General features: G+C 45.6%; 1 protein-coding gene and 2 pseudogenes across 1 annotated transcript; all 3 read left to right on the top strand.

The window, feature by feature from the left end:
- Positions 1–462: 462 nt before the first annotated feature.
- On the top strand, positions 463–206,457 carry ATLIG4 (DNA ligase IV). The gene is made up of 27 exons (XM_087387540.1): positions 463–1,027; positions 9,432–9,523; positions 9,631–9,716; positions 9,835–9,971; positions 26,066–26,140; positions 26,264–26,355; positions 50,054–50,125; positions 64,972–65,051; positions 79,824–79,861; positions 79,975–79,981; positions 109,748–109,894; positions 110,140–110,215; positions 110,360–110,484; positions 126,905–126,939; positions 127,030–127,088; positions 127,956–128,039; positions 174,079–174,171; positions 174,303–174,351; positions 174,560–174,647; positions 175,274–175,465; positions 175,588–175,713; positions 179,940–180,039; positions 180,199–180,304; positions 180,450–180,589; positions 180,746–180,907; positions 205,157–205,276; positions 205,431–206,457. Exons 1-27 carry the CDS (start codon positions 698–700, stop codon positions 206,035–206,037), a joined length of 3,318 nt encoding a protein of 1,105 aa, XP_087243666.1. The 5' UTR covers positions 463–697; the 3' UTR covers positions 206,038–206,457.
- LOC147904599 (uncharacterized) lies at positions 11,165–19,344 on the top strand (annotated as a pseudogene).
- A 24,628-nt stretch (positions 206,458–231,085) lies between the features above and the next one.
- On the top strand, positions 231,086–233,907 carry LOC147904597 (pentatricopeptide repeat-containing protein At2g13600 pseudogene; annotated as a pseudogene).
- Positions 233,908–243,793: the final 9,886 nt, after the last annotated feature.

Below are 243,793 nucleotides of genomic sequence, written 5' to 3'. Positions count from 1 at the left end.
TCTCAATGGCTGCAAGCTCTTGTGCTACCAATTAAAATAGGGTGCGAGGGGTCGACATGTAAGGTGGTGCTAAAACAAACCTCTACATAGAAGTACAAGAATAGCTACAAGACTTGCAAAAATCATGCATTATAAGTAGCTTATTGGTATCACGCTGATAGCTCACTACTTGTTGGTAGGTGTATACATTATACCTAGCCCATTAGTATCACAATATTAGGGTTGCTACACATTGAACGGGTGCTAGTTGACCTCATTGCGTATCCCCTTTACACATAGAAACCGGGCGGGGCATTTGCAGTGTAGGCATCTATTGCACTGGTCTAAGCTGTTGTATCCCTATTGGTCGAGAGGTTGAGCCCCACGAATGCCACCTGGGGGTGTTTGTAGTTTCACAACCAATACATTTGGCTGTCCGCCATGGGAGCGATGCAGAGGTGGTCCTTACCCCATCTATGTATTTGAATCTCACTCATGGAGTCATGACTCAGGGTAAAGTTGACAGACACGTGGGAAATTAAGATTAGCTTGAAGGAGAAATTCAAAGGTACAGAGGGCGATGACCTTGGCGCGTATATGGATTCATAGGGGCTCGATCCTTTCAACGACTGAATTGGGCTCATCGAATTCGGATTTGCTGGTGATTGTTTGATTCAGATCACAACAGATTGTTGACGATTCCTGCATCGATTTCACCATGTCTGACAGTACCGTCGATTTCAGCGTGCTTTGTAGCATGCTGGAGGCCGTCTCCCGCACCAAGAAGCTGGCCGTGAAACGCAAGCATCTTCGTACTTTCCTCGATCATGTCTATACTGACCATGAGTTCTTTAGTGCTCTTCGACTCCTCTTGCCAGCATTGGACAAGGAAAGAGGTACATATGGTTTGAAGGAGACCGCTTTGGCCAGGTGCATATCCGATGCCTTGGGTTTGGCTAAAGACTCCGAGGATGCAAAGAAGCTTCTAAATTGGAGAAAGACTCACGGGGGCACTAATACTGGAAATTTCCCTCTCGTGGCAGCAGAGGTAAGCAATAGCCTGATTCGATTGCGAAAGCGTGAAGGACATAAGCAAACCCAATTAAATTAGGACGTGGAAAAGCGACCTTCTTCGTAAATTGCTACGTGACAATCATTGACAGAGTTTTACTTGGAGCATAGGAAAAGGACCGATAATGCATGGTTTGGGCTTTTCCCGTCGAGGCCCACAGTTTCTTGTAGCGAGACAGACTGGCAGTGAAACGACAATGCTTTAATTACGAATCAAATATTCGGTCGCGGATCTTTAGCTTTCCGTAACTCCCAGCACAGCAATGCTTTTGTGAAGTCTGCTATCTGCCTCGGGCAAACGGCGATGTTGGGCCGATTTGTCAATAAGAAAGATATAATGTGGCAGAGGACGTCCAACGTTTTCTCTGTTGTGTTTTTACATAACTCCCCATGCGCAACTCCATGAGCTGGTGCTGCACTTTGGCGACATTTTACCTATTTTGGGCATTACAAGTCTCTTGTCCGGCTAGGGAGATCATATCCGCAGAGAAGGCATGTCAACACCTCTGTCAGCCAGATACAAGTCATGTGAGCCATAAGGCAAGACTCAAGTCCACAAGTAATGGGCAATCGTCTCCAACTCCCCGGCGTTGCAACAAAAGCAGGTCCCAGAATCCGGAACACTCTTACGGTTCTGGCAAGAGACTTCTGGGTTCCAGGTTCCAGTTTTGGTTCCCAGGGTCACCAGTTCATGTGCTCTGCAGCCCGGAGAAACGGTTACAGGTTCTATGGTTCTGGACCCTGGTTCTGAGGGTCCATTTCCCTGCTGGCTGATCCATTTTTCCTAAGTGAACCAAATGTATTACCTATCTAATAAAAATTCACTATTTTATGCTGGAAAAAACAAAGGCAGGTCCAATATCTCTGCAATAGGAAGGTCTCCATGGGCCACCAGGCTTGATATCTAAACTGCCATATCCTGAAGTGGGCAATTGTCTCCAGGTCCTCTGCCTTACAATGATGGCAGGTCCCATCTCTGTACAATAGGAAGGTCCTTGTGGGCTACCAGCCAGGAAAGTATGATATCTTCCTTGGTCATATGCTAATCCAAGGGTGGAACCAAAATTTAGTGAGGATCTCATGTGGTATGTGTTGCTTCATTGAATGATATTCTTGTGAAGGGCTCCAACGTGAGGCATCTAGTTGTATTAGGTACGAGAAGGGTACCTCCATTGTGCCCTTTGATTGCCCAATCCGATATAATCAGAACACTCTACTGGACTGCCCTCCCAGAGCCAAAGCGTCCTAGAGAGCCTCGTGGAAACTGGCAGCCCTGCAGGCCAAACCTCACCCTTGGCGTTCCATACCACCTGCTGAACAAGTGCGCTGGTACCTCATTGGCCGGTGTGTGCAACTATGGCCTTGGCCCTCCCTTTATAGCCTAAGGGAAGAGTGCTCACCAAGAAAGCCAAGAAAAGCACACAAGTGCCAAGAAAAGCAAGAAAGCAATCTTGGTGACCCATGTTCCCACAGATAGCACTCTAGCCCCCGTCATCTGCCTGCCTATCCCTAGCATGCACATGACATACTCCCCTAGCTCAAAAGCTCACTCTAGAGCTCATAAATACTTAGTAGTAGTCAACTTGCTAGAGACAGCCCACTATTGGTCGAAACCAATAGGCTCAAGGACAAACTATCAAGAGACAACCCACATATTGGTCGAAACCAAGTTGCGGCCTGCTGGTATTGCGATAATTCTTTCCATCTTAAATGGTGCGTTGCCCTATCAGCTAGATTTAGATGCTTGTTTGGGAGAGACTAAAATGAAATCGTTTAGACTTGACAAGCAGTTGTAACTTGAATGAAGAGATTTTGGACTACTTTTTGATTAGCCTTCTCTTTTAGTGCTAGTCTTCGTCATGGCTGAGTCTGCCCTTCACCTCCGGAGTGCGGATAGAAACTCAGTATGAAGACTTTGTATAAACGGATGCTCAAGTATGTGTGGGTGTGTGGATTTGTATGTGTGAGAGCATTTTTTTTACTATGGTCTACACCCACTATTGGGCGCTGATGGCATCAGTGGGGATGTCATAGTAGCTAGTCCCTGCTACGCATGATGGAGTTTATGGTTTTCAATCTTATGAATGACTATCATGAGATTGAAACTGCACTATGTTGTGTTTTAGAGGATGGGTTTGGGAATGTTCCTGGATTCATCTAGGTATAGGCTCAAGGACAAACGATCAAGAGATCCACCTGCTCAGAGCCATCACATGAGCATGAAGTCCTGGTCTGTCAAATGAACCATTTGGCAACTCTACTCTGACAATGCATGGTTGTGAACTCCTACAAGGAGTATATAGTATAGGTGAGTGAAGGAAACAATACTACTATGTGTCGTGATCATCTATCAAGCCTTTGTGGCTAATAGTTTTGTATACTGCAACAAACCTGGTAGGGGTGCATAGTCTTTTATCTAAAGGTTTCTTTTGTATTGCATGTGATCTTTTGTCACACGAAATCCTTTTCTATCTCAGATTGTTTCTTTTCTTACCTTCAGTGGTAATAGAGCAGGCGGTTGGCCTGCGGATTGTGGCGTGAACACGTGGCGTCTGCGTGACTGTGTATGTGGCGGCTGACACTGACTGTGTGACTGCAATGGCGTCTGGCGTGGGAAGTGGTGACCCGCGTCAATTCGTGTGTTGTGAAAAAGATCTGTCCAGCGCTTCAAGGGTTGACTTGGCCCTGTGTGGGTGGTCACCATTATTAGTATGATCCGGCCTATTGGGGGTGATCAGAGTTTGTTTGCTGGGGATGCGTCAATTTTACGAGCAAAAACCTATGAGCAGGTTTATACGAGCGTGTTTTTCAAGAGATTTTAAAAATAGTATTTCTTTAGGAAACATGGTTTTTACACTTTTATCTTTATTAGAACTAGATCCCTTTATCATAAAATTATACAGACTAGTCACTCATTCATTTCTACATAACATAAATCTTCTTATTCATAGACATCCCTTTGTACCCTTGTTATTACCTTAAAAAAGTATTGAAAAATAATTCATTTAAGAAACGTCCCTCATAATCACTCTCAATATCATAATATTATACATAAATAATTACTTATTAAACACATTTATATCATATATCAATATCTTTCAAGTGTTTTTATAGTATTAATAACAAGATATTTATGGACATGTTTCTACCGAAGTTTAAATTACTATAAATAAGTATTAACTTGGGCTTATATATCACTCTCATAAAATACATGTAATATTTAATACTATATATGCAAGGTTTTCCAAAATATAACCCCATAGATGTGCTCAAATGGGGTTTTCCGATCAATTTGAGTGGCTGAATGACTATATTTGGACATTGGATGTGAAAGTTATGTCACTTTTAAAAGTGCTGTCCAAGGTAGTTTCGCCAGCGAAACTACCTTGAAAGACCTTGTTCAACTTGGGTTTCGCTGGCGAAACTACTTTGATGGCTTGCTTCAATGAGTTTACTTTGGAGAAACCCTTTCATGAAGATAGGTTGAGAGAGGTTTTTCAATGTCACCCCCTATTAAGTAAAAAGTTGTAAGAGAGATCATAAGGGAATTTTCATAGAGAAGTCTACTCTACATGTGGGTTTCTTCAAAAGCCATCCCATTATGTTCTCACCATTCCAAAAGATTCACATAAATATTCGTGTATAAAATAGGCATTCCTATAATACTTTTCATATTTCTAAGTGAAACTATGTTTTCTTATGATCCATTTTTGTCATATTTTTGCATAGTTGGAAGCTTTTTTTTTCCTTCGCTCGAACGCTCGCAAGATTTCGCTCGAAAAATGCTCGTCCCCGTTTGCTGGTTGGTCAGGTTTATTCATGGGGTTAGGCCCATGGGGGGGTGTTGGAAGGTATGGTCCTAACCCCCTTCATGGTGGAACCTTGGTGAAAAATATGTGTGAAGTATTAGAGGGCTAAGAGGCCCTTGGGACGGATGCGCAGGTGACATGTGGATAATTGGGCCTAAAAAAATCCCATAAGCATGGGATGATCATGGGAATCTTGGGATATAAAGAAGGACTTTGAGAGACCCTCCCTATATCCTAGTCGGCTCTTTTTGGGAATGGGGAGGCATGTGGGCTAGGAGGGTGGGCTAGGAGGCGGGGGAGTGGGACCCCCTGTACTCGGCGCTCCTTGTGACATGTGGCAGCCATGCAGAGGCTGCCTACATACCTCACAATCACTTCAACCACAATCAAGGTCATCCACCATAGGGCAGCTCTGATACCATCTGTCATGTCCTCATAGATCTAACCCTATCGGAACCATGGTCTACAACACCAGAATCATGTGCAGGCAACTTGCCACCCAACCATGCTGATCTAGACTCGATCAGCCCCTTCGAGCCCGGCCTAGAGAGCCTCGTGGAAACGTCCAGCCTTGCAAGCCAAACCTCACCCTTGGTGTCCCATACCGCTTAGTGAACAGCTAGCGTTGCTAGCTCATAGCTCTGCTCCCTCATTGGCTGGTGTGTGCAACTATGGCCCCGGCCCTCCCTTTATAACCTCAGGGAAGAGTGCTGGCCAAGAAAAGCCAAGAAAAGGACACAAGTGCCAAGAAAAATGAAAAGCAATCCTGCTAACCCATGTTCCCACAAAGAGCACTCTAGCTCGTCCTCTGCCTACTTGTCCCTAGTGTGCACATGTCAACTAGTACCCCATAAGGGGCACTGAACATGCATTTTTTGGGATTTAATGAAAGAGTGGAATCGACAATTTATAAACACCTTCCTTAGGCTGATGGAGTGTCCCCAGGAATCGCACACCGAAGTGTTTAACCATGGAATCAAACTTTGTGTACTTCACAACCATATGTGTATGTGCAAGCTAGTAAATAGATAGAGATCCAAGAGAGATATAGCACCAACAAAAGTATATTTCTGTCCAAAAATGGATACAATAGGCGAGAGGCATGAGTCCCACCAAACTGTGGTCCTCAGTCCTTACCAAAAGCTGTGCTACCATCACCTTGGCCTTTCTAGATCTCTGAGCCGGTGTGCTCCTCTGAGCTTATGTACACTCTCTGTCGAGTGATCCTTCCACCTTACTGCCCGGGTAGTCAGTGTAGGTGGGCAGCTTCTCCAAGCTTAGTCTGCAGCCCTCCAACACTCTTCTCTCCTAGGTCCAGATGAGGCTGGTCTGCTGCTCCTTGCAGGTTGCTATCTGCTGCTCCAGGTGATAAGTTATGAGCCCAAATGGCTCCTCTTATATAGGCCCCAAGGGCCTTTCAAAAAACCGACCAGCCAGCCCTACCAGGGCAGATTGGATAGCTGATGGGGCTCAGCCCCTTTCTATGCAAAAGCCAGCCTGGTTGGCTGGCTTGGACCAGTCCAACCAGGCCCCACATCAGCTGACTTGTCAGCCCATTGCCTCGGGCAGCTCCAGCCCTTGCCTTGGGCCCGGGATGTGGGCCCGGGATGATCTCCAAACAGCTGCGATATGATGCGCCATCCTGCCCTGCTGATTCCGCATCTGTCCAGCCCTGTTCCAGGCCCCGGATCTCCTTCAGACAGGCCTGTACCTGCTCCTGTACCCTTCGCTACAGGGCTGACGTCGTCCCTGCATCATCACAGCCATTACTTGCTGAATGCCCTGCACAATCTGACCCTCTCCATCCGTGGACAGCCTCTGGACATTGTTCTACCAGATCTGCCCTCAATGGAGGCTCCCCATTGCCAGATACTCTCTCAATTCTCTTTTGCTTTGTCTGACTACTGCTCACATGGCAGCCATCATGCTGACCATGTGGAAACTTCTTAAACCCTAAGTACACCCCACCCCACCGCCAAATGGCTCCTCTTATATAGGCCCCAGGGCCCTTCAAAAAACGGACCAGCCAGCCCTACAAGGGCGGACTGGATAGCTGACTGGGGCTCAGCCCATTTCCCTGTAAAAGCCAGCCGCTTGGACCAGCCCAACCACGCCCCACATCAGCCGACTTGTCAGCCCCTTGTCTTGGGCCCTTGTCTTGGGCCCGGAATGATATTCTCATCCTAATCTGAATTTACTAGGTCATTGCCAATACTTAGCTCCAAAGTGACCATTGATACCGCCACTATTGACCTTGACTCCACTGTCAAGATCAGTGATGGATGGCAAATTTGCAAAGTCCAAAGTGCTGAATTGTAATGTCCAAAGTCCAAAGTGCCAAAGTGCCAAAATACAAAAGTTTAGGGCTATCAAGTTTTATAAAATTTCAAGGGTGTCTAGATGTGTCTTAAGGTAAGACACGTGTCTTAAGTGTCTTATCATAGACACTGGTGTCTTAACAACCATGACCCTGTAAGAGGTGGTGGCTGGTCCAAAGCAGGACGTAATTAGCAAAAAAGAACTTCAAAAACTGGTTGCCCAAGTCTAGAATAGCAGTAGAACTTCTCCATATGTGGGCCCAAGCAAGAGGACCGTGTAGGAGGTGGCTGCCAGCAAAAATGAGCTGTGTTGGCCAAGTTTTTTGTGACAAAAGTGAAGTCTTTCGCGACAAAATTGAAGCACAGGGGCAGGGGAGACACGGGAGTGGTGTGGGAGTGGGGGCAACGTGCTCTAATACCAAATGTTGGAAATGGAAGCAAGAGAACACGAGAGAATAGAGCTGAAGCAAGCTGGAATTGCAGCAACACAATTGAACTACAAAGCTACGGTAATCATAGAGCCACAACCTTAGAATGAACCCTAATTGGGGTCAAAAGATGTGTGGTGCTAACTTGCCAACAAACTCAACCTGTAATTGAGGTTAGGAGTAAAAATCCTTAATAAAGGAAAAAAGTGCCTCTAGCCCCTTAACATAACATTGGTCCTTGCCTTAGAAATATAAATATTTCTAACATTGTGTCGGTATAGAGATCATTCCGTGGCGGTTGTGCCCTACAAGGATGGGGGCTATTGAGTGGCCTCCGTTGTGGCTTGTGTGTCTCCTCACAGTACGTCCCACGAACTTTGGGCATGTCTTGGACTAATGGCCAAGCTCCCTACAATAATGACATTGCCTTAGACGCCCTGCCACCTCTACACATTGAAGCACTGTGCCCCTAGATAGGATCTCCAATGAGACCCACGACAGTAGTGAATTTCGGTCCAAAACCACCAAGTGAACTTTTGGAACTTGAACATCCAAGAGAACTAAAGCCACCCATCTTGAGGGACTCTAAGCAGAACAAAACTACCACCATTAGATGAAAGGGTATGTGTACGTAAACTGTGGTACCAGGGAATGAAGAAGACAAATTGTCCCAAAGGGCATCTTTATGAGGTAATGGAACCACGGTTTGCTCTTCACGCATACTACCACAGGCCTTTTTTGTGACTTCCACTCTCCAGATTTGTTGTGACAACCTCGTTTCTTTTTTGTATGATTCTTGTATGAGGTTCTCATAGGAGTTTATCTTGGATTTCTGTATTGTGGTTGTACTTCATAGAAGTTATCTCTTTTGGGGGAGAAAATGACACTTCACGCAGAGTGGAGCACTACATCCGTGAACGGTCTCGACGAGTGCTTGCTCACCCACCCTTAAAGCTTACCTTCTTTTGGCTGTCTCAACACTGCTTTGAGATCCACAACAGACCTCATTAAATTGGACCAACAAGTCCCTCCCTTTCTAACCGATCCCTTTGTCTGCAATAGGAGGCAGCAAAAAGGACACTGCAGCTATGCAGAGAAGTTGCAATTCTCAGCAGAAAAAGAGGGTTCATAGTTTGCAGAGGGGTAGGTGGCTGCAGCAGGGCGTCTTTTTGGGTGGGTGATCTATAACGTGGCTGATAACTTGTGTTTGCTGGCTGGACTTGCTATGCTGCAGCAACAAGGCTTTGGAAGAGCATGGACAGGCAACTGTAGTATGATGGAGTATTGTAGCCAGTAATAGGCGTGCGGACTGACAGAGCAATTAGGGCAAGAGTGATAGATTAAGACTGCCTCAGGGGATCAGCCTTCTTTTGTGAGAGCCCTCATGCTTTTGATTGGCTTGGTTGCTTTCCCCTAAATTTGCACAACTTGATTCCTCCACTAGAGGAGGGACTTTTGTCCTTTCTGGACACTCTTTTCAAAAGTTAACAGTCAATACCTTAATCTCCCTAATTAGATCATTACATCCATCCACCTTAAGGAACATCGTGGTAAACCTTGACCATCCTGAGAAAGCTTGATGAAGTTTGACTTGTATTAGCATTTCCTCACTAGAGGAGTGCTTTAGTATAGACTTGTAAGTAGCGTAGGGCGTTTTTCCACACCGATGATTTGTCACAGGTCAATCACTCCTTGATCATGTTGCATAGTCCTATATAAAGTTGTGTTAAGATTTTTCTCGAATGCAACGTTTGAGCTCATGTGCTTCAGTTTATTGCTCCAAAAGGTCAGGCTGGGGATAACTTTTTGATCAATGTGTCATCTAGGTCTTATTCAGGAGACAAAGTACGTCATCAGGTGGTTTGAAGATCAGAGATGTGAACAACTATCTTGATCGATTGGCTTCAGCTGAAAGCAGGTGAGCTTTCAGGTTGCAGAGTGTGTGCAGCATGAACTTGCATACATGCAACAGAAGAAGTTTTGGACTACACTCATTAACATGTAATGAGTTTTTCTTATGGGCAGAGAGGACAAATCGTCTATTCTTGGGGAGATGATAACCAGAACAAACGCCCAAGAAATAAAATGGATTATTATTGTCATTCTGAAAGGTGATAGGTGATACAATCTATGGATTTGTTTTTGTAATTTATATTAGACAGCATTTTGCAGCTGTGGTAACAATTTTGCTAACATTCATAAGGTTTTCTTTCTGTTGTCTTTTGGCAGAACCAAAGTTAGGGCTTAGTGAGAAAACAATTTTTCGTGAATTTCATCCTGATGCAGAGGACCTGTTTAATGTGACATGTGATTTAAAACTAGTCTGTGAAAAGCTGAAAGATAGAAGTCAAAGATATAAAAGAAAGGTATGTTGTTGTGTGCTTAAATAGCTTTGAAATGAAGGTTATTGCTTGACTTTGTGCTGCAAAGAGTTTTCTTGATCTCAATTGTGTATGAAGCTTTTAGGGGTTATTGTTTGACAACGGTGACCTTTTTGGTTTTTGCACATTGGTCTGATTGAGATTTTCATACAATTGTGTATTATGTGATATAAAAAGAAACAATGCATAAAATATTGTAGAGACGATCTGGATAACCTCTGTGTGTGTGTGTGTCTCTCTCTCTCTCTCTCTCTCCATCATTTCTTTGGATCACAGACCCCTTAGGGAAGACGATGTTTCTCATATTTCATATTTTACATTTTGTATCTAGGCATTTTGGTACTCTATTTCATTTCATTTTGTATCTAGGATTTTTGTAGCCATTTTTGGCATCTTAGCGGTATTACGATGAGGCCACCTAGTTGGCGCATCGTTGATGATGTATTTTCCTTTCGGATGATTTTGTGTCCCATAGGCCACGTATGGCCTTCCGTGGACCTTTAATAAAATTTCTTTCTTTCTTTCTTTCTCTCTCTTTGTATGTATGTATGTGTATGTATACATGTGGGTATATATGTATGTGTGTGTGTGTACTTGGGTGAGCGTGTGTGTGAGAGAGGGTGTGCGACGGACGTACGCTGAGCGTGTGTGTGAGAGAGGGTGAGAGACGGACGTACGGTGAGCGTCGTTCATCGTCGTCCATCAGAGTTTGGCGCCCGTCGCTTCGTCTGTACCATCGTACGGCCGTCGTTGCTTACCTTTCCATCGCTGCTCCGTTCGACCCTGCTCGTCACTTCTTACCTGCAGTCTTCCTTCCCAAAGCCCATACAGTCCGTTCGTATTTTCCCCTTTAATTATTCCGTACAGTCCTTCAACTCTTCTGTACAGACTGTCCGTTGTCCCGTACAGCCCGTCGGTGATCCCGTACAGTTTCTCAGTCCTTTCCTGTAATCTCCCATATCTGACCGTACAGTGCTTCATCCCAGCGTCCGTACAGCCTCGTCCGTACAGCCTGCGAGCCTTTCTTCGTCCCTGTCCGAATCTCCCTGTTTGATATCTGTTAAATCCCTTAGCCTCCATGGCAGAAGCAAATAAGTACTATGTCAAGAGAGCCCTCTCTCCTGAACCCAAAAGACAATCAAGGGAAGCCTCTTCTCCCATAGCTCCTTCTTCTGAAGATGCTTCTTATGTGTTTGATATGCTGAATGATGATTTTCAACAAAGCAGAAGGGAATGGATTCAACCTGCTCCGGAACTCACTTACAAAATGAAGCTGCCATCTCTTGTGCAACCTTTGAAGAAGCTCTCTCAAACTGCAGTTATCATCTTTTTCCCAGGCAAAATTCCCTCTGCTAATGATGTGGGACAATGGGTGAATTCTCTCCTAGGTGGATGCTTTATAGAAGGAGTCTATTTTGCCTCCCGAGGATTTTATGAAGTTCATCTTTTGGATGCTTTGACAAAACAAAAGATGCTGGAAATGTCTCCGTTATTTTTTGGTCGCCAGATGGTGCATATCATGCCCTGGTCCCCCAATAAGGACTATCAGAACCTCATCAAGCATCATTGCCCTGTATGGGTTGAAGTGGTTGATTTTCCAGATTATATGAGAATAGAGCTTCCAGGTTTAGCTATGACATTGGGGCAAGTGATCTGTCCCCCTTGTCCAACAGGTAATAAAAATCGTTTTTGCATATTATGGGATACTGATAGACCGATCCCTTCTTCTATTGCAGTTGAGATTGAGGGTGTTAATTTGGGCAAGAAATATTTCACCTTAAAATGGGGCATTTTTGCTGGAGCTTGTTTTTCTTGTCACAAATTTGGGCATCTTGCTTCGGAGTGTCCTTCTATCCTTCATCCACCTCCTCCAGCTGCTATTCCTCTGCCATCTAATAAAGGAGGTCAGAAGACATATGTGGAAAAGATTGAAGCTAAAGGACCAAAGCCTTCAGTTCATACAGGGAGTCAGGCCAATTCAGCTCAAAATAAGGATAAAGGTAAAAGCAAGTTAGGAGAAAATATTTCACCTTCTCATGAAGGATGGCAGACTGCAAAGAAGACGGTGCCTCTCAAACAAAGACCTCTCCAATCTCGTAATTGGGATGCCTCTGCTCCTTCTCCAGGTCAATCTTCTACCTCTTCAAGCAGCCCCATCACAAAGGCTTGGGTCAATGCAGTCAAGAAGGGTCTTCCCCTTTGTGAAGAAGATGATATTATCAGGGAATTGGAAGCTGAGGGTCAGCAAGACCCTGTGGCAATGGCAGAGGCTTGAGGCCTCCCGCTCTTTTGGAGGACCGATCATTCTCTTGTATATATTTTCATGAGTGTTTCTCTTAAATGTTTTTCCTATAATATACAGGGCCTCTGCAACCAGAATAAATGGAGGCTTCTCTGGCATTATATAAATACAACTCATCCGGATGTTGTATGTCTCCAAGAGCATAATCAGCATTTTTTTGCTGGACAGCATGGGTTTTTTTCAGGATATGATATATTCTATTCAGGATCGGAACAATTCTCTGGGCTGTGCATTTTAGCCAGACATGATCTGCAACCCTTGATAGCATATAATGATCTAGGTGGACGATGGATGATTATTCAATGTATGATCAATGGAGAGATTTTTGAAATAGGATCTTTGTATGCCTCTTAAAATTCAGCTTCCAGAGCTCAAATGTGGAACTCCATAAAGCAATATCCTTGGTCCTCTAATGCTCTACTTTGTGGTGATTTCAACAATTCTCCTCACTGGAAGGACAATACCACGCATAAATCACATATGCTGCCCTCTGAAATCCAGCATTGGGAACACATGACATCATCACTTCGATTTGCAGATTTATGGACAGCAACTCATCCTTCAGTGATGGGATTTACATATCATCATAATGCTTTCACAGATTATTGGGCCAGGCTTGATAGATTTTATCTCATTCATGCTTAGCAATATGATGAATATACATGTCAGATGTGGACTGATTATTCACAACAACTATCTGATCACACTCCACTTTGGCTCACCCTTTCTTTTGGTATGCCTCTGGATGACTTGCAGCTCTCCTCAGTCAGAAATTTACAGGTTAATCAATTCTATCTTTCTCATGAAAAATTTCAGCATATGATCAGACTGGCTTGCAGGCCATTGCTATCCCATGCTCAGGAGGATCTGGAATTTGCTTGGATCTCTTTCATAAATCGTATTCAAAATGTCATCAAGGAATATGGAAGATGGTACTTGGCAGAAACCAGACAGCATATCCAGTGGGCAAAATCATACAAGCAGTATCTTGTATAGATTAGTCATCAAAGATCTCTATCTGATTCTGAACAGCATTTATTATCTTGTGCTTCCTCTATAATTGATGCCAATGACAAACGCAAGCTGTCTAAATGGCAGATTAGGGCCAGAGTTAAACCCATGCTAGATAAGGGCTGTTCCTCTAAATCTTTTTTCCGGAACTTACATGCACATAGGCAAAGCCAATCTATCATGAGGGTAAGGAAATCAGATGGTCTCTGGACCCAATCTCTCTCTCAGCTTGAAAAACAATGTCTGGATCACTTTCAGCTCCTTTATTCTCAGCCTTCTTCCTCTGCACCTCAGGTTGCATTGGCTCGTAACAGATTTACTGAGCTTGTTTCTCCCATTGTCTCCTCGCAAAAAGCCTTAATGCTGGAAATGTCTTTTTCAGATGATGAACTGGAGGAAGCCCTTAAGCATTTGGGTAAACATAAATCCCCTGGCTGGGATGGTCTGACGGTTGAATTTTTCGAAGCCTTTTGGCCAGAAATGAAGGGTCCAATTCTGCAGTTTATTAATGCAGCATGGCAGCACCAACATCTTCCCTCAGCTTGGAAGCATGGTCTGGTGAGGCTTGTGCCCAAAAAGATTCTTTGTGAGACTATGGATGACTGGAGACCAATTACTTTGATGCCGGTGATATACAAACTGATTGCCAAAATGTTAGTACATCGGATAAAGGATATCCTTCATGATGGACTTCATCCCAGGCAATATGGTTTTGTTCCAAGACGGCATATACATGACAATATCACTAACACTCTTATTGCAATGGAATATGCTAAATATTCAGATCAAGATGTGTTGGTCATGCAGGTGGATGTGGCAAAGGCGTTTGATACAGTACAGTGGGATTATATCTCTCAAATCATGCAAAAACTTGGTTTTGGGCCAAAGCTATCTAATGTCATATATTGGCTTTATTCAAATTCTACTGCACAATGCTTTATAGGGAAACATTTGTCTGAGTCTTGGACTCTTGAACGTTCGGTTCGACAAGGATGTCCTCTCAGTGCCTTGCTTTATGCCATTGCTTCACATCCATTGCTTCTTTATATGGATCACATGGTTGATACTGGACAGCTAGAGGGGCTTCAGATTTCTGGTTCACGACCCTTCATAGCGCAGGCCTATGCAGACGACTCATTCTTCATGCTAAAGAACAGTCCATTGGAGATTCGCCTATTGATGGATACCCTTTCAGATTTTGGGTTGGCAGCTGGTCTTAAAATTAATTTTCAGAAATCAAAACTCATGCCTCTCAAGCTTTGTGATTGGCATGCTATTCTGTGGCCAGGCCAGATTATTCAACCGGAAAATATAGTTACATTTGGGTTATCCTATTGGCTGGAAAATCAGTAATAAGCAACAAATGTTATGGGTGTTCAACAAAATTCAGGACAAATTACAATATTGGAAGATTTCCACATGGCCTCTGCATGTACGGCTTCGAATTGTCCAGTCTATTGTTCTAGCTTATGTCCAGTTCCACCTTCCTCTATTACATTGGTCATCTCGAGATCTCTCATCCTTTATGTCTCAAGCCATGGAGATTTTTTGGAAAACCAAGCTTCATAAAAAAGCTTTACGGTTGCTCAAAATGGACTTGCTTTGCTCACCCAGAATGCATGGTGGTTTGAATATAATAAACATCAAATATCATGTGTTGGCAAGAAAGATCACTATGCTCAAAACATTCTTTCAACAAGAGCAGCCTTGGTCTATTATGCTAGCAATTTTGTGTGGTCAGATGCGCACACAAGCTTATGGACATTGGATAGTAGATCCATCGGAAGTAGTACTTGGAAAATTTCAAGGTAAAATCCCTGCTTGTCCATTTTCTAATTCCTTGATTCAGGATTGGAAGCAAGTACTCTCTCACATCAAATGGTCTCCTCATCCTGCTTCTCTAGCATCATCACTCAGATTGGAGAGTATTCATTGGAGTGCTGTGTTTTCCTCTCCCCTTGCTGTTCAACAACCCATCAGAGCTTACAATCTTATGAAAATGGGTATTCGGTTCATTGATGATGTTGTAGATATGCAAGGAAATCTTCTCCTTTTTCCAGCAGCATGTAGACAATACAACCTGGCAATGCATCATAGACCTATTTGGAAAGCTATTGCTGATCTCCTACTTCCTCTGGTTCCGATTCCGACATTGAATGGCAGTGACAGGCTTCAAGATTGGCACCTTCAGTCTTCAAGTTCAAGCATTTCTTCTAAGCCTTTGCAGTCATTGACATCTATACAGGCTTATAGATTAATTTTACCTCCTCCTTGGATTGCCCATCATGCTAATTCTTTATGGCATCTGAACAAATCATCAGCCTGGTGGAAAGGAAGATTGCAAATGATATGGAAGTTGAAAATGCCATTGAAGCAAAGACTATTCTTATGGAGATGTATTGTTGGTATTCTCCCAGTGGGAGTGAAATTGGCTAAACGAAGAATAGCTTCACCTCTTTGTCCAAGATGTCACCTTGCTTCGGAGAGTATTCCGCATCTATTGTGGTTTTGTTCATATTCCAGAGACCTTCTAGATAGAATCTCCTATTTTTTATCTCTCAGATTTCCAGGACACAGATTCTACAGGTTTTTCTGGATGTATGGCAAACTATCAGCTTCTTTGTCACAGTATTCTCTCTTCTTCCACTGGATCAGATACTGGGCCTTATGGACCCTCTGGCTGCAGCGCATCCAAGCATATCTGAATTCTCCTCTTCAGCATCCTTATGAGTTTTTCAGAGCCTCATTAAGGCAGTCTTTATATGATGCCTTACATGAGGAAGATTTGGATGTTTCTTGTATTCAACTTTTCTTTTACTGTTTCTGATGGATAGGGCTGTAGCTCTATTTTGAGCACGGCCTGGATGTAAATGAATGTTTTATAATATAAGTATCTTGGTTTTACCAAAAAAAAAAAAAGTGTGTGTACTTGGGTTCGTTACTGGGCACTCTGGACTTTATGGAAGGATCGAAATCATAGTCTTTGGGATCCTACTTTTTCTACTTTCCCCTTTTTCCGGTTTTCTCTGTAGCAATCTTTCTTTGATTGTCTGCAAACTCATTATATAGACTACAATGTATACTTGTCATATACTGAGATCTTCTGCTGATGTAATGTTGAGCTCCCCATTCAAGGGAAGTTTCTCTGTAATATAAGGCATAAAAAATTTGACCATAAAAACAAGTGTGTCTACACACACACACACACACACACACACGTGTGTGTGTGTGTGGTGATATCCCATAGGATGGCATATCACCAGGAAGCAGCAGCTAAAATGGATCTTCCAAAGACTTCAACATAAACTGGAATTCTAGAAGATCTCTACTTGGCCTCTTCATGTCAGGCTCAGAATAGTACAGTCCATTGTAATGTCCTATGTCGTTCTATTTGCCTTTGCTGCATTGGTCCTTCAGGGATATTTCAGCCTTTATATCTCAAGCTATGGAGATGTTATGGAAAATAAAAACTGCTGTGAAAGCATTGAGACTGATGAAGATGGAAATGGTGTGCTCTCCTAGGATGCATGGTGGACTTAATGTCCTCAATATAAGATATCATGTACTTGCAAGGAAGGCGACTATGCTGCATACTTTTTTCCGCCAACAACAGCCTTGGACTTGTATGCTAGCATCCATGTGTGTCAACATGAGGACTTGTGCTTATGGTCATTGGACTACTGATTATTGGGAGGTTGTCATTGGGAGATTTGTAGGGAAGATACCTGGCTGTCCTTTCTCAACTGCTCTGATACTTGATCGGAAACAACTTTCTAAGGTCAAATGGGCTCTTGATAATTGCTTGGGGACAAACTCAATGAGGAAAGAAAGTATTCATTGGAGTGCCATCTTTGACATTCCACTCGCTTTACAGGAACCTGTTCGGGCATACAATCTCATGAAATTGGGAATTAGATACATACATGATGTGGTAGATGATCAGGGCTATGTTTTATCTTTTCCTCAGGCCACTGCTTCCTATGCATTGGGAATGCATCATAGGTCTATATGGAAGAAAATGCTGATTTGTTACATCCTTTTCTACCTGTTCCTCCTGTGGCTGACACAGACAGGCTCATGGATTGGCAATTGCAACCCTCTGCTACATGCACTCATCCTGTCCCTCTTCCTGCCTTAACCTCCATCAAAGCCTACAGGCTTCTTCAGCCTGCTCCATGGATTCAGCAATATGCTAATTCTTTGTGGCATATAAGGAAGCCCCTCTCATGGTGGCGGAAGAATCTCGGGATGTTATGGAAGTATAAAATGCACGCACACCCCTTTTTTTTTTTTGGTAACATCCAGTGCAGTATATTTATATGCTCATGAATTTACATGATGGGAGGTCTCCGAAATGGAGAGTATCCCAAAGATCAGAAAACCAAAGAGAAAAGCTCTATGCAAGAAGCATCCATATCACCCTCATGGCAGGCATCATATAAGGATTGCCGCAATGAGGCTCGGAAAGATTCATATGACTTGTGAATCTGCCGACCCAAGTATGCCAAATTGTGCTCACTCCAGATTGTCCAAAGAGCCCAATATCTCACCCAAGAGAGAAATAGTGAGTATGGAGACAAAGACCTCATAAATCTACCAAAGAGCCAGAAATGTTTCCCAAATCTGTGACTCGGGAAACGGAGCCAAAGATGATATGAAATTCTCCTGAGGAGGATCCTAGAACACGGGTAGTGCCAAAGCAAATGAAGAACAGTCTCTGAAGGAGCCTGACATCTTAAACATGTGGATGGTGCAATGCGACGTTTAGCAAGTGTGACCCCCACTGACAATGTGCCTATCATACATCTCCAAAGAAAAAGTCTTTGTGTGTGTGTGTGTATGTATATATATGCGTGTGTGCGTGTGTGTGTGTGTGTGTACAGAAACAACATTATGAACCATTTGGAAGCAGAGAAATCAAGTGGTCTTGGGGCAGCCATTGCTCCAACCTTATGAGTTTTTTAGAGCATCGTTACGGCAATCTTTGTATGATGTTTGTCATCATGATGACTTGGATGTATCATCTTTGGAGGTGTTTTCCCACTGCTTTTGATTTTTCAGAATAGTCTTTTCTTTAGACTATTCTCATTTTAAAAACTTTTCCTTGATATAAATACAGTGGTTTCACCAAAAAAGTGTGTGTGTGTATGTATGTATGTACACACACACTTCTTTTAATGGTGAAAATTTTGATGCTTTATATTACAGAGAAGCTTCCCCTGAATGGGGAGCTCAACATTACATATTGTACATATATATATGTGTGTGTGTGTGTTGGGTGGGATTTTATTGCTCAGACTATGCGAGCATTGGGTTTTGGTGCAAAATTGCAACACATTATTTATTGGCTTTATAGTGACAGCCAGGCGGCTTGTATATTCTCTGGGGATCTTTCTGAAGCTTGTGTTCGGTTTGGCAGGGCTGTCCACTTAGCGCCTTGCTTTATGCCATTGCCACCCATCCTATGCTGCAATATATGGATCATTTGGTTGCCATGGACATGCTTCATGGATTAGAAATTCTAGGGAGTGGTACTATGATTGCTAAGGCATATGCTGATGATTCCTTTTTTTACTCCTCGGAAAATGCAGCAGGATCTCTCTTCTTTGATGCATGCTCTCTCTCTTTATGGTTTAGCTGCTGGTCTTCATGTGAATTTTCAGAAGTACAAGCTCTTGCCTCTACTTTCTAAAGATTGGCATTCTCTTTTATGGCCGGGTGATATTATCCAACCTACTCATTTGATCCGTCATCTTGGTTACCCTCTTGGTTGGATGATCACGCGTCGTCAACAAGTTCATTGGGTTCTTGAAAAATTAAAAAGAAGCTGGAATACTGGAAGCTTGCTACTTGGCCCTTGCATGTCAGGCTTTGTATTGGGCAATCTATTTTGATGGCATATATACAGTTTTATCTGCCTTTGATTATGTTCAGCAAAGGGGATTTGACAGTTTTCATGTCCATGGCTATGGAGACTTTTTGGCGCTCCAAACATGGCAAGAAGAGTTTGCGTTTGCTTTCTATGCAGCATCTGTGTTCACCTAAGATGCATCAAGGCCTCAATATTGTGAACCTTCATGTGCACATTCTGGCTCACAAGGGCAATATGATGCTGCAATTTTTGCAAGGGTCACAACCATGGGCTGCCATGATATGTTGATTGCATAAAAGATAGAGCATTACACTGCCTTTATAACTACTGCAACCTCTTCCATATATTCACCCCTACCCCAAACACCAGACACCGTAGGCTCCCTCAACCCGGGAAGTCTTCATCCCAGACAAGCTTCAAGCAAAACACATCATCCAGAAAAGGTCCTACTGGAGGCAAAGACAGATGAACCCACTCAGAGTATAAAATTCCTTCATGTACATCCTTACCAAATACAATGCTCAGTAGATGCCCTTCCAATGTACCACTTCCAAATGTACAATTCTTTTTTAAGCTACATTACTTTGGAAAATTGTCAGGCCCTATAGAACTTTTCTCTTGTGACACTATCAAACCCTTTGAACACTGTTTATTGTTTATATATATATATAATCTCCAAAGGTGTGAGAATCCACAAAAATATCTCATTGATATTGACACAAAATCTTTCTCCTCTTCTAATGGGGTATTTAGATCCACTAAAGCCGCCCCAATTGAAAGTGTCTCCAACTCTTGAGTTTCTCTCTTCCTTTCAGGAAAAGCTTCTCCATCTCCAAGCCGGATCTGGATGTTATTAAAGGCATGGCCATCCTTTTGTAATTCCCGCTTGTGGTCCTCCTCTTCACGTGGCCCTCCTACGAGCTCACAAGGCTCCTTCCTTGCTCACCAAGCTCCTGTGTTCTCTTTTGAGATCTCCACCCACTAAGCTCCTTGACCTCTGCCCCTCCTACGAGCTCACACGCCTCCTCAACTCAGCTTCCATCCAAGGCAACCCCCTTCTTCTGGTCTTTTAGCTTGCTCCCGTCTTCAAGTTCACACGCAGCCTTCTTGGCTCACTAAGTTACCTTTGTCACACATGATGGCCTACAAGCACTGGTTTCAGCTCCTCGCTCACACAACCTCCCATCCACTGTGAGCCTCTCTTGCGCGGTTCCTTCTCCCTCGATTCCTTCCTCCCAGCGTACCCGTTATCTTTCCGCGGTCTCCCTTTTCCACCTTCCAAACCTCCCACTCACTTCCTCGTCTGCGACTGTCCCTTCACTTCCACGTGAAGTCAATCCCACTTGCAAGCTCACGCCTTCCTTCACTCATGTACCCTTCTCTTGATCCTTCTCTTGATACCTCTCCAGCCACCTTCATGTAGTAGCAACCTACACGTATCCCAGCTCACAGAGCTACAAAGCTCCCAATGTCCTCCAGTGCGCAGTATGGCCACCCTTTTTCTCGACAGAAGAATTCCCCTCTTGCAATCGCGTCGCCTCTCAAGAGCTCTCTCCCGTGTGGTCTTCCTGCTCATCGAGTTCTCCTTCCAAGCCCATGGCTCCTCCTTCCGTCCCCCAACTCTCCCCGTTCAGAGCTTTTCAGATCACCACCTTCCTTCTGCGAGCTTTCCCTCGGCTCAGCCACTTCTTGCCCCTTTTCACCGAGCTCATGATCCTCTTTTAGCATCCCTCCACGAGTTGCATCTCCACGTTCTCCCTCCTTCATCCAGAAGCTCCTTTGTCCTTCTCACGTAGCCACCACTCATGCATGCTTTTTATTACAGCCACGTCATCACGTGAAATTCACCACTCTCCATAAAAAAGGTGCAAATACCCCCCAAGGCACATTATGGACTTTTTGGTCACTCAATTCTCACACACATTAGCATGCACATTAAGACTTGTATGCACCCCCATACATGCTCATGAAAAGCCCCTTGGCATGGACATCAGAACATATCAAATTCCTGAAACATGCAAGACCACATTGACTCAGGAAAATGTAAAAAAACTCTCATGACTTGACTTTATATGACCCCAAAAACATTTCATTTGACCACACACTGGACACTCTTGCTCTGGAAGTCTGGTACAACCACATTGCTTTTCATCATCTTCCAGAAGTCCCTGTAGAAGTTTCTGCCAAGGAAACCAGATCTGCCTTAGTAAACATGATGAGGGGCAAATATGTAATGGCCAAGTTGCAAGCTTTCAATATTCAAGTTTTTTCCTCAGCTTTGTGAGCACCCAATCAGTTTGTTGAGAATGAGTGAGTTCCCAACCTAGAGGATAGCCAAGATGTCGAATCAATTGAGAAGGTGGAACAATTTTCTTAGGCCATAAAAGACTATGCCAGTCTTTAGCATGCAACGGCAATAGCTTGGATTTCTGAAAATTCACATGAAAACCAACAGCTAAGCCATATGTGAAAAGGGCCTGCATAATCAAAGAGGGATCGCTCTGAGTATTTTCGGGGTAAAGAAAGAATCATCATCATATGCTTGAGCGATCATGCTACGGGGGCCTGGAATTTCCAATCCATGCAACATGCCAGTGTCCAAAAGGTGGTCCATATATAGAAGCATTGGATTTTCGGCCAAAAGAAATCTCGCTTCACGAGATCATACGTTTTCTCGACTACTGGATGTCGCGCACATGGGCTATCATGGCATTGTTCAATGACTCTCTGCCTGAGCTCATTCCCACTAGGTACTACTACCTTGCCATTTCTTTTCAGCATACCATCTCTTATGGTATATCTTGCATAAGTTTGGCCTTTTCTGGATGCCAAGTCACCCTTTTACCCGGGTTGAATACATGAGCCTTAGGCCAAAGGCTCTGGGCGAACTCGTCCACCTTTTGAGTTTCTCTTATCTCGGTCATTAGAGCACTGTCTAATACTGTGAAACTCATATTATGCATAATGCGTGACAACGCATCAGCAACTTTATTATCCTTCCCTCTTCAGTACCGAATCGTCAAGTTAAACTCCTGCATGAGTTTATAGCTTGGCGGCCTCTCAAGTCAGGTTGTTTACAAAAATGTTTCAGAGTATCATGATCAACATCAACATAAAACTTTGATCGATATAAATAATGTCTCCATGTTTTTAGAGCATGGATAATAGCATACAACTCTAATTCATGAGTTGGCCAATTTCGTTGAGAGGGAGAAAGCTTCTTGCTTTCAAAGGCTACTGGCCTTCCCTCTTGGAGGAGAACTGCTCCTACCGCAATGCCACTTGCATCAGTTTCAAGGAAAAACGGTTTCTGGGGATCAACTATTTTTAACACCGGTCCTGAGACCACAGCTTGTTTTATGGTGTTAAAACTCTCTTGTTGATTCTGTCCCCATATAAAAGGTACTTTATCTGAGGTCAGATCAGTATTCTTTGATATGCCTTAGATAAAATTGGACAAATCCCAAGAATGATCGCAAAGCGGTCAAATTCTGAGAAATAGGCCAAGTCAGTATCGCAGCCACTTTCTTTGGATCCATTTGTACCCTCTCAGGAGTAATAATGAATCCTAAATCCGTAGTGGCAGGGGAGTTATTAAAGTCTCCACATATAAAAGCATTGGTACACCAATGAAAATCACCCAAATGACGCCACATTTCAGCACGGGCAAGAGATGTATGAGAGGAATAGACGGACGCAAACTGAAAAGTATCTCCATTTATCGTGCATCGGACAATAATGTAGCGCCCACATGGATCATTATATTCCAATTGAGGCTGAAAATCATGATGAATGATCATGGCAACACCGGATTATGTTCTTGCAAACAGACAATATGTGGCTTCTGAGAATTGATGTAATCCCAAAGTAACCTCCATTTATTTTACGTTACAGAGGCCCTAAACATTATAAGAGAAACACTTAAGTGGTATATACTATATACATATATACAATATGAGATAAACCAACTTCAAACTTCAAGATTCAACTTGCATGGCTGCACCAGGAGTTGGTGAGCCAGTATTCCCTCATAAACATTTCCCTGCTCTTCATTCGAAACAGGCGAAGTAGATACTGGATTATCTTGCGAAGGAGCAGCTGCATATGAGATAAAAACAAAGAATCAGAACGAGCTACTGCAGACCAAAGGCTGCCAACTCAAAACCAGCAGACAAAGGGACATCCTTAGATGTAGAAGCCGTCTCCGTCCAACTTTTACTAGCCATGGATCTTGGCTGAAATGTTTTCTTGGTTGTTGCCAATTAGAAGAGGCAGCTTTCTCTCCCACAACTTTTTGATCCCCTGATTTAGAAGGAGGAGGAGCAACTTTAGCTTTACCCTTATCATTAATCTTAGGTGGGGTAACAACATTTGAATTACGAGGTCGTTGCATGATAGTGGGCCTGGGCAAAGAGGATTCATCAGGGGCTGTAGCTGCAGGGAGAGGCTTCAATAAAAGTTCAGCCGAACTTGCCACATTCAAAGCATGCACCTGCAAAGTTACCCATTTCAACTAAAAAAACACCTGCTGAGAAGGCATACCCTGCATCTCCACCTGCAAAGCAACATAAGGTGGGTCTATCAGTATCCCAAAGAACACAGAATCGATTGGCATTTCCAGGAGAGCAATGCTTCAGAAGTTCAGCTACATACGGTAAAGATGGCCTGCAATATGAATGCAAATCTACCACCTCCACCCACACGGGACATTAATTGCGAATAAGACTCTGGTAATCCTTCGTGGCATCCATGGGTACACATGCATGATGCACTAGCTGGTTCCCAAAAAAGAAAGGAGATTTTTCCAAAATCTGTTATTTGTACTGAGCGTCAGTAAAAATAACCTCATAGAAACCTCTGGCAGTATAGCAGCCCGCAACATAGCATCCTTTCAAGAAAGATTTCAGCCATTGAGCAACATCCGCTGCATCAGGCATTATTCCAAGGAAAATAAAAACCACTGTCTTTTGAGCCAAACTCATAACAGGAGCATAGAGGACGTGGCCCAGAACCGAAACACAAAATTCAGGAGCTGACTCCTCAGGCCAAGCGTTATTGAGTTCAGAAAATCCCTCATGTAAAGTATATGCAAAAGACTGCAGGTCAGGATTGAAACAGTGTTCAGGATCCCGTGAAGAAAGGACTTGACGACGCTTGAGATCTCCTGGATGATATTGCAAAGTCTCCATTTGGTGAGCAAGAGGATTCAGACGATATGCAGTGACTAGAAGCTGAAGCAAACACCAAACAGCAACGCAAAAAAGCGAGGGCAGAAAAGACACCTATACAGCTGTAAAAAAAGAGGCTATGAACAGTAGACAAGAGGAACAAAAAGGGAATGAAAGAGAAGGCAGAGAACAGACAGCTAAAAGGGAAAGCTAGAGGACCCGAAAACTGTAAGGCACGAGGTAGGGGATAAGACGAAAAAGAGAATTCTTGTAGGCATCTCGTCTGGTCACCAAAAACAGAGAAAAAAGCCCCGTAAAAACCACTCACGGAAAAGAACAGAAAAGGCGAATAGGAGAGAGCTCCAAAACTGTATGGGAGCAGCAGACAGCATCCATGCAGGCCAAAAGACTGCAGAGAGGATTTGTGAAGGGAAAAAAGATGCCCAGCAACAGAGACGAACTTAGGAGCAGCAGCTTGCACTGACGAAACCCCGAGGGGCTGAGAAACGCCTGAAGGGGCGAGCAGGTTCACTGCAGACAGAGAAAAAGGGGAAGGCTGCAATCAGCTTCTCTCCACACATGCACCACACCCACCCACCCAGCCATCCACACACCCGCACACACACATACACTTGACCTTTTCGGTGAGAACTCGCACTTGGACTGCAAATGCGTCCTGTGGTCTTTTTCTTGAGATCAGGATGCCATTTAAAAATGTATGGTCTTAGCACAATATTCAGGAGGCTTAGGAAAGTGGCTGGAGCGTTCTAAAGCCAATGACCATCATTGCTTTTTAGGCTTATCCTCTAGTCTAAACCATACTGATAAAATCCTCCAATTATAACATAATGATGTTTTTTAGGCATATCCTTTAGTCCAAACCTAACATGATGATTAATTGACCTAAGATCAATTTCTAAAACCACTTAGCTCTTAAAGTTTATCCAAGAGCTTGTCCATATGTGGCATTGGAAACTTATTCTTTACTTGTGACTAAAATTCAGGCTTATATGGTCCATACATAAACAAGGTGAATGACTGTGCTGAGTTCAGTTGTCTTTCACCTTCATTGCTTTTTAGGCATATCCTCCAGTCTAAACCTAACATGATGATAAATTAATCTAAAGAACCTAACATAATGATGCTTTTTAGGCATATCCTCCCCAGTCTAGACCTAACATGATGATAAATTGATCTAATATCAAATTTTAAAACCACTTAGCTCCGTAAAGTCCATTCAAGAGCTAGTCCATATGAGGCATTGGAAACTTTTCTTTACTTATAACTGAATTCAGGCTCATATGATCCATACATAAATACAAAGATCCATCACCTTTTACTAACAAAACCGATAAACCCTAAGGTGAATGACTATGCTGAGTTCGGGTGTCTTTCACCCTCTTTGTCTTCCACTCTACTCAAGCGGCAGGAAGGCTTAAACATACGCAATGTGCTTTGCAAGAAATTTATCCTATGATGTATACAAAAGCCTAATTTCTTTATTTTTTCCTTTGGTCTTGTATCTGATAAAATTATTGGTTTCATGAAGCATCATTTGGATTTGAACTCGTATATTTAAGCTTAGTGTTGTCATCTTGTCCTAAGTTTAGCCTTTTGATAATTTAACATGAGATTGACGTTGGTGAGTGCGTAAGACCATTAAGTGGTGTATTTAAGCTAAATCTTGTTATATTGTCTTAAATTTGACCTTTTGCTGATTAAACAGGACATTGAAGTTGGTAAGCCTGTAAGACCACAATTAGCCGCAAGAGTAGCTGATGTTGAAGAAGCATGGCGCAAGGTATTGATATTTGTAGTGTAGGCACGTTTTATTCTAACACAACTCTCTGATTATTTGTTACACAATATCATTCACTAGTTCAACTCAAGTGACTAAATTTTATTTTGGGATGCGCTTTTATAGCTTCGGGGCAAAAGGATTGTAGTAGAGTGCAAGTTTGATGGTGATCGAATCCAAATACACAAAAATGGAACCACGGTTCATTTTTTCTCAAGGTACATGTTCTTGTGATTATTGGTTAGTGCTACAAGGGACTTACACTATCACTGATACATGTGAATCCCTCTCTTTCCATTTACAATTAAGATACGCTATGATATGGGTAAGTCGAAGGTGTAGCAGTTGCTGCTTTATAGATTGAGCTATATTTTGTGTATACTTTTTGGCACATGATAGTTATGTTTCTTTCTTGAAGCTGTATATTCTCAACTAGTTTGGTTTCAAGGTTCAAGTGAGATACTTTTGGTGTTGTTTCCTCTTCTTGCTAATGATAGTTTAGACGACCATGCACTTGCTGATGGGCATTGCTTTTTCTTCCTTTTGTTGCCTTATTTGGTTTCTATTTGTTAATTTGTTTGCATGTGGAATTCATCAAAAGTTTCGGATGTAATTAGCTTTTCAGAAGTCATTGTTTGGCCAGGTATTTAATGGTCTCCTTAAGTGATTGCATCACAAGCATAAGTGATTATATGAATTCCGTCTTTTGTTGCCTTGTTTTACTCTATATCTTTCTCACTATGCTAAGTTATATGCACCCTGATAGCTAAGCGTACTAAACAGGCATTATCAAGCTAGGTATGATTACAAGAGGGCAATGCATGGGATGATTTACATTGTTTTTGGCATGCACAGCCAAAGAATCCTGCAACTTAGTTCAGTATTGCTATCGCAACAGAAGGACTCGAGTGTGAAAACAGCTCTCCATGCTAGGCAGAGAGAAGCCACGGTGGAGCAATTTGCAGCAGCCACCCACGGTGAGGGTTGTTTTTGTGTCACCCTCTACTAACAGAGTGCTATCAAGATGTGAATCCTTGTACATAAACAATAGTTGTTCTCCTACCTCCATGGCACTCTCAAAACAATTGGCATGTGTGCTCCCTATGAGCTTAGGTGCGCTTGTTGCCGTGCCCCACAAACACACCCTCCAAGACAGCCACAAGTAAGGTAGTGCCTGACCTGGTTGCTTGTCCTCGTTGCTGCTCCGAAACACAGCCAATGGTGAGGCCCAAACCTCGCCTTTGATCCTTTCTCCTTGCTGCCCTGACAGTCAGCCTAGGATGAAGACACCTTCGAGCTCTTTGTCTGCAGCACTCAGCCTCTTCCTTTGCAGCTCCTGGTCCTCCTGGATGGTGGCCCCAATCCTGCTGAGATGCTGCTTCAGTCCACTCTTCAAGTGATTTCGAATGAGCCCCTTTGGCTCTTTTTTTATAGGGCCATAGTCCCTCCAAATAAGCCGATCCAGAGAAGCCGACCCCTCAGTCTGTGGGGCCGAGCCTGCTAGTCTGTGGACATAGCCCCACATGAAGACAGTTGGTTGCCTTGTCAGTCCCGCCTGGCACGTGGAAGTATGCAAGTGTCCCAGGCCCTTTTCAGCCCCAAGTCGAGGTCTTTACAGGCCTCTTTCTGGTTTTGATCTCCCGCCCTGCAAACCCAGCCTGCTCATGGTCCTTTTCCTGCCTGCAAGCCTTCTCTGCACCTCAATACAGCAGCTGCAAACAGGCCGCACAGTAGTGTCTGCAATCTGTACAGATCCTGCAAGCTCCCAGGGTGCTTATGCCATCTGCCACGCTGGATTACCTGCACAGATCTGCTCCCCTTTGTTCCTGACACACACATGGCAGTTATGTTATCAGTTCTGTCCTCCAAAAGAGCTCCCAACTGCCAGGTACATTCTTGATTGTCAACAGGGTGGGAGACAGGCCCTAGGGAGAAGACGAGGGACAACTCACAAGCGTGGGCAGACCCTGATTTTGGTGGCCCATCTATCTGCAACGTAGGCATTGCCTTGGTAGACCTGAAACCTCAACCAACTACCTGAAGATACCTCCCTCTGGTATGGTATCTGGCCGTCTACAATCAACTGCACCTTCAAAACTCTATCGTCTGAGAGTATCGAGGCTGTTATGGTTGGTGTCTCAAGTAAAGAGCTGAGGCACAATAGCTGATGTTGATAGTTGGTAAATTCGTAGCAAGTACATGGCCTCATTTATAGGCTGGGCAAGCCTTATCTTCCCACACTGATACCTCATAGATGAGGTCACACACAAGAGAATCTAGATCCTATAATCTAGGGGAGGAATCACACCTACCACATGAGGTGGCACAAGTGGCCTCAAGACTCTTCACACTCACACAACTATAGGACACTTCTAGGACTCTAGGACCACGCACACTAGGACCACACACACTAGGACTCCGATTCCAACAAACCCCCCTTTGGAGCTAGGGTGAGAAACTATGACATCATCCAGACTGTGCATCCCAGGCAATCTCAGAGGCTAACAGCTGAGTATAATTCAGAGGTTGAACCAAGCACTCTCATGGCTTAGGTGTCAACGTGATCAGAGACTCAAATCTGAGCATGGATGCATGACCAACTCATAGGTCTAGGGAGTACACCAACATCCTGGAACTCGGCTAGGCCTGATAAAGGAAAGACATAACAACCCCCCTGTCTCCTAACTGGGTACATGGAAATAAGTGGAGCCTTTTATAGGACAGGGCACACAAAAATGACAAATTATTACATCATTTTAGGGGGACTACCCAAGGCAGAGTACCTTACACACATGACTCTAGAAAGCTCACTCTTCATCTATCACCTCATGGAGGGATAGACCAGAAATAGCAGCAGTGCAGGCTTGTTCCTCAGGTCGAGAAGGTGTAGCTTCATCGTCTTCGTCCTTGCTCTGCTCGGCAACCAGATTGGCATGTTCTTTGGCTTGTACCTTTGCCATTTTCTTGAAGCAACGATCCTCTGGATGGCCAAGTTTCTGACAGTAATTACATTTAAGAGGTTTTCCGTTCTTCTTGGGCTTATTCTTGAGAAAGAATGCTTTGCCAGATTCGAAGGAAGATTTTGCTTTCTCTGTAAGCCTACGGTCTTCATCAATGAGATGAGCTACCATATCCTTAAAGCTCATATTGCGGCTGACTCTTAGGACAGCAAGGATCTCATTGTACTTGGAAATGTCTTCAATACTGGAGAGAAGTACAGCAACTTGATCATCATCTTCAACAATGGCTCGGATGGCAGATAATTGTTGGAGAATTGACCCAAGATTGCTCAAGTGTTCATTGAGGGTTTCAGTTTCCTTCATCTTGAGCTTGAAGAGTTTTTGTCTGAGAAATATTTTGGAATTATTGATCTTATTTCCAAACCAATTCTCTAACTTTTCCCAAACGTCGTTTGCTGTCTTATCAAAATCCACATGGTGGATAAGGTTGTCAGCTAAAGCTAGGCCAATGATAGCCATTGCTTTATCATTTTGGTTCTCCCACCAATTGATTCTAGCATCATCACCTTGGGGTTTTGGCTCCTTGCCATTGGTGATATTCCATATGCCTTCTCACATAAGAAGAAGCCGGAGTTTTGTCTGCTAAGTTGGGAAATTGCTCCCTGAGAATTTCTCGATGAACGAGGAGTTTTTTATGCTATCCATTGGTGGGAAGGTCTTAGCTGTTATTACAGCTAGCGTCTAAATCCCTTACAATGTTTACTCAGATTTCAAAAAAGGCCCAAATTTTACATGGTAGAAGCTTCAATTATGCCAAAGGAAGGCACAGAACAGGAAAGCCCTAAATTTTAGGGTTAGGGTTGGAAATTGGTCACGAACAGGACCTGTGTCAGTCAAAATGACGACTGAATTGCTGCAGCATTATCTTCATATGTTGGTGGAGAGGAATCAATTGGAGATCTTCAGAATGGCGAGCTTCGACACAAACAAAGCAGGGTTCAAGAGATAGACCAAGGCTGCTATTGCATCAAGGCATCCTCAAGAGACAGGGAGGCAGCAAGGAATCAATGAGCCGAATCATGGACAACAGATCGTGAGGTTTATGGGCCCACCACGCTTCCGCTGTGTTGACGTGCGAGTCGATGGCCACGGCCCTCAGGTCGTCAGTCGCCGGTACATACGAGACGCCGCCAAGTCATCGCCTTGTTACAAGACCGGAGCTGTTGCAGGTCTAGCTACGTGGGCAGTAGGAGAAGTTGCGTGGGCAACTAGAAGCAGCGTGGGTGTACGGGCACTCAGCAGGTAGAAGCTCCGCAGGATGGCCCACAAGCGCGCATGGGTTCGGACCCCACAGCCAGCACCACGGAAAATAGCGGAGAGGCGGCAGCAGCAATGGGCAAGGCGTGAGCAGATTGTGAGAGAGGCCGACTCAGATCTGGTGGTGCATGCAGCGTAAGCAGAGGCAACAGAAGAGTGGCGCAGGTGTGGCAGCGAAAGATGGGCAGGATGCTCCCTCCATGACGAGTGCTTCCCCTTTGCTTTCACTCCCCTTCATACGTAGCTATGGAAGGTAGGTGTGCAGCTCCACGTTGATGACGCTCATCACCTCAAGGAGAGGAGGAAATCACGAGTAGCTACAAGAGGAGCTTACGAGGAGAGGAATGGGCAGGACGCTTCAAGGTGGCTTTGATACCAACTGTTGAAAATGGGGAGAGGGTGAGAGACACATGATTGGAGACAAGAGCTGAGGCACAATAGCTGATGTTGATAGTTGGTAAATTCGTAGCAAGTACATGGCCTCATTTATAGGCTGGGCAAGCCTTATCTTCCCACACTGATACCTCATAGATGAGGTCACACACAAGAGAATCTAGATCCTATAATCTAGGGGAGGAATCACACCTACCACATGAGGTGGCACAAGTGGCCTCAAGACTCTTCACACTCACACAACTATAGGACACTCCTAGGACTCTAGGACCACGCACACTAGGACCACACACACTAGGACTCCGATTCCAACAATCTCAATGCATGATCGTCTCCATTTCCTCCACTATGAAACTGTGGTATCAAGAGATAAAGAAAATCAATGAGGTCCAAGGTAAACCTGGCTCTGCTCTAAAAAGGAGTGAAAATAGGGGGTTGGCAACAGCCCTAGGTGTTGAATGCCCTGCTCTGGCTGCCAGAAGACACTCAGAGGCATGGGGGAAGCAAGGCCAAGGGTAGATGGACAGAAGGGAGCAAGAGCCCCTTTGTAAGAAGGAAGAGGAAGAATAGGATGAAGACCAGCCCAAAAACAGTCTGGCACAGACCCAAAAACGGTGGGCTGGGAGGGGAAGGGGAGAGAAGAGGAAAAGGGGCGAGCAGGAAGACACATGCAGGAGGGGAAGAGAGGCAGGAAGGGGAGGGATGGGCTAACAGGAAGGAAGCCACCCTCTCATAAATCCAAAACATCTTTCCTTATGTGTACTTAATATAGATGTGCAACAAGTAAATGGATAATGCACAGGAGAGATGTAGAACCTACAAAACTTATATTTCTGTACACGATGGGCATAATACAGAAGCAATGTCCGAATGGCTGTCCCCAATTTGTTTCTTCTAGGGTTTCATAGTGCTGATTGCAGATCTGGCAGCTCTTTTGTGAAGGTAATTGTGAAGGTCAACCTGTCTATTATCTTCAACACTAAGAGGCTAAGCTTCAACTCTTGCAGGAAAAGCTAGTTGAGGTCGTCAGATCCTATGTTTCCTTGGGCTGCATCTTCATAGGACCCAAGTTCACCATAAAACTTGCAGCCAGGCACACTTGACTAGAGGACATACATCACCAGCAAGGCCAGTTCGATTGTTTCCAGACACGCTTCTAGGAATTTAGACCTCATAGAGGATGAATGGGTTCGATTACAGCTTATGATACTTTCACGCGTGATCGTGGTAAAGAGTGGTAGACTTTAACGAGGGTTTTGACAGAGTAATTAGGGGTACTATGGCGGAGATATATCCCATTGGTGTTCTGACAGGCTATTTCCTAATTACACTGTGTATACCCTTTATTGTGGATTTGCTAACACCGGCACCCCTCCGCCCACCCTCGGGTTAATAGCTCCCACTCTCCCCCTCCTCTATCCGTCATTAGATTGACGTGCCTCTCCACGCCCTCACCTCTCCATAACACCCTCAGCTCCTTTGTTTGTCGGCTGTGATCACCCTTGTCACTTGTCCTCCTTCTAGGCCTCGCTCACCCTCCCACCCTTCTCAGCGTTTATGCACCTTCCCGTTGACAACAGAGAGCACCCTTTTGGAAAAGGCAAAGTTTGTGTGCTAAATGGTTAGGGACATGAGAAAAAAAGTCATTTTTGAGTGTCATGACACCCCTTGTGGAAGACATCTTGGCATTCAACGAAAATTGAATGATCAAGCAAGATTTTTACCGGCCAAAGATGCGAACACTATATTGGAGGATCTTAGCTATGCTAAGCCAATAAGTTGGAACTACTGTGACAAGCTTGCTTGCTACATCAATTGGAACTCTTAGATACGAAATGGGAGAGTATTTTCAGTTGGGGAGTGGGAGAGGAGCACATCATGGAAAAGAGTGTGGGAACCAAAGAGCAAAATGTTCCATTAGTTTGAGAGGAAATCCTCTCTTTTATAGAGTGGGAGAGAGGGTGGCCTAGATCATAGGTACCTCTCCTACATCATAGGCAATCAGCCCTACATCATAGGGACTCCTAAATCTAAGGTACCTCCCCATGTGGGGGCCTTTGCATTACAACGTCACTTATGTCATAGACTATGAAACATCATAGCACCTAGTGTGCTACACACACACCTACATGATCATAGGACAAGCCCTTGATCACACAATTCCCAACATACCCCCCCTCAAGGGTTTGCCTCTTGCTATGTCAAGGATTCATAGTTTCAAAAGCCATCTCATGGTGGTCAAGGATAAATCTATGGCTAGGATCTCATGCTAGTAAAGGTGCCCAAGGGTCAAGGTTTACAAAAATGGGATAGACCCTTCCCAAATGGTTATTTCCCTTGCATGTACAAGGATTAATCTTAGGCCTTTGTGTGGACCTAGTTTCTCATGTTTGCAAGAGGTACCATGGAGGCTAACACATATCACATGGCCTACATCATATGGTGACTAGAGGTGACTTACAAAAGACAAAACACAAGACATCTAACATTCTTTTTGGAGTACTACTCTAGGCAGAGAACCTCAAAATTGACTAAGTGATGATAAAAAAAGCTCAAAAGATAAAGTCTTTATTTTAAAAGAAGAGTGATATATTCATAAAGTCTTTATTTTCTTCTACCACAAGTTTTAGCATCTGCAGGTGTAGTTGAAGAAAAGTCACTTCAACCAGATTTGCCATTCTTTTCTCTTCTCATTGCAAAACTTCTCTGAATGATTGTTCTTGTCACAATAACTGTAAGGATTGATCTTGTAGCAATCTTTTTCAAGATGATTGGTCTTTCCACAATGCTTGCATGCCTTGTACTTGCTCTTTGATGTAAACTTCAGTGCAAGTACTTGTGTGTGCTCTTCACCCTTTCTTGAAATATTCTCTCTCTTCCTCTTGTAGAGCACTGATGATGCCCTCTAGTGTGGGTTGGGGAAGATTCTTCAAGGTAGTCACAACATAATCATAGTCTTGAGGCATACTCTTCAAGAGCACAGCCATAGCATCATCTTCAGTAACTGGAGAGTTAATTGAGGCCAATTGTGTCATAAGACTCCTCAAAGTATCAACATGAGCTGCAATAGTGTCTCCATCCATCTTAAGTTCAAATAACTTAATTTTCAAATTCAACTTAGAAGTATGAGAACTAGCACCAAATAACACATCTAACTTATGCCAGGCTTCAGAAGGGGATTCCAAATCAGAAATGTGATGCACAAAATTATCTCCCAATCCTAAAGCAATGAGCGCATAAGCCTTCTCTAGCCTTTTAGCATATGCAGGCGTAGTTGAATAAGAGTCACTTGCCTTCCCTTTACCTTTGGTTGTGGTGGATTCTCCTTGCTTGACCAAGTCCCATAAATTCTCTTTCATAAGCACAAATTTGATTTTCATTTGCCAAGTGTGAAAACCTTGGGCATTGAACGTATCTATCTTATAGGTGGCCATTGAGAGAGTCTTACCTTTATAATCAGGCAGTGTCTACTCTCTTACAAATGATCAATCTTTCTGAACAAAGAAGTTTCCCTGACCATACAAAGGCAAGTTATTTGCTATGTACTCAGACAATCCCAAATTCTTGACATAGAAATATCCAGTAGGCTTTTCCAAAGTCTCTTGGAAGGAGTTTTCTTTACCTTGATCTTTTCCCTTCTTGCTGACTTGGACTTCTTCACATAGTTCTTATTAGAAGAACCACAAGAGCTAGTCATGATTACAACTGAAGTACTCATAAAAAATCATAGTGTATGTGTATCATCTTCAAATCAAGGAAGATAGTCACAATGGAAAAAATACTAAAAGAGAGTATTTGTACCAAGCTACCAGCATCAATTGAGATATAAAGGACTACCTCTAGAAGTGTATTGTTACTTTAGCATCCTTAAAACAGATGATTGCTTGCTTCACCCCTCAAACATCCAAAAAATCATCAAAATGCCTTGCAGAGTAGTAGCTGAACTTGGAGGACTGAATTCACGCAATTGAAGAAGAGATTGAAAGGGATTTCTATGCAAAAGTAAAGCTTGAATACCCAAGTAAGTCCAGCATAGAGCTTAGGAAGAATTATGTGCTATTCTGTCTAGGAGAAGTGCGCCTTCCTTGATTGTTCTTTATGTAAATTCTCCTCGCTCCAGCAAGCTTTGGTCCTCAAACTTGGACACAAGGTAGCTTATAATGTCGCCCACCCGTGACTCAGAGGAATTAGAGCATAGTTGAGGCAATGGACGGAATTAGGCGAAAGGTCGGCAAGCAGAGAAAGTGTCGGCACGGGCGACAGAAGCAAAATGTCGGGAAATGCTTTGAGCTAGAGGTGTGCCCCAGGTGGAGGATACCTCAGCTCAGAGGGCTCTGGGAATGGTCGCGTGGTGGTGGAGAACAGAGCTAAGCAAAATATGATGGAAAAGGGGGCAGAAATGAAGAAGAAGGTGGAGGGTGGAGAAGAACGTGATGAGGTGGCTTATTTAAACTAGAATGGGGTAGGGACTCAAGGAGGCTTTGATACCACATGTTGGGGAGTGGGAGAGAAGAACATCATGGAAAAGAGTGTGGGAACCAAAGAGCAAAATGTTCCATTAGTTTGAGAGGAAATCCTCTCTTTTATAGAGTGGGAGAGAGGGTGGCCTAGATCATAGGCACCTCTCCTACATCATAGGGACTCCTAAATCTAAGGCATCTCCCCATGTGGGGGCCTTTGCATTACATCATCACTTATGTCATAGACTATGACACATCATAGCACCTAGTGTGCTACACACACATACACGATCATACGACAAGCCCTTGATCACACAATTCTCAACGTTTCCATGGACTTTAATGTTGGATTGCCACGAACCGGCCATGGGGATGATGCCATTTGGGTTGTGGTGGATAGGTTGAACAAGATGGCCAGATTTATTCCAATGAAGATTGTAATTTTTGCCCTACAATTTCACACTACCAATGAAAATGCTATTTAGTCTATGTGGATTACTAGCCGAGATCATTAGTATCGTGATCCCAAGTTTATGGGACATTTCTGGCTTAAGGTATCAAGAACTTGGACACTAAGCTGGATACGCGTTCATGTGATCATCGTGAATCAGATAGACAAAATAGCACAGGCAGAGCTCCTTGTGAAGCTCAGTTTCTATCGGGACCACTGCTTGCACATTTCAGTAGAGGGTTTCATCATCCCACCAGGGTACACCCAGATCCATCTACCACATTCACTGAGGATTGCCCTTGGACAGTTATGTGTGTTATTGCACCGGCTCCGTATCAAGATGAAGAGTCACGTCTGCACATTTTGTGAACGTCATGAGGTGGAGTCAGAGGAGCACTTTCTTTTCGGTTGCCCAGTCTACTATGAGATTTGTGGACGATACCATTGCCTCTTCAGAGACGGATTCGAGGGCCTCTCTAGATGACTCCTATACCCAGACTAGAGATGCCTGGCAACTTTTATTCACGAGGCGGTCCGACATAGGGATCGTCTCATCAAGTCGAGGAGACAAGAGCAGGGGACTGTGCCCGACCCATCCCAAAGTATGGTCAGAGAGTTCTTTCAAGCAGAGTAGGTTGCTGTCATGGTTAGTAGGAGAGGCAGAGACCTTGAGACCGAGACGTGACATATCAGACGCATAGATCACACTCACTAACATCTTTTCTCTCTTTAGGCCTAGGGTGCAGCTGATCGGGGTTACAACAACGCTCGTTAGACAGGGTAGCAGCCAGTAGGGCACGATAGGTTACTCATCCAGATAGTAGACAACGGTCCATTACTGGCTTCCTGTCTGAAATGTCGTAGTCGGGTGTATCTTGATGTTCTAGATGCTTATTATATTGTATTGGATCAGACTGTGTCTCCACATGAGGATGATGATGCCAAGATCGCTGCTTAGGTTTATGGTGGACATATACCATGATATCACTGACTATGTCTACACATTTTTTTTTTGGCATGGGTTAGGATGCTCGCTTAGTAGCTCCATCCTTTTGCTCAGTGTATCAGGTTTTTCTTCAGTCTCATAGACCCATCGGTCTTTTCTCGAACTCAGGTCTCGCAGAGGGAGCAACTTTCTTTTCGCACATCATTAGCCTAAGAGAGGTACAAGAGCAACCTATCTTCAGCCCCTAGCCCTGTGCTCAGTTTGGGGTGTTAGATACAGCAAGAGGGCCCCCAGTTATTCATAGGCCATCATGGAGCCCACAAAGGTGAAGACCTTTGTTTCAACCCCTATCAGAAAACCCTCCTTTTCCGACATTGCAACAACACCCAACCCATACACATTGCATTGCAAGCCGAGGGTTGGCTTAGACCCACAGGAGCAGATATATTTTCTACACCAGGAAGTAAGGGAGCTTAGACTTATGGTTGCAGCTCTTGGGAAGAAAGTGAAGGAGATGGAGAACAATGGCAAAAAAGACATCATACAGGAAGTACTACAGATACACATGGAAGCAACAATTGCTCCACAATTGTTAACCGAAGTCCATGTCATGGTTACCAATGAGGTCAAATCGATCAAAGAGGAAATCTCAGCAACAATGGACAGCAAAATCAACAAAAATGAAGTATATGGAGAGGTGCAAGAACATGAAAAAACAGCGTCTAATGCTCAATGTCTACGCATTGGAGGATTACGTGAAGATTGGCATGAAGGGAGCTTGGCAGAAAAAATTGATAATATCATAGCAGCAACTCCTCATATTGAATGGGACTTAAAGGATATAACCATTGTAGCTCCTATTGGGACACAAGCTAAAGTGGAGATCCAGGTTCAGGGCTGACCCTACTTGTCCTTGATGCCACACAGTAGTTGAGTCAGTTTAGCTTTACCTTTGGGAGTACAGAGAGGCGAGGAGGATTTGGAAGGGTGTTGCTAGGATTCTTTGTATTTTTCATAGAGCATCCTTCCTCATGACAGTGGCATGGTTATCTCTCAATGGCCCTCAGGTGTTTTTCGAGGGACATGACTCAGATTCCGTCTTCATTATACAACGACACTCTGTGGACTCTTGTTTTCTTCAGGATGTTCCTTTCACTTCTTTCAGAGCTGCTCATGCCTTGGTAGACACATCATGGGAGATTCTGGCTAGCATTACAGCATCGCATATATGGAGGGCCAGATGTACGGAGGCGATAGAGGGTTCACAAGCTCATCCCGTCCAGTCTATGGCCAGTATATGGACTAATACTATACATACTCTCATGGCCATCTGGTCGAGCATGTAGGGATCCTCCAGAGTAGCTACTGCCAGGAGGGCTATCTTCTTCAGAGTTTGGAGAGGATCTCCGTTCTTCTCTGAGTCTTCTTCAGGGTTGAGGTGGCATTTTCAGCCTCCACCTTTGAGTTTTGTTAGCCCTTTTTGAGCTGCTTATTTTCTTCTCATGCATGACATGTTGTACTCTCGCATTAGAGCTTGCTCTTGCGGTTTTTAATCATACTTAATAAAGTGATCTTTTTGAAAAAAAAAAGTGGTACTCAGATAGGAAAGCAAGAATCAAGATTCTCATGCAAACAAATAAGTTGAGAGGCACCAAGGTATAGATATCAAAGGAGCTCACCCCATACTAGCAGAGTGGATAGATACGGATGACTTACCGATCATAGAGTCCACTTGGTTGGGAGCCTTTTCTTGGACGGGTGTTCCTTTACAGGTCATTGTCTTGTGGGATGCACATGAGGAGACCCTTGTCTTTTATGTTCAATCGGGAGGCATACTTCTCCTCAGATGATATTCTTTTGGAGGTAGCCTTCTAGCTTGTTAGGATTGCAGGATACATGGAGTAAGGCACGGATTCACAGTCGTATCTTGATTCTGACCCCGTTCTCTTGGCACTTGGGTACTGGAGACTTTGGTTATATGGTGGTTCTCCCATCAGGTTCTTGCAGTGGGACCCAGGGGAGTGGGAATGGATTGATGAAGGGCAAGAGAAGAGCATCCCCTCTTTCGCTACACAGTTACAAATGCCAGGAGATTTCAGCTTAGCAGTAGATGTTGGAGGCCCTCCAGAGCTTCTCATTGGGATAGTTTTCATATTTATGCAGAGGTGCATAAAAACTTTTGGACAAGGCTTTGGAAATCCCTCAAAAATAGAAAGATCACTCTCTTCTTTTGACTTTCTATTCATGGAGGGATTGAAGTGAACCTGTGGAGATCCAGGTTTGGGGCTGACCCTACTTGTCCTCGATGCCACGTAACAGTCGAGTCAGTTCAGCATTGCCTTTGGGAGTGCAGACAGACGAGGACGATTTGGAAGGGTGTTGCCAGGATTCTTTGCATATGTCATAGCGCACCCTTCTTCATGACTTGGGGATCAGTGGCATGGTTATCTCTTACTGGAGCTCAGGTGTTTTTTGAGGGACAAGACTCAGACTCATCTTTCATCATACGACGACACTCTGTGGAGTCATGCTCTCTCCAAGATGTTCCATTCACTCCTTTCAGAGTTGCTCATGCCTCGGTAGACACACCTTGGGAGATTTTGGCTAGCATTCCAGCTCTGCATATTTGGAGGGCCAGATGTACGGAGGCGATGGAGGGTTCACAAGCTCACCCGTCCTAGTCGATGGTCAGTATATGGACTGATACTATACACACATTGATGGCCATCTGGGCGAGCATGAGGGATCCTCTAGAGCAGCTACAGCCAGGAGAGAGACCTTTTTCAGAGTTTGGAGAGGATCTCCATTCTTCTCTAAGACTATTTCAGGGCTGAGGTGGCATTTTCAGCCTCCACCTTGGATTTTTGTTAGCTCTTTTTTAGCTGTTTTTTCTTTCATGCATGTCATGATGTACTCCCACATTTGAGCTTGCGGCTTTCATTCATACTTAATGAAGTAATCTTTTTGGGAAAAAAAAAGGAGCTCACCTTGATTCAGCTCAAGACGAACTTCATAGAATTGAACAAGGTGAAGGACGATCGCGAAGAAGGAAAATGGGCTGTCTATAGAGATGGAGAAGCATTTATCAAAGATTTTAAATCCAAACTCATGGACTCTCAGTGTTAAATTAATGTAATATAGGCTGACTATCTCACCTAGTATAATGGAGCTTATCTATAATAACTTTGGAAGTGATTATATCCACTCCTAAGAGACTCTCAGTCTATAACTGATGTTTGGTGTTTACCCTTTTGGTGTGTGTGCTTCGTCTCATAGCCCCGCGAGGGCTTCCGAAGACGTTAATATATCTTTCTTTCTTCCTTTCTTACTTCTAGCGACATTCTGTATCTGTTGTGTTGGACCAGACTTGGCATTGGATTTGATGTGATATTATGATGATGGTGATGATGTTATGACTATGTAGTACTGATGATTTTATGAGTATGTAGCATTTAGCATCGAGCATGTGTGATGATTGTCGTTTTAGTAGCTCCACCCTTTCAGCTTGTATCATGTTTCTCACAGTCTCATAGAGCCATCGGTCAGGACTTTAATAAACTTTCTTTCTTCTCTCTCTCTCTCTCTCATAGTGCCAATTTCTAGCCCGGAATGAGGAGCTGAGAAGTTTACTTTTCAGCTGTGATTCCAAGGAATTCTGGAAGAAATTCCTTCGCTTGAAATCTCAAACTCCTCTTACAGACCCACAGGTTTGGCTTGCCTATACTTCCACTTTATATGATATTCCAGACCAGCCACAGATCGACTTATCCCATGTGCCTAGACCCACCTCCTCTGCCTTATTCTCATCCAATAGTGTCCGAGCAGCAGCTCATCGTTTGAAGACTGGGAGAGCTAAGGACCATGATGGATTGCAAGCGGAGTATGTAATCCATGGGATTGATGCCTTAGCTACAGTCCTCTCCCGTCTTTTTAACGAGTCCATTTGTACAGGTCTTCCACCTAGTTGGCTAGAAAATACCATAGTACCCATACACAAGTCGGGGGATCCTTTGGAGGCGTCGAACTACAGGACCATTATGATTGGCCATGTCATGGCCAAGATTTATGCGACCATTCTAGAAGGACATATAAATGACCATGCCGAGGCGACATTCATGAGAGCTAGAGGGCAGGCAGGATTTCGTGCAGAGCACTCGACTCTAGATCATATCTTCACACTCAGGGCTTTGATTGAGGAGGCGAAGTCACGTAAGCAACGGCTCTATTGTTGCTTCGTGGACTTCAGAAAGGCATTTGACACTGTGCCGCGTTTCAGACTCTTCCAGCGACTTCGTGACTTGGGATTCAATGGGGAGATTCAATGGGCGATCATGGCCTTGTATGAGAGAGTCACAGGTAGAGTCAGGACACGGGCGGGGCTGTCGGCGGAAGTACGCAGTACGATAGGGGTGAAGCAGGGGTGTCCTTTGTCTCCGACACTCTTTGGTCTCTATATCGATGAGTTAGAGATGTACATACAGACGATGGGTGGTACAGGTTCTTTACTGGCAGGATCCACGATACCGATTCTCCTCTATGCAGATGACGTGGTTCTTATTTCTTCCTCCCAGCAGGGTTTACAGGCACATCTCCATGCACTCCACAGCTTTTGTCAGGACAGAGGGTTGTCTGTAAACCTTGGGAAGACCAAAGTCATGGTCTTCAACACGTCATACCAGGTTTATAGGAGAGGCGAGTTCTCTTTCACATTTGATGGGCAGGAGGTGGAGCTAGTTAGGGAGTATACATATTTGGGTGCCACATTTAGAGGTCCAGTCTTCACCATGACGCATGCAGCACGAGATAGGATCAGTAGAGGGTATGCCGCCTTGGCTCTTCTCGAGAGGCAGTGTGCACAGTCACATTTTCAGCATCTCGACACGAAGTCCTTACTTTTCGATACGCTGGTGAGACCTGCAGTCATGTATGCTAGCCCCTTTTGGGCAGGAGATCTCAGGGTTGCAGATTGGAGACGAGTAGAGAGGTTACAGATCATCATGTTCTCCAGATTGATCAGAGCGAAGCCCATGGTACCGCATCAGATTACGTTCGCAGAGTTCGGAGCTACACCCCTAGCGCTAGATGCAGCATTTCAGTCAGTTACGTACTTGCATAAGATCAGGGCGCTCGGAGACTCAGCAGCAGGCAGAGCACGATTACCGTGGCTAGCACTGACATCCTCGCAGATGTTAGCGGAGAGAGGTCATACTTTTTGTTGGTACCACACACTCTCCACATGGCTCACCTCGCTGGGCTTGGATATGGATAGGCTGCCACCATTTCGATACAGCATAGATGCCCCTCGCCTCCCTCTCACTCGACATGAGCTCAGCCAGGTTATCAGGGCAGATTTGTTGCAGCTACACACGTTTCGCACTTGGGTTCATCCCACGGAGCTTCCTACGAAGATGGCCACATATCGTGACCATTTTCTCAGGATTTCAGAGGATGGCTTCATCATATCCCCAGGATATATCGGCGTTCATATGTCGCACTCACTCAGGATTGCCTTGGGCCAGCTCAGGGTATCTTCCCACAGTTAGACGTTGAGGCCGGCAGGATGCGTCGTACAGCTACCGGACATAGACCCAGGCGAGAGACTAGGATATGCCCTTGTTGCACTATGGGGGAGGTGGAGACTGAGGAGCACTTTGTTTGCAGATGCCCTTTATATTATGAGATCCGTGGCAGATTTTACTGTTTATTTGGGCACGGATTTGGACCTCTCTCTCGGATTATGGAGTATGAGGATCAGTATTGCTTAGCGTTGTTCATCAGGGAGATCACCAGATACAGAGAGAGATTCCTCAGAGAGCACCGTCGCATCCCTGCCAGAGACCTGGTTATTCATGAGGAGCAGGATGAGGCGCAGGACCATGAGCACAGAGATAGCCCATCTTGCCAGAGAGCACCGATGGTTCCACCCCGAGGATGTACATATGACATGATCCGGCAGCACCGCAGGATGATCTTACACAGAGGCCGTACCCGTCGCTTTATTTCTAGACGACGGAGGATGATGGCAGATTTTCGGAGGAGATTGCTCCATGGAGACTTGGCACCGCCAGCAGCCCATTTGACACTTGCCCAGATCTTCACACTCATGGCAGGAGGCATGGTTGATGGCCATGACTTCCATCATTTCTTTGGATCACAGACCCCTTAGGGAAGACGATGTTCCTCATATTTCATATTTTACATTTTGTATCTAGGCAATTTTGGTACTCTATTTCATTTCATTTTGTATCTAGGATTTTTGTAGCCATTTTTGGCATCTTAGCGGTATTACGATGAGGCCACCTAGTTGGCGCATCGTTGATGATGTATTTTCCTTTCGGATGATTTTGTGTCCCATAGGCCATGTATGGCCTTCCGTGGACCTTTAATAAAATTTCTTTCTTTCTTTCTTTCTCTCTCTCTCTCTCTCTCTGCTGGAATGGAAAGATGTGATTAAAAAGGGCACAACAGCCCCAAAGAAAGAATTTATATCAGAGTCACTTGAGGAGGAAAAGAGAAGGGCCAGCAAGGCATTAAATGTCCTTGTGAGGGATTTAACAATGGGTGACACATGGATGGCAGGTACTGTTTACAAAAATGGGGGTCAACCTCACATGCGAGACAGCTTGGAGGGTAGGCAAACCTGAAGCACCTACAAGGCCACCAGTGCTGAAGTTCAGGATAGCCATGGACATAAAGACTCTCATGAGCACAAGAGCGACTCTGAAAGGGACCAGAATCTATCTAGATGATGATCTCACCCTCCTACAACAAGAGCATTGAAGGGAAGGAATGGTATGAGTAATGGCAGCAAGAGAAGCAGGGAAATGGGCAGCATATAGAGATGGTAGAGTGATCATCCGAGATAGAGGAGACAAGGAAGATAAGGAAGAGGGAGAATTATGACAGTGTCAAGCCCATGGGATGAGTACACACTGGACTGAAAATAGCACTATGGAATTGTAATGGCACACTATGGTCCGATCTTGGAGGCTTCCTGGAAATATGCAGTGGTAGGGACATGATCTTTTACACTGAGACGCATGAGAGCCCACAGAAAGGGCTGCCCACGGTGATAGGATATACATGGGATTCAGCTCATAGGAGGGAGTTGAGGAGAGAGAGCGGATTGTGAGGCTCTGGGGGGTAGTTGTCCTCTTCAAATCACACCTGAGGCCACGGAGGACTCACCTGTTTCCCACATGGCAGCGGGTCGAGTACCACTAGCCTTTGTACCACGGATACACGATTTCATTGTACCCCCACCCCCACTCAGAGCCAACCACTCATACCTGGCCTTCCATGTCTCTGCCACTATGCCACCCACAGGGAGAGCCCCCATCACGCCTGCACGTGTCTAGATCCACTTTGACCGTGCCCTCGACCCAGTGTACGTGAGTCACTTAGCGAGAGTACTCTAGCTCTACTTGAGGATGACATAGACCTCGCACGTGCCTCGGACACCCTTGTCTTTTCCTAACGGAGAGGAAGTCACTTATCCCCATCACTGACCCAGATGTTTGGCACACGTATGCATATTCCCTCTATGATGTCCCCTCTATGATGTCCAAGTGCAGACACCACCGGACATGTCCTCTATGCCCAGGCCCACCACTTGTCACTTGTTTACCACACAGAATGAGCGGGGTGCACTTCTTCGGCTACACAACCGAAAAGCACAAGATGATGAGGGTCTACGAACTGAGCACTTTGCGCATGTCCTAGCTCGCGGTCCTAGCACACATGTTCAAGTAGGCTGTTTGTCATGGCTTTTTAGCTCTCATGCTGAGATCTGAGACTCAGGCTAAGAAGCCAAAGCCCGACACCGTGGTGGCTCGTCTGTGACCAGCGAAAATGTCTCGGATCTGTGTCTATGGGGTTGTGTCATGCTGTGGTGGCGAAGGAGGACGTGGTCTCCTCGATCTTAGAACCTGTTGGGCTATGTTCAGAGTAACCTCTCGCCTCGGGCGGTCTCCCCTAAGGAAAGCTGTGATAGGACGGACCTCAATAGAGTGTGCTCTGGTCGTGCTGAAGGTGGTCTCTGCATCCCTCTCTCAGTAATCCAGGCTGCCCATATGTCAGCTATCTCCTCCACCTCCATCCGGATGTGTCCTGGAGGTGACTCGAATGCATAGAAGTCTGTGACATGACACTGTGCCCTGTCAGCCTCTCTGTCCTGTGGCCTGATCGCGTGATACTGCTCTCTAATTTGTCGTAGTAGGGTCTCCCTGTGTCGGCGCATCTCAAGTAGATATAGCACAATGCAAACTTGGTCCTGGAAGTGGATCAATCATGAGAATGGACCGAAGCTGCTCCCCTCCTGGTAGTGGCAATGGTATCGTCCCCGGATCTCATAATAGGCTGGGCAGACCATTATGATTGGACATGTCATGACCAAGATTTATGCATCAGTATTTGATTCCGAGGTCAGCAAATTTGCGGAGTATCGAGGACTTAGAGCAGCAAGACAGGCCAGATTCTGTTGTGATCATGGAACCATGGACCACATTCTCACTCTCAGATATATCATCGAGGAGGCGAGGGCATGGAAGCAGAGGGTTTATTGTTGCTTTGTGGATTTCCGCAAGGCATTTGACATAGTTCCGAGAGTCCGCCTCATATGGCTCCTACAAGATTTGGGTTATGACCAGAAGATCATTTGGGCTGTCATGGCACTTTACGAGATTGTTTCAGGTAGAGTCCGGATAGGATCTGGGTGGACAAACGAGATCATGAGCACTATTGGGGTCAAACAAGGGTGTCCATTATTACCTACCTTGTTTGGCCTTCACATTGACGAGCTTGAGACAGTGATGCAGACACAGGGGGGTAGGTTACTCTCTTGCGGGCACGCTGATCCAGATATTGCTTTACACAGATGATGTGGCTCTCTTGTCTTCCTTAGCAGAGGGGCTCCAAAGACACCTTAATGCACTCCAGTCCTTTTGTGAGTCTCATGATTTGAAGGTCAACCTGGATAAAACCAAGGTTATGATCTTCTATACATCTCGAGCTGTCATGCGCCAGGAGCAATTCACATTTGATGGGTCACCTGTTGAGATGGTTTCTTCATACACTTATCTTGGGGTTGTCTTTTCCGGACCCATCTTCACCATGAGACCCGCGATGCAAGCACGCTTTAGCAGAGGATATGCTTCGTTGGCCAGACTAGAGAGGCAATGCTTCCACTCGCACTTTCAGGATCCACGGACCAAGAGGTTGCTCTTTGACTCCTTGGTCCGTACAACGGGAATGTACGGCAGTCTATGTTGGGGGCTAGACTTGTCGGATACAAAATGGGCCAGGGTGGAGCGACTTCAGGTTCTCATGTTATCACGGATGATCCGTGGTAAGCCATCTGTTCCTCACCAGATCATTCAGGCTGAGTTTGGGTCACCCCCATTACAGCTAGATGCTGCATTTTAGGTCATCACGTATCTATACCAAGTTAGGGAGTATGGGGATTACACCTTTGGGTGTAGTAGGCTACCATGGCTAGCATTGTCCTCTTCTATGGCACTTGCAGCAGGAGGGGACCAGAGATATGCACGCACAGAGAAATGATTTGAGTGACTGGGGCTCCGCATGGATAGACTACCTTCCTTCCAATACATCATGGATGCTCTGTTTTCTCCCCTCCTATCACACGAGGTCAATGAGGTTATCCGTGAGGATCTCTTATAGCTACATACATTTTGGACCTGGTTGGGACCAGTGAACTCCCAATGAAGCTTAGCTTCTACAGAGATCAATGCTTACATATCACAGAGGAGGGTTTCATCGACTCCCTAGGATACACACAGATCTACTTACCCCACTCACTGAGGATCTCTATTGGGCAGTTCCGGGTCTCTTCACATTGCATTACAAGGGAAGGATTAGCTTAGACCCACAAGAGCAGATATACTTTCTACAACAGTAAGGTAGCTCAGCCCCAGTCCATCGTTGACTTTTCTAGTCGCGGAGAAGTCCTTTTAGTGGGGGACTTCAACGCGAGGACAAGGGCCCGTCAGGTACCACTTCTTGACTTCAGAGATGATTCCACTCTACCGGCAGATGTTGACCTTGAGGAGGCAGGTATGCTACGGGTTTCGGCTGACAGGCGAGGTCCATTCTCATCTTATGGGTAGGCCCTATTAGACCTAGGTAGGATACATGATCTCATTATCTATAATGGTCTTGACAGATGGACCGCTTCAGGTGGTTTCACATGCTTTCCACATGGGGGGGGCTCCAGTGTTGTTGATTGCATCATGGGATCCCCTGTCTTTACATCTCGCATTACTGACTTCACTGTAGCACCTCTCCCCCTAGGGGCTGATCGTACATACCTTTTCTTTCGTATCTCCACCTCCCTTCGCATAGCACCTTCCACCCTACTCAGTGCTTACTCCACCTACCACGATATACGCTTTGATCGGGATCACTCACCTTCTTACTCTGGCCGTCTGTATATACTTCTCGCTTATATTGACTTCATATCCCTTTTGGAGGATCATGCTGCCCTTGTCACCCGCTCACTCCACGAGGCTGCCATTCACGCTTTTTCCCACACCACCCGCTCCACCCGCCCACCACCCCTTGGAATCATACCCTGTAATAGTTGGTACGATGATGAGTGTAAGGCCTTACGCCGTCAACTCAGATTCAAAACCAAAAACAGTCTTCCAAGCGCACCAGATACACTACGTGAATACCGTAGACTGGTACGAGATTTCTAGAAGGACGGTCCCCTCCGCCACTCACTAACACCCAGATCTGGTTTGATTATGCACGCACACTTTTTGACATCCCAAATCAGCCAGTCCCTAACCTCTCACACATGCCTCGTCCCACATCCTGCACCCTCTTCACTAGAGGAGGGGTAAAGGATGCCGTAATGAAACTTCATAATGGCCGAGCGAAGGATCATTAGGGGCTATGCACTAAGTTCATTGCATATGGGATTAACCTCCTAGCCCCGATCTTAGCAAAGCTTTTTAATGAAGCGGTTTGTTTGGGATTTCCACACACTTGGACCATTAACACTATCTCACCCATCCACAAGGCAGGGGATCCCATGAGCCCGGAGAACTACAGGACCATTATGATTGGACATGTCATGTGCAAGATTTATGCATCAGTACTTGACTCCGAGGTTAGCAGACTTACAGAGTGTCGAGGACTTAGAGCAGCAGGACAGGCCAGATTCCGGCGTGATCATGGAACCATGGACCACATTCTCACGCTCAGATGTATCATCGAGGAGGCGATGCCACGGAAGCAGAGGGTTTATTGTTGCTTTGTGGATTTTCGCAAGACATTTGACACGGTCTTGAGAGCCCGCCTCATACGGCGCCTACAAGACTTGGGGTTATGACCAGGAGATCATTTGGGCTGTCATGGCACTTTACGAGAGAGTTTCTGGCAGAGTTCGGGCAGGATCCGTCGGGCAGGATCCGGGTGGACAGACGAGATCATGAGTACCATCAGGGTCAAACAAGGGTGTCCTTTGTTGCCTACCTTGTTTGGCCTCTACATTGACGAGCTTGAGACAACGATGCAGATACAGGGGGGTGTAGGTTGCTCTCTTGCGGGCACGTTGATCTAGATTTTGCTCTATGCAGATGACGTGGCTCTCTTGTCTTCCTTAGCAGAGGGGCTTCAGAGACACCTAGACGCAATATAGTCCTTTTGTGAGTCTCATGATTTGAAGGTCAACCTGGGTAAAACCAAGGTCATGGTCTTCAATACATCTCGAGCCATCATGCGTCAGGAGCAGTTCACATTTGCAAGGTCATCTGTTGAGATGGTTTCATCATACACTTATCTTGGGGTTATCTTCTCCGGACTGAGCTTCACTATGAGACCCGCGATGCAGGGACGCTTGAGTGGAGGGTATGCCTCATTGGCTAGGCTAGAGAGGCAGTGCTTCCGCTCACACTTTTAGGATCCACGCACCAAGGGGTTGCTTTTTGACTCCTTGGCTCGTCAAGCGGGGATGTACGGCAGTCCTTGTTGGGGGCCAGACTTGTCGGATACAATGTGGGTCCGTGTGGAGCGGCTACAGGTTCTCATGTTATCACGGATGATTCGTGGTAAGTCATCCGTTCCTTACTAGATCATTCAGGCTGAGTTTGGGTCACCCCCTTTACAGCTAGATGCTGCATTTCAGGTCATCACATATCTCTACCGAGTTAGGGAATATGGGGATTATACCTCGGGGCGTAGCAGGCTACCATGGATAGCTCTATCCTCTTCTATGGCACTTGCAGCAGGAGGAGATCAGAGGTGCTGGTATGCACGTACAAAGAGATGGTTTGAGCGACTGGGGCTCCACATGGTACTACCTCCCTTCCAGTATAGCATGGATGCTCCGTTCTCTCCCCTCTTATCACACGAGGTCAACCAGGTTATCCGTGAGGATCTACTAAAGCTACACACTTTTCGGACCGAGTGAACTCCCAGTGAAGCTTAGCTTTTACAGAGATCACTTCTTACATATCAACAAGCTAAAGTGGTGCTTAATGACAAGAAGGCCTGAACCAAGATTCTTATGCAAACAAATAAGTTGAGAGGTACCAAGGTATGGATCTCAGAGGAGCTCACCCTGATTCAGCTCAAGATGAAGCCCATAGAATTGAACAAAGTGAAGGATGGTCACAAAGAAGGAAAATGTGCTGTCTATAGAGATAGAAAAGCACTTATCAAAGATTTTCCAAACCTAAGGACTCTCAGTCTTAAACTGACGTAATACAGGCCGATTATCTTACTTAGTACAATGTAGCTAATCTATAATAACTTTGGGAGTGGTATACGCACTTCCAAGAGACACCCTCAGTCTATAACTGATGTTGGTGTTTACCCTTTTTGGTGTGTGCGCTTTGTCACATAGTCCCACAAGGGCTTTTCTTTCTTTCTTTCTTTTTTTCTCGCGGTATCCTTTCTAGACTCCAACCTTACGGACTGTTCTTTGTCCATTAGGGTAGTGCTTTTGACCAAAGATCTTGTTGATCTATCCAATACCCTTTTGTATACCTTCAGAGTAGCAGCCAGCCAACCAATTGGGAACCTGCATCGCATGAGATCGGTTCAACCTACATAACTGCCATTATACACATTTTTTGTAATCAAAGCAAGGTGATGGAGATATGAAATTGAGAGAGCTCTGAAAGTACCCTAAAATAACTTTTGGAATGATTAGATTTGGCAGTCCATAACCCTTGAGGGTCTCGTATGGACATCACTAAAGCGTGTCATTCGACTCTCATTTCAGTTTTGTCTGTGCGTACCATAACAAATTATGACTTTGGGTTTTTTATCATTATGTCCTTGTCTCCTTAAATTTCTATCATGATGTATATTCTCATCTTTCTGTGTGGTATCTAATTATAAACATCTGTATGGTTGTAGGAGCTTTATTGACCATCAGGAGTATAAAGAGGCTATGGCTGATGTCATCCTCCAGCAAATCAAAGTTGACAGGTGAACAAATTGGATGTAATTTAATGACATTGTATTGAGGATTGAATGAAAACAAGGATCTAGGATTGAGCAAAATAAACAAGGTATCTGCACAATCTGATTGAATGTGAAACATCTTAAGGGGTATTGTAATTTCGAAAAGTATGCGGGCATACAAAAGCTTTACAGTTAATACTAGGAAACACTTACATGATGCAGTGCCCCTTTGCTATTGCCTATTCTTTTTTAATCTTTAAAAATAAAAGTGCTCACTGCTGTGAGATTTGTCATCTGTTCTAACCATTAAAGTGGTTTAAATGCAAAGAGGCTGAGATGCATTTACGCTCCCTTTGCTGTCTGACCAGCCTAGCCTGTTGGCCGACCAATTGACCTTGAGGGAGCAAGTATGCTATGGGTTTCGGCTGACAGACGAGATCCGGTCACATCTTATGGGAAGGCCCTATTGGATCTCGGCAGGATGCATGATCTTATTATTTATAATGGTCTTGATAGATGGCCCGCCTTAGGTGGTCTCACATGCTTTCCACATGGGGGACACTATAGCATTGTTGATTACATCATGGGATCACATCTCGCATTACTGATTTTCCTGTGGCACCCTTGCCTCTAGAAGTTGATCATACCTAATTATTCTTTAGTATTTCCACTTTTTGTTGCACAGCCCTTCCACCCTACTGATTTCTTACTCCACTTATCATGACATACGCTTGTTGAGGTGAAACTTAACTGGGACCGTTCCATCTTCACCGCTTCCCTCAGGAAGTCTTGTAGTGAGGCATGCTCAGGGAGTTTGTCAACCAGCCTTATAGCAATGGTGGAGGGTAAAGCCTTCAAAAACCACCCCTTCATGACGGCGCCATTGGGTGGCACAAACATTTTCGCGGCCAGGACCCTCATCCTTGTGTACATCTCCGAGATACTTTCGCCAGGCTTCATGGTATCAGTAAATAGCTCTTGGACAATCATGTGTTCAAATTTTTCCAACTTGAAAGTGTGTAAGAATTCTTCCCTTATGTCTGTCCACGTCTGGAAGTGGTCAAGGGGAAATTGACTGTACCATATATCCGCGGCATCCTCCAACGACAAGGGAAAGATGTGAAGGAATGCATGCTCATTCTCCACACCTTTAGCTCTACATGCTGTGAGGAATTTCCTCACATGAGCTTCCGCATCCTCATGCAGGTGGCCTTTGAACTTTTGAGTCTTCCCGTGGACCTTATTGCGTAGCTCGAGAAGTCTAGCTCTGTCTGCAGGACTAAGAACGGCCATCCCCACCCGAGAGGCTGAAGCAGATGCAAGAGTTGGAGGGAGTCCCGATGGAGCCGTAATAAGTGTGGGTGCTCCAGAGGAGGAGACCACACCGACAACACCTCCTGTGGAGGACCACAATGGGAAAGTCACTACTAATGTAGCCATAGAGGAAGTGTACACAGATAGTATTGCATATGCGGAGGGTCTCGGTGTTGCAGAGGTAAAGGGTGAGAACATAGAAGATGTGGGGGTTAAAGAGAATGGGAGAGCATTTGGGAAAGAGAGGGGCGGAGTTGAAGTCATGGATGAGTACGCAGTAGGGAAGGAAGGAGGTGGTGGAAAAGGCAGCACCGGTGTGGATGGAAAGGGAGATGAAACTATCGTGGCAGGTAAAGGCGTGGCCAGAGCAAAAGTACCCCCGAGTGGGATAGAGGTGGAAGAAAGATTAGCTAGAAACCCGGAGCTATGCATAACAGATGAGGTAGCAGCTTGTTCAACAGAGGTCGAGTCGGGAGCAAAGGGAGTCACTACTCCGGCAGAAGAGGTGGTTGATGAAGACATCATTGCAAGAGGAGGAGAGGGGCTGCCTTGACCTTGATGAGTCCCTGAGGAGCCCTCGTCCTTCGTAGCCTCTTCTTTCACCTGTTCTCCGCTTTGCACTTCTTCTTCTCGGGAGTCCAGATCTAACCACCAGGGTTCTTGTTGATCCAAGTCAATGAGAGTGTCGATGAAGTTACTTGCTCTGGCTACTGCTCCAATGGGTTCGCTTTGTGCTCGAGTTGAGTACTTCGCAAACTTACGTCGCACGTAATGCTTCTTGTACCGAGTTTGGTTTGCCGGAAGTCTTTTCTCCACTCTCCTCAAGTACGTCCTAGTTCTCTCACTAGCTCCTTCAAATGTTTCAGAACAACTCCGCATAAGACCTCTCTCTAGGACCCTAGATCACCACTTCACTTGTGCCACTCAACACCAGCAGTGTCCCACCATGATCGTCATAAACTTGGGGGGGGGGGGGTTTCCTAACACTTCCGGAAGTATTACCTAACGCCTAAGGCCACTGGTGCGAGAAGCAAGTAAGGCATGCCATGAGTGTCACCGATGGTGCGTAGACGAGTGCTAATCGATGGTGTCAACGATGTGCGGGCGGTGCAAGTGTAGGAGTGATGTGAGCAAGAAGAAGACTAAAGCGGAACAACATCATAAAAGCCAACCCTTGACATGAACATAGCAAAACTCCAACCACATGACACAAGGTCCGTTGTACCAGGTGAAGGGAGAGGAGGGGAGGAGAACACAACGGAAAGAGATCTTAGAGAAGCGAGCAGAGATGGGAAGTCGCATATTTCATTAGAAGGAATGAATCATATACTCATGAGATTTACACCAGATGATGACTGATACGCCCGAAGAAGATACACATGAGGTGAGCTCTTGACTCTAGCCTCTCACTCCCTTACTCACGCCCTCTGCCTCCACTAGATCGTCCCCCCCCTTTTCCCATTTCCCCCTCTTCACCTTCTCCTCATCTGCTCCCCTTCCGTTGCAAATCTCCTTCCCTCCTTCCTATTGGATGTCTTCCTGCATCCTTAGCCATTCCGCCATTTGTCAGCCGCTTCGTCCTTGATGGCTTCTGCAACACTCTAGCCTGTTCTGAGTCAGTGAATCCCGTGCTCCATGTGTACTCCTGTCTCTTCCATGTGCTCTTGACACTAGTTGGTTGCGAGGATTGGTGCACTACCTATACCTCTTAACTGTTGGACTGCTTCCCATGTGCACCAACAGGTACCACATGTGCACATGTGCACTCTGCTAGACTACTTCCCATGTGCACCAACAGGTGTACCCCTGTGAGGTTTGGTACTCTTCAGTCATGTACTGCTCCCGTCATATCCAAGTCATGTCCAGGTCTTGTACAAGTCATGTACTACCAAGTCATGTCCAAAGTCTTGTACAAGTCATGTACTGCCAAGTCATGTCCTAGTCATGTCCAAGTCATGTACTGCCAAGTCATGTCCAAGTCATGTATTGTCAAGTCATGTCCAAGAAAAATGGGGCTAAGGAGCATCCCTGACGGACTGATCTGGTAATCTCAAACATGTCTCCCTTGACTCCACCAATAAGAACCTGGCTATGGGCTGATCTGTAGAGGGCTGACACCCCTCTAATCCATGCATTTGAGAAGCCAAAACGAGTAAGTGTGCCCTCCAGAAAGCCCCAGTCTACCCTGTCATAAGCTTTCTCAAAGTCCAAGAGTAGGATGGCCAGCCTGTGGCCATTATGCATGGCCCAATCCGAAGCCTCCCAAAATGAGAAGATGTTATCAAAGATGCTCCTGCCATGCACAAAACCCGTCTGCGTATCATGGATAAGATCTGGTAGAAAGCGCTGCAGACGAAGGCTGATAGCTTTAGCTAGGATTTTATACAAGGTAACCAACAACGTAATCAGTCTCCATTGAGACACTAAATTCCTGCAACCCCCTTTCGGAATCAAATGAATGAGACCCTCCATAAGTGAGTCTGGCATCTCACCCGAGTCCCATACACCCTGCAGGGCTGAGGTAATGTAATCCCCAATCTGATCCCAAAAAGTAATTAAAAATAAGGGGGTAAGTCCATCTGAACCAGGACACTTGCCCTTGTGAATGCCAGAAAGAGCAGTCCTGAACTCTACATTGGTGAAGGGTGCATCAAGTGAAACAGTCATATCCCCTGTCACCAATCGAGGTAAGTGTCGCCAAATAACCACTCTAGCATCATCTGTGGCCTGAGTGTCAGGATCTGCTGTAAGAAGGGATGCATAGAAACCGGTGGCAACCTGCAAGATGGCATCTGGATGTGTTTGAAGAACTCCGCCTGAGTCAACAAGCTGTGAGATGCTCTCCCTACTTTGTCTGGGACCAAGAGTAGAGAAGAACTACTTGTTGACCCTACCTCCCGTCTGAGTCCAAAATGACTCTCTGGCATGAAAGGTATAGTCTGCTCTTTGATCTAAGAGTGACTGTTGCTAAGCCCTTGCTGCAGCAAGGCACTTCTGAATCCAAGCGTCTGTAGGCCTCTTCTGCTCCTTCCTCTCGAGGGCAGCCAACTACTGGCGGATACCTATCTCATGCTTGAGGATCCCACCCCTCCTGATACGAGTAACTGAAATATAAAAGTCACTAATATCAGAGAGGGCTGCGGCTAAGTGTGAAGGAGAAAGCTGCCCATCCTGTAAATGAGATACCCAAGTCCTCAACACTATCTCTGTAAGGCCCTCCTCTGCATAAAAGTAATATGGAATCCTAACATTGGCAGAGCGGCGCCTCACATGGGGATCTGAGACCATCAAAACCATTGGAAAATGATCCGAAGTGGACACCCCAGCTGCAATGCAAATAGTACAACCTCTGTCAAGAGTCCAATCATCCACATAAAATCTGTCAATCCGTGCATGTATAGGCATCTGCAATCTACTGTTCGACCAAGAAAACAGGAGAGAATGTGGTTGAGTGTGAAAAGCATCATCGTGCCAAGCATCCTTGCCACTGTATTGAAAAAGGAAGGCAACGCTGCTCTCTCTAGGGAGTGAGTGCCACCTTCCCTACCACCCCTTTTGTCTAAGGGCATTTCAACCATGTTGAAATCGCCCCCCATAATCCAAGCATTTGCAATATGTGACCAAGAGAGCAGTTTCTTCCAAAAAAGAACACGATCCCCTCTAGAATTGGGTGCATAAAGGTTTAGAAGACCAACCTTATGCCCACCAATATAAGTATAATCCACTGAGCTCTGGAAGGGACTATGATCCCGTGTCCAAGTACATCCCCTAGTGCCCAAGGCGATACCTTTTTTAGAGTTTGGAGAGAATCTCATTTTTTCTCTGAGACTATTTCAGGGTTGAGGTGGCATTTCCAGCCTCCACCTTGGATTATTGTTAGCTGTTTTTTCTTTCATGAATGTCATGATGTACTCCCACATTTGGGCTTGGTCTTGCGGCTTTCTTTCATACTTAATGATGTCATCTTTTTGCAAAAAAAAAAATCATGATTCATGGAAGAGTCCAGGTACTGGATTTTGTCATCCGATACATAGTGGTAGACACCAAAACATCATGATCAATCATCAAAGGTAGGTAGTAGATACTAGAAAAGTGAAAGAAGCTTGTAGGTTGTAGGTACGTACAAATCAAAGACAAGCTGGAAAACATCATATAACAAACTGAAAAAGGCTGCCAGCCTGCAGGCTGCCACAGCTAGGAAACTAAACTGAAATCCATCACAACTGATGAGGCTCAAGCCTCAAGGTGCATCCTCATCATGTGCCTCATCCTCATCATCATCAATATCAGTGCCATCCTTCTCCTCATCATCATCCTCATCCTCATCACTGTCAATCTCATCTGCCTTGCCATGGGACTCCAAATTACTGGAGCTGCTTGAAGCTGCAGCAACATTCATCCTTCCTATAACAAGAGGGACTGGTCCGACTGGAATCTCCTCTTATCTGGCCCAACATCAAGAATGAACATAGGTGAACTAGGGGTGAACAGGGGTGACCTAGAGGTGAACATGGGTGACAGAGAGGTGAACATGGGAAGGTGACATAGGAGTGAACATGGGTGACATAGGAGTGAACGTAGGTGAACTAGGGGTGAACAGAGGTGACCTAGAGGTGAACATGGGTGAACTAGGGATGATTATAGGGGTGAGCATAGGGGTGTCACAAAGGTGACAGAGAGGTGACAGAGAGCTGAACAAGGGTGACAGAGAGGTGAACAAGGGTGAACAGGGATGACAAGAGAGGTGAACAGGGGTGACAGAGAGGTGAACAGGGGTGACAGAGAGGTGAACATGGAAGGGTGACCAAAACTGGAATACAACTAGCTCATGGCCATACAACTCCAAAACTGAAATAAAACTGGCTCATGGCCATACAACTCCAAAATTCCTTTATTTACATGAGAACTGCAGAATCCAACTGCACAAAGCTGGGAAAAAGAAATGCCAAGTGAAAGATCCAGGAGCTACTGCTTGCTAGATGAAGGTCACGGAGGGGGAGGAGGATGGTGTGGTGGGTGTGTTGATGTTCCGGGGGTGGTCTTCGCCTCCTCCTCAACTGTGTCCATGAGGTTGCGGATGTTCTCGTATTTGGATTTATATCGGTGGTACCCAGACCTGTAATGATCATATTTAGATTTGAGAGCAGAATTTTCAGTTTGCAGCCCATGGAAGTCGTCTTGCAACTTGGAATTTGAAACTTCGAGATGGTCCTTCTCCTCGAGAATCTGCTTCATCTGACTCTGCAACACCTCCACCTATTGATCAATAGTATGCTTGTCCTCTGCCATTGAGGTGTACTTGTCCTGTAGGGCTGCAAGCTCCCTCTGGATCTCAGCCTGCTGGGCTGAATGACTGTTCTCCAAAACCTTCATGTTGGCTGCCCACCCACTCTACCTCTTTCGCTCCAAGACACTGTTGAAACTCGTCCTACTAAGCTTTCCACACAGCCTCCCTTGCCTGTAGAGTGGTTCCCCACTCCGCTTCTTTCACCTATAATGTTGTATCCATTCTTTATGCATGTTGGCTACCTTCTTTTCATGTTCCAAGTGGAGGTGTTGCTTTTGTGACAGAAGCTTGCAAACCTAACCCGCAGTATTGAAGAGGAAGGCACCCATCTGAATGAAGCTGTCATCTATGATGCGCTGAGCCATATGAAGCGATCTTTTAGCCCATGCATACCTGTCCCGATAGGTCATTACCCTTGTCTTTGATGTTCAGTCGGGGGGCAGACTTATCAGATCTTCTGATGATACTCTTTTGGAGGTTGCATTTCAGCCTGTCAGGATTGCAGGTTTCATGGAGTGGGGTAGGGCCTCACAGTGGTATCTTGACCCTGATCCTATTCTCCTTGCGTTGGGGTCTTGGAGACTCTGGTTGTATGGTGGTTCCCCTATTAGCTTCTTGTAGTGGGACCCGTTACCCAAGGGAGTGGGAATGGATTGATGAGGGGCACCGAGAGAAGAGCTTCCCTTCTTTCGCTACACAGTTAGAAATGCCCGGAGGTTTCAGCTCAGTAGTAGAGGTTGGAGGCCCTCCAGAGCACCACATTGGGATAGTTTTTAGATTTCCACAGTTGTGCGGAAGAACTTTTGGTGTAGGCTCTGGAAATCCCTCAGGAATAGAAAGATCACTCTTTTATTTTGGCTTTCTATTCATGGAGGGATTGCAGTGAACCTGTGGAGATCCAAGTTCGGGGATGACCCTACTTGTCCTCGTTGTCACATGGCAGTTGAGTCAGTACAACATGGCCTTTGGGAGTGTAGACAGGCGAGGACGATCTGGAAAGGTGCTGCTAGGATTTTCAGCATCTTTCATATAGCACCTTTTTGTATGACCTGGGGTTCAATGGCTTGGTTATCTCTTACTGGCCCTCAGGTGTTTTTCGAGGGACATGATCCAGATCCAGCTCTCATTGTACGGCGACACTTAGTGGAGTCTTGTTCCCTCCAGGATGTTCCCTTCACTCCTTTCAGAGCTGCTCATGCCTCAGTGGACACGTCTTGGGAGATTTTGGCTAGCATTGCAGCTTGGCATATTTGGAGAGCCAGATGTATAGAGGCGATGGAGGGTATCTAGATTCACCCTTCCCAGGCTATGGCCAGTATTTGGACCGACACAGTACACACTCTGATGGCCATTTGAACGAGCATGCAAGGATCCTTCAGAGCAGTCACTGCCAGGAGAGTTACTTTTTTCAGAGTTTGGAGAGGATGTACTTTCTTCTCTGAGTCTCCCTCAGGGTTGAGATGGCATTTTCAGCCTTCGCCTTGGTTCTTTATTAGCTCATTTTGAGCTGTTTTTTATCTTATGCATTGCATAATGTACTCTCGCATTTCAACTTGCTCTCGCGGTTCATTCATACTTAATGAAGTAATTTTCTTGAAAAAAAATAATAATATTGAGACGTCCTTCCCGAGTGGGGAGAAAGAGGGTCTCCCTTGCTATAACATCTGAGGTGCTATGTAACCCACTCCAGAGAAAGTTCTTGAAGGTCTCATGAGCTGACATATGCAACCTCTAGTTCTGCACCAACACGAGCAAACGAACCAGGCAGTAGCCAATAGTACTTGGTTCACAACCACTACTTTGGATGGAAGGTCAAGTCTGGCGGAACTCCAAAAAACGAGTTTCCTCCTGATGCTCTCCAACACTGGAGCAAACTACTATGCTGGAGAGATGCCCACCCCAACCTGGCATCCTAAGTACCTGATGGAAGCACCCCTATGAATCCAAGTGAACCCTATCTTAGTCGCCTAGTCTGGAGTGTCCTCATCACTAATCCAAAAGCCATTGTATTTGTTCCAATTAATATGGGCCCCTGCTGCAGTGCAAAACAAATGCAAGGCTATTATGAAAGAGGTGAGTGTATGTGGTGTGGCATCTAGAAAAACAGCCGTATCATCTGCTAACTCACTATCCAAAAGCTTATCCTGCTGCCTCAACGGAAAACTCAACCCTATAATATCAACTTGAGCTCTAAGGTAGTAGATCATAGCTTCAGCCACAAATAAAAAGGGAAAGGGGGTTAATGGGTATCCCTGAACGGACCGATCTGTTAATCTGAAATCTGTCTTCCTTGACTCCACCAATGAGAACCTGGTTATGGGCTGATTTGTAGAGAGCTGACACCCCTCTGATCCATGCATTTGTGAATCCAAAGCGAGAGAGGGTACCCTCTAGAAAACCTCAGTCTGCTCTATCATAAGCTTTCTCAAAGTCTAGGAGTAGAATGGCAAGCCTATAGCCATTATGTATGGCCCATGCAGAAGCCTCCCAGAATGAGAAGATATTATCAAAGATGCTCCTGCCATGCACAAAACCTGTCTGTGTATAAGATTTGGAAGAAAGGGCTGCAGAGGCTGATTGCTTTTGGTAGGATTTTGTACAAAGTGCCCAACAAAGTGATCGGTCTCCACTGCGATACTAAATTCCTGCAACCCCCCTATGAATCATGATTCATGATTCATGACTTTAAAATTAATAAAAGTTTGAAGTTGAAAGTTTTGTATATTTTCCTTGTTTTTTTGGGGTAAAATTAGGGTCACGTATGATTCAGCCCCAGGGGCTGAACCATACTTCAATCATACTTCCGTACTTGTATGACGCATGCGTATGGTAACGTATGGAAAAAGCTATGATCTCGCTTGGTCCAAATCTTGAACTTGGAGTGGGAGTCAGGTCAACAATATGCTCCACCACTGATCATGAAGAGAAAGGATAACATTTTGCAATATTTGTTGTCCTCTCTAGCACGGGAAGTTGGGTGTCGAGTGCATTGTGAATGTGAGCCTCTCTTTTGAGAACAAGTGGTTGCCTCTTGATTTCAAGGCAAAGGGAAGGATGAAAAGAGGGGGCGGGGGGGATGGGATGGAAAAAGTGTAGTAGGGAAAAAGGGATGAAGGAGGGAAAAAGGAGGGTCTTGTAGCCTACAAGCCTCCTAAGAAATCTCCTTGGCTGTTGAAAGGCAGCCCGAAGGGGTTTGACGGGAATTGGGCCCTAAGGGAAGCCCCAAGGGGTCGGTGAGGAGGGCTGGAAAGGCCTTGTAGGCCACAAAATTAGTCATGAGCAGCTGTATGGGCTAGAAGAGAGTGGTGAACACTCCTTAAACTTCCAATTGGTTTTGATAAATGATCGTATGGATGTTGAACACGCAAATACGTGTGCACACTGAATGCATGCACATGGCAATTACAACTTGGATTGGTTGAATTGGCATGTTGAATGTTCTACAGGTAGGAAGCACCTTGTAGGATCTTGTATGTGGCTTGGAGAAAGCACGTTGTGTGAATAAGTAAAATATGCCTGTAGGCCAAGCCTTGCAGAAATGCTTTCGCCTTTCGATGGTCGCTCTCGATCCTGACGCCCGCACCCCCATCTAGCTCATAGTATATACCCGGTGTAGATGATATCTTGCCAGATGGCAATTAGATTGGCGGTGGTGGAACATGGTGCTTGCCCATCACTAGGCTGCAATGAGCTACCCAGATGTACCATGCTATAATGCTGGCAACTACCTCCTAGACACTGTTCCAGAAAAACTTTTAAAGGAGGCTCTAGAAATCCCTCAGAAATAGAAAGATCACTCTCTTATTTTGGCTTTCTATTAATGGAGGGATTGCAGTGAACCTGTGGAGATCCAGGTTTAGGGTTGACCCTACTTGTCCTCGATGCCACGCAGCAGTTGAGTCAGTTCAGCATAGCCTTTGGAAGTGCAGATAGGCGCGGACGGTCTTGAAGGGTGTTGTCAGGATTCTTTGCATATTTCATAGAGCACTCTTCTTCATGACTTGTGGATCAGTGGCATGGTTATCTCGTACTGGACCTCAGGTGTTTTTCAAGGGACATGACTCAGACTCATCCTTCATTATACGAGGATACTCTGTGGTGTCATGTCCTCTCCATTTCACTCCTTTTAGAGCTGCTCATGCTTCGGTTGACACATCTTGGGAGATTCTTGCTAGCATTGTAGCTTGGCATATTTGGAGAGCCAGATGTACGGAGGTGATGGAGGGTTCATAGGTTCACCCGTCCCAGTCTATAGCGAGTATATCGACTATTACTATACACACCCTAATGGCCATCTACGCGAGCATGCAGGGGTTCTCCAGAGCAGCTACAGCCAGGACATAGAATTTTTTTAGAGTTTGGAGAGGATCTCTGTTCTTCTTTGAGTCTTCTTCAGGGTTGAGGTGGCATTTTCAGCCTCCACCTTGGATATTGCTCCTCAGTCTCAGCCTCTTGCATGTCACACATTGTGCATATGCGCCTCTCCCTGGGTCATCGCTCTGCTCTGCCGCTCTCGATACGAAGTCTGTGTGAAGAGACCCATAACTACCCAAGAGAGATCCTCAGCGAGGGGTAGGTGAATCTGCGTGTATCCTGTTGGATCAATGAAACCCTCCGTTGTGATATGTAAGAAGTGATCTCTGTAGAAGCCCAGCTTCATTGGAAGATCACCCGAGCCCAACCAAGTCCGGAATGTGTGTAGCTGTAGTAGATCCTCACGGTTAACCTGGTTGACCTTGTGTGATAGGAGGGGAGAGAAAGGTACATCCATGCTGTACTAGAAAGGAGGTAGTCTATTCATGTGGAGCCCTAGTCCTGCAAACCATCTCTGTATGCGTGCATACCAGCACCTTTGGTCTTCCCTTGCTGCACCTGCCATAGAAGAGGACATTGCTAGCCATGGTATCCAACTACGCCCGGATGTGTAATCCCCATACTCCCTGACTCGGTACAGATACATAATGACCTAAAATGTAGCATCTAGTTGTAATGGGGGTGACCCAAACTCCGCCCAAATGATCTGGTGAGGGACGGATGGCTTACCATGGATCATCCGTGATAACATGAGAACCTGTAGCCGCTCCACCCTAGCCCACTTTGTATCCGACAAGTCTGGCCCCCTGCATGGACTGCCATACATCTGTGCTGGGCGGACCAAGGAGTCAAAAAGCAACCCTTTGGTCTGTGGATCTTGAAAGTGAGAGTGGAGGCACTGTCACTCTAGTCTAGCCAATGAAGCATATCCTCTGCTGAGAGAGAGAGAGAGAGAGAGAGAGAGAGAGAGAGAAAGAAACAAAGAAAGAAATTTTATTAAAGGTCCACGGAAGGCCATACATGGCCTATGGGACACAAAATCATCCGAAAGGAAAATACATCATCAACGATGCGCCAACTAGGTGGCCTCATCGTAATACCGCTAAGATGCCAAAAATGGCTACAAAAATCCTAGATACAAAATGAAATGAAATAGAGTACCAAAAATGCCTAGATACAAAATGTAAAATATGAAATATGAGGAACATCGTCTTCCCTAAGGGGTCTGTGATCCAAAGAAATGATGGAAGTCATGGCCATCGACCATGCCTCCTGCCATGAGTGTGAAGATCTGGGCAAGTGTCAAATGGGCTGCTGGCGGTGCCAAGTCCGATGGGTTTATGAGAGTGAAAGAAAACCTGATACAAATCACAGTAAGGGTGGAGCTACTAAAACGAGCATCATCACCCGTGCTGAATCCTAACTCTGATCGTACATAATCAAATACATCTGGATATGATAATGAAAAGAAAAAAGAATGGAGCAGAGCGGAATCCTCCGTATGTCATGTCGCCCTAGCTGGTGCATAGTCGGTGATGGGACGCTGGCATCCGTCAAGGGGTCCCGTGCGTCTCGGTCTCCTGGAAGAGGCTCGATGTAAGACCAGAGCTACCGTGACTCCCGTGGGACGTATCTCGGGTCTAAGCAATGACGAGAGGTCCCCTAGAGTGATCTGTGTGTCCCCTCGATGTCTTGTGTGTCGTGTTGCGGTCGTTGGGTCGGGGTCTCTGTCACGTCTGCGGCTAGACACTGGGCGATCAATGTTACTTGATGGGAAGAACTCTGTGATCTTGCTCTGAGAGGTGTTTGATGGTGTGGCCAAGCCCCGTCGCCTGAGTAAGTACTCTCTGTGTCGGACCCCCTCGTGAATGAATGCCGTGAGACATCTCTGATCTGGGTAGGTGAGGAATCTGAAAAGGAGCTCGGAGCCGTCTCTGAAGAGACAGTGGTAGTGACCTCTGATCTCGTAGTACACTGGGCACCTGAAAATAAAATGCTCCTCCAACTCAACCTCCTGACAGTCGCACAATATGCATATGCGATGCTCCCTGGGGATCCCCTCTGCTCTGCCGCTCTCTATGCAGAGGTGGTGTGATGATACGCAAAACTGTCCGATGGAGATCCGTGGTGAGTGAGGCATATGAAGCTCAGTGTACCCCGGTGGTGTGATGAATCCCTCCTCCGAAATACGAAGACAGTAATCTCTGAGTTTCCTGAAGGTGCGTAGCTGCAGGAGAGCCTCTCGAATGACCTGGTTGGTGTGTGACCTGATCGGGGTGGTGGGTGGGAGTACCGGAGGGCCATCTAAACTGTACTCAAAAGGAGGTATCTTGTCGATGTGAAACCCTAGTCTCACAAACCATCTGTGAGTTTGTGCATACTAGCATCGCTCGTCTCCCTCTGCTGCCAACCTCATGGAGGAATCGAGAGCCAACCGTGGCAACCTCTGTCTCCCTGATGTGCAGTCCCCATATGATCTAACCCGGTGTAGATATGTGATGGTCTGAAAGGCTGCATCTAGTTGGAGTGGAGAAGCACCAAACTCGGCCTGAATGATGTGATGTGGTACAGATGGTTTCCCATGGATCATCAGTGAGAGCATGAGGATCTACAGGCTCTCCACCCGTGTCCACTCTATCTCTGACATGTCAGGTCCCCAACAAGGGCTGCCATACATACTGAGAGAGAGAGAGAGAGAGAGAGAGAGAGAGAGAGATTATTAATGTCTATGAAATACCAAAGGGTCTATGAGACTTTTAAAATCCCAAATACAATGAAAGATAGAGATGGGGCACTAGACGCGCACCTGAGACCCAGGCTGATATCTAACACAAGAGTAAATACATCATGCTATCGTGGCTATGAGAGAAAGAAACCCGGGGCAAGAATCCTTTGGACATGGTCCACCTGGTCATCTGTCCATCAAAGTGAAAAGAGCTGTGTATGTTGTCTGCTAGACAAGATGTGCTCGTTGATAGTGGCTCTGGATCTAGAGAGGGTTGGCATCATCCAGGAAGGAAATCTATGATCGAATGCTGCTAGTGCTAATGACAACTAATCTGTCTAGGTTTCTCCCTCATCCTCTATGACCTCCAGGGGGTAGCTCGTCGTCAAACAAGTGAACAATCAATGCAACGGTCATCTTCCACCTCTTATAGTAGAGAGGAGATGTCTGCGGTCTGTCGTCTAAGAGTCAACCAAAGGTGGGGTCTATCTAGCTGTGCTCTCTTGGTGTCTATTGTGTCTCGTCCCTAGCTGCTCCTAGCTCTAGTCACCGGAGAAAAAGAATCCGTGATTGTCCTCTGAAATGGCTCTGATGGTCCCCCTTTTGCACTCGCAAGAGCTGATCTCTATGTCGCTGGGACTCAAGAAAGAAGCTAGCCACAGGTCATTGATCAAGGTGTGCCAAGAATCTCTAAGTGGGCCAAAAACGCTTCTGAATAGACAGTGGTGTGGTCCGCCCTCTGCTTGTTATGTCTTAACCCGTACCTGTGAGAAGATACTCAAAACTGCCTAAGCAAGATCCTCAGTGCGTGCAGAAAATGGAGCTGTATGTAGCCCAATGTTTCTGTAAACCCCGTCCTTGAGATCCGTAAGTAATGTTTATTGACACACTTAGGGTGTTCTATTCTCATGATGCATTTCTGCCTTGAGCTTGCTCTTGCAGGTTTCATTCATACTTAATAGAAGTCTTTTTCAGAAAAAGAAAAAAGATCCGAAGTAGTGATCTTGTAGAAGTTAAAATTTACCGAAAGCTCGTAGGGTTATAGGTGCAAGCCAAATTTTTAATGTGTGGACCTGTAATAAATACTCTTGGTTTGTCTTGCATTTGTGTAATGCATCTTAATCTTCCTTTACTAAAGACACTTTCGATACATGCATTATGAAAGTGTGGCAGCTCCGTATGGCAAATTTGAAGTGACATTGCATGTTGTATTGCTTTGGTTTGAAACAGATGTATTTTGGATGGGGAAATGTTGGTTTGGAATAGGGTGACAAATCGTTTTGCAGAATTTGGGTCAAATCAAGAAGCAGGTATTTACTTTTAACAAGGTGTTTCAAGATAAGCGATCTTAAATCAAAAATTTTTTTTTTTGGTTAATAGTATGGTTCACTTACGGAAGTAGATCTATGACTTGAAGGGATTTAGACTCTTTATTTTACCAACCATTCTGGGAACAGATCGTTGGTGTAACTTTTGCATGGACTTGACCATCTGAAGGAACAGGTTTGGTGTGATAATGTGGAGGGGGTGCGTGTATATCCTCTAGGAGTGTGACCAAGTAGCTACCATATTAGTGAGTGAGCATGGGAGTGATCATAATAGGGTGGGGCAGCGCTAGGTTCAAGGATAATTTAAGTGACCGTGTTGGCATAAGGAATTGAAATGTGAGATTAGAAATCTGTGAGGTAAAAGCTGGAGACCATGTATGTGGGCAGCATGTATGTCCTTTGATCCTGGTCTTTTGTGCAAACGGTTATTCACAAAAGCATCTCTCATACTGTGGTGGCATGGGTATCCTTTGAGGTGCATTTCAATTCCAATTCTATGGTGTATGTTTGTGGATGCAAGATAGCATCCTCCTGAATATCCAATATTGTTGCTTGCATGTTCTGGACCTGTCATTGAAGTCCCTGAGTAGCAGATTCTCCTCCTATTTGTGAGCCCCCATATGAGGAAGACAGGGGCAGCAGATCTAGGGGATGCACAGGTTAGTGGAATGATTAGCAGGAGACAAAAGCCTTGGACGAAGGTGGGTGCAAGCAGATTAGGGTCGCTGCAGTAGCAGATCTGCAGGAGACTAGGCGCCTGAAAGTGCGCACAGAACTGACAGTTGTAGTCAGCAGATCTGACCTGCTGGTTGGGTCAAACTTGACCCTTTGGCTAAACCCATCGGCTTATCCTGATCTGGTAGGCTGTTGGACTGCCCTATATGAAGGAGACTCTTTCCTTAGTTTATGTGTCCAACAGAAATCGTCTTTACCAGAGGCTCGCAGGAGCATACACTAAACAGCATCAGTCTTCAACTCCCTCAATCTTGAAACAGCATCCTTGGCAGTATTTTGTCAAGCACCCGCTGTAGTTTGTGCTCTACCATGAGCTACTGTTTCCCAATTCTGTGGACAAATATACTGATGTCTTTTTGAGGTTCTACTTGCTGTTATATCTTCTGCACATCAGTCTTTTATGTGGTAGAAGGCAGCTGAAAAGATACAGAAATGAGGCTAAACTGAGGTGGAAATGAGCAGAGTTGAGGCGGCTGCACGACGGAAGAGGCTGATAAAAACTAGGGTTAGGGGTGACATGGCAGGGCGCTATGGCAGGGTGGACCTGCTCTAATACCATGTTAGAAACATGGTGTGAGGGAGAGAGAGATAGGCTAGGGGGTGAAGAAGTGATACTCAGTCTTCAGCAAAGTTGTATAGGACCTTAAGTACTACAAATTTTGATTTTACATCATTGCAATCCAATTTTTCTATGAAAAGTTACAGCCCTTACTGAAGGCTTTCATTCATTCATCAAGATGACAAGACAAGTGAAGTACAAGCCTTATATATGCTACTCACTCACACACTAGCACTAAGTGCATATGGGATAAGTCCCATAATGACATGTAGCACTCACACATGACACACACATGAACTAATACTAGAACTCCTAGTACTACACACCAACACATCACATCACCACACTCTTTGGTTATGATATTTCCAACATTGTTGATCTCCTCTCGAGGGATTGTATGATCAGGGGCATGCAGGCTGTACTGAAAGGGAGGGAGATAGTAATTTCGGCCCAGACTTTGTGGAGGTAGGTGACTTTTTGGAAGATAGCATCAATCTGGAGCGGCGTCATTAGCGAACTCTGCCTGAATAATCTGATGCAAGGCTGATGGCTTATTCCTGATCATCTTGGGGCCCAATGTTACCTGGAGTCTCTCAAAATGTCATTATTCAGGATCTGAAAGGTCACCATCCCAGAAGGGTGCCGCATACATGGTAGTAGATCTGACAAGCGTGTCAAACAGCCACCCTTTCGTTGGGGGATCTTGGAGGAAGCACTACCGCTCAAATCGGGTTAAGGCTCCCTGCCCTAAAGACTGATGGGTCTATGAGACTGTGAAGCTCAAATCGGGCTTAGGCTCCCTGCCCTAAAGACTGATGGGTCTATGAGACTGTGAAAAATCCTGATACAAACTGGGTGGAGCTACTAAACGAGCATCCACTCCAATGCAGAATGCAAAATGATAAATGTTGAGTGCTACATAGTCATGTTAGAATGACGATCGTCTACACAACACTAACATCCTCATCATCAAAGCATTAAGGGGGACGAGTAGTGAGGGCATAAAGTCAGAGATAGAGTGCTGGCGGTTGCCCACGGACGTGGTTCTGTGTCGTCTCTTGGTTGTAGCTTTGGGTCTGACAAGGGCTTCTGTAACTCCTATTGGTGGAGCTCCAACTCTGAACAAGGAAGGAATATCCCCAATTGTAATTTGTGCATCCACCCTTTGTCTGAGCTGTCGCGTCGCTGGCTCTGCGTAACAATCACAAGAGGATCTATGAGATTGGTGATCACTATTAACAAACAATGATCTTTTACATCTAATGAAAGAACATATTACAGACTTGCTATGTAGTGAGTAGTTGTCGAGCTAGCTTGTGCTTGCCGAGTATCTTGTTGCAACGTTCCAAGACTTCTTTTATGTAGCTTCCTAGTTTTTGGCTGGCTTCTCTAGCAGATTTTTCAAGCTGCTTCTGCTGTCGAGCTAGCTTTTTCAAGTATTTGTCGAGCTAGCTTGTGCTTGCCTGAGTAGCTTGTTGCAGTGTTCAAAGACATCTTTTATGTAGCTTCCTAGTTTTTGGGCTGGCTTCTCTAGCAGATTTTTCAAGCTGCTTCTGCTGTCTCAATAGCTTTCTCTGATGTGTGCATAGCCTTGACACCTTAGGAGTACATGCTGCTCATTTTCTACCTCTCTGATGTGGCAAATTTGCAGATTCTCCTGTCTTGGGACCTTGGGTCTTGTCCACCTGCCCCTCTCCACTCTAGATCACGTGAGCTGGTTCTCATTTTGTAGATTAGATGCCTTTTAAACATTGAGATGTCTCCCCTGAGGTATGCATCACTAATTTCCTGATTTCGCATGCATCTTCTGGTGTATTAGCATCAGCATCCCGCATGCCCCATAATTCCAGCCATTTCATCCCCTCTTTGTGCCATCCTGTTATTTGTGCAGCTTCCATTACCTTGTGCAGTATCCTACGGGCGTCCATCTTCTCCACCTTGTTGAGATAGGCCTTGAATTGGCACGATGCTTCCCCTTCGAGAGACATCATACCTGTCTTACCAGTAAGATTGGGTAGGTTGTCTGTGCCTTAAACCCTAGCTCCCCTATTAGAAAACGTTTATGTAAACTTTCTATTCTTTTCCAGGTCCTAGAGAGCTTGGGTGTCTTTGCTGGACTTCCATAAAGTATCACCTTTTGCACAAGCATTGTGTATAGAAACTTTCTCATGTCCCAATTCCATAGGTGCGCCTTCCTGTAGTTATTTTGGAGGTTGTACAAAGCTTTCAAACCTCATAGAATTCTTTTCTCCATGCATGCATTCCATTTGTAATTGTCTGCAAATTTCAGCGTGCTGCCCGCCATTGCCTTCGCCCAGCCCTTGTCCCCTAGCGCCTGGCCGCTCAGGCCCCCCCTTGGCAGCCCCTCTCCCTAGCAGACTGGTCGCGCAGACCCCCCAGGCAGCCCCGCTCCCTACCTGCCTGGCCGCGCAGGCTCCCTGGCAGCCCCGCTCCCAATCAGTTTGGCCACGCAGGCCCCCTTGCAGCCTCTCGCTCTCTAGCTGCCAGGCCGCGCAGGCCCCTTGGCAGCGCACAGGCCACAGGTCGCGCAGGCCCCCTGGCAGCGCAGGCCCCTTGGCAGGCCGCGCAGGCCCCCTGGCAGCCTCTCGCTCTCTAGCTGCACAGGCCGCGCAGGCCCCTTGGCAGCGCACAGGCCTTGGCTGCGTAGACCTCTTGGCCCTGCGCCCCTGCTGCCTCGGTCGCGCTCCATCTTCAGCCTGCTTCTTCAGCCTGCTGTCCTGGCCGTGCCAGGCCACCTTTCAGGCCCTCTCCCTTGCTGATTGCCCGCTCTCCCTTGCTTCAGGTTAGGCAGTTTCAGGGCCCTCTCTGGGACTGTTCGACTTGTGTTCCGGGGAGCTGAGATCTTGGGCTGTTTCCACGCATTGGCGGAGCTGTTTGCTTCAGCACTGAGCGACATGTTTGCATCTCACGCAGGCTGAAGATCGAAGCATTCTTTTTACAGGTTTCTTTGGGTTTTTACTTGTGGTTGGTTGCGAGTTCTTGGTGGGTATTTTCAGCAGAGGTAGCTCCTCCCTTTAGGACAGCGTAAGCTGAGACAATGGAGGACACTAATGCCACTCCCGTCGCCGGACCTGAGGAGATTGAAGTCACAGTTTCTTTTCCTCCCGATATTGTGCAGATGATTGAGGTTGTAGAGGAGGGTTTTCGTTCGACACACATCATTGGCTTTCTACCCGGTAGAGGCCAACAGTTACGTGACTGGGTGTACACCAGCATGGCTTCTTTGGGTGTCTCAGTTACGGTTTTCCGATTGCTTGGCAGAGGGTACTTTTCTTTTGGCCTTCAGTGTGCAGAGCAGGCTCAAAGAGTACTTATGAGCTCACTGATTCAGTTTCAGAGCAGAGTCATCCATTTGTGGCCTTGGCGGAAGCACTTCAGTTCTACTTCTCCTGGACCGCGACATGTCTCCTTTTGGATCCTTTTCCCTGGACTTCCTGATGAGGTCAGCTCTTGTCGCAGAGCTGTGGAGCATATGGCTAGTGTGGCAGGTACAATCATCTCTTCAGGTGCTAGACTTTCGTATGCTCAGTCACTTACTGGCATAGGTGTTACGAGGGTCAGACTCATTTCAGATTTCCCCCCTCCTCGACCTTTGCCTACTTTGATTTCGTACTCCATTGGAGATGGGGTCCAGATGCAGCAGAGGGTTTTGTACGAGGGTCTTCCTGATCAGTGTCTTTTCTGTCGGAAGAGAGGTCACTTTATTAGGGATTGCCCCAGTTGTCGGCATCGATCAGAGACTCTGGATACATCTCATCCTCCGAGTGACCCAAAACCTACAGCTCAGCCTCCAGGGGTCTCTGAGCCTGCTCCGACTCATTCAACAGAGCAAGAGGAGATTCCTTTGGGGGAGCCTCCAGTGAACTTAGAGGATTTGGAGGTGCCTCCAGCGGAACAGATTTCAGACAGAGGGAGAGTCAGCAGTACGAGTAGCCTCCAAGGGTCTCTGAGCCTTCTTCGACTCATTCAGTTGAGCGAGAGGAAACTTTTTTGGGGGAGCCTCCACTGAACTCAGAGGACTTGGAGATGCCTCCAGCACGGAGAGCTCGGAGGAGACGGAGACAGAGGGAGAGTCAGCAGTACGAGCAGCCCCAGGTACGAGCTCACAGTTGGCAGAGAGTTCAGACACTTGTGCAGGAGACCCCGGAAAGGGGAGATACAAAGGACCATCCGCAGGCAAGTCTTGACACTGTGCAGGAGATGGTAGCTCAAGGAGTTGAGACACACGTGCAGGAGACCCCGGAAAGGGGAGATACGGAGGACCATCCGCAGGCAGGTCTTGACACTGTGCAGGAGATGGTAGCTCAGGGAGTTGAGACACACGTGCAGGAGACCCTGGAAAGGGGAGATGCAGAGGACCATCTGCAGGCAGGGCCTCACACTGTGCAGGAGACAGTAGCTCAGGATTTGATGACTCTTGACACTTCTACCCCGGAGGTTCATATATTGGTTTCTGAGACAGTTATCCAGCTGGAGGCTGCTCAGGCTGCGGACACGGTCATGGATGCCTCTTCACAGCAGTCCAGTGAGAGAGAGGTATTTCATGACACAAGTCAGAGCCAGAGCCTGTCCCAGGATTTCATGCGCCTGTATGAGGTTCCCTCGAGACCTCTCTCTCTTCCCTGTCGCACAGTACCTTCTTTTGTTGCTATGCGGAGTGTCCTCTCGAACACCCCTCCCAGTACAGCCTCGTCCTCGCAACTTTTCACTCTTGGCTTATCCAGATCTTTTGCGAGTGCGGTCACAGATTTCGCTCAGTACTACCCAGACATGCGTGAGGGTTGGGAGATCCTAGCAGATGAGATTGAGCGAGATTTTCAGTCACCCTTGCGTATAGGCACCTCGTCGCAGATTCTTCCTCTCCCTCTCACCTATTCCAGGTGTAGAGTTAGGACGGCTCAGCCTTTTTCAGCTCTTCTGACTCCTAGACCTGACCCCAGGATGGTTGACAGAGATCTGCCCGTTGAGTTTTGGTCCTTTTTGGCTCGAGGGGTCTCCACAGACTTCCTCACTAGATTGGAACTTTTCCCGGTATTGTATTTTGTCGACGGTTAGAGGAGGTAGAGGAATACTTGGGATCTGTTACTCTATCCAGAGAGGGGCACATTCTTCGTTTCTCCGCAGGCAGCTTTCGTTCTCGGGGGAGCGAAAGCTGGTCAGTTGAGTTACTTGACAGCGAGATTGATAGACAGCTTTTGAGCATGACTCAGTTCTCATCGGTTCACCGTATTGTCGGCTCGCAGATTCATTCTTGCCCTAGGACTCTTCGACCTGGCTTCGGTGGCAGGGCCATTCTGTTTTTGTTCTTTGAGGTTCGGGGAGACTTTGATTTGCCCAGGAATGCTGGTTGGTTTGACTTTCAGCTCCTCAGTTCGCGACAGAGTATTATTCCATTGGATGGAGCCATTTTACATGAGTTGGGGCAGATTTGGAGCTTGATCAGAGATCGACTTTGGGTAGTGCCGTCAGAGAGAGTCATTTGTGCCGCTGCCATTGGCATCCCATCACTTCCATCCGCCGATGTCTAGGCTGTCCATCATTTCTTGGAATGTGAGAGGACTGAACGGCCGTAGATTTTTTTCAGATGCAGATGGTCGTAGATCCGGAGTTCCTAGATTGCAGTTGCTTAGAAAGAAAGTTTGTTAAAGTCTTCGGGAGACCATGAAGGTCTATGAGACTAAAGATAACTGATACAATGAGCATAACGGTGGCGGTCTCAAAACGGGCCAGCCAACCGTTTATACAAAAAAGAGGTTATGAAGGACGGTGTGTCTAGTCCTGATACAAAAAATATGTGTCTACCTCCAGATGATACAAAAAAGAAGGGGGGGGGCACCAAAAATGGGGCAGAGGGGGGAGATACAATATATATGTGCAGGTGGTGATCGTCAGAGACCAATCATAGAGGGGCCGTCAAATGGGAGGCCGGAAAAACCCTGCGATAGATGATTGGCCTCTAACGTCACGCGGCCTAGTCGAGCTTGGTCGTCGGGGGCAGCGGGTGGCCCTGTGGATTAGGGCAACGGTGACCCCGGTGGGGCGGGCAGAGAGCAGGGACGAGATGTCATGGACCCGGATGTGTGAGTCTGTCCGCTGGCGCAGTTGTCGTGGCTCTGGCTCTCGCTCACGTCCGCGTCGTCGGCTAGACTGAGGAGCGGTATCCTGTGACTGGAAGAAATCAGTGATGGGCCGCTGGGTGTCCTCACACTGTGTGTGTTGCGCGTGTCGCCGTGCTCGGAGAGAGGTATCTCGGTGGCGAGTCATCTCATGTAAGAAAGCGGCTAGGCATCGCTGATCCGGGAACTGCAGCATGTGTGGGAGGGGGCCGAATCCGTCGCGGAAGAGGCAGTGGTACCGGCCTTGAATGACATAATAGATAGGACATCTGAAAGCAAAGTGCTCCTCCGACTCGATCTCCTACAAGTCAGAAAGTGAGCAAAGGAGGGCCTCTCGTGGGATACCCTCTGCGCGTCTGCTCTCGATCCGTAATTGGTGTGACGAAACCCTAAACTGACCGAGGGAGATCCGGAGCGCATGTGGTAGATGAAGCTGTGTGTAACCCGGAGGTGTGATGAAGCCCTCGTGTGAGATCTGGAGGCAGCGTCGGCGGTAGAAGTCGATCTTCACAGGAAGCTCGGGGTGAAGAAACCATGTCCGCCAGCTATGGAGCTGGAGCAGATCCGCTCGAATGAGCCGGTTGACCTCCTGGTCAGTGGGGGAGAGGGGAGATGGTGGAGCGTCGAGGCTGTACTGAAAAGGAGGCAACTGGTCTAAGTCGAGGCCCAGTCGGATGAACCAACTGGAAAGACGACTATATCAGCATCGCTGGTCCCCATCAACGGATAAGGCCATAGAGGAGGATAGGGCTAGCCAAGGTAGGCGGAGGCGACCGTCGGAGGAGGAGCTGAAATCCCTGACTTTGTGTAGATAAGTGATAGCCTGGAAAGCCGCATCGAGCAGTAGGAGTGAGGCGCCGAACTCTGCTAGAATGATCTGGTGTGGTACCGATGGTTTGCTGCGGATCATCCGAGCAAACATCAGTATCTGTAGGCGCTCGACTCGAGCCCACTCTGTGTCTGAAAGGTCGGCTCCCCACCACGGGCTACCGTACATGCCTGCTGGGCGGACCAAAGAATAAAAAAGGAGAGACTTGGTCCGCGGGTCCTGGAAGTGGGAGTGATAGCACTGTTGCTCCAGCCTGGCAAGAGCGGCGTAGCCCCGGCTGATCCTGGCCTGCATGGCCGGGCGCATGGTGAAGATCGGGCCTGAGAAGACAACGCCCAAGTATGTGTAAGAGTCAACTATCTCAATAGGGTCGCCGGCGAAGAGGAGCTGCTCTCGGTGCATAGCGGGTCTGGAAGTGTTGAAGATCATCACCTTGGTTTTCCCAAGGTTGACCTTCAAGTCATGTGTATCACACAAGACCTGAAGTCCATCCAGGTGTCGCTGAAGACCAGTAGCAGAAGAGGATAGTAGTACTACATCGTCTGCGTATAGGAGAATCTGGATGACAGCCTCCGCAAGAGAGTAGCTTGCACCTCCGAGTGTCCTGATGGTGGTCTCGAGCTCGTCGATGTAGAGGCCAAATAGAGTCGGTGACAAGGGACATCCTTGTTTGACTCCGATAGTGCTCGTGATCTCTGAGGTCCAGCTGGTGTCAATCCTAACCTGACCCGTCACCCGCTCATGGAGAGCTACTACTGCCCAGATAACCTCCGAGTCGTAGTCTAACTCCTGCAGGTGTCTGACGAGTCGGGCACGGGGAACGGTGTGGAATGCCTTGCGGAAATCCACAAAGCAACAATATACTCTCTGTCTCTTGTGTCTGGCCTCCTGAATGATCCCTCTAAGTGTAAAAATGTGATCGTAAGTCGAGTGATCCGTCCTGAAACCGGCCTGTTTGGATGCCCTGAGCCCCTGTACCTCTGCGCGAGCACTGACCTCGCCATCTAACACTGATGCATAGATCTTGGACATAACATGTCCAATCATGATGGTCCTGTATTTCCTCAGGGTCCCCTCCAGACATTGTACTTATCCAAGAGCATAAGCTCTCCCAGGACAGGATTGACAGATGCAGATCCTTACTCAGAGGACAGAGCCAGACTTATTGGAGCCCAGCGGATGGTACGAGGGGTGGAGTCTGCATTTCAGTTTCAGCCAGGTGGGCCCCAGAGATCACCCAAGAGGGTACACTAGTGGAGAGCAGGGCTTGCTATGTTATTCTTTAGATTGAGAGCACAGCAGTTGGTGTTCTCAATGTGTACGCTTCCACGAATCCAGCCCACAGAGGTGCATTTTGGAGACAGCTTGGAGAGTCCCTTCCTCAGGCAGACACCTGGATTGTCGGAGGAGATTTCAACATGGTTGAATTCTCTGAAGACAAGTCGGGCAAGACAGAGAGTGGACTTTCTGATAGGGAGAGAGTGGAGTGGGATAGTTTTGTTTTGCATGCTGGACTTCATGATGCAGCTCGATTGGATGACTTTCGTCACTTGGCTGATAGTCTTCAGTTCTCTTGGTTTGGGGTTTGCCATGGCTCCCTCTCTTTGGCTAGGCTTAGCTGGTTTTATATTGGCCATTGGGGCCAGGCCATAGGAGGACAGATTGGGATCCGCCCGGGTTATGTTTTATCTGACCATGCTCCAGTCCTATTACAGATTCTCCCTACCTCTCGATTGGAGAGCACAGGCTTTGTGAGAGTTCCGGACTTTGTTTTTCAGGACATAGAGTTCGTGGAACAGTTGAGAGAGGCTTGGTTGACAGAGGACACTCCTGAGGATCAGGGCTGGTTGATGTGGGTAGAAGGGGCTTTGGCTAGAGTCAGCATGGCCTGCCAGTTGAGGGCAAAAGAGGAGAAGGAAAAGCTTAGAATCAGAGATCGGAACGCTAGAGTGGAGGTATCCAGACTTCAGAGATTGATTCAGAGCGTTCCTCATTCTCTTTTCATCAGAGGGCAGCTTTCAGAGGCTCAGGAGAGACTAGAGGAGATTCAGGGCAGGAGGGTCCAGTTCAGGTTTTACTCCCAGCAGACCTTCTGGATCCAGAAGGGGGATAGATGCTCTAGAGAGTTCTTTAGGGCAGTGGGTCAGAGATACTCTTCGGACAGCCTTCGCAGACTTGTGGATGAGGCCGGGTATCTTCAAACGGATCCTCATCGTCTTGTTGAGATCACTTCTGATTTCTATTCCACTCTTTACAACGCCGATCCAGTCACCGAGGAGATGATCAGAGCTAGAGAGGAGATTTGGAGTCATGTCCCCCAGATGGTCTCAGACAGGATGAGTCATGTTTTATATAGCCTGCTATCACTCATGGAGATCACAGATGCGTTACATGAGCTGCCCAGAGACAATGCCCGGGGGAGGATGGTCTGTCGCCTCTTCTTTTTAGAGCTCTCTGGGATACGATTGGGCCTCATCTACTTTCTGCCTTTTCAGAGTCTCTGGATACAGGATCTTTGTGCGAGGCTTTATGCACAGGTATGATTTGTCTCATCCCGAAAGGAGGAGACAAGACAGTCCTACGAAGTTGGGACAGCCTATAAGATCCTAGCAAAGACCTTGGCCCTTCGTTTAAAGCCTATGCTGCCAGATATCATCAGAGCTACTCAGACAGGATTTGTCCAAGATAGGAGTATCTTGGACAATATCTTCACTTTTTGGGAGGCCACTCACTGGGCGAAGGAGAATCAGCAGGAGATTGCAGCTCTCCTTCTCGATTTTGAGAAGGCCTATGACAGGGTGGACTGGGGTTTCTTGGAGGGCACTATGAGGTGGCTAGGTTTCAGTGATAGATGGATTTTATGGGTCTCCTCACTTTACTCTCACTCTTCTAGCAGGATGGTGGTCTGTGGAGGCAGAGGACCGGCTTTTTAGCTATCCAGATCGGTACGACAGGGATGCCCGCTTGCACCTTACCTTTTCCTTTTCGTAGCGGAGGCTATGGGATACTTTATGCAGGCTACCAGTCATGGCACTTTGGGCCTTCATCTACCTATTCGGCGGGAGCAGGAGCTTCTGGACATTGAGTTTGCTGATGATACGGCATTGACAGTCAGAGGAGATGCATATAGTCTTGCTACTGCTGCGGATACAATTGACAAGTTCTGCCTAGCCTCAGGGGGACTTAAATTGGAACAAATCAAAAGGCATATGGACTGGAGCTCAGCAGGATACACCAGCATGGGGAGGAGACAGAGGCTTTGTATGGATTCCTAGAGGCATCTCCACGAGATATCTAGGCTTCCAGGTTGGCATTGAGGTGTTTCCGACGCAACAGTTTGCCCCAATATCTAGGCTTTCAGCTAGCCTACTGGAGTATGGCTAGACTCTCTTTGGCCGGAAGAGCGTTGGTACTCAACCAGGTTCTACTAGCGACTATGTGGTACGTCGCGTCATGTTGGTGCTTTCATGCTGACTCGATCCGTCAGGTGAGGAGATTGCTCCAGAACTTCCTGTGGAGTGGTGGTGATGGTTCAGTTGGATCTTCCTGACGGACCACCATTCTCAGCCTTCCTCACCACTAGTGAAGAGGCTTATTCAGATTTGGAAACTTTTTCCACAACACCTCATCAGAGCAGTTCCCTCCTCCAGAGAGGAAATTGCCCGACAGCCACTATATCATAACCCCTTGGTTCGGTATCAGGGATCTTCCCCTGGTAGGACTCCTTTGGCCAGATGGCATGCTCAGGGGGTTGTGACAGTCGGAGATTGGTTTAGGGGAAGTGTGGAGATGCCAGAGGAGGTGATCAGAGATAGACACGGGCCACTTGGACAGATTGCTGCCACCAGATTACTGATCATGAGAGCTATTCCTTAGAGGTGGAGGGATATGCTTACAGATCCAGACTATGTTCATCCCATCTCTACTTGGTCAGGTTGTTTTAGTGAGTCTGGGCTATGCATTGGAGTTCGTTTAGGACCGGCACCGTTTACTTATTTTGAGACGGATTCCTCTCACAGATTGTATCCCACTCAGCCCCTGGATCGACAGGAGCTCCTTTGGCAGAGAGTCAGGGTCATTGGCTGCCTGGGTAAGGAATGGGCCACAGATCCGTCCAGGTTGACCATTGCAGAGGATCCTAGATGGAGACTTTGGATTTTTCGGGGTCGACCTCTTGCGACTGGGACCCAGGTGAGTGGGCGTGGCCTGCTCCGGTGGCAGGCGCTCGTCCTCTTCCTTTTTTCCAGTACTCGACGAGGGCAGGTTACAGGCTTTAGCAGAGAGACTCTCATCACCTACCATCTGCCTCACAGCATTGGCACGCACAGGGACTTACTGCAGAGCTCTTGCAGAGCTACTGGACTCACTTTTGGGGCATCAGTAGAGCCAGGAAAGTCTCCTACTTTCTTTGGCTCACTATTCATAGGGGTATACCTGTGGGTACTTGGCTTCAGCAGATGGGTAGACCCTCCTTGTGTATGCGTTGTCAGCTTGCAGAGGAATCTAGTAAGCATTGTTTATGGAGCTGCCCCAGCTCTAGAGTGGTATGGACATGTATCTTCATGTTGTTCTCATATGTTACATCTGAGTCCTTTCTGATGACATGGGGTGCTGCCCTTTGGGGGAGAGGATCTGGAGCCTTTGCCCTCTATGAGTCAGAGCCAGGAGACCACGGTTTCTTCATGCAGTGTCGCCAGAGACGGGGTCCCACTGATGTTAGCATCATGGAGCCGCAGGACTTACTTTTGGTACCAGTACCAGCTCAGGATTCCAGGCCTACTTCACCTGCAAGTTCAGCCTGGGAGGTGATTTCTAGCATTATCCTATGGCGGATATGGTGTTCGCGATGTTCTTTTGTCCTTGGGGGTCATTTATGCACGGAGGCTGACATTCTTGCTTCCATTTGGGCGGAGATTATCTTCACTCTCAGGAGTTAGTGGGAGCGGTGTACAGGCACCTCTTTGGCAGCTCGTGGGAGACTTTTATCCTTCATGAGGACATGGGACTGCTCATTATTTTTTCATTTGACCCCTTTTGGGATGTCGTGGCATTTTAGACCACCACCATGGCTTTTTTGCCACATTGTTGAGGCTAGGGATAGAGTACTTTCTCTCCCACTTGTTGTTATGACTCGTTTTGAATGGAATATATCACTTTATTGTAAAAAAAAATAAAAATTTTCAGCCGTAAATATTTATATGAGGTCATTGTTTCCAAGGGGTCCCCTGAAAAGTGACATCAATTTGTTAATTGTGAGCCCCAATCACCATCACCTTGGTCCTGGCCATATTGACCTTCACAGCTAAGTGTTTGCATAAGCTTCCCAGTGCATCCAAATGTGCTTGGATGTTCTTCTTGCTCCTTGCAAAGAAGACCACATCATCTGCATAAATAAGCATTAGTAGAGCATATCCTCTAATGGACTCCCTCTCTGCTGTGGATTCTCATCCAGCCTTCCAGTTCATTGATAAAGAGGCCAAAAAAGGTTTTGAGAGGGAGAAGCCTTGCTTGACCCCTATGTTAATCCTTATGACAGCTTTTTCGGCCCATCTAGAAGTGGCTGCACCAATTCGGGTAATATGCTGTGGTCTTGCACCAAGAATAGTTGATAGATGAGAGAGAGAGAGAAAAGAGAAAGTAGATTTGTATGAACACAACCAAATTTCTAGCTCCACCACAAGTACAATTCCTGGAAATCCCGGATTGGGGAACTGATTTGGATTTTACATGGATTCAGAGGAGTGCCTTTGTCTGCCAGTTCCGAATGAGACCAATTCTCCTAGTAGTATGCTGTGGAAGACTTGATATAGCAATGTCAACCCAAGAGGCGCACTAAGAAACAACCCATAGGGCATCATATGGTAGTAGAACATGGAGGCATGAATGAGGATGACGACGATAGACCTATCTATCCAACCACATGGCAGGCTGTTATGTCTCATGGATTGGTGAGGTTGTGAGTGTGACCTGCAAGCCTTCTATGTGGAAAGGCTGGACTACAATAAGGACAATAGATATGGTTCAGCCCATGTGCATGGACTTGGTTTCGAGGAGCATCTTAGACAGAGACTTAACTTATTTCTCCCGAGGTAAAAAACAGATGACCCTGGAGCAACAGCCTGCATCTCTTGGATGGCGCATTCGTGTTGGTCCTCAGAAATGCAAAATACTCAGGACTCTGTGTTTGCCAATCCCATTCACTAGAGGATGAACTCACTTTGGTGAGGTAGATGCGAACACATGTTGTCTATTTGGATGTGTTATGTGATCGATTTTGTTAATGTTTAGAAATATCAAGGTATATATGTCTCTGGGGAGTTTTACTACATTATACATGCACATATGTGCATTTACATGCAGTTCCATTCTTGCTCATATTTGGGTTGATGTAGCTCATTTCAAGAATAAGTTCTGCAATATGTGAGATATCTGTGTGGAGATTTAACTAATTTCCCTTCAAATACGGGTAACAAGTTGATGTCCTATGTCCACAGCAAAGGCGGCCAAGGAGGGTTTGGAAAGCGATCAACAGGTATGCTGAGTGGTCTATTCATGTAATGTTGCCACTTTCTGCATTGCTTATGGATATTTAGGCCAAATTGTTAAAGTCTATTTTTTAATTTTGTGTTTCTTGTTTTTGGGCAGTTGTGCTGTATCCTTTTGGTAATTCTTGGCTTTCACGAAATGTAAGTTCTGATATCTTGAGCATTCAAGATGAAGGTAAGTGTTGCATGTGTGTGTGTGACCCCCCAAAAAAAAAGTGTGTGAGTGACTACATAGACTACGATGTATATTTGTCCTACACGGAGATTTTCTCTTTATGTACTTTTTCAGCTTCCCAGTTTTGGGATGGTTTCAAAGTTTTCACCCCAAAAAAAAAAAGTTGTGTGTGTGTATTACTTCCTTAGCTTTTTGGAGTTGTAGTTATTGGTTTGAAAGCTGCCCTATTGAATTCTACTTTTTCTGGATGTGCCCCTACTATCTTTGTAGAGTTATAGTTATCGGGTTGAAAACTGCCCTACTGAACTCCACATTCTTTTGGATGTGGCCCTTCTATCATCTCCTAATATTTGCTCTTATACATACTCATTTAGATGTGGGCATACTAGAAGTTGCAATGTTTCAATGGTGATGACACTTGTGTTCTTGGGCATCATTTTTTAGTATGCTTATACACAAGAACATGCAAAGCAAGTACAAAGGCCTGAGCCTGGTTGTAACAGAGAGCATTCAATCTCTACGTCCTTCTTGAGCTGCTGCAACTCGTCTTCAGAAAATGTAATAGTTTTCGCGGCCGGTGGAGGTGGAATAGGATTGGCTGATGGAATATCCGTCGGCAATCGAGGTGAGGAGGCCGATTCAAACACTTTTGAGGCTCCGTCTGCTCCAAAAAGCGCTGCGGGAGAAGGAAAGAGGGGGGAGAGAGGAAGCAAGGAAGGGGAAGGGAAGAGGAGGGGGGTAGACGATAGGGCTGAGGCGGGGGGATAGGGAGCGGGGGAGAGGAGAGGGGGGTAGAAGAGAGGGCTAAGCCGGAGAGTAGGGAGCGGGGGAGAGGAGAGGGCTGAGGTGGGGGCTAGGGAGCGGGTTAGAAGAAAGGGGGGTAGAGGAGAGCGGGGTAGAGGAGAGGGAGGTAGAGGCGGGGAGTAGGGAGTGGGGTAGAGGAGAGGGGGGTAGAGGAGAGGGGGTAGAGGAGGGGGGTAGGGAGCGGGTAGAGGAGAGCGGGGTAGAGGGCGGGGTAGGGAGCGGGGTATAGGTAGGGAGAGGGAAGGGAGCGGGGGAGAGGGCGGGGTAGAGGCGGAGGGAAGGCGGCGGGGTAGAGGGTGGGGTAGAGTGCAGGGTAGGGAGTGGGGTAGAGGGCGGGGTAGAGGTGGGGGTAGGGAGCGGGGGAGAGGAGGGGGCGGAGAAGGGGGAGAGGGGGCTGAGAGGCAGGGAAGGGGAGCGGGCTGAGAGGGGAGGGGGCAGGGTGAGAGGGAGAGGAGGGAGGGAGGGGCGGAGGAAGGGGGAGGGGGAGGGGCTGAGGGCGAGGGAGAGGGAGGGAGGGAGGGGCTGAGGGAGAGGGGGCAGCAAGGGAGCGGGGAGGAGCAGCAGCTCAAGCTAACTCAAAGATGAGTGATGAGGTACAAATTTTCGGAGGCCTATAATCAGAAGTTTTAGGATGAATACTTGCAAATTGCTCCCTTCAAGGTCTCATAGAAGACAGTGCAAGTCTGGGCTCACTCGAAAGATACAGGCTGTGGATAATACCCAACACCATAAGGGCATACAAGACATGCATGCAGCCATTGTGGCAAGCTTAATACACATGCAAGATCCCACCGTAGTGCCTTCTCCTTTTGCCGAAACTGCAGAGAAGGAAAAGCCAGCCACATCAGTCTCATCCTAGCAAAGTGGGAGGTCTCGGGGCTGCAGTAATCTTACCTGGCTGCTCGTGCTGCCCGTCATCGCCATCGCCACCCCGCCTCTAGCCTCCCCTCCGCCTCCTCTTCACCTCACCCCCGGCCCCGCCTCGGTTGCCGTTCCGCCTCGCCTCCCCTCCACCTAGGCCGCCGCTCCGCCCCGTTGCCTCTCCGGCCTCCTCCTGACGCCTCCCCGCCTCGCCATCTCTCCCCGCCTGCGCATCCCCTTCCGCCTTTTGCTCCACCTCCCCGCTCGCCGCCGCCTTCTCCCTCGCCTTCTTTTCACCGCCCTTCACACCTTCACACCTTCACACCTTCACCCCTGCCTCCCCTTTTTCGCCCCTCTCTCGCCTCCTTTCTGACCCCCCCTGGGCTTCCTTCCCCCTCCACCTCCCTTCCGCCCTCTCCCTAACCCCCCCCATTGCTTCTCCATCCTCCCTCCTCCGCTTCTCCCTTTCTTCCCCCTTCTTTGCCTCCACCCTCTTGCATTGTCCATTCCCCCTCACCCCACCTCTCTTTTCCCCTCCTTTCTTCAGCAGCAGCAAGAGCATTCGTGTTTGTCAGAAGAAAGAAGATCTTGGTGGCGACCTTTGTTCTGGCCAGAGGGGCTCTATGGCAGCACCCTCGAATCCCATAGTCGGTCCTTCTTTCTCCAGCCGACAAATAGGTTCAGCAAGCAGTTCAGTCCCTTCAGGACAAGGCGATTGTGGGGAGAATTGTGGGCCTCACACACACAAGGCGATAGGTGCGAGAGTGGATCCAAGCGAGCTTGGCACTAGAGGGCGACCACATTCAGGGGGTCACCATCTATGGGAGAGGCGTTTTCCTCATCCAGCTGAGCCCCCCCGATACAGCCTTGATACTGGTGGAGTAGAGCCCCATCCTCCTTGGCCCGCATCTGGTGTACCTCTTTCCTTGGTACCATGGCTTTACACTTGAGGACATGGACACGACACACCATGTTCTCCGCTTCCGGTTATGCTTTGCTTCCTAGGGCGCCCAAAGGAGTACAGAGCCATCCTCCCCTCCATTGGTTGGGCATTTGGCACAGTGCTCGAGTCCCCGCCAGATTCTCGGTCGCAGCGGTGGTAGCAGATGACAGGGTCCCTAGGATCAGACTGGTGGTTGAGAGCCCAGAGTCCCTTCCAGAGTTGATTCTTCTAGAGACCCTCGAAGGGGGTACACTTCGTCAACGAGTGGAGATTTCTGGGTTACCAGGCCAGTGTCTTCGTTGCAGATTGATGGGTCACCTAGCCAGAGATTGCCCTCGTGGCCATGGCCGAGTGTTCCCCCCCCCACCCCTGCAGAGTAGGCAGAGTTAGCAAGACCGAGTCCAGCACCCATAGCCAGGCAGGAGCAGCAGGAGCCTCAGACCCCTTGGGTTACCCCTTCAGAAGGGGACTGGACCCAGGTTAAAAAGAAAAAGAAACCAAGCAAACAAGCTCGGAAGTACCGCAGGCAGAGAGCCAAACGCATAGAGAGGGACAGGGTTGACCGAGAGGCCTCGGAGGAGGAACAGCAGGAGCCATCTCCCCCAGCGGCAGGGGTCACCCCATATGTTCCTCCCGTTTCAGAGGTTCAACCTCCGCGCTCACCCTTGCAGCAGCACCGAGCCCCAGGAGCTCCAGATGCGGCGATAGCGGAAGCCGTGGACGCTAGCCCGACAGTGGTTGCGGAGGAGCGGATTGAGAGCCCCGGCGATCCTAATTAGCAGGGGGCCTGCGGTCGTCCTTATCCCCTCTCCCTCCCCCGTCGTCCCCCTCTCCACCTCCGCAGCAAGTTCTTCCGCCTCGACACCCCTGCAAACAGGCAAGGGAAAGATGATGCCCCCTTGTGCTTCCTCATCACAGCAGTCGGTCTGTTCAAGGAGGGATCCTGAGGGACGGGGCTCGTCTTCCCGATGAGCAGCTCCCAACCTCTAGCTTGGGCGTCCCTTACCACGGGACTTCTGGAGGTTAGGACCGTGGAACTATTTGGAGATTTCGGACTCATATCCTCTACCATTGGAGGTAACGCTCATGGTTCTACAGCCTCGGAAGGGGTGTTTGATCATTGCAGTGGGATCTCAGACACACCCCGTTCGGAGATTCCAGTTTGCCTCCATAGGGTTGGAGAAGTGGTCCGCAGAGGTGTTCGATTATGTTATGGGAGATCAAATCTCACGCATGATGGACGAGTGGATGGGGCCACAAGAACTGGACCTTTGGCACGCCCATGGCACGGAGGTGAACTTTCAGCTAAGCTTCACGCGCGAGGAGCCGGTGTGTGGTTTGGCGGTAGGAGTTATCAGATTGCCGCTGGAGGCAAAGGTGGAGCAGGGATACTTTTGGCTCCTCTAGAAGTGTGCGGAGCTGTTCGGGTGGAAGTCTCCTTCATGATGAAGTGGGCATGGAAGATCGGCATTGAGGCGGTATCCACCCTAGTACGTCACCGCATAGACACGGACTATTCGCCCTCCAAACCCCCGGCAAAGTCACACAAGGCAGTCTTTCTAGAACAGGCACCCACTCACAGGAGAGCCTTGTTCTTGACACCCGTCCTCATGAGTTGGACCATTGTGAGTTGCAAAATGCATGGGCTTCACAATCGTGTTCGTAGCCAGCCGCAGTACGTGATACTCCGGCAAGAGTTGTAGAGGGTAGTGGTAGGGCGGGCAGTGGACATCCTTTTGATTCAGGAGTACATGTTTTCAGCCTCAGACATCAGACGACGTCACCACCTTCTCCCAGGGAGAGGTCCAGAGGAGTTGTCCCCTGCAGTAGGACGGAGTGGAGGGGTCTGCATCTGAGTCTCACAGACTTTGGCTCTAGGGGTCTACGTTCAGGGCAAGCTCATTCTTGGATGGGAGTTCGGACGGGAGAGTCCAGGATTGGGATCCTGAATGTGTATGCTCCAGCATGCAGATAGCACCGCCTGGCCTTTTGGAGGAGGCTGTCAGAGTGTCTTCCGGATGTAGACTCCTAGATTGTTGGTGACTTCAACAACCTGGAGTTCGGGGAAGACAAGCAGGGTGGCACCTCTTTCTCTGAGATGCAAGCAACAGAGTGTAGCACCTGGGAGCAGTTCATTTTCATGATTAGTGGCAGAGACCCGTGGAGAGAGCCAGATTTCAGCGGGACACCTGGCAGCCTCCTCTTCTCCTTTGGATAGAGGAGACACGATGGATTGTTTGAGGGACTAGAGCGTTTCTATATTGGGGATTGGGCACTACATAGAGACGGCTCTATCGAGATTCTGGCAGGTACCACGATGTCAAACCACTCTCCAGTAGTACTTCACTTGGATCAGCCCCGCCGAGGTCTCCCCCAGAAGGGGGTCCACATTCCAGAGGACCTCCTGTAGGATGAGGAGGTCCAACAGGTCATGGCAGGGATTTGGGAGCTGGCAAAGATGACACCGTGCGAGGGCTGGGCTGCGTGGGTGGCCGATGCGATTCAGAGGAGCAGTGAGGAGTTGCAGGCTCACGCCCTTAGGCGGCTGAGGACCCTTCAGGAGCGTGAGTGGGCTTTGAGGAGAGACCTCGCCTCCATCGAGCGGCTCAAGGAGGACCCAGGTTCTTAGTGGCTTGCCTTGAGCTTCAGGACACGGAGATTCGGCGGGCTGAGTTCTCCTACCACTCTTCCTGGGCCCGATGGGTGCAGCAGCGGGACAGGATGACGAAGCAATTCTTTCAGACCACTGGGCCCCGATCGGTAAGCACCCAGTTGTAGCATCTCTTGGATTCACAGGGCATCATGCACACTGAACCGCACCTGCGCTCCTGCACGAATCCGATCTGTGTGTCGTGAATGATGTCGGTAAGATGGGACCGTAACCACAAGCTCAAGACCTTGGCGAGGATCTTGTATGCAGTATCAAGCAAAGTGATCGGTCTCCACTGCCGGATGTCTAACCTATCTCCTCCTTTCAAATTCAAACAAATCGACCCCCTGCTCAAGGACTGAGGGAGGGAGCCAATGTCAAATATCTCCTGGCAAGCTAAACGGAAAGGGGTGGAGATAATTTCCCAAAAGTTTCGGAAGAAGGCCGGAGTCAAGCCATCCTCACCTGGACACTTTTGGTTCAGGAGAGCCTTGAGAGCTTCCCAGATCTCCTCATCTATGAAAGGCTCCTCCAGTCAGCTGCATAAATCCAGCAAAACTACTGTCGGAACATGATCCCAAACTACATCTCAGGGCACAAGACCAGTTGAGGTCATCCTCTTCGTCTGAAGAGCTGGCTGTAAAAACCCGTGGTCAGGTCTAGAATCTCCTTCCTGAAAAACATCTTCACGTTCTGGGAGGCAGTGGATTGGTCCAGGGAGGAGTCAGCCGCTGGCGGTCCTTCTCTTGGATTTTGAGAAGGCCTACGACAGGGTGGAGTGGTCCTTCCTGGAGGGTACTATGAGGAGATTGGGTTGCTTAGACAAATGGGTCAGAGGAGTTTCAGTGCTCTATGCAGGGAGCTCTAGTCAGATGCTTATCGGAGGGCACGCGGGTGAGGCCTTTCCTCTCTCTTGCTCGGTCCGCCAGGATTGCCCACTCGCTCCCTTCCTCTTCTTATTTATGGCGGAGGCTTTGGGCTACTACTTGAGATCATAGGTGGTGGGTCTCATAGGGTTGAGGCTCCTAATCAGACAGGAGGAGGAGCTGCTTGACTCGGAGTTTGCAGATGACACGGCCTTGTATGTTGAGGGCACCACCACGAGTCTGGAGAGAGTCAAGGGCGCCCTGGCTATCCACTGCGATGCCTCAGGTGCACAGATCAGCTGGACAAAATCCATAGGTTTCTCCAGAGGCTCTGAGGAGACACAGGAGATCCATGAGTGGGGGAGTGACGTTGGCTTCAGATGGATACCGCGGGGCCAGACAGCGAGATACCTTGGATGCCAGGTTGGTATCGACATTACAGCAGAGCAGTAGATTGCCCCAGTCCTTGAGAGTGTTCGGCGCAAGCTTCTCTATTGGAGCTCGGCAAACTCTCTCTAGGAGGTCGCGCCTTAGTGGCAAACCAGGTCCTTCTTGCCACGGCTTGGTATATCGCCTCTTGCTAGTGCTTTCACAGAGGATGCATTGGGCAGCTCCGACGGTTGGTTCGGACCTTCCTTTGGGCAGGTTCGGACGTCATGAGGAACACTAGAGCCCGAGTAGCTTGGCAAACGGTGATCATGCCGCAGGCACTGGGAGGCTTGGGTATCATTGATCCGAAGATGCAGAGCAGAGCTCTCTTGGGCAAGTTGGAGGTTTGCGGCCTCACCCCAGGTGCAGAGCCTTTGAAGCTCCTCTTACGGCGAGGGCTTCTAAGGAACACCCCACGCATTGGGGGACAATGGCAGCCTTCACACAGATGGATCTTCTCAGAGGCCCCCCTTATGGGGAAGGGTTCTACTTTGATGAGGAGCCTTCACAGGGTCTGGTAGAGACTGGCAGGGGGTCTCATTTGTGCTCTGCCTAGATGCAGAGAGGAGTTTGAGCGTCAACCCCTTATGTGGCACCTAGAGATTTGAGATCAGGAGGGGCGTATGCTTGGACAACGGACTCACATTGGTTTGGTACAGTGGGATAGTGGTCCAGTATGGTCCTTTGGCCGTTGGAGTAGATTACCCATGGAGGCAGAGGCGAGGCTTGACGCCCTAGTGCATCTGCGAGGGGCAGGGCATTGGATTTGCGGGATTGACTTAGCCATTCTTGAGTCTTGGTGGGAAGGACTTCGCGTATGGAGAGACAGCAGATGGTTGGGGCATTTTTCCCGTACTGGTGTTCCCTTGAAGATGTTGATGCAGCGAGGCAGCGCACACCCCGGCTTCTTCCGTGTAGGACCTGGAGGCCTACTTCAGCCACTCACTGAGAGTGACCTGGAGATGGATGGGAGTCTTGATGGGATTCACTGGTAGATGATCAGAGTGGTGGGACGTTTGGGGAAGGAGTGGCACATTGACCCTCCCAGTATCTTAGAGCAGGACGCCCCTAGATGATGCCTTTGGCTGTGGGAGGGTAGACCCCTGAGGGAGGTCCAGTGGGATCCGGGAGAGTGGTTTTGGCCCTCCAGGGGCGGCCTACCCGAGGTGCCCTTCTTTTCCTACACTACACGGATTGGCAAGAGGCTTCAGATGGACTCGTCGAGGTGTACCCCCTTGAGGGAGAGGCATTGGGTGACCCAAAGAGTGCCCTGGGATGTTTGCTCCAGGTTTTGGAGGCGGTTGTGGTCCAGTTTACGGCCGAGGAAGATATCATACTTCTTCTGGTTGGCCGCCCACGGAGGCTTGCCCATCGGACCATGGTTGGAGTAGATGCGAGTGGAGGGGCAGTGCCATTGTTGCTCCGATGGTGTCTTGGAGACTATCCCGCACTTTCTCTGGAGCTGTCGTAGCGCAACGAGGATTTGGATGGGAGCCCTCAAGATCATGACACATATGCAGTGTCTTCAGAGAGACTACACCTGGGGGATGGTGGCCTAGTTGACAGAGAGAGGACATGCGCTTCAGATTGATGAGATCTCTCCAGCCTACCAAATATAGGGTCAGAGCATCCAAAGGATAGCACTCCACGAGGCAGTCCCTCCTGACAGCCTAGCTCATCCTCCTCCTAGGGAGGGGAACGTTTGGGAGGTGGTAGCCTGCATCACGGCATGGAACATTTGGGTGGCTCGTTGCAGTCTTGTGATGGGTGAGTACCATAGTTTCCAGAAACGCCGTTTCGGCCTGGGCGAAACGCCGAAACGTTTCGGAAACGTTTTCGTCCCTGGAAACAGCGTTTCCGTTTTTCTGTTTTTTCATAGATTGATGTGATAAATCAAAGATTTATATTGAACTTGAGCAAAGATGTATTTACTATTTTTCAAGCTTTTGTAATGTTTTTATTAATTATATATGTATGTATTAAACCCTAAAACCGAAACTCCGTTTCCCCGTTAGGCCGAAACTCCGAAACGCCGTTTCCCGCCGTGCTCCGCACCCCCGTTTCCGAAACGCGTGGAAACTATGGTGAGTACCCGGTTCCACCCTTGGCTACCCTAGTCGCCATCTGGCAGGACATCATATACACACTACAGACCACCTGGGAGCGTGGGATTCTAGGCTCCAGGGCGACTATCGAGAGGCGTTCTCGTTTCTGCAAGGCTTGGCCTGTAGGGTTTTTCTACCTCTTCACCCTGCAAGGGATTCACTGGTTGTATAGTCCCCCAACTTGGCTATTAGCCCCTGACTAGAGATCCCCTAGGTAGTGAGCTGGATTTCTTTGGAACAGGCCGGTTCTTTCTTTCAGTCTTTCCGGTTTTTGTTCCATACTCAGCACCTTCAGGGCTGCTGTGTTGTATGAAAGTTTTCAAGCATTAATAGAAGGTTCCTTTCTTTGAAAAAAAAAAAAAGCCAGCCACAGTTCAGTCCAAGAAAAAGGAGTTTCGCAAGGCTCAGACAAGGGAATTTCAGCCTCAGAAGCTAAGGGGGAACCAATCATAGAAAGCCTTCAAAGGTAAACCTCAATTTTTTCCTTAGCAGATAGCTAATTTCAGCAAGGAGGGGAAATGTTTGAGGTGTGGAAAAGAGCGGCATGTGGCTGCCCAGTGCGCTGAGAAACCTTTGGGTACTAAAGAGCAAAGAAAGCCACCAGGACAACAAAAACCAATGGCGGGAGGAATTCCGGATGTTTTGGGTAGAGTGACAAATTTGGAGGAAGGAGAGTTGCTGCTTTCTTGGGGCAAGATAAGAGACTAGCAGGTGCTCATATTGTTTGATCCAAGGGCTACATACAATTTCATCTCAGAAGATATAGCCTTGAGGCTTAGAAATAAAGACGGAAGAGTTGGGAGGGTCCTTGATGTAAACCAGATGTTCCATGGGGACCTTGTGCCTACTGTTACTCCGTTGATAAAACATCATGATGTAGTTTTGGGAATGCCTTGGTTTCATCATAAGGTAGTGAAGTTATCCCTTCTTGAAAGAGTGCTTGAGGTTGCACATATGGGTCAAACGCAGCGTTTTGTTGCTAGGAATAGAGGGAAGACCTTCCCCATTGCATCTAATGTTTCAGTTGGAAAAGCAATAAAATTAAAGAAAGAGATGTTGAAATGCATGCTATAATGAATGAGGATCATAAAGATAAATTTCAGTTTCTTGTAAACTTTAAAGACTGTTTTTCAGATGCTTTGCCACGTATATATACAAAACAGAAATAGATTAAAAAAAAATAGAAGATTGAATGGCCAAAACCATTTTTTCCAAAACCCGGGGAGTTACCTCCTGAGAGACCTAAAGATAATTGCATACAGCTTATTCCTGGCAGTGACCCACCTAATAGGCCCCTCTACATTGTTAGTGCAACTTAGCGAGAAGAAATCATGGCCCAAGTGCAGGACTTGTTGTCCAAAGGGCTGATTCAGCCCAATGCCTCTCCATTTTGTCCCCTGTACTTCTCGTACAGAAGAAAGATGGTTCATTTTGTTTGTGCGTTGACTATCGTGCACTCAAAGAGCAAGCTCAAGGCAGAAATGCATCATGAGAATCGAACAACCTAAACGTGCCAATAAACACTACTTACGGATCTCAAAGAAGGGGTTTATGGAACCACTGGGCTACACTGAGATCCATTTTCCGCATGCATTGAGGATCTTGCTTAGGCAGTTTTCAGTATCTTCGCATAAGTACAGGTTGAGACATGACGAGCAGAGGGCGGATGGCACCATTGTCTATTCAGAAGCGTTCGTGACCCACTAAGAGATTTTTGGCACGATGTGTGGCTAGCTTATTTCTTGAGTCCCAGCGACATAGAGATCAGCTCTTGCGAGTGCACAAGGGGGACTATGATAGCCTATTCAAAGGATGATCACTAATTTTTTTCTTCAGTGACTACAGCTAGGGGTAGGTAGGGATGAGACACAGTAGAGATCCAGTGAGCACAGCTAGATAGACCCCACCTTTGGTGGGAGCAAAATACTAGATTAGCAAAGTAACAGAAGCGTGTCAGGCGCTCAGGGCTAGCACTCCTAGTGCGTGCTCAGGTTCCATATATCCAAGGTAACCTGGTGGCACTCTAATGAGATGTGAGAAGCTCTCGTATCTGTGTTTGTCGAGTTGTCTCGCGACATGGGGGAGGGCGTGGTCTCCTCCATCTCTGGATCCGGTGGGCTACATCAAGGGTGATGCCTCGTCTCTGGCCGTCGCCTCTGAGAAGGGATGAGATAGACCGGACCTCGATTGTGCGTACTCTGGGCTCTCTCCATGTCACACGTGGAGTGTGTGTCACTCGTCTGACCGCATCGTGGTGGACAGTCCTACTATTGATCCACGATGCTCTCATCTCATCAAGCTCCTCTCCCGAGTCCCTCAGCTACATTGGCAGCTGACTCCGATCATAGAAGTCTGTAACAAAAGTTTGTGATCTGTCGATGGTGACCTGTGGCATCAGTCCATGCTGCTCTTTGGCCTGTTGCATCAGTGTGTCTCTCTATCGGCGCATCTCAAGCAGGTAGAGCCCAACACAGACTTGATCGTGAAAATGTATCAACCGTGTGAGTGGACCAAAGCCATGTCCCTCTTGAAAGAGGAAGTGATATCGTCCTCGGATCTCATAATAGACTGGGCAGACACATAGAAAATGCTCCTCCGTCTCGATCTCCCCCATCTGGCATAGTGTGCAAGTCCTCTACTCTCTGGGTATGCCTGCAGCTCTCCCTGCCTCAATCTGCAACTGATGTGACGAGACTTGTAACTGACCAATGGCGATCCTCAGTGCATGTGAAACTCTCCTGTCCTCAAGATACTGAGGTTTGATTACAAGACCGTGCTCTGAGATCCTCAGGAATTGAATATGGTAGAACTGGATCTTGGTGGAGAGCTCCTCTCCCCCCTAAGCCCTAGATGTATGGAGCTGGAGGAGAGAGAGAGAGAGAAAGAAAGAAAGAAAGTTTATTAAAGTCTTCGGAAGACCGATGGGTCTATGAGACTATGAAAAACCTGGCACAAACGAGCTGTGGTGGTGGAGCTACTAAACGAGCATCCACACCAATGCGAATGCAAAATATGCAGAATGTCAGTACTAAATCCTAGATACAACATAGTCATGTCATGTCGGTAGTCGACTATCTCCTCCTCCTGCTCATCATCACCACCATCAAGAAATCAGGGTAGATGTGGCAATGGGGGCATGAAATCGGCGATAGAGTGGTGTCGTCCACTCAAAGGTGCAGCCTTGGCATGTCTCCTGGTCATAGCTCTGCGTCTAACCAGGGCTACTGTGACCCCTGTCGGGCGAGACCCGACTCTAAACATGGAAGGGATGTCCCCAAGTGTGATCTGTGTGTCTCTGTCTGAGTTGTCGAGTCACAGGCTCCGGGTCACGGTTATGTCGAGGCCTCGTCCCGTGGGTGTCCATGTGATGTGGCTGGAAAAACTTCGTGATAGAACTCTGAGAGGGATCAGCCAAGGAAGAAGTCTGCTCCTGTCGCCGTGCGCGGAGTATCTCTCGCAGAGTCTGAGTGCATCATGAACGAAACCTGCCAAACATCGCTTGTCTGGGTAGGAGATGAGTCGAGCCAAAACCCCATAGCTATCTCTAAAGAGGTAGTAGAAACGCCCGCGGATCTCATAGTAAATAGGACACCTGAAGATGAAGTGCTCCTCTGTCTCAACCTCCTGCATGTCACACAGTGTGCATATGCGCCTCTCCCTGGGTAGTTGCTCTGCTCTGCCGCTCTCGATACAAAGTCTATGTGAAGAGACCCGGAACTGCCCAAGAGAGGTCCTGAGTGAGGGGGGTAAATAAATCTGAGTGTACCTTGGTGGGTCAATGAAACCCTCCGCTGTGATATGTAAGAAGTGATCTCTGTAGAAGCCGAGCTTCACTGGAAGATCACTCGGGCCCAGCCAAGTCCGGAATGTGTGTAGCTGTAATAGATTTTCACGGATACCCTGGTTGACCTCATGTGATATGAGGGGAGAAAACGGAGCATCCATGTTGTACTGGAATGGGGGTAGTCTATCCATGTGGAGCCCTAGTCCCTTGAACCATCTCTCTGTGCGTGCATACCAGCGCCATAGAAGAGGACAGTGCTAGCCAAGGTAGCCTGCTACACCCAGAGGTGTAACCCCCATACTCCCTAACTCCATACAGATACGTGATGACCTGAAATGCAGCATCTAGCTGTAATGGGGGTGACCCAATCTCCACCCAAATGATCTGGTGAGGAATGGATGGCTTACCACGGATCATCTGTGATAACATGAGAGCTTATAGCCGCTCCACCTTGGCCCACTTTGTATCTGACAAGTCTAGCCCCCAGCATGGACTGACATACATCCCTGCTCGACGGACCAAGGAGTCAAAAAGCAACCCTTTGGTCCGTGGATCTTGAAAGAGGGAACGTAAGCGCTATCTCTCTAGTCTAGCCAATGAAGCATATCCTCTGCTCAAGCGTGTCTGCATCGTGGGTCTCATAGTGAAGGTGGGTCCGGAAAAGAATTTGCGTAAAGCAATATCCGGATCAGCGTGCCCGCAAGAGAGCAACCTACCCTCCTTGTGTCTGCATCACCATCTCAAGCTCATCAATGTATAGGCCAAACAAGGTAGGTGATAATGGACATCCTTGTTTGATCCCGATAGTGCTCATGATCTTGTCTCTCCACCTAGATCTTGTCCGGACTCTGCCTGAAACTCTCAGAAAGTGCCATGACAGCCCAAATGATCTCCTGGCCATAACCCAAATCTTGTAGGCGCCATATGAGGCGGGCTCTCGGAACCGTGTTAAATGCCTTGCGGAAGTCCAGAAAGCAACAGTAAACCCTCTGCTTCTGTGCCCTCGCTTGCTCGATGATACATCTGAGCATGAGAATGTGGTCCATGGTCCCATGATCATGCCGGAATCCGGCCTATCCTGCGGCTTTAAGTCCTCGACCCTCCGCAAATCTGCTGACCTCGGAAACAAGTACTGATGCATAGATCTTGGACATTACATGTCCAATCATAACGGTCTTGTAGTTGTCCGGACTCATGGGATCCCCTGCCTTGTGAATGGGTGAGATAGTATCAATGGTCCAGGTGCGTGGAAACCCCAAAGAAACAGCTTCATTAAATAGCTTTGCTAAGATTGGGGCTAGGAGGTTAATGCCATATGCAAAGAACTCAGTGCATAGTCCCTCATGATCCTTCGCTCGACCATTATGAAGTTTCATTGCGGCATCCTTAACCCCGCCCCTAGTGAAGAGGGTGCAGGATGTGGGGCGTGGCATATGTGAGGGGTTAGGGGCTGGCTGGTTGGGGATATCATAGAGTGTGTGTGCATAATCAAACCACACCTGGGTGTCAGTGAGTGGTGAGGGAGTGTAAACTACTCGGTGCTTTCTATCAATTCAGAGGTGTTTGAATGAAATGATTGCGAGTTGCCAAACACATATCCTTGAACTTAAGAGATTGCAATTAAGCTAGAATTAAGACTTATACAGCTTAAACACAAAGTGACATCATTGGAAATTGCAATATGATTGAGGGGCCAAGACGGCCCCCCCCCCCTTACCCAGGCTCACTTTATTCTTGAAAATGGAGATACAAGACCAAGATGCACTGCACCTTCCAAACTGATGAACTCAGTGAAAACCTAGGACCTAGATACAAGACTCAAGAGCATATGTACAAGGTGGACAACAAAAAGGAGGACTCCAAGTTCAGGTTTCAACGCTTGGCTTGCCGAATCCACAAGGAAGAAGCCTGCAAGAATCACCACTTACATCCAACATTAGAGGCAAGCACTAGTTTCTAGAAAGATAGTAGAAAAAACATGAAATAGTGCTGTAAATGAGATAAACTGGACAATACAGACTCCCTTCGTGACTTGACCCTTTTGTAGATGAAGTCCTTGATGCCTCTGAAGCTCCCTTGGGTGAGGAGAGTGTGGAAATGGGGCTGGAATGAGAACAGCTTAGAAAAACAGCCTATAGGCTAGAGAGAGAAAGCCTTTATGGAGTGATAGCTGTAGAGAGAGAGTGCCAATGCTGATCCCAAGGGAGGGGATGTAAGAGAGGAGCTGCTGCTGCTCCAGAGGTGCAAAGAAAGGCAGATTTCTGCAAGGGGAATGGGCTGGAACAGTAGAGAGAGAAATTCTGCAGTAGAGAGAGAAAGACTGCAGCAGGAGAGAGAAAGGGGCTGTGGCTGCTCCAGGCTAGGAGAAGGAGAGAGGATGCTGCTGCTGTTCTAGAAGAGCTGAGAGGGGCAGATTTCTGGAGAGGAGGGGCTGGAACTGTAGAGAGAGAGTGTGCTGCTGTAGAGAGAGTAAGTGCTGCTGAGGTGAGAGAATGGCCTGGGGAGAAGCTGGCTGCACCCAAGGAGCTGGAGAGGTTCTGCTACATCAACCAAAAGGAGGGAGAAAAAAAGTTTTTTTCATGTGTGGAATGAAGGGGAGAGGCCTTCTTTTATAGGCTCAGCCCCCCCCCCCCCCAAGGCTTAGAGTGGAAGGTGGACACTTGTCCCAGATTTTTGGTGGGCTGCAGTCCCAAAGAGGACAGCCCACAACCTGCCCCAAATCTACCAGATTTGGGGCCATACACTTGGCCTGCATGCCCTGCCACTTGCCATGCATGCTGCTACATGTGGGGGACAGGTGGACTGACCTGCTAGCTCAGATTCCATGTGGTAGTCTGCCACGTGTCACTCCCAAAAACCCTAAAATTTCAAAGTTGTCAGAATTCAATTCTGTCGCACCTGTCGCACCCACGGGTTCCTAACAGCTTGGACTATCTATTGACGTACTCTAAGGTCATAATTGAGCCATACTGAGCTCATTTGTTTGTCGTCTTATCTTGTATCTCCATTACTCTTGGCATGCTGCCAGGCCCACACCCAAAGCTCAGGGAACATTCTCTTGAATGGTTCCTAGGTCAGTATGCAATCTGTGCATTTGATTGGTCCCATGTTTGGGTACTCAGGTGGGGTGTGGTTTCCAGATGTCCCTCTCAAAGAGAGGCCATCACTCTTGTGGGTCACTAATGCCCATAACCCCAAGCAAGGGGGTCCACCTTCAAATGCTAGACCTAGTCCCCATTGACCGTAACTGAACAGTAGGAAAATTCTTAATAAGCATACTATTGAAAAACAAAAAGAAATAGTACCAAGCAAGTGGATACATGTTGTTGAAGCAGGATAACAGGGGGGGAGAGAGAGAGAGAGAGAGAGAGAGAGAGAGAGAGAGAGTTTATTAATGTCTACCAAAGACGATTTTAAAAGTCTCATAGAGCCTTTGGTCTTTCGTAGAGAGTAGTAAACTCTCTCTCTCTCTCTCTTTCTGTCCCTGTCTCTCTCTCTCTCTCTCTCTCTCTTTCTTTCTTTCTCTCTCTCACCTTAGCTCCACGTGCCAACCTGCTCAACGGTCCCCCTTGCCACACCGCTCAGCCCCCAGCCCGTTCGCTCGGTTGTCTCCTAAAGTTTGCTTAGTCTTCAGCTAGTTCCTCTTGCGACCCTGCTTTACCTACAGTGCTTTGCTTAGCTCCCGTTTGCCATGTTACTCAGCTTGGAGTCTCTCCTCTCTAGTCCACCTTCCCACCCCTTGCTCAGCGTCTAGTCCCTGTGCTTAGCTCCGCCTTGCTACCCCTCTTATCCCGTAGCCCCTTGGCTCGACTCCTACTTTCCACCCGACTCATCCCCACCCCGTTACCACCTCACTTAGCCCCCAACCCTTGCGCTCAACTCGGACTTTCCACCCCTCATCCCCTAGCCTTTCGGCTTTGCTTCCCCTACCACTCTTGTCCACTCCCAACCCTTCAACTTAGCATCCCTCTACTAGCCCTCTCAACTCCCAGTGCCTTCGCTTAGCAACCCTAAGATGCCCCTAGCGTCTTCCCCGTCTGCTCATGCAGTCCCAACCTGTCCGCTTAGCATGATGACCCCTACCCTCGCTACCCTCAGCTTGTCTATTTAGCCATCAACAACCTCCATCCACCCCTTGCAACCCCCAATGGCTACTTATGTCACCCACTTTGCAGCCCCAACCCCCCTCTTGCTGGTCCTACTGCTCACTTTCCTTTCCTACTCATCCCGACCTCTGTACAAGGACCTTCTTTTTCTTGGACCCTTGTTTGGGGATCAATAAGATCAATGAGAGAACAAAAGAGAGGATAGGAAGCATGAGAAAGAGAAAGAAAGGAGAAGGGACAATTTCTTCTCCACACTGAGCAATTCAATACTACATTGATGCGAAGTGTATCAGATTGACAGTACTGCCTTGTAGATGGATTGCATATCTTGATCCTGCTTGGATTGTAGGCCATCTCCTAGTGGTTCTAGTGATGCCCTACAAGCCATGGTATGTGCCTTGTACGCATAAATATAGGCACTTGTAGTGTTAGTGCCTTTTAGGCCACATAGGCACTTAGTCCTAGGTCTAGGTACAAGTACTTTGTACTCTTTCTTTTCTATTATCCTGGTTTGACGTGACGGCTAATCCATCGACTCTTTTGCAACCTACGCTCTCTCTTTTCAAACGATCCTACAGTGGTATCAGAGCTAGGCTTGGCTCGTCTTCCTGCCCCTGGACTCCCTGTTGTACCTGTCCGTACTGGGTTTTATACCTGCATCGTACAGATCTATACCTGCCTCGTACTTACATAGTACAACTTTCGTATCTACGCCACCGTACGTTGGACTCTGCACACAGTACTTGTTACGTACCTCCACTACCGTACAGATCAGTACTTGCATCGCCGTACTGTTCGTACTGACCGTTGTGCCTACTCAATACAGTTCCATACTTAACCACCGTACAGATTCAAATATGCATTTCGTACAGCCGTACAACGTACCTGAGTAGCCATACAGATTTGAATCTACATCGCCGTACAGTCGTAGAACGTACATCATAGTACTTGCATCCGTACAACGTATCTGTATCCGTACAGTCAGGTACATGCATCCGTACACTGCACGTACTTGTTCTGTACACTGCAGTCCGTACCTGCTCAGCACGTTGTACTTGCAGTCCGTACAGCTTGTACTTTACAGTACATTATCAAAATTTGGGGCTTTTGAGGATTTTTGTTATCCTTATCTTCCTTCTACTGTTTGAAATCATTTCAAGACATTTCAACAGATTGGAAAGCCTACCTTTTTGAGGTCCATACCTTGGGACAGGTGCACTTTTGTAGTCATTTTGTGGACAGCAAGTCCTAATTCTGCAGTTGCAAGCCTTGAGGCTATATTTTTTGGGGATTTTGTCTGCAATTTCTCTTTTGATTGCAATACATTGGGACATATGGAGAACATTGAGTCACATCTGCAGGACATTGAGTCAGATGCCTAGTTTATGATCTTCGTGATGATAATGCCATAGTTCTCACTAGCACTTTGCAAAAGGGGCTTTATCACCTTGATCATCACTCAGCTGCACTTTCTATTGAAGCATTTGCAATTTCAGATTCACAGCTTGCTGAAACTCATCTTTGGCATGAGAGAATGGGTCATCTCAATTATAGAGCTCTTGCAAAGCTACATTCTCAGTAGATGGCAAATGATGTACCTCAAACTCGCACAGTTTCCAAACATGTGTGTGAGGGTTGTCTTTTGGGTAAGATGCATCGATTTCCTTTTCAAAAGAATTGTCCAAAACTCTCACAAAGGAAATTACAGATAGTGCACAGTGATGTCTGTGGCCCAATGAGGACAAATGCCATTGGAGGGTACAAATATTTCATGACTCTCATTGATGATTTCACAAGATATTGCTGCGTATATCCTTTAAAAGCCAAATCTGAAGTTTTCTTATGCTTTCAGAGGTGGCTGAATACGGTTGAGAATGAATCAGGATGCAAGCTTGTCACCCTCAATACAAATAGGGGGGGAGGGTATATGTCTAAGGAGTTTGATGCATTTCTGTCTTCACGGGGCATTATTCACTCATGCACTACTCCTTACGCTCCTCAGCAGAATCTTGTTTCTGAAAGGAAACACAGGTCTACTATGGAGATGGCTAGATGCATGCTTAAGGCCAAGTCTTTGCCCAATAAATTTTGGCTTGATGCAGTGATGTGTGCCAACTATGTGCTGAATAGATCACCTACATGGGCATGGAAGAGTGTTACACCTTATGAAGCATGGAAAGGCAGGAAGTCTTCACTTTCACACATGAGAGTTTTTGGGTCTTTTGCATATGTTCATGTACCATCTCAGCTGAGACATAAGCTTAATGACAAGGCAATCAAATGCATATTTATTGGTTACAGTCAGGAGAGCAGAGGGTATCGGTTATATCAACCAAATACTGGGAAGATTATTGTCATTAGAAATGTAATCTTTGCTGAACATTCAGCTTCTCCTCTTGTGGACTGCAAAGCTAAGCCAGATGTTGACATGTTTGATGCCTTTGAATCTTGGTTACCTCTGCCATCCTCAGAAGAGGACTTTGACCAGCAACATGAGCCTCCTGCAGGCCCTCCACCAAGCAATAATCAGCCACAACCCCATGCTGATTTGCAGGTTTCTCTTCCAGCACAAAATGATCCCACTATTCATGATGCAGTCATTGAAGAAACAGCTGTCAATAGACAGCAAAGGCAAGTTCCTAGATGGCTTCTTGAGCAATCAAGAGCCTCTGTGCCATAAAGATGCTTTTGGCAGCAAAGAGTGGATGGATGCAATGAGAGCTGAGTTACATTCCATTGCTAAAAATGACACCTGGGAATTAGTAGATCTCCCTCCCGGCAAACATGCCATTGGAACTGTTGGGGTAAAGGCACTGGCCACCCTTGTAACAGTATTAATCTAGTACTACTAAGTACACTAAGTACACATTGTACTTAGGTACTTAGGGGCCCTAGTCTTATCCAATGATATATATACTAGTGTGTGTACTTGGGGAGGTACCACTCATTCCTTTATCCCCACCCACTGGTGTGTGACTACTGTGAGTGTGTCTCCTTCACTCCCTACTCCAAATCTCTCTCCCTTACACTCCATCAACTGGTATCAGAGCCAACGGGCTCTCTCCCTCTACTACCATTCCCTCCTCTCCCTAACCTACCCCTTCCGTACGGACCGATCCGTACGGCCGTACGACGTCCGTACAACCGTACGGACGGATCGCGAAGGGCGGCTGCAAGCGCAGGTTGTACGGACGAGTTGCGAATAGGCAGGCCACGAGCTGCAACGGCGGTTGCAAGCGCGCAGGGCGCGGCTGCGAGGCAAAGGCTGCAGGGCGCAGGGCGCGGCTGCACGTCGCTGGCAAGGGCTTCAAGGCGCAGGCCACGGCCGTGAGGCAAAGGGCTTCAAGGCGCAGGCCACGGCTGTGAAACAAAGGCTGCAAGGCTCAGACCAGGGCTGAAAGATCGCAGGCAAAGACTGCAAGCGTGGCTGCAAGGCGCAACGGCGCAGGCCAGGTCTGAAGGTCGCAGGCGGCATACGCTAGCTACGCGAATCGAGAGCGGGTCAGCGAGCTGCAAGGACGATAGTCGTCGGCCAGGCCATCGCCTCCTTCAGCCATACGCCTTCCACCTTCTCTCGTCCTAGTTTTGTGTATTCCAACTTTTGGCCAGTGAAGGGTGACACTGTTTATGCATTGTCACTTGAAATATGTATGCTTGATACTTGGACAGATCTGTACTTGATACTTGCAGTGTATGCCTTGTTGGATGCAACTCAATGGATTTGCAGTCAGACGCCTTGTGAGCAGTAGCAGTTGATGCCATTTACTGTGTTAATGCACGGAATGTGCTGTCAATTCAAGGGGCTTTTGATGCTATTATGCTTGGGACAAATGCTTTAGCTTGTTGCTGAAAGTACAATCACTTTTGGTACAGATTTGGTCGATTTTGACCAAGTTTGACTTTAGTCAAATTTGGGGCTTTTGTAGCCTGACCGGCAATCTGTCAAGTGGGAGCACTCTACATGCATCAGGCTATCTCGTAAAGCACTACTATGCTTTGAAAGTGCAAATTTGACTTACAGTTTTTTTTTTGGTCAAAGGTCAATTTTTTTTTAATTGGAGGTCAAATCTCTGATTTTCTTCATGCATTCAAAGGGCTTTTGAGCAATCTCACTTCCAAACTGTGAATTCAGTTGGGGGGGAAGTTTCTGGAGCATATGGAGGTCTAAAATCAGAGATCTTCATCCACAATCAGAGATTCACTGTTTTTTGACAGTCCGGGACTGTCAACCAGCAAGTTTGACCAGATTTCACTGTCAAAAAGGTCAACAAGTACTGCTACTTTTTCAGAAAACAGTTCTGGGATTTTTCTGGAGCACTTTGAAGGAGCTGTACCGCACTTTCGCCAGCAGACCAGACAACAACAACTTGCTGTACTGTTTCTGCAGCAAGTGGGAGAAAGACTTTCAGTTGGTTTTATGCCACTGAAACAGTACCAAGTTCATTTTCTGAAAAGACTTTCAGTTGGTTTTATGCCACTGAAACAGTACCAAGTTCATTTTCTGATCGTACTTCCGCTGCGGGAGAATTTTCTTGGAGTGACTGGTGCTTAATTGAACACCTACAGGGATTCTACTTTCTTTACTATGAGTTCCAGCAGCGACGTGTCGTCCTTGTTCCAGATAAAGAAGCTCGAAGGAGCTAAAAACTACGACATATGGAGGACACAGTGCTACAATGTGTTGATGCAGGACCAGTATAAACCTATAAAGGAGAAGGGTGTTAAGCCCTCCAACATTACTGATGAGCAGTGGGAGAAGATGGACGGCTTGGCCAGGTCGACCATTATGCTTACAGTTGTTGATTCACTGGTTGTAGGCATCAGGGATGAACCTACTGCGTGGAAAATGTGGCAACGCCTTGAGGATACTTATGCCAAGAAAAGTGCCACGGGAAAAGCTTACTGGCTGAAAAAGCTTGTTGGTCTTCAAATGAAGGAGGGGACAGCTATGTCCACTCATATTATTGAGTTTAACAGCATATTCAGCCAGGTGATCAACCAGGGGTTGAAGCTCGATGATGAGCTGAAAGCTACACTCATCTTATGTTCTCTACCTGAGTCATGGGACACATTCAGGACTTCTACCAGCAACTCAAATGTCATTCTGTTATTTGCAGATGTGGAGAGTGCTCTTCTACAGGAAGAGATGAACAGAAAGAACAATGCTATTGGGAAGTCAAATGCTTTGAATGCACGCAGCAGGTCCAAAACACGTGGAAAAGACAGAGAAAGAGAGAGGAGCAAGTCCCGCTCTAAAAGTGATCTTGTCTGCAATTATTGTGGCAAGAAGGGACATATTGAGAAAAAGTGTTTTCAAAAGAAGAATGACCAGAGAGCCAAAGAAGGCAAGGCTCAAGGCAAGTCTAAGGGCAAAGAAAAAGAGGAGCTGAATGTTACTTATGTTAGTGACAGTGACAGTGACAGTGGACGTGAGATATGTTTCACCTCTTCACTGGAGGCTCATACACTTCATGCTGGTGATGGATCAGATATGTTTTCCTGGATTATAGATTCAGGTGCTTCCTTTCATGTGACATCCTACAGAGATCTGTTTGTCAGATATGCAGGAGGGCAGAAGGGAGTTGTCTTTCTTGGTGATAACCATGCATGTTCTATCATTGGTATAGGTGATGTCAAGCTTGTTCTTGAAAATGGCCAGCAGTTAATGCTTAAAGGGGTCAGGCATGTTCCTGAGGTGAAGAAGAACTTGATTTCCACAGGGTTGTTGGATGATGATGGTTATCATACCACCTTTGGTAATCAGAAATGGAAAATCAGCAAAGGGGCAATGGCTATTGCCAGGGGTCCTAAGGTTGATACTTTGTATTCACTTCATGGTGGACATTGTCCACATTCTGATGTAAATGCCACCGAGCTGCCAAAGATTTCATTGTGGCATAGCCGACTTGGCCATATGAGTATTAAGGGAATGGAGCAACTGGCTCATTTTGGTTACTTGCCGAGTCTAAAATTTTCAGATTTAAAGAAATGTGAATTTTGTCTCTACGGTCGTCAAGTACAAATACCTCATAAGAGAAGGTCAGATCAGAAATTACAGCTCTTGGAGCTAGTACATACAGATGTGTGTGAGATGCCTACACTCTCTTTAGGAGGTTCAAAGTACATACTGTCATTCATAGATGACGCCACCCGCAAAGTGTGGGTTTACACTCTCAGGAGGAAGAGTGATACGTTCAAGGCTTTCACTAAGTTTGTTGCACTGGTCGAAAATGAGACAGGCAAAAAACTGAAAGCCTTACGATCTGACAATGGTGGAGAGTATTTGTCCAAAGAGTTTCAAGAATTCTGTGAGGCAAAGGGTATTCAAAGGGTGTTGTCTGCACCATATGATCCTCCACAAAATGGTACAGCTGAAAAAATGTTCAGGACCATTCAAGAGAAAGTCAGATCTATGTTGTCACATGCTGCACTGCCCCACACATTTTGGGCTGAAGCTGTAAAGACAGCTGTGCACCTTATTAACAGGTCACCAAACAAGAGACTATGTGGTGGTGTGCCTGAACAGGCATGGACGGGCAAGCCTTCGTCTTACAAACATCTACGGGTCTTTGGTTGTGTCGCGTATGTGCATGTACGCAGGGAGGACAGAACTAAACTGGATCCAAAGTCTCTTAAATGCATATTCCTAGGTTATGGTGACAAAGGTGAGATGGGCTACAGGATTTGGGATCCCAAGAACAGAAAACTTATACGCAGCAATGATGTCGTGTTTGATGAAACCATCATGTTCAAGGAACCTGTTGTACAGCAGGAACCTTTAAAAGTAACTATTGATGATGACAGGCATCATGGGCAACACAGACAGGCTGTAAATCAGCCACAACAGCAGCATAATCAGCCATTAAATGATGCTGCAGCAGATCCTAATGGACAGCCAGTTATGGCAGAAAACATCCCAATGGATGAGGCACAGTTAGGTGATCTTCCTGACATGCAAATGCAGCCAGGAATCATGGAACAGCCACCTTATCTGGGTGATGAACAGGCTGGACAGCCAGCTCAAGATGATGGTCTTTGGGTTAGAAGGTCAACCAGACAGACGCGGCAGCCAGAAAGATTTGTTCCAGGCATTGATTATTTGATGCTCACTGATTGTGGAGAGCCTTCATGCTACAGAGAGGCTAGGCAGAGGGCAGACAAGGTTCAATGGGATCTTGCTATGAAGTCTGAAATGGACAGTCTTCACAAGAATGGCACTTGGGAATTGGTACCCTTGCCTACTGGTAAGAAGGTACTGCCATGCAAATGGGTTTATAGACTTAAAGTCACACCTGGTGAAAAGCCAAGGCATAAAGCCAGACTGGTTGCCAAAGGGTTCAAGCAGGAATATGGTGTTGACTTTGAGGAGATATTCTCTCCCGTTGTCAAGATGACAACACTCAGAACTGTATTAGCATTGGTTGCACATGCAGATATGGATTTGGTCCAAATGGATGTCAAAACAGCATTTCTTCATGGTGATTTACATGAAGAAATTTTTATGCAGCAGCGAGAGGGTTTTACAGTGAAGGGCAAAGAGAAGCTTGTATGCAGACTGAAGAAAAGTCTTTATGGTCTAAAGCAGGCACCCAGGGAATGGTATCATAAGTTTGATACATTCATGCGAACCCAGGGTTACAGGAGAAGTGACATTGATCACTGCTTATATACCAAGAAAGCTTCAGATGGCAGTTTACTTATCCTCATTTTGTATGTGGATGACATGTTAATTGCTGGAAAATCTCATAAGGAAATGAATGCCTTGAAAAAGAGATTGCACCGGACCTTTGATATGAAGGATCTTGGTGATGCCAACCATATATTGGGTATGCGCATACTTCGGGATAGGGAAAAGCGGTTGCTATACTTGTCTCAGAAGGAATACATTGGCAAGGTCTTGCAGAGATTTCACATGGAGGGGGGGAAGAGTATTGGTACTCCATTACCTCCTTATGTGAAAATCAGTGCTTTGGACAGCCCTCAGACAGATGCTGAGAGAGCTGAGATGTCAAAGATTCCGTATGCATCAGCGTGTGGCAGTCTCATGTATGCTATGGTTGCAACCAGGCCCGATATTGCGTTTGCAGTGGGAGTGGTTAGCAGATACATGGCTAAACCTGGCAGGAAGCATTGGAATGCAGTGAAAGGTGTCATGAGATACCTGAAGGGTACACAGGACTTGTGTATATGTTTCGGCAGTCAAGATGCAAAAGTGCAGGGTTATACAGACTCTGATTATGCCGGTCACCCTGATACCCGGAAGTCTACTACCGGCTATGTTTTCACTTTCACTGGAGGTGCAGTGTCGTGGGTATCTAAAATGCAGCAATGCATTGCTTTGTCTACTACAGAAGCTGAATATATTGCAGCCACTGAGGCGTGCAAGGAAGCTATATGGCTATCTCGGCTAGTGGCAGATTTGGGCTACTCTAGTGATACTCCATTGTTGCATTGTGACAGTCAGAGTGCCATACAGTTGGCACGAAATCGTGTTTTTCATGTGTTTTGGACCTTCTTTATCTAGAACAAGGACGACACGTCGCTGCTGGAACTCATAGTAAAGAAAGTAGAATCCCTGTAGGTGTTCAATTAAGCACCAGTCACTCCAAGAAAATTCTCCCGCAGCGGAAGTACGATCAGAAAATGAACTTGGTACTGTTTCAGTGGCATAAAACCAACTGAAAGTCTTTTCAGAAAATGAACTTGGTACTGTTTCAGTGGCATAAAACCAACTGAAAGTCTTTCTCCCACTTGCTGCAAAGACGAAGCACATCGACGTGAAGTATCATTTTATCAGGGAGGTGCTTGAGAACAAGCAACTTCAGCTTGTGAAAGTTCACACTGATGACAATCCAGCAGATTTGTTGACAAAAGGATTGGCTGCTGAGCGGTTTGCACACTGCAGACGGCTTATGGGTATAGGATAAGCAGACCAACTGGTCTTGTACATGATGATGTATATTGCTGTTTTTCTTTTACTCTCTCTTATGGGCACACTGCCTTTAAGTGGGAGGTTGTTGGGGTAAAGGCACTGGCCACCCTTGTAACAGTATTAATCTAGTACTACTAAGTACACTAAGTACACATTGTACTTAGGTACTTAGGGGCCCTAGTCTTATCCAATGATATATATACTAGTGTGTGTACTTGGGGAGGTACCACTCATTCGTTTATCCCCACCCACTGGTGTGTGACTACTGTGAGTGTGTCTCCTTCACTCCCTACTCCAAATCTCTCTCCCTTACACTCCATCAGGAACCCAGTGGGTCTACAAATTAAAAAGGGAATCTGATGGCAGCATAGATTGATACAAATCCCATCTTGTTGCAAAAGGGTATGCCCTACAACAAGGCATTGACTTTGAGGAGACATTTGCTCCCACATCCAAGATTACTACCATTAGATGTGTCATTGCCATTGCAGCCCATCATCATTGGCAAGTGCACCAACTTGACATCAAGACTGCTTTTCTTCATGGGGATCTGCAGGAAGAAGTATATGTCACACAACCTCTTGGCTTTGAGGTTGTTAATTCTGAAAATAAGGTATGCCGGCTCAGTAAATCCCTTTATGGTTTGAAACAGGCACCCAAGGCATGGTATGCCAAAATTCATGCACACTTACTATCCCTTGGTTTTCAGAATAGTCCCACAGAACCCACTCTTTATGTCCGTGGGAGTGGATCTGATTTTATACGTGGATGATATGCTCATCACGGGCCCAGATACTCAGCAAATTGCAGCTTTCAAGGCTGATTTGCAGCAGATTTTTGACAAGTCAGACATGGGACAGATCCATTATTATTTGGGCATTTAGTTTGCTCATGTTGAGGGGGTATCATGATGTCTCAGTCCAAGTATATTGGACAGCTCCTTGATCGTTTTCAGTTTGAGGATTGCAAGCCAATCTCTACTTCATTAGACCCTGGCTTCAAATTCTCAGCTCATGATGGGAGCCCACCATGTGATATCACTCTTTATCAGCAGGCTGTTGGATGCCTTATTTATTTATGTCACACCAGACCTGACTTGCAGTATGCAGTATCTCAGCTCAACAGATTCATGCACATGCCCAGTTCACAGCATTGGCAGGCAATGAATAGAGTCTTCCGATATCTCAGAGGCACTCAGGATTTAGCCCTCTTCTATGGTGATCAGGGTTCACTTACCATGCATGCTTACACGGATAGTGACTGGGAAAGATGTTCCGACACCAGAGTGTCACATACTGGCAATTGTTTTTTGCTTGGTAATTCATGTATCTCTTGGCTCAGCAAGAAGCAACCAACAGTTGCCACATCTAGCTCTGAGGCTGAGTACAGGGCAGCTTTCACTGCTACAGTAGAGTGTGTTTGGCTTCGACAGTTACTTACAGATCTTGGTATTCGCTTGACGTCCTGCACTATTGTCTACACTGACTGCCAGAGTGCTTTGGCCATTGCGCGTAACCCAGTGTTTCATGCGCGTACCAAGCATATTGAAGTTCATTATCATTATGTTCGGGAGCGGTTGTCAGCAGGAGACATAGAGTTGTCCTATCTTCCCACAGAGAACAACATAGCAGATGTGTTTACAAAGGCACTTTCTCGTCCCAAGTTCGAAGTCTTTCGACAGGCTTTACACTTGGTTCCCTTTGTTACATGATCTGACATCCCTTGTACATTCGTAGGTGGCTATATCCTTTTGGATGAACATGTGCCACCATGACCAGAAAATACCAGGTATTCTGAGACGTTTCCAGAGTACTTCAGCCCATCCCATGGAGGGGGGTTTGGAGGCCATCTCCTGGTGGTTCTAGTGATGCCCTATACTAGCATGGTTGTTAAGACACTCGTGTCTTACGATAAGACACTTAAGACACGTGTCTTACCTTAAGACACCTTTAGACACACTTTTTTTTAAAAGTAGGTTGGGTGTAACAACAAACATCGAGTTTGACTTAACCGTGCTATCATTGATGGTGACTTCGGATCCAGCAGTGGCAGTGACTTTGCAGAGCCGGATTAGGATGAATCTTGAGAGTCAAAAGTTTCCTTTCAATTATATGTAGCGAGATGCATATTGCATTCATGTGACATGTGATTGACAGAGTGTTGGCATGATATTTATGTGTATTGATTTATGATGTTGTTAAATCTTTAAAATTGTGAGTCATGACTTGCAAGCTCTTGAGTCGTGACTCTTAACTTGCAAGCTCTTGAGTAGTGAGTCTTGCATTGTTACTTCTTGGATTGTTTAAGTGTAGCTTATTGTACTTCTAGAATCAAGCAACTAGCTATGCTAGCAAGTTGTACACTTGTATACTTATACATATATTAATTAAATATGTATTATTACAATGACGTGTCTTACGTGTCTTATCTTTAAGACACTTTAGACACTCGTGTCTGAAGCGTGTCTAACGTGTCGTGTCTTAACGTGTCTTACAACCATGCCCTATAGGCCATGGTATGTGCCTTGTAGGCATAAATATAGGCACTTGTAGTGTTAGTGCCTTTTAGGCCACATAGGACACTTAGTCCTATGTGACACCTAGTACACTTAGTCCTAGGTCTAGGTACAAGTACTTTGTTCTCTTTCTTTTCTATTATCCTAGTTTGACGTGACGGCTAATCCATCGACTCTTTTGCAACCTGCACTCTGTCTTTTCAAACGATCCTACAGATACTGCATCATGCCTTGAGATACTGATGCAACCCTCTAATATTTATGCTCCATTGGTGATATCTGCTTGCTCCCATCATCGCCTTGCCATATTGGACTTGTTTACCCATTGTTGTTGGACTTTTTCTAGGTCAGTCTTCGCCATTTACTCCTACCCTCCTTCACACATACCCACCATAGTAGCCCTTAGTCTCCCCAAACCTCGTACAACAACTTCTTAAGGAGAGACATCGCTCCTTCGAGCTTGAGAAGCCTAGAAGGAACGCTAGATTAACATCCTAAGATGCGACATCTTGATGATCCAAGCTTAGGCTATAGTGGTACGGCTGTAGAGGAGTGTATGTCCACGATGCAGTCGGCCTTCGAGGAGACTTTCTAGTGGGTGGATGTAGAGCTTGCAAAGGCAATTTTTCCAGCAACACTACTTTAGCAGCAACACCGAGTGGATAAGCTCTGGACTAGGGTACACAAGATCCCCATACTTCTCTACCATCATAGACGCTACCACTTTTGTGAACTCCTCCTTGGGGTTGCATGAACATGGGAGTGAAGGGGCGTGGGATGTAGGGCCACCCCAAGAGACATCAGCCCTTGGTCATACACTTCAGGAACACCCAGGCTCGATTGGCGGCACAACGTGAACACATAGCTGTCGGGAGTGTCTGCAGGTCCATAAGGATGAGGATCTCGCCTCTTGCAGGTCGAGGAGAGACGGACTCTCTTAGAGCAGCAAGATGCTACCCATAAGGAGGGGTATATGGTACGGGACCCAGAGAGATGCTTGTTCCAGCAAGGGGGGGTCTATGAGACTCCGAGGACCAAGACCCTCAGCTGTAGTGTTTGGAATTGCAATAGAACCTTGTGGTCATAGCGAGGGACCTTCTCGTAGTTATACACAGGATGAGATATTGTCAGTTCGTGGATATACGTGGAGTTGGCCTAGAGAGATAGGCAGAATAAAAAAGGAGCCTTTCAGTCTGTTTGGAGGGCTTTTAATGATCTTTCAGAGTACTCTAGATTGGTCTTGGGACGTGCCTGAATCATGTCAGCTTTCCTATGGCTCACAAGAGGAATTTAAGTTTGAAAAGGAGACAATGAAGAGACAGTTGTCTAACAACTGATCAAAGGATAACAAACAGCTAGATTATGTGGCGCTTCATCAAGGAACTATATGTTTTGTTTAAAATATTAATAGCAATTGTGGCCTTTCAGAGTGTTTGGAGGGCTTTATGATCCTTATTAGTACTCTAGATTGCTCTCAGAATATGTCTGAATTGTGTCAGCTTTCCACATTGAAGAGGAATTTCACTTTGGAAAGGAGAAGATGAAGAGACAGCCATCTGTGCATTTTGGAGTCACTTGAATGGATTATCTACCATAGCTATATCATATCTTCCCTGGACCTAGAGGGTACAAAGTTTGTGGGCGATGCTCCATATGTTTATGGAGAAATGTCGATATGTTATTCCTTAACTTATGTGGACCAGATGTTGCTTTCGATATTTTGTATGCTGGGGATGGCAGCATGATCCATCAGAGTCTTCATGAGCGTCAGCTTCTTCTTCAACAAGTTGTGCAGCCGTTGAAAGGTTCTTTGGAGCTGCTTTTACCAGAGAATGGGTTTGGTTCTGAAGGTTTGTTGAAAAATAAACTTCCAGGTTTTCCTTGTCAATGTCAAGTTGGTGTAAATTCTTCATTTGAATAATTTGAAGTGAGTTATCAATGATTGCACTTTCTATCTCTGTGTAAGTGTCCTATATTTTGATATGAAAAATTGAGGTTCCTTCAACCTTGTAAGGCTTAATACAGGCTTTTCCCAATGCTGTTTTGCACATTTTCTTCTCTGTGAATATGTTACTATGCTAGATGGTTTGGTCAGATGAACGACGCTGGTCAAAATTGGTGCACACTGCAGAGGAACTTGAGCATTTTTTTGTTGAGACCGTTGAAAACAGGTTGAGACAATGCTTTATCCTCTTCTCCTCAGCAAAACCATCCTAGAAAAAAGGAAAGAAAGAAAATAAAAGCTAGTTTTTGCAAGGGGATCTCCGCACAAATTTTTTAGCCTTCTCTCTCATGTTTTGCAATTGTTCTCACAGGGATGAAGGAGTTGTCATTAAGGATCTGGATTCTAAATGGGAACCAGGTGATCGAAGCACCAAATGGATAAAACTGAAACCTGATTATATCCATGTAGAAAGTGAACTTGATGTTCTCATTATAGGTACGCTAATCTTGCTATACAACAAGCAAGCTACAAATATGGAGATCTATCTTGCTATTCTATTGAGGAATGCCGGTATATCTTTATGTTTCTTTTTAACAATTTCTTTCTTGTATATTTTTTTGCACCTGCTGAACTTGCTATATAAAACAAGCAAGCAAGGAATATGGAGCTTTATCTTACTGTTTTGTTGGGGAATGTCAATATATCTTTATTTTTCTTTTGAAGTGTTTGCCTCCTTACATTAGAAAAACAGATTGTTTTTTCTCCCCAAAGAAAAGGACATTCTATGTGTAAACTCCATGCTTGTTGGAGGTGGTGGCCTACACCCCTCAATTGTGGGTGGAAAGATGGTTAATTCGAATCATTTGATGACACGTGGCGTATGTGGGAATTAATCCCATAAGCATTGGTGCCCCCTTGGGGACCTTGGATATAAAGAGCTTATTTGACCCTCCTCTCTCATCCCTCCCGGGACCTTTTGGGGGGGGGAGAGGAGGCATGACGTGACTAGGAGGCGGGGGATTCGGACCTCCCGCACTTGGCGTCACCTTTAACACGTGGCACGCTCTGCGTGTGCCAAACATAGTATTAGAGCAGGAGTATCCTGTGTGGATTGTGGGCGCAGCTAACAGATGCACGACACGTGAAACAGCATTGTATTTCCATTTCTGACTTGCCGAGTTGTCGCGATCTGCAGGCGACTTGAAGTGCGACAGTATTTGGCGGCGGATCCTCTTGATTTACTCCACGTGTGTGTTTCCTCCCGTGGGCTTTGGCGGTTGGCTACTCGATGACGTTTGGTGGGTGCGCCTTTGTTGGTTGGTCCGGCTTTGTTGTTTGACCATGACCAAGTTTGGTGGTGCTCCACGTGTTTTCCTTGGGGTTTGTCCATAGGGGGGTGTTGGAGGTGGCCGCCCCTCAATTGTGCGTAGAAAGATGGTTAAGGCAAGGGGGGCAGTCGCTTGATGACACGTGGCGTATGTGGGAATTAATTCCATAAGCATTGGTGCCCCCTTGGGGGCCTTGGATATAAAGAGCTTATTTGACCCTCCTCTCTCATCCCTCCCGGGACCTTTTGGGGGGGAGAGGACACATGACGTGGCTAGGAGGGGGGGGATTGGGACCCTCGCACTCGGCGTCACCTTTAACACGTGGCATGCTCTGCACGTGCCAAACATTGCTGACACGGACACCAACTAAAATACATCTCCCCAATGAAGGGTACAATAGAAAACAACCAAGGATATCCCCCTGGCTGGCTGCTGTATGGGGTATTACCTCGTACCAAGAGCTGAGTAGAAAGCCTTTCCAGTGGTTTTTTTTTTTCAAGAAAAGTACTTCATTAAGTATGAATAAAAACCGCAGAGAAAGCTCAAGTGCGGGAGTACATCATGTCAAGCATGAGAAAAAAACAGCTTAGAATGAGTAAACAAAAATCCCAAGTGGCGGCTGGAAATGCCACCTCATCCCTGACGGAGAGTCAGAGAAGAAAGGACAATCCTTCCAGACTCTGAGGATAGCAACCCTCCTAGCAGTAGTAGTCCTGGAGGTTCCCTATATGTTCACCCAAATGGCCATCAAAGTGTATATAGTATCTGCCCAGATACTGGCCATAGTCTGAGAAGGGTGAACCTGGGAGTCCTCCAAAGCCTCTCTGACCGCTTTGCGATCATTCTTGGGATTTGTCCAATTTTATCGAAAGGCATATCAAAGGATATTCCGAAATAGTATCGCCATTGACTGATCTGACCTCAGATAAAGTACCTTTTATATGGGGAAATGTTTTAATTGTGCCCCAGGAGAGGGGTAAATGGTGTACCAAGCCAAAGGTCTAAAATGATGACATGTGGCAGGAGGGAACCATCTAGGGATATTTGTGGGCTCGTGGATAGGCATGAAGAAAATGAATTACGTATCTTGTGTGCATGCAAACCATGACATTGGCTGGGAGGATAATCTGGATGCTATCGCCTGTGAATGTGCCCGTGATTCGACGAAAAGAAGGCAGAGATAGCATTGATTGTGTCAATGGTCTTCGTGATCTCTATATTAGCTTGGCCATTAGGGTGCTCACCCTGATTGTTCAATAATTCTTTGCCATCTTGCTATCTCCCCCCTTTTGGATGCTATCGCCTGTGAATGTGCCCGTGATTCGACGAAAAGAAGGCAGAGATAGCATTGATTGTGTCAATGGTCTTCGTGATCTCTATATTAGCTTGGCCATTAGGTTGCTCACCCTGATTGTTCAATAATTCTTTGCCATCTTGCTATCTCCCCCCTTTTGGATCGGCGGAGAATCCTACTAAACGGCCATACCATGTTAATAAGCTTGGGAAGCATTTTCTTTGTTCTGTTTCCTTCCCATGTTAAACCTTTACTATTGGGTGTTTTGGGGCATTCTAAGTTGATGTGCCAGCTTCTTCATCCTTGTCACCAAACAACAACCTATGACGTTTTTGCTACCAGCCCTTGATGTCTGGAGCCTTCCCATTAGCTAGCGTTTTCAGGCGTTTACGCATAACTTCCTCAGTTATAATGCCATTTGTTGCCTTGACAATAGATTTGGGGTTGACTTTCTCTTCCCCATCTCTTTTGTAGAGGCTTTTGATGAACCATATCATGCCTTCCCATTGTGCTTCCTCTCTTGAGGTTAGTTGCCCCACAGTTTCTGAAAAATCTTTTTGGAAATTTGTTTCAGCTCCTTAAAGCTCTCAATCTGTTGACTCTTGAGAAACATTATTTTTTTGTTCTTTACTACTTGTTTAAATGCTCGTGCTTTGTCCTCTTTCTTGGCTGTTGGCTGCTTTCCAGGGTCTATTTGCAACCTTACAATTCTAGTCATACCAGTGAGTGCATGGCATTCCCGTGCTTCTCCCCTGAAGCTCTTTTGGGTGGTTGACAGCAGCATATCTGATGAAGAATTCATGTGACCTTGTGCCATTGCTGTCTCTATTTCCTTCTTATAAATATGCTTTTTTGTAGTCCATTTTTAACCTGGGAGGTGTGGTATCTTCTGTTTTTTGCATGGCATTACTTGTCGCCATTATGCGTAGAGAATTGGCTTCTAGTCAGACCCAAGGGACTCGTCAATCTTGATACATTCAATCATGTGCCTTGCGTGCGGGTTTGTGATCACATAATCAACTACACTTGATTTTTTAGTGGTTTGGCATGTGTATCCTACTGTGTTTTGAAAATGCAAGGTGTCATTTTGAATTTGCAACTCAAGCATCTGCATAGTGTGAGGAGTTTGCCTTCCCATATGGGTAATTTTCCTGGCATGTTTTGATGTTCTTTTCCAGCGTCTTGTTTCTTCATTGTCCTCTTCCTTTTATTCCATCCGTATGGGGTCTTTCCCCTTCGTTGTGATGGTCCCTTGCATTGATCCTATTCATGCATTAAATTCCCTTGCAAGAATAATTGCATTCTTTTTAGAGAACCTGGTATATCCTTGCCTAAATGCATAAGGGGGTCTTCTCGGGATGTGGCTGTTATTTTAGATGGTTATTGTGGGGTTGCAAAATAGCATGCTGCCAGTCTGATACTCCCCTCCTTTGCCACTATTTGAAACCACATATATTGTTTATGTGGATCTTCTCTTACAACCTTTGCTGTTTTTTCCCATGCCATTCTGATCTAGCATGCTATCCCAGCAAGCCCCGTCCTCCTATGTGTGTTTTTGCATTCCACATTGATGTTTCATGAAAACTTGAATTTCTGGGGATGCATCCCCCTCAGGCTCCCATGTCTCCAAAACTATATCTGTCTCAGCTATTTCGTCTTCCAGTGTGATGACCTTGTCCTAAGTCCATCCTCCTATGTTCCATACTAGGATTCTGAGGGGTCGAGTCCCTATGCTTGCTTCCCTCCCCCCTTACTTTCTTCTTTATTGACAGCTTTTCTATCCTTCATGTATGCATGTTTGCCTTTCTGATTGTTTCAAGCTTCTTGAGTGTTTGCGCTTACTGGCTCCTCGTAGGGACTTTATTAATCCATATGGAGTGCCCCTTGAAACTTAACAAGTATTTGCCTTGGATTTTCTCCTTTCCTACCTAACTGAAATGCTTCCTACCATTTAGTGGCTGATATGTGCATTGTTTTTTGAGTACTTTCTCCATGTCTTCATTCTCACTCTCTTCTATTCCCACAATCTGGATATTAAGTGCTTTTCCTTCCTGTCCTTGCTGCTCTTTCATTGTAAAAGCTATCTCATCCATTTTGCTCTTGGCTAGATTATCAATAGTGGTGATGATATCACGCTTTTGTGACCCTTGTGGAGTTTGTGTTTGATCCTTCTCTCTCTGCACAATTCGCCCCGACATGTGCTGTTCCATGCTATTTAGTTTGGCATATCCTCTCTCTATCTTTCTTCCATTTCATGCATTTTCTGGTGCATCTCATGCATTTTGTCTTTCATTTTCTTTACTTTTTGGATGAGCACTTTAATTTCATTCTGTACTTGTACCAATGCCTCGTATTTTCGCTTCTTTGATGATCTGTACAAATTAGGAAAGTTTGACATAATACTGACGGGGATTCTCCTAGGGGTAAGCATCATTCCCAACTCAAACAGATGAATTACTGCTAGATAATGCAAGCAAAACATATGGAAGATGTTAAAATGCTGGGTCTGAATCATATATTTGAAGGACAAATTCATGTAATGGGATCATACCTAGGGTCCTAAGGTCTAAGGTGTGTGGTGTGTGATTGAAGAATCATGGACCTGATTGAGAGATTTGTGGATCTAGATGCTCTACTAAGCTCACATATGATGTCACTACTGGATGTGACTGGTGCCTATATATTGGGCCTATCTCTCATGAATAAATTCTTCCTTTTGCTTCACTTGCTGAATCCTTCTTGTTACTCCAACATGTGGTATCAGAGCTTTGGTTCACCCTCCTTGAGACCTCCTTGAGTGCCATGTCATCATCTTCTTCACAATGAAGGATTCTGAAGCTTTTCTCACCCTTCTTCCCACGAAATTTCCTTGAGCTTGTTCTCCTCCATCTTTGAACCATTCGCCGCGGCCCTTTGAGCTCAAGTATCTCCATGATGAGGCGAACGCATGGCTAGGAGGAATTAGAAGATAGAAGCTGCTACAGCCCGTGCTGCCTCCTTCAGCCGCACCATTTCTGGAAATTGAGCCTGTTGGAGCCACCATTCCTCAAATGCTCTGAGCTGCTGCTAGGCGACATTATTAGGCAGCGGTTGATGAATTTTGAAGGCCAATGGTCTAGTATCTGAGGCGTACTGACAGAAAAACCAGTTGGAATTGAAGCTCTTGGCTATGGCGACCTGACGCGTTTCTTTGCCCAAGCTTGGTTGTAGTTCTTCCCTATCAGAAGACCTTTTATTGCGCACCAAATTCCCTCAAAGAGCTGCTTTCTATCGTCTCAAATTTGGCCTCCAAGATCTCTGTATGAAGCATGACCATTTTTAGCATATTTGACTAAGTTTGACTATATGGGTTGACAAAATCTCAGTCAAACTGAGGAAGGGGGCCTCAATATTATTGATTCAGACTTGCAGTGTAGAGCCTTGTTCTGCAAGATGGTGGTTAGAGGTTTGATGCCTGGTCAGGAGCCCTGGAAGGATTTCTGCTTACGCAGTATACAGACATGCACACCTTCTCAAGGAGGAGATTGGATCGACAGCCCTAGATAGATCTTTACGTCAGCCGGTCTCACATCTCCTACTTCCCCTCTCATGGCTGCCATTCTGAAAGCTTGGGATAGCTTCAGAAGTACTCTTCGGAGAGTTTCACCCTCCTCTCGTGAAGAAATTGACAGGCAGCTCGTCATGTGGAATGATTGTATACTAGATGAGCATGGTAGATCACTGGGCATGTCACATTATACGCAGTAGCCTAGATGGGAGTTGGGACCTGCATCCATGGTGGGTACTTGGAAAGCTTTGAGGATGCTTCCAGAGGATCAGAGAGCTCGTTCAGTTAGTCACCTCATAGGAAGTGCAGCCAGGATGGAGCAGATAGATGCATCCATACTAGTGGAGTGGATGGATACAGACCATTTGCCTATTTCTGAGTCCACATGGTTGGGGGCTTTTTTGAGGACAGGTATCCCTCTGCAGGTTATAGCCTTGCGGGATGCCCATGAGGTTACCCTTGTCTTTTAGGTTCATGCAGGAGGCAGACTCCACAGATCTTCAGAGGACATTCTTTTGGAGGCTCATTTTGAGCTTGTCAGGATTGCAGGATACATGGAGATGGGTAGAGACTCACAGTGGTATCTTGATCCAAACCCCGTTCTCCTGGCTGTTGGATCTTTGAGGCTTTGGCTGTATGGACGTTCCTCTATTAGATCCTTGCAGTGGGATCCAGGGGAATGGGAGTGGATAGGGAATTGAGAGAAGAGCATCCCCTTCTTTTTTTTTGCGGAAAAAATAGTGCTAATTATATTACTTCGAGAACAAGATACAAGAGGTCAGCATTGTAGCTGACGGCTGCGTTCACAAATCGGACGCAGCCCAAAAAGATAACAAAAGTAAAGCTCTCTCTCACGGAGGGATAAGGCGAGTGTGAATGAACAGCCAGAGAGGTGGTGAGTAGTGCCACTGAAGGCCCTGCGAAGCCTGCTCGAAGAAGAGGCCCTGTGTGTCCCAAACCCGGAGGAAGCGTCTCCGCTTCTCCCGACCGGCCTGGGAGTCCCCCTGTATCTGGTCCCACTGGCCTCTGAGGGTATGTATAATCTCATTCCAGATGTCAGTCATGATCTGGGCAGTCGATAAGGAGGTGCCACCGAGGATCTGCGCGCAGCGCGAGGTCCAGATGTGCCAACCTGCGATGCTGCTGATAATCTCCCAGACTGGCTGCCTCTCCTGAGCTCCTGTGCCGGCCTCTGCCAGGTGCTGCGGGATACTCTCGAGCGGCCCCCACGTCCCCTGTGTAATAAGGAATGTGGGGTCCTGCTGACAGGCCTCGAATAAATGATGAAAACCAGGTGCGGTGCTGCACCAGCAGAACGCGCCCCAAGTGATCAATCCTAGCTCCGGTGCTGCGCGAGTAAGGATCCCGAAAGTCCACCTCCACATTTCCTGGGCGCGAGTGCAACTCCATAGGCAGTGTTTTGGTGACTCCTCGTCCTCATGACAGATCTGGCAACGTCCGTCCTGTCCAATCTGCCTCAACCAGCTCCCCACTGGAAGACCTTTGTGGGCAAGAAGCCACAGGAAGTAGGAGATCTTCCGCGGCCGCCAGCTCTCCCACAAGGCCTTCCAGAAGGCCCGCAAAAAGAACCTGGAAATACCCTGTGCATACCAACTGGGCCGCTGGGTGGGATGGCGGCTCTGCATCCTCCCTAGAACTCGCCTGCCCAAAGTTGTGCTGTAGGCAAAGAAGGAGGTCGGCCCCTGACCTGTCGCAATCTCTGGCCATCTCCACTCTCCTGGGTCCCAATCAAGCTCTGACAAGGCCCGCCCCTCCCAAAGCCAGAGACGCCAAAGCTGCAGCTGATCCTGCTCTATGCAAGGGTCGGTCCGCCAAACCTTCCCCACAAGGCCTACGACCCGAATCCTCTGCCATGGGAGTAGGGGGTCGATGAGCACATCCTCTCTACTGAGTCGCCCATCCCCCAAAACCGCGAAGAAGGAAACAGAGGAGTCGTCCATCCGCCCTGCGACCACCAGTGGGATGCCACGGGGGGTGAACTATCCCAGCCAACGGTCATCACCTGGCATGAGGATCTGAAGCTCAGGTGGAACCAACCAATCAGCTGGAATCGCGCCGTCAATCTCCGTACGTCTCGCCTGGGCTCCACGGGCACCTCCAGCTGCGTCTGCAAGATCAGCCGTCTCCAAATGTCTGTACGTGTCCCTCCAAACTCGAAGGGACCGGGCTGGCCCCCGCATCCAGCCGTCCCACCTGATGTGTGATCTCTCCCCCAACTGAAGGCCCTCGGCATCTCTGACCTGATCGTTCCAGATAAGCGGCTGGTGATCGATCTCCTCCTGACAGCTAGGAGGGGATTGAATGAGACTGAGGCGGAGCCGCCTCCACACCATGAGGAGGCTACGAACGAGTGGGGAACGGGGCTGAGTGAGCGGGGCGAAAGTGAAGATCCACCTGAGGGATGGCAGCCACTCCACCTCGGCGGGGGACACAAGAACCGACCCCCTGCTGAAGTAACATCTTCCACGTTTGCCCCCCCGGGGTCAAACTGCGGATGACTAGCTTGCCTAACAGGGCCTGACTCTGAAGCTCTGGATCGATGACCCCCAGACCTCCCTCGGCCTACGGAAGAATGACTGTCTGCCAAGCAACCCTGGCTCTGGTATCTCTGAGGCCATCCTCCCCGGACCAAAGGAAGTTCCGAACCAACCTCCTAAGCTGTGCCACGCTGGATCTCGAGAAACACCAATAGGAAGCCACATACCAGGCCGTGGCTAGGAGGACCTGGTTGACTATCAGGGCACGACCTGCAAGGGAGAGCTTAGCAGTGCTCCAGAAAGCCAGCTTCCGTCGGATGGAATCTAGCACCGGGAGAAACTGTTGAGCTGGCGTGATATCCAGGCCGACCTGAAAACCAAGGTATCTAGCTGTCTGTCCCCGCGGAATCCACCTGAAACCCAAAAACCTCCCCCACTGAGAGCACGCCCCGGGGTCTGTGAGAAAACCAACTGATTTGTTCCAGTTGATTTTTGCACCGGCAGCCGAACAGAAGATCTCTAGGGCCATCCTCACCCTCTCCAGCATCATCTCATCATCCTGGACATACAGTGCTGTGTCATCCGCATACTCCGAGTCCAGGAGCTCCGTGTCCTCCCGGAGTGGGAGGCGAACACCCCTGAGCCCAGTAGATCTCGCCCGAAGGTAGTATGTCATAGCCTCAGAGAAGAAGAGAAACAGGTAAGGAGCCAGGGGGCAGCCCTGACGCACTGATCTCTCCAGACGAAAACGCTCACCCATCCTGCCGCCAATGATGACTCTGCTAGAAGCTGTCCTGTACAACGCTGAAATACCCTGAATCCATCCTGCTGGGAAACCTAGTCGCTCCAGAGTCCCCTCGAGAAAGGACCAGTCCACTCGATCGTAGACCTTCTCAAAGTCGAGAAGTAGGATGGCTAGGTGTGACCCACTGTGCTGAGCCCACTCCGCTGCCTCTGAGAAGGTGAAGACATTATCCAGGATACTGCGATCCTGGACAAAGCCTGTCTGAGTGTCATGAATGAGGTCTGGAAGTAGAGGCCGAACTCTGGCGCTGATCATCTTGGCAAGGATTTTGCAAGCAGTGGTAAGTAGGGTGATCGGGCGCCACTGACGGATCTCCTGTCTATCTCCTCCCTTCGGGATGAGGCAAAGCAGTCCCGAGGAGAGGCTCTCTGGCATATAACCGCTGCTGAAAATCCTCTAAAGAGCTGCTAGGAGGGGCTGATGGATCTGATCCCAGAAGGAGGTGAAGAATGCTCGGGATAGCCCATCCTCGCCCGGGCACTTCTGCCCGTTGATAGCCATCAAGGCCTCCAACATCTCGTCCGTAGTGAACGGTGCCAACAACGGCGCCTGCATGCTGGGCTGGACCAGGGATGGAATGTGCCTCCACACCTCCTCCCGGGAGCGTCAAGTGCGAGGGGCAAGCGGCTCCTGCTGGAAAAGAGTCCTATAGAAGTCGGTAGCCAACCCCAAGACCTCACCCGGATCCGTAACAATGTGCCCCTCTGCTGTCCTGAGACTCCGGAGCTGATCACTTGCTGCTCTCTGGCCATGCGTCCTGAAGAACTCCCTGCTCATCCGGTCACCCTTCCGAGCCCAGAAGGAGAGAGAGGCGTGATAGGAAAACTCTGACCGGCGCTGGAGGGTCTCCTCAAGAAGGGCTCTGGCTCAAAGGGCCTGGATCCGAAGCTCCTCAGAGCCTTGGGCTGCCTGCTGGAGTCGCTGAATGGAGGCGAGGTCCCTCTGAAGAGCTCTCTCTCTGCCCCACCACTCTTGTCAAACCTGTAGGGCTGCGAGCTGGCAAATCTGGCTGGACTCCTGCAAAGCCTGCGCCACCGAATCAACCAGATCCACGCACTCGCCCCAATCTCTGTCCCATAGACTGCAGATACTGCTGCGCACGTCCACCCTCGAGAAAATGGAGTCGGGAATCCGGCATGAACGGGGGGGAAGGGCCTGGGCTGCCAAGTCTAATGATAGGAGCACAGGCGCATGGTCGGAAAGTGTCGTCCCTGGAACTATACCCGCCTGACCGCCTCTGCTAATGGCCCAATCACTGACATAAAATCTATCCAGCCTCTCCAGGAGTCTGCCTCCTTCCCTGCGGAAGCCCCACGAGAAGTCTAGGCTCCCGTGCCAACGCCGGAAGGACGGGTCTCTCCAACTGTCCCTACCTCTTGTCGCGAAGATGAAAGAGTCCCAAGCGGACTGCTCTGCCTGAGCCATACCTGTAAACTCCGGACCTCTGCCCTGCTGGTCCTCCAGGGTCTCCAGATTGTTGAAGTCACCTCCAACAATCCAGGAATCCATGTCTGGAAGAATCCCTGTAAGTGTCCTCCAGAAGGTGGCTCTGCACCGGAGGTCTGTGGGAGTATAAATGTTGAGGATTCCTATTTTGGAGCCCTCCAGTTCCAGGCCTACCCAAAGGGCACGGCCTGGGATCAACGTGCCATGACCGAAAACTCCCTGGGCTAACTGCTCGCACACGGAAGTACAGACACCTCCACTCCTCCCCTGTGCGCCGATCGAGGGCTCCCAATAAGTGTGGGAACGTCCAGGGAGAACCTTCCCGCAGCTACGGGAGTGAGCCGCAGAAAGCTTGTGCTCCTGGAGCAGAAGTACATCCAAATGACCAATCACTGCTGGCTGAAGTTCCTGTCGCAAAATGAGCTTCCTGGGACCACGGGTGCCAGAAGAGTGAAACCCGTTCACATTCCAGGATACGAGGTGTAGGCTCATGGTGAGGAATGGGAGGCTGCGAACAACTGTCTGCTCGCGGTCGAAGTCGATGAAGATGCTGACATTTCGGAGTGGAGGCGCTGTCGCTTATGAGAAGGTTTGGAGGGGGAGGCAGGGTCGTCCTGCCCGTTCTTCAACACCTTCAGCAAAGGCGAGAGGCCTTTGGTGCCATGAGCAAATGCTTTCTGGAGCCAGCTCGAGATCTCTAAAGTAGTCATCCCGTAGAAGGCTCGGAGTTTCTGAGGGGACTAGGCTCTGACATCCTGGGGGAGGGGCCATGACAGGGGAGGCCTGAGGATCACAATCAGTCGGAAGCGTTTGGCGGCCCAACGCCACCGCAGGCGCACGTCGCCCTCGGACCACTGAGTCTCGAGAAGCCGCCCACCGGACGGGCCTATCCAAGAGCAAACCTGAGCGTGCGTCTGCTCTCTGAGAGCCTCCTAGACCGAGTTGTCTGTCCAGGCCTCGGTGCCGTTGCTGAGGAACGTGAAAGCAAAGCTAGGGCCATCCCTAGGGGCCAAGGCGGCAATCTTCCCATCCGCCTCTTTGCGGAGCAGGAAGATACTGATGTCGAGACAAGCCAGGAAGGTCCCGAGGTTGGCCATATCCAAGTAGTCCCACGGGCCAGATCTGTAAAAATCTCGAGGAAGCTCTCTCTCCTGAAGCTGAGACCCATCAGAGTCTGCCACTGAGGGGCTAGGACAGGGAAGCCTGCTCCAGTGGTGGTGTAGACTCCGGGTGTCCTGCCAGTGGAGGGGGGGGGGGGAGGAGGCTGGGGGGTAGGCGACTCAGACTCCACGGAGGCGACTAGCGGAGGAGGTGGAGGAGGAGGAGCGGGGGCTGCCCTCGGTTGGGAAGCCGTCGGTGCAGCTAACTCTGCAGGAGAGTCGAGAGAGACGGGGGAAGGGGGATGGGGATGCATCTGGAACTGGGGCTGAGAAGGAGGAGGAGGAGACTGAGGAGGAAGAGGCGGGGGCTGAAGCTACGGGTCGGGAGAAGGGGGGTGAAACTGGGGAAGGGGCTGGGGCTGAGTGGAAAGGGGCGGGGGAGCGGAAGAGAGGGGGATCTGAGGCTGTGAAGGGCGGGCTACTGTCGAAGAAGAAGCTCTCCCAGGTCCCTGGGGCGGCTGCCTGTCAGGTCTCTGAGGTGCTGCTGCAGGATGGGTAACCTCTGCCTCCTTGCCTTTATCCGAAATCTTCTTGTTCTTTCCTCTTTTCCTTCTAACCTCAGTCCAACTGCCCACTAACTCTGGACCGGACTCCGGCTGCCTCGGCTCCTCCTGACGTGGCTGTCCGGAGGGGGGGGGAGGGGGCGGGGGCGGGGGCGGGGTAGGCCGAGAAGAGCTGGCGAAACGTGGACAAGCAACCGCCAAGTGCCCAAAGCCGTGGCACCTCAGGCACTGGCCTGGCTGTCCGGTGACTACCATGCTTTGGGTGATGCTGCCGGCATCTGTCATGATCTCGATCACTGCAGGGAGAGTCGCAGGATCCGCCACAGCCACACGGACTCGGGGGGCTCCTGCCGTAGTCACCGCGTCGGCGAAAGTGTCGTGCATAACCCAGCCAAAATGGGAGCACAGGTCCCTGACAATCGGCCGCAGCTCAGCAGCAAGACCTGGAAAAACTAGCGTCACTGGATGGCGAGGTATACGGAACCGAACATCAAAATCCGCTGCGCTGAATCCACGGTACCACGGGACTATCATGATAATCTTTCCATCCACCGACGTGGGGGAACCAGCAATCAGGTTGCTCGCATCTTTCTCATTGGAGAGTTTGAGCCAGAAGATGCCCCTTCCCATAAGGGCCACCTCCTCAATATGGCCATCCTCTAGCATGAGAGTGGACTGGAGCCAGTCCCTAATGGTTGATCTGGAGGGAGAGTGTCCAATGACTCTGCCGTAAACAGAGGTACGGGCAAAGTCATTGGCAACCTCCTGAACCCAAGATGATTGTTGCTCTGTCAGGATAACGCGGTAGGCATCTGGAGAGGGAGGGTCCGACTGGGCCTCCGGTTCCGGGCAGGGAGCCGCCATACCGCCAAGACAAACTGCGAGGCTTCCGATGAAGAAAAGACTGCCACCCAAAAAGGGGCGGATAGAAGCGGGAGGGTGGAGCCTGGGTGTGAAGAGGACGGTTGCGGAGGCGGAAGGCGGGGGGAGAATGGAGGGCGGAGGACGGAGGAGGCGAAGCGGAAGGCCGGGAGGCGAAGGTGACGCGGGGTGGGGACGGAGAGCGGGTGAAGTGAGGAGGATGCGGGAGCGGGGGGAGGCAGGGCGGGGCGGGAGGGCGGGAGGTGGCGGGATGGAGGGGCGGGGCGGAAGGGCAGGGCGGAGCGGAGTGAGGGGGCGGGAGGTTCGGGGGCGGAAGGGCGGGGTGAAGGGTGCGGGGAGGAGCGGAGGGCGGAAGGGCGGGAGGGGCGGGGGGGGTGGTGTGGCAAGGGGGCGGGGAGGTGAAGCGGGGGGCGGGGGAGGGGCGGGTGAGGCGAGGGGGCGGGGAGGTGAGGCGGAGCGACGAGAGGGGGGGTGAGGTGAAGCGAGGGGGGGGGCGGCGTGAGTCGAGGTGAGGCGGAGGGGGGGCGAGGGGGAAGGGAGCGGAGAGGCGAGATGAGGCGGAGAGGCGAGGGGGGGCGGAGGGGGGCGAAGGGGGGTGAGAGCGGAGGCGAGGGGCGCGGCGAGGTGAGGCGGCGGGTGAGGGGGGGTGAGGGCGCGGAGAGGCAGGGGGTAAGGGTGGTCGAGGCGAGGAGGAGCTAGGGGGGGGAGGTAGAGCTAGCGGGGGGGGGAGGGGAGGCTCGCAGGAGTTTCCAGAAAGTATTGCTGCATGAGCATCCCCTTCTTTCGTTAGTCGGTCATAAATTTCAGGAGATTCCAGCTCAGTTGTAGAGGCTGGAGGCCCTCTAGAGCTCCTCATTGGGATACTTTTCAGATTTTTGTAGAGATGCAGATTAACGTTTCGAGGAGACTTTGGAAATCCCTCAGGAATAGGAAAATCACGTTATTCATCTGGCTTACTATTCATGGATGGATTGCAGTGAACCTGTGGAGATCCAGGTTTGAGGTTGACCCTACATGTCCTCGATGCCACTCAGCAGTTGAGTCAATGCAGCACTGCCTTTGGGAGTACACTGAGGCAAGGACGGTTTGGAAGGGTGGTGCTAGGCTACTTTGCACTTTTCATAGAGCACCCTTCTTCATGACTTGAGGATCAGTTGCTTGGTTGTGACTCACTGGTCCACAAGCTTTCTTCGAGGGACATGACACGGACACAACTTTGTTTGTTCGAGGACATCTTGTGGAGTCATGCTCCCTTCGGGATGTTGCGTTTACTCTATTCAGAGCTCCCCACGCTTCTGTAGACACATCTTGGGAGATACTGGCTAGTATCATAGCATGGCATATTTGGAGAGCCAGATGTACAGAGGCTTTGGAGGACTCCCAGGTTCACCCTTCTCAGACTATGACCAGTATCTGGGCAGATACTATATATACTTTGATGGCCATTTGGGCGAACATATAGGGAACCTCCAGGAGGAGGGTCAGAGTCTAGAAGGATTTTTGTTTGCTCATTCTGAGCTGTTTTTTCTCATGCTTGACATGATGTACTCCCGCACTTGAGCTTGCTCTGCAGTTTTTATTCATACTGAATGAAGTACTTTTCTTGAAAAAAAAAAACTGATCTTTGACTGTCAGCGTTGGAAGGTGGAATGCATTTTTGACCCTTTATATTGAGGATTGAAGTTATTGTACTTTGAAGATGGCATAGTGATGGTTTCAACATCTTTCATGATGTATGAAATGAGCTTGTATTTGATTGACTATACCTTGCCATCCAATCATGACCACCTCTTGTACAAGAGTAGACACTGCCCTTGCATGACAAGTAGTAAGACCCTCTTCAGTCCAGAGAATTCACGAAATGTTTTTAAGGCTTGGACACTCAAAGAACGTGAAGGACAACAAGGATCTTGTATTGCAGAATATGGACAAGATACATTAAAGAGTGTGGTGAAGGACAAAGAGCAAAGGAGTTACAAGAAGGGCTACACCAAGAACCTCTCCAATGACAATGTACCTCACAGTATGGCAGCTTGGAAGACGAGGAAAAGGACAAGATATGCCATCAAAGGGGAGTATTTCCACACATCATCACCCTAGAATTTTATGTGTGTGGTCAATAAGGTTCTCTGCGGGTAGTCTCCCTTAAATGATTGTGAGTCTTATGTTTTACCTTGCTAGATCTAAGGGTATTCCCATGCACAATCATTGTCTATTCTCCCAATCGTAAACGAAGAGCTGAATTTGGAGTGAGATCATGTTGGAGCAAGGGTGTCCAAATGAGTCTACTGTCGATGCAACCGGAGTGAGTCTAGGTTGTGGATCATGCGTGTTGCCACTAGAGGTGGGCAAGCCATGAAGTTTCCCATGGACTACTGCTAGGGTTGAGGTCATCAATTTGTGGGGGGGAAAGAAGGACAAATTGATGTAATGGAATCATACCTAGGGTCCTAAGGTCTAAGGTTTGTGGTGTGTGATTGAGAGAATCATGGACCTGATTGAGAGATTTGTGGATCTAGATGCTCTCATGAGCTCACATATGATGTCACTACTGGATGTAACTGGTGCCTATATATTGGGTCTATCTCTCATGAATAAATTCTCCCTTTTGCTTCACTTGCTCAATCCTTCTTGTTACTCCAACAATATTTCACTACTAAATCTGGGGCAGATCTATTCAAAGGAAAGTAAGAATGTAGAAAGGGACAAATTATAGCTAAAACAGGTGTGATACCACTTGAGCTTGCACTATGCCAATATCTGGGATACCTCAATAAGATTAAGAAGATGATGCACACCAAATACTACACAAACCATTGGAAGCCACTAAGACCATGGGCTGGTGCAGTGACGGGGGGGATGAATGAAGCTATGGGGAATAAAAAACTGCTGATATACCAGAAAACTAATAAGATGGGATTTGATGTCTGTGCTATTACCCCAACTTCACCTATGATAAAGCATTTGTGCCCTGTTTCTATTCTTTTGCAATATGCTATGGAGAGCCCAGATGCCCAGGCTGGGCATCCATAGAGAGTCAATGTTTGCACAAGATAGTATATAAAGATTTTCTCATCTCCTAGCTCCACAAGTGTGCTTTCCTGCATTTATTTTGGAAGCTATACAATGCTCTTAAAGCTCCCCAAATTCTTCGTGCCACACATGCATTCCATTGTAACATATATAAATAGGTGTGTGTGTGTGTGTGTGTGTGTGTAGAGAGAGAGAGAGAGAGAGAGAGAGAGAGAGAGAGGCTAGTGAGGATGTGTGATTTGGTTAGTGAAGTTGAAGGGGTCAAAATTTTTGAGCTAAATGAGGGACATGGGTATTGTAATGTGTTACCTTGTAACTTTTTAAAATATTAGGATGAGTCATTTGCTTTGCACTTAGAATGCTTGTTCTGGTAGATGATGGTAGACAGCCATTGTGTTGATATGCTGATTCATGTACAGGTGGCTACCTTGGAACTGGGCGTCAGGGAGGTCAGGTATTTGCTATGTTTCTGTTCTATTGAGTTAAGTAAAAACTAATTAAAGAGACGAACCCACGATTGGATCGGTTGATTTTGTGGGGTTAGATGGGTCAATTTTTGTTGGGACTTGCGGAAAGGCCGAAGTTGGGTGGGCATCCTACAAGGTGAGATTTCTACCATCTATTACTAAAAACATGTTTCGTGCATTTTCAGCATATGTTATTTGTGCAGAATAAAGGTTGCATTTTACATTGTTTTTGTTTCTACTTTTACATATTGTGCCGATCATGTGGGCAAGTCAACTCTTTGGCTGAATAATGGCTTGCTTTGCAGTGTTGTAGAGGGGGTGAGAGAGACATAAGAAATGAAATACATGATGTTTAGGTCCAGTGCTATTGCACACAAAATGTTGATCGAAGTGGTTTTGCATTTTAGAGGTGTATAGAGTATGGTTTTGTATTCTAGTGGATAGAGGGTTTTTGTTTATTTACATGCTCATTTTGACTTGTAATTTGTATGCTGAAAATGGCTGCAGATCAAGTCTAAGCTTTAAAGAACCTTCCGGCATAGTTTAGATGGAAAAATTTGTCATGTCATGGTCCATCAAGCTCTATGATTACATGAGTTCCAGTTTGAGATGTTCCAGTGTGTTTTAAGTACGGCTATCACTTTGTTACTGTTCAAATAATGTCAAGGTAGCATACATTGGGAAATAGTTGAAAAGAACAGCATAGTGTTTTTGAAGAGCACCATTCAAGTAATCATGATGTGATCCACATAGATTCATAGAACAGGTAGTGAGAAGGTGTGATCCACATAGATTCGTAAAACAGGTAGTGAAAAACTGAAACATTTGCTGTACCATCCTTTCCAAGTGCGGCATTCGCTCTTGGCTTTTATGCAAATTATGTTTGATCATTTCCCCTTCTCTCTTCAATGCTTTCTTTTCTAAAAGGTTTGCTCATTGAGATGTAGATAAAAACAGGTACATCATTTGTATTTTCTAAGGTTGACTTTGTTTGTATGGATAGGTTTATCTCTTTTTGTAAGGTTGGTACTGGCTTAAGTGATGACGAACGTGATATTCTTCTTAACAAGCTGAACCCTTACTTGAGGTAAGAGTTACTTGGATCTTTGAATTTCTATCTGCACGTGCGCACACACATGCACGCAGACATGCTTCCACATAGGTACCCATGTAGAGGGAGAGGCTGATTTATTGATTGATTCAATTGTGCACTACATTTTTTATCTATGGGACCAAAAGATGAAACTTAAAAGTGATTCTTCATAGGCATACGACACTTCTTTTGTAACAGGCCCTAGGTCGATAGTAATACTCCCATCCAATCGAACCCTCAAGATATCTTTCCAAGGTATCCCCTTTAATAGGTAAAATATGTTGAGGGGTAGCTCTATTGCTATGCTATTCGTCCAATCTTGCGGATAATTTTGATGAGGCCAGGATATCAAATGTGCCAATTTTGAGTTGGGTCCACCCTTCAAGGAGGCATATTATGCTTGTGCAATCTCAAGGGCACCTAATCTTCTCCTTTGATTGGGTTGTGTGGCAATGTCGAAATTGTTGCACTAACAACTACCAGGTCGTACAAACAACTTGTACGATCATTGCTTGTGTGTACGATGTGTTTGAAGGGCACCTCCAAGATCTTGCATATTAAATAATTTATGGGCAAATGCAGTTCAACATTTACTTGTTTTGGGTGCATGTTTTGAGCTGGTGGGTCAGTGTTTTTAGCTTTTGGCTGATATTTAGATCCTTTCCCAGAGGACACACCTTTGGGCTCCTAGAGTGTTTGGCTTTATGGGGGTGTCTTCATAAAGTACTTGTAGTGAGACCCTAGGGAATGGAAGTGGATTGATGCAAGGAGCCATGGGAAGGGTCTTCCATTCTATTGTTACACTCTTAGTAATGCAAGGAGATTTCAGCTTTGTGTTAGGGGTTGCAAGATTTTCTGAGAACTTCTCACCGGGAGGAGTTTCAGATTTGCAAAAATGAGAAGCATGTTTTCAATTTTGGTTTGTCCCTATCTCATAATCCCATGATGGTAGAACCTTTCTTTGATGATCCTTGCCAATTGGATTAGCAATGGAGCTGCTGCTCCTCCCCGTGAGCTACTGCCCCCCCCTCTCCCTCTCTCAGCCAGCCCCCTCTCCCTCTCCCTCTCCCTCTCTCAGCCAGCCCCCTCTCCCTCTCCCTCTCCCTCGCTGCCCCCCCCTCTCCCCCCCTCGCTGCTGCTCCTCTCCCTCCCCTCTCACCAGCCCCCTCTCCCTCCTCCCTCACCCTCCCTCTCCCCTTCCTCCTCCCCGCCCTCCCTCTCCCGGCCCTGCCCCCCCCTCTCCCTCTCTCAGCCAACCCCCTCTCCCTCTCCCTCTCCCTCGCTGCCCCCCCCTCTCCCCCCCTCGCTGCTCCTCCTCTCCCTCCCCTCTCGCCAGCCCCCTCTCCCTCCTCCCTCACCCTCCCTCTCCCCTTCCTCCTCCCTCACCCTCCCTCTCCCCTTCCTCCTCCCCGCCCTCCCTCTCCTGCGCCCGCCCCCCCCCCCCCCCCCGCCCCGCTACCCCCTACCTCTCCCTCCCTGCCCAACCTCTCCCCCACCCGTCAGCCCCCCCGTCCCCCTTCTCCTCCCCCGTCATCCCTCTCCCTCGCCACCCCCCCGCCTCCCCGCTGCCCCTTTCTCCTCTCCCCTCCCCCGCTGCCCCCTTCTCCTCTGCCCTCCCTCTCTCCCGCCAGCCCCCCCGCCCCCCTCCCTCGCCCTCCCTCTCCCCCCCGCCGCTGCTCTCCCCCTCCCCGCTGCCCCCTTCTCCTCCGCCCTCCCTCTCCCCCGCCAGCCCCCCCACCCCCTTCTCCTCCCCTGCCCCCCTCCCTCCCCCACGCTCTCCCCCCCTCCCCCCCCGCTGCTCTCCCCCCCAAGGTGACCCCTCCCGGGAAAAAAAAAAAAAAACCTCCTCCCTCTCCCTCCCCGCCCCCTTCCTTCCTAACTCAGCTCCCCACGCCTCCCCCTCAGCCTACCTCCGTCTCCTCACTCTCCTCCCCTCTCTTTCTCCTTCTTCCTGCCCCTCTCTTTCCCTTCCCTTCCCCTCTCTCCTACCCTCTCTTTCTCCTTCTTCCTGCGCCCGCGTTCAGGGCATCCTGGGGAGTAGTTTCACGGACGGAGATTTTTCAGTGTTGGAGTCAGCCTTTTCACATCGATTGGCGAATGGATCCCCATTCAGCCAATCTCACCTCCACTGGCCGTGAGAACCGTCATTTTTTCAGAAGACGAGCTGCAGCAGCTCAAGAAAGATGTGGAATTACAGGGCTCCACATCACTTTTCGCCCGCATCTTTGGGTCACACCCTTCCAGATCACAGGCTAGAGACTGGATGCTGGCGGCGTTACCAGGAGACCTCGCCCCTCACCTCAGGGATATTCAACTTTTGGGACGTGGATTCTTCCAAGTGGTTTTCGACTCCCACGAGTCCACAGCCCTTGTTCTCAAAGCTAATCCTCTGGCTTTGGGTTCGAGGAGGATCTTTCTTTTGCCCTACAGTTGGGCTTCGATCCGGTCGAGGAGGACAGGCGGGTCACCTCACTGTTCATTAGGTTTCCTGGTCTTTCTCAGGTCTACCATCGACTGCTTGTCACTATCGGAGCCACATTTGGAGTGGTCATGGAGATCCCCTCCCTTCTGGGCATGCCTTCTTCCTTGACAGAGGCAGTCAGTGCAGACTTCTTCCTCGACAGAGACAGTCAGTGCAGATGGGGTGCCTCGTGTAGGGTCATTGTCTCTGACCCTAACATCTCAGATGACCACATTATGCTTCAGCGTCCAGACGGCTCTCTCTTTTGACAGAGAGTCGAGATTTCAGGTAGATAGGACTAGTGCAGGATTTGCAGGACCCTTGGGCACTTTGCTAGAGAGTGCCCAAGGAAGAGAAAAAGACCCAAGAGGTCTTCTGGTGCGGCTCCTTCACGTACTACCACGACTGTACCTCCCCAGCACCCTGTACCACGCACTCCAGGACCACCAAGAGCAACTGGGTGCCCTGCTTCGCGCACCCCAGGACCACCAGGGGTAGCAGGGCGCCCAATGCCCGCAGCACACCTAGTACCACGATGGAGAGCTATTAGAGCGGCTCCCTTACCTCAGGAGGAAACTTTTGATTCTATCCAGACAGACGCCTTCCAGACTCCAGAGGTGGATGTTGCTGCAGCCCCAGACACTACAGTTCCATATCAGGAGGGGCCTTTAGATCCACCAGCCCCAGTCACTTTGGTGTCTGACCCCTTGGTTTCTGATCACGAGGGGACTACAGGTACTTCTTCCCCGCAGACTGTTTCTGCCACAGTCAGGACAACCGAGAAAGTGCAGGCGCAGATGAGGGCTCCTGATTCCTCTTCACCCCAGCCACAGGCCTCCTCATTCCCCAGCTCCAGTTAACAGTATCAAAAGCTTTGGCAATATCAAGTTGCAATAACAAAACATCCTGCTGCATATATTTAGCATATTCTATTCCAGCATAGGCATTAGCAATGTTGTCTGTGATAGAGCTGCTGGATAGTGAGTTGGCAGATGACATGGCTGTTTTTTTGGATGCCTCCCCCAGGACACTCCCTTCCTTCCGGACAACCTTGGATTTGTTTTGCACGGCTGCAGGTGCACACATTAATTGGCATAAATCCGGTGGTTTTTGGATTTGCGAGAATGACACCCTGGATTGGGGTAATGATATTGGCTTCACTTGGGTACAGAGGGGTGTCTCCGTCAGATATTTGGGCTGCCAGGTTGGGGTGGGCATCTCTCCTTCACAACAGTTTGCTCCGGTGTTGGAAAGCATTAGAAGAAAGCTCCTTTTCTGGAGCTCAGCCAAACTTGATTTGGCCTCCAGGGTGGTGGTGGTTAACCAGGTTCTTCTAGCCACAGCATGGTTTGTATGCTCTTGTTGGTGCCACTCTAGGGATTGTATCACTCAGCTTAAGAGGCCTGTATGAAACTTTTTATGGAGTGGTCTAGATGGCACAACTGATGTTATAGCCAGGGTGGCTTGGGAGACCTTGATTCTTTCTACAAGAGAAGGGGGTTTGAATATCATCGACCCAGATCTACAGTGCAGAGCTTTACTCTGCAAGTTCGTTGTGAGAGGGCTTATGCTAGGGCAAGAGCCTTGGAAGGATTTTTTTATCAGATGCATACAGTCTCGCACGCCCACTTCAGGAGAGGATTGGACACACAATACTAGATGGGTTTTCACCACAGCCCACCTCAGGTCTCCCTCTTCCCCTCTTATGGTTGCTATCCTGAAAGCATGGGCCAGCTTCAGGAGTACTCTTCGCAGGATTCCCCCATCCACCCATGAAGAGATTGAAAGGCAGCCTATCATGTGGAATGACAGGATTTTGGATGAGCTTGGCAGACCACTTGGAGCTTCTCCTTACATGCAGTGGCCAAGATGGGAGAGGGGCCCTGCATCTACAGTGGGAGCATGGAAAGCCTTCAGGAAGCTTCCTGCAGACCAACAGGCCCAGATGGTTCTTAATCTCAGAGGGAGTGCAGGGAGAGTCCAACAGATTGATGCAGCCTTGGCCTTGGATTGGGTGGACACAGATGACATGCCTATTACTTGCTCCACCTGGATGGGGGCATTTTCTAGATTGGGAGTTCCTTTACAGGTGATTGCTTTTCCTTACCCACATGAGGATGCCTTAGTATTTGATGTTTCTTCGGGGGACAGGCTGTCCAGATCCACAGACAATATCTTGTTGGAGGTACCGTTTCAGCCAGTCAAGATAGTGGGCTTCATGGAGCATGGCTCTCTTTCATAGTGGTACTTGGATCCTGACCCGCTTCTCCTCACCCTTGGCTCATGGAGGCTGTGGCTCTATGGAGGTGTCCCAATTAAGTTTTTGCAGTGGGACCCTGGGGAATGGGAATGGATAGATGAAGGGCACCGAGAGAAGGGCATCCTGTTCTTTCGTTACACGGTCAGAAATGCCAGGAAATTCCTGCTCAGCTGTAGGGGTTGGAGGCCCACCAGAGCTCATCATTGGGAGAACTTTCAGATTCCTGCTGACTTGCAGAAAATTTTTTGGCAGAGACTCTGGAAATCCCACCGGAATAGAAAAATCACTCTCTTCTTTTGGCTTTCTATTCATGGTGGGATAGCAATAAACCATTGGAGGTCCAGGTTTGGAGCTGACCCTTCTTGCCCTCGTTGCCTTTCTGCTTTGGAGACAATACAACACTGCCTATGGGATTGCAGACAGGCGAGAATCATATGGAAGGGGATTGCAAGACTTTTCAGCACTTTTGTTCTCCTACTTTTCTATATGACCTGGGGATCAGTGGCTTGGCTTACTCTTTCAGGGCCCTAGGTATTTTTTGAGAGACTTGATTCCTCTTGGGCTCTTCACATCCGACGACACCTTGTGGAGTCGTGCTCTCTAGAGGATGTTCCGGCCACTCTTTTCAAGGCTGCTCACTCCTCGGTCGACTCTCCATGGGAGATCCTAGCTAGCATTGCAGCATGGCACATTTGGAGAGCCAGATGCACTGAGGCTTTGGAGGGTTCTCAGGTTCACCCTTCTCAGATCTTGGCCAGTACTACTTGGACAGATACGATACACACTCTGATGGCCATTTGGGCGACCATGCAGGGCTCATCTCGAGCAGCCTCCTCCAGGAGAGTTACTTTTCTTAGAGATTGGAGAGACTCTCCCTTCTTTGCTGAGACTTCTACAGGGTTGAGATGGCATTTTCAGCCTCAGCCTTGGTTTCTTTCTACCTCATTCCTCTGAGGTGTTTTTTATTACATGCTTAGCATGGTGTATTTCTGCACAAAGCTTCCTCTAGCGGGTTTCTTTCACCCATATATATATCATGATCAATCAAATGAGTCTGAAAGCAATCATCAAACAATTGCCGTAGAGATCGTTTGTAAAAAACAAAAGATGGAAAAGTAGGATCACCAAAGACTCTATGATTCCATCCATAGAGTCCAAAGTGCCCAGTAGCACACCCAAACAAAAATAAATCAAAACCCTTTCTAGCGGGACGAAAACCAATTAACCAGAAGAACTTGCCAAAAGTAACAGTAGGAAATCTTGCTCGAAGCTTCTGACAAATGAGAGCGAGGAAATCACAAGTATGTGGACAGTGCCAGAAAATCTGAAGCACAGAGATTCAGTAGAATGTAGACATATGTGGCAAACAGTCGGGGCAATATGTCTATATGTGAGTAACTGCCCAGATGGAAAAATGCCAAGTATGACTCACCAAAGGAAAAGCTGTTGCCGAAGAGGGACTTTATAATGCCAAAGGAGACGCAGCCGCTTTCTCCACCACTTTAGTGGGCGATCCATATGCTATATAGAGAACGCACTGTGATATGTGAGAGCTTCAAAGGACGGGCTGAAGAAGATGAAGAATATAGAGTCCAATCGTCAAGCCTATCCTGAAGTTCCAAACGAGGTACCGGCAAGAAAGGTTGAAGCATTTCTGAAATTTTATGCCATAAAGGACGATAATGAGCTCAAAACCATACTTGCTAGCAGCCGCAGAAAAAGATAAAAGATTGCCATCATCCTGAAGTACATCTGCCACAGAAGAAATACCCTTGAAAGATATAAAATAGAACGCTTGGCTTCTTGTATAGCGAAAGGAGGGTGGAATACATTGGACCAATAAATATTCTCAGCCCTCAAGGAATTTCCTGACAAAGAATCCCTGCCCTTCCATTCCAAGTGGTATAAAATATGCTTCCAATCAAGAAGCAAATGAGAGACAAAAGGGTAGCCTCTTATGTTGCCTTGAATAGAGCCATATAGAAAATCCCACTGTGTAGGCTGCCAATGCCCAAAAGCAGAAGTATCAATATGCAACAAAAGAGAGCGGATCATGAAAGCCCAAGGCTGAATATTGAGTATATGCATTTGAATATTGAGAGCAAGTATATGCATTTGAATATTGAGTATGTTCAAACCCCCGTGCATCTTTGGAAAACAGAGACGATGCATAGAGAGTAATCTGAGACTTTTCTTCCCATTTTCCCATGATAGCACACATAAAGGAAACCAGATCTGCCTTAGTAAACATGGTGAGGGGCAGATAGAATTGTATGTATGCTATCAAAATGGATTGCGTTATTCGCAAACGAACATGTAATGGCCAAGTTGCAAGCTTCTAATATTCAAGTTTTGCCCTCAACTTTGTGAGCATCCAATTAGTTTGTTGAGAACGAGTGAGCCCCCAACCTAGAGGATAGCCAAGGTGTCGAATCAATTGAGAAGATGAAACAATTTCCCCAGGCCACAAAAGACTATGGCAGTCTTTAGCATGCAACGGCAATAGCTTGTATTTCTGAAAATTCACATGAAGACCAGCAGCTAAACTATATGTAGAAAGAGCTTGCATAATCAAGGAGAGATCACTCTAAGTATGTTTCGGGGTAAAGAAAGAATCATCAGCATATGCTTGAGCGATCATGCTACGGGTGCTAGGAATTTCCAAGTGCAACATGCCAGTGTCCAAAAGGTGGTCCATATTGAAGCATTGGATCAGTGGCCACGGCAAATAGTAAAGCACTGAGGGGACATCCTTGCCGACCAGAACAACCAAGAGTCCAGGTTGTAGAAATATCCCCTGAAAGTATGCAGGCAGCTTTACTATCTTGATATAGCCAATTGATAACTTGCTGCATTTTTGTGCCAAATCCCAAAGCCTGCATGGTTTGTGAAATAAAGTCCCACTTAACAGTATCAAAAGCTTTGGCAATATCAACTTGCAATAACAAAACATCCTGCTGCATATATTTAGCATATTCTATTCCAACATAGGCATTAGCAATGTTGTCTGTGATATGCCTACGAGGAACAAAACCATATTGCGCAGGATGCAACCTATCATGTAAATAGCCTTTTATCCGATCAACGATCATTTTGGTAGTATATTTGTAAATGACTGGCATAAGCGTGATAGGTCTCCAATCAGCCAAAGATTCACTAATCTGCTTTTTTGGAAGTAGTTCAACAAGACCTCTCTTCCATGTGTTTAGCATTTTCTGATTTTGCCAAGCAGAATTTACCATATGCAGCAAAGTATGCTTCAATAGAGGCCAATATTCTAAAAAGAACTCAACTGTAAGACCATCCCATCCTGGAGATTTCCATCTCCCACAGGATTTGATTGCATCTGAGAATTCCCTTTCAGTAAAAGGTTCCTCCAATTCCAAAGCTTGAGTAGTGGAGATAATTGAGAGAAATGATGTACACAGACAGAAGCAAGCTATGACCGTGATGTAGTCCATGAACCATCAGGCATAAGCACCCTGCAAATGTTTGTTTTTAATCTCTTCTGATGCAAGCTTTTAAAAAATTGTTTGGAAGAGCAGCCTTTATCTGTGAAAGCTCTTTGTCTTGCTCTAGTCTCCCATTTAGCAAGTTTTCGGTGATAATTGATTTGGAGACAATGTTTAGCTTGGCATAGTGTTGTTTGCTCATGCAAGGATAAAGGACGAAATTGACTGAGTTCAGTGAGGTTTTGATAAGTCAATTGGGCCTGAGCAACAGTTTCCCTCATAGTCTTCATGTAAGACTTGCCATAACCTCTAATTACAACTTGCATTTTGGAAACAAAAGAATCCCATGCATTATCAATATGAAAGTGGCTCTGAGAAGAGAGAGTGATATGCTTCAGTAACCATTGCCTTGAAAGCAACATGCTGCAAATAGCTATTGTTCACAATTAGACATCGCGTTTGAGGCAGTCTATCATCTGGCATATAATGAAAAGATAACGTCAACCATAATGGTGCATGATCTGAATGCACAAAGGCATAGTCAACCCACATTTTGCATGTAAAATCATCATTTTGTTGCGGAGCTACACTATACCAGTGATGCAGACGTGCCTGATAAGAAGAAAGGGCATTATGTTGGAAAGTGTATCCAGGTGACAAAGGCTGCAATTCCTTCCAAAGATCAAGCAAATCAAGATGAATCAGTAATTGAGACCATGCATGCCTTTGAGAGGTTAACGTATGAGTATCTCCTGATGTATTGTCACCCTGTTGCGGGGCATTATTGAAATCCCCACATATAAAGGCATGAGATCTCCATGGATATCTGTGCATGGCATCCCAAATTACACTTCTATCTCGAGAAGATTGAGTTGCATATGCAGAAGCAAATTCAAACACCTCGCCTTGAATGATGCATTGAAGAATAATCCATTTGCCTTGATTGTCATTTAAAGCATTAATTGGCTGAAGCTCATGCTTAATCAAAATGACTACACCTGAGAAAGAGTTCTCCCCAGCATAGAAAATATCATAGCCACAGTAATGACCTTTCTTTCCTCCATAGACATGTTGATTGTGTTCTTGTAGTGCCACTATCTCAGGCTGAAATCGATTGATATACAACTAGACAGATTTCCATTTTCTATTGTCACACATCCTCTGAACATTTAGTGTAAAGCATTTGAATGAGCAGTCATATTTACAGAAAAACAGCTATGTACAGGAGCAATCTTCAGGATGTCAACCCTGCATTTCTACCTCAGGGTCAGGGCCTCTTCCCTGAGAAGAAACATCCGCCTGAGGAGTAGACAGCAATGCAACAACCTCTTCTTCAGGGAAGAGGGTTTTGCTAGTCGTCACTGCAGCCTATGTGATTCCAATTCTTGAGTTGACCTCTGGAGAGTTTCCACTAGAAGATGCACCATTCCAAGTGCGAGGGGGTGGAGGTCGTCGAACAGAAATAACTTTTGTTTGACTTTGCAATCCATCAATTGGAGTTTTTGGTCCTTTTGCTGAAGGTTGAAGAACACGAAGCGAAGGGGAAGAAGCACTCCCATTTGCAACAACTGGGGCTTTGCCTTTATCTTGATTCACAAATAACTGTCTATTACCTTTATTTTTATTCCCAATAGAGGCAGAAGCATTCTTATTGGGCATCTAAGCAGACAAAGTAGCAGGAGGCATTTTATGCTGCCTCATTGGACACTGTGAAACCATGTGCCCAAATTTTACATTCAAAGCAAGCCCTTGCAAATAATCCCCATTTCAATTTATCAAATGCACTGCCCATGTTAACATTGTTCACCGTGACTAAATAAGACTCCGGTGTGGGATTATCAGTATCCCAGAGAATGCAAAATCGATTAGAGTTGCCATTAGGCCACGGTAGGCAAACCACTTTGCCTAAAGTTGCTGCAATTTTAGGCAAGAGTGAAGCCATGCAATACGGGAGGTCTACAACTTAAACCCAGACTGGACATTGATGTCGAATCAGAGCCTGATAATCCCTTGTGGGGGACCATGCATGCCTTTCAGAGGTTAACATATGAGTATCTCCTGATGTATTGTCACTCTGTTGCGGGGCATTATTGAAATGCCCACATATAAAGACATGAGATCTCCATGGATATCGGTGCAAGGCATCCCAAATTACACTTCTATCCCGAGAAGATTTAGGTGCATATACAGAAGTAAATTCAAACACCTCGCCTTGAATGAGGCATTGAAGAATAATCCATTTGCCTTGATTGTCATTTAAAGCATTAACTGGCTGAAGCTCATGCTTAATCAAAATGATTACACCTGAGAAAGAGTTCTCCCCAGCATAGAAAATATCATAGCCACAGTAATGACCTTTCTTTCCTGCATAGACATGTTGATTGTGTTCTTGTAGTGCCACTATCTCAGGCTGAAATCGATTGATATACAGCCACACAGATTTCCATTTCCTATTGTCACACATCCTTCGAACATTTAGTGTAAAGTATTTGAAATGAGCAGTTATACTTGCAGAAAAACAGCTATGTACACCAGCAACCTTCAGGATGTCAACCTTGCATTTCTACCTCAGGGTCAGGGCCTCTTCCTTGAGAAGAAACGTCCGCCTGAGGAGTAGACAGCAATGCAGCAACCTCTTCTTCAGGGAAGAAACATCTGCCTGAGGAGTAGACAGCAATGCAGCAACCTCTTCTTCAGGGAAGAGGGTTCTGCTAGCTGTCACTGCAGCGCATGTGATTCCAATTCCTGAGTTGACCTCTGGAGAGTTTCCACTAGAAGATGCACCATTCCAAGTGCGAGGGGGTGGAGGTCGTCAAATAGAAATGAATTTTCTTGGACTTTGCCATCCATCAATTGGTTTTGGTGCTTTTGCTGAGGGTTGAATAACAGGAAGCGAAGGGGAAGGGGCACTCCCATTTGGAACAGCTGGGGCTTTGCCTTTATCCCGATTCACAAAAAACTGTCTATTACCTTTATTTTTATTCCCAATAGAGGTTGAGGCATCCTTATTGGGCATCTGAGGAGGTGGAGTAGCAGGAGGCATTTTATGCTGACTCATTGGACACTGTGAAGCCATGTGCCGAAAATTTTTACATTCAAAGCAAGCTCCTGCAAATAATCCCCATTTTAATTTATAAAATGCATTGCCCATGTCAACATTGTTCAGCGTGAGTGAATAAGACTCCGGTGTGGGATTATCAGTATCCCAAAGAATGCAAAATCGATTAGAGTTGCCGTTAGGCCGTGGTGGGCAAACCACTTGGCCTAAAGTTACTGCAATTTTAGGCAAGAGTGAAGCCATGCATTGCAGGAAGTCTACAACTTCACCCCAGACCAGACATTGATGTCGAATCAGAGCTTGATAATCCCTTGTGGGGGACCATGGCAAAACGTGCAGCATTTGTAGCCCAAAAAAGAGTGGCGAATGTTCCAAAAGCATTTGCATGTGAATCTCATCTACCATAATGAACTCAAAAAAGCCTCTGGCTGCATAGTGTACCTTACGAACAAACGAACCAGCCAGTGTGCGGGTCAACGAGTTGCCTACCTCTGCAGCAGGTGGCATCCGACCTGGGAAAAATAAAATGACTGCATTTTTGGCATATTTTCTAACTGGATCCACAATTTCTTCCACTTCAACCGTGAGATCAACCGATGGAATAGAGTCTTTCCACTGTTTCCTTGTGTCTGCAAATCCCTCGTGCATGACATCATAAACCAGTTGTGCTTCAACAGAATCATGCACAAGGTCATGCTGACCCTTAGCCTGCTTTTGCTTTTTGCATTGAACCGATCGATCCTTTTGAAATTTTTTTTCGTAAGAGTATTCAGCCATGTCTTCTGAAGAAGATGGAACCCACAAAAGGAGTACGTGTAAAGTGATAAAAGAGAAAAAACAGTCCCGAAAAATAGCCGTCAAAGAAAAAGAAATAGTGTATTTGCAAGGAGAAGAAGGGGAAAGAGATATTAGGGGTTTAGAGAGAAGAAAATACAAGTTCTGGAGAAGGAAAAGAAAAAACCAGGAAAAGATCTAAGATGAACTATAAGTCAGAGGTAAAAGAGAAGTTCGGGCGATCGAAAGAGTACACAAGACCCAGGAACCTAAAAGGAGAGAAAGGGGGAAGAGGCAACCCTTAGAACTAGTGTGTAGAATCAGCCCGTGAACAAACCCTATACAAACAGCGACCCACGAGCAGGGAATCAGCCGGCAGCAGCAGCCTGAACAAGGTGGAACAGTCCGTACACCTGTACGGAATTGTACGGAACTCTGGCGGGGCTGTACGGCAGGGATTTACCACCTCAAACAGCTGTTTATGTACACGGATTTGGAGCAGTAGGTAGCTGAAGCATACGGGCTTATCTGAAGAGGCTAAGGAGCTGATGGGAGGGCTGGAGCAAGGGCTGCAGGTCCTTTCTGTCTCTCTCTGAAAAAAACGAAAGATGGATAAGTAGGATCACCAAAGACTATGATTTTTGTCCATCCATAGAGTCTAAAGTGCCCAGTAGCGCATCCAAACAAAAAATAAATCAAAACCCTGTCTACCGGGATGAAAACCAAATAACCAGAAGAACCTGCCAAAAGTAACAGTAGGAATCACACACACTTTTTATTTAAAATAGTAATATCCAGTACAGTGTATAAATTTACAAGATGGGAAGTCTGCAAAATGGAGAGTATCCCAAAGATCAGAAACATAAAAAGAAAAGCTCTATGCAAGAAGCATCTATATCGTCCTCATGGCAGGCATCATATAAGGATTGCTGCAATGAGGCTCGGAAAGATTCATATGACTTGTGAATTTGCCGACCCAAGTATGCCAAATTATGCTCACTCCAGATTGTCCAAAGAGCCCAATATCTCACCCAAGACAGAAATAGTGAGTATTGAGACAAAGACCTCATAAATCTACCAAATAGCCAAAAATGTTTCCCAAATCTGTGACTCGGAAAACGGAGCCGAAGATGATCTGAAATTCTCCTGAGGAGGTTCATAGAACACGGGCAGTGCCAAAGCAAATGAGGGACAGTCTCTGAAGGAGCCTGACATCTTAAACATGTGGATGGTGCAATGTGACGTTTGGCAAGTGTGACTCCCACTGACAATGTGCCTGTCATGCATCTCCAAAAAGAAAAAGTCATTGTTTCAAAGGCATTTTACACTTCCATAATATCCGGAGATTCTTCCGGAACCATGAGAGGGGCTTCTTGATATGCCACAGAGTATTAGCATATTGCTGAATCCATGGAGCAGGCTGAAGAAGCCTGTAGGCTTTGATGGAGGTCAAGGCAGGCAGAGGAACAAGATGAGAGCATGTAGCAGAGGGTTGCAATTGCCAATCCATAAGCCTGTCTGTGTCAGCCACAGGAGGAACAGGTAGAAAAGGATGTAACAAATCAGTAATTTTCTTCCGTATCGACCTATAGTGCATTCCCAATGCATAGGAAGCAGTGGCCAGAGGAAAAGATAAAACATAGCCCTGATCATCTACCACATCATGTATGTATCTAATTCCCAATTTCATGAGATTGTATGCCCGAACAGGTTCCTGTAAAGCGAGTGGAATGTCAAAGATGGCACTCCAATGAATACTTTCTTTCCTCATTGAGTTTGTCCCCGAGCAATTATCAGGAGCCCATTTGACCTTAGAAAGTATTTGTTTCCGATTAAGTATCAGAGCAGTAGAGAAAGGACAGCCAGGTATCTTCCCTACAAATCTCCCAATGACAACCTCCCAATGATCAGTAGTCCTATCACCTTCCTTGTCACTATACTAGGCATTTCTTACTGATCACGGGAGTAGCACCCTGATTTTTCCTCCCAGCCTATTCTGCCAAGACTTCCAAGCAAGAGAGAGAGAGCTGTAATCGAAATCACGTAAAAATCCAATCCTTATCTTCTCTCACTAGCCTTAGCAGACCCCAAATCCCTAGATAGATCTAGATGCCACATGTAATCCATATAGGGCCTTCCTAATGCAACATTTCACCCCTCTCTTGGGATGCATTTAATTCCTTGCCCCTAGGCACAATCTTAGCACTAGGCCCTTGGTCTCAGATCTATCCAGTCTGGTGCTATCAGCCCTCACCTAGGACCTTGACATTAATCCCACCCGATCATTTACATAAAGCGCAAACACATATATTACAAAGATAGATCCTATAAGGGAAATGTCGACTGATTCTTCCGAGGTCATGCTACCTCGGCTAGAGCGTAACATTCCTTCCCTCTTCAGACATCAGCGTCCTCGATGATAAAGTCTGGGAACACTCTCCGCAATTGATATACGGATTCCCAGGTAGCTTCGGATAGAGGCTGACCATGCCATGCAACCAACACCGTGGGTATCTTCCGATTTCGTATTTGCATTGTTCCTCGGTCCAGGATTCTTGTTGGTTTGCGCCTTGCAATATCCTCTATCTCCTGAAACAAAACCACACCTTCGATTAGTGAGTCACCAGTATGTAAAAATTTCTTTAAACGTGAAACATGAAAAACCGGGTGCACCTTACACCCCTGTGGCAATTCTAATTTATAGGCTACACTGCCTATTCTCTTTAGAATTAACCACGGCCCACAGTATCGAGGTGATAATTTAGCACACTCTCCTGAAGTCAACGACTTCGAGTGCGAAGGAATTCTGAGAAAAACTTTTTCTCCTTCTTCAAATACTCTTATAGACCGATTTTCATCCGCATACACCTTGGCTCTATCCATAGCCTGGCGGATATTAGCTCTCGCAAGTGCTAGCATCTCCCGCATCTGAACTACAAAGTTCGCGGCACTAGGCACTTTCTGAGGTACTCCAACTATAGTCGGATTGGCTGGTCTATAACCATAGTTCAGCTCAAACGGACTGAACCCAGTAGATGAATGTTTCCTATCATTGTAGGCAAACTCCAACAATGGCAACCACTTGTCCCATGTATGTTGCCTCAATGACACATATGCTCTCAGCATATCCTCTAAAGTCTGGTTGACTCTCTCCGTCTGACCATCCGTCTCAGGATGATCCCCACTACTCATTCCCAACTCAGTCCTTAGTGTCTCAAATACCGCTGTCCAAAAGTGACCGGTAAACCTGACATCTCTGTCTGACACTATGGATCTAGGCAATCCATGCAGACGAAATATATGTCTAATAAACAAATCCGCTACTTGCGGGGCACTAACAGACTCTCTAGTCGGAATGAAGTGAGCCATCTTGGTTAGACGATCAACCACCACAAGGATAGAATTATACCCTCCTTGTGTTGCAGGTAGTCGTACAATAAAATCCATGGAAATGCTCTCCCACTTACTTAGTGGTATTTCCAAGGGCTGTAAAAGTCCGGGTGGCTTCACCCGCTCGGCCTTACTTACCTGACACGAGAAACACCGTGTCACATATTCATGAATATGCTTTTTCATCTTTGGCCAAAAGAAATCTCGCTTCACGAGATCATATGTCTTCTCGACTCCTGGATGTCCCGCACACGGGCTATCATGGCATTGTCGAATGACTCTCTGCTTGAGATCATTCTGACCAGGTACTACAACCTTGCCATTTCTAACTAGCATACCATCCCTTATGGTATATCTTGCATAAGTTTGGCCTTTTCTGGATGCCAGGTCATCCTTTTCATTTTCCCCGGGTTTTAACACATGAGCTTTAGGCCATAAGCTCTGGACAAACTCGTCCACCTTCTGAGTTTCTCTGATCTCGGTCATTAGAGCACTCTCTAATACCGTGAAACTCAGGTTGTGCATAATGCGAGACAACGCATCAGCTATCTTATTGTCTTTTCCTCTTCGGTACCGAATCGTTAGATTAAACTCCTGCATGAGCTCTGCCCACCTAGCTTGGCGGCCCCTTAAGTCAGGCTGTTTACAGAAATGTTTCAGAGTATCATGATCCACATCCACATAAAACTCTGAACCATACAGATAATGCCTCCATGTTTTCAAAGCATGGATAACAGCATACAACTCCAATTCATGAGTTGGCCAATTCCTTTGAGAGGGAGAAAGCTTCTTGCTTTCGAAGGCTACTGGCCTTCCCTCTTGAAGGAGAACTGCTCCTACCGCAATGCCACTTGCATCGGTTTCTAGGAACAATGGTTTCTGGGGATCAACTATTTTTAACACCGGTCCTGTGACCACAGCTTGTTTTATGGTGTTAAAACTTTCCTGTTGATTCTGTCCCCAAATAAAAGGTACTTTATTTGAGGTCAGATCAGTCAATGGCGATACTATTTCGGAATATCCTTTGATATGCCTTCTATAAAACTGGACAAATCCCAAGAATGATCGCAACGCGGTCAGACTCTGAGGGATTGGCCAAGTTAGTATCGCAGCCACTTTCTTCGGATCCATTTCTACCCCCTGTGGAGTAATTATGAACCCTAAGTACTCAAGCCTAACCATACACAGTATAGTTTTCTTTTTATTCACGTAAAGACTGGCTTTCCTCAAAGTACTGAACACTATCCTTAAGTGTTCACAATGCGCAGTAACACTTTTACTGAATATCAAGATATCGTCAATGAAATGTACTACGAACTTTCCGATATACGGACGTAGTAGATCGTTCATAAGCATGACGAAGGTCGCTGGAGCATTGGTAAGTCCGAAGGGCATTACCAAAAACTCATAATGACCAAACCTGCTTCTAAAAGCGGTTTTATGCACATCCTCGGCTCTAATCCGGATCTGATGATAGCCGCACTTAAGATCTATCTTGCTGAAAATCACGGCTTCATGTAATGCATCTAGCAAATCATCAATCCGAGCCATCGGATACCTGTGCTTAACAGTGATATTATTTAATGCTCTGTAATCTATACAGAGGCGAAACGTATCATCCTTTTTCTTCTTTAATATCACTGGCGAAGCAAAAGGTGAGAAACTTGGTTGAATCTGCCCCAACTTGAGGTATTCTTCCAGTTGCCTACGCACCTCCGCTTCTTCAGTAAAACTCATTCTATAGGGAGGTCTATTTACAGGTTCTGCCCCCGGGATCAGTTCAATCTTATGCTGAACTTTCCGCTCTGGAGGTAACCCATAAGGTAGTTCATCCCTAAAACATTCAGAGAACTCCTCTGTTATAAGGTTAGCCAGCTTGGCCATCTCATCACTTTGCATAACATCAGTGCTAGCCGAAGACTCATCCACTGACTCTACCGATGCTGTGCAAAGGTATAAAAACTCTACTTGAGCCTTTCTGATTTCCATCACGGAAACCAACGGTCCCTGAGGTATATCTTTTTCACCTCGCAAGACATAAAGCACATCATTCATCTTGAATTGATACACGTGCTTTTTCCAATCAATGGCTGGATTCTTCCTAGAATGCCACGCCATTCCCAGGGCTATATCCGCATGAGCAAGCTTGGTTATTTCAAAATCAAGCTTCTCAGCATAGTCCTGAATCCGAAGCTCCAACTGGGTAACCCTTTGGTCCCATACTTCAGTTGAACTTCCATCAGCCATCCTGACTGTATACGCATAGTCAGATGGACTTGTCTTTAATTTCAGCCTCTTCACGAGCTTGGAGTTAATCACATTGTGAGTTGACGCTGAGTGAAACAACACAATGACATCATGACTGGCCACTTGCCCTTTCATTTTGATTAACTCTGTATCATTGAAGGCTGTATACCCCGTTGCTGCGGGCTTAGATAGGATGTTATCAGGTGCACTCGTCACTAACTTAGTAACAGACACACAGAACAAACAAGGTACTAACCTCTGAGAAGATCCCGCTAGTTGAATCTGCATCTCTTCCGCTCTGGGACTTCCCTGCATCTCCACGTCGCACTCTGAGATCACCGTCTCAGCCATCCGACGATCTTTATTACGTGGACAATCTCTCCACTGATGAGGTTGAAGGCAACCAAAGCATAAGCCTTCTCTCCTCGCTTTTTCCCTTTGTTCCGGGTTCAAGGGAGACTTAGACCAAGCCCGGGCTGCCATTGGAGTTACTTTCGTTTTCACTCCAATGGTGGTACTTGGCTTAGGAGTTTCAGCCGGTCTCGCCTGCTTGGCTTGACCACTCGGCTGCGAACCACTCCCTCTACTAGTCCACTTCTTCTTAAACCCAGATTTCTTCGGATACCCATACTGGGTTCCGACCTGTGCAAACCCACTTGGCTTGCTGCCCTTGGCATCCTCGTAGTTCAGGGCTATAGCTATTGCATCATCTAGCGTGTTCGTGTACTTAGCCCGAACTTCCATTTTTATTCGATCATTCAATCCAAATATGAAATCTTTCACTTGGATTGATTGAGGCAGGGGTTCGTCAACCTTCATTACACTCTCTCGAAACTTATCAGTGTATTCTGCCACTGATAAATTTCTCTGACGAAGGTTCCTATATTGATCCCAAGCTCGGGATGCCTCGTCAGGAGGTAAGAAGTGTTTCCTGAACTCTCTTTTAAACCCCTCCCAGGTAGTGGATGCTATGCCATCTTTTTGTTGTTTAATCCACCACCGATCCGCTGCCTCACTAAACATATGGGTGGCCTCGCGGATCTTTTTGATGTCATTTCTGATCTCACAAATGGCGAACGCCTCGTCCCATTTGTGTAACCAGGTCTCAATGACATCGGAGCTACAGTCGTTCATCTGACCAGAATACTTTTCCGGTCTGTAATTGGCAATATTTGGCACTTTAGCCTTCCTAGGCTCGACCGTATGGACTAGACTCCAGTTCCATTGGAGCCTTTCCCTTCTCTTCTCGAGAAGGTCTGGCAGACATACTTTGTAACGCTCTTCTAAGTTCAGATTGCCCTGCGTTGGCTTGTAATTGCTGCGCTAACAGCTGTTGCAAGGCATCCTCCAGCAATGCAATCCTGCCAGATAAAGTATGAGCTACTGGGCGCGATCCCTGCTGGGTCGGCCGGACTCCTGATTCACCAGGGTCCCTCCTGGAAGCCCCTTATTCTTCTTCCATTCAAATCAATGGGTGTTTTGCTTTTAAAAAAAAAAAATAAAAATAAAAAATTTAAACACCCCTAAAACACTGTACTTACAAACTGACACAATTCCCTATACTAGGGAATACCTGCAATCTGACAACTATACTGACCAAGTATTTGACACAAGCATATATCACAATATACCCCAAACCACTTTCCCTGTACTAGGGAAATTCCTGCATCAAACTGACTTGAGCACACAAGCATAATCTGAAAGACAGTCCACAAAATTTATTTTTTTTTCACTTCAGATTCCCTTCTGCTGTATAGAAATAAATGTAACTGTAAATTGAAATTTTGCACAGAAAGAAAAAGAGCTGCTCCCTGGTGGTTTGCTCCTGCATAACAGCAAATGAAACAATCTTTTGCAATCTCTCTGGTCTCCGTTGATTCCGAGTTCCGCTAGCTATAACGAATGATAAGCTGTCGACTGCTTTGAATAGCTGCTAGATGACCTGAAGGCCTCCTCGTAACTTCCTGATCATAAATAAAACGTTTCTGCCTAAGCCTTTGCAATCTCTGAATTAACTAATCGGCGCCGTGCCTTCCAACGGTCCCTGTTCCGTCAGGGTTACGGGAACCTTGCTCTCCGTTCGTGTCGATAAATCTCCCAGCCCACGGACTAATCTCTTGCGCCAACGATCCTACGCTCCGTCGTTCTGCGCCAACCTACCAGCTAACCCCACGCTATCTTCGTCGAATCGTTGCATCAGCCCGTTCGTGGGTCCACGTGAGCGCCGCTCCTCACAGACCTCGTCGTCATCCTCAGTTGATCCGTCACCAGCTACCGTCTGTCGACGTAGCACCTTCACGCACCACCGTATGATCGACGATTCTCTACTGCCGTTAGCCCGTTACTGTTCGTCGACCAGCCAGCCTTCTGATTCGTTTCTTTCTTACCGCTGACTAGCGTCGATTCGTCTCTTTCCAACCTTCTGCTCTGATACCAACTATCACCTTCCTTGTCACTATACTAGGCATTTCTTACTGATCACGGGAGTAGCACCCTGATTTTTCCTCCCAGCCTATTCTGCCAAGACTTCCAAGCAAGAGAGAGAGAGCTGTAATCGAAATCACGTAAAAATCCAATCCTTATCTTCTCTCACTAGCCTTAGCAGACCCCAAATCCCTAGATAGATCTAGATGCCACATGTAATCCATATAGGGCCTTCCTAATGCAACATTTCACCCCTCTCTTGGGATGCATTTAATTCCTTGCCCCTAGGCACAATCTTTGCACTAGGCCCTTGGTCTCAGATCTATCCAGTCTGGTGCTATCAGCCCTCACCTAGGACCTTGACATTAATCCCTCCCGATCATTTACATAAAGCGCAAACACATATATTACAAAGATAGATCCTATAAGGGAAATGTCGACTGATTCTTCCGAGGTCATGCTACCTCGGCTAGAGCGTAACAAGTCCAATGACCATAAGCACAAGTCCTCATGTTGACACACATGGATGCTAGCATATAAGTCCAAGGCTGTTGTTGGCGGAAAAAGTATGCAGCATAGTCGCCTTCCTTGCAAGTACATGATATCTTATATTGAGGACATTAAGTCCACCATGCATCCTAGGAGAGCACACCATTTCCATCTTCATCAGTCTCAATGCTTTCACAGTAGTTTTTGTCCTCGATAACATCTCCATAGCTTGAGACATAAAGGCTGAAATATCTTTGGAGGACCAATGCAGCAAAGGCAAAAAGAACTGGACATATGACATTACAATGGACTGCACTTTTCTGAGCTTGACATGAAGTGGCCAAGTAGAAATTTTCCAGTATTCCAGTTTATGTTGAAGTCTTTGAAAGATCCATTTTAACTGCTGCTTCCTGGTGATATGCCATCCCATAGGATATCCCAAATGTGTGACTACATCTTTGGAATGCACCACCTGACCTAGCCAGAGAATAGAATGCCAGTCACATTGTTTCAGGGGAAGCAATTTAGATTTGTCAAAATTGACATGCAATCCCGCTGCCAATCCATACAATGATAGAGTGGTCATAAGCATGTGAACTTCCCGGGGAGAATTCTGTGGCATAAAGAAGGAATCATCAGCATATGCTTGTGCCAAAAAAGATGCAGCCCCAGGGATTTTAAGACCAGTCATCTGTCCTGTGTTTTTAGGATGATCAAGATACATTAAGAGGGGATGGGTCGCAATGGCATATAAGAGAGCACTAAGAGGGCAGCTTTGTCTAACTGATCTACCCAATGTCCATGACCGAGATAGATGACCCCCAAGAATGCACTGAGAAGTAGAGCAAGAATAAAGCCAGTAAACTGCATTTGCTATCTTGGGACCAAAGCCCAACTTTGTCATGATTTGAGAGGTAAAATCCCATTGAACAGTGTCAAATCCCTTAGGAATATCTACCTGCAATATGAGCACATCTTGATGCGAGTACTTAGCATATTCAATTGAAGTCAATGCATTGGAGATATTGTCAACTGATGAGGATGAAGGCCCGCATGCAGTATCCCGTGAAGCCTATACACAATCATTTTGGCAATGAGTTTGTAAACTACAGGCATCAAAGTAATAGGCCTCCAATCTGACATATGGTCACACAGATGTTTTTTGGGCACAAGTTTGACTATGCCTTGCTTCCAAGAGTGCGGCAACTGATTTTCTTGCCAGGCAACATTGATCATTTGCAAGAGGACTTCTTTCAAATCATCCCAAAAGGAAATATAAAATTCCACCGTAAGGCCATCCCAGCCAGGGGACTTGTATTTACTGAGGTGGAAGAATGCATTATCAAGTTCTGTGTCAGTAAAAGGTCTCTTCAAGATAAGAGCATCATCCATTTCCACTATTTCAGAAACATATTGGAGGAATTCAGTCCTAGCATCAGTCATTTGATTGGATGGGGAACCAGGAGCAGAGAACAATTTTTGAAAGTAGTTTTGGCATTCGAGCTTCCTTACCCTTAGACATGAGTTTTTCTTTCGAGTAGGATGCAGGCCCTGGAAAAAGGCTTTTGATGAGCAGCCCTTATCCATGAGGGGCTTCATTCTTGCCCTGATCTGCCATTTGTGCAATTTCCTCTGATCATTAATATTCAATTTAATCTGAGCATGTGAGAGGGTATCATTTTCTGAATCAGAGAGAGGCCTTAACTGAGAAAATTCAGTCAATTGTTGTGCTGTCCTTTTTGCCCATTTAACCTCATTCCTCCATTCAGTCATGTGCCATTTGGCATACTCTCTAATGACATTCTGCATACGAGAGACAAAACTGTCCCAAGCATAATTCATGTCCTCCTGGGCATGCAAAGGCAAGGGATGAATTGCAAATCTGATCAATTGTTGGAAATAGTGATGTCAGAAATAAGCCTGATTAACATGCAATAATTTACTGGAAAGGGGTGGCAAATCATCCAGAGGCATGCCAAGTTGCAAATTCATCCACAATGGGGCATGATCTGACAAGATCAATGAGAAATCTATAAAGAGATGAGGGCTAAAATCTGCAAACTGTTGTGGGTAAAACAAATACCATCTGTCAAGCCTTGCCCAGTATGTTGTAAGTGCATTATGATGAAAACTATATCCAGGCACTTACCCTTGGAGTAGCAGCCATAAATCTTCAGCCTGCACAGATACAAGCATGCTGTCCCATTTCTGCCTTTCCAATGATTATACAGCCACACACACACACACACACACACACACACACACACACATTTTTTTTGTGAGAAGAAATATTCATTGCTGTAAAATAATTACATTCATAGTTACTTCAAAAGTGGAGTAACTACTACTCAACTGAAAATCTCAGTATAAGCTGTATATACATCATGATCAATCAAATGAGTCTGAAAGCAATCATATAACGATTGCTCCAGAGATCGTTTGAAAAAAAGAAAGGATGGAAAAGTAGGATCACCAAAAACTCTATGATTTGTGTCCATCCATAGAGTCCACAGTGACTAGTAGCGCACCCAAACAAAAAATAAATCAAAACCCTGTCTAGCTGGATGAAAACCAAACAACCAGAACAACCTGCTAAAAGTAACAGTAGGAAATCTCGCTCGAAGCCCCTGTTGAGGAAATCACAAGTGTGTGGACAATGCCAGAAGATGTGAAGCACAGATTCATGAGAATGTAGACATCTCTGGAAAGTAGCCGGAGCAATATGTCTATGCGCGAGTAACTGCTCAGATGGAAAAATGTCAAGTAGGACTCGCCAAAGGAAAAGCTGTTGTCGAAGAGGGACTTTTTAATGCCAAAGGAGACATAGCCGCTTTCTCTACCACTTTAGTGGGCGATCCATATGCCAAACAAAATTTGCTCTGTCAGAAATCCAAGGCGGAAGTAATAACACTTTATACAGAGAAGGCACTGTGATATGTGAGAGCTTCAAAGGACGGGCTGAAGAGGAAGAAGAATGTAGAATCCAATCCTCAAGCCTATTTTTAAGTTCCAAACGAGGTACTGGCAAGAACGGTTGAAGCATTTCTGAAATTTGATGGCATAAAGGACGGTAATGAGCTCCCAAACCATATTTGCTAGCAACCATGGAAAAAGATAAAAGAGTGCCATCATCCTGAAGTACATCCGCCACAGAAGAAATGCCTTTGAAAGATAGAAAATAAGAACGCTTGGGTTCTTGTATAGCCAAAGGAGGATGGAATACTTTGGACCAATAAATATTCTCAGCCCTCAAGGAATTTCCCGACAAAGAACCTCTGCCATTCCATTCCAAGTGGGATAAAATATGCTTCCAATCAAGAAGCAAACGAGAGACAAAAGGGCAGCCTTTGATCTTCCCTTGAATAGAGCCAAATTGGAAATCCCACTGTGTAGGTTGTCATTGCCCAAAAGCAGAAGTATCAATCTGCAACAAAGGAGAGCGGATCATGAAAGCCCAAGGCTGATCCTCTTGCATAAACTGCAATATCATTTTCCCCCTGTGAGCAAGTGTATGCATTTGAATATTGAGTATGTTCAGACCCCTGTGCATCTTTGGAGAGCAGAGACGATGCATAGAGAGTAATCTAAGACTTTTCTTGCCATTTTTTGAACACCAGAAAATCTCCATGATAGAAGACATAAAGGAAACCAGATCTGCCTTAGTGAACATGATGAGAGGCAGATAGAATTGTATGTATGCTATCAAAATGGATTGCGTTATTCGCAAACGAACATGTAATGGCCAAGTTGCAAGCTTCCAATTTTAAGTTTCGCCCTCAACTTTGTGAGCACCCAATCAATTTGTTGAGAACGAGTGAGCCCCCAACCTATAGGATAGCCAAGATGTTGAATCAATTGAGAAGTTGAAACAATTTCCCCAAGCCACAAAAGACTAATAATTTTTGAAAATTGACACGAAGACCAGCAGCGAAGCCATATGTAGAAAGAGCCTGCATAATCATGGAGAGATTGCTCCGAGTATTTTTCGGGGTAAAGAAAGAATCATCAGCATATGCTTGAGCGATCATGCTACGGCTTCCAGGAATTTCCAATCCGTATAACATGCCAATGTCCAAGAGGTGGTCCACACACACTTTTGTTTGTGAGAAGAAATATTTTATTTCTGTGAAATGATTACATTCGTAGTTACTTCCAAAGTGGATTAACTACTACTCAACTAAAAATCTCAGTATAAGCTAGATATACATCATGATCAATCAAACGAGTCTGAAAGCAATCATAGAACGATTGCCGCAAAGATCGTTTGAAAAAAACAAAAGATGGAAAAGTAGGATCACCAAAGACTCTATGATTTGTCTATCCATAGAGTCCACAGTTTCCAAGAGGTGGTCGACACACACACACTTTTTTTTTTGTGAAACCAGTGACTATAAAATTAACATAAAATCAATGTACATGACATTAGACTCCAAAAGAGAGCCTAATGTAAGCACTCAAAAGCAGTGAGAAAACACTTCAAGGCTAGTAGCATCCAAATCTCTCACAGCATAACTATCATATAAAGATTGCTTGAGGGACATTCTGAAGAAAGCATATGCATGAGGGAACTGTTGTCCCATCCTCATCTCTGTGTCCAAATAGTCCATAGTACCCAAAAACGAGCCCAGTGAAAGAAAAGGAGGAATGGAGACATCTGAGATGAGAAGCATCCATCCAGAAGAGTTTCCCGAATCTGATCGAGGGAAACCGAAGCCGCAGCAAATGATAGACATGAGTGATCAATATCCGAGAGTGCGGGCAAGACCATAACAAATGGGGAACTGTCTCACGATGATGAGAGCAACGGGGGCAGGAAGAGGAAGCAATATGACGTGCTTCTAATTCACCCCAATGGAAAAAGCTCCCACTATACATCTCCAAAAGAAAAGCCTCTGTTTCAATGGCAATTTAGCTTTCCAAATTTTCTTGAGTTTTGATTGCCACCAAGATAAAGGCCTATTCAAATTCCAAAGAGTGTTGGCATGCTTATCAATGCATGGCGGTGGAAGAAGAAATCTGTAGACCATCGAGGATGTCAAATTATGCATTGAAAGTGAACTGGTAGCAGGAGACAAGGAAGTCAGATTCCAGTCCAGTAATCTGTCCTGTACAAACAACGGAGGAACAGGAACAAAAGGCTGCAACATAGATGTAAGTAGCCTCCAAATGGGCCTATGATGCAGACCCAAGGGGAATGTCCTACAAGCTTGTGGAAATGAAAGCACCTAACCATGTTGATCCACCACATCTTCGACAAATCCTATGCCCAATTTCATAAGATTATATGGTTTAATAGGTGCTTGTAAAGCAAGTGGCGAATCAAACACCTTGCTCCAATGGATACTTTTAAAACGAAGAGAATTACCATGATGGGAGGAAGCTCCTGACCATTTAGCAGAAAAGAGAATTCTCTTCCAATCATGAATAAAAGCAGCAGAAACACGACAGCCAGGAATTTTCCCCTGAAATGTAGTCATTACTGCTTCCTAGTGATCTGTAATCCAATGCCCATATGCGTGAGACTTCATGTTTCCTCACATAGCTGCTAACATAATAGCCCATGGCTGTTTTTGCTGAAAAAAATCAGCAATCATAGTGCTCTTTCTTGCCAACATATGAAACCGAAGATTGAGAATATTCAGTCCCCCATGAGTCTTAGGAGAACAAACAGACTGCATGGGAAGTAGTCGCAAAGCCTTCTTGTGAGATTTACTTTTCCAAAATATCTCCATAGCCTGGGACATATAGGAAGCCAAATGCTTAAAAGACCAGTGAAGAAGAGGCAAATAAAATTGTACATATGCCATAATGATAGATTGCACTATCCGAAGTCGAACATGTAAAGGCCAAGTTGACATGTGCCAATATTCCAGCTTCTTGTTAATCTTTTGAAGCACCCATTCAAGCTGTTGTTGAGGGGTAATATTCCAGCCAATGGGATACCCTAGATGCCTCACATTGGTATGGGAAGAAATAATGTGGCTTGGCCACAGAAGTGCATGCCAATCAGCTTCTTTCAAAGCTAGAAGATTCGATTTCTGAAAGTTGATATGCAGGCCAGGAGCTGTGCCAAAATCATCCAAAGTATGCATCAAATGAGAGAGGTCACGTTGAGAATTCCTGGGCATAAAATATGAATCATCAGCATATGCCTGTGCAAGAAACGGTTGTGCACTTGGAATTTGCAAGCCATGAAGCTGCCCAGTATCTGCAAGATGGTCCATATGCAACATTAACCGATGAGTAGCAATGGCATACAATAGCGCACTAAGAGGGCATCCCTGTCTCATTGACCGGGTCATAGTCCATGTCCTTGACAACCCTTTGCCAAGCAGGCACTGCGCAGTGGCATGAGAATACAACCAGTAAATAACATGAACCGGCCGAGGGCCAAATCCCAATTTATGCATAGTCTGAGAAATAAAATCCCAATGGACAGTATGAAATGCTTTCGCAATGTCCACTTGCAGAATGAGAACATCTTGTTTAGAATATTTGGCATACTCAATTGCAAGCAAAACATTGGAGATATTTTCAGTAATCTGCCTTTTGGGAACAAACCCATACTGCCTGGGATGAAGTCCTGCCTGCAAGATAAATCGAACCCTAAGGACAATCATCTTGGCAATGAGTTTGTAAATGACTGGCATAAGAGATATGGGCTGCCAATCAGCCATTGTCTCACACAACCTTTTTTTTGGGATCAATTTGACAAGGCCATGCTTCCAAGAAGGAGGAAGAGATTGTTCTACCCAAGCATGATTGACCATAAGAAGAAGAGTGTCCTTGAGATCATCCCAAAATGCAAGGAAAAATTCAACAGTCAATCCATCCCAACCAGGGGAGCTGCCTTTACGTAAATGACTCAAAGCATCATCCATTTCATTAAGCATAAATGGCTGCTCCAATGCATGAGCCTGTTCCCAAGACAATATAGGCTGAACATGCATAAGAAATTGAGACCTAGCTGCATTCACTTGCATCGAATAATCAGGTTGAGGAGAAAAGAGATGCTGAAAATGACTAGAGCATTGCGATTCCAATTCTGATTTGGAGGTGGTCCAGGTGCCATCATCCTGCTTGATCCTGCAAATGTCCTCCTTTTGCCGATCCGCATGCAAACTTTTAAAGAAGGCCTTGGAGGAGCAACCCTTATCCAAAAGGGGTTTCATGCGAGCTCGGATTTGCCACTTCTTTAATTTGCGAAGATCATTTTGATGGATGATATGAAAGCCCAAGAATCCTGTTTAGAGGAAGTGAGCTGCCTATAAGAGCTGATTACATCCATTTGTTGCTTGTGAGATTGAGCCCATTTCAGCTTAAGCTTGAGGTTCTCCATGTGACTTCGTCCATAATCTCTAATAACAGCCTGCAGGCGATGTGCAAGACTGATCCAAGCAAAGTCCATATCCTCCTGAGCATGTAAGAGGAGGGGGCGGACAGCCACTCTCACCATATCCTGAAATTGTTGATGAAGCAAATAAGCACTGTTAATATGGAGTAGACGACGAGGTCCACACACACACACACACTTTTTTTTTTTTTTGGTGAAACCAGTAACTATATTATTAACATGAAATCAATGTACATGACATTAGACTCCAAAAGAGAGCCTAATGGAAGAACTCAAAAACAGTCAGAAAACACTTCAAGGCTAGTAGCATCCAAGTCCCTCGCAGCATAACTATCATATAAAGATTGCTTGAGGGACATTCTGAAGAAAGCATATGCCTGAGGAAACTGTTGTCCCATCCTAGAATGCAATCTTTGTGTCCAAATAGTCCATAGTACCCAAAAACGAGCCCAGTGAAAGAAAAGGAGGAATGGAGACATCTGAGATGAGGAGCATCCAAACATCCAGAAGAGTTTCTCGAATCTGATAGAGGGAAACCGAAGCCGCAGCAAATGCGAGACATGAGTGATCAATATCTGAGAGTGCGGGCAGGACCATAACAAATGGGGAACTGTCTCACGGTGATGAGAGCAACGGGGGCAGGAAGGGGAAGCAATGCGACGTGCTGCCAATTTCACCCCAATGGAGAAAGCTCCCACTATACATCTCCAAAAGAAAAGCCTCTGTTTCAATGGCAATTTAGCTTTCCAAAATTTCTTGAGTTGTGATTGCCACCAAGATAAAGGCCTATCCAAATTCCAAAGAGTGTTGGCATGCTTATCAATCCATGGCAGTGGAAGAAGAAATCTGTAGACCATCGAGGAGGCCAGATTGTGCATTGAAAGTGAACAGGTGGCGGGAGATAAGGAAGTCAAATTCCAGTCCAGTAATCTGTCCTGTACAAACAGTGGAGGAACAGGAACAAATGGCTGCAACATAGTTGTAAGTATTCTCCAAATGGGCCTATGATGCAGACCCAAGGGGAATGTCCTGCAAGCTTGTGGAAATGAAAGCACATAACCATGTTGATCCACAACATCTCCGACAAATCTTATGCCCAATTTCATAAGATTATATGCTTTAATAGGAGCCTGTAAAGCAAGAGGCGATTCAAACACCTTGCTCCAATGGATGCTTTCCAAGCGAAGAGAATTACCATGATGGGAAGAAGCACCTGACCATTTAGCATAAGAGAGAATTCTCTTCCAATCATGAATAAAAGCAGTAGAAATGGGACAACTAGGAATTTTCTCCTGAAATGTGGTCATTACTGCTTCCTAGTGATCTGTAATCCAATGCCCATATGCATGGGACGTCATGTTTCCACACATAGCTGCTAGCATAATAGCCCATGGCTGTTTTTGCTGAAAAAAATCAGCAATCATAGTGCTCTTTCTTGCCAACATATGAAACTGAAGATTGAGAATATTCAGTCCCCCATGAGTCTTAGGAGAACAAACAGACTGCATGGGAAGTAGTCGCAAAGCCTTTTTATGAGATTTGCTTTTCCAAAATATCTCCATAGCCTGGGACATATAGGAAGCCAAATGCTTAAAAGACCAGGGAAGAAGAGGCAGATAAAATTGCACATATGCCATAATGATAGACTGTACTATCCGAAGTCGAACATGTAGAGGCCAAGTGGACAAATGCCAGTATTCCAGCTTCTTGTTTATCTTTTGAAGCACCCATTTGAGCTGTTGTTGAGGGGTGATATTCCAGCCAATGGGATACCCTAAATGCCTCACAATAGTATGGGAAGAGATAATGTGGCCTGGCCAGAGAAGTGCATGCCAATTAGCTTCTTTCAATGCTAGAAGATTTGATTTCTGAAAGTTAATATGCAGTCCAGGAGCTATGCCAAAATCATTCAGAGTATGCATCAAATGAGAAAGATCATTTTGAGAATTCGTGGGCATGAAATATGAATCATCAGCATTTGCCTGTGCAAGAAACGGATGTGCCACTGGAATTTGCAAGCCATGAAGCTGCCCTGTATCTGCAAGATGGTCTATATGCAACAATAACGGATGAGTAGCAATGGCATACAGTAGCGAACTAAGAGGGCAACCCTGTCTCACTGAGCGGGTCATAGTCCATGTTCTTGACAACCCACCACCAAGCAAACACTGTGCGGTGGCATGAGAATAGAACCAGTAAATAATATGGACCAGCCGAGGGCCAAATCCCAATTTATGTATAGTCTGAGAAATAAAATCCCAATGGACAGTATCAAATGCTTTCGCAATGTCCACTTGCAGAATGAGAACATCTTGTTTAGAATATTTGGCATACTCAATTGCAAGCAAAGCATTGGAGATATTGTCAGTAATCTGTCTTCTTGGAAGAAACCCATACTGCCTGGGATGAAGTCCTTGCAAGATAAATCGAACCCTGAGGACAGTCGTTTTGGCAATGAGTTTGTAAATGACTGGCATAAGAGATATGGGCTGCCAATCAGCCATTGTCTCACACAACCTTTTTGGGGATCAATTTGACAAGGCCATGTTTCCAAGAAGGAGGAAGAGATTGTTCTGCCCAAGCATCATTGATCATAAGAAGCATAGTGTTCTTGAGTTCACCCCAAAATGCACGGAAAAATTCAACAATCAATCCATCCCAACTAGGAGAGCTGCCTTTACGTAAATGACTCAAAGCATCATCCAGTTCATTAAGCATAAAGGGCTGCTCCAATGCATGAGCCTGTTCCGGAGACAATATAGGCTGAACATGCATAAGAAATTGAGACCTAGCTGCATTCACTTGCATTGAATGATCAGGCTGAGGAGAAAAGAGATGCTGGAAATGACTAGAGCATTGCGATTCCAAATCTGATTTGGAGGTGGTCCAGGTGCCATCATCTTGCTTGATCCTGCAAATATCCTCCTTTCGCCTATCCGCATGCAGGCTTTTAAAGAAGGCTTTGGAGGAGCAACCTTTATCCAAAAGGGGTCTCATGCGAGCTCGGATTTGCCACTTCTTTAATTTGCGAAGATCATTTTGATGGATGATATGAACGGCATAAGCACAAGAATCCTGTTCAGAGGAGGTGAGCTACCTATAAGAGCAGATTAGAAATATTTGTTGCTTGTGGGATTGAGCCCATTTCAGCTTAAGCCTGAGGTTTCCCATGTAATTCCGTCCATAATCTTGAATAACAGCCTGCAAATGATGGGCAAGACTGATCCAAGCAAAATCCATGTCCTCCTGAGCATGTAAGAGGAGGGGACGGACAGCCACTTTCACCATGTTCTGAAATTGTTGATGAAGCAAATAAGCACTATTAACATGGAGTAGGCGACGACCAAAAAAAGGCATATCATCTGTCAGATGTTGTATAGATAATGTCAAGCATACTGGAAAGTGATCGGATAGCAAGAGGGAATGATCAACCCATAGTGCAGATGTGAAACTAGCATACTGCTGAGCATGCAACAAATACCATCTGTTAAGTGGAGCCCAGTAATGAGTAAAGGCATTGTGACGGTATGTATAGCCCATATCTCTATCCCTTGTTGAGAGCCATAAATCTTCTGCATGCAAGAAAGAAAGCATATCCTCCCAATGTCGAAGCTCATTGGGGATCATGTGAGAACGATGAGTGGTGTTGTCTTGGATGGCAGGCGAGTTATTAAAGTCTCCACACAAAAAGGCATTAGACAGCCATGGATATTGTTTGAGGGAGGCCCACATTCGAGCTCTTGTCGCAAAAGTTTGAGAGGCATAGACAGATGGTATTTCATAAAGATCAGCATGATAGATGCATCTGATCACCATCGAGTGACCCTGGGGGTCATTGTAAGCAACCGTGGGCTGCATATCATGTTTCACCAGCATGCATATCCCCGAAAAGTGCATTGTACCAGCATAAAATATGTCATAACCAGCAAAGTGGCCTTGCTGGCCAGCCAAGAAGTGTTGGTTGTGTTCCTGTAAAGAAATTACATCGGGGTGCATTCTATGTACATAGTGCCAAAAAAGTCTCCACTTATTGACATTACAAAGACCTTGAACATTGTATGTAATACAAGTGATTGAAGTAGACATAGAAGATATGTACAGCCGAACCAAAAAGCATAGTAAAAGTATAAGTTGTCAGGCCTCAGCCATGACATCGAGGTCCACCTGGCCTCCTGGATCATTGGCTCTATAATCCTCATCATTGTCACATACAGGGATGCCCTTCTTGAGCACATCAACCCACAGTTGAGAAGTGAGGCTTTCAGCAGGGGTAGAGGCCTGACCAGGGGTGGAAGTAGAGGCATCCCAATGGCGAGATTGTAACAGTCGTTGCTTGAGCGCAAATACCTTTTTGGGTTGCTGCCAGGCACCTTGGGGAGAGGCAGGAGATTCTGAAATTTTGCCCTTTCCCTTATCCTTTTGCTTGGCTGAAACCTGAACCACATTTTCTTTGAGAGGGACAGATTTAGATGCCACATCACCCAACTTGCTAGGCATAGCCTTAGGCCCCAGACCATAAGTTGGAGGGGAAGTATTTTCAGGAGCAATAGCTGTAGGTGGGAGCTGATGCAGGACTGCAGGGCACTGTGAGGCTAGGTGGCCGAACTTATGACATGTGAAGCAAGCACCTGCAAATACTCCCCATTTCAAATCAAAATATTTTTTGCCCAAGGGAACATCCTCCACCTCTACCGCAATGGAAGGGGGGGTTGGGTGATGTATCCCAAAGAACACAAAACCGATTTCGATTACCCGAAGGACGGGGTGGGCATACAACTTGCCCCAAAGTAGCTGCCAGACTTGGTAACTCAGCCCTCATATAATCCGGAAAGTCCACTACCTCAACCCATACAGGGCAGTGATGTCGAATGAGACCGTGATAATCCTTATTTGGCGACCATGGCATGACATGCACCATTTGTCTGCCATAGAATAGAGGGGACATCTCCAATATTTGCTGACGATACGAGGCATCCAAAAAGTGCACTTCATAAAAACCTCGAGAAGCAAAGTATACTCCTTCAACAAAGCAACCTCCCAACACACACACACACACACACACACACACACACACACACACACACACACTCACTCACTCACTTTTTTTTTTTGGGTGGTGAAATCCAGTTGTCATTATAGTAAAAAAGCAGTCCCAAAGAAAAAAGGACAGCTACACACACACACACACACACACACACACACACTTTTGGGGTAAACGAGATATTTCATTCAGACAAATGTACATATAAAAGCGTGTAGACACACACACGCACGCACGCACACACGGTTGGAAAGGAAATGAGAAATTTGGCTAGAATGAAAGCATACAACTGGAAATGTAGCAATTCTTACAACCAACTTGTAGCTTCGTTTTTTCCCCCAGGGAGAAGAACCTTGAAAATCAACCATACAAATCAGCAATCCATAGTTGATCATGGGTGAAGGTAGAAGTGACACATTGGCTGTTAGAAAAACCGGCCTGTTTTTTGAGAACCCAGCTCACTATCTAGGGGTCCTTTGGAAGTTGGAACAATAGCTAGAAAGGAGGTGTGTACAACCAGTGAATGCCTCTCACGATGATGATATAAAGATACCTGTAGGCTAAGCCTTGCAAAAGCATTCCCGCCTTTCGGGGGTCCCTCTAGATCTAGAGTCCCGCGCTTCCATATGGCGTGCACGTTGTAAATGATATCTTGCCAGATGGCGACAAGGGTGGCTGGCAGGGGAACCTTTTGCCCTCCCTCACAAAATTGTATAGCAAGCCACCCGAACATCCCCGTCGGATCAGGAGCCGCATCCCAATGAGGCCTACTTCCTAGGAACACAAAAAGTAGCTCAAAGTCTCTACTACAAAGAGGAAGAGAAAGAGGGCCAGGGGGCAGCCTTGCCGAGTTGAGTGAGAAAGAGAGAAGGACTCTCTCGCGTGGTCACTAATGAACATCTGATTGGTGTTTCTTGCATATGTAGTTGAGACCCCCTGAAACTCTCTTTCCAAGAAGCCCATCCTCTACCTCCAGATGGACCACTCCACCTTGTTATAAGCCTTCTCAAAATCCAAAAGAAGGATCGCGATAGATCGAAGCTTGTCTTGTGCTGAATCCATTGCCTCCAAAAAGCTGAAGATATTGTCCAAGGATGCTGCGTTCTTGGATAAAACTTGTCTATGTGTCGTGGATGATATCAGCGAGATGAGGCCTCAACGGCAAATGCAAGACCTTAGTTAAGATCTTGTAAGGGGTGTCCAACAAGGTGATCAGTATCCACCAAAGAATGTTGGTCCTGTCCTCCCCCTTTGGGATCAATCAAATCCGAAGAGGGGTGAGGAGATGCTTTTAGAAAGATGGAGTCAAACCATCCTCCCCAGGGCACGCATAAGGTAGGAGGGCCTTGAGGGCTTCCCTGAGCTCCTCATCAGTGAATGGTACGACTAACTGCCTGAAGATGCAAGACATGGAATGGAAAAGAAAAGCAAGACTAGGAAAGCATAATGGAAATGAAATAATGTGAGAAAGAAATATACAACCAAGCAAAGTACTTACATGATCAAGGAAGGCACGAGGCTTGATAAAAATGACAATGAAAGTACAATGCCTTTATAGGATAGGCACACACACTCTAAGTGTCAAATGTATATGTCATTAGTCCCATAGTGACACATGGCACTCTAGGATATAGTACTACTCTAGAACACACTAAAAGTCACTCAAATTGACTCCATTTCCTAACACCCCCCCATGGAGGAAAGGTGAGGGACTACTGGAATGGAACCAAGAACAGAACATGACAATGATGGTCATCAAAACTGTGCATGCCGGTCTAGAACTAGACATGGCTCCCACACAATCTCAGAGACAAGTGAGGATGGCTCAGAGGCTAGTGAGCATAACATAGAAATCTCATCTAGCATGGCTTAGAGGCTCAGCATGCATGGATGTATGATCAACTCAGAGGTCTAGGAGACCAATGCACCAACAAATACATCTATCAAAGCCAAAAACACATGGCTCCCATAGTATGAGAGGTGGGAGTGAGAGAGAAAGAGAGAGCACACGGACACACACAGTAGACACAAGAGTGTGGGGATAATGAAGTATGTGTGTACCTCCCCAAGCACACACAGTCAACCTTTTATATCAATGGATAAGGTTACAACACTAAGTACACCGTACTTAGTGTACTTAGCAATAAAAGTACTAACTGTACTTAAGTGTACTAACTGTACTGGGGTGGCCATAATGTCTTTACCCCAACAACCTCCCACTTAAAGGCAATATGCCCTCAAGTAAAAATAAATGAGAAAAATACAGCATATACACAATGGAGTACATGGCCAAATGAGGCTCAACCTATACCCATTAACTGTCGGCAGTGTGCAAACCGCTCTGCAGGCAAGCCTTTTGTCAACAAATCTGCTGGATTGTCATCCGTGTGAATCTTGACAAGCTGAATCAGCTTATCATCTATCACCTCTCTGATGAAGTGATACTTCACATCAATGTGCTTTGTCTTTGCATGAAAGACAGGATTGTGTCCCAACTGAATAGCACTTTGACTGTCACAATGCAACAATGGAATATCACCTGTAATGCCCAAGTCTCCCACTAGCCGAGATAGCCATAAGGCTTCCTTGCATGCCTCTGTGGCTGCAATATACCGTGGTAGACAAGGCTGTGCACTGCTGCAGCCTTGATACCCATGACACTGCACCTCCGGTGAATGTATAAACATAACCGGCAGTAGACTTCCGGTTATCTGGATGACCAGCATAATCTGAATCCACATAACCATGCACCTTTGCATCCTGCTTGCCAAAGCATATGCACAACTCCTGTGTGCCCTTCAGGTATCTCATGATACCTTTCACTACATTCCAATGCTTCTTGCTTGGATTTGCCATATACCTGCTAACCACTCCCACTGCAAACGCAATATCAGGTCTGGTAGCAACCATGGCATACATGAGACTGCCACAAGCTGAAGCATACGGAATCTTGGCCATTTCAGCCCTATCAGCATCTGACTGTGGGCTATCCATTGCACTGAGTTTCACATATGGAGGGAATGGAGAACTAAGAGTCTTCCCCTCTCCATATGAAACCTGTGCAATACTTTGCCAATATACTCGGTCTGAGACAAATACAACAAACGCTGTCCCCTGTCTCTCTATATCCGCATGCCCAGTATGTGATTTGCATCACCAAGGTCCTTCATATCAAAGGCCTCATGCAATCTCTTCTTAATGTCATTAAGCTCCTTACGAGCCTTACCAGCAATAAGCATGTCATCCACATATAAAATGAGAATGATTAAGCTGCCATTTGCAGCCCTTTTGGTATATAAGCAGTGATCGACATCACTTCTCCTAAAACCTTGGGACTTCATGAAGGTATCAAATTTCTTATACCATTCCCTTGGTGCCTGTTTCAGCCCATAAAGGCTCTTCTTAAGCTTGCATACAAGTGACTCCTTGCCCTTGACTGCAAATCCCTCTGGCTGCTGCATGTAGATCTCCTCATGAAGATCACCGTGAAGAAAAGCTGTCTTCACATCCATTTGGCATAATTCCAAATCCTCACATGCAACCAAAGCAAGTACAATCCTGAGTGTGGTCATCTTAACCACTGGAGAAAAGATCTCATCAAAGTCGACACCATACTCCTGCTTAAAGCCCTTGGCAACCAACCTTGCTTTATACCTTGGCTTAGCTCCAAGTGTGACTTTCAATCTATACACCCACTTGCATGGTAGTACTTTCATGCCCTTAGGCAACTGCACCAATTCCCAAGTACCATTTTTATGGAGACTGTCCATTTCAGACTTCATGGCTAGTTCCCATAGCATTTTATCATGCATTTGCATGGCTTCCTTGTAACAGGAAGGTTCTCCACAGTCTGTAAGCATAATAAAATCTGCCCCTGGAACAAATCTGTCTGGCTGCCTCGTTTGTCGAGTGGACCTTCGGACCCATTGGTCTTGCTGTCCAGCCTGCTGCTCACCTAAAACAGGTGGCTGTTCCAGTAGATCAGGCTGCAGAATTATGCCTGGGAGATCTTCCAAAGGTGGTATATCCTGTAGGACATCTTCCGCCACTGCGGGCTGTCCATTTGGACCTGCTGCAGCATCATGCATTGGCTGATTACGCTGCTGTTGTGGCTGATCTGCAGCCTGCCTGAATTGTACAGGATGTCCCGAGTCATCAATGTCAACCTCTGAAGCATCAGAAGGCTTATCTACTGCCTTAAACATGCATGACTCATCAAATAAGACATCATTGCTGCGTATAAGCTTCTTATTCACAGGATCCCATAGGCAGTAACCCATCTCACCACTGTCACCATATCCAAGAAAAATGCATTTAAGAGACTTAGGATCAAGCTTGCTGCGATCTTCTCTGCGTATATGCACGTACGCAGTGCAGCCAAAGACCCTCAAGTGCTTATAGGAAGGAGGTTTTCCTGTCCAAAGCTCCTCTGGTACTCTACCATCCAGTCTTTTATTTGGTGACCTATTGATGAGGTGTACTGCTGTTTTTACAGCCTCAGCCCAAAATCCATAAGATAAAGCAGCATGTGACATCATAGAGCGGGACTTTTCCTGTATGGTTCTGTTCATACGCTCTGCAGTGCCATTCTGCGCTGGACTGTAAGGAGCAGGGAGTTCCCTTTTAATACCTCTAGCATCACAAAATGCATTGAATGCATTAGATATATACTCCCCACCGTTATCTGACCGCAAAGCCTTCAATGTTCTGCCTGTTTGGTTCTCAACCAAAGCAAGCCATTTCTGGAACACTGGAAAGACATCACTCTTCAATCGAAGAGGATACGCCCACACCTTCCGTGTGGAATCATCTATAAATGTGACACAGTACCGTGCACCTCCAAGTGAAGGACTAGGCATCTCACACACATTTGTATGCACAAGCTCAAGCTGAGCATCTTTATGTCCTAATCTCCTCTTATGAGGACACTATAATTGTCTACCATATATGCAGTGCTCACAAAACTTTAAATCAGAAAATTTCAGAGACGGTAAGTAGCCAAGGCGAGCCAATTGCTCCATTTCACTTATGCTCATATGTCCCAACCGGCTATGCCACATAGAAATATTCGGCAGCTGGGTGGCATGAATATCAGTATGATTACATACTTTAGCATGAAGGGTATACATCGTGTCAACCTTAGGACCTCTGGCAACAACCAGGGAACCTTTGGTGACCTTCCAGAAACCATGACCAAAGCTGGTCACAAAACCTTCGTCATCCAACATGCCAGTAGAAATCAAAATTTTCTTGACTTCGGGTACATGCCTGACATTGTGGAGCATAAGTTGAGTACCATCAGCAAATACAAGCCTGACATCTCCAACACCGACAATACTGCATGCATGATTATCCCCTAGAAACACGACTCCATTACTGCCTGTTGCATACCTGACAAACAACTCTCTGTAAGGTGTAACATGGAATGAGGCACCTGAGTCAATGATCCAAGAGTGCATGTCTGCAAAATCGCCTGCATGGAGAGAATGAGCATCCAAAGTAGAGAGAAATAGAACCTCTCCCTCACTGTCATAACCGTGTGTAGAATGAAGCTCTTCAATCTTCACACTACTCTTTCTTACTGGTACAATTGCCTTTGCATCTGACGCATCAGTGTCCTTGGCTTTGTCTCTCTTATCATTTTTCAGTTTAAAGCACTGCTTTTTGGTATGTCCCCTTTTGCCACAGTAGTAGCACTCAACATCTTTGTTGGAGCGGGACTTGCTCCTGCCTTTTCCCCTTTCCTGGGATTTGCCTCTTTGCTGACTTCTCCCCCTTGCATTCAAGGCATTGTTAGGCTTTACTGCATCTTGAGCTTTCAGCTTCTACTCTTCTTGCAAAATCAGCCCTGTGATGTCTGCAAAACTTATGAAAGTGTTTGCATTTGTCACAGCTGTGGTGAACGTATCCCAACTCTCAGGAAGAGAGATCAAGAGTGCCATACCCTTGGTTTCCTCATCCACCACGTACTTCTGATTCGCAAACTGAGTAACAATTGAATTAAACTCATTGAGATGTGCATCCATGGAGGTCCCTTCCTTCATCTTCAGATTGAAGAACTTGCGCAACCAATATATCTTTGTGGCTACACTTTGCTGCTCATATGTGTCCTGTAGCTTTTTCCACACACCCCAGGCTGTTTTTTCACCGTCCACATTCCAAACAACACTCTCATGGAGTGACAATTCAATTATGGACTTTGCCGACAGATCGGCCAGTGCCCAAGCATCATCAGATGTGCCAGTGGGCTTCACACCTTTGTGTACAATAGGAGCATGAAACTGCCTGAGGATTAGCACATTCAGGACCATCTTTTTCCACATCGGGTAGTTAGCAGCACCCTGCAACTTCTTAATATTAAGAAGAGAGGACTCCGAGGATGAAGCCATTACAATCAGCAGGAAATATAACCCACACTTGGGTGCCTGACTCCCTGCAAACCAAGTGCACACAGGCACTTGAACTGTGCTCAAAAAATTTAATTCCTGCAGCGGAACAACAGGAACTGCACCTGCAACTGTTTCTCCCACTTAAACAGAGAATTATAACTGTTTATTGCTTGCTGCAGTTTCCGAACAGCAACTCTGTTTGCATCATTAAATGCACTGTTGTACAATCAGCAGTACTCTGATATTAAAGCAGCATCTGCCCTGCAATTACAGTGAAAAACAGCAGTGTATTTTGCACTCTGTACTTCTGTATAGTGATTGTAATCAGCCCCACAGTTGACACAGAACAGTACCTGACTGTACCAGAAAGTACAGAATCAGTAAATGACTATTTGACTGTTCAAACCTGTCAACTTCAAGCTTCAAGATACCACTAAAACTGTATAACACAGTTTAGAGTAGGACTTAGGCAAAAGCCCCTTGACTGGAGGAAAAATTCTCAGGATTTGAGTGCATTTACCGCTTCACTGACCACTGTAAGGCATTTAATTGCTTCCCCCAGCACTGATATGCATCCAATTGCAAAACCCCCAATTTGATTGGCACATTTAGTGCTCAAGTCTACAATGTAGTGCTCAATGCATCTTCCACTGTCCCGTAGGTCAACAAAAGCATACGAATCCTGCAAGAATCAACTCCAAATAGGAGGATAAACGCAATGCGTGCGTATACAAGCCAATACTTGGCACTGGCTACAAAAGCCCCTTGATTCTGCAATTCAATGTTGAGGATTTCCTCACACAGTAGGCATAGACTGTTATCTGCTCACTGTACTTGCATTTGACCAGTAATGCTCGAAGACTGCACCTGTACCTATAACGCTGCCGGAGCAGTTGGCGAACTCCTGGCGGGAGCTCGTAGGCCTGGCGGGCTGCTAGCGGGTTGCTCGCCTGCGTGGCGAGCTGATGGCGGGCTGCTGAAGGCGTCGCCTGGCTGGCGACTTGGCGGCGCTGCTAGCTGGCGTCGCCTGGCTGGGCGACGCTGGCTGCATTTGCTGGCGCTGGCTGGCTTTGCTGCCTGCTGGCGCTGGCAGCACTGGCTGCTGCCGGCCCTACTGAAGCAGCAGCTCGCTGCTGCTGGCGGCGAAATGCAGCAGCTTAGGCTGCTGCTGCTACTACTTGAAGGCGCTGATGCTGGCGAGATCCACAACACGATGCTGCTGCTGCTGGACGAATGGGAGGGAGAGGTGCAAGCTCAGGCTCTGATACCAGTTGAGAGGTGGGAGTGAGAGAGAAAGAGAGAGCACACCGACACACACAGTAGACACAAGAGTGTGGGGATAATGAAGTATGTGTGTACCTCCCCAAGCACACACAGTCAACCTTTTATATCAATGGATAAGGTTACAACACTAAGTACACCGTACTTAGTGTACTTAGCAATAAAAGTACTAACTGTACTTAAGTGTACTAACTGTACTGGGGTGGCCATAATGCCTTTACCCCAACACAGTACATCCCCACCTGGCTCCAAAGACTAATGAGGAACATGGAGCCACACCCCAAAAATATAAAAGAAATATATCGTTTTCGGAGGACTATCCAAGGCAGAGGACCTTTATTGACTCAACACATGATTTATTGCATTCATTTTTGGGAAATACCCCCAGGGTAGAGTGCCCAAATATATTATGCTTTAGAAATCAAAATCATGATCTCCATCATCCTCTAGATGTGGGAGATAGATTGTAAGAGCATGATCCTGTGTCGGCGGGTCATCTTTGTCTGCATCATCACTAGTGGCAGATGCCACCCAACTGGCATGATCCTTCGATTGTTGTTGAGCAAGCTTCTGATAACACTTGTCCTCTGTATGACCGAGCTTGTTGTAGTAAGTGCACTTGAATGGCTTGAATGTCTTTCCTCGTGCTGGTGGAGTCGATGGCCTAGGTCTCCATTTGATGGTGGAGGCAAGTGCCTGTGTAGTATCCGTTGAATAGGATGGAGATTCTTTATTGCAGCAATCCTTTTCAAGCAAAAGAGACACCATATCTTCGAATGTAGTTGATGCAATGCGAAGTACTTCAAGGGCATTCTCAAAGCGAGAAATCCCTTCCATACTTGTCATCAGGACAGCCATTTTGTCCTCGTCATCCGGGCAACACTTCAAATTGGGGAGTTGTTGAACTAAAGATTGAATTTTTGCTATATGCACACTCAAAGTATCAGACTCTTTCATTTTCAGCTTATAAAATTGCATTTTCAGAAATACCTTGGAGTTGGTGATCTTGTTACCAAATATATTCTCGAGGTGTGCCCAAATCTCCTTTGCCTTGGACTTGAAGTCGATGTGATGAATCAATGAACCATCTAGGCAAAACCCAATGATTGCGATGGCCCTCGAATGGTGTTGCTTCCAAATCTTTCGTGTTTGAGGCTCTGTTGATGCCTCAAGTGCTTCATCATCTTCGATGGCATCCTAAACATTCTCCTTCATGAGAAGGAGTTGCACTTTTGTTTGCCATGTGGGAAATCCATCCCCCTTGAATTTGTCCACAAGGAGAGAGTTGGTGGAAAGCAAAGCCAGAGGAAGAAATGGGAGAAATGGCAGGCACAATGGAGATGTAGGAGAGGAAGAAATGGCGGTTAGAACAGCAGCGAGTAGAGAAGAGGAGCGGGCAGGCTGTATGGGCAGAGAGTATGGCGCAACAGTCCGTACTGTTGTACGGCTGTTCGTACGGATAGAGAAGCAGGTAGCATGGCGGGCTTGCTGCAAGCTGCGAGCTGGACACTAGGCCAAGAGAATGGCGCCTAGGAGCGAAGCATGGGGCTGCCACGAATCATTGGAGCTGAGTTGCCTCACACCATTGGAGTTGCCACGAGCCTTGAGTTGAGTTGCCATTGTTGGTGAGGCTCAAGGTGGAGAGAGTAGAGCTCAAGATGAAATTGGAGAAGCAGCCAATTGGTTCTTTGTCTTCAACAAAAGCATAATATAGGGCACTCACAACAAGTGCATGTGAGGCTATATGGTTCTAAAGACTATTGTCAGAAATAGATTACTTTGATGAGTAAAAGCCAACAACAATATGCTACATGATAATTAATCGGCTCAAGCATTAGCCAAGAATCAAGTATCTCACTCCAGGACAAAGCACATTGATGTCAGAAAGCACTTCATCAGAGAAAGAGGATTACTTAGTGACATCACATTGTAACATTATCATAGCAAAGATAATATTATAGACATCTTTACCAAATCACTTGGGAAAGAGCTTTTCGAGAAGCACCGACAACTCTTGGTTTGACTCAGAGGAAGGACATTCCCATTAAAGGAGTGTGATGGAATGTAATATCAGTCCTTTTTTGAATGTAATATCAGTCCTTTTTCGAGTCCCCATAATCATCATCTTGAGGGAACGCCTACTTCATGATGTTGATCTTGAGGGAAAGTGTTGAGGATTCATCTCAACATCATGAAATCATATAGCTCTGATACGAAATGAAGATGCAAGACATGGAATGGAAAGGAAAAGCAAGACTAGGAAAGCATAATGGAAATGAAATAATGCGAGAAAGAAATATACAACCAAGCAAAGTACTTATATGATCAAGGAAGGCATGAGGCTTGATAAAAATGACAATGAAAGTACAATGCCTTTATAGGATAAGCACACACACTCTAAGTGTCAAATGTATATGGGATAAGTCCCATAGTGACACATGGCACTCTAGGATATAAAGTAGTATAGTACTACTCTAGAACACACTAAAAGTCACTCAAATTGACTCCATTTCCTAACACTGCCTGCTTAAGCTCGGAAGGACCAATGAAGGAAAGAGATCCCATGTTGTCTCTCGGGTTGCAACAATCTGGGAAGGCTCCTGCTTCGATTGAAACTACCGTCGATCGAAGTTTGCATAGTTGTCAAGGATCTCTTGTGGCATCTGACCGCTCGCATTGCTTGACCATTGAAGCTGAGTCCTAGTTGAACATGGTCCTGTGCTCTGGAAGAACTATTTGGCTTGGGAAGAGTAATGAGAAAGAAAGAAAGAAAGAAAGAAATTTTATTCGAGTCTTCGGAAGACCGATGGGTCTATGAGACTGAAAGAAAACCTGATACAAATCACAGTAAGGGTGGAGCTACTGAAACGAGCATCATCACCCGTGCTGAATCCTAAGTCTGATCATCAGGCCTCCGTGGCCTGAAGGTCAAGCCTCGCACTCTTATACGGGTGTATGAGCCATTGTGCGACTAAGGCACTGTGGATCTGGCCACCTAAGGTACTCTATGGATGCTAAATCCTATATCAGTGCTCTCTCAGTTGTGCCTTTGACGAAGGACCTAGGCCTAGGGCTCCTTATTGCTCCTCTGGGTCACGTCTGCCACCCAAGTAGCCTAGCTGCCCTTGAGAGGATACTCTGGCCGCTGCCAAATATCAGATACTGTGTATTGCACATCCTCCTTCTGCTGTGAGCATTTTTGAGAAAGAAGCTCCTCCCTGCTTGTCCTTCTTAAACTCTAGCTTGTTGAAATCATGCCCAACAATCCAATAGTCACCGCTGTGAGGCACTTTGTGAACTACATGCATAAGGCTGGGTGGTGTTGCCTTATGCAGGGGCGTACATGTTTAGGATCCAAAGGACTCCCCCACTTGGAGACCCGTCCAAATTGCTTGTCGTGTGATAAGCTCACCCTGATAAAAAACATATGGGGGCCACTCCTCCAACTCTTGCCTATTGCAGGGAACAGAAACTCTGCGGCCCTCCCCAGAAGATGCTGATAACGTATGCTCCTGAATCAATAGAAAATCAGCTGCCCATCCTACCACTTCCCTTTGCAACTCCTGGCAGAGTATCAACTATGGTGGTCGTTGCCACGTACGATCATGGAGCCCGTGCACGTTCCAACTAATTATGATCCAACTCATGGGGAAAGGGGGAGGGGATAGAGGTCCTCTTGTGGGTGGGAGCCTGCACAACAACTATGGATTTATGTGACTTCGCAAGGGGATTAACCCTCGTTCGTGCGATTGTGCGTTAGAGGCATGATTGGCTCAATGCCTACCTTCTGGGCCCTTTGCATCATGAAGGGAACACTTTCCCTTATAAGGCCTATGAGCACATTGCGGTAATGTTCACCGAGTGGCCTGAGAGAGATGAACCTCTAGCCCCACCTGAAGCATCGCTACTACGCGTATGCATAACGGTGAGAAACCCAGTTGATAGATAGCCTTGTCCCCATGAGTAATCCACAACTCCCTACCCTAGGGTGCCAGCCACCCATCATATGGAACATCTGATCCCTCATCATGAGATCGAATCATACTGGAGTCCACTTGTCCTCTCCTGGAGCGGTGAAGTTGAAGCCCCAAAAGGGGTTGGTGGAGGAGCCAATCACCCCAATGGATCCCCTTTCTAGGGCTACAAGATCACTACCGTCACCTCCAAGGCGTGGGGGTAATCATCCTAAACATCAAGGTCATTCCAGTGACCAAGCCTTTAGAACTCACTCGGGAGGGCTGTCCAGGTCGAGGCCTCGGACCAGGAAGTTGAGAAAACAGACCATCTGCCTCTGCTTGCTCCATAGGAGCTGTGTCTTGCATTGGGAGACTGCCGGGCTCTGACTGTGAAGAAGATTCCTGAGGCTGAGAGGAGAAAGTCTCTACCTTGCCTTTGCCTGAAGGCTTAGTTGTTTTAGGAGGTTTAGACTTCGAAAGGGTGGGGAGGAGAGGAGGAGGAAGCTGCAGCAGGAGGGGGTGGCTGTGCGGAGGAGAGTGGAGGGAGGGGGGGAGTGAGGGGATGGGAGGAGCTGGAGCTGTGGCCTCCCCTGAGGCCTGACATGGTGCAAAAGCCTAAGAACTCTGCCTCTGCCACTGGTGGGTTTGCTGGGAGGTCAAAGTACCTCACCCTCGGGAGTCTCAGGATGTCCTCCAAAGGGAAGCTGGTGGACAGGGAGACTAATGACAGCCACCTTGAATGTGACCATCTCCTATCATCTGGTAATTCAATGGTGCATCAGGGGCTGGGATAATGGGAGTGAGCGGGAGGGAGGATACAACATGAATCTAGCACTACAGTCATTTTCTCGAAAGGAGAAGCTGATGGACAAGGATAAATTTAGTGATGACAGCTAACTTGAATGTGACCATTTACTACCATCAGGATATTCAGTGGTCAATGACGGTTGAAACAATGGGAGTGTAAGGGGGGGAGAGAACACTTGACGGGCCCAAAGCAAGAGAGTGGATCATGGAGGGAGCAATCCAGAAGAGAGGAGAGCGACCCAAGCGCTGAGAAAGGAGCCTGGGATTACCAGCTTGCCATCATTGGACTCATCTGTCTCACAAAATAACGGTCACATGTGCCTTAACTGCAGTGCAATGATTCTTAAGTTTTTGATTGCATGTTGTACTGATCGTTCCTGCCTACCTTAAACTGCCCCACATTGAATCTATCATCTGTCAACATAGTGCTACACATGCATGCACATGCACGCACTGAATATACATTATTGCAAATAAAAGGTGAGTCCTATAACTTTTTCGGGACTTTGTTAGGGACTTTACTGTTAATATTTTGTAAAGACATTTCGTTTCTTCTTTTGTTTTGTGTTTTGCTTTATGTGAGTTCAGTTATTGCATAAGCTTATTGTGTCTTTTTTTTTTGTTGGTCTTGTTGAATATGCTGGCTTCAGGAAGAATGATAAGAACATGAGGCCGCCAAGCTTTTACACAGTTACCAACACAGCAAAGGAACGCCCTGATTTTTGGGTTGACCATCCAGAAAAGTAGTGTCCTTGGCTTGTGCATGTTTTTGGGTTTTTTATATGCTTAATTTAGAATCGGGAATGCTTTAAAAGGAAGAACTTTCAGGTTAGATGGATATTCATTCACCCTGCTGTTCTATTCCCCTTTGCAGGTCGGTTATTGTTGAGATTATAAGTGATATACGCACTATAAAATCAGAGGTGATGTTGTCATTCTGCAGGAAATGTTTATATTTTCGTTCTATGCTGTGTAGATTGTTATAGACAAGATTATAAGTGTTATGCAAATTATCAAGCCATAGGTAATATGTCAATGTGCAGGACCATATGAAATTGTGATATACTGCTTATATTCAATTGTAGGCTCATAATGCACTCTGTTTTAATGCTTGTCTTGATCTGCCAACAGGTGTTTGCTAGTCCCTATAGTTTACGTTTCCCTCGTATACGGCGGGTACGGTATGATAAGCCTTGGTATGATTGCCTTGATGTGCAATGTAAGTATGCTGCATTCTACTGAATAATTAACTTTTGGAAATACTTTTTTCTCCAATGTATTGCATATGGGAAACGTGTTATTACTGTCTTTTGCTGGCTTTCATGGGCTAATTTAGTCTAATCTATATTTATTTCCTAATTTTCCAAAGTTTGCCTAAAAGAACAAATGATTAGGCTGATGCATATCTGTGAACTCTGGACAAGCTACCAATGCTCCAGGACAGCATGGGTACATTCTGAGATGTTGATGCTATTTTAGAATAAATACTAAAACATTTTAGCATCTGGATGGTGATGCACATTGTGAGGATGCATTTGGATTGGACTATATCTTCCTTTCATTTTTGTAGAGAGTTTCTTTGGGATGGATGCATCAAAAGCGACAGTTTTTTAAATATGCACAAAACATGTGAAAGAACGAAGCTAGTCTTTCCTGTTGTGGTGATGGATATTCTCGTCAAATATGTTTTAAGCCTTCTTGGGCATTGGAAGGCGCATTGGGCATGAGGCCCTTACAATTGGGCGGCTCTTGAAAGTAATAATCACTGATTCGACAGCCTTCTGTGATGCATATCCTTTAGCACAAGCTTCTTTCTGATAGGTTGATTTTTTGTTTATGCTGCAGCTTTAGTGGACCTTGTACATTCCAAAAGTGGAAACACAGCAGATGTAAAGGTTAACGGGAAAACCAATAGGCCAAAGGTCTCAAAACAGAAGAAAGCAATGCAGTTGGTGCCTTTGGTTCCTTCTCATATGATGGTAACAGATGTATCACATGTCAAAAAAGAAACCTCAATTTTCAAAGGATTGGTATTCTGTATCCTTTTCAGTTTCAATAAGCATGAAATTATATCCTTGCTTCCAAGCATGTCTTTCTTGTGCACAAATTATTTGCACATTGAGGGTATTACTCTACAGTTTACTTTCACTTGGGTTCAGATTTTATCAATGCTCAACCTCAGGATTCCAAGGATACCCTTCATAAGCTGGTCGCTGAACACGGAGGTTCATTTTCAATGAACATGAATGACTCTGTAACCCATGCTATTGCTGCTGAGAAGAAAGGTGAGGGCTACCTCTGTATAATTGCAGAGCTTTGTCTGTAAAAGTATCAAATTGATAAAAATAGTAGACATTGGTGTACGTGTGTCAACCTGGGAAGTTAATGTACTCTCTCCCTCTTACCTGCCTCGACCTTCTCCTCTCCGCTCGCCACAGCCTCCCACGCTCCTCTCTATCAGTCCATACAGACTTCATGTCCATACAGTACTGATATGGCTGATCCATACCCCCTGCCAGTCCCGCCTCCCTCCAATTCATTCCGTTCCGTTCTCCTTCCCTCACCTCTCTTTGCTTCGTTCCACCCTCTCCACTCCACTCCAATTGCTCTCTCCCTCTCCACTCCACTCCACCCTCTCCACTCCCATTGCTCTCTCCCTCTTAGAAATATGATTTTGGAGGCTGCTGCTCCTCACTAAGCTGCTTCTCTCTGCTTGAAATGGTCCTTCCATCCTCCTTTGTATCATTACAGACTATATGGTGCTTGTACAGCCTGTGCAAGAGCTCATATAGTAGTGGTAGAGCTGATCTGTGCCCCTGCTTGCTTCACTCCCTCTCTTCACTCCATTCCGCTTTGCTTGCCTTCGCTCACCTCCTTTTGCTCTATTACTCTCCACTCCACTCAGCTCCACCTTCCCTCACTTCCATCCGCTATGTTCCACTCGGTCCACTCTGCTCTGCTCCACCTTCCTCTCCTCCGTCCCACTCCACTTGATTCCTTTGATAAGACTTGATTCTGTGGGCTGATCTGTATAAGGAGGAAACCCCTCTAATCCATGCTTCTGAAAATCCAAAACTAAGAAGGGTGCCCTTAAAAAAATCCCAGTCTACCCTGTCATATGCCTTCTCAAATTTCCAAGTGTAGAATGGCCAGCCTCTGGCTGCTCTGTATGGCCCAATTTGAAGCTTCTCAAAATGAGAAGATATTATAAAAAATGCTTCTGCCATGCACAAAGCCTGTCTACGTATCATGAGTAAGATTTGGGAGAATGGGCTGCTTGATGGCTGTAGTTAGAATTTTGTCGTAGGAGCCCAAAAGAGTGATTGGCGGCCATTGTGACACCAAATTTTCTGCAACCTCCCTTTGGAATAAGTTGTGTGAGACCCTCTATAAGTGAAACAAGCATAACTCCAAGGTCCCAGATGCCGCAGGGTTGAGGTAACATGGTCCCCAATCTTATCCCAGAAAGCAATAAAAAAGGAAGGTGTAAGCCCATCCGAACTCAGGAACTTGTCCTTGTGAAGGGCAAAATGTATATAGTCCATCAAGTGAGGCTTGCATGCTTACATTGTCATATGGCATATCTAGCATCATCTCTAGCCACTTTGTCATGATCTGTTGAGAGTGGGCATATGGCTTCATAGTGTCCATTGGTATTGCAAAAAATGCCCCCGGATGCCATGCCTCCTCTAGTGCAGAATAAGGATGCCCCTGGCCCTTCGGTGTCCAAAAATAAAGGTGTTAAAATGCCTCCTACACTACAAGACAAGGGAGAGGCACTACTTAATTCTAATGGAAATGCACCTGCTGTTTTACCTTCTGCACCTGAGCTCAAGCTCAAGGATTAAAATACTAATGAATCCTTGCATACTACAAGAGGGATGGTCTCAGATAGGAGACCTCTACCTCCTAGGACTTGGAATGCCTCGTCTTCAAGTGGTCAGATTCTTGCTGAAAATTCTGGAATTGGCATTACATGGGCTGCTATGACGGTAAGCCATACTTTATTTCCAGAGGAAGAAATTGCTGGTTTGACGCTTGGTTATCAGGCTGTACCTCCTCGTCAAGATCTCATCACGGATCCGGAGGAGGCTATGCAGGCCTGATTTTCTTGTTTTTTGGATAATATGACATGTACATAAATTTTAAATATGCTGTCATAATGAAATGCTTGACACTTAATGCATAGGGTTTATGTGATGCGAAGAAATGGAAACTTATATGGGTGTATCTCAATCAAATGCGACCAGATATAGTGGCTTTCCAAGAACATAATCAACATATGTATGCGGGATGCCAAGGGCATTTATGATATCTTTTTCGCTGGAGAGCACTCTTTCTCGAGTGTCGTATTTTTGGTGAAGCATGATCTTCAGCCAGCGTTGCTCTCAATGATAACCAAGGTAGATAGATTAGTATACAATGTCTTATTGAGGGAGAGATATTTGATTTTGCTTGAGTCTATGCGCCTCAATCCTCTCACAGTAGAGGTTTTATTTGGGATGCTATGCTATTGTATCCCTAGATGCCTACATTTGTGGAGATTTTAATAATGCCCCACAACAGGGAAATACTTGTGTTAATACTCATATGTTGGCCTCTGAGAGACACCATTGGTCTCAATTATTGCTTCAACTCAGCCTTGTTGATCTTTGGAAGGAATTACAGCCCATATTGCCAGGATATAATTTCCAACGTAATGCACAGTCCCCTTATTTGGCTTGCCTGGATCGTTGGTATAGGGTTAATTCACAACATTATGACAATCACACTTACAAAATGTGGGTTGACTACACTTTTATGCATTCGGATCATGTCCCTTTATGGTTGAGGATATCTCTTCATGAAATGCCAGTTGACAGGTTGTCATCTTGTTATTGTTAGCAATAGTTACTTGGAGCATGTTGTATACAAGGCAATGTTTTCTGATGCCATTAAGCTTCTTTCACATTAGAGGCATATTGATATTCATTATGCATGGGATACTTTTGTTGTCAGAATGCAAGCAGTCATTCGTGATTATGGCAAGAATTACATGAAAAGTTTGAGGGACACTGTTACTTGGGCCAAAAAACACTTGCCAAACATTGACTGAGCTTAGCCATTTTCTGCCTTTGTCTTTTCCAGAAAGCATGTTTTTATGCTAGGCTAACCATTGTTTGCAGTGCAATGATCATATAAAAATTACTTAATGGGAGCACAGAGGGCATTTTTTAATAAAGGTTGTTCGTCAAAACAGTTTTTCAAAAGCCTACATTACAAGAGGCACTCTGTCAGTATTTGCCGAGTCCTTATGCCTGTTGGTTGTTGGAATTTCTCTCGATCACAACTTGCTGCGGCTTGTGTCAACTCACTTTGCTCGGCAGTTTGGGTGTGCATATCTCCCTTCGTAAGAAGTCTGTTTGCACGACGACAACTTTTGCAGCATGTCTTTCCCTTTGTTTCTCCTGCACATGCTTTGGAGCTAGACGAACCTTTTACTAAAAGGGAGTTATCTGATGCAATAAAATCCTGAGATGGAAATCTTCAAGGTGGGATGTTCTCATTGTTGAAATTTTCCTCACATATTGGGATATCCTTAACTCTACTTTACTGCATATGATAAATAGTGCTTGGCTGTTCGGAATCCACCCAAAGCGGCAAGGCTTTGATCTCTTTTTCACGTGGGTTCGCTATTGGGGACTCTGGAGCCTTTGGAAAGACCGTAATTGTAGTCTTTCAAGATCCCACTTTCTCAAAGTTTTCTTTCTTCTGGGTGTTGTTGAGGCAATCTTCTTTGATTGCCTGCGTGCTTGTCAGATAGATGATACTCTTTTCTTATCTGATAATGAGATTTTCTGATCTTGTAATTGTTAGCCCCTTGTTTGGGGATTGCTCATTGTAATAGAAAGCCTGATGGATTTCACCCCCAAGAAAAAGGAAGTGTGTGTCTCACACTGCTTGTACAGGATGAAGACAAGTTGTGCAAGGGACCGTTAGACAGAACTTGTAACACCTGAGGCGTGTGTTTGGCTTGTGTGTGTAAGAGAGCACTGGCAGGCATATACATTAATCATCCACCTTGGGTCACAGCTTCATGATTTATGAGAGGCTAAGCATTGGAGTTCAAAGCTGATTGCAGCTTTATGGACTTCAAGAAGGCTTGTATGCACAGGTGCAAGGTGAGTTTGTTCTCTAACTGGTTGAGAAAGCTGAGAACCAAGGGGATACCTTGTGATCTGCAGAGTCAAGAATGAGCCGAGTGTTGTCTCTCTTTTATTGTTTTTTAGTTGGAATGCTATTATCCCCCTGGAGAAGTCTCATCTGACAATACATCCTTTCCATGTGTGGTCTTGAATAGATTAATGGCTTCTCCTATCTTGCCCCATTTCTTAAGGAAAGGTTCGAGGGTATAAGTAACTTAGTGGAAGCTTTCTATTTTGTTCTTGGTTAAGATAAACTTGGCTTTCTATTTTGTTCTTGGTTAAGATAATTCAAGTTTTTCTTACAGTTGAAGGTTGAAGCTTTGCAGGTATAAGATACGAGGCTGCAGCAGTGCACAGGGATATAATCCATCAATCGTGGGTAACAGATTGCTGCTCCCAGAAGGCGCTGCTACCCCTAAGGCCAAAGTAAGGGATCTTCACAAACCTCTTTGTATGTTTACTGTTTATACAATTCATTGTCCACGATTCTAGTAGATGGTCACTAGAGCCATGCCAGGCTCCAGCATAAATCATGCCTTGTATTATGGGACTATGTATTACCTGATTGAATATATTTTATGTAAGGTATGCCCTACATTTGTCAGTAGCTTCAAAAATAAAGCTGAAGGATGATGCAGATGAGTTTGGCGATAGCTACATACATGAAGTTGACATTGCTGATCTAAAACAGGTACCATAACTGCAAATATCAGTAAAATGACTACTTTCTTTGTTAATATTTCTCTTGCAAAAATGAAAGGCATGTGCATGAAATTTTCTGATTGGTTTTTGAAGTTTTTGTGGTACCCATTGACCTAATGAACATTTTTCATCAGTTATTCCAAAACCTGGAGGCAATCGACTATCCAGTGAGTAAGGAGGAGATCCGTCATTTTCAGAAGAAATATTGTCAGAGGGAACGCTTTGGTCAGTTCTGTGACTGCCGCATCTACTTTCATCATCCTATCCATTCAAAGTAAGTTCTTGACCTTAGAATGGTTTTGTAGCAAATGAAGAGCTCATCTTGTGCATGTATATTCAGCCCTTCAAGTGTACTTCATAATTGTTGATATCCATCACTGGTGTGTCTCTTTCCTTAGTTGGATTGAGTTCATTTTTTTGAAACTTGCAGTAACAGGGATTCCCAAATGGCAGCTGAGATTACATTGAAGAGATTGGAGCTTGAAGTTTTGATGCTAGATGGGGAAGTCACAAGCAACTTGAAGAATGCTACTCACATGATCATTTATACATCACTCGATCATCCAGTCTCCTTCAATAATATCTTGAGAAGGTGCTAGCAATACTTTTGCTGTGCATATACAATCTTTACAAGAAGATACTGGTTTTCTAAAGTTTGATAGAAAAGGACGTTAGATCTTAAGAAATGAGGTAAGCATAGGTATTGAGGTGGTCATAGGCTAAATAAGGCTTGCTAGTATTGACAAGTGATCATGGACATTTTTATCATAGAAGGCTTGGTATATGTGACATTCACCTCCAATTCAAAGCTTTTTTGGTATGCCTAACATCCTCCAAAGAGGAAGCACGGAAAGTATAGCGTGGGATGATTCTATTAACTCTGTTGAACCGAAAAAGCAACATATTCCATTTCAAGACAACAAAGTACCGAAGTACAGTCTTACATTAGAGGTGGGAGAGCCATGTCCATCCTCCACAAAACTCCCAAAAATCGCATCAGAGGTGGAGAGGTAAATCTCAATCTGTACCCTGACAAAGTTTAATCATGCAGGAGACAAAGATCAATCCATAGTTACCAGAGAGTGGGAACATTTCGGGAACGTCTGATGCCAAAATGAGAATGTGGGGGAACATGGAAGGGGGAATGTGAATGCTAGTCATTTCATCAAATGACCTGGAAATATACCAAAATATGCAAAGAAAATCACTTTTAACAGCTCTAAAGTTGCCATTTCAGCTTTAAACTTAAAAAAAAACACAAAAATTACAATCGTGAAGGCCGAGGGAGTAGGAGAGAGTGGAGTGAGGACTGATAGGTTAGTACAGGCAAGAGCAAGAGCTAAAGAGGCATAGTTCCCATGAGTTTTGGAAATGGTGATACGGAGCATGGCGGGAAACCGTGTTTTGGAGTTCAGGTTTCAGTTTATAAGGTTAGTAATCTATATATATATTATATTATTCATACATATATCATTCATGAAAATATTAGAAAAGCTTGAAAGATACATCTTTAATCAAGTTCAAAGAGGGAAAGTGTAGTAGGGTAGAGGAAGGGAAAGCATTACAAATGCTTGAAATACATCTTTAATCAAGTTCAAAGAGGGAAAGCATAGCAGGGTAGAGGAAGGGGAAGATCACTAATAAAGGATTTAGGAAGTAAAGGAACTTGGAAGGAAATTTAAGATTTGAGAGAAAGAAAAGGGCCAGCTTCCAAGCATGATGTAGGTGAAGGAAAAGGATTGGTAGAGAAGCTTGAAGTGGTGCAGGTCAAGGAAGAGGACAAATAGAGGAGGAAGAAGCAAAGGAGAGTGGCTGGGAAGCAAAGAAGAGAGGGCGGATGCAGTAATCACGATTTACTGACGTAGGAAAATGGTCCATGAGGCGTCGAGAAAAATTGGGGGGAAAAAAAATCCTGTCCGAAACACAGTTTCGCATTTCAGAAACAGCTCAAAAACGTCGTGCCGTGCCGTTTCGGACCTTCCGAAACCGTGTGTTTGGGAACAATGCTAAGAGGCGGTGAAATCAAGGAATTAGGCCCCAATGCACAGTTCCGGGCAGTTTTGGCAATCGCACGCCGCGCTAGATCTCGGAATGTCATTGCTACATGAGAACATGTCCCAAAACATTTTCCGGAAATAGGGGAACACATCCCCCCGGTGTTCCAGCTCCATCAATTCCAATCCTACAGGCCAACGAAGAGCTCAAACGAGGCAACTCTTGACTGCTACCTTGTCCCAACAGGTCACACAAGAAGCCCTCAAAAACCTACAATGCAGGAGAGTTGCTTTCCTCTGGAGTGATGTGCCGGAAACTATTTAAGGGAACAAACAGTGGCTTGCTTTCCTCCAGCCATGTAAAACACACATGTGAGAAACTAGTTCAAAGAGCAAATAGTGAAAACCATGCTTAAAAAGAACCATTGAAACACTTAATGAGAGAAAAACGGGTCGACTCTAACTATCCCAAACTAGATGCGGTAGAAAGGCAATCAAGCGAAGCAACAATCGTTTGCAGTGGGTGAAGGATTTGGCTCACGAACTCAATGTTACCCCGAAGTGCTTCCCTCTCAACAAATCCTTCTCTAAGACAATGATTGATGAGAGTGGTAGTGTGCCCCTCCATTGTCGGCCCCAGGGCCGAATTGCTTGAAAGAAAACACTGAGTTTTAGCAAGGCGGGTAGGAGCTGGTAGCAGTCGGCAATGATGCAAAATGTCCAGCAAAAGGAAAAGGTACGATTGCTCTCAAGTCAGATGGAGTTGTAAAACAGGTGTCCGATGTTCTTTATGTGCCAGATATCAAGAGGAACTTGTTGTCTGTTTCTGCGATCACGGATCGGGACCTCAAAGTTCACTTCGACAAGAATGGCGCATAGATTCTGGATCAAGGGAAGGTCGTTGGTAAAGGTACATGGCGCAACAACATTTACGAACTCTCAGCTTTCAGTGCTCGAGCCGATGTGAAGAACACTAAGCTGTGGCATGAGAGGTTTGGTCATCTAAACCTTAGTTCTTTAAAGGAGATGCATAAAAGTGGAATGATTGCAGACCTACCAGAAATTGCAGATCTGCCCGATGTATGTGAAGCTTGCATGATGGGCAAGCAGCATCGGCAGCCCTTTCCTAAAGAGGCCAGCAGGGCAAAGGCTCCTCTAGAGCTCGTTCACACGGACCTCTGCGGAAAGATGGAGACGGAAGCTTTGGGTGGTTCCTACTACTTCATGAAGAGATAGTGCCTTGCACATCTTAGAAGACTTAATGAAGTTACGTCCTGAAAAGGCTGCATCAAACTGTAAAAAAAAGGTCAAGCTTTCAGCATATCTTGTGCTCCACTCAAGGTCTCAAACCTCACTGCTGCCCCACTTTCCTTATAGTCTTTTTCCTTGCCTTTGGACGTTAGATTATCATAAACAGGTGGCTGCAAATATGGAGGATGCATACCATGACTCCCAGCTTGACCATCATTGCAACTACCTATAGGAGGGTTTGCCATACCAGCCCCAGTTCCTTGCATACCAAGCATGCCTGCAGGAGCACCCAAATGGTCATGCATTCCACTTTGTGACCTTGGTTGCATGGCAATATTTGCATACATTACATTATGCATTCCGGGCTGCATACCCCCAAGCATAGTCCCTTGCATACCTTGCATACCAAGCTAAAAACCAATAACGTAGTTTGCAAGCATTCCAAGATTATCCACAGCTTGACCAGCCTTTGTCTGGAACTCTAAACCACCACCAAAATATCTTGGATGTAGTGAGGATTGGGTGAAAAGCTTGCTGCCCCTGGTTTGCATTCTGGAAATTATTTCTTTAGCCATGCAAATCACCACCGAGACCATAGATAGACTGCCGCAATGGAGCACCCTGTGCATTTGGAATAATAGATGGCTGTCCATTGAATGGCATAGGACCATATGGCTGGCTGCCTTTGAACCCCACTAGTTCCCCTGGATGTGAATGACTCTTCTCTTTAGTTTTCGGGTGACGTTGTAGAAACTTATCAAACCGTGGGTCCTGAGTAAGGTGTTAGTGCTCCCATTGTACTAAAGAAGTGTGCCTTGAACAGTGCATCAGCCTCGTTTGCATCATCAACCTCCTTACGCCCTTTGGGCTGAGAATCATTCACGTCAAAAGTATTTGCAGCTTGCTGTCTATCGGCATTCTGATCATCATGAGAAGCTCCCTCATTCATAGGTGGTTCATCTTGCCCATCTTAAGAGGACTCCTCTTCCATATCCCAATCTTCATCAGTAAGTGAGATACTTGATGAATTCTCCTTGCTGTAATTCAATTACAGAAACCAATACTTGCACCATGAGACAACCACATGCACCTCCTTAAGGAAGATGTTGATGTCCTAGCAATGGAATCATGAAACTGGCCTTAAGACCAATAAAAGGGCGGTAGTAAACAAATAACCAGCCAATATTCTCACATTGGGAGCTAGAATTCCTGCTCCAAACAAAGACACTTATTGGCCTTTGTTGGTGTTTCTTTAATTTATGGAAGACCCTGAAAATGGGTTACACAATTAATACATTCTACGACCCATTAAGCATCAATCTCTCATGCTTAGCCCTTGCTGAGTTATGCTCTCACCAAGCACATTGATGGGGAGAGGCAGACATTCCGTACGGCGGTTTTGCCTGAGAGTAGAGGTCGCGATTGGATCCATACGGCGATCACAGGCTGTTGGGGATTGACGTTTTGGAGCACGGGCTTATCACCAAAGGGTGGCTGAAGGTTGCCATTGGATCCGTACGGCACCCACGGCGGGCAGATGCGGATTGGCATTTTAGGAGCACGAGCTGACCACAAGGCTTTGGGGCTGATCGAGGTTGACATATGGGAGCATGGGCTGACCATAGGGGCTCATGGGCTGGTGGCAAAATTACGTGGTAGCCAAGCTGTCCTAAAAGCCTTGCCTTCGTGCCCGGCAGCTGATTCGTGAGGGGATGACTAAGCATAATGGCCAGGCTAAGTGGATGAGGCGGAGTGGACGTTGAGCGCCAATAGATGTCACCAATGCATAACAGTTGTGTGCTTGAGAAAGGGGTTGGTCCACAGGAGGTGCCTTTATGACGTACCTTGGAAGAGAGGCTTTGCTTACTCACAAGTCTCAAGCCTCATATGTCAAATTAGCTATAGGGGCTTGGTTGGTTATAGCGGGCTGCTCCAGTGAGCTACGAGCTACCTTGGAGGGGCTTGTTCACAGGAGGTGACTTTACGACGTACCTTGGAAGAGAGGCTTTGCTTACAAGTCTCAAGCCTCATATGTCAAATTAGTTGAGGGATGAGCATTTTCCGAGTGAAATCTTCCGAGCGTCCGAGCGAAGGAAAAAAAAAGCTTCCAACTATGCAAAAATATGACAAAAATGGATCATAAGAAAACATAGTTTCACTTAGAAATATGAAAAGTATTATAGGAATGCCTATTTTATACACGAATATTTATGTGAATCTTTGGGAATGGTGAGAACATAATGGGATCGCTTTTGAAGAAACCCACATGTAGAGTAGACTTCTCTATGAAAATTCCCTTATGATCCTTCTTACAACTTTTTAGTTAATAGGGGGTAACATTGAAAAACCTCTCTCAACCTATCTTCATGAAAGGGTTTCTCCAAAGAAAACTCATTGAAGCAAGCCATCAAGGTAGTTTCGATAGCGAAACCCCTTTTGAACAAGGTCTTTCAAGGTAGTTTCGCTGGCGAAACTACCTTGGACAGCACTTTTAAAAGTGACATAACTTTCACATCCAATGTCCAAATATAGTCATTCAACCACTCAAATTGATCGGAAAACCCCATTTGAGCACATCTATGGGGTTATATTTTGGAAAACCTTGCATATATAGTATTAAATATTACATGTATTTTATGAGAGTGATATATAAGCCCAAGTTAATACTTATTTACAGTAATTTAAACTTCTATAGAAACATGTCCATAAATATATTGTTATTAATACTATAAAAACACTTGAAAGATATTGCCATATGATATAAATGTGTTTAATAAGTAATTATTTATGTATAATATTATTATATTGAGAGTGATTATGAGGGACATTTCTTAAAAGAATTATTTTTCAATACTTTTTTAAGGTAATAACAAGGGTACAAAGGGATGTCTATGAATAAGAAGATTTATGTTATGTAAAAATGAATGAGTGACTAGTCTGTATAATTTTATGATAAAGGGATCTAGTTCTAATGAAAATAAAAGTGTAAAAACCATGTTTCCTAAAGAAATAATATTTTTAAAATCTCTTGAAAAACACGCTCATATAAGCCTGCTCATAGGTTTTTGCTCGTAAAATTGACGCACCCAATTAGTTGTAGGGGCTTGGTTGGTTATAGCGGGCTGCTCCAGTGAGCTACGAGCTACCTTGGAGAATGGGCTGTGGGCACACAGGGTGCCTTATCCCTTTGCGGACTGTTTGGAGGCCCTATGTTGTGCAGGATGAATCACATTCATGATTCCATCCTTGGTGCAGCTTCCGTTGATGTTGACTGCTTGTTCATGCTTTCTATCTCTTCTCGGAGCGCACTAATGGTCAGGTGGGCACTTGAGGCAGCTATGGGAATTTTTTGACCCGGTATGGGTTGCTAGGACAGTTCCAAGCTAAGTGCAAGCATATTTGCCAGCCGAAACGGAAACGGGAAAAACCAGGGAAACGGAATTTTCGTCCCCCGTTGAAACAGAAACGGAAGAAACGGCAATATGGTACAATTTATGTACTAGAAATTATTTTTTTAATACATAATACAATTATCAATAGAGTGCAAATTATACATATTACAAGTGTCTATACTTGAAGCATCATGGAGGCTTCTATGATTCTAAATTCCTATGATGATTGATCTATCTAGTATCATGTGTTATCCATGAATGATGCTTCAATAATCAACATGTGTCATGAACTAAGTTCTAAGTTCTAAGTTGTAACTTCTAACAAGTGGTGAGCCTTCTTCTTGGGCACTCTCTGTTAAACACTTCCTTTACTAGATTCTACTGCAGATCACGGGAGCAGCACCACAAATCTCCACCCAGCCATATCTCACTGAGGCTAACCAGCAGACAGAGATCTACGTTACAAATTCAACATGAATCATCTTCTTCTCTTCTCTCACTAGCCTCAGCAAACCCCAATTCCCTAGATAGATCTAGATGCCACATGTCATCCATATAGGGCCTTCCTAATGCAACATTTCACCCCTCTCTTGGAATGCATTAAATTCCTTGCCCCTAGGCACAATCTTTGCACTAGGCCCTTGGCCTTAGATCTACCTAGTCTGGTGCTATCAGCCCTCACCTAGGACCTTGACATTAAATCCCTCCCGATCATTTACATGAAGCGCAAACACATATATTACAGAGATAGATCCTTTAAGGGAAATGTCGACTGATTCTTCCGAGGTCATGCTACCTCGGCTAGAGCGTAACATTCCTTCCCTCTTCAGACATCAGCGTCCTCGATGATAAAGTCTGGGAACACTCTCCGCAACTGATATACAGATTCCCAGGTAGCTTCGGATAGAGGCTGACCATGCCATGCAACCAACACCGTGGGTATCTTTCGATTTCGTATTTGCATTGTTCCTCGGTCCAGGATTCTTGTTGGTTTGCGCCTTGCAATATCCTCTATCTCCTGAAACAAAACCACACCTTCGATTAGTGAGTCACCTGTATGTAAAAATTTCCTTAAGCGCGAAACATGAAAAACTGGGTGCACCTTACACCCCTGTGGCAATTCCAATTTATAGGCTACAGTGCCTATTCTCTTTAGAATTAACCACGGCCCACAGTATCGAGGTGATAACTTAGCACACTCTCCTGAAGTCAACGACTTCGAGTGCGAAGGAATTCTGAGAAAAACTTTTTCTCCTTCTTCAAATACTCTTATAGATCGATTTTCGTCCGCATATACCTTGGCCCTATCCATAGCCTGGCGGATATTAGCTCTCGCAAGTGCTAGCATCTCCCGCATCTGAACTACAAAGTTCGCGGCACTAGGCACTTTCTGAGGTATTCCAACTATAGTTGGATTTGCTGGTCTATAACCATAGTTCAGTTCAAACGGACTGAACCCGGTAGATGAATGTTTTCTATCATTGTAGGCAAACTCCAACAATGGCAACCACTTGTCCCACGAATGTTGCCTCAATGACACATATGCCCTCAGCATATCCTCTAAAGTTTGGTTGACTCTCTCTGTCTGACCATCCGTCTCAGGATGATCCCCACTACTCATTCCTAACTCAGTCCTCAGTGTCTCAAATACCGCTGTCCAAAAGTGACCCGTAAATCTGACATCTCTGTCTGACACTATGGATCTAGGCAATCCATGCAGACGAAATATATGTCTAATGAACAAATCCACCACTTGTGGGGCACTAACAGATTCTCTAGTTGGAATGAAGTGAGCCATCTTGGTTAGACGATCAACCACCACAAGGATATAATTATATCCTCCTTGTGTTGCAGGTAGTCCTACAATAAAGTCCATAGAAATGCTCTCCCACTTACTTAGTGGTATTTCCAAGGGCTGTAAAAGTCCGGGTGGCTTCACCCGCTCGGCCTTGCTTACCTGACACGAGAAACACCGTGTCACATATTCATGAATATGCTTTTTCATCTTTGGCCAAAAGAAATCTTGCTTCACGAGATCATATGTCTTCTCGACACCTGGATGTCCTGCACACGGGCTATCATGGCATTGTCGAATGACTCTCTGCCTGAGATCATTCTGACCAGGTACTACAACCTTGCCATTTCTAACGAGCATACCATCCCTTATGGTATATCTTGCATAAGTTTGGCCTTTTCTGGATGCCAGGTCATCCTTTTCACTTTCCCCGGGTTTTAATACATGAGCTTTAGGCCATAAGCTCTGAACAAACTCGTCCACCTTTTGAGTTTCTCTGATCTCGGTCATTAGAGCACTCTCTAATATCGCGAAACTCAGGTTGTGCATAATGCGAGACAACGCATCAGCCACCTTATTATCTTTTCCTCTTCGGTACCGAATCGTCAAATTAAACTCCTGCATGAGCTCTGCCCACCTAGCTTGGCGGCCCCTCAAGTCAGGTTGTTTACAAAAATGTTTCAGAGTATCATGATCTACATCCACATAAAACTCTGAACCATACAGATAATGCCTCCATGTTTTCCAAGCATGGATAACAGCATACAACTCCAATTCATGAGTTGGCCAATTCCTTTGAGAGGGAGAAAGCTTCTTGCTTTCAAAGGCTACTGGCCTTCCCTCTTGAAGGAGAACTGCTCCTACCGCAATGCCACTTGCATCGGTTTCTAGGAACAACGGTTTCTGGGGATCAACTATTTTTAACACCGGTCCTGTGACCACAGCTTGTTTTATGGTGTTAAAACTTTCTTGTTGATTCTGTCCCCAAATAAATGGTATTTTATCCGAGGTCAGATCAGTCAATGGCGATACTATTCCGGAATATCCTTTGATATGCCTTCTATAAAACTGGACAAATCTCAAGAATGATCGCAACGCGGTCAGACTCTGAGGGATTGGCCAAGTTAGTATCGCAGCCACTTTCTTCGGATCCATTTCTACCCCCTGTGGAGTAATTATGAATCCTAAGTACTCAAGCCTAACCATATATAGTATAGTTTTCTTTTTATTCACGTAAAGACTGGCTTTCCTCAAAGTACTGAACACTATCCTTAAGTGTTCACGATGCTCAGTAACACTTTTACTGAATATTAGGATATCGTCTATGAAATGTACTACGAACTTTCCGATATACGGACGTAGTAAATCGTTCATAAGCATAACGAAGGTCGCTGGAGCATTGGTAAGTCCGAAGGGCATTACCAAAAACTCATAATGACCAAACTTGCTTCTTAAAGCGGTTTTATGCACATCCTCGGCTCTAATCCGGATCTGATGGTAGCCACACTTAAGATCTATCTTACTGAAAATCACGGCTCCATGTAATGCATCTAGCAAATCATCAATCCGAGCCGTTGGATACCTGTGCTTAACAGTGATATTATTTAATGCTCTGTAATCTATACAGAGGCGAAACGTATCATCATTTTTCTTCTTTAATATCACTGGCGAAGCAAAAGGTGAGAAACTTGGTTGAATCTGCCCCAACTTGAGGTATTCTTCCAGTTGTCTACGCACCTCCGCCTCTTCAGTAAAACTCATTCTATAGGGAGGTCTATTTACAGGTTCTGCCCCCGGGATCAGTTCAATCGTATGTTGAACTTTCCGCTTTGGAGGTAACCCATAAGGTAGTTCATCCCTGAAACATTCAGAGAACTCCTCTGTTATAAGATTAGCCAGCTTGGCCATCTCACCACATTGCGTAACATCAGTGCTAGCCGAAGAATCATCCACCGGCTCTACCGATGCCGTGCAAAGGAATAAAAACTCTACTTGAGCCTTTCTGATTTTCATCACAGAAACCAACGGTCCCTGAGGTATATCTTTTTCACCTCGCAAGACATAAAGCACATCATTCATCTTGAATTGATATACGTGCTTTTTCCAATCAATGGCTGGATTCTTCCTAGAATGCCATGCCATTCCCAGGGCTATATCTGCATGAGCAAGCTTGGTCATTTCAAAATCAAGCTTCTCAGCATAGTCCTGAATCCGAAGCTCCAACTGGGTAACCCTTTGGTCCCATACTTCAGTTGAACTTCCATCTGCCATCCTAACTGTATACGCATAGTCAGATGGACTTGTCTTTAATTTCAGCCTCTTTACGAGCTTGGAGTTAATCACATTGTGAGTTGACGCCGAGTCGAACAACACAATGACATCATGATTGGCCACTTGCCCTTTCATTTTAATTAACTCCGTATCATCAAAGGCTGTATACCCCGTTGCTGCGGGCTTAGATAGGATGTTATCAGGTGCACTCGTCACTAACTTAGCAACAGGCACACATAACAAACAAGGTACTAACCTCTGAGAAGATCCCGCTAGCTGAATCTGCATCTCTTCCGCTCTGGGACTTCCTTGCATCTCCACGTCGCACTCTGAGATCACCATCTCAGCCATCCGACGATCTTTGTTACGTGGACATTCCTTCCACTGATGAGGTTGAAGGCAACCAAAGCATAGGCCTTCTCTCCTCGCTTTTTCCCTTTGTTGTGGGTTCAAGGGAGACTTAGACCAAGCCCGGGCTGCCATTGGGGTTACTTTCCTCTTCACTCCAATGGTGGTACTTGGTTTAGGAGTTTCAGCCGGTCTCGCCTGCTTGGCTTGACCACTCGGCTGCGAACCACTCCCTCTACTAGTCCACTTCTTCTTAAACCCAGATTTCTTCGGATACCCATACTGGGTTCCGACCTGTGCAAGCCCACTTGGCTTGCTGCCCTTGGCATCCTCGTAGTTCAGGGCTATAGCTATTGCATCATCTAGCGTGTTCGCGTACTTAGTCCGAACTTCCATTTTTATTCGATCATTCAATCCAAATATGAAATCTTTCACTTGGATTGATTGAGGCAGGGGTTCGTCAACCTTCATTACACTCTCTCGAAACTTATCAGTGTATTCTGCCACTGATAAATTTCTCTGACGAAGGTTCCTATATTGATCCCAAGCTCGGGATGCTTCGTCAGGAGGTAAGAAGTGTTTCCTGAACTCTCTTTTAAACCCCTCCCAGGTAGTGGATGCTATGCCATCTTTTTGTTGTTTAATCCACCACCGATCCGCTGCCTCACTAAACATGTGGGTGGCCTCACGGATCTTTTTGATGTCATTTCTTATCTCACAAATGGCGAACGCCTCGTCCCATTTGTGTAACCAGGTCTCAATGACATCGGAGCTACGGTCGTTCATCCGACTAGAATACTTTTCCGGTCTGTAATTGGCAATATTTGGCACTTTAGCCTTCCTAGGCTCGACCGTATGGACACTAAACTCCAGTTCCATTGGAGCCTTTCCCTTCTCTTCTCGAGAAGCTCTGGCAGACATACTCTGTATCGCTCTCCTAAGTTCGGATTGCCCTGCATTGGCCTGTAATTGCTACGCTAACAACTGTTGCAAGGCATCCTCCAGCAATGCAATCCTGCCAGATAAAGTGTGAGCTACTGGGCGCGATCCCTGCTGGGTCGGCCGGACTCTTGATTCACCAGGGTCCCTCCTGGAAGCTCCTTCTTCTGCTTCCATTCTGTTCAATGGGTGTTTTGTTTTGATTTTGGGGCCTTTAAAAAAAAAAAAAAAAAATTTAAACACCACTAGCAAACTGTATTTACCAGCTGACACAATTCAGTGTACTAGGGAATTCCTGCAATCTGACATGCACACTATCTAGGCATTTGACACATGCATAACCCAAATAGCGCTTTTCCCTATGCTAGGGAAATTCCTGCAAACTAACTCTGACTGAAGCACACAGGCATAATCTCAATCATAATCTATAACCTCTGCCACAACCACGAAAGCCTAACTGCTTCTGACAAAACAGGAATAACGAAGACCAAATGGGAAAATAGATAAAATGCTCCCTGATCTTGTTCGCTCCTACCTCAGCTCCACAAACTCGAATCTCCGAAGCCTGCGCTCTGATCGAAATCTGTCTGAGGGAATCAGGTCAACTGTCACGAGCCAGCCAACCAAGCAGCTAGATATCTCGAAGCCTGTAGCCTCCCCATACGAGGTGCTCTCTGATTGCAACTACAGTAGATAAACGAACTGGTGGCCAGAGAAGTCCCGCAAATATCATAAACTACTTCTGTGAAAACGTAGCAATCTGTTTGGGATTTGTCATAGCCCACGAACTATATGCGTGACCATGGACGAGACAGATAGGTTATTCGTCAACCTATCGTCTATCTTCACCAACCTCCTCAGATCCCGCGCGTCACCCAATCACGTTCACGTGCCTGTGCTCCTCTATCACGACCAGTCACCTAACACCCCGCCATCTTCTACTAACCCGTGCGGGATGATCACCGAACAGCCACATCGTCTGTCATGTGAAGGTCACGATCCCTTTGTCTGTGTCTCCGTTGGGCGTCACGCACAGCAATCCGTCCCACCTACGCTCTGGTCCTTCGACACCCCTTTCGTGTCAACCTGCGCTCACGAATCTGTTGCTGTCCATAGTCCCTGTTGTTCGTCGTTACAATCCACGTATCCCTCGATCTCTCCACAGGCTCTGATACCAATTGTTAAACACTTTCTTTACTAGATTCTACTGCAGATCACGGGAGCAGCACCACAAATCTCCACCCAGCCATATCTCACTGAGGCTAACCAGCAGACAGAGATCTACGTTACAAATTCAACATGAATCATCTTCTTCTCTTCTCTCACTAGCCTCAGCAAACCCCAATTCCCTAGATAGATCTAGATGCCACATGTCATCCATATAGGGCCTTCCTAATGCAACATTTCACCCCTCTCTTGGGATGCATTAAATTCCTTGCCCCTAGGCACAATCTTTGCACTAGGCCCTTGGCCTTATATCTACCTAGTCTGGTGCTATCAGCCCTCACCTAGGACCTTGACATTAAATCCCTCCCGATCATTTACATGAAGCGCAAACACATATATTACAGAGATAGATCCTTTAAGGGAAATGTCGACTGATTCTTCCGAGGTCATGCTACCTCGGCTAGAGCGTAACACTCTCGGTCCGCCGGCAGGTGATAGAGCCCTGCTCTCTTCAGGGTGTACCACTTACTCCCTTCAGGGCTTCTCATGCTTCAGTGGACACCTCTTGGGAGATCTTGGCTAGCATTTCCTCTTGGCACATTTGGAGAGCCAGATGTACAGAGGCCTTGGATGGCACTTAGATACACCCTTCACAGGTGTTCACGGGTATTTGGATTGACATGGTTCACACTTTGATAGCCATTTGGGCTAGCATGGAGGGCCCTTCACGGGCAGCCTCTTCTAGAAGGACTGTTTTTCTTCGAGTTTGGAAGGGTTCTCCCTTTTTCTCGGAGGTTTCTACTGGATTGAGATGGCACTATCAGCCCCAATTCTTTCTTTTTGGCTCTTGATCTTTTCATGCATTGCATGGTGTATCCCGTATCGAGCTTGCTCTAACGGTTTTCTTTAATAATTAATAGAAGTCTCTTTTTGGAAAAAAATAAATAAAAATTTATTTCAAGCTTTCAATCTCGATTCTCAAGTTTCAACTTCAGATAAATCAATCTTTAAGGATTGAAAAGCATATGTATTCTAGAATCTAGATATACGAACATTGAATCATTGAAAAAATGGGAACAAATTATGTTAAAACATATTTCAGGATTTGGGCGAAACAGCGTTTCGAGCAGAGCATTTCGTCTTGTTTCGAAATGCTTCGTGACGAAACGTTTCGTCACGTTTCGACAGGACAAAACACGTTTTCATGTGACTATGATGCTATATGATGTCCCTAAGCAGTCACAACACTTGATCTCTCGCACATACCACATCCTACATTGTGTACACTTTTCCAACTAGTCAAGCACGCAGCCCTGAAGCTTCACAGTCGTGCCAAATGAAAGATCATGAGGTCCTACGTACGAGTTCATTGCATATGATATAAATACTTTGGGCCCGATCTTAGTAAAGCTTTTAACGAAGCAGAATGCACTGGTTTCCCTCACACATGGACCATTAACACCATCACTCCCATTCACAAGGCAGGGGGTCCTATGAGTCCGGAAAACTACAGGACGATTACAATGGACATGTTGTGTCTAAGATCTCATTGCTTGCAGATTTTAGCAGAGGGCTTCATTGATCCACCATGATACACACTGCTCCATCCCTGCATCCTCCTTGAGGATATTGCTGAGGTGATTCCTCGTTTCATCACACCGACTCCGCATTGAGAGCAGACAGACTGAGGGCATACCCAAAGAGGGTCGCATATGCACCTTACGTGATTAGTAGGAGATTGACTCAAAGAAGCATTTCGCTTTCAGATGAGATCCGAGGTCGCTATCACTCGCCCTTCAGGGATGATTTTGGATCCCTGTCTAGTTTCTTGTCCTACCGAGATTAAAGATGCCTAGCGACTTTCATACATAGGGAGCACTTGCTCAGGACACACAGGCGAGATAAAGGTGCACAGCCAAACTCCACTCAGATCATGATCACTGCGTTTTTCCAGCCAAACAACACTGATCATTAGAGATCAGGGAGATGACAGATCCGAGGACCAGAGCTAGACCAATGAGAGTGATAGTGGCACTTGTCCGCGTAGGGCCATAGCTAGGAGACCATAGCAGTACATAGACTATTAGTGGTCTATCACAAGCTTGTAGCCTCATATACATTGTCGACTCCCTCTTAGGTTCACATCTCTGCCACCTTCCAGATGATTATCGCAATGCTGGCAGCCCCCATCCTCTCCGTGAGCTCAAAGATCTCTCTTTATGTGGTGATATTGTTATGATTATGGCTCTTTTGTATTCATCATGGGTGCTGCTGCTTGCTTAGAGATTGCTTAGAGACTCCACCTTTTCTGCTCATTCTATGAGTTTCTTTCAGTCTCATAGACCTCTCTCTCTCTCTCTCTCTCTCTCTCTCTCTCTCTCTCTCTCGCTTTTTGATACATTGGTGAGACCAGCTGCGATGTATGCAGCTCCTTTGTGGGCAGGAGACCTCGGCGCTGCAGATTGGAGACGAGTAGAGAGGTTACAGATCATCATGTTCTCTCGGCTCATTAGGGCCAAGGCTACAGTTCCGCACGAGATCATGCTAGCAGAGTTTGGAGCTACTCCCCTTGCATTGGATGCAGCGTTTCAGTCGGTCATGTATTTGCACAGGGTTAGGGAGTTTGGAGACTCAGCAGCAGGCAGAGCTCGGTTGCCATGGTTAGCACTTACATCTTCTATGGAGTTGGCACGACCGATACTGCTGGTACTTCAGACTCACTAGGTGGCTCACATCTCTTGGACTAGACATGGATAGACTGCCTCCCTTCCGATACAGCATGGATGCCCCTCATCTCGAGTTGACTCGCCACGAGCTTAGCCAGGTCACGAGACCAGACTTGCTGCAGCTTCATACGTATCGCACTTGGATTTATCCCACGCAGCTTCCGACGAAGATGGCCACATATCGTGACCACTTCCTTCGGATCTCAGAGGATGGGTTTGTCATTCCACCAGGCTATACAGGTATCCATATGTCCCACTCACTGAGGATTGCCCTTGGCCAGCTTAGAGTCTCTTCGCATCAGCTCGAGATAGAGGCTGGTAGGATGCGACGCATGGAGGATGGACGGCGACCAGGCCGAGAGACCAGGATCTACCCTTGTTGCACCATGGGAGAGGTGGAGTCAGAGGAGCACTTCATTTGCAGATGCCCGCTATATTATGAGCTCAGAGGTAGATTCCACTGTCTCTTCACGGATGGCTTTGGACCTCTCTCACGAGTGATTGACTACGAGGATCAGCATTGCCTAGCTCTTTATGTCAGGGAGGCCACTATGCTTCGACGAGACTACCTCAGAGACCACCAGCACAGACCGGAGCGTGATAGAGCCCAGCCTGATAGAGCTCAGGCACACGCTATACTAGAGGACAGAGACCAGGAGGAGCATGAGGAGGTCAGAGCTCACACAGGACACATGCCTCCACCCTGTGGATGTACATATGAGATGGTTTGTAGACGCCGCAGGATCTTGTTACATAGGGGAGGTACTCGCCGCTTCATCTCTAGACGATCCAGGATAATGGCAGCTTTTCGGAGGAGACTTACTCATGGAGATCTCGCCCCACCAGCCGCTCACCTCACCTTTGCTCAGATTTGTACTCTCATAGCAGGAGGCAGAGTCGATGGACAGGATTTCCAGTATTATTTTGGTTCTCAGACTCCGTGACACCTGGACTTGTATCTTTGCATTGGCATATTGTACTCATCCCCCCATTTTGCACCCAGGGGCGGTTTTCTTGCATCTAGTTTACTTTGTATTTAGGCTCAGATTTGACATTATGTACTTTCACTTGCATTGTATTGCGTAGCACTTAGATGATATTCGATGATGCCTCTTCTTTGTGGCACGTTGATTTTGTGCTATCTTGTATGCAGAGTTCTTGATGTCCCATGGGCCCATTTTGGCCTTTAGTGGACAATAATACACTTTCTTTCTTTCTTTCTTTCTCTCTCCCCTCTTGCAATCATTGTCTCTTCAGGAATGGTATTGGACCCCAATCTAGGTCCTTATCCTATCCAGATCAGAGATGCTGAGCGACTTTCATCCATGAGGCCGTCTGACACAAGGAGCGTTTGCATAGGACATAGGTAGGCGAGATCTGAGTATACAATCAGAGTCCACTCAGAGCATGATCATTGAGTATCTTTAGCTAAATAGCATGAACTCTCTCTCTCTCTCTCTCTCTCTCTCTCTCGCTACATATACATATACATACATGCATACACACACACTTTTTTTTTTTTTGGGTGAAAAATTGAGTTGCTTTATATTACAAAATCATCATCCCATAAGAGGACAATGAGGAATACATCAAGAGAAAACCTCAACATAAGACAGATATACATCATGAGCTAGGCACTTTGTCTGCAAGCAATCATAGAAAGATTGCTACAGATAGCACCTAAAGAAAGCAAAAATTGCAAACGTGGGATCACCAAAGACTCTATGATTTCTATCCTTCCACAGAGCCCAGAGCGTAACGAACCCAAACAAAAAGCAAATCAAACTCTTTTGTAGCTGGGTGTATCCCAAAGATCCAAAAAGACTTTCCAAAGACAGCATGTGGAAATCTGGCATGTAAACACTGTCTAAGAAAAGTGAGAAATTCTTGAATAGAGGAGCAATGCCAAAGTAGATGTGGCACAGACTCCCGTGGAGCTAAGCATCTGCAACAAAAAGCCGGAGCGATATGTATGTGTGCCAATAGTTGCCCAGATGGAAGAACTCCCAATAGTACTCGCCACAAGAAAACTTGTTGTCTGAGTGGCATTTTAGAATGCCAAATCTGTCTCAATCTTTTGTGCCACCACTTTGCTGTGTGATTCATTCGCCAGAGCTGATTGATCTTGTGAGAAACCCATGGTGGGGGTAAAAGGACCTTGTATAATGAAGAGACAGTAATATGTGACAGCCGTAAAGGTTTCAAGGACGATCTTGGAGAAGTAATAATCCAATCATGAAGACATTCTTGAACCCACAATGGTGGAATGGGCTGAAAAGGCTGAAGCATAGCTGTAATTTTCTGCCACATGGATCTATAATGCATACCAAGGTTAAATTTTGCAGCAGCGAATGGAAAGGAAAGTTCAAAGAGGAAACTGATCATCTTGAATGACATCTGCAACTGAATGGATGCCTTTTAAACTGAGGAAATGTGAGTGGCGAGGTTCCTGCACTTGCAACGGAGGGACAAAAACTCTAGACCAATGTATACTCTCTCCTCTGAGAGAGTTGCCTTGTAATGAAACTCGTCCATTCCATTCCAAATGAGAGAGGATATGCTTCCAATTGAGCAGCATGCTAGAAACAAAAGGGAAACCTTTAATTTTGCCTTCCACTGAACTCAAAATAAAATCCCATTGTGTAGGCTGCCAATATTCAAAAGCAGGAGTGTTCACACACACACACACACACTTTTTTTTTTATAGTGAAAACTTTTGATTGATTATATTACAAAAGTAGCAACCTCAAAACGAGGCAGCCGAAATTACGTCAACTGAAAATCTCAGTGTATGCTAGACATACATCATGATCTACGCAGTGCGTCTGCAAGCAATCAAAGAAGGATTGCTGTAGAGAATGCTTAAAAAAGTCAAACGAGGAAAATATGGGATCACCAAGGACTTTACAGTTCCTATCTTTCCATAAAGTCCAGAGTGCCCAATAACGAACCCAAACAAAGAAAAGATGAAACTCTGGTCTGGGTGGATGAAAATCAAAGAGCCAAAAAGACTTCCCAAAATGACTAGTCAGGAATCTCGCTCGCAGGCGCTGCCGAAGAAGATCAATGAACTCACGAGAACATGGAAAAAACCAGAATAAATGAGGCACAGTCTCTTGAGGACTCAAGCATCTATGACAACGAGCAGGAGCAATGTGTCTACGGGCCAACATCTGTCCAGATGGAAAAATGCCCAAAAGCACTCGCCAGAAGAAAACCTGTTGCCGAAGAGGATTTTTGTAAGCCCAAAGTTGCTTTAATCTCTTTTTCCACCACTTGGCTGGGCGATGCATCGCCAAATAGAATTGACTTTCTCTGAAACCCAAGGTTGAGGCAAAAGGATTTTATACAATGCAGGCACCGTAATTTGAGATAGCCTCAAAGGGTGACAAGAGGATCCTGGTGAAGTCAAAGTCCAATCCGCTAACGTGTCTTGAAGTTCCAAAGGAGGAATCGGAACAAAAGGCGAAAGTATATAAATAATTTGTTGCCACAAGACACAATGATGAGAGCCCAAGCCATACCGTGTAGCTACCAGAGGAAAAGGTAGCACAGAGTCATCATCTTGAATAACATCAGCAACAGAAGTGATGCCCTTAAAAGAAACAAAATAGGAACGGCGAGGTTCTTGTAAAGCAAGTGGAGACTGAAAAACTGTCGACGAGTGAATGCTTTCAGCTCACAGTGAATTACCCAGCAGAGACTGTCGACCATTCCATTCTAGATGAGAGAGGACGTGCAATCAAGAAGCAAACTAGAGACAAAAGGGCAGCCAGGAAAAGTGCCATCAATGCAACCAAATAAGAAATCCCAGTAATTGATTTGCCAGCGACCAAAGGCAGAAATACTGATATGTGTGACTAGAGATCTAATCATAAGAGCCCAAGGTTGATGCCCTTGCAGAAATTGGAGAAACATTTTCCCCCTGTGAGCAAGGATCTGCACCTGGATATTCATGATGTTCAAACCACCATGCATCTTAGGAGAACAAAGTTGATGTACTGAAAGCAGTCTGATACTTTTTCTGCGATGTTTGGATGCCAAAAGATTTCCATAATGGTAGACATGAAAGAAGCAAGATCTGCCTTGGTGAACATGATCAAAGGCAAGTAAAATTAAATATATGCCACAAGGATGACTAGAGATCTAATCATAAGAGCCCAAGGTTGATGCCCTTGCAGAAATTGAAGAAACATTTTCCCCCTGTGAGCAAGGATCTACACCTGGATATTCATGATGTTCAAACCACCATGCATCTTAGGAGAACAAAGTTGATGTACTGAAAGCAGTCTGATACTTTTTCTGCGATGTTTGGATGCCAAAAGATTTACATAATGGTAGACATGAAAGAAGCAAGATCTGCCTTGGTGAACATGATAAAAGGCAAGTAAAATTAAATATATGCCACAAGGATGGATTGCACTAAACGAAGCCGAACATGCAAAGGCCAGGTTGCCAATTTTCAATATTCTAGCTTTTTCTGACGCTTGACCATCACCCAATCAGTTTGTTGACGACGAGTGAGACCCCACCCCAAAGGGTAACCAAGATGATGAACAATCTGAGTGGGTGGAATGTACACACACACACTTTTTTTTTTTTGGTGAGAAGAATATTCTGTTGCTGTGAAATAATTACATTCATAGGTATCCCAAAAGCAGAGTAACTACTACTCAACCGAAAATCTCACTATAAGCCATATATACATCATGATCAATCAAATGAGTCTGAAAGCAATCATAAAACGATTGCCGCAGAGATCGTTTGAAAAAAACAAAAGATGGAAAAGTAGGATCACCAAAGACTCTATGATTTATGTCCATCCATAGAGTCCAAAGTGCCCAGTAGGGCACCCAAACAAAAAATAAATCAAAATCCTGTCTAGCTGGATGAAAACCAAATAACCAGAAGAACCTGCCAAAAGCAACAGTAGGAAATCTCGCTCGAAGCCCTTGACGAATGAGAGCGAGGAAATCACAAGTATGTGGACAGTGCCAGAAAATGTGAGGCACAGATGCAGCAGAATATAGACATCAGTGGCAAACAGCCGAGGCAATATGTCTATGCGCGAGTAACTGCCTAGATGGAAAAATGCCAAGTAGGACTTGCCAGAGGAAAACGTGTTGCCGAAGAGGGACTTTATAATGCCAAAGGAGACGTAGCTACTTTCTCCACCACTTTGATGGGCGATCCATATGCCAAACAGAATTGGCTCTGTCAGAAACCCAAGACAGAGGTAACAACACTTTATACAGAGAAGGCACTATGATATGTGACAGCTTCAAAGGACGGGCTGAAGAAGAGGATAGAATTGTATGTATGCTATCAAAATGGATTGCGTTATTCGCAAACGAACATGTAATGGCCAAGTTGCAAGCTTCCAATATTTAAGTTTTTTCCTCAACTTTGTGAGCACCCAATGAGTTTGTTGAGAACGAGTGAGTCCCCAACCTAGAGGATAGCCCACACACTTTTTTTTGGTAAATCCATGATTATATTATCAGCAAAATTTACATGAGGGTCTCAAAAAAGCAGAGAGCCTCAACAGGAAATCAAAAGCAAAGAAAAACTATTTCCAGGCATGACTGAGGAAGATCACACACACACACACACACACACACACACACACACACACACACGTGGGAGGTTGTCATTGGGAGATTTGTAGGGAAGATTCCTGGATGCCCTTTCTCTAGTGCTTTCTAAAGTCAAATGGGCTCCTGATAATCATTTGGGGACAAACTCAATGAGGAAAGAAAGTATTCATTGGAGTGCCATCTTTGACATTCCACTTGCTTTACAGGAACTTGTTCGGGCATATAATCTCATGAAATCGGGAATTAGATACATCAATGATGTGGTAGATGATCACGGCCATGTCTTATCTTTTCCTCAGGCCACTGCCTCTTATGCTTTGGGAATGCATCACAGATTGATATGGAAGAAAATTGCTGATCTCTTGCATCCATTTCTACCTATTCCCCCTGTGGCTGACACAGACAGGCTTATGGATTGGCAATTGTATCCCTCTGTTACATGCTCTTGTCCTATACCTCTGCCTGTTTTGACCTCCATCAAATTCTACAAGCTTCTTCAACCTGCCCCTTGGATTCATCAATATGCTAATACTCTATGGCATATCAGGCAGCCCCTTTCATGGTGGCGGAAGAATCTCCGACTATTATGGAGGTGTAAAATGCCTTTGAAACAAAGACTCTTTCTTTGGAGATGCATGACCGGCACATTGTCAGTGGGAATCACACTTGCCAAACGGCACATTGCACCACCCACCTGTTTACAGTGTCACGCTCCTTCAGAGATTGTCCCTCATTTGCTTTGGCATTGCTCGTCTACTCGGAATCTCCTTGGGAAAATTTCAGATCTTCTTCGCCTCCGTTTCTCGAGTCACATATTTGGGAAACATTTTTGGCTATTTGGCAGATTTAGGAGGCCTTTATCTCAATACTCACTCTTTCTCTCATGGGTGAGATATTGGGCTCTTTGGACAATCTGGGAAGAGCACAATTTGGCATACTTGGGCCGCCAGTTTCAAAAGTCATATGAATCTTTTAGAGCCTCATTGCGGCAATCTTTATATGATGCCTGCCATGAGGGTGATATGCATGCATCTTGCATTGAGCTTTTCTTTTTGTGCTTCTGATCTGTGGGATACTCTCCTTTTTTGGAGACTTTCCCTCTTGTAAAGTTCTGACAATATAAATACAGTGCACTGGATTTTACCAAAAAAAAAGTGTGTGGAGAGGGGACAAAACTCTTGCCTCTCAAGCATTGCGACTGGCATGCTGTCCTTTGGCTCAGCCAGATTATTTATCCGGAAAACATAGTAAGACATTTGGGTTATCCAATTGGCTAGAAAATCAGAAATAAGCAACAAATATCTTGGATATTAAACAAAATTCAAGACAAATTAGAATATTGGAAGATCTCCACTTGGCCATTGCATGTTCGGCTTCGAATTGTCCCTTCCATTGTTTTAGCTTATGTCCAGTTTTACCTTCCTTTATTACATTGGTCATCTCGAGATCTCTCTTCTTTTATGTCTCAAGCCATGGAGATTTTTTGGAAAACTAAGCTTCATAAAAAAGCTTTAAGGTTGCTCAAAATGGACTTGCTTTGCTCACCAAGAATGCATGGTGGTTTGAATATTATAAACATCAAATTTCATGTGTTGGCAAGAAAGATCACTATGCTCAAGACCTTTTTTCAGCAAGAGCAGCCTTGGTCTATCATGTTGGCATTTTTATGTGGTCAGATGCGCACAAATGCTTATGGACATTGGCTAGTTGATCCATCGGAAGTAGTACTCGGCAAGTTTCAAGGTAAAATCCCTGGTTGTCCATTTTCTACTGCCTTGATTCAGGATTGGAAGAAAGTGCTCTCTCGCATCAAATGGTCTCCCCATCCTGCTTCTATAGCCTCCTCGCTTCGAATGGAAATCCTTCATTGGAGTGCTGTTTTTTACTCTCCTCTTACTGTACAACAACCAATCAGAGCTTACAATCTTATGAAGTTGGGCATCCGGTTCATTGATGATGTGGTGATACTCAAGGGCATATTCTCTCTTTTCCGGCAGCATGCCAACGCTACAATTGGGATGCATCATAGACCTATATGGAAAGCTATTGCAGATCTCCCTTTGGTTCCGATTCCAACATTGGAAGTAAGAGACAGGCTTCAAGATTGGCATCTTCAGTCTTCAAGTCTTGGATTATCCTCTCAGCCTTTGCATCTATTGACTTCCATACAGGCTTATCGAATGATATTACCTCCTCGATGGATTGCTCATCATGCAAATTCTCTTTAGCATCTGAATAAGTCTTTAACTTGGTGGAAAGGAAAATTGAAATTGATATGGAAGTTGAAAATGCCATTGAAGCAGAGACTCTTTCTCTAGAGATGTATTGTTGGTATTTTTCCAGTGGGAGTGAAACTGGCTCAAAGAAGGATTGCCTCTCCTCTTTGTCCAAGATGTCATCGTACTCCTAAGAGTATTCCGCATTTATTGTGGTTCTGTTCATATTCTAGAGACCTTCTGGACAAGATCTCCTATTTTTTCTCTCTCAGATTTCCTGCACATAGGTTCTCGAGGTTTTTCTGGATGTTTGGCAGATTATCAGCTTCTTTGTCACAGTATTCTCTTTTCTTCCATTGGATCAGATACTGGGCCTTATGGACCCTCTGGCTACAGCGAAATTATGCATATCTGAATTCACCCCTTCAGCACCCTTATGAGTTCTTCCGAGCCTCAATGCGGCAGTCCTTATATGATGCCTTGCATGAGGAAGATTTGGATGTTTCTTGCATTCAGCTTTTCTTTTACTGTTTCTGATGGATAGGGCATTGGCTCTTTTCTCGAGCACTGCCCTGATGTAAAATGGATGTTTCATAATATAATTTTCTTAGTTTCACAAAAAAAAGAAAAGTGTGTGTGGAGAGGGGCAGGTGTGCAAGACCAAGGGTCCCTAGGGAGGAAAGAATCTGCAAAATCTGCACTACATGAGAGGTAGGAAATGAGCAGCATGTACTGCTATGATGGTGAGCTTATAAAGACAGCAGAGAAAAACCTGAAAAATCTGTTGGAACACCCACCCAAAAAGCTAGGAAGCTACTTAAAGAAGTCTTGGAACACCGCAACAAAGTACTCGGACTGGCACACAAGCTAACTCAACTAGTACTCACTACATAAGTTTCTAAGATTTTACCTTCACTCAATGTAAGAGACCACTATTTGTTAATAGTGGGCACGAGTCCCTTAGATCCTGAAGGGTCAAGAATTCTGTAATACAATCATATCATATCACATCTCTCTCGTCCTTTCTCCCTCTGTTTGTCTCTCTGTGCTCATGAAGGACCTTTTGATATATTTTTGGATGGGGCGAATTTTATTATGGATGCAGACAAAACTTTGTGGTAAGCTAATAAACACATCTTTTGCAGTGTGACAAAGGAAGAAAGGAAGGCATTGAAGCGTCAAGATCTTCAGGTTGTGGACTATGCATGGCTGGAGGCTTCCCTTGCCAGCAATGTAAGACTTTCAGAAGAAAATTACAACCTAAGGTATAGTCACATCTTGTTAAGGTAGTGCTCTATATGACCTACTTAAATGTCCTTTGTCAGTGAAGAACTCGGAACTGTTTTACACGTGCAGGGTCTGATCATTCTGTGACATATTTTACCTGTTCATTATTAGGTCTGTGAACATTTTTTGCAGGGAGTCTCTGGAATCAGACAAAGAGAGCACTCTGTCACCTGAGAATTCTTTGAGTAAGGAGCAGGTTCCTGAACGTGCAGGTAAGTTACGCAAAAGAGCCAAATCTAGCATGAGGAGCACAGACTCTGCATCAGAGACTGAGGAAATCACCTCAAGACGGAGATTGTACAGCCCTATGGGAGCTAAAACGAGCAGTACAATAAAGTCTACAACTAGTGGGAACAAGAGTCAGGTTCCAAAACAGAGCAAAGAAAGAAACACACCAGAAAATCATAAGAGCAGAATATGCTCCACACAAATTCAAACTCAAGAAAATCTTATTGCAGGTGAGCAGACCTCAATTTCAACTAGCAAGGCACATCCTCAAAAGAATGGTGGCAAAGAAGGCATTGGGGACTCCTTGCACACAATCTCTAGTTTCCAGGGTACACCTGAGAGAACAAATCAGGAGACGCAACAAGCAGGTACTATCCATTTACGAGAAAACCAAAGTGTATCTACCAAGGTAACTGCAGATGTGAGTCTGAAAACGCATGGAAACACAGCTGGAAAAAAGAAGAAGGTAAGTTACAAAGAGTTGGTTGGGGATTTATTAGGTCCACAATAATTATTGTGAGTGACTTATGTACAGACTCTGTATCCAGTTATAGTTTTTGACCATGCATAGACTTGGGTAGAAATTCTGGATGGAGTTTTAGGTTTTGAAGTTGGGGTCAAGGCCCTCCGAAGTGCAAGAGAATAATCCATCAATCTTGCAATGTCCATAGGTGAACTATTTTTATGTGTAACAATAATTGCTCTTCTTCTGGTGTAAATGGCACCAGTTTTTGGGGAGGCTACCAGCATATACAGGGTCCCATCATCTGAGCCAATTATATCCTTAGTCCAGTGTTTTAAATCTAGAAAAAGAATTTATTTTATGTGTGCCATGGAGAGGTTGAATATGCTAGTAAGATATGAAGTCTATGATGACACCATACACTTTATAAGCCTTGTATACTCATTTTTTAACACGTATGGAGAAATGGAAAATTTTAACATTAGTCTTGACCCTTGGTTGATCACAGTTTCAGCATGGAAAAGTTTCGGGACTAAAAAAAGTCATTTAAGCCTAAATTTAATTATATCATGTGTTTTATTCAAATTAGGTCTGAAAAATAATCAGATCCTTTTAGCTCGGAAACCGTTACTTCTTTGATCTAATACTTTATTTCTGCTAGCTATGAAGTGCCAAAAATTCTCCAATGTGGAGAGAATACCCATGACACCTTTTTTGAATTAGTAGCATGTAATAAATATAGTTAATTTTGATCCAAATATGTCCCGATGACATAAAAACTTTTGTGTCTACTCTGTCCCTTAGTCTTTAAACTATTAGTGTCCTTTGGATATTGGTCGATCCCACAACAATAAATGTAATAGCCAAACCAGGACATTAGTGTCAAAGCTGTGTAATGTATATAGATGAATCATGGATGTGACATACTTTGTCTTAGAATGCTATACCAATGTTATAAGTGATTTGTGTAATGAAGACTTTAGTCTAACTCTGTCCTTTAGATATTGGATCTATCCCATAGCAATAAATGTAATAGCCAAACCCAGACATTAGTCTTGGTTTGTCAAAGTTGCGTAATGTCTTCGACCTTGGTTCACAATTTCTTGGACTTGATTTTTTAAATCTATTTTTTGATTTTTCCCTATTTGACAATAACTTTAATGGGTGGGAGATTCATCTTGTTGCACAACGTTTTATCATTAAGAAGGTTACTATTGAAGTGCATAATTTGTGAGGCTTTCATTTCTCTCATGAGCTTCATGTCCAACTCACTTGATTAGCATCTTAGCTCCCCCCGTGTTGCTTTTGTGCTTCTATTCTACCTTTTCCCCTCATAGCATCCCCCTCAAACTCCCTCTCCTTGTTTCTAGTCTTGAGCTGTAGCCTTTTGTCTTGGGGCTCCAATTTTTTGTTCAATTTATCCTATTCCTCCCACCTATACTTTAAGTGTGCAGCACTCTTACGAGTCATGCAGACTTAAGGTCGTAGCACATGGGAGGAAATAGGATGGAAAATGTGGTATCATCCTATTTCTTGCTGTCCAAATGGTATTTTAATCTTGTTGCCATAGAGACAATTGCTACTAGTTAAAAAGGATAGTTCAGATGGGAGAGAACATATTGTATCATTTCTATTTGTTAAGAACATGAAAATATATTCTCGAGTTCTAAAAAGGAGGGATCTTTTCTAAGTCCTAGAATCTAGAGGCCAAGGTCTAGAATGGGACAAAATGTGATAAGCTCTAGTATACATGCATCCTAGAGTATTTGTTGTAGGATGGGAGTGATGATGGGAATTAGCTTCGGTATATAAATGGAAATAATGTGTTTTTACATAGCTCTATGTAGAGCATCTTTTGTGGATCTTAGGCCCTTTTGAAAAGGATTTAAGCATTTTAAAAGGTTCTTTGGGCCTTGTGTTTTTAAGCCTTTAAGAACTTTAAAGTGGCCTATTCACAAAGGCCATACCTGGATCATTTCAATGCAAATTGAACTAGTCTAAACCCACATTTCAAGTGTCAAAAGAGCAACATTCTAAAATAGCTTTCAAGGCGAAAATTCTCACATTTCAGTCATTTCAAAGCATCGTATTGCAACTTTGGCACTTTGATATTTTAATATCAATTGGTCAAGAGGTAAAAATAAAAAGATTGGTCTTGACAAAGAGATTATGAATAGTTTCTTAGAACAATTGTCACACATAGTCATGCAAGAGCAAAAAAGAAGACAGAAAAATATTGGTTCTAGTGGTCATGAACAAGTATAGATTCTAGCAAGATATTTATTAAAAAAAGAGGTAGAAACCAAAATAATTTGGGGAAACATAATAAGCTAGAGGAAGCATTCCTCGTAGCCATGATAAATGATTAAAAAATTTCAATGTTCAAAATCCTCCTCTAAGTCATCACCATCCTACCAATCCAAGGGGGACATAGAATCCAAGAGAAAGATGCAATTTTCAAAGATGGGCTAATTAGAAAATACTCCAAAAAGAACACGTAATTGCAATTATTATGGAATTTTAAGCCACTAGGAACTTAAATGTGGAAAGAATAATTGCGCATAACCAAGATCAAATACAAAAAAAGCCAATACCAAAGTCAACCCATGGATTAAAATCATGTGCAAATGAGCAAAGGCAAGATGAGTCTCATTACAAAGTTCAAATAGGAAATCTTGATTTCATATTGTGCTACTATAGAGAATACACCTAAAGACAACAATCATGAAGATTATATTTGATGGTTTGATTTAGGTGCAAGCAATCATATGGCTCTTGAAAAAGATTGGTTCTCGAAATTGCATCCAAACGAAAATGCCAATGAAAATGAGATTATGGGTGATCTCACTTCCAACTACTATCGCCATGGGCTTGGTTTTTTCAAAACTAGCTACAAGTTAAGATGGGGAAAGTGATGATTAAGTTGTAGAATTTTCAAAATTATCGCCATATCCTTATCCAAAAAGGGGATGTTAGAGCATTTGGTGTTGGAAAGGTCACCTCCCCATCTGTAAGCCTCCAAATGAGGAGAGCGTGGGGGGGGAGAGCTAGGGTAGGATGTGCCCAAAGAGAGATTACTTGGATGTGTGGATCTGGGACAGATCTGGAGCATTCATGGTTGGTGGGGTATCCCAAGGATGAAAGGCTACATTAGGAGCAACTCATGTGTAGGAAGATGGCGGGGAGACATTGTTTTGGATTAGGCCTGGCATGAGGCACTCAGAGGACAGCTTCAGGGTGACACAAGACGTGGAGTCATGGTTGGACTGTGGGGAAGATTGCGACTTGCAACAGACACCAGTAGATGGCATCAGCATGGCGAGCCATATGGCGAGCGTAGTGGGCAAGCGAAGGGTCTGCAACAGACGCTGATGATGGTGCATAGGTTGGCACAGCAGAAGCAGGGGGAGTAGGTGCTGACATGGCAGGGGATGGAGCAGCACATGGCAACCCATACGGAGGGCTGGTTGGGTTGGGCAAACCCAGCGAACTAGGCCCTCTCAAGGGTTGGCCAAGGGCTCAGCCCTTGCATGGAATTGTGGGTTAGCAGGCCCTAGAAAAGAGGGTCCCAAAGAGGCATTTATAGACAGACCAAGTCAAGGCCTGGTTAGCCTGTTTGGGTCGGCCATAGGTAACCTGATTGGTCGGTTTTTTGCCAGCACCCTGAAGGAGCTACAGACTGAGCTTGAGTGGCAGCCCACCTAGGCTGGTTTCCAGACAGCAAGGTGGATAGAATCGTTCTAGACGGAAAGTCTACAGATGCTCGAGGTGGAGCACGCGAGCTCGAGTCTAGAGATAGCCAATAGATAGGAGAAGTAACTTGCGGTAAGATCAGAGGACCACACCATTGGTGGGACTCTGGATTTATCTCTTTTGTATTGTGTCCATAGTTTTGGATGGAAATATATTATTTTGGTGGTTTCTCTATCTGGCTGGTTCATTGTTTATTGATGAGTCTACACGTCTATTTTATGCACATAAGTTAAGAAGTTTGTGATTCCACATCCCACACGCACACTTTGTGAGCTCATGGGCATTACTATCAGTCTTCCGCTGTGCGTACCCTCTGTTGGGTGATTTTCTAACATGGTATCAGAGCCCAAGTAGGAGGCTCACAGGGGTGGGAGACTGAAGGCAGGGACCTTGTTGAAGGACGACCCTGATTTAGAAGCTCTTGGGAATCGACTTCCACGACTGCAGGATTGTGCCCTTGCGAGAAGGAGGGTGACTCAGGTTCAGTCAGGTGCGTTTAAAGTTCGCGGTCCAGGTGATCTGGAGATGTACTTTTGTTGCAGACCTTGCCAAAGGAAGGACGGGTTGAAACAGACCCTCAAAGCATGGTGCCTGGAAGACTCCAGGTTGTTCACTCATTATGAGGGGGAGAATTGGAAGATCATAGAGGCTGGGTTGCTCGTCGAAGGCAGGAATGTGACGGAAGATGGTGGTGCCAGGAGGTGCTACCAAAGATGGACCTGTGTACTAAGATGGTGTGCGGAAGCGGAACCAGACCTGGTGGAGCTGGAGCCACTGGATGAAAAGCCAGGAAAAGATTTCGACATCGAAGTGTTCCAGAGGACTACAACCAGGCAGCAGTTACTGGAGCATCAACATCGACGTGTTGGCATTGGGGGCCGAGATGTCTCAATGAGGGGTGTTGGAAAGGTCACCTCCCCATCTGTAAGCCCCCAAATGAGGAGAGCGTGGGGGAGTGGGACCTAGGGCAGGATGTGCCCAAAGAGAGATTACCTGGATGTGTGGATCTGGGACAGATCTGGAGCATTCATGGTTGGTGGGGTATCCCAAGGATGAAAGGCTACATCAGGAGTAGCTCATGTGTAGGAAGATGGCGGGGACACATTGTCTTGGATCAGGCCTGGCATGAGGCACTCAGAGGACAGCTTCAAGATGACACAAGGCGTGGAGTCATGGCTAGACTATGTGTAGGATTGCGACCTGCAACAGACACCAGCAAATGGTGTCAGCATGGCGAGCCATATGGCGAGGATAGTGGGCAGGCGAATGGCCTGCAATAGACCCTGATGATGGTGCATAGATTGGCACAGCGGAAGCAGGGGGAACAGGCGCTGACATGGCGGGGGATGGAGCAGCACATGGTAGCCCATATGGAGGGCTGGCTAGGCTGGGCAAAGCTAGCCAACCAAGCCCTATCTAGGGCTGGCCAAGGGCTCAGCCCTTGCATGGAATTGTGGGTCAGCAGGCCCTAGAAAAGAGGGCCCGAAAGGGGCATTTATAGGCAGACCAGGTCAGGGCCTGGTCGGCCTGTTTGGGTCGGCCATAGGTAGCCTAATTGGTCGATTTTTTGCCAGCCCCTTAGGGCCTATAAAAGGAGAGGCCTCAGGCCTCAATCCAACTATCCAACAGTTCAGCAAAAGCAAGAGCAGACAGGAGCAGCCAGGAGCCACTCCCTTGGGCCTCACACTGGGGGTGAAGGAGAGTTGAAGGTGAGCTGTAGACTGAGTTCCTAGAGGCTGGACCTTGGTTGTCTTCTAGGGCAGCAAGGTGTTGTGATCACATTCTTTGGAGCAGCCCTTTGACAGCAACAGACAGGAGCATCAAGAAGGCAAGCCTTGGGCCTATACACAGGAGGTGAAGGTGACCCTGAAGGAGCTACAGACTGAGCTTGAGTGGCAGCCCACCTAGGTTGGTTTCCAAACAGCAAGGTGGAGAGGATCATTCTAGACGGAAAGTCTACAGACGCTCGAGGTGGAGCACGCCGGCTCGAGTCTAGAGATAGCCAGCAAATAGGAGTACCTTGTGGTAAGATCAGAGGACCACACCATTGGTGGGACTTTGGATCTATCTCTTTTGTATTGTGTCCATAGTTTTGGATGGAAATATATTATTTTGGTGGTTTCTCTATCTGGCTGGTTCATTGTCTATTGATGAGTTTGCACATCTATTTTATGCACATAAGTTAAGAAGTTTGTGATTCCACACCCCACATGCACAATGTTTGAGCTCTTGGTCATTACTATCAGTCTTCCACTGTGCGTACCCTCTATTGGGTAATTTTCTAACATTTGGTACATAGTGTAATGGACTAAAGGAAGCGAACCTTATATCCACTCACTTGTATAAATACCACATTTCTCTTCACTTGTTTTCCCTTCAATTGCAATTTAGTATAGTTGTGCACTTCTCTCTCTCTCTCTCTCTCTCTCTCTCTCTCTCTCTCTCTCTCCCCCCCCCCTCGCTAAAGGAAGCGACCCTTATATCCACTCACTTGTATAAATACCACATTTCTCCACTTGTTTTCCCTTCATTTGCGAAGACACTTTCCCCCTATGCAAAAACATATCAAAGGCGGATGGTTAATATTGACCCCTAGGAGCAAATTACCTAGAGCAAGAGATTAGAGCTCAAGCTTTCACTTGCAGTCCTTAGGAGAAAAGTGCAGGATATGGAATGTCGCGGAAAAGAGGAAATTATTGCAGAGTCAATAAACATGTAATGCATCTCCACTGGTGCCGATACTTGTCTTTGCAATTCAAGACATGATCATCACTCACGTGAGCTCAATCAAGCAAGAAATAGCTACTGACACTAGTAACAAAGTCGATATAACTTATCTTTATGTGGAAGTAAAACAGCAGGAAGCTAGAGCATGGAATAAGATGATCTTACGTATTGGGGAACTGAAACAAGGTTGCCTTCATGATGATGAGGAGAAAAGCATTGAAGACACAATCATATGCCTTAAGAAGGAAGTACTGCAATCGAATGGGATGAAAATGATATCTGCAATGTCTGTCAAACTGGTATTCGAAAATGATATTCGTAATATCTGTCAAATTGGCACACAAGCACAGATCTAGTACAAAGGGAAGGTAGCAACAATCAAAATTCTCAAGCAAACACAAGTTGAAGGGTACAAAGATTTGGATATCTAAGGATCTCACTTTGCTTCAGCTCAAACAAAGAAACAATGAATTCACCAAGGTAAAGGAAGCACGCAAGGTAGGCAAATGGGCGGTTTATCGAGATGGGCAAGCATTGATTCAGGACTTCGGATCCAAACCCAAAGACTCTCACCTGATGTTATAAAGACCACTTTATGATAGTGTTAGAATGTAGCTACGCTCTATAATAACTTGGGAGGAGTTGGCCTTGTCCACTCCCTCAATTCTCTGGCTATCCGGATGTAGTAAGTCACTTTACTTTGTCTCATAGACCCGTGAGGTCTTTTTTAGACTTTAATAGATCTCTCTCTCTCTCTCTCTCTCTCTCTCTCTCTCTCTCTCTCTCTCACACACACACACACACACACATGCATGCACGTGCGTGCTCTTAAAGCCCTCGAGATAGTGAACAATGTAGCTAAGAAAGTACTCATAACACAACAATGTTTGTTAAGATTTAGTTCACTAGATGTACAAGACCACTATTAGTGGTTCCCAATCCCATAGATCCTGAAGAGTCCACTATTAGTTAATAGTAGACTACCAATCCCATAGATCCTGAACGGTCTCAAGTGGACTTGAACACAATCATATCAAATCATCTCTCTCTCTCTCTCTCTCTCTCTCTCTCTCTCTCTCTCTTTCATCCTCCATTTAGCATGGAAGAAGCTAGATGTGGGTAGAGGCTACAATAGCATTTATGAATTTGTTTGCACCAGCTGCCTTTAATATCCTATAAAACTTTTGAAATGATAGAAGCCCTCACCTCATACTTTAAGCATGAATCTTCTAATGTTGGGGAGCAAGAAATTTTGGTAGATTGTTGGTTTTGGTATAAAGGGTTAACTTATGCCTAACAAGTTTGAGGACTCATAGGGAGTGAGAAAAAAAAGTAAAAGGTACATAGGGCATGAGATCTAGAAATTAGAGAGAGAACAAACAAGAAGGAAAGAAGAAGAGGAGGAAAAGTTAAGAAGGATGGGGGTGATTGGGCGGTGTCATCCCTAATATATATTGGTGACATAGAAGGCATGACATTTGAGGTCAGGAAGTCAATACCTCTGAAGTGCAAGCCTTCCCCCCACGTGCAAGTAGCCACCTCCTTCTCCCCCTCCTCCAACCCCCACCCTTCCCTTTGTACACCTTGCAATCTCTTCTCCTACCTATGCAAGCTTTCCCCCTATCTATGAAAGCCTATGCATACATGTGTTTGTGTGTGCATCTTTGCATTTGAGAAATGATGAATTCTTCTCTTATTAGACAATTCTTATAACATACCTACCTATAGCACTACAAAGGTCTCTTTTTGGGGAACCAATAGATAATGCATTGATAGATAATGCTTGCTACCAATCAAGGTTTATTGAAAACGTCCCCTCTAGATATCTTTCACTCCATGGTGCCTTTACTCTATCACTTTCCATTCTAATCAAATGAAAAGGATCATGTATTACACGATGTAGAGTGTACTCCTATCTCTAGTGCTTTATGAAAGTATTGGAAGGAGATGTTAGACAAAAAATAAAATGCAAATGCAACAACATTTGCAAGGAATACTGAGCATTGCTCCTTAGTTCTTTAGAAGCAGTATCGATTCCATATTTTTTACCATTTCAAGGACTTTCTTTTTTAACCATGCTATTGTGGTATAAGGCCTTTTATTGAAAATGCATTAATACATCATGCTAGCCACCAATCAAGTTTGATTGTGTGAAGGTGGTGGTAGGTAAAGCTTTATGGGAGAGTAATAAAACGAAAGTGTTAGGAAGGTGGTACTTCAAGGGGAGCCTTTTAGATCAAAGAAGCACTAATAGCCCCGTTCTTGCATTCCAGATTTACAAATTAAAAAATGCTATGTTTAATTCCAAAAGAGAGAGATGTGAAAGTGGCCCTAAGGCCAACAAATTAGCTACCCCGCTAATACAAGAGATGATTACAAGCCTTAGTAATAGCTAAACAAATGGGTTAATTAGACATTTGAAATTATCTCCTTCCTAATTCCTTATTTAGTAAATTTGCCATTGGCAAATTGTACAAATCTTCCATCGGCCACCAAATTTCCAAGCGATCCTAGATCATCCAAGGGCCATTCCAAGCTATTACAGTGTGACCACATGCAATGGTCGTTTGAAGGTGCGATCAACAACACACCTTCATTGCTAGAGACGCTACTTGGCCACATGCTCGTGCAATGCTGCGACGGGAAACGCTCATGCAACCTACAAATCCTTGAAAAACACAACAACACTCTTTGAAAATGAGAGTGCTCTCAACGGAAGTAAGAACGGAAGAGGGAGAGAGAGAAACAGAGAGCCACACAAGTTTTGGTGGGTGCAAAACACCCTAATCTTCTTTTTCATTCATTTATATATGTGTTTGAGTATTGTACATAACCGGGGTAAAGGCACAGTGACCTTTAACCCCCACAACCTCCCACTTAAAGGACAATGTGCCTTTAAGGGAGAACAACCAGTGAGCATACTATCCAATGCCCATCAATACACAACAATACTCAAACCGCTGACTAGGTAGACTCTTTGTCAGCATATGTGTAGGGTTATCATCTGTATGAACCTTGACAAGCTCTATGCGCTTGTCCTCAAGTACCTCCCTGATGAAATGGTACCTGACCTCAATGTGTTTGGTCTTTGCATGAAAGACCAGATTCCGTGCTAGCTAAATAGCACTCATGGAATCACCATGCAATGTCGGTACACCTGTATGAATCCCCAAATCTCCCACTAGCCGATCAAGCCATATAGCCTCCTTGGAACCCTCTGTGGCTGCAACATACTCAGCCTTTGTGGTAGACAAAGCAACGCACTTCTGTGCATGAGACATCCACGACATTGCACCACCTGCAAAGGTGAACACATAACCAGAAGTGGATCTCCTACTATCCACATGCCCTGCATAGTCTGAATCTGTGTACCCAAGTACACTCATGTCTCCTTTACCAAAGCAGATGCACATCTCCTTGGTACCCTTCATGTACCTCATGATTCACTTAACTGCCTCCCAATGCCTCTGTCCTGGATTAGCCATAAACCAGCTAACAACTCCCACTGCAAATGCAATGTCTAGTCTAGTAGCTATCATAGCATACATAAGACTCCCAACTGCTGATGCATAAGGAACCTTGGCCATCATGGCTCTCTCCTCATCTGATTTGGGACTATCTGTATGACTCAGTTTCACATATGGAGGCAATGGAGTACTCACTGCCTTCCCCCCCTCCATATTGAAATGTTGCAATACTTTTGTAACATACTCCTTCTGTGAAAGCCAAAGGAGTTTCCTACTCTGATAACGCGTGATGCGCATACCAAGAATATGACCTGCAAGTCCCAAATCCTTCATATCAAAGGCCTCATGCAACTTGGCCTTTAATGCATCTAGCTCATAATTATTCTTGCTAGCCAATAGCATATCATCCACATATAGTGCCAAGATTATCAGGCTATTATGCTTAGCCCTTTTAGTGTAGAGGCAGTGATCAATTTCACTCCTTCTAAAACCCTGGGACCGAATGAAAGCATCAAACTTCTGATACCATTCTCTAGGCGCTTGCTTAAGACCATAGAAACTCTTCTTCAGCTTACAAACTAAATGCTCTTTGCCCTTTTCTTAAAAGCCTTCCGGCTGCACCATGTAAATTTCCTCATGCAAATCCCCATGCAAGAAAGCTGTCTTGACATCCATCTGCATAAGCTCCATATCCTCTGCTGCCACTAGTCCAAGCATGCATCTAAGTGTGGTCATTTTCACAACCGGAGAGAATATCTCATCAAATTCCACACTCTTCTCTTGCTTGAACCCTTTAGCGACTAAACGGGCCTTGTACCTAGGCACATCATCACTTGTGACCTTCATCTTGTAGACCCATTTACATGGCAATGCTTTCTTTCCATGTGGCAAAGAAACCAAGTCCCAAGTCTTATTCTTCATAAGTGAACTCATCTCTGATTGCATAGCATACTCCCACTTGCATTGATCCTCACGCATCATAGCCTCTCTGTAGCAAGAAGGCTCCCCACAATCAGTAAGCATCACATAGTCTACCCCTGGAACAAACTTATCAAGTGGTCTAGACACTCTAGATGATCTTGTCAAGGGCATTTCAGCTTGCTGTCCCACCTGCATATCAGCCACATTTGGCTCATCATTTCCACTAATAGATGATCCATCATCTACCCTTGATTGTATACCTGTGGGAGTACTTGGTGTACCATTTCTTGCACATTTGGTGCATGGACAGCTTGCTGTATATCAACATATGTAGGTGGATTCACATCCTGGAAAGTGATTCTCCTCATTTCCACATCCCTCATGGGTGCCTTATGCATCTTCTTCTCATTGAAGACTACATCATGGCTGTGTATGATCTTCTTTGCTTCTGGATCCCAGAGACGATAGCCCATCTCTCCACTTTCACCATAACCTAGAAAGATGCATTTCCTAGACTTAGGATCTAGCTTCTTTCGAAGCTCTTTTGGCACATGTGCATATGCCTCACACCCAAATATATGCAAATGAGAGTAAGAGGGCTTCTTGCCACTCCATGCCTCTTCAGGAATACCACCATCCAAACTCTTCCTAGGTGATCTATTGATCACATGCACTGCAGTCTTCATTGCCTCAGCCCAAAAACCACCAGAAAGACTTGCATTGGAAAGCATGCATTGCAACCTTTCTTGAATGGTAGGTTCATCTTTTCTGCAACTGGATTTTGCTCTGGAGTACGAGGGGATGTGAGCTCCCTCTTAATCCCACGTGTATCACAGAAATGCTGAAAGTCATGAGAGAGATACTCTCCACCACTATCAGTCCGTAGGCATTTAAGCGTTCTACTTGACTGATTCTCAACCAAGGCCAGCCAGTTCTGAAATACCTGGAATACATCACTCTTCCGAGCTATAGCATAAGCCCACACTTTCCTAGTTGCATCATCAATGAATGTCACATAGTATTCAGCCCCGCCTAATGATCGTGTAGGCATGGGACCACATACGTCTGAATGCACCAAATCAAGCTTTTCAAACTCTTTCTTTTCCCTTCTTTTATGGGCTGATTTAGTCTACTTCCCATACAGACAGTGCTCACAAAATTCAAAATCAGAGAAACTCAAATGCGGTACATAACCCAAATGGCATAAGAGTTTCATTCCATTTTGGCTCATGTGCCCCAACCTGCAATGCCACAAAGAAGTGCTTGGTGCTCAGTTATTACAACAACATGATCAAATACCCTTGATACATGTAAGGGATACAAAGTCCCACACTTGGCACCCCTAGCCAAAAGCATAGAGCCCTTCTGAATTTTCCAACTCTGAAACCCAAAAGTGGTGTGAAAACCAGCATCATCTAGCTGACCCACTGAAATAAGACTCTTGGTCAACTTAGGCACATGTCTCATATGTTTCAAAATAAATGCAGACCCATTTGCAAAAGAAAATTTTATGTCACCTACTCCCACTATGTCACATGCATAGTCATTTCCAAGATGCACACAACCTGTCTTTCCACTGTCATAAGTGGAGAACCATTCCCTATGGAGAGTAACATTGAATGAATCACCAAAATCCAAAATCCAATCCTGGGAATATGCATCATCTGAAGTGGTAAGCAACTCTGCAGATAAACCAGACATGAAGAGAACGTCATTGTCACTATCATGTGTGACTGCATTTATCTCCTCGATCTTCACTTTTCCTTTGTCCTCCCTTGGACTCTCTTCCTTCTTATTTGCACCCCAATTTGCATTTTTTCTTATCCTTTTGCTCTCTTTTCAGCTTGTAGCAATCATTTTTCATATGGCCCTTCTTGCCACAGTGGTAACACTCAATGTTTCGTGCCCTGGATTTGCTACGAGACTTCCCTTTTTCTTGGGACTTCCCCCTGAATTGTGATCTGCCCCTTTGCACATTTAAGGCTGCATCCTGCTTGTTGCCATCCATAGACTTGCGTCTAATCTCCTCAGCCAATAAGCTACCAACAACATCATCAAATTTCAATACTCCACCAGGTGCAAAGTTATTGACAGCTATATGGAAGGTATCCCATGAGGATGGCAATGAACATAAGAGAAATATTGCCTTAGTCTCCGCATCAAAATTCATCTTCTGAGCTTGAAGTTGGCTGAAAATAATATTGAATTCATTCAAGTGAGAAGCAATGGAGACCCCTTCCTTCATCTGCAGCTCAAACAACCTCTTCATGAGGTAAACTTTATTAGAGGCAGTTTCCTTTTCATAAGTGGCACACAGTTTCTTCCACAAATCTTTCGTAGTCTGCTCATTTACTATTGTGAAATGACTCTGCAAGATGAAGTCTAATAGTAGATTTTGCTAATGCATCCAACTCATTCCAATCATCCTCATACATATCTGTAGGCTTAGCTTCAATACCTGCCAAGTGTTTAATCTGCTTCTTTTGAATAAGCACATCCCTTATCTGTTCTTTCCACAAATACTTTTTAATGCTGAAAAACTCCTTTTCAGACATGGAAGAGGATGCCATGATGCAAATGAAGCAAAATCCCAAATGCTAGTGCCTGCAAGAGAGAATCACACCAAATACCAGGTGCACCCAAATGTGTATGCCACAATAGAGTGAAATATCACCAAAACTCAAAGCTCAAAGCATCAAAAGATGCATCTGACTCATGTGCATATACTATGCATCCATATGAGCAAATTTGGCCCAAAAGAAAATGCCAACTGCAATGGCAATCCAAAATGCCAATAAGTGCCAAATGACTCAAGCATAAACACCGTCCACTAGCATATGCATCAATAATATCTCATCCAAGAGAGCATAGCACTATCACTGCATCACCTACAATGTGTCAAAGCTGTCCCTCAGCATAAAATAGCATCCATGTGTAAAGCTTCCATAAAAAATAGCATCTCACAAGGCAATTTGGGCCTATCAGCGCATCCAATAAGGACCGCAATGCATCCAAATGGCCTATAAATCATCCACTGCAACCCAATGCACACCACGAATGAGCGCACAAATTGCAACCAGAGTGATCTGCATAAGGTATGCTCAAGAAATCATGGTCCCACGGTAATGACCGCTACTGAAAATAGAACCTGAGATGCCTCAAAACATGGGCGCCATTGCATAATTGAACTCAGCAAGAGAATATGCAAATATCTCTCTTCTGCTAAAACTCCAAAATCCCAACCGATGAGTGAGAAATGGGAGTCAACACTTATCCACTGCCATGTGGCATAAATCTAAGGTTTCAAAACCTTAGAATGAAAAATGCATAAGAGAGAGACGAAATCGAATACACAGAGATCTATAACTCTGAAAATCCTCCACCGAATCGCGCAAGAACTGATAGGTAGGGATTTTGGGGCATCCAGAATGCAATGGGACAGACGGTTTTGAAAACCATGGTCTCAATCACTGGGTCCAACACACGGACTGAAAAACGTTTTTGGAAACAGAGCTGTTTGTAAAATCCACCGAAGTGTGAATGATGAGCAACATAGAAGTTTTAGGACCTCCTGAGTCCACCGGAACTGACAGATCTGCAAATGGTTGCTCTAAACTTGAGTTCCAACACCCGGGCAAAAAAACGCAGAAACTGACATAGTGAGTCAGAAATCCAATGAAATGATCCCAGATTCAAGAATGAAGGTGTCTCCAAGCTCTTGAAGTGAAGTGGACACCAAAAGCAAGCAATAGTTACCTCTAAAAGTCAATATGGAGTCTCTGTCATCGAACGGAACAGGGAAAAGCTCAAAAAACGACTTTTTCTTTGAAAACACTTAACAGGCTCTCAAAACCACTTCGCAAAACCAAAGTGACTTTTCCAAAGGTTCCTCCAAGGTCTCTGCATACTCAGATGCAAGTAAAGTCACCCAAAAAGCTTCCCACAGAGCTTCTCCTTCCTCCCACAGAGCTGCTGAGGTTCCAGGCATTCATGCACGCTCAGCTAGATCACCCGGGCTCTGATACCAGTTGAGAGTGCTCTCAACGGAAGCAAGAACGGAAGAGGGAGAGAGAGAAATAGAGAGCCACACAAGTTTTGGTGGGTGCAGAACACCTTAATCTTCTTTTTCATTCATTTATATATGTGTTTGAGTATTGTACATAACTGGGGTAAAGGCACAGTGACCTTTAACCCCCACAGAAAATACGCACAAACTCTCAAAACTCACAAATGGAAGAGATAGAACAAGCGTGCTGGGTACAATCTCCCCCCATAGGAGTGGTGCTCTCCTTCCACCTCCTATGTATTTATGTATATTCCTCAAAAAGCTTCCGAGCAAAAAATCATACAAAAGCCTCTGTGCTTTCCTCCATGCACCCTTTTACAATAAGCCCATCCACCTTCTAGAATAGTTGGCTTTTTCTAAAAATAAAGCTTTTTCTAACTTTAGTTTATAGACTTAGCCAAGCCACTAATATTCCAAAATCCAAATATGTACATAAGTTTTTGTAATATCAAAAATTAGGCATAAGCCTTATTCATCCCCGCATCATTGGAGCTGCGCCTACGTGCCCAAAATATGGCAAATCATGCTTGCCAGATGCCATCACCCTATCAATTACTCTTCCCCTAGATTCACACAATCAATAGTAATGAAATATTTCAAGCATAAGATAACCTTGGAATTAATCACCACAATCAATCAACATTTCAGTATTATAGCAACGCGAAATTAATAAATCATAGATGAATGCTGCACACATGTGACACATACCATCTCATGGTGCACCTGATGCTACACATGGATGAAATTGTACGGGTGGACACATACCATCATCGCGTAAGTGGTGCACACAATGCTACACAATCATATAGCCGCAACCATATATCCAACCATGTAGGAGCACACATGCATCACTATGGAAAAACGAGCACACATGTATCAGCTGCGCGACAAAAATGCTGGATCTCACTAAACTAAATACTGAAGGATTAAATTATTGGGATAATTCCAATTCTCATAACATCCCTCTTGCTTGAAATCACAATTGCCCTCAATTACACGATAAAAAAGTAGTTAATAAATCAGGGTACTGGCGAAAATATCGCTCGGGCATCCACTTAGCATCCTCAACGGAGTGGTTCTTAAATGTAAGAAGATAAATAGGATACGAGTTTCCACATCGCATTTGAGTGATTTGTTGATCAATGATCTGGTCTGGCTCTAAGAGCTAGGTCTCTCCTTGAAGCAACAGTGCATCGTCTAAAATAGGTCAAACTAGTGGGTCTCCATGGAAAGGTTTCAGCAGGTGCACATGAAAAGAACTATGAATTTTCCAATCAGGTGGTAATTCGAGCTGATAGGCATTGTCATTAATGCGCTCCAAAACTTTAAAGGGACCATAGGATTTAGGGGCAAACTTAACTATAGGGTGTGTCTCAATACTCTTAAGTCTATGCTTCTCAATACGTAACATGACTAGGTCACCTTCAGCAAATACAACTTTCTTTCTACCCTTGTTTGCACGTGCAGTATACACAGCTTGAGCATGCTCGATTCGAATGCAACTGGATGGTTATCTTGCATGAGCACAGCCCCAAAACCCTATCCACTAGCATCAGTAACCATCACAAAGAAGGGTCTCGTAAAGTCCGGCATGGTCAAAACTAGTGTGTGCATCATTGCACCCTTAAGTCGTTGAAAAGCTAAAGTGTGCTGCTCACCCTAAGAGAAAGCACGAGTCTTACGCAGTAGTTCGGTCAATGGATGTGCCTTGTGTGCAAAATTTCTAACAAATCTGTGATAGAAATGACACAGACCTAGAAAAGATCGTAACTCATGGATATCTTTAGGCTGTGGCCAGTTTACTATCACTTCTACCTTCTTGGGATCTACTCGAATGCCTTTGGCTAAAAAATGTGTCCAAGATATTCAATTTTAGGATGGAAAAAAGAACTTTTCTCTGGGTTGGCATACAGTTGGTTCTCATGTAAGAGAGAGAAAACAAGATCCAAGTGTTTCTCATGTTCCTCTCGACTCTTGCTATAAATCATGATATCATCAAAGAAAACTACCACAAAGTCTTGATAGGGTAGGAAGATACGGTATTTGGGATTGAATCTCTTACTGCTCAATAGGATTGTGCCTATATGGTGATTTACACGGTGGTGCACCACCTGGAATAAGGTCAATCTTATGATCCTCAAGTCTAGATTGAGGTAGGCTAGGGGGTAAGGCCAAGGGGTAAGTCTTCCATAGAGCAGTCATCATAGGTAGTTAGAAAAGGATCCAAAGGCTCTTACTTAGTTTTCTTAGTCTCAGGACTAGCCTCAATCTTATTGACCATAACCAGATATGTCTTCTCACATTTGCGCAAAGCTCTTTTAGCTTGGGTATGTGATAATATAGGCCAAGAGGGAAAGATTCTTGTTGCATTCTAGAGTCATAGTCTCAATGCCTTGAGTTAGAGTAATGGTGCGTTCAAGATAATCAGGTTTGGCATTATGACTCTCAACTAATGGCCCTAAAGTCACCTCAAGATCCTTAACCATTTGCAAACAATTATAATTTGATCCTTGAAAAGCTGACTTGACTTTATATTTTGTTTTGATGGTTGCGAGCCCTAACTTTTCAACTAAACGTTGCGAAATAAAATCATGGGTGCTTCCATCATCAAATAAGACACTATGTTCTTTTTCGTGCAATAGTGCAGTCATATGTAACAAAGAAGTATGAAAATAAGATGCACTTTTACCTGAATAACACTTACCTGAAGGGGTGTAGTCGGCATCTTTAGTGTCGTCGTCCTCATCCTCGCCCTCGTGCTTGAAAGATTTATCATGGGATCCATCATCAATGTAGTTGATCCGTGCGGAGTTGTTGCGTTGACTATTACCATTGGTACATCCATTGGTTCTCCCTCCATTGCCTCTATTGTTATTGGTAGCATTCTTTGCTTGGGTACCTATCTTGTGTGTAGCAAGTGGATCCTTTGGACATTCATAAGAGTAGTGTCCCTTCTCTTTGCATTCGTAACATGTGACAAGTTCTTTGGTTCTTCGATTAATACGTGACTTAGCAGGTTTCCAATTAGACTTACCATCATATCTACCAACTTTACCTCTTACACCCTCTTGCTTGAAGTATGAAGTATGCTTCTTTGCTCGAGGGGTGCGAGTAGCAAAGCTTCTTCCCTGCTTTCTTTCTGACTCTAATGCCAAATCCATAGCATTTGAAGCTATAGATGGTCGAAGCATACGTACATCAGCACGAATAGTAGGACGTAAACCCTCAACAAAGGTACGACATTGCTCCTTTCGGGACACTTTCTCAATGGTTTGCAATTGAAGTAGAGAGGAAAGATATTCTCGGTGTATGCATCCACACTCTCATTATCCAACTGCCTCAATCTTCGCCATTGCCTGCGAGTATCCTCTTTAAACTGTGTAGGTAGGAAGCGCTTCTTGATTTTATCTTTGAATGCTTCCCATGCCTTTGGAATAGGAGTGCTTTCGGCAACCACACTCCACCATAATTGTGCACTGCTTGTCATGTGACTCACAGCAAGTTTTACCTTCTCGATCTCTTCGTACCGTTCTCCCAAAAAGTATTGATTGAACAAACTAATCCACGCAAGTAAAGCTTGTCCATATCTTTTACCATCATATTTTGGAAAAGAAAAAGTTTTGCGATTAATCTTACTAGACTTCTTCTTATCACGAAGCTTGAGTGCTTTAAAGATGGCCTTTCCCACGTTGTCTTCATTGCTGGACTCAGGTGAAGGAGTAGTGTCATGATGTCATCGTAGTGAAGTCTTCACATGTCGCTTCTTCTTCCTTTGATGTCTCGTCTTGCTTCTTCCACGCTATCACTGGTGTCTGATGATTTGCTACTTTCACTTTTTTCATCATCTCTATCCTTCATACGCTTCTTTGTGACTTCAATCATCTCTTTTAACACTCGATTTGCGCATTCTTCATTGGCTTTATGCGTGTCGCACATGTTGCGCGTGTACTTAAGTTCTTGCTCAAGGTCCCGTGCATGATGTTTCCATGCATCTAGTGAATCTGATGCATGCATAGGTTCCTTGTCCTCAATTGATATATATGGCTTCCAAGTTGTCGTCACTTGGCGTAGAGCATCTTCAATCTCTTGACGTTGTTGCTTCTCATGCTGATAACGTTCTCCCCATTCTTCCTTAGTAAGTGTCATCGGTGTTGAACTTCTTCTTAACCGATGGTGATCATTTTCCACATCCTCATCATGATGTAGATCTTCAAGATAACCTATCTCTGATGGAATACGCCTTCCAGACATAGTTAGGTATGTGCACAGTGCAAAGAAGAAATCACTATGAAAGGAAATACACACAAACACAAGACTTATCTCAATTCGGTTTCCAAGATTTGAAAGCGGCTATTTGTCGAATAGTATCTCTGTGGGCTCTCGAACTCACACGATTCCAACAAGTGAATCCACGTTGCAAGGTACAAAGCAAAGCTCGTGTCCGATAGCACTTGTAGACTGCCTCCTGCTCTTGTGAACACTTTCTTTTGAGATTCTCCTCTTCCAAAATCCATTGGGTTGCTCCCTTGTTTGCACTTTTGCCTTGAAGGATATCTTTATGACTAGGAACTTCAAAGAATAGAGCAACAAAGTGACTTGATCTAGTGGACAGTCACCAATTGTTAAGCGGACTTGAGCTAGAATAGTACCGGGATGGGGGACCTCCCAGGAAGTTTTAAGAGCAATCTCCCAAGGCTTCCTCATGTGTAGCCAACGGTGCCTTCCGTGCCAGGTATGCCAAGGACTATGCCTTGGTCATCGCCTTTGTCGTGGAGGAGCTAAGGCACGAGTGTGTGTTCACAAGCTTTAACTTGTCTACATACGACCGACTTCTTTTGCTACGATTTGTTTTTTACCACACGTTTTTCTTGCTTGCGAGCCATTCTATGTTGTTTGTTTTTGCTACTTCAAACTTCGTTGCGCTCTTGTACGCGGTGTCCGCAATCTAATGCATGCTATGGTCTCTTGTTTGAGGATGCAGGGTGCGCGTGCTTCGCGTGCTATGGACGACGAAACCTTGGCTCTCATACCACTACGATGGGAAACGCTCACGAAACCTCCAAATCCTTGAAAAACATAGTAAACTCTTCGAAAATACGCACAAACTCTCAAAACTCACAAATAGAAGAGACAGAACAAGCGTGCTGGGTACAATCTCCACCCATAGGAGTGGTGCTCTCCTTCCACCTCGTATGTATTTATGTATATTCCTCAAAAAGCTTTCGAGAAAAAATAATACAAAAGCCTCTGTGCTTTCCTCCATGCACCCTTTTACAAAAAGCCCATCCACCTTCTAGAATAGCTGGCTTTTTCTAACTTTAGTTTATACACTTAGCCAAGCCACTAATATTTCAAAAGTCAAATATGTACATAAGCTTTTGGAATATCAAAAATTAGGCATAAGCCTTATTCATCCCTGCATCACTGGAGTTGCGCCTACGTGCCTAAAATATGGCGGATCATGTTTGCCAGATGCCATCGCCCGATCAATTACTCTTCCCTTGGATTCACATGATCAATAGTAATGGAATATTTCAAGCATAAGATAACCTTGGAATTAATCACCACAATCAATCAACCTTTCAGTATTATAGCAATGCGAAATCAATAAATCACAGATGAATGGTGCACACATGCGGCACATACCATCTCATGGTGCACCTAATGCTACACATGAATAAAATCGTACGGATGGTGCACACATACTACACATACCGTCATCGCATAAGTGGTGCACACAATGCTACACACTCATACAGCCGTAGCCATATATCCAACCATGTAGGAGCACACATGCATCACTACGGAACAGCGAGCACACATGCGTCAGCTGCGCGACAAAAATGCTGGATCTCACTAAACTAAATACTGAAGGATTAAATTATTGGGATAATTCCAATTCTTGTAACAAATGCTCCACCATAAAGATCTTTTTGAAATCCATGAAAGAGTGCTATCTCAGTAGAATGGAACTATGGAGGTGGGGTATTTGGCCCTCTGAGGCTAGGTTCTCAAATGGGGGCGGTAGCCCCATTAGTTGAGAAGGGTGGAGTTCCACTAGTTAGTAGATATGGCCCGTGGATGTGGCAGCCTTTTCTTTCTACCCAATAAAAATTGTTGGCACTATTATAGCGATCAAGAATTGAACCTAGGTGGCCCCAAATGACACCACTAAACATTTGCACATGATCAAGAGGGCCCACAAGAGGGTTCTGAAATAATCTTCATAATAAATATGGCTTGATCATTCTGCCACCAAGTGTGAATAGGGCAAAGTGTTAGCCATCCTATAAATTGTGTTTTGGGTGTTGCCTCGGACTAAACCCACCTTGATCCACAAACATAGTAACACATACATAGTAGAGAGAGTGTCTCACATCTTATTGACTCATATAGGGTTTTGCAAACAGATTTGGATACTATCTTGCACATAGCTACATACTTTTATGCTTCCCTCCCCACAGTAGATCTTGAAACACAGGCTAGAGATGATGCTAGACATGCTATTTGGCAGAGCATTCCTGTGTTGGAGAAACCGAATGTGTGAGTCTCACTTGATGCACTCTTCATCAACACAGAGTTCAGGATTGCACTCTTGGCCCTTCAGAAGGGCGAATGCCTAGGTTTTGGATGGAGTTTCTCCCTCATTCTTTATTTCTTTTTGGGATATGATTGGGGGTCACATCACCTCAGCCCTAAATTGCATTTAGGACTTGGGTGAGATGCCTGGGTCACATACTGATGGTCTCATTCATCTCATCCCAAAGAGAGGTTACATAAATTTAGTGTCTTAGTGGAGGCCTATCACTCTCTTGGGCACCTATTACAAAACCTTGGCCAAAGAAATGAGCCTGTATTTGTAGCCATACTTCCAAATATTATCCATGTATGCAAACTGGTTTTGCTCCTAGCAGAAGAATTTTCGATAATATCTTCTCATTTTCGGAAGCTTGAGATTATGCAGAGCAGACAGAGGCTGGCCATTCTACTCTTGGACTTTGAGAAAGTTTTTTTGGGCTTTTTGGAGGGCACACTTCTTCATTTTGGTTTTACAGATGTATCGATAAGAGGGTTGTCTCCTTATATAAGTTAGCCCACACTAGGTGCTTATTGGTGGGATAAGGGGAGAGAGTTTTCATATTTCTAAATTACTCCGCTAGGGATGCCCTCTTTGTTTGTCGCTGAAGCTATGAGTATCTACATTAGATCTTGAGTTGATATTTTTGGGTTGAGACGCCCATTGAGACAGGAAGAGGAGATTCTAGATTGTAAACTAATAGATGAAACTGTAGTTTTTTGGATGCCACTCCACATATGCTCACGTCTTTTAGGAGAGCCTTGGGCTTATTTTGCCTTGTTGCGGAGGCACACTTGATTGGCACAAATCCAATGGCTTTTGGATCAATGTGACAAGGATGCTTCGAATTGGGGGAATGACATAGGATTCACTTGGATTTATAGGAGTATTTTTGTCCGGTATTTGGGATGCCAAGATAGTTTGGGCATCTCTCCAATACAACAGTTTGCTTCGGTGTTGGATAGCATAAGGAGAAATATATTTTTTTGGGGCTCTGCCAAGCTTGACCTTGCATCGAGAGTAGTGGTGGTCAACTTGGTCCTAGCACGACTTGGTTTGTTTGGTCTTTCTAGTGCCATTTCTAGAGATTGTTATGCAGCTTAAGAGGCCTGTGAGGAATTTTATATGGAATAGTCTTGATGGAATAGAAGATGTTAGAGCCAGGGTGGCTTGGGAGACTTTGATTCTCCTCACTTGGAAAGGGGGTCTTAATATAAAAGATTCAGGTTTATAGTGTAGAGCCTTGATCTCCAAGATGGTTGTGAGGGGACTTATGCCTGGGCAGAAGGATTTTTTTAATTCACAGCATACAGTCCTACATATCTTCATGGGGAGGAGGTTGGATGGATAGTACCAGATGGATCTTTACGTCAGCCCATCTTAGATTTCCTTCTTCATGGCTGCTATCCTGAAAGCTTGGTCCAGCTTCAGGATTACTCTTTGGAGGGTCCCCCCTTCCTCTCGCGAAGAGACCGATAGGCATCCCATCATGTGGAGTGATAGTGTTTTGGATGAGCATGGCAGACCACTTGGTGCTTCTCACTACATCCAGTGGTCTAGTTGGGAGAGGGGGCATGCCTCCATCATGGGATCCTAGAAATCTTTTAAAAAGCTTCCATAGGACGTGAAATCTCAAATGGTTAGTCATCTTAGAGGATTGCAGGGAGAAATCACCGGACCGATGCAGCCTTACCAGTGGATTGGGTGGAGATAGATAACATGCCTATTACTTATTCCATTTGGATTGCTGCATTCAAGAGTACGAGCATTCCAGTTCAAGTTATTGCAGTTTGAGATGCATATGAGGATGCCTTGGTTTTTGATGGGCATTCAAGAGGCAGGCTGTCCAGATCCAGAGATGACATCTTGCCAAAGAGAGCATTTCAGCCTATGAGATGTGTGGTTTATGTGGAGTTTCGTTCGGACTTACAGTTGTACCTGGATCCTAACCCTCTTCTTATTTCCCTGGGATCATGGACATTATGGCTTTATAAAGGTGTCCCCATAAAGTCTTGCAGTTGGACCTAGGAGTCTAGGACAAGATTGACGAAGGCAACCGAGAGATGAGCCTCCTCTTCTTTCACTATACTGTCAGTAAAGCGAGGAGATTTTAGCTCAATTGTAGAGGTTGGAGGCCTTCCAGAGCTCTTCATTGCGATAGTTTTCATACTTTTGTTGATTTGTAGAAAAACTTTTGGAGGAGACTCTGGAAATCCCACAGGAATAGAAAAATCACTCTCTTCTTGTGGCTTTCTATTCATGGTGGGATTGAACTGAACCTATGGAGATCTAGGTTTAGGGTTGACCCTACTTGTCCTCATTGCCTTTCTACTGTGGAGACAATTCAGCATTGCTTATGGGATTGCAGACATGCGAGAATTGTTTGGAAGGGGATTGCTAGCTCTTTTGCTCTATCTCCCTTCTTCATAAGTTGGGCTCAAAAGCTTGGCTCTCTTTTGGGGCCTCATGTTTTTTTTGAGAGGCATGACTCATCTTGGGCCCTAGCGATCAGACGACACTTGTTCAAGTCATGTTCTATTGATGATGTCCCTGTCTCACCCTTTCAGAGTGTTCATGCCTTAGTGGACTCTTCTTGGGAGATACTGGTGAGCATATCAGCATGGCATATTTGGAGAGCTAGATGCATAGAGGCTTTGGATGGATCCCAAGTCCACACTTTGGCCAGTATATGGATAGACACTATACTTACAATGATGGCCATTTGGATGAGTATGTAAGGATCCTCTTGGACAGCTTCTCCTAGGAGCTCTATTTTCATTAGGGAATGAAGGGGCTCCCCCTTCTTCTCTGAGACTTCCACAGGGTCGAGGTGGCATTTTCAGCCTCAACATTGGTTATTTTTACCTCCTTTTGAGGAGGATGTATTTCCGCCCTTAATGAAAGTCTTTTTTTTCAAAAAAAAAAACCCACCTTAATTTCGGGGCGTTTACGCATTGCCAAGACGTTGCCCGCCCAAGCCTCCATTTTGGCGGGTAGGGGTGCTTACACACTACCATGGCTTGGCGGGCGGTGATTGTGTGGTGGATGGCCTTGTGTTCGAACCATGTAAGCCTGACACCCATTAATTTTTTATGAAGAAGAAAACCCCTATCCAAACGCTTGTGCAGGGGGTCTTGGTTGTCGAGTCGTGTCTAGGCGGTTGGACTTTTGTGACTCCAACAACGCTTTCACATGTCGCATGTCGCCCCTTCATTTTGGTCGGGTGGGTGGGCAAGGCTGTAGTGTGCAAAGGCCCTCACGAGCCTCCTCCATTCCGATCAAACCTCCACACCCCTGTAGTCGGCAACATTGTAATATGAGCCATTGGATTAAAAAATCTGCAAAATCGTAATCCACCTCCATCGATTGTACCTATCCGATCTGCCCAAATTTTACATGTATCAACTGCCCAAGCCTTTGTCGGCCGAGAAAGGTGAGGGAGGACACTCACACAACCCACTTGCCATCTTGCAAAAGTTGGTGCGAAGGGTTGCTGTCCTAGTTGGAGGGAAAGATTGGATGAAGGCATGACCAAATCCTTAAAATGCTAACAAGAGTGGCCAATTCCAACTCGATCTCCTTCAATGGCTAAGTGGGTGACATAACTTAGCAATGGCATGACGGCTGGGAACTACCGACATCCTCCAATTCTATTTCGTTCTCTCGGCGGCCGGAGGGTGGTGTGAACCCATACTCCATGAAAACGACGCTAAGGCTTTCTTAGACGCTCAGCTTTTCGAAGCCACTACCGACCCCTGGAGAGCAGAGAGGTGATCGGGAGGAGGAGGCGGCGTTGCAAATGAAAGAAGAGGTACGTAATTACAAATACTAAACGTATTGTACCCTCACCCTAGCACTGCTCGCAGACCTTGCCGTGCCTCGTCGTCAATGCTCTTTGGCTGGCATGTTGCATTGGGCTGATGCGAGCTTAGGAATAGCAGGACCAGCTGGTAATCTTTGCCTCTTTATCCAGCATCAATGCAAAAAGGAGAGCCTAGCGAGCTCGAAACGTACGAGGCTTTAGGATATTTTGTAAGTCTCTCCCAAAATTGAGGAGGAACGATCCAAATAGCTGATCTCATAAGACGTTTTTTGGGGGAAAAACATTTTGCAACTACTAGAAAGACCCCCCCGGCATCCCGACAGTTTTTGCTGCCTCTGCTTCCCTTATGCGGTGGAGTCTACAGGAACTGTCGACCTTTGGAGCATGCAGCGCATTGGCTCGCCAAAATGCTCCAACAAAGTGAGCTCTCATGGAATCTTAGAATTCGAGCACAAATTCGAAATGGGCTTTGCAAAGAGGCCTTTCAACTCTTTGATAATATGCAGGGACAAGGGATAATGCCGGACAAGTTCACCTTTGTGAACATGCTGTCTGCCTGTGCTAGTTTGGCAACCCTACTTGAGGGCAAGCAGATTCATACCCGCATCTTGAGCAGTGGATTTGAAACAAATGTTGTTGTGGGGACTGCCCTTGTCAACATGTATGGTAAGTGTGGCAGTCTTCGAGATGCATGGAGGATTTTTAACAGAATTCATGAGAGAGACGTGATCTCATGGAATGCCATGATTGCAGCAAATGCTCAACATGGACAAGCCAAGGAGGCCTTGCTACTCTTTTACCAAATGCAGCGAGAAGGAGTGACGCCAGACAAGTTCACTATCTCCAGCCTTTTGGAAGCTTGTGCCAGCAAGGGCATAATAGATGAAGGTCAGCGGGTGCATGCACGCATAGCCATTAGTGGATGCTTATCTGACCTTGTCGTGGGAAATGCTCTTGTCAACCTGTATGGCAAGTGTGGCAAGTTGAAGGAGGCACAGACTGTATTTGACAAACTGCCTGAGCGGAATGTGGTTTCATGGACTGCCCTGCTAGCAACTTATGCCCAGCATGGGCAGTGCAAGGAGGCCGTTCAACTCTTTAACCAAATGCAACAGGAAACGGTTTTGCCAAACAAGGTCACTTTGGCCAGTGTGATCGATGCATGTGCTAGTCAGGCAGCCCTAGCACGGGGCAGGAGGCTGCATTCCTGCCTCGTAGGCAATGGATTAAAGCCAGATATTGTTGTAGGCAATGCCCTTGTCAACATGTATGGAAAATGTGGTTGCCTCGATAATGCAAAAGATATGTTTGACAAAATGCCTGAGCGTGACACGGTCTCGTGGACTTCCATGATTGCAGTGTCTGCCCAGCATGGACATATCAAGCAGGTGCTTGATCTGTTTGAACAAATGCAAAATGAAGGTCTACGGCCAGACAAGGTCACCTTTCTCAGCATTCTTTCAGCATGCAGCCATGCTGGTCTACTGGATGAAGGCTGGCAGTGTTTCTTATGTATGAGTGGAGAACATGACATAGTCGCAACAGTGGATCATTATAACTGCATGATTGATCTTCATGGGAGGGCGGGACAGTTGGATAAGGCAGAGAACTTGATTAAAAAGATGCCTTGTCAACCTTCTGTGGTCTCATGGATGACCTTGCTTGGTGCCTGCATATACCAGACTGATGTGGAGCGAGGAGAACGTCTTGCTAAGCATATATTTGTTCTGGATCCAAAGAATCATACACCTTGTGTAATACTATCAAATCTCTACACTGCAGCTGGCAGGGAAGATGATGCAGCAAAATTGACGAAGATGATAAATGACCAGTGTCTGAAGGAGCAGGAAGAATGCCAAGTCAGCTCATGTGAGGCAGGGGGACAACAGTCATGGGAGATCAAGGCCCCTTAGAACTGATATTACTTCAGCTGTGATCTTTTGCAGCATTGCACCCAGAATGGTTTACTATTCATGGCAGTCACCAAAGACACAGATTCATAGATCAAGTACTGGCTTTATTGTTTGAGGAGGGAGTTAGCATGTTACCATATGTTGAACCTACTTCAACAAAAACGTGCTCGGATTACCACACACTCAATGGTTCACAATGGGGCCCTGTTTTTTGGAGGATAGACTTGAGGAGCGGGTATGTGTAGGTCCAGAACTGGTTCAGAAATATAAAAAGGGACCTAGCATAGGGAGCTTTCAGGTTTCAGCGAGAATAAGGGTTCCAGACCAACAAAGCAGGTAGCTGAAAATGGGGACCACAAAGCGAGAGCCGTTGATGATAGGAAGATCCAGCTTATGGGCTCTTGAAAATCCCATCACAAGTGGCTTGTCAAGAGTCCAACCATAAAGCACCAATGATAAACATGCCATGCATAAGACAGACAGCATGCCTTGCAAGCCCTCAACGCCCTCAAATAATTGCACGGGGTTTGTTTTAAAATCTGTCCCCCTTATTAATAGGTTTTTAAAATTGTTTTCTTGTTGGCCTTAGATAAGTACTACTGTAGCCATCAACACCCATAGATATGGATGGGGGTGCATGTTGAAGGAATTACTCCATTTGCTGGCACAGACTTTATGCCACGTATTTCTTTTGGTCAGTATACTGTGTCTCTCTAATTTTAAGAGCATTCCTATGGTTTACTAGAACCAATAGTTTCCAGCCCTGTAAAGTATGCGACTGAAAGTCTGCTTGCTCTAGTCGTCCAGCGAGGTGCAGGCTCGATCACATGTTCGCACCAAGTGTTATTGGATGACAGAGACAAGCTCAGCCAGCTTTCAAAGAATTGTTAAAAATGGGCTCGAATTGAATTTAGGATTTACAAATTGGGTGTGCAGAGGGTCATAGGACCAGGTGCATTAAAGCAAGGCCAGAGGGAGAAAGGTTTAACTCGGTGCCCCAATTGAAGCTGATGGGACATTGACTGGCGATGCTAAGAAATCTGCATCGATCTTAAATGAGCTATCGAGGCAGTGGGAATGTGGTTGGGCCACTTCTAGGGTTGATAATCAACAGGATTGGAAGATGCAGCAAAAGGTCCAGCTTTGAGAAGATAAATTCAGGGAGGATCAGCGTGCCTGCAGGAGATCAATGCTGGCCATATGCTGAAAAGTAAATGATGACAGAGCAGATGAAATAACCCAAACTAAAAGTCTGATCAAAGGAGGCAGTCGAAGAGCCGGACAACAAAAGTGTAACAGGGCGTACTTCTCCAACCGTCTTCTAACTTTTAAGAATTGAACTGTTACTGCTTTGATAACTCAACTGAAATAAGGATGTAGACTAGAGATCAGCGATAGGGGAAAGTGCTTTCCACCTTGGAGTTAGACTAGAGTCATGGATTGGACTAAGTGTTTATGCTAGCATAACCTTAAATTTGGTCATAATTGGAAGCATTTCTGCACTCTCCTCCCTTGATGATATATCCATGATAGTTTTCTTTGTGGTCACGTAGGCTTAAATGCATCCGATTAAAGTGCTAGTCTCTTGGGCCTGCCAAGGTATTGCCACTTCTCATTTATCTTCCGAGGTTTTGGTCACCTATAGTTAGGTTTGGTTGCTCTTGGTAGCATAAGGGCCTCAAGTCGTAATAGAGCAAGAGACTGGACTGTCTTTGCTTGGCAAGCGTTTAACTTTGCTATCCTTCACAAAGAAGCAATGTTTGGATTGAATGAATGCTTGGCTGGCTCTAGGCGGCCTAAAGTGGCTGCGATTGTGGAGCCCTTGACCTCATACCCTTGGTTCCTCAGACATCACTCTTGAGGAGCCTATTTAGCCTTGAATTTCACAGTGTTCACCTTTTGGTATTGTTTTTATGTAGGCTTGTGGCTTCTACATGCTTCATACTAGCATATGTGCTATAGTCAAGTCGACATGGTATTAGAGTTGACAGAGGGGGAAAGGGGCAAGGGCTTGACAAAGTTGTAAGAGAGGCAAGATCCGAAAGCTCCAACAGACTCAAGAGTAGAACGAATGCCAAGGCCTAGGGGGAGGAGTTGTGCATGATGGTAGTAGAATTTCACAGCATAACTCACCCAAAGAAACAAAAAACCACTAACCCAAAAAAAACCCTCTAAAAAAGAGGAAAAAAAAAGCAGGTGAGCACTCCTAACGATTTGAAGCATTCCAAAAAGCCCTCAACGCTTCGGATGGCTCTTATCCATAAGATGTGTGTTTCGAATCAACTATGCAAAGCTCCTTGTTTTTTGTGAGAGTTTCTATATCTTTGGGATAGCGAATTTGTTTGGATAAGAGGGTCATTGTTCCACTTGCAAGCCCCCAAATGAGGACATGGAAGTAGGACACTTCCAAATTGAAAGGGATAGCTAGGGCCATGATGTGGGGGACAAGGAGGAGGTGTTGCCTGGCCAGATCTGAGAGAGGAATGGTTGGTCGTTGGATTGCATCTGTGCAGCAATATGCTGTGCATGAAGTGCAACCATGTGGGTAGCACTATAGAATGTTACATCGGTTGCATAGGTGGCCCAACCACGGGGATGGATGGACTAGCCACACGGGCTAGCATGCCCTAACAAAGGGTTGACGGGAGGGCAAATGGGCCTTATGTAGTCATGCACACTCTATTCTAAAGAGGTGAACATGGTAGCTACCACAGGGTTAACAACTCCACTAGACCAATTTGATTACCCATCCTTGGGTTATGGTTGAGCATGCAGACGATGTTGTGCTATGATAGTTTTTACCCAATGAGTATGGTACCAATGGCATTGGTGATAGATGGATCGAGCTTGTTGTCAATCATTTCCTTGTAATTTATGAACACCATAGATTGTCTGCTCAGTTTTTAAGAAGCAAGTATCAACCATCTCATCAAACAAACACACATAAAACCCTTGAAGAGATATGGCTCTTTGAAAGAGAAGACTAGTTGTTTTTCTTTGAATAGTTTTGATCTCCGCCATGCAGGTTGTGGATCCAATTTTTCAATTATGTTTGGAGCAATTTGCACTTGGAAAATATGCATGGAAATCTCAAAGAGATCCCATCCTCCTCTTGATTGTATGTCTGGGTATTGCCTCCAAAATTCACCTGTGGTTACAGGCATGGGAATCCTATCTATATCCTCATTCAATTCTTGTGTGGGTGTTCGATTTGGATTATCCAAATCATGAAGCTCATTGTTGGAATCATTGATGGCACCTTCTATTGGAAATTTGATTGGGATCTGAAGAATATGTGGTCTTGGGGGAGAGGAAGAGGTTATAGGGGAAAAACATGAGGTGGAATCAAGTAGTGACTTACAGAAGGGGGAAGCACGTATGTTGGTGGAAAGTGGAGGAAGAGCAGAGCAAATGGGTTTAAACACCATATTTGAAAAAGTGGGGAAAATATTGCATTTTGAGAGTTTTGGATTTGGTTGGATTCCATTAAATTCAGGAAATTTTTTGTTGATTATGGGAAATTCTATTAATTATGGAAATTATGCTAACATTGAGAATTTTATTGATTCTGGAACATTCCAATGATTTTGGGAAAATTCATTGGTTGTGGAGATTTCATTGGTCATAGTAACTAGAATGTCACATTTTGGTAGTGTGGTAGAGTTTGAAAATCGTGTAGCTGGTGGTGTTAATAAACACCATTTGGGGATGACAAGGATAATTTTCTAGTGGTGTTAATGAACACCAATTGGTGGCATTAATAAAAATTGTGCAAAGTGAACCACATAGAAAAAAATTGGTGAAAGAATTCAAAATATGTCAATTGATATTAATATGCAACTATGCATCATTAAAGATCATAAGAAAATTGGTAAGAAGCATCACTTTAGAGAACATATTACATTCAGGCTCGTAGTTTGGGAGATCAACATTGTTAATGAGGAAATCTTCACTTGGTCCATTTTCTATGCCTCGATAGCAAGCAATCCTCCCTATGCTTTCACACATACATTCTATGGAATCTTAATTTTCTTGGGTCGATTTATGGCTTTTGACATCCAAGAGAAGAATGCCACCTCAACACCCGCGTATACCTGTGGATACGACCTATTCTCTGCCCAATACTTGTTCCAACAATCAGCATAGATATTTGCATCATAAGACCTTTCCTCCTAACCGATGGTGCCCAATATTCAATTACTAAGTTCTTGAATTTAGGAGATGTAGCATTCATCTCGACACTTGATTGGGTCACTCGAAGCCATATGGGGTACACTGGGTCTGATGGCCTCACCAAGACAAAGTCACCTTTCTTAACATCTACCATTGGTCTAAACTCCTCCCTTGTCTTACCTCTTAGAGGCCTATAATAGTGATCACTCCATTCCTCATAGCCTTGTAACTCATTAGTGCGAGCACCTATATTATCCTCCTCATCAAGTGATTGTGTTCTTGGCCAAAAATCTATGTGCACTCTTGTCTAGTAATCTATCACTGGCATAATAGAGGACTCATATGATGCATTCTTCCACTTGCATACCTCTCCCAAACATTAATGCATATGATGCATTAATGTAATCCTTTATTGCTGATGTTACTTGCAAGTGGTCTCTCAAAAATTCAACAATTGGCAATATATTTGGACAACCTATTGGAAACAATGATTGTCCCTTGCTATCGTTCTTCCACAGTTGTAATCCCCCCTTCAATGGGTGGTTATTTTGGTTGCAATTTGTATTGCATCATTGGTGTGTCACCCCACATGAAAAATTGAAACTGTAATGGTTTTGCATGACCAACTAGTATATCTTTCCCATCATGTAGGTAGCCTTCCACATAACCCTTGAAATCTAGAACTTGTGTAAGGAGAAATGGAGCTGGTGAGGATGGTGTACTTTTTTTGAATGTATCCATCAGATGAGGGAAAGTGAATATTTCTTGAATATTTGTGCCCCTTGCAATCTCTTGGACAACATTTCATCAATGTCCTCATGTGTGTGCCCTACCATCAAGAAGCCTATTGAACATTTCATCAATGTCCTCATGTGTGTGCCCTACCATCAAGAAGCCTAATTGAAAGGCTTGATGAAAACGCCCCTTGCTACAAGAAGAGAATGGTATGCAAATAAGTATCTATTTGTGTCCTCAGATGTACAATTATCTAGCTGGAGTAGCAAAGTATGACCTCCATTTAAAGAGTTTGGGTTTTCATGTTTATGTGACGGCAAGGAAGTATTTCATGTGGTTATAGCCATCACAATGGAAGTTTTCATGGCTCCATGCTAAACATTGGGTAACCATCTAATATAGTCTCTAGATCTACATTTATGATTGTGCCATCTACAATTTCACCTGAGCCATCCATAGTAGAAAGGTGAATAACTTCAGAACTATAATGAGAGTCTAATGCCTTTTGGAGCATAAAGCATTCAGAAGTTGAACATTGCTTCTTGGAACTCCATCAGTCAGCAAGGTCCCCAAGGTTATGTGTATCCATCCTCTCTAGATTGCGCAAAAAAATGAAAGGGATCCAACTATTATGTTGGGGTCAAATGGCCACAAACCATTGAGGGTGAAGTGCCCATAATGACCATGTCCATGGCCATGAGTAATCATTCCAATAAGTGAAACTTGTAACTAGAATCGATGTCCTTTGACCTCACCTAAAGTCTTGGGATTGATGTCTTCTTCTAGTCCATCTTGTCATGGATTATGCAAACGTATTTTTGTGGATTCATCTCAAGAGTACCTTTGCCACGCATAGTATAAGTGCCTACAATTCCTGTTGCTGTATCATTGCTTCCTTCTCTCCTCCATTAACAAATTGTGCTCCTCTTGACTTTTTGTGGTTTCAAATTGCACCTTGATCCCACTACACAAGTTGCATTTAGAGAATTCACTAGTTTAGCAAGGGCTACGTTTTTTAAGTCTATATTCCAAATCTTGCCAAATGTAGAATTAGATAGGCTCTCATAATCGCATTGTTTCAGTGAAGTATTGACCTCATGCAGGATGTCTATTTGCTTGTATACTTTAGGTATCACTAGTTGTGTCTCTCTAGAACCATCCAACATGGTTTGACTCTTGTGAGGCATATGCTCTGACTTATTATCCACAAATTGTTCAATGAGATCCCTACCCATACTTGTATACTCCTTGCTCCTCCTCACTATCCTTGAATTTCCATGCACATATCATTGCACACCATTCTCAAATTGCTTCGTGTATCGATAAAATGATGTCCTTGGTATTCTGTGTATCTTGTACCATGCTCTACAACACACCTCTCAATCATTCACCCTAAAGTTATAGGAGGATATCCTCCCAGCCAAGTCACGATGCCAAGCCCTTGACAACACATTATATACAAAGTTTTTGTGAGTCTCAAGGAAGTGCCCCCCCTTACGGAGAGTAAGAAGTCTCGCTCAGCTTGTTTGCAATATCTACTCCTACAACAATCGATGGAAGGCACTTGCTGCACCAATTCTAGTGACATTTTGTACATTGATGTTGGAGGGTCTATTTGCTTAGGCTCCCTCTAAATGAAAGTGTATGTGATTTTCTTTGAAGGTGGAGTATATTTTGAAACATTGATCGTTGACCACCTCATGTATGTTAGCATCCTGGTCCATGGGCACGTATTGTTGCAATGGGATTCCATTCAGTAATGCTATCTACCTGATGGGCCACTTAACTAGGCTAAGACAACCAATATCTTGCATGGAAGACTCCAATTTGTTCTTTCTTGTCAATACCCACACCAATGCAATCATTAACCAACATATCCAAGTTTATACAAGTATCTGAGAAAACATGTAAGATCACACCTTCCCCCATGGTCTTTGTTTTTCTCTCATCCCATAAGACAATCTTTTTCTCCTTTTAAAATTCTTGAATGCCAAATCAGTTTCTAATGAAGAAACTGGCATTGCCTAAACATAACCTTAGGCTCCATTTGTGCATCTCCTTGAGATACTGGTTCATCTAAAGCATCACCAACATGGTTTAGAGAGATATTAGGCCACCTAACAGCATTCCAAAGTGCTTCACCCCAATAAGCGCTACATTCCAAAGTGCTTCACCAATAAGCACTACATCCACAGTGGGAAATGGCAAGAGTAGGTCAACTGTCCGACTCTCCATGTGGGTTTGTGGAGAATGTCAATGGTGCCATAATCCACAAACTAACATGGATATTGGCACCAGTTCCATTTTGCACAATCTCACATGGAGAATGCACTAGTGCCAATCACCATGTGGGTTTATAGAGAGTGCATTGGTGCCAATCTCCAGAATCCAAGTGAGGAATGGATCTAAGACTTTTGTTCATGAAAACATGAATTATTTTCCTAAATTATCTTAAATTGAAATTTTAGATTTGAAACATCAGTGCCATTCTCCACAATCCCACATGGAGAATGGCATCATTGTAATCTTGTAGAGAATGGCATTGGTGCCAATCTCAAGAATCCATGTGAAAAAAATTTCATGAAATCATGAACTATTTTCCTAGATTATTTGTTTGAATTTTGAATAAGTGACAATATGATGGACAAGGCTAATTCGGACAAAACCCCGATACCATCAGAAGTAGCACTATCAGCCAGGTCTTCCAGAGTGGAGATGATCAAGAAGGAGACCAAACTAGCCCAAGGGCTTGGATATGAGTGAGCTGGCCTCAAATTTGCTGAATCAGCTAGGCCAACAGTGGAGGTCAGGAACCTCCAAGGAGGCGCCAAGCAACCCCCACTTGTTTCCACAGAGAGACAACGTCTGGTGTGGGGTATGCAATGGCAACGAGACGGCAACCATCCCTCCAATGAGTGTCCTTGCTTGAGGGCAAGGCCAGCACTCTATTGCGCACACTATCATAGATGGGGAAACCACGATACCTCCCAATGCCAATTTCTGAGGTCCCTTCCCCAACCCATGTACCAAACGAGACCCCCATTAGCCATGATGGCTCTACCTCATCCTATGAATGCACAAGGTGGCCCTTTGGCTAGTTCAAGCCAATACATGGCCCAATAGGCTCCGTTACCGCCACCCATACTCGGCCCTCAATCTCCACTACCTCGTATAGCTCTGGTCAATTAAGTATTGGTAGAGGAAGTGCCCAATGATTGGGAGGAGATGAATCTAGACCACGAACCCCTCGACTACTACCCCTACGAGGAAGGAAGTGGCACCCTGTCACTACCTCCTGCAAGAGGATCAGCAAGTCGCCGTGTTCCAGACCGCTCCCTTGAACTCAAGGGTGAGAGACCTAAACTTTGTCACCTGAAGGCCCCTGATCCAATGCAATACCTACCAGGGCCCACATAGGGCAAGTGAATGCCCCTACAAAGGTACTTTGAACCCTCTGATGTCATGCTTCAAATGTCAGGGGCCACATTTCTTGAAGGATTGCCCCTATAGGGATCTTACCCCTACCGCTCCTCCCATGATCGGTCCTACACCCTTGTGTGCAGGGTGCAGAATCGAGCATTTGTTCAAGGACTGTCCCTTGAGAATACTGACAACCCTAGTCACCCTGCCTAAAAGCACCAACCTTAACTTGCTCAGTATCGAACAAGGCCAGGTGGCCGCAATATCCTTACAAGTCATCACAAGGATGCAAGCCAAAACAATAGGTAGGGAATTGAGGAAACATGCCAGGAAGGGTAAAGGGCCCCTACCGCAAGGCCCTGAGGTCCCTCAACATCCGTAGACCTGATCCAAGAAGGCCATACGAGTAGGTGATGGGTCTAACCAGGTGCTCATCCAAGATAATTCTGATGAGGAGATAGCCACCCTCGACACCTCCTCTACCTCCAAACATGCTTCCACCCAGGGTGACCTAGAGGTACCTCCGAGCTTAGGTGTAAACAAGCCAATGCAGGCCCAAGGCCTAGCACCCCTGCTCTCCTATAAGGAAACCTATCTTGACCCAGTCCTAGAGAAGCAATATGTAATAGAGGCTTAGAACTTGGTACGAGACCGCCAGGAAAAGTTCGAGCACAAACTTAAGGCGAGTAGAGGGTCGGATACCATCCATCTAGCCCACTTGACTGGCCACAAGGAGCAAAGGTGCTCAAAGTGCTAGACAGGGTGGCAAAAGAGGAACGTTTCAGCTTCGATAAGTCAGAGGCTCCAGATATGATGCAAAAAATGTTCCAGGAGGACCCAATATCGCAAAACCTATAGGAAGGAGACCTTTACAGTTTCGAGGAATTGCTATCAGTGGGAGGAGAGTCTTTATAGGAACCCTACGATAGTGCCCGGTTGGTTGCCTTCCTATCAATCGAGGTAAAAATGCCGATGGCCTCCCTGTTGAGAGGGAATCCCATCCTTTGGCGAGACCTATCCAACTGGATGAACAGACAATTGGCCGACTCTTCGTAGACGTAGTCGAATTCATCAAGCAGTGCGACCCCTCCCAATGTGTGCAAATCCCACATAAGGTGGACATGATGCGCTTAACTAGAATCTTAACCGATCAGCCCTTTGAGAAATGGGGCATTGATTTTATTGGACCCCTAACTCCACCAGCTAAAGGAACCGAGGCCAGATACATCATCTTGGCCACAGATTACTTCACCAAGTGGGTAGAAGGGTGAGCCACTATGAAGGCAGACTCGAGATCCACCACCAAATTCTTATATGAGCAAGTTATCATGCGGTTTGGATGTCTCTTAGAGCTAGTCAGCGATCAAGGAACTCATTTCCTCAATGAAGCGATAGCAATCCTGACTAGTGAATTCATGATCATACATAGGAAGTCAATGCCATACTATCCTAGGGCCAATGGCTTGGCTGAGAGCTCCAATAAAACTTGCTATAAGATCATAAATTTCACAGTAGAGGCCAGTCATACCGACGGGGAGGATAAGCTAACTGCAGCCTTATGGGCCTACAGAACATCCTACAAGGTGGTCACACACTGCACCCCCTTTAGCCTAGAATGATTCATTGACCTTGAAAAGTTAGAGGAGACAAGGTTGCGTGCAACCTACTGCCTCTGGGTAGAGAAGGCCCGACGTAAAAAGTGCTTCGACTGTAACCTCAAGAACAAAAACCTTAAAGAGGGTGATCTGGCACTCCTCTACAGTGTTCGCAATACCAAGCGCAAGAACAAGTACCGAGGTATGAGTCCCTACCACGTGGTAGAAATCACTCCACAAGGGGCGTGCCGAATAGCCACCCTTGATGGAATAGAAATGGACAGCTACCTTAACGGGAGTAAGTTAAAGAGATACTACATGCCACTTACACTGCCTACCTTTCAAGCCATCCATAGAGAAAAATAACTCAAGACCAAGGTAGCAAGGATGAAACACCAGGCCATCGAAGAAGCCAGAGCACGTAATATTAAGCTCAAACAGTGTAAGCAATTGGCATTGCTTAAGGCAATGCTTAAACAGCCAGGACTAGCGGATGAACTAACGGTAGAACCAACTAGGTTGCATGTTCAACTGTTGCAAGGACCGGGCATGCGCATCAAAGCACTCGTGGATCCGAGAGTGAGCCACAACTTCATCTCTCATGAGGTATGGGAAAAGCTACAGGTACCCCTAA

This window comes from Dipteris shenzhenensis, chromosome 2 (genome assembly GCF_047967505.1).
Source record: "Dipteris shenzhenensis isolate YYH24624 ecotype China chromosome 2, Dip_SZ_1.0, whole genome shotgun sequence".
In the NCBI taxonomy this organism is placed as follows: Eukaryota; Viridiplantae; Streptophyta; class Polypodiopsida; order Gleicheniales; family Dipteridaceae; genus Dipteris; species Dipteris shenzhenensis.
Note: the sequence above shows the minus strand (reverse complement) of the source record. Positions and strands in the feature narration are given on the sequence as shown.

Coding starts and splice junctions, on each gene's coding strand:
- ATLIG4 (XM_087387540.1), top strand. CDS start 698: ATGTCTGACAGTACCGTCGATTTCAGCGTGCTTTGTAGCATGCTGGAG. Junction 26,356..50,053: donor ACGGTTCATTTTTTCTCAAG/GTACATGTTCTT, acceptor GTATGGTTGTAG/GAGCTTTATTGACCATCAGG. Junction 128,040..174,078: donor AAGCTGAACCCTTACTTGAG/GTAAGAGTTACT, acceptor TGCTGGCTTCAG/GAAGAATGATAAGAACATGA.